The sequence below is a fragment of the Staurois parvus genome, unplaced genomic scaffold, assembly GCF_062004578.1.
Source record: "Staurois parvus isolate SC_StPar_1 unplaced genomic scaffold, SC_StPar_1.0 ptg002258l, whole genome shotgun sequence".
Taxonomy (NCBI): Eukaryota; Metazoa; Chordata; class Amphibia; order Anura; family Ranidae; genus Staurois; species Staurois parvus.
Genome location: NW_028320054.1, coordinates 338,872 through 587,127, shown reverse-complemented (window position 1 = coordinate 587,127; position 248,256 = coordinate 338,872). Strand labels below are relative to the sequence as shown.

Sequence of the window (248,256 nt, the reverse complement as noted above, 5' to 3'; positions counted from 1 at the left end):
ACTTTCACCCCCTTCCAGTCCGGACACTTTCCCCCCCCTTCCAGTCCGGACACTTTCCCCCCCTTCCAGTTTCCAGTCCGGACACTTTCCCCCCCTTCCAGTCCGGACACTTTCCCCCTTCCAGTTTGGACACTTTCACCCCCTTCCAGTCCGGACACTTTCCCCCCCTCCCAGTCAGGACACTTTCCCCCCCTTCCAGTTTCCAGTCCGGACACTTTCCCCCCCTTCCAGTCCAGACACATTCACCCCCTTCCAGTCCGGACACTTTCACCCCCTTCCAGTCCGGACACTTTCCCCCCCTTTCCAGTCCGGACACTTTCCCTCCCTTCCAGTCCGGACACTTTCACCCCCTTCCTGCCCAGGCCAATTTTCAGCTTTCAGCGATATCACACTTTAAATGACAATTGCACAGTCATGCAACACTGTATCCATATGAATTTTTTAGCATTTTTTTGAGACAGATAAAACTTTATTTTGGTGGTATTTATTCATCACTGGGATTTTTATTTTGTTTTGCTATATAAATGAAAAAGTCCCAAAATTTGGAAAAGAAGTGTTTTTCTTATAAAATTTTTCAAATATAAGCTTTCTTCATAAATCTTGGCTAAAATGTATTCAGCTATCTTTTTAGTAAAAAAAAAAATAACCAAATTAGTTTATAACCAAAATTATAATTTTTCTAATTTTTTTTTTACATTTTTATTTTATTTTTTATATTATTATTTATGTTTTGTTTTTTTTTACATATTGTCACCCTAGCAGTTCAGTGTCACCATAGTGACACTGTACTACTTGTGGGGGGTGATGATTTTTTTATTTACACTGATTTCTTTTACAACCATAAAGGCTGTAAAATCAATCATCTCTCCTTCTCTCTGGCTGCATTCTTGCAGCCATTGAGAAATGCTATGTGAGCTGTGATTGGTCACAGCTTGTCACATGGTACAAGGCTGTTGTGAATAGCCCTGTACCATGTGACCTCTGTGATCTTTCACAGATTTCACATGTAGTAAGCAATGATGTCAGAAGTGACATCTTGCTTACTACTCTGCATGTGATCACTGATTGGCCAATCAGTGATCACATGATCGGGACCTCGCACAGAGGTCCCGTACAACGATCGGTGTTCCACTGTGTCCAGAGGACACAGCGGGCACCAGATTGCAGTGCTGCGCACTCCCAGGGAGCAGGGAGGCCATTTATAAATGGTCACCCGCCTCTGCACTGCTCCCATCTGGGACGTTTTTATATACATGGGCCAGACAGGAAGTGGTTAATAAAGGCCATTTTCTACATTGTCTGGATTTTGATTTTCTATTTGAGTGTGCACCCCCCTCCTGAACCATACCAGATCACATGCCCTCAACTTTGGAAGAGTATTTTGGGGCAATGCAAACACTTCCCCACAAGGCACCTTGTTCCTTTTTGTTGATGGGAACAAGGGCCTCATTCCCACACCCCTGGAGTAAACATGGCATTCTGCAAGGGGTACTTGTTGGAATCTGGAAGCACCCTTTAAAATAGGGGCACCCCCAGACATCTAGCTTCACCTACGTGCATGAGTATGGGGCACATAGTACCCATTGTTACTTATCCACAAAAAAAGTAAAATAGTAAAAAAAAACACCCAACAATGAATGCCCCCCCTCCCCATGTAAATCCAGAATCAGTCATGTCATCCACTGAGATGGGATTGGCATCTGAACTACTTTGAAAAATCATGGAACCCAGCTTAAACCGAACCCAGGGAAGTTCGACTCATGCCTACTCTTTATGATGAAGTTTGAGAGACCAGCAGTGCGCCCATCCAAGGATCAGCCCCAATGTTGTGTTCACATGCCAGAGCCTCCACTCTAATCATTCATTGCAAGGTAGCCACAGGGACCTTCTGGGATTGAGTTTCTGTGTACCAAAGAAGTTAGTCCCTCTGTTAAACCCTGCTTAATCCAGGACTGCCAGGCAAAGGGAGGAATTAAAGCCTAAGAAAAGGTTAAAAAGTGTGTTGGATCAGGCCTACCTCCAGAAGGTGATAGCTTGGGTAGTAAGGAATCACAAAAATCACAAGTAAAGTGAGTCTTTTGTTGGCCGTTCCAGGAGAAAATGCAAAAATAGAAAGTAGTCTTCCCCACCTACCCAAATCATTTTACTAGGGTCTTTGGAGACGTCATGGGGTTTATTTACTAAAGCTGGAGAGTCCAAAATCAGACTCCCTTCTGCATAGAAACCAATCAGCTTCCAGGTTTCATTGCCAAAGCTTCATTGAACAAGCTGAGGTTAGAAGCTGATTGGTTTCTAGGTAGAAGGGAGTCTGATTTTGGACTCTCTAGCTTTAGTAAATAAACCCCCATATGTCATGGCAGTCAAATGGGTAGAGGGTCACTGGCATTGGGAAATCTGTAGGAGGTTTAGGTAAAGTAGGCACATCTCATAGTATGGAGCTCAGCGGTTGATGTAGTGCCCACCTTGTGTTTTCAATAAGAAGTTAATGGGTGCAACTGAGGACATACTAAAGAGCAATTCAAAGACCCCCTTCCTGGTAACTTCATTGTTAAAATGTGGTTGCTTTTTGTTTATATATTGGTTATTGTTTATTAAATGACTGCTTTGGCCAAATAAATCCATGCCATACAGTTTGTGTTGTTATTGGGAAACTTTTGGTGAAATAAAAGGGCCCAGTGACTGATGAATCCATAATTCAAGTACCCAACGTTTCCCAACAGGCCCCTTACAAGCTGTTTATGTTAGGGCATTTTATGTATTTTTTCACCTTATTTATGTTTTTAATGCCATGTTCTATGTTGTGTCCTTTTTCCCCAGTGCGTTGTCAGGGTCATCTCTGGGAATCATCACCGGTTTGCTGGTGCTGATACTTCTGGCTCTGGTGGCTCTTACCGTGGTCCAGTTCACTCCATGGATGAAGAAGAAACTCCTCAGAGTACGGATCTGACATTATCCAGTACATGTGATATACCATATTAAGAAGAGAAGCAAGGAGACCCATATATATATAGTGGTCCCTACCTTGTCACTGGGTTTTACTAGTACAACGTCCCTTATAAAGGCACTGAAAAATGCAAAAACTTCAACTGAAAAAAACTACTGGGACTTTTTAGGTACCATACCAACTAGGGATTCACTGAAATTCCGGCGGCCAAAAAGTTTAGCCGAAAACACCCATTTTGGCTGTCGGCGGAAATGAAAAAAAAAAGCACTGATACAGGTGCCGAAAAAACCCCGCCCTCAAAGCCGCCCAAGCCCTCAAAGCCGCCCATCCACCATCACCCACCACTCGGTAGTTAAGTCTTACCTGAGAAACCATCGATCCTGGCGTTGCGCATAGAGATGAGAGAAAGAAAGATGGCCACCACACACCTCTATGCTCTTGGAGGACCGGAGCGATGGCACTTACGGTTCAGGTCATTTTTTTTTTTAAAGCACTAGATCAATGCTTTTTTTTATCTAATGCTTTACATTGCAGAGGAGAGATGTGGGGTCATATTGACCCCACATCTCTCCATAAAGAGGACCTGTCACTGATTATTTCTATCACAAGGGATGCATGCATTATTTGTGATAAAAAAAAAATTGTAATCACTTTTATTCTTAACGGAACAGTGCAAAAATAAAAAAAAAAACATTTAATAATTTTTTTTTTAAAGTTTAAAGTGCCCCGTCCCTCTGTGCTCGCACATAGTGGTGAACGCATATGTAGGCCATGCCCACATATGTAAATGTTGTTCAAACCACACATGTGAGGTATCGCCATGAACGTTGGAGCGAGAGCAATAATTCTTGCACTAGACTTCCTCTGTGACTTTACACTGCTAACCTGGAGATATTTTTAAAGCATCGCCCATTGAATCTTTTAACCGCATGCCGCCCAACCACTGTACATATACGGCGGCAGGGCGGCACTCGCAGGCAAAACCACGTTTTAAAACGTGTGTTTTGCCAACAAATAGGGGGTGCGCGCAAGGCACGCCGCAGCCCTATCTGTCCCGCGGATCACCGCCGCAGATGTCAGTCGCCGGGTCACAGCCGCTCCTTAGCGGCTATGTCCCGGCGATGGGCGGTAAACAGTGACAGAGAGCACAGCTGCAGTAGCTGTGCTGTCTGTCACTTCCCTGTCAGCTCGAGGATGAGCTGATCGAGTAAGAATAGTTTCTCTTTCTCTATCAGCCTTGCCCCTCCCAGTACACACTCCGCCCCCTAGTAAAACACTCCCCTCACTCCTATAACCCTTCCCTGCAAAATAAAGTTAACCCCTTCCTCCCCAGTGCCATTAGTACAGTGTCAGTGTTTTGTTTTTTTTACACTGATCACTGTATTAGTGTTTTTGGGGATGTCAGTGACCCCAAGTCAGTACCCCCCAATGTCAGAATGTCCGCCACAGTCTCGCAGTCCCGCCATAAGTCGCTGGTCGCTGCCATAATTCACTGATCGCCGCCATTATTAGTATAAAAAAAAACTAAAAATCCCAGTATCTTTCCCGCCATTTGTAAACGCTATAACGTTCACGTGAACCAATTAATTTACACGTATTGGGTTTTTTTGTAGCAAAGACATGTCGCAGAATGCATTTTAGCAGAAATATATGACTAAATTTGATTTTTGCATTTTTTTTTTACTGGTCATGTTTTATAGCAAAAAGTCCAAAATATTGTTTTTTTTTTCCCTCAAAATTGTCAGTCTTTTTTTTTTATAGAGCAAAAAATAAAAACCGCACAGGCGATCAAATACCACTGAAAGAAAGCTCAATTTGTGGGAAAAAAAGGATGTAAATTTCATTTATGTACCATATTGCATGACCGCGCAATTGTCCGTTAAACTAGCGCAGCGCTGTATAGCAGAAAAATGGCGTAAATTCCATTATCTATCCCATAGTTTGTAGACGCTATAACTTCCACACAAAGCAATCAATATACACTTATTGGGATTTTTTTACCAAAAACATGGAGCAGAATACATTTTGGCCTAAATTTATAACCAACTTTGAGTTTACTATATATTATTTATAGCTGAAAATAAAAAATATTGTTTTTCTTCAAAATTTTTGCCCTTTTTTTGTTTATAGCGTGAAAAATAAAAAGCGCACAGGTGATCAAATACCACCGAAAGAAAGCTCTATTTGTGTGAAAAAAAGGACGTAAATTTCGTTTGGGTGCAGCATTGCATGACCGCGCAATTATCAGTTGAATTAGTGCAGCGCCGAGTAGCAAAAAGAGGCGTGGTCATTAAGGGGGGTAAATCCTCTGGAGCTCAAGTGGTTAAGTACTGCAGTTTCACGCCATTCCACAAGCGTGTGCAATTTTAAAGCATGACATGTTGAGTATCTATTTACCCGCTGTAACATCCTCTTACATAGTTTACAAAACGATTGGGGTATATAATGTTTTTTTTTAATCAAAGTATATTTTTTTCCAAAAAATATATATTCATTTTTAAAAACTAAGCATTTCGGTTTTTGGCCAAGTGCATTTTGAATTTTGGATTTCAGTTTCGGCACCCAAATTTTCATTTCGGTGCACCACTAACCCCAACAACAAAACATAAAAGTGTTATAAAAGTCATAACTTTGTTATACAATGTTAAATAGCATGATTGTAGTACAAAAATTGAGCATCAACAGGCTCTCTAGAATCACGTATGCCCATGCATGTTGTGACAATTCAAGCATCACGCTTGGTATGAATAGCTCCGGGATTACATATATAGTGCATAAGGGGAATGTGATGTATATAAGTCCTTGATGTAAACATCTCCATCGCCTTTCAAGGAGGCCAGTATAACCGATGCAAATAATGTGTCATAGAGCCAAGTCTATTGCTTGGCTCCATGACACAATGCATGCACCAGTTGTACTGGCCTCCTTTGGGAACTCCATCAGAACGGAACTTTGATGCTTGAAAGGCCACTTACTATAACAAGATTGGCATTTTTTTCTGCCCATATAGCATATACTTTCTTCAGCTGTTGGTGAAATGGTCTTTCCCCAAGTGAGGGACTGCGGTTCTCCTTTGCTGTGATTGTTGCTATGTCGTGAATTTGAAAAAAACCCAAAAAAACAGATATATATATATATATATATATATCAGATCTCCCCGAGGAAGCAGGTTTTTGACCTGTGAAACGCATCGGAGCTATTTACATCAAGGAGTTATTACATCCCATTCTCCTTATGCACTTTACATCCTGGAGCTATTCATATCCAGCTTCATACTTGTATTGTTACAACATGCAATGGTATAAGTGCTCTAAGAGAGCCTGTTGATGCTCAGTTTTGTACTACAATCATGTTTTTTTTAATATTGTATAATAAAGTTATGATTTTTATAACACTTATATGTTTTGTTGTTGGTATGGTACCTAAAAAGTCCCAGTTGTTTTTTCAGTTAGGCTTTTTGCGTTTTTCAGTGTACATGTGATATACAACGGCTGGATGGGCCGGTATGAGCGTACGCGTGATGTACAGCGGCTGGATGGGCCGGTATGAGCGTACGCGTGATGTACAGCGGCTGGATGGGCCGGTATGAGCGTACGCGTGATGTACAACGGCTGGATGGGCCGGTATGAGCGTACGCGTGATGTACAGCGGCTGGATGGGCCGGTATGAGCGTACGCGTGATGTACAACGGCTGGATGGGCCGGTATGAGCGTACGCGTGATGTACAACGGCTGGATGGGCCGGTATGAGCGTACGCGTGATGTACAACGGCTGGATGGGCCGGTATGAGCGTACGCGTGATGTACAACGGCTGGATGGGCCGGTATGAGCGTACGCGTGATGTACAGCGGCTGGATGGGCCGGTAGGAGCGTACGCGTGATGTACAGCGGCTGGATGGGCCGGTATGAGCGTACGCGTGATGTACAATGGCTGGATGGGCCGGTATGAGCGTACGCGTGATGTACAACGGCTGGATGGGCCGGTATGAGCGTACGCGTGATATACAACGGCTGGATGGGCCGGTATGAGCGTACGCGTGATATACAACAGTTGGATGGGCCGGTATGAGCGTACACATGATATACAACACCTGGATGGGCCGGTATGAGCGTACATGTGATATACAACACCTGGATGGGCCGGTATGAGCGTACGTGTGATATACAACACCTGGATGGGCCGGTATGAGCGTACGTGTGTTATACAACACCTGAATGGGCCGGTATGAGCGTACGTGTGTTATACAACACCTGGATGGGCCGGTATGAGCGTACGTGTGTTATACAACAGCTGGATGGGCCGGTATGAGCGTACATGTGATATACAACGGCTGGATGGGCCGGTATGCGCGTACATGTGATATACAACGGCTGGATGGGCCGGTATGAGCGTACATGTGATATACAACGGCTGGATGGGCCGGTATGAGCGTACATGTGATATACAACGGCTGGATGGGCCGGTATGAGCGTACATGTGATATACAACGGCTGGATGGGCCGGTATGCGCGTACATGTGATATACAACGGCTGGATGGGCCGGTATGAGCGTACACATGATATACAACGGCTGGATGGGCTGGTATGAGCGTACATGTGATATACAACAGTTGGATGGGCCGGCATGAGCGTACATGTGATATACAACAGCTGGATGGGCCGGTATGAGCGTAAACGTGATATACAACAGTTATATGGGCCGGTATGAGCGTACACGTGATATACAACAGTTGAATGGGCCGGTATGAGCGTACACGTGATATACAACAGTTGGATGGGCCGGTATGAGCGTACACGTGATATACAACAGTTGGATGGGCCGGTATGAGCGTACACGTGATATACAATAGTTGGATGGGCCGGTATGAGCGTACACGTGATATACAACAGTTGAATGGGCCGGTATGAGCGTACACGTGATATACAACAGTTGGATGGGCCGGTATGAGCGTACACGTGATATACAACAGTTGGATGGGCCGGTATGAGCGTACACGTGATATACAACAGTTGGATGGCCGGTATGAGCGTACACGTGATATACAACAGTTGGATGGCCGGTATGAGCGTACATGTCATATACAACAGTTGGATGGCCGGTATGAGCGTACACGTGATATACAACAGTTGGATGGCCGGTATGAGCGTACATGTCATATACAACAGTTGGATGGCCGGTATGAGCGTACACGTGATATACAACAGCTGGATGGGCCGGTATGAGCGTACATGTCATATACAACAGCTGGATGAGCCGCTATGAGCGTACACGTGATATACAACAGCTGGATGGGCCGGTATGAGCGTACACGTGATATACAACAGTTGAATGGGCCGGTATGAGTGTACACGTGATATACAACAGTTGGATGGGCCGGTATGAGCGTACACGTGATATACAACAGTTGGATGGCCGGTATGAGCGTACATGTCATATACAACAGTTGGATGGCCGGTATGAGCGTACACGTGATATACAACAGCTGGATGGGCCGGTATGAGCGTACATGTCATATACAACAGCTGGATGAGCCGCTATGAGCGTACATGTGATATACAACAGCTGGATGGGCCGGTATTATTATTATTATTATTATTATACAGTATTTATAAAGCGCCAATAGTTCGCTCAGCGCTGTACATTACAAAGGGAGACAGAACATGTGACAGAACAATACCAATACAATGCAAAACATGAGGGGATCGAGGGCCCTGCTCTTTCGAGCTTACAATCTAGGAGGGAGGGGGTGGTGGCACAGGAGGAGATAGCTGTGGGGGATGGAGTGGTAGGAAGAGTGGAGGAGGTCGGCAAGTTAGCAGGGGGTGGGGTAGGCTTCCCTGAAGAGATGGGTTTTCAGGGTGCGCCTAAAGGAGAGGAGAGTAGGTGATAATCTGATGGGTTGGGGCAGGGAGTTCCAGAGGATGGGTGACACCCTGGAGAAGTCCTGGAGGCGGGCATGGGAGGAGGAGACCAGGGAACTAGAGAGAAGGAGGTCTTGTGAGGAGCGGAGTGTGCGTGTTGGGCGGTACTTGGATATTAGGTCAGAGATGTAGTACGGGGCAGTATGGTGGACAGCTTTGTACGTCAGCGTTAGGATTTTGAATTTGATCCGTTGCGCAATCGGAAGCCAGTGGAGGGATTGGCAGAGGGGGGTGGCGGAGACAGAGCGGTTGGAAAGGTGAATGAGTCTGGCAGCCGTGTTCAGGATGGACTGAAGAGGGGATAGCCAGCGGCGAGGCAGGCCAGTGAGGAGGGAGTTGCAGTAGTCGAGTCGTGATATGATGAGGGAGTGGATGAGCTGTTTAGTGGTTTCTGTGGTTAGGAACGTGCGGATTTTGGCGATGTTGCGGAGGTGGAGTCTGCACGAGTTTGTTAAAGATTGGACTTGGGGCTGGAAGGATAGGTTGGAGTCCAGAATGACACCCAGTACTCTGGCCTGCGGGGCGGGTTTGATGGTAGCGTTGTTGGATGTGATGGAGAAATCAATGGGGGGTGGTGTCCGGGCTGGGGGGAAGACAAGAAACTCGGTTTTGGAGAGGTTCAATTTAAGGAAGTGGAGCGACATCCAGTCTGATATGTCGCTCAGTAGGTGTGTGATTCGGGCTGAGACCAAGGGGGTGAGGTGGGGGGTTGAGAGATAGATTTGTGTGTCGTCGGCATAGAGGTGGTAGTTGAAGCCGTGAGAGTGTATGAGTTGGCCAAGGGAGGAGGTATAGATGGAGAAGAGAAGGGGCCCGAGGACAGAGCCTTGAGGGACCCCAACAGAGAGGGGGAGTGAGGGGGAGGTGGTAGCATTATAGGTAACGCTGAAGGAGCGTTGTGACAGGTAGGATGAGAGCCAGGAGAGAGCAGAATCTCTGAGGCCGAGGGAGTGTAGTTTTTTGAGGAGGAGGGGGTGGTCGACTGTGTCGAAGGCCGCAGAGAGGTCAAGGAGTAGGAGCACTGAATAGTGGCCATTAGCTTTGGCGGTTAGCAGGTCGTTGGAGAGTTTGAGTAAGGCAGTTCGGTGGAGTGTAGGGGACGGAAGCCGGACTGTAGGGGATCGAGGAGGTTGTTGTCGTTGAGGTGAGAGCATAGGCGGGTGTAGACTAGGCGCTCGAGGAGTTTAGATGTAAATGGGAGCAGGGAGATGGGTCTGAGGTTGTTCGGGTCATTGGGGTCCAGGGAGGGCTTTTTAAGTATGGGGGTGATGTGTGCATGTTTCAGAGGGGAGGGGAAAGTGCCTGAGGAGAGGGAGAGATTGAAGATGTGGGTGAGGGAGCGTAGGATGGAGGAGGAGGAAGGTCGTAGGAGTTGTGAGGGGATAGGGTCGAGGGGGCAGGTGGTGAGGCGGGCATCAGAGAGGATCTTGGAGACTTCCTCGATGGTAGTAAGTAAGTGTTGGGGGAGCTTCAGTATGAGGAATGTAGGGTGGGGTGGAAGAGGAGGTCAGAGCAGTGGTGGGGCCGTGGGAGAGGGGTGATGAGGGGGTAGCTGAGTGAGGGTGAAGGGGGTTGGAGAGAGTTTGAGCAGCGACGAAATCCCTGCGGGTTAAGTTGAGGGGGAGGGGGGATAAGGGGGTAGCTGTGTGAGAGGGGACAGGTTGAGAGGGCGTGTGAGTTGCGGCAATGTCCTTGCGAATTGTGTCAATTTTGTTTTTGAAGTGATTGGCAATCTCAAGGGCAGTGAGTGAGGTGCTGGGTGGAGGTGGGGGTGGAGAGAGTAGAGAGTTGAAGGCAGAGAAGAGTCGGCGAGGATTGGAGGAGAGGGCCTTGATGAGGGTCAAGAAGTAGGCCTGTTTGGCAGCATGGAGGGAGGAGGTGTAGGTGTGGAAGGCAGATTTGTAGCAGGTGAAGGCTTGTTTGGATTTGGTTTTGCGCCATAGTCGCTCCAGGGCACGACTTTGTCGTTTGAGGGTTTTGGTGTGATCAGTCTGCCAGGGCTGGAGCGGTCGGGGTCTGATGTTGCGTGTGGTTAAAGGCGCTAGTGAGTCAAGGGCTGTTGAGAGCGCGTTGTTGTAGGCGGTCAAAGCCAAGTCGGGGCAGGACAGGGGGAGGATGCGGTCGTGGAGTTGATCAGCTGCAGAGTGGAAGGAGGCAGGATTAAGGTATGAGCGTACACGTGATATACAACAGTTGAATGGGCCGGTATGAGCGTACACGTGATATACAACAGTTGGATGGGCCGGTATGAGCGTACACGTGATATACAACAGTTGGATGGCCGGTATGAGCGTACATGTCATATACAACAGTTGGATGGCCGGTATGAGCGTACACGTGATATACAACAGTTGGATGGCCGGTATGAGCGTACATGTGATATACAACAGTTGGATGGCCGGTATGAGCGTACATGTGATATACAACAGCTGGATGGGCCGGTATGAGCGTACATGTGATATACAACGGCTGGATGGCCGGTATGAGCGTACATGTGATATACAACAGCTGGATGGGCCGGTATGAGCGTAAACGTGATATACAACAGTTGAATGGGCCGGTATGAGCGTACACGTGATATACAACAGTTGAATGGGCCGGTATGAGCGTACACGTGATATACAACAGTTGGATGGGCCGGTATGAGCGTACACGTGATATACAACAGTTGGATGGGCGGTATGAGCGTACATGTCATATACAACAGTTGGATGGCCGGTATGAGCGTACATGTCATATACAACAGTTGGATGGCCGGTATGAGCGTACATGTGATATACAACAGCTGGATGGCCGGAATGAGCGTACATGTGATATACAACAGCTGGATGGGCCGCTATGAGCGTACATGTGATATACAACAGTTGGATGGCCGGTATGAGGTCATAGTCAGACAGTGCCAGAGGATATCCGAGTCCATTGGAATCCTGGTGTGGCTCCATAAAACATTACAAAACAATTGGCTGCTGCCCCAATCCATAACCGGCCTTCACAGCAAGGAGCACATGAGAGAAATATTCCCAGCTCAACTTACTGACCAGCCTTCAACCAACCGAATTGTCCTGTCTAACAATTTGCATTAAAAACAGGTGTTTAGTTTGCAGGCGTTTGCAAATATATGCGTAAGATGCAGAGCCCCTTCACGGCACCCCAATATTCTGCAGTTCCTAACTCTATACATTTTGAGAACCTCCATAGTAGAAGCACATGTATCATAGTAGATAGACTGAGGGCAGGTGAGCCTGAGGGAGCCCACCCTTCCTTAACCACTTGCTGTCCGCCTGCTGTTTTTAAACGGCAGGGCGGTGGCACTCCAGGGGCGGGTTGCTGTTCATAAACGGCACCCGCCATTTCTAGTTGTGCGTGCTCCCTGGGAGCGCGCAGCACCGCGCTCCGGTGCCCGCTGTGTCTTCCGGACACAGTGAAACACCGACCATCTGTACGAGGTCCCGATCATGTGATCACTGTTTGGCCAATCAGTGATCACATGCAAAGTTGTAAGCAAGATGTCACTTGTGACATCATTGCTTACTACGTGTGAAATCTGTGAATGATCACAGAGATCACATGGTACAAGGCTATTCACAACAGCCTTTTACCATGTGACAAGCTCTGACCAATCACAGCTCACACAGTATTTCTCAATGGCTGCAAGAATGCAGACAGAGAGAAAGAAAAATGATTGCTTTTACATCCTATATGGGTGTAAAAGCAATCACTGTAAAAATCTTCATCACCCCCCACAAGCAGTACATTGTCGCCATGGTGACACTGTACTGCTAGGGTGACGGTATGTAAAAAAAAAAAAAAAAAAAAACCAACAAATAATAATATAAAAAAATAAAATAAAAATGTAAAAAAAAATGTTTAAAAATTATAATTTTTGGTTATCAACTAATTTGGCATATTTTTTTTTTACTAAAAAGATAACGGAATAAATTTTGGCCAAGATTTATGATGAAATATTATTTATTTGCAAAATTTTATAAGAAAAACACTTTTTTTGAAAATTTTTGGACATTTTCATTTATATAGCAAAAAAAATAAAAATCCCAGCGGTGAATAAATACCACCAAAATAAAGTTTTATCTGTCTCAAAAAAATGGTAAAAAATTCATATGGGTACAGTGTTGCATGACCGTGCAATTGTCATTCAAAGTGTGATAGCACTGAAAGCTGAAAATTGCCCTGGCCTGGAAGGAGGTAAAAGTGTCCGGACTGGAAGGGGGGGAAAGTGTCCGGACTGGAAGGGGGGGAAAGTGTCCGGACTGGAAGGGGGGTGAAAGTGTCCGGACTGGAAGGGGGGTGAAAGTGTCCGGACTGGAAGGGGGGAAAGTGTCCGGACTGGAAGGAGGTAAAAGTGTCCGGACTGGAAGGGGGGTGAAAGTGTCCGGACTGGAAGGGGGGTGAAAGTGTCCGGACTGGAAGGGGGGTGAAAGTGTCCGGACTGGAAGGGGGGAAAGTGTCCGGACTGGAAGGAGGTAAAAGTGTCCGGACTGGAAGGGGGGGAAAGTGTCCGGACTGGAAGGGGGTGAAAGTGTCCGGACTGGAAGGGGGGAAAGTGTCCGGACTGGAAGGAGGTAAAAGTGTCCGGACTGGAAGGAGGTAAAAGTGTCTGGACTGGAAGGAGGTAAAAGTGTCTGGACTGGAAGGAGGTAAAAGTGTCTGGACTGGAAGGAGGTAAAAGTGTCCGGACTGGAAGGGGGGGAAAGTGTCCGGACTGGAAGGAGGTAAAAGTGTCCAGACTGGAAGGGGGGAAAGTGTCCGGACTGGAAGGGGGGGGAAAGTGTCCGGACTGGAAGGGGGGTGAAAGTGTCCGGACTGGAAGGGGGGAAAGTGTCCGGACTGGAAGGAGGTAAAAGTGTCCGGACTGGAAGGGGGGGAAAGTTTCCGGACTGGAAGGGGGGGAAAGTGTCCGGACTGGAAGGGGGGGAAAGTGTCCAGATAGGAAGTGGTTAAAGGCACAGGGGATCACTGGACACCCAGCATATAGCACAATGGCAGCCAAGGTGTCCAGTGCGTCCCCTCACGAATATAGCAACAATACAAAAAATTGGTCACTGCCCCAATCTATAACTGTATAACATGCAGGTTCCCCAGACATGCTGATTGGCCAGGCTATCAAACACCCATAACACAGAACGATACCTCTCTAGCACAACCTGCTGGAACAAGCTCAAACAACACATGGCAGAGAAAACATCCTCTGCGACTGGAGAAACTCCTGTTATAGTTAGGATGAACTACAGCCCACTGCTGCCTACAGAGTTCAAAACTAAAACAAGAAATTTAGTAAAAATACTACATCCCTACACACAAATTCTTGATCCTTACATTTCCATTATATTTTTTGTATCACTAACATTTTTCTATTTTTGTATATTGTAGAGTAACAAAAGAGGGAAAGCAGAAAATAACATTTCTATACAAGACGATGAGTATAAGGAAATATTTGAGAACCCGGCAGCAGCTGAGGACAGAATATAGAATTGAACTATTTCCATGTATTCAGTGGCTGGAAGTACTACACGTGACCGCTCTCTGCTGATCCTCAGTGGAAGTGACGAGGCTGGACGTCGTATCTGAGAACACTGACATCAACTACTGGAGTTTCCAATCTGATCTGAAGATTTTGGGGTCCCACCTCTACAAATTGAATTCCTTCTTTGTATGTTTTGTATGTGAGACTGCTGGGCAGATCCATAACTGAGGGCTCTTGCCTTGCAGTGCTCCAAGAACTGTGCCCAAATATTAATATTCGGTCTCCGCCCGAATCACACACCTGCTGAGCGACATATCAGACTGGATGTCGCTCCACTTCCTTAAACTGAACCTCTCCAAAACCGAGTTTCTTGTCTTCCCCCCAGCCTGGACACCACCCCCCATTGACTTCTCTATCACATCCAACAACGCTACCATCAAACCCGCCCCGCAGGCCAGAGTACTTGGTGTCATTCTGGACTCCAACCTATCCTTCCAGCCCCAAGTCCAATCTTTAACAAACTCGTGCAGACTCCACCTCCGCAACATCACCAAAATCCGCACGTTCCTAACCCCAGAAACCACTAAACAGCTCATCCACTACCTCATCGTATCACGACTCGACTACTGCAACTCCCTCCTCACTAGCCTGCCTCGCCGCTGGCTATCATCACTTCAGTCCATCCTGAATACGGCAGCCAGACTCATTCACCTTTCCAACCGCTCTGTCTCCGCCACCCCCCTCTGCCAATCCCTCCACTGGCCTCCACTCAGTGTCCTCCACCCCCCTCTGCCAATCCCTCCACTGGCCTCCACTCAGTGTCCTCCACCCCCCTCTGCCAATCCCTCCACTGGCCTCCACCCCCCCCTCTGCCAATCCCTCCACTGGCCTCCACCCCCCCCTCTGCCAATCCCTCCACTGGCTTCCGATTGCGCAACGGATCAAATTCAAAATCCTAACAATGACATACAAAGATGTCCACCATACTGCCCCGAACTACATCACTGACCTAATATCCAAGTACCGCCCAACACGCACACTCCGCTCTTCACAAGACCTCCTTCTCTCTGGTTCCCTGGTCTCCTCCTCCCATGCCCGCCTCCAGGACTTCTTCAGGGTGTCACCCATCCTCTGGAACTCCCTGCCCCAACCCATCAGATTATCACCTACTCTCCTCTCCTTTAGGCGCACCCTGAAAACCCATCTCTTCAGGGAAGCCTACCCCACCCCCTGCTGACCTGCGGACCTCCTCCACTCTTCCTACCACCCCATCCCCCACAGCTATCTCCTCCTGTGCCACCATCCCCTCCCTCCTAGATTGTAAGCTCGAAAGAGCAGGGCCCTCAATCCCCTCATGTTTTGCATTGTATTGGTATTGTTCTGTCACATGTTCTGTCCCCCTTTGTAATGTACAGCGCTGAGCGAACTATTGGTGCTTTATAAATACTGTATAATAATAATAATAATACAATATAGGACATGCTGAATCTCTGTTAATGTGCGTAGTTCCGGGGCATTTCCTGTGTCATGCAGGTTTATGCACCATGGAAAACACCTATTCAGAATGTTCTCTTTTACTTTTCTTAATGAATTAAATTTATAAATTGAATAAATTTAAAAATAAATCATGCATAATATACAAATAAAAATATATATAAAGTGCAAGAAAACTCCCATTACTGCATATATGTACGTGTGGAGGGCACTTTCACTGTAAAATCATATGATGGGTTATGTTAATGCTGAGTGAATGGCCCTGGAGTCTTTGTAGGACTGTGGAGAGAAAACAGTAGAGGTAGGTGGCTTTTGGTATGGGTGGCTTAGAACAGACACTACACATGCAATCCTAAATCTACTGGGTCATCATCCATAACAAAGTCTCAGCAGCTGGTGCCTAGAAAAAAACAGAGCTGTCCAATGACTAACAAATGACTAGCTCTAGCAATGTTCAATAATCAGCTCTAGCAATGTCCAATGACCAGCTCTAGCAATGTCCAGTGACCAGATCCAGTAACATCTGGTGATCAGCTCTACCATTGCCTGGTGATCAGCTCCAGAAATGTCCAATGACCAGCTCCAGCAATGTCTGGTGACTAGCTCCAGCAATGTCTGGTGACCAGCTCTAGCAATCTCCAGTGGCCAGCTCCAGCAATTTCCAGTGACCTGCTCTAGCAATGACCAATGACCAGCTATAACAATGTCCAATAACCAGTTCTAGCAATGACCAATGACCAGCTCTTACAATGTCTATTAATCAGCTCTAGAAATGTCCAATGACCAGCTCTAGCAATATCCAATGACCAGCTCTAGCATTGTTCTGTGACCAGCTCTAGCAATGTCCTGTGACTAGCTTTAGCAATGGCCTGTGATCAGCTCTAACAATGTCCAATGACCAGCTCTATCAATGTCCAATAATCAGCTCTAGAAATGTCTAGAAACCCACTCTTAACAATGTCCAATGACCAGCTTTAACAATGCCCAATGACCAGCTCTAGCAATGTCCTGTGACCAGCTCTAGCAATGTACCGTGATCAGCTCTAGCAATGTACCGTGATCAGCTCTAGCAATCTACCGTGATCAGCTCTAGCAGTGTCCCGTGACCAGCTCTAGCAGTGTCCAGTGACCAGCTCTATCAATGGCCAGTGACCAGCTCTAGCAATGGCCAGTGACCAGCTCAAGCAATGTCCTGTGATCATCTCTAGCAATGTCCAGTGATCAGCTCTAGCAGTGTCCCGTGACCAGCTCTAGCAGTGTCCAGTGACCAGCTCTATCAATGGCCAGTGACCAGCTCTAGGAATGGCTAGTGACCAGCTCAAGCAATGTCCTGTGACCATCTCTAGCAATGTCCAGTGACCAGCTTAAGCAATGTCCTGTGACCAGCTCTAACAATGTTCAATGACCAGCTCTATCAATGGCCAGTGACCAGCTCTAGCAATGGCTAGTGACCAGCTCAAGCAATGGCCAGTGACCAGCTCTAGCAATGTCCAGTGACCAGCTCAAGCAATGTCCTGTGACCAGCTCTAGCAGTGTCCAGTGACCAGCTCTATGAATGGCCAGTGACCAGCTCTAGGAATGGCTAGTGACCAGCTCAAGCAATGTCCTGTGATCATCTCTAGCAATGTCCAGTGACCAGCTCAAGCAATGTCCTGTAACCAGCTGTAACAATGTTCAATGACCAGTTCTAGCAATAGCAATGACCATCTCTATCAATGGCCAGTGACCAGCTCAAGCAATGTCCAGTGATCAGCTCTAGCAATGTCCAGTGATCAGCTCTAGCAATGTCCTGTGACCAGCTCTAGCAGTGTCCAGTGACCAGCTCTATCAATGGCCAGTGACCAGCTCTAGGAATGGCTAGTGACCAGCTCAAGTAATGTCCTGTGACCATCTCTAGCAATGTCCAGTGATCACCTCTAGCAATGTCCAGTGATCGGCTCTAGCGAAGGCCAATGGCCAGCTCTAGCACTGGGCAATGACTAGCTCTGGCAAAACGAAAGAAAAAAGTGGAATGGTCACTGTGAGGAAAACACAGTAAGATCTACAGTCACAGTCACAATCTTCAAATATAGCGCCCTACTTGGCTACGCTTGAAAATTCATTTTTTACAGAAGTTGATCAGCAAGGACTCTGGTTGCATTGTGAACCTCTTATTGTCATTAGAGGAAGCACTGACAAAGCTGTGTAGGATCATGACCATATGACACAGTAGGCAACAATAATACCTGCAACTAGGGATGAGGTTCAGGTCAAGCATTAGTTTCAGGTTAACCCAACTTATTTGCGGTTTGTGGACTCACAAAATGAATACATGATTTCATCACCATAGCAACCAATTACCAGTAATGCACTTTCAGGCCTTTGATGTTTGGTTAGATGGCTTAGAATGGCTATCAAAGGGGGAGTATGGATAAGCCAGCTCACTCCCTATAAAGGGTTGGGTTCCCAGTAGCCATTTTGACAATGTGCTCAGCTGTGATAGGGGAAACATAGGGAGTGTTGCGGACAAAGCAAATAGGGACAGATGTGGATAATAATTTAAATTGCTTTATTAGCAACAGGTGATACATTTTGATACTAACGATTGACATTGCTGTCACCGTAAGCAACAACCTGTGCATGACTGCGTTTGATTGCCATCCAAATACAGTGATGGCATTTGCGGGAAGTGGACCTCAGGATGACAGCATCATTTGCATGTTTTTTATATTTTTGTTCCTTATAGTAATATAAAGGGTTAATACCTGTGTATTGTATACATATTAAATATTCTCTGTGTGTGAGGAAGCTCCTCCCTTGATAAAGTCCTGTGATGATGAAACACATCGAGAGGTGGAGCTACATGACGTGCAGTGGTTTGTTACACACATGAGAGAAGTTTATGCTACTATGTTCATGACAACTATTGATAAAGATTTTCTTTATTGGCTATTGGCTTTATTGGCTCAGTGCAATAGGAAGCACAGTTTTCCGAGAATGGATTTTGTTTTTATCTTTCTATAAATCTGTTATGGTTTTCCACTATGTTTGTTTGTATTTATCTTGTTGCCAAATGGATGCCATATGGATGAGGACAAGACATGATACAGAGTCACTGTGAGAGCATTCTCTGCATATTGCAGTTCATTGTCACCTACTCGGGACATCGTCTGACTGAAGGAAAGGATTGGATTAAAGGAACAGGGAGTGCATGATGGTTCCAGTCTACATTGACTTCCTTGAAATGCAGAAATCATTGAGCTCTGGTGAGTTTTCCACATTCTTGGTGGTGGAACAAGACAATGGGCAGTTTGTAACGGAACCGACCCCGACTGCACTTGGGTACTTCTGTTAGAATACCGCTTCCCTATCCGAACACCAACAACAGACACCACAGCTTACCATACAAGACTAGACGACACCAATCTTGAAGTAATCCAGAAGGTAGGCTAGTTTATTTTAACACAGATACAAGATATATACACTCAAGGGAACAATCCCCCCTCCCTGCATAATGATACAGGGCGGGGCAATCAACGTTTAGTAACAAGAGACACACCAACAGACAGTCCCATCAGGAAGGAGGGCTGCTGGAGACACCCTCCACCAAGCCAATACACATAAACACATACATCCCATAATAGTTTGCTCCCAAGCCAGACACACAATAGAACAATGGGATGCAACCACATAACATCAAATAATCAACAACCACCACCCCAATATTAGGACAGATCACCCTGCACCCCTAACAGGCACAGGGTGATTTACACATAAGAGGGATATGGGGAGCTGAGACAGGGGTCTCCCCACCTTTCCAAAGTGAGCTGGGTTCACCCAAAGTGACTCCTGTCACATATCTCCCCTTTCGGCAGGAGACTAACGCAGGAGGAAACCCAAGACGAGTGGACTCCGAAGTAAGTCTGTACTTCTAGTCCCCCAATGACAGCAGCCACACAGCTCCCAAACAAATGGTCCCATACAGGGGCGGACTGACAACTCATGGGGCCCCCGTGCAATAGGGGATCATGGGGACCCTGTGTCCTTGCCAAAACTCAAAAAAGCCTATGAAAAAGGTACCAGGGGCATCTCATGGGGCCCCCTACTGACCCCGGCCCTCAGGCAGTGCCCAAGTTTCCAAATGGTCAGTCCGCCCCTGGTCCCACATAAAGCATTACTCACCCAGCCAACCTCTGCCTCTCTCATAGAACATACCCACTGCTGGGAGAAGTACGGACTGTTCCTTCTTCCTGAAGTCCTCTCAGCCGCTGGAGAGAAGACAGGCTGGCTGGGCCGACTCCATCATGCTGTTGGGGAACTGGGCCGTTGTTCTTTCTTCCATAATTTCACACCAGGTGTCATTTGGTTTATATATGTCTTTCAAGTTCAGGATGTTTAGAATCAAGGATTTCCTAATGATTACAGATCACCCTGTTGGGACTGTTTCTAACACATTTTCATTTTTGGTTTAGGTGTCTATGTGTGCATGTGATACATATTGTGGAACCTTTACAGTGCTGGAGCAATGGAAATGGCCAGGACAAGTGGCAGGAGCAGTATTAGTGGCAGCATGGTAGTGTTTAGCCTAAGCCATTGCACATGCCCTGAGGTGCTTCTTGTTTCCAAGAAGCCTGAGGATGAGGCCAGTGACCATCTTGACCCTCCTCAGCATGGACCCATTACCCTGTTTCCCACTAGAAACGGTGTCTCCTAAGCCTCAAAAGCATCTTATGAGACCCTGTCACTAGAGGTGGTAGATGTAGTGGCGGATGCAGTAGGAGAATCTTGTGGAGGAGGGTGAGCTGTGAAAAGTGAAGAATGAGGAGGAGGAGTACGGGTCATTTACTGACCTTGCCTCATTGAGGTGCTGCTCCCTCACAGTATTGCAAGACTTCCAAAGGAAGCCTCAAGGTACCTAGGTATGTAATCAAACGAAAAGATATATACCAGGAGTCCCTAGACACCAAGCCATTGAGAAACTACCAAAAATTGACTAGATATGGACTCAACTGGAGTAGGAAATTTGTATAAATGTGATTATGAATTTAAAAAAAAAGGAAAGGTGATCAATGGCACACGAAAACTTATTCACACAGACAAAATTGAACGTTAAATACAGAACACATTGTTTGTGTTCTGTTTTTAACTTTCAATTTTGTCTGTGTCAACAAAGGTTTTGTGCGCCATTGATCACCTTTTTTTTTTTTTAAATTAGTATTCACATTTATACAAATTCCCTACTCTGGTTGAGTCCATATCTAGTCAATTTTTGGTAGTTTCTCCCTCACAGCTCTATGGTACAGTCTTATGGGCAGCACAGTGGCTAAATGGTTAGCACTTCCGCCTGGCAGTACTAGGATCGTTGGTTCGTATCTCAGCCATGGCACCACCTGCCTGGAGTTTGCATGTTCTCCCTGTGCCTGCGTGCGTTTCCTCTGGGTACTCCGGTTTCCTCCCACACTCCAAAGACATGCTGGTAGGTTAATTGGCTCCTGTCTAAATTGTCCCTAGTATGTGTATGTATGAATGTGAGTTAGGGACCTTAGATTGTACGCCCCTTGAGGGTTAGGGACCTTAGATTGTACGCCCCTTGAGGGTTAGGGACCTTAGATTGTACGCCCCTTGAGGGTTAGGGACTGATGTGAATGTACAACATATATGAAAAGCACTGCGTAAATTGACGGTGTTATATAAGTACCTTAAATAAATAAATGTGTTTCGTCATGTATGTGGTACCCAAATGGCTGCAGAACACAACGGTGCTGTCTACAGAAGACACAAGTCCCATACTACTGAGCTTTTTCTATTAGTTGCTTATTCAAGTGTTTGGATGCTGTCCGGACACTGGCCAATTGTTCCCAAACCCATACTGGAAGTCAATATTTTGAATTTTTGGGGAATATTTGGGGATACTGGAATGGGAGGGGATTTGGGGAATGTGAGGTTGTGGTTTTGAAGTGATAAAAGGTGTGGAAACCTCCGTCACTCCTATCCTAATCCCTACAAACCTACTATGGCTGCCAACATCCAATCATATACCTAATGATAAAAAAAATACAAAGAAAAAATGATGTGGCGCTATTACAACTAATATGTGCAATAATGCATAAATGTGGAAGATATATTATAATCTGTATATATAATATACCCAAATGCTAAATATAAATGTAAAGAGATATAATAAATAACATATAATGCAATAAAACTCACAAGTGCTTCCTACAATGTGAATATGATCTATAGAAGATCAAAAACAAGTGTACATAAGACGTGATCAGAATAGTTCACACTAGATCAGCAATGGGCAAACTACGGCCCGCGGGCCGTATACGGCCCGGCGGACCTTTTAATCCGGCCCGCGGAGCGTTGGAAACATTGGCTGTCAGGATGTAGGCGGGGCAGTGTGACGAACTCCTCTCCTCTCACAGTCCGCCCTGAAGACCGGAACGGCGCGGGAACACGACGAGAGGAACGCACGGAGCAAAGGTAAGTGAATTGACACAATATGAGGAATGAATTACTATAGGGGGGATGAATTACTATATGGGGGATGAATTACTATGGGGGATGAATTACTATGGGGGATGAATTACTATGTGGGGGATGAATTACTATAGGGGGGATGAATTACTATGGGGGGATGAATTACTATATGGGGGGTTAATTACTATAGGGGATGAATTACTATATGGGGGATGAATTACTATATGGGGGATGAATTACTATGGGGGATGAATTACTATATGGGGGATGAATTACTATATGGGGGATGAATTACTATAGGGGGGATGAATTACTATGGGGGATGAATTACTATAGGGGGGATGAATTACTATGGGGGATGAATTACTATGGGGGATGAATTACTATGGGGGGGATTAATTACTATGGGGGATGAATTACTATATGGGGGATGAATTACTATGGGGGATGAATTACTATGGGGGATGAATTACTATATGGGGGATGAATTACTATAAGTGGGATGAATTACTATATGGGGGATGAATTACTATAGGGGGGATGAATTACTATATGGGGGATGAATTACTATGGGGGATGAATTACTATATGGGGGATGAATTACTATGGGGGATGAATTACTATATGGGGGATGAATTACTATGGGGGATGAATTACTATATGGGGGATGAATTACTATAGGGGGGATAATATAACTATATGGGGGATGAATTACTATGGGGGATGAATTACTATATGGGGGATGAATTACTATGGGGGATGAATTACTATATGGGGGATTAATTACTATATGGGGGATGAATTACTATGGGGGATGAATTACTATGGGGGATGAATTACTATATGGGGGATGAATTACTATAAGGGGGATTAATTACTATAGGGGGGACGAATTACTATATGGGGGATGAATTACTATGGGGGATGAATTACTATATGGGGGATGAATTACTATGGGGGATGAATTACTATGGGGGATGAATTACTATATGGGGGATTAATTACTATAGGGGGGATGAATTACTATATGGGGGATGAATTACTATGGGGGATGAATTACTATGGGGGATGAATTACTATATGGGGGATTAATTACTATAGGGGGGATGAATTACTATATGGGGGATGAATTACTATGGGGGATGAATTACTATATGGGGGATGAATTACTATGGGGGATGAATTACTATGGGGGATGAATTACTATATGGGGGATTAATTACTATAGGGGGGATGAATTACTATATGGGGGATGAATTACTATGGGGGATGAATTACTATAGGGGGGATGAATTACTATGGGGGATGAATTACTATATGGGGGATGAATTACTATGGGGGATGAATTACTATGGGGGATGAATTACTATATGGGGGATTAATTACTATGCTTACTATGGGGGAATATTACTATACTTACTATGGATGGCATGGTAGTGGCTGGGCCGGCCAGCAGCTAGTCCGGCCCCCGGGTCCAATATATGAACCCATTGCGGCCCTCAAGTCAAAAAGTTTGCCCACCCCTGGCCTAGATAGTGTGTGCACAAAACTATAATATAACTATAGTAATAAAACCAGAAATGTCCTTAATAGGACTAATGTGCCCAATAGATCCTTATAGGATATATAAGTGATGGTGAATCATCCAACTAGTCCAAGTGGGACTACCATATCTAATGTGCTCCAAAAAAACTAATAGAAATATTAAAAACGCATTAATAAATTTCAAATTCATACATTTTTTAATATTTGTTTTTTTGGGGCACATTAGATATGGTAGTCCCATTTGGACTAGTTGGATTAGTTGTTTTTGATCTTATATAGATCATATTCACATTGTAGGAAGCACTTGGGAGTTTTATTGCATTATATGTTATTTATTATATATATTTATATTTATTTTATGTGGGAAGCATTTGGGTATATTATATGTACATATTATTATTATTACATCGAGTTTATGCGCCAAAGGGTTTGCTCAGCGCTGTACAATAGGGGGGGGACAATACATGAAACAGTACAGCAACTACAAACAGCACACGAGGGGTTAGAGGGCCCTACTCTTTCGAGCTTACAATCTAGGATGGAGGGGGTAGTGGTACAGGAGGAAGTGGCTGTGGGGGATGGAGTGGTAGGAGGAATGAAGGAGAACAGCTGTTAAGTGAGGGAAGGGTAGGCTTCCCTGAAGAGATGGGTTTTGAGGGAGCGCCTGAAGATGAGGAGGGTAGGCGACAGTCTGATAGATTGGGGTAGTGAGTTCTAGAGAATAGGGGAGGACCTGGAGAAGTCCTGCAGTCGTGCATGGGAGGAGGAGACCAGAGAGCAAGATAGAAGGAGGTCCTGTGAGGAGCGAAGGGTAGGGTGGTACTTGGGAATCAGGTTGGTGAGGTAGTCAGGGGCAGTGTTGTGAACGGCTTTGTAGGTCAGGGTTAGAAGTTTGAATTTGATGCGTTGGGCAACCGGGAGCCAGTGGAGGGAGAGGCAGAGGGGGGTGGCAAAGGTGGAGCGGTTGGTGAGGTGGATGAGTCTGGCTGCTGAGTTCAGGATGGTCTGGAGCGTGGAGAGCCTGCACTGGGGTAGGCCGGTGAGAAGGGAGTTGCAGTAGTCAAGGCGTGAGATGATGAGGGAGTGTACGAGTAGTTTAGTAGTGTCTGGGGTAAGGAAGGTACATATCTTGGCGATGTTGCGGAGGTGGAGCCTGCATGTGTTTGTAAGTGATTTGACATGAGGTTGGAAGGACAGGTTTGAGTCAAGAATCTTATATCTTTATATTTATATTTATCTTCCACATTTATGCATTATTGCACATATTAGTTGTAGTAGCGCCACATCATTTTTTCTTTGTGGTTTTGAAGTGTTTTGTGCACTTTATTTTTTGACATTTTATTAAACCTTTAAGACAGTACAGTGCAGTACAGTATGTCAGGGCCCAGCTCCTTGTGTCCTTTTTTGACTTTATCTTGCCTATTAGCCTTGTAAATGGACAAAATTGGTCAGTAAAGATACAGTCAGGTCCATAAATATTGGGACATCGACACAATTCTAACATTTTTGGCTCTATACACCACCACAATGGATTTGAAATGAAACAAACAAGATGTGCTTTAACTGCAGACTGTCAGCTTTAATTTGAGGGTATTTACATCCAAATCAGGTGAACGGTGTAGGAATTACAACAGTTTGCATATGTGCCTCCCACTTGTTAAGGAACCAAAAGTAATGGGACAATTGGCTTCTCAGCTGTTCCATGGCCAGGTGTGTGTTATTCCCTCATTATCCCAATTACAAGGAGCAGATAAAAGGTCCAGAGTTCATTTCAAGTGTGCTATTTGCATTTGGAATCTGTTGCTGTCAACTCTCAAGATGAGATCCAAAGAGCTGTCACTATCAGTGAAGCAAGCCATCATTAGGCTGAAAAAACAAAACAAACCCATCAGAGAGATAGCAAAAACATTAGGCGTGGCCAAAACAACTGTTTGGAACATTCTTAAAAAGAAGGAACGCAGCGGTGAGCTCAGCAACACCAAAAGACCCGGAAGACCACGGAAAACAACTGTGGTGGATGACCGAAGAATTCTTTCCCTGGTGAAGAAAACACCCTTCACAACAGTTGGCCAGATCAAGAACACTCTCCAGGAGGTAGGTGTATGTGTGTCAAGGTCACCAATCAAGAGAAGACTTCACCAGAGTGAATACAGAGGGTTCACCACAAGATGGAAACCATTGGTGAGCCTCAAAAACAGGAAGGCCAGATTAGAATTTGCCAAACGACATCTAAAAAAGCCTTCACAGTTCTGGAACAACATCCTATGGACAGATGAGACCGACATCAACTTGTACCCGAGTGATGGGAAGAGAAGAGTATGGAGAAGGAACTGCTCATGATCCTAAGCATACCACCTCATCAGTGATCATGGTGGTGGTAGTGTCATGGCGTGGGCATGTATGGCTGCCAATGGAACTGCTTCTCTTGTATTTATTGATGATGTGACTGCTGACAGAAGCAGCCGGATGAATTGTGAAGTGTTTCGGGAATATTATCGGCTCATATTCAGCCAAATGCTTCACAACTCATTGGACGCTTCACAGTGCAGATGGACAATGACCCAAAGCAGACTGCAAAAGACACCAAAGAAGTGGAATGTTCTGCAATGGCCAAGTCCATCACCTGACCTGAATCCGATTGAGCATTTCACTTCCTGAAGACAAAACTGAAGGGAAAATGCCCCAAGAACAAGCAGGAACTGAAGACAGTTGCAGTAGAGGCCTGGCAGAGCATCACCAGGGATGAACCCCAGCGTCTGGGGATGTCTATGCGTTCCAGTCTTCAGGCTGTAATTGACTGCAAAGGATTTGCAACCAAGTATTAAAAAGTGAAAGTTTGATTTATGCTTATCATTCTGTCCCATTACTTTTGGTCCCTTAACAAGTGGGAGGCACATATGCAAACTGTTGTAATTCCTACACCGTTCACCTGATTTGGATGTAAATACCCTCAAATTAAAGCTGACAGTCTGCAGTTAAAGCACATCTTGTTCGTTTTATTTCAAATCCATTGTGGTGGTGTATAGAGCCAAAAATGTTAGAATTGTGTCCATGTCCCAATATTTATGGACCTGACTGTATCTCGAACGTTGTCACCACCGCTGTACTTGGGAAAACTCATGCATGTTCATTGCTTTGCTCACATACTATCAAATGATGGTTGTGGCCAGGAAAGTTATTATGATTATTATTATTATTATATTATTATACAGTATTTATATAGGTTTGCTCAGCGCTGTACAGTAGCAAGGGGGACAGAACATGAGACAAGACAGTAACAAACAATACACGAGGGGTTCGAGGGCCCTGATCTTTGGCGCTTACAATCTAGGAGGGAGGGAAAGGTGGTACAGGAAAGTTGACTTATTTTTGCAGACTATAAATTCAAAAACTCCCCACTGGATATACAAAATGTCTAAACCTCATTGTATGTTATAAACAACACTTACTTCCCACATACAGAGCAAATACTTGTTATAATTCAGAGCTGTGCTGGGGATGGATATGGAAGGAAAGCCAAGGAGAAACATCTGGAAGGGATTCAGATGTTTGGACTGGAAGTTTTCAAAGAAGGTGGGGGCTGTGTGGGCCCTGTGTGCTGATCCCTCTCTGTACTCTGTCAATTGGAATTAATTACTAGTCTTCTTTTTCTGGCATTCACATAGTGTATGTGTATGTGTGTGTAGGGGGGGGGGGAAGGTGTCTGTTGACCACGCTGATCAGCAAACACACCACAGATTTAAACGAGATCGAGTGTTACATTCCCTGGGTACCCCTAGGGGATTTAACAAGCATTTTTGAACCTTAACACACTTTCAACTGAATTTCTTTGCTGGATTAATACGGTCACCCATGAAGCGCACAACAATTTTGGCTGCCCCTTTTAATAATCTATCCTATATAATCTAGGAGCAGCTCTCACCCCTGTGAATCACCAAACACAGAAAAAACAAAAACTCTCTCCAGTACGAGGGGCGTTCAAGTCAAACCGGGACTTTTGCGCTTTTATAATAAAATACTGAATTTCAAGGCGTGGAAACTTTATTTATTTTTCAACATACTTCCCCTGCTACATTTATACAGCATTTAACTAATGCCTGCAAAGCTGCGGCATAGAAAGATTTGTCAGTACGCCTGAACCATCCTAGATCAGCCAGCTTCACTTCCTCATCAGTGATGAAATGCTGATCTCCGAGGAGCTCTTTTCAGGGTTCAAACAGGTGGAAATCATTGGAAGCGAGGTCTGGGCTGTAAGAGGAATGTGGCAATACCTCCCAGCCGAGTTGCTGTAATGTTCACGTAATGCAGGGATCAGGGGCGGACTGACAACTCATGGGGCCCCCGGGCAATAGGGGATCATGGGGTCCTGTGTCTTTGCCCAAACTCAAAAAAGCCTATGAAAAAGGTACCAGGGGCTTCTCATGGGGCCCCCTACTGACCCCGGGCCCTCGGGCAGTGCCCAAGTTTCCAAATGGTCAGTCCACCCCTGGCAGGGATCAATATGAGCTTGTGTGTTGTCCTGGAGAAACAGGCCGCATTTAGTGGTCAAACCAGGCCGTATTTTCCACAGACGCATATGCACAACACTCAGAACATGACAGTCATATTCACTGTTGATAGTGGCACCATCGAGTAGAAAATCCTGGGAACCACCGTGGACCAGGATCCTCACTGATGGACGTATGGCCATCTTTTAACACCATTCAAATGCCTTACTGTGGTTGAGCGTCTCATCACCGTACTGTGTTTGACTTCTTCTGTAGATATTGCGCCTTTGTTCACAAGAAACTTCATCACCACACAATGTTCCATGCATGCACTAACACTTTGATTAACAGTCTCTGGACTGGCTCGCGTCATGTGCTCAACCTATTAGTTATAGGACACACTTGCTGTCAGGGATCTCCTCGATCCCCGCCGCGATGGTCCCGGCGCAGGCGCAGTGCACCGCCCTGTGCAGGGACACGGGCACTAGGTCCGGGCCAGCTGCGGCGTTCGAGTTCGCGCATGCGCAGTAGAAGCCGCGGCCGCCCGCCGGGCACCAATGGCAGCGCAGGGCGGGATATTTAAATGGCCCTGAGCTGTCATTCAGTGCCTTCTGGTCTTTCCTGTATCCTGTGATTCTGCGAACCTGTGCCCTGTAAGTTATTGACCCGGATTGTACCTGACCTTGCTATTTTCTCCTATCCTGACCCTTGCTTTGCCTGACCTCTCTCCTGGATGCCCCCTATCGGATTTGACCTGCTGTTGCTGACCTGGCGTGTGACCCGACCATTCTCTGCCCGCTGCCTTGTACCTTACCGTCCTCTCTGTTACCGACCCGGCTCGTCTGACCTTGCTCATCCATCCATCCATCCGCCCATCCCTCGCAGTGGGGTCTTCTGACCTCCTCATATCAGACTCTTTCCCGTGGGAGCCCTTGGCGCATACCACTACCACTGACGGACGCACCCAGTAGCCACGACCTGGTCTCGGGGGGCTCCAAGTCCATCCCCACCATCAGGGGCCCTGGTGAACAAGCACCCTGGGACTTAGATTCCGTGCGCTGGGGACGCCTATTCAGTGGAGTGCTGGTGGTACCGCCGGGCGGTCCCTTACACTTGCCACTTATTACTGTGAGTAGTAACACCGCGTTAGTATCCCTTTTTATACCTGTAAAATGAAAAGTACCAGTATGACTTGAACGTCCCTCATATATAGTGCAGCGCTCCTCTGAATTTTTTAATAATATGTGTATATATATATATATATATATATATATATATATACACAGTATATAAAGACAATTATCAGCCATATATTACCAAAGTGTTCATATATAAAAAGTACTTTAAACCAATATAGGTAATATATATTGTCCAACCAATATGATTGCATGCTCCAAACCATATATAAAAATATATGTAGCACTACCCCCTTAGGAGCCACTGGAGATTTGGGCCCCCCCATAGTCCTGCACAACCAGGCAACACGCATTTTCCAAACAGACTTTCGTCCAGGACACAGTAACCAGTCCTTGAGCTTGTTTATTTTTATTTTATTAGAGGAATTTAACTTGGATAGGTTAGGGGTGCATGGGATGGCCAAGGGAATGACAACTGAGGACAAGCTTCCTGTAACTATGTACAAGTCTCTTGAAAAGTAAAATTTTCTTCCTGGAGAGCTAGCCAGCTTCATCTTGTGTACTACCCCAGACCCCAGATACTCCTCTATCCATCTCTCTGGGCAGGGGATCCAGTGCCTGCCAGTGCAGTGTGAAACAGTTCTGGGTAAGAAAGCTAATCCAGTTTCTCACTAGAGTGCCTATTTCCCCTTGCTGGCCCAGGTAGTGCAGGTCTACTCACTCAGTCCTCTGTCTGTGAACTGATGGGTCAGTTGCTGCTCTCAGGACTTCTGATGGGCCGTCCTTCTCTGCTGCACAGGTGGCCCTCTCTCTGGGGGTCGATGACATCCTGAGCTTTCCTTCCTTCCAGCTCCTCTGCCTATAGGAAGGCTCCTTCCCAACTGGGCTCCCTCCCAGGCTCCTCCACCTCAGCCTTCATTCTCCATCTTCCACCTGAACTCTCCTGCTACTAAGCAGGCTCATTCACTCTTAAGGGCTGTCCTGACCTTATGCTAAGCCTCCTGTTGGGGATTGGCCAGGATCCCTCAAGAGTGCAGACCAGCTCCTCCTCACCCCCTCCCACTAAGTTCTGGAGACTCCTCCAAAACTCTAAATTAGGGAGGTATCAGTGAGCTGATCTGCAGAGCCTCTCCCAAATTTGAACCCTGCTGACTATTTCTCCAGACTGCTACTCAGCCCTCCTAGCTAAAAATTAGACTACAGCTCCCCTTAGCTATCTAGGAGGGTGCCACATATATAGTATATTCAGAGTCCAAAAAGTCCCAGTGTATTAACTGTGAAATATAATAAAAGTGTGATGAATTATCCAGATCCTTCAGTAGCAGTATACTGCCACTGAAAAACATCTGTGTTTTCAAGCTCCAGTTCACTGCTCCAGATTCCTGGCACCTGCACCCTTCCACTGTGCTAGAAGTCCATCTCCACTACCAAGGGTGTTTCAATAGGAATTGTGCAAGAGGCCACCCTTCATCCCGTCACCTGTCATTGTGGGCACCACAGTCAGGTACGTGACACAAGGTCCACCTAAGCTCATAAAGAAACATAGAGACTCCATAGTGCTTACTATTTATTAAAGTAAAATCAAACCTCTCCAAATTAAAAAATATATATGTTCATACATTTAAACAGGACACTCCAGTCCACAGGAGTTACCAGACCATAGACTTGATCTGTCCCACAGCTGGACCGGTGTGATGATGTCACAAGCTCCTCCCACCTTATGTGTTGTATCCCATCTGCACTTTCTCAGAAGTCTTGTAATTGAACTACTGTTATGGATGCTTGAGAAGGAGGGGAAGAAGTGCCTGGGAGTGGTGGGAGGAATCTACGCATGATCGGTTATATGGATGGTGTGACGATGGCGTGTAGGGTATAGATCAGCAATGGGCAAACTACGGCCCGCGGACCGTATACGGCCCGGCGGACCTTTTAATCCGGCCCGTGGAGCGTGATACTGTCAGGATGGCTGTCAGGATGTGTGTAGGCAGGGCAGCGTGACGAACGTGAGGGGAGCTAGGCTCCTCTCTTAGTCCGCCCTGAAGACCGGAACGGCGCGGGAGCACGGCGAGAGGAACGCGCGGAGCAAAGGTAAGTAAATTGACACAGGGGGGACTTGGGGACTTAATATGGGGGATGAATTAATATGGGGAATGAATTACTATAGGGGGGATGAATTACTATAGGTGGGATGAATTACTATAGGGGGGATGAATTACTATGGGGGATGAATTACTATATGGGGGATGAATTACTATGGGGGATGAATTACTATATGGGGGATGAATTACTATATGGGGGATGAATTACTATGGGGGGATGAATTACTATGGGGGATGAATTACTATATGGGGGATGAATTACTATGGGGGATGAATTACTATATGGGGGATGAATTACTATATGGGGGATGAATTACTATATGGGAGGTGAATTACTATATGGGAGGTGAATTACTATATGGGGGATGAATTACTATGGGGGATGAATTACTATGGGGGATGAATTACTATATGGGGGATTAATTAATATGGGGGATGAATTACTATGGGGGATTAATTACTATGCTTACTATGGGGGAATATTACTATACTTACTATGGATGACACATACACATCATTCATCTACTCTTGGTCCGGCCCCCGGGTCCAATATATGAACCCATTGCGGCCCTCAATTCAAAAAGTTTGCCCACCCCTGGTTTAGACTAAATATGATAATGAGTGGATGTAAGTTTTTTGGTGAATGGAAAGATGTAGATGAATGTGGATGAAAGGTGTGTAAGGGGGGGTGTAAAAATATTGGGTGTAAGATTTAATATTGATTTCTATCAAAGAGGGTTAGGAAGAGGTGTATGGGGAAACAAAGAAAAAAATGTTTTGGTCATTAAAGCCCTTAATATTGGAGGTGAAAATGTTGCTTATTAAAAGCAGTCATCTTGCCTATTTTATTATGAGCACTAAGAATATTTTTGGGAGTATTCTTGGAGTACTTTAGAGTACTGGGAGTATTCTTGGAGTAATTTAGAGTACTGGGTTTATTTTTGGAATAATTTAGAGTACTGGGTTTATTTTTGGAATAATTTGGAGTACTGGGTGTATTTTTGAAATAATTTGGAGTACTGGGAGTATTTTTTGGAGTAATTGGTAGTACTGAAAGTACTTTTGGAGTATTGTATTTTTGGAATACTGGGAATATTGTTTTTATTGTTTTAGAGTACTGAGAGTATTTTTGAGTGATCTGGAGTACTGGGAGAATGTTTGAAGTAATTTGGAGTACTGGGAGTATTTTTAGAGTAACTTGGAGCATTTTGTAAGTAATTTGCAGTACTAGGAGTGATTTGGATTAAGTGGAGTAATTTGAGTAACTTGGCGCATTGGGAGCAAATTGGAGTACCATAAATAGTTTGAAGTACTGGGAGTATTGGATGTTGCTTGGAATATTTGGAGTAACTTGGGAGTATTAGTAACTTGGAGCATTTTGAGCAACTTGGAGTACTGAGAATAAAATTGGAGTACTGGGAGTAAATTGGAGTGCTGGGAGTGAGTATTGAGTAGAGAAAAAAAAAGATACTGCTCAGATTAGGATTAAGTAAGTGTAACAGTAAATTATATATTTGCACGAGAAAAAAATGTTCCTGGAATATCCCCAGTAGGTAGCAGGTAAAATGTCCAGCAGGAATGGTGATGTGACCCAGTGCACATCGTACTCCATGTATGCGTTCCTTGGTGAATGCCCGGATATCAGCCTGGGAGGAGTCATCCTGGGATGAATCAGCCAGGTAATTTTAGGTCAGAGCTGGGGGCTCTGCAGGTCAGTTCCTTGATATCTTCCCCTGCTCTATAACCTTGAGAAGTTCTAGAAGGCAGTGGGTGGGGGTGATGAGGGGCTGATCTGCACATTTAAGGGATCTTGACCAATCCTCAAGCAGGAGGCTTGGCATGCAGTCAGAACAGCCCTTCAATATGAGAAAGCCTGATCAGCAGCAGGTCAGTGTCAGGTAGAAGATGGAGTGTGAAGTTAGGGAGGGAGCCCATGGAGGTGCCTACATACAGGCAGGAGCTGAAAGGAAGATCTCTTTACCTCAACTGTCCCCTGAGAGAGGACAACTTGTGGAGCAGGGAAGGAGTCAGCCCAGAGTAAAGCCTGAGGGCAGCCACCAACCCAACAAGCTTACAGGAGAGGCATTTTGAGTAATCCTACACCCCTTGGCCCCGATAAGGGGAGAGGGCTGTCAGGTGGGAAACCCAGCTAGCTCCTCATCTGGGACTGCTTATGTACAGCAGCAGCTTCTGAGTCCCCTTGCCCAGGGATTCCCTCAAACAGCTGGGTAAAGAGGAGAATAAATCTGGGGTCTGTGGTGGTACAGCAGGAGAGCTGGGGATCTCATTAAGAGGAGACAATATTTTCTATGGACTTGTACATAGTTGCTAAGGAGTTTGTCCTCAAGTTACAGTTTCCTTGGGCGTCCCATACACCCCTCCACCCCATCCAAGTTCAAAACCTCTTAATAAAAACTAAAACCAAGCTGAAAGACTGTTTACTGACTCAAGTGTGTGTGTAGAAAATGCGTGTTGCCTGGCTGTACAGAACTATAGGAGGACCCAAAACTCAGCAACCCCTGAGGGGGTAATGCTACACAAAGAAGTCCATATGTAAAAGCTCACAAACAGAGTCCCCAGGGAGAATAAGTAGATGCATTTCTGATGTAAGTCATCAGATGGCACTAGATGTCTTCTAAGGCTGTAGAGAAAAAAAAAAACCTACAACATGAAATTAAATCTTTAAGAGGCTGGGAATAAAAGGTTTCAATGATAGAAAAGATAACAATAAGCCAATGTCATAGCAGATTTGTTGGCGTTCTCTTCTAGGTGATGGTGTATGCCATATAGGTGAGGGTCTGGGGGTCGATGGTGGATGGGATAAAGCATTCACTTCCAAGAGGCCCAGCTTCACTAGTATTTCTTGACCCTCAGGGATGGTAGTGACAATGTAAGTGGACCCATTATGTGGGATGACAAGCTTAAATGGGAATCTTCGCTGATAACCAATGAGAGCAGACTAAACAACAGATGTAATATCTTTCATATTGTGGTGTCTGTCCAAAGTAGCGGAAGACACATCAGTCAGGGCCTGGACTAAGCAAAGGTACAAGGGAGGGCCAGTATGACTGGGGCGTGCAGACGAGGCAGAGTGTGTATTTGGGTAGGAGTACTGTATATGCAGAAAGTAAGGGGGTGGTTACTCACCTGATTGGAGTACGCAACCTTGAGGGGTGGTCTTGCTAGGATTAGGTGGTGGGTTGGGTCTTGTCGGAGGTCAGTCGGAGCTTGTGTCAGCACAGGGGTGGTTTCTCCTCCCTGGAGTTTTTCGTGTTTTTGTTTATGGTTTGTTCTTTGTGTTTGTCCTGATTGTTTGTTTTTGTGTGGGTTCCTTGAGTTTGTTTCTTGCCTGGAAAGGCATTTGTGTCCCGAGGTGTTTGTCTATTTTGTTTTGTCATGGCAGCCAGCAGGGGTTGCTGGGTCTTTGAAGGCAGTGCTGGAGTGACAATTTGGTGGATTATGAGTTGGGCATTCGTTGGTATGAGTGTCCCTTCCCAATTATAAGGTCACATTGGTAATGTGGGAGTTCATTGGCTGTATCTGGGACTATGTAACTGTAGTGTTGTCCCCGAGATGGTGTAGTAGCTGCTGGGGGCCTTTTCATTGGGCGTCAGATACAGCCGGGTTTTGGATGTGAGTAACTGTGCCTTCGAAGACCTTCGACCCGGTTGGGATTATTACTGTCAGTTATTATTTGAGTGTACTGTAAGAAGTGTTATGTTAGAGTTATGTTACATAAATGGCTACTATGGCCGGTTTTACACCAAAAGAGAGTCACGTGGTCATTTAGGTGGGGAAGGTTGAAGGGTGGTGGTGGTTTTTTATGGATTAGGGGTAAGTATTAGCCTCAATATTCTGCATGTCCATCAGTCATGAAAAGACTGGAATTTTGTAGCCATCTAGCATAATATTGGGAGTGTTCCTAGCTGCTCTCAACATCTCTTCTTTCACCAAAAAGTCCTTCATCCATAGGGCTATATCTAGGTGGTTTGTCAGCAGGACATTTAGGCCTAAGAGCTCGATGAATTTGGTCACAAGTGAAGGATGAAGATTCACAATGAGATAGGAGAGATTTAAAAAGACCTATAGCTGCAGGGATTAAGTCTGTGACTGACTCTGGTATTCCCCTTAACCTGAGGTTATTTCGCCTATTGTGGTTATCCAGATCCTCAACTTTGGCTTTCAATTGTATAAATGCTGCTGACAAGGCTTCATGCACTCTGCTGAGCTCACTATATGCTAGACTGCATTCGACCAATCTGTCCATTTGTGTGCTCAGGGCCACTATCTCCTGTGATAAAGCATGGGAAGTTTTTGTGAAGCTCAGGCTGGAATTAAGCAGCCAATTTAGAATACATCCCTTCCAGACTAGAATCCAGGTCAGACTTGTAAGTGGGGTCACATACTCACATCCTCTAGAAGGAGGGGAGTTCGGCAGCTATTATAACGGAGATACTGGAGTAGGAGAGCGGGCCCATCTTGGTCCATGATGTATTGCTCCAGAGCAGATAGTGTGCAAATGACTTTTGAGCCGAGCCCCGGGAATTCTTAGCCGAAGGCATGCACAGAGAGGTAATAGAATGGAACAGATCCAAGCCATGAATGACCTCTGACATGTGGCCGGTATCCCTGTGCAAGATGGAGCTAGCATTGCAGGCCGACATTCTGCTCAGTGCCACACATGCACCCCCCCTTCATAGATTTGTAGAGGCTTTCTCTACTGACAATTAGAAGGTCGCATTGCAATCAGCATCCCTACTGATCAACTTCTGTAAAAAAATAATTTACAAAAATAAGCAAAGTAGTGTCCCATGTACAGAGATTGTGACTAACACTTTCTGTGGTTCCCTCATAGTGACCATGACACTTTTTCCTTTCATTTTGATAGAGCTGGTTATTGGACATTGCTACAGCTGATCACTAGACATTGCAATAGCTTGTCATTGAACATTGCTAGTTCTGGTCAGTTGACATTGCTAGAGCTGATCGTTGGACATTGTCAGCGCTGGTCATTGGACATTGCTAGAGCTGCTCCTTGGACATAATTCAAGCTGGTCCTTGGATATGGTTAGAGCTGCTCCTTGGACATTGTCAGAGCTGCTCCTTGGACATTGATAGAGCTGGTTATTGGACATTGCTACAGCTGGTGATTGGTTGATATTTGGACATCTCTGTCATTTTCTAACCACCCGCTGCTGAATGTTTGTTATGGGTGCTAATCCATGAGATTTAGGATTGCATGTTTAGTGTCTGTTCTAAGCCACCTATACCAAAGCCACCTACCTCTACTTTGTCCTCTCCACAGTCCTACATAGACTCCAGAGCCACTTCATTCAGAATCAACATAACCTCTCATATGCCTTCCACACTTCTGTAAATATAATTTTTTTTTTCTATATTATAAATGTTATATTGTATTTTTAAATGATAAATTTAATTTATTAAGAAAAGAGAACATTCTGAATAGTCGTTTTCTGTGGTGCATAAACCTGCATGACACAGGAAACGCCTTTGAGGCATTCACACTCACAAAAACTCAGCATGTCCTATATTTTATTAATATTTAGTCTGTGAAGCACTGCAAGGCAAGCAGACGACCTACCCCCCGTTACTGATCTGGCCCGCAGTCTCACATACAAAACATACAAAATAAGGAATTCAATTTCCATGTCGAGTTCGGATCCCAAATTTTTCAGATCAGATTGGAAAAGATCTCCAGTAGGTGACATTGGTCTTCTCAAATATGACCTCCAGTCTTTTTACTCCCCCTGATGTCCAGAAGAGAGCGGTCATGTGTAGTACTTCCAGCCACTCAATACATGGAAATAGTTCAATTCTATATTCTGTCCTCAGCTCCTCCTGGGCTCTCAATCTGATAATCAGAGTCTTGTATAGAAATGTAATTTTCCACCTTCTCTCTTTTCTTCCTCTACAATAGACAAAAATAGAAAATGTTACTGATAACAAATGAATGAGAATTTGTGTGTAGGGATGTAGTATTTTTACAAAATTCCTTGTTTATTTTTGAATTCTGTAGTCAGCAGTGGGCTGTAGTTTAGCTAACTGTAACAGGAGTATTTCTCTAATCATAGAGTATTTTTTCTGCCATGTGTTGTTTGAACTTGCTCCAGCAGGCTGTTCTAGAGAGGTATCATTCTGGGTTATGGCCATTTGATAGCCTGACCAATTGGCAGGCCTGGGGAACCTGCCTATGCAAGTTGGGAGAACTAATAAATATCTGAGACACTTGTTCTTCTGGATTTTCCCTCCTGGGCTTTTGCCGTATGCGGATGCCAGCCTGAGAATTCCAGTCTGTCTTTGGCCTTGTGTACAGCCATGGAAGGAAGCTGAGTTCTCCCCTCCTTGGAGAATCTCCTGAAGATGTTTTCTGCTGGAGATAAAGAGCATGAGCTGCAACTGTCTCCACAGATGGACATGTGGCGAGTGGAAAGTTATACACAGGGACCTTCCTATGTATGTCTGTCTTGGAAGATAAAGACCACGAGAACTTCAAGTGTCAAGGAGTTCTGAAAGAGTCCAGTCAGCAAAATGTGTGATTTTGAAGGTAGCCAAGAGAATTTATAGAAAGACCTAGAAGAGTTTATGGCCAGGTCTAGAGTATGAGATCCGGTGTCCAGGGATATCCTGACCCGTACCTCACCCTCCTTCCCATATTGCCATGTGCAATAAACTTTTAAATACATTGAAGTGACTGGTGCCCATTATTTCTGAGCATCCAGACAAAAAGACCTAACTTGAGATGAATGTTTCTGGAAATTCACTGTAATTAAATGGATGAAAATAGATCATTAATAGTTGAGGATCAATATTTAAGTGTAACTACTGAAGATCAGTACAAATAGTACTACATGTATTCAGGAGTTTTGCTTTGTTGTTTTGTCGGCATGCAGCAATGGTCAGAATACACATTGGGTGAAGTGGTGGTGATACAAGAGTGCACGCCCGGTGTAGTAGCAGCAAGTGTGTGTCAAGTGCTTGATTCTGTATGGCAAGAATGCATGTTGATGGGATGGAGGGGGGGGGGGGGTGTCAGCAAGCAGGGTCCTAAGCATTGGTGAAAAAAGTGGTGGTGCACAACCAAGGCAGAAGTTCAAGAATAAAAAGTTATTTAAAATAATAAAAATCAATGTTCCTGGAGTCCAGCACTGAAATTAATACTTGGCATGTGAGTGTTAGCGGCATTGCAGCTTGGATGTTTCCTGACCCCTCTCACCTTTTGTAGTATTTATTGTTTGGCCCGTCCATGGTGGAAGTTGCAGCTGTAACCCCTACATGGGTGGTAGAAACCTGAAAGATATTCTCCATCTTTCATACATGGGTTATCCCCGGCATTGGATGGACTTTTGTCTTTTTTCAGCCAGACTAACTATGTAACTATATTGCTGAAGGATTTTGATACCATACATTTGTGATATTGTCTGTGATGTCAGTAAATATGGTGGTGATGCGCAGCGATGATGTGAAACGCTTTCTCTGCCATAGTTCTCATTGCCTTCCTCTATTGTGCATGCATAGTTAAATGCTGCTTGTTACTATGCAAGCTTGAGTCATTGTTGCCATACTGATGAAGCCGTATGCCTATGCCGTAGCCCACCAACATTGCCAATAGTACAGAACCCGGTGGGCATCGTAGATGTTTGGGGGGAAATGTTTGACTTTTTAAATTTCAGTAACATTCAGTGACATTTCCTATATTAAGGTTACACACCTGTACCTATTGACATTCTCAGGCAGCACTTTGACCAATGCAGACTAAATCACCATTTTCTTCCTGCATTCTTCTTTTATATAATAATCAGATAGAATGTAATTATAACATAAATGACTTATGTCACCCAGAGATTCTGCAGAACAGACAATGTATTATGGAACAACACTGGGATTCTGATGGACTCAGATCTCCTCCGGCACTGTCCAACTATGATCTCATACCGCTCCATCCAACTGTTGTATATCACATGCAGCACTACCTCCTCAGGGGCCCCTGGATTTGAATTGGGTCCCTCTAAGCCCTGTACAGCCAGGCAACACACATTTTGCATACTTGGGGTCAGTGAATAGAACTTGAGCTGGTTTTTAGCTGTTTTTTTTATTAGAGGTTACAACTTCTAGGGGTATATGGGATGCCTAAGGAACTGTAGAACTTGAGGACCACATCTTAGCAACCATGTACAAAAATGCAGACCAAAGAGAATAGCAACAGTTTCAATTGAGGAGAACTAAAGCCTCTTTGTTGTACCTCCTCAGACCCCGGATGAATCCTCTTCTTCACCCAGCTGCACTGAGGGTCCCCCTGAGCAAGCGATTCCAAAAGCTGTCAATTGAGCAGTCTGGGATGAGAACTAGTTGGGTATGACACCTGGCCACCCTTTCTCCCTATCTGGCCCAGGGGGTGTAGGAGTATTCACACTGTCCTTTCCTGTTAGCTTAGCGGGTTGGTGGCTGTCTTCAGGTCTTACACTGGATTTGCTCCTTCCCAACTGACAGGCTGTCCTCCCTAGGAGTCGTTGAGGCAGTAGAGATGCTCCTGTTCAGCATCCTGCCTGTAGGTAGGCCCCCTCAAAGGCTCCACACTCTAGCCTTCCTCTCAGTCCATCTTCCATCCGATTTTGCAGACCACTCTCCAGACTCTGTCAAAATTAAGGGTGGTCTTGGTCACTGTGCCCAGCCTCCTGCCAGGAGATTGGTCAAGGTCCCTCAAACATGCAGATCTGAGCCTCTACCCCTCCTCCAGAAAGTCCTCTCAGTTCCTGAAAGGGTGGGAGGGTTTGAGAAGCTCTGACCTGTAGAACATCCCAGCCTGTCCTGACGTGAACTCCTGCCTCACTCCCAGGCTGACTTATCACAGTCTGCTACTCAGCCACCATCTATAAAAAGAAAAAACAACAAATCTATCTAGCTAACCTACACATGTACTGGATAATGTCAGATACGTACTCTGAGAAGTTTATTCTTCATCCATGGAGTGAAGTGGACCACGGTAAGAGCTACCAGAGCCAGAAATATCAGCACCAGCAAACCGATGATGATTCCCAGGGATGAATCTGACAACACACTGGAGAAAAAAGGGCACAACAAAGAAAATGGCATTAAAACATATAAATAAGGAGAAATAATACATAAAAAGCCTTAAAATAAACAGCTTGTAAGGCGCCTGTTGGGAGATGTTGGGTATTTGAATTATGGATTCATCAATTACTGGGCCCTATTTCTTTCACCAAAAGTTTCCCAATAACAACATAGACTAGGTTTGTTTGCCAAAGCAGTCGTTTAAGTAGCCTCCCTGGCGGCATTCCCGAGTTTCAGCACCACAAGCAGTAACCTCGAGCTACACTCGGGCTTACCATGCGGCGCTGCTCCGGGATCCCTCAATCACTTACCTTGTCCTGCACTCCCGCGATGTACCCCCTGCAGTGTCCCCAGCAATGTAATCCAGTGGATGCCGGCATCTGTCATCTGGGTTCCATCCCCTGTGAGCGTCGGGACATACGGGGGACGGAACGGCGGGAAATTTGAAAATGACAAAAAGTGACATTCACTAAAATCAATAAAATCACATAGTATAACATTCCTGTATCAACCCATTTCACATACATTTTGTCCCGAGTGCTTTGTCCGGCGTCCTGCCTGCATTTTTACTGTTCTTTCTGCCTGGAAACTGAGAAACGTCCATGGCGTCCAAAAAGCGTCCCTTTAGGTCAGACGCGGTTTTAGAGCGGCTAGAGAACAGCGATAGTAAATCAGAACCACTTGCAGAATTGAGTGATAATGATTCGTGGGGGAAATTCCTCATCAGACACTGAAATAGATTTTGCAACTTTGCTCAGTGATGTTCGAACTTGGAGCTCTATTTCACTTTTCAGTGTTTTTGCTTTGATTATATTATTGAATTAAATTTATTATTATTATATTATTATTTATTACATTATAATTTCACGTTTCAAATTTTAACATACCCGGGATGTTTATTAGACTCTTGTTCGGACAGATTTCAGTGAGTTATTCCTAAAAATTACACACCTACAATAAAAAATGCCAAATTTCCATGCAAAATAATGGTACCGCTTTCAGCACCAAAAATCTGAAATAATCAGACCGCCAAGGAGGTTAACAATAACCAATATAAAAACAAAAAACAACCACATTTTAACAATGAAGTTACCAGGAAGGGGATCTTTGGTCTTTGAACCGCTCTTCATATTCAAAACACCAAATCCAAAAGGGGGCCACTACACATGCCATCGAGCTCCATATAATCAGATATTCCTAATTTTCCCATAACCTCATACTGGTTCCCCTCTATCCATTTGACTGCCTTGACAAATGACTTCTCCAAACACCCTAATAAAATGATTTGGGTAGGTGGGAAAGACTACTTTCCAGCTCTGCATTTTCTACTGGAATGTCCTACACAAGACCCACTTTACTTGTGATTCCTTACTACCCAAGCTGCCACTTTCTGGAGGTAAGCCTTATATAACACTTTTTAATATTTTCCTAGGCTTTAAATTCTCCCTTTGCCTTGCAGTCCCTCTGTTAAGCCCTGCTTAATCCAGAACTAACTTTTTTGGTACACAGGAACCCAATGCCAGAAGGTCCCGGTGACTACCTTGCAATTAATCCCTGAGTGGAGGCCTTGGGATCTGAACACAGCATGGGGCTGATCCTTGGATGGGCACACTGCCGGCTTCTCAGACTTCATCATAAAGAGTAGGCATGAGCCAAACTGCCCTTGGTTTGGTTTAAGCTGGGTTCCACAAACTTCAAAGTAGTACAGATGCTGAACCCCATCTCGGTGGATGACATGACTGATGCTGGATTTACATGGGGGCCATTCATTTTTTAGGTGGGTGTTTTTTTGTACTATTTCACTTTTGTGTGGCCAAATAAACATGGGTACTATGTACCCCCATACTCATGCACTTAGGTGAAGCTAGATGTCTGGGGGTGCCCCTATTTTAAAGGGTGCTTCCAGATTCCAACGAGTACCCCTTGCAGAACCCTACATCCACCAGGCCAGGGGTGTGGGAATGAAGCGCTTATTCCCATCAACAAAAAGGAATACAGTGCCTTATGGGGGGGCGGAGTCTTTGCTTCGCCCCAAAATACCCTTCCAATGAGAATGTGTTCTGACATGGTTCAGGAGCGGGGTGCACACTTCAATACTAAATAAAAACACAAACAAGTATCATTTATTAATACATAATAAAGGGAAAAAAATGATGTTTGCAATTTAGATAAACTTTTTTTAGCAAAATTTTGGAAATTTGTGGTTCCAAAAAGACCTGAAGGACTCAGCGAATGTCCGGTGAACTTTGGTCAGTCTTTAGTCCTTGTGTCTCAAGTACCTATTTTCCCAGGCACTTCTATTGTCAGCCTTATCTAAAATGCCAGTTAGTGTGCATGGGATAATGGACAGAAAACACAAAGTCCAGCTACAATTAGATCATTATATTTATAGGTAAAAAACACTGTATAGCAAAGTCTTCAAAATAGAACATGTTTTGGTACATTGGGTAAAACATGGTAGAAATTGGAGCTGGCTTCAAATATTTTTGGGATATAGGAGAAATATAAGTAATATCTATAATTTTTACCCTTGTATAGTGATGGGCCATACACCCCCCTGTTCAGTTTGCGGTCAAACAGTCAAACCTACCAAATATTCAACCGCAAACTTCAAACAGAGGGGACAATTCACTAAGCGGTATCTTATTATTATACAGGATTTATAGAGCGCCAACAGTTTGCGCAGCACTTTACAATGTAAGAGAGACAGTACAATTACAATACATTCCAGTACAGAAGGAATAGGAGGGCCCGGCTCGTGGAGCTTACAATCTAAAGGAAGGGGGAGGTGATACAAAAGGTGATAGCTGCGGGGGATGATCTGGCGGAGGTGACTCAAGTACAGTTCTTAGGTGGAGGTGGGGTAGGCATCCCTGAAGAAGTGAGTTTTCAAAGATGGCCTAAAGGCAGACAGGGTGGGGGCTGACCAGACATGCTGTGGTAGGGAGTTCCAGAGGATGGGAGAGGCTCTGGAGAAGTCCTGGAGGCGAGCGTGGGAGGAGGTGATGAGGGAGCTAGAGAGGAGGATATCATGGGAGGTGCGGAGTGGGCGATTTGGGCGGTATCTGTGGATGCGGTTGGTGATGTAGCTAGGGGCAGTGTTGTGGATGGCTTTGTAAGCTGTGGTTAGTATTTTGAATTTTATACGTTGCATTAGTTGCAGCCAGTGGAGGGATTGGCAGAGAGGGGTGGAGGACACTGAGTGGAGGTCAGTGGAGGGATTGGCAGAGAGGGGTGGAGGACACTGAGTGGAGGCCAGTGGAGGGATTGGCAGAGAGGGGTGGAGGACACTGAGTGGAGGCCAGTGGAGGGATTGGCAGAGAGGGGTGGAGGACACTGAGTGGAGGCCAGTGGAGGGATTGGCAGAGAGGGGTGGAGGACACTGAGTGGAGGCCAGTGGAGGGATTGACAGAGAGGGGTGGAGGACACTGAGTGGAGGCCAGTGGAGGGATTGGCAGAGAGGGGTGGAGGACACTGAGTGGAGGCCAGTGGAAGGATTGGCAGAGAGGGGTGGAGGACACTGAGTGGAGGCCAGTGGAAGGATTGGCAGAGAGGGGCAGCAGTCGCTGATCGGTTGGTAAGGTGTATGAGTCTAGCAGCAGCATTCATAATAGACTGAAGGGGGGATAGCCTGTGTAACGGTAGACCAGTGAGGAGGGAGTTGCAGTAATCGAGTCGGGAGTATGTGGTAAGATCGCACAGCTACTAAAATACGGCATGAGTTATAATATTAAGTCATGCGGTATTTTAGTAGTGAAAGCATTCATGTTTCAGCTCTCAGCCTACCGAATACCCTTACCATTTGTGTGTCCACTGAACACACAAATGGCCAATGAACGAGTCAAACTTATGTTCAACGTGAACATCATGCCCAACATTACCCTTGTATAGATCATCACAGAACACCAGAGAGCTGACTTCTATCAATAAATGTATTTTTGGTGTCAGAAGTGGAGATCTTTGTACTTACGGAATCATGGAGCCGCCGGTCACACCTGTGGAATAGACAAGACATTGAATGACCCACTTGAAATGGGGACTGTCAGTATTGGATCCCGTAGACTGAACACAGATGGTGGCCTACATCGTAGCTAATTCACTCTTCTCTGCTGGTTACATCCTCTCACTGTTTACAGATTACACTCCTCGGGGGCGGGGCTGGACAGAGTCATCGAACTTAGGTTTTTTTAGTCTAATACTCTTTGTATCATAAGATAAACACACAATGTAACAGAGCTGTTCATATAACAAGATAATAATAAATAAAAGGAAACTTCTACGGAAAACATGGCGGCTGCCATTACTGACCTCACCTGAAAATGCTAGCTCTTAGTTTCTCATAACATTTTAAGTAAATCAATCCAAAGATGAATCAGGGCTCCGACCTTTCATCGGGTTTAAAACTTAGCTTTTATGAAAAAAAGGGGTCACATCTCTTACAAATAACAGAGCCCCCCATATACAGAGAAATGTTACAGTAGAGAGTCCATAAACCGACTCACCTTCAACGACTCCAGCAAAAGCACACGATGACGTCTCCACCTGCAGGAAAGATGGGATAGGCCAGTCACCATTCTCCATGTATCCAATAGTCCAAATATTGTCATTTGTGTAGCACTACCCCCTTAGGTGACCTGGCTGACTCATGCCCAGGCTGACTCCTTCCCAGGCTGACTCATGCCCAGGCTGTTTTTAAAAATAAAAACCCAGCTAGCTCCCCCTGGCTAAATAGAGGGGAGCTACATTAAAGTGGATTTATAGTGTTTTCTCTTTTCTTTACTGTAACTAGAACTTAATCATAACAATAAAAATTACAATCAGGTAAGCATGGATTAATCATACATAAATATCTCCTATTGCCCCCCCCCCCCAGCCAGCAGGTGGCAGCTCCAGGAAGGCTTTCTATATGCTTATAATGAAGTTGTTGCTTTAAGAGAACTAAAAGTGCAGGGAGATCAGACTACACACACTGCAGAATGACTTACATTGGATATATTACAGGTACTTTCATAGCACTGTCAATTTATGCAGCGCTACATATATATATGTATATATTCACCAGCCACTTTATTAGGTCCACCTGTTCAATTGCTTGGTAACACAAATTGCTAATCAGCCAATCACATGGCAGCAACTCAATGCATTTAGGCATGTAGACGACTTACTGAAGTTCAAACCGAGCATCAGAATGGGGAAGAAAGGGGATTTAAGTGACTTTGGACATGGCATGGTTGTTGGTACCAGACGGGCTAGTCTGAATATTTAAAAAAACGCTGATTTACGGGATTTTCACATGCAACCATCTCTAGGGTTTACAGAGAATGGTCCAAAAAAGAGAAAATATCCTGTGAGCGGCAGTTGTGTGGAGGAAAATGTCTTGTTGAGGTCAGAGGAGAATGGGTAGACTGGTTCCAGATGATAGAAAGGTAACAGTAACTCCAACAACCACTTATTACCACCAAGGTATTCAAAATACCATCTCTGAACGCACAACACATCCAACCATGAAGCAGATGGGCTACAGCAGCAGAGGACCACATGGGCTGCCACTCCTGTCAGCTAAGAACAGAAAACGGAGGCTACAATTCGCACAAGATCACCAACATTGGACAATAGAAGATTGGAAATATGTTGCCTGGTATGAGGAGTCTGAATTTCAGCTGCGACATTCATTAGATGGTAGGGTCAAAATTTGGCGTAAACATGAAAAAATGGATCCATCCTGCCTTGTATCAACGGTTCAGGCTAGTGGCAGTGGTGGTGTCATGGTGTGGGGGATCCATCCTGCCTTGTATCACCAGTTCAGGCTGGTGGTGGTATCATGGTGTGGTGGATCCATCCTGCCTTGTATCACTGGTTCAGGCTGGTGGTGGTGTCATGGTGTGGTGGATCCATCCTGCCTTGTATCAATGGTTCAGGCTGGTGGTGGTGTCATGGTGTGGTGGATCCATCCTGCCTTGTATCACTGGTTCAGGCTGGTGGTGGTGGTGTCATGGTGTGGTGGATCCATCCTGCCTTGTATCAATGGTTCAGGCTGGTGGTGGTGGTGTCATGGTGTGGTGGATCCATCCTGCCTTGTATCACTGGTTCAGGCTGGTGGTGGTGTCATGGTGTGGTGGATCCATCCTGCCTTGTATCAATGGTTCAGGCTGGTGGTGGTGTCATGGTGTGGTGGATTCATCCTGCCTTGTATCACTGGTTCAGGCTGGTGGTGGTGTCATGGTGTGGTGGATCCATCCTGCTATGTATCAATGGTTCAGGCTGATGGTGGTGGTGTCATGGTGTGGTGGATCCATCCTGCCTTGTATCACTGGTTCAGGCTGGTGGTGGTGTCATGGTGTGGTGGATCCATCCTGCCTTGTATCAATGGTTCAGGCTGGTGGTGGTGTCATGGTGTGGTGGATCCATCCTGCCTTGTATCACTGGTTCAGGCTGGTGGTGGTGGTGTCATGGTGTGGTGGATCCATCCTGCCTTGTATCAATGGTTCAGGCTGGTGGTGGTGTCATGGTGTGGTGGATTCATCCTGCCTTGTATCACTGGTTCAGGCTGGTGGTGGTGGTGTCATGGTGTGGGGGATCCATCCTGCCTTGTATCCATGGTTCAGGCTGGTGGTGGTGTCATGGTGTGGTGGATCCATCCTGCCTTGTATCAATGGTTCAGGCTGGTGGTGGTGTCATGGTGTGGTGGATCCATCCTGCCTTGTATCACTGGTTCAGGCTGGTGGTGGTGTCATGGTGTGGTGGATCCATCCTGCCATGTATCAATGGTTCAGGCTGATGGTGGTGGTGTCATGGTGTGGTGGATCCATCCAGCCTTGTATCAATGGTTCAGGCTGGTGGTGGCGGCGTCATAATGTGGGGGAGATTTTCTTGGCACTAGCAAGGAGTCTGGTGAGTGTATATACTGTATACTGTAATACTTTCACATCAGTCCCTGCCTTCAAGGAGCATACAATCTAAGATCCCTAATTTACATTCATACAAACACACACTAGGACCAAATTAAACAGGAGCCAATAAACCTACCAGCATGTCTATGGAGTGTGGGAGGAAACCCACACAGGAACAAGGAGAACATGCAGACTCTAGGAAAGTGGTGCTGTGGTTGGGATTTGACCCAACGACCCTAGTACTGCTAGGCAGATGTGCAAACCACTTAGCCACTGTGCTGCCCCATGGATAGACCAAAACATTTCCCTTCTTTTCTACCACACCTCACGAAGATGGTCCATCTGGTTGGTTACAATGTTTTTATTCATAAAAGTAACTTTTTATACCAATAGCTAAAAAAATAAAAAATTAAGTTTACTACAGTCATCCTGATACTTCCATCCCTCCCGCCCTTCAGTTGCTGTATTTCCTCCTAAACTTGTGACGTAAAATTATGGCATTGATGTACTAGGGTACCTGAGGCTCACTGTCAGGGCCCCTTTCTCTGGAACCACACAACATACATGAGAGTCATGTCAGCTTTACTGAAAATGCCACTGGGCAGTTGGAGACAACATGGTAGAATGGGAATAATTCGACACCTTCTGTATTTTTTTCTATTCTGTTCTACGCTATTCTATTATTTTCTATTCTATTCTTTTATTTTATATTCTTATTTAATTCTAATTTGTTTTATTCTTCTGTATTCCCTTATTTTCTATTTTGTTCTATTCTATTCCCTTATTTTCTATTCTACTATATTCTGTGGTATTCCTTTATTTTCTAAATTATTATGTTTTATTCCATTCTCTTATATCTCTATTATGGGTTATTCCATTCTATTTTCTTCTACTCTATTATGTTCTTTTTTTATACTATTCTATTCACTTATTTTGTTTACTGTTCTAATGTATTTCTTTATTTTATTATGTTTAATTATATTCTGTTATTTTCTATTCTATTATGGGTTATTCTATTCTCTTATTTTCTGTTCTAATTTATTCCTTTATTTTCTATTCTAATATTTTCTCTTCTATTATGTTTTTTTCCATTCTGTTTTATTACATTGTGTATTCTTTCATATTCTATTTCATAACGCAGCCCAAGTAGGAATCGTCATCTTATTTAGCTTTTATACCTTACTATATTTATTGCAATACGTTTCCATTTTTAATTCAAATTCATTTGCAAATTCAAATAATTCATTTTAGATTTGTGAGTACTATTGTGATTCATAAATTTTGATACATCCAAATCTCTGAATAATGAAAATGTCATCCAAATTTTGATACGTGACTTAACGAAATGTCTGTTCCACAATTACCTGTCCATCAAAGCCTTCCCTGTGATGTCACCCATACACTCCTCCCACCATGTGATGTCTGAAGTACAAAAAATAGAATGAAAAGAAAGTACAACTATGAATGAACTATTGTAAAGACAGAAGAAGAATGCAAATCTGAGATGTGTATTAGGAAAGACATTTGTATAGTTATCAGTAAATATCAAGGTAACCCTTGTTATTGGGATGGGTCATGTGAGATTGTCACACCAGCAATCTGGAGGTGTCCCTGAAAAGGAGACCTGGTTCCTGTCCTTTTAAAAGACGAGCAGTCACTGGTGGGAGGCTGATCTGGTTTTCCACCAGAGTGCTTCTTTCCCTATCCTACCAGGGGGGTGCAGCTGTACTCACTCAGATCATCTCCTGTACCGCTTGTGGGTTGGTGGCTGCTACCAGTCCTATCAGCTGGGCTACTCCTTACCTACCATACAGGCGGTCCTCTCTCAGGGGGTCGGTGAGCTCTGAGTTTTCTGCCTTTCTAGCTCCAGGTCTGCAGGTAAGCCCCATTGCAGCCTCTTGCTCTCAGCCTCACATCTCCCACCTGAACTCTCTCTCCAACTCTCCTGCAACTGAGCACTTTTAAGGGTGTCCAGCCCCTTGCCAACTACTTGGACCCCTCAAGAGTGCAGCCAGCCACTCCTCAGATCCACCCACTGCCTCTAGAGCCTTCCTCCAAAGCCCTAGAGCAGGGGAAAATTCCAGAGGGGCTGGCCTGCAGGGCCTCTGAGCCCTGACTCAAATTTGACCCCTCTTTGGCCATTACACCTGGGCTGCTACTCAGCCCCTGTCTAACCATTGGACTGTATCTGCGGTACCTCCAAAGATAAGGAGAAAAAAGGAAAAAAGAGACAGACCATGGGAGTGTTTCTTAGTAGTGTAGTGGTTTGACAGATACTTGGATGAACTAAACAATGAAAAGGTAAAATTACAATGGTGTACTCACATCTACGAGGTTACTGAGCTCCCTAATGGGGGATACGACAACCTGGAGGGAAAGCTTGCAGGGAATGTCTGTCCCTGTGCAGAGTAAGGTCACTCTCGATGCTCGGTGGGCTGATCCAGATTATCCTACACGCTGCGGTCTCAGGATTCTGGTGTGTTCACAATAGGAGGTTTTGGTGTTCATAAACCTCCTATCATGAACCACTGGAGTCTAGCTCCCCCTAGTAAACTAGAAGGGCGTTACACAGTCAATAAGTGCTTCTAACAACTTTATTTCAGAACTTGAGGTGGTTGGATAAGAAGATGGTAAATCCCAAACTCCATCTCTAGACTCCTGCAAACTGTCCTGCTCTTAGGCCTTTGGTGAGGTTCAGCTTCAGGAGCACACAGCTACTACTGAAGAAACACCATAAAATGTGAGGTGCATGAATGAGAAGATAGAATATCCACAAATCCATCTCTAGGCTCCTAGTCTTTTGGTGCCGTTCAACTCCCGGTGAACACAGCTACTATTGAAATAACGTTAGGTTCCAGGACACTGGCTTCACCAGGCACACAGACTAATTCTACAGGCACAAAATCTGCTCCTCCAAGTACATAGGCTGCAAGAGGGCCAAGCACTACAGACCCTCAGCTCCAGGGGCATTCAGCCAGGCACACAGCCTAGTGATCTGAGACCTCACCCCAACAGAAAATGATACCTAAAATGAAAATCCAAATGCTAAAGTTGTGTAAATAGGTCCCATCAGCTCCTGATGCCTCCAGGATGGTGGTCACCCCGTGATTTGGTTAAATCTGCTACAGTCAATGCCCCTGCCGGTTGATTGAAAGCTCCTTTATTTATCAGTTGAGACTGGGCCCTCCTGTAAGAGTCATTTTTGCTGGGCAGGTAAAGGGAAAAAAATGGATCTACTGGCAGGATAGACAGCTCATTGGCCAACTGAAGGAGTGAAGATGGCAGGCTGACAGCACAACAGGCTGATACAGCTAAACTACTGCCTCACACCTAGTAGCAAGGTTGTTACTGGCAGGATCTCCAGATAAGAAACTTTGCAACAGATTCACAAAAAAACAATTCCTTAAATAACCTGAATACAGCAAGACAGGAAGCCAAACAAAGAAAAATAACATCATTTGCATTAACATCAGCTAAAATTTTCAAGAAACTGATTTTTTTTTGTCCAGAAGTTCTCATAATTCTCATTTTCGTTACAAACCCCAGCAAACAGTGACTATCAGCCCTCATTCATGGCATTCACACACCAGGAAGACATCAGTATAGACATACGTGTTTCCAGCGGCTGGTGACCCGAATGTAGACTGCGTAGTTGTGGTTGGGGATAAGAGGAGCATTCTGGAACCCATTATAATGGTGGTTATCCCCCAAGGTGAAGGTTTGGGGTCCAGTGAGGGTCTCTGTAGGAAGAACAGCAGCAGTATAACGGCTCGGGGACCAGCTGAAGTTGTACGGGGTGTTCTTGAAATTCAGACACTCCTTTGTTGAATTGCCTTCTTGACCACCAAAGACAATAATTTCATAGGAGCTGCAGGCAGAAAATACCAGAATAATCACAACTATGCAATAGAACACATGTGCTTATCTCTGCCATGTTAAATAGTTTCCAATTTTAATTATAAAAATATGATCCTACCAGGCTTGTATCTTGGAATATATATAACTAAGGGAAGGAGAGCTCACCACAAAATCCAAGCTCAAAAATATTCTACACATAAAAGATGGCTTTTGCTCAACATCTCAAACCCAAAGTATCTGAAAAAAGGAATCTCATTTGTGATTAAATATTGACAGAGATCATTGGCTGCAATAGCAAACCTTTATTGATTAAAAGAACACATAAAACACAATAACATTAACCCAATATAAAAGAAAGTTATGGGTCAGAGGTGATGACCATGGATCCAATGAATCAAATGTTATCCATATAATATCCATATCATTCATTGGTAATTACATTTTGTGGATATATAATTGTTGATTGGACTGAGAGCTCTCATAGAAGACGGACAGATGGTAAGCAGAGAAAAAAAAGGAGTGGCCACTAAAAAATGCAGCTGCTATATTGATAGATTCCTCTGTCTGTTGCTCATTTTGTGTGAAGATATACTGGATAAGCCATAAGGATCCAAAATGTAATGGAGGTCAAGAAATAGACTGGTGGACATAGAAATGACCAAATAGTGATTTCACTAGATCAATCGAATTGAGCCATCCTTAATGCATGTATATGGTTGTAGGGTGTTCCAGTCAGGAAAAGAGAAGCTGATGTAATCCAGAGGAGGACAATAAGATCTGAAGACTTCCTATGGATGTAAATCCACTTTCGTATATGTATAGACAGATACCTCCCTCATACATAAAGCTGCTTGGAGCTGGTATGGCTTATCCAACATACTGTATCTACACACAAAATGAGCAAGAGAGGAATAAATCAATATAGCAGCTGCATTTTTTAGTGGCCACTCCCATTTTTCTGCTTTCCTTACTCTCTGCACGGTTATAGGGGTGGCCGTGAGCACTGTTATAGCGGCGGCCTTGGGCACTGTTATAGGAATAGTCCTGTTGTTAGGGATCCGGGTAAGACCAGAAATGTCTGGACTGACACAGGGAAGTAGCAGGCTTCAGGAACGCAGGCGTAGTCAGGGCTGGAGAGGTGGAATGGTCAGGCAGGCCGTAAGGTACTGTCAGGTGCCGCCTGGCAGTGTCTCTAGCAGCCCACAGCACGGATTTCCTCAGGGCGCGGGGTCTAAGTCCCAGCCTGCTATTCACCAGGGCCCCTGATGGTGGGGATGGACTTGGTGCAGACTGGAACCAGGTCGCGACCCCTGAGTGCGTCCGGCTGTGGTAGAGAGTACTGGCAGGGGAGTGCAGGAACGGAGTCTGATGGGAAGAGGCAGGCAGACTTACTAAAGGTGATCCGTGCGGGATGGATGGATCGTCAGGTGAAGTAAGCATAGTCAGACAGGCCGAGTCGGTATCGTGCAGGCAGCGTGGTACAGGAGGAGCAAGCAGAGAATGGTCAGGGTCACAAGCCAGGTTCAGCAGGTAGCAGGCAGAGCGGTACCGAGGATCAGGCAGAAGGATGGTCAGGCAAGCCAGGGGTTCAACAGGAGAAGTCAGCAGAGGTCAGGATCAGGCAGGGTCGGCAACAAATCAGATCGTCAGCAGAAAAGGACCACAGGATACCAGGTACAGGGGCTCATGGGAAACATACACCAAGGCCCTGATCACAGGCCTGGTCATTCCTTATATGCACCTCCTGCAATCAGCCTCAGGTGTTTTGGCTGATTGCAGGAATGAGCCTCTGGTTGCTGAGAGCACCCGCTGGCCAGCCCTGGTACTGCAACCCACAAGGCAGGTGAGTCCCACCACTATTGGTGAGTCCATTCCTGACACCTGTGCACTGTTATAGGAGCAGCACCGTGCACTGTTGTAGGAGCAGTGTGTGCAGTATTATATTATTTTTCTGCACCTGTATGACAGGCACATATAATAGGAATTTGTTTAGAGCAGGGTCCAATCCTTAACTCATCAAGAATAACTCTGAAGGGTTACGGTGTGAAGGCACCACCAACTGTTCGCCCGCCAAACACCCCACAATGCACTGCACTCTCACAGTGCACAGTATCCACCAGGTGTTGGATCTGTAAGCATTCACAATGGATGACCAGCAGCTTTGGGAAAACATTGGGTGCAGCTTTGTTCAACATTATTACCATCTTTTTGACAGTGATAGAACGCAACTAAAATCGATATATACCAATGCTTCATGTTTGACTTGGGGAGGACAGCAATATCAAGGGAAGGATGCGATTATTGAAAAATCCTCAATGCTTCCCTTTCAGAAGATATAACATAGCATCACCTCACCAGACCATCAGTCAACACCTGACAACTGTATTATTAGTGTGGTTGTAGGTCAGCTTAAGGCAGATGATGACCGTTATTGGATTTCATCAGAATGTTCAAGATGTCTGGGTCTGTACAAATGAGATGTTTCGGCTAGCCCTGCACAACTTTGGTTGAATTTTGAAAGCTCAGAGAGAGGAAAATAGAATTCATCTGCCCTTATGGTTATTTTTTTTTTTTCTTAATCACTTGCCTACAGGGCACTTCTACCCTCTTCCTGCCCAGGCCAATTTTCAGCTTTCAGCGCTGTCGCACTTTGTATGACAATTGCGTGGTCATGCAACACTGCACCCACATGACATTTTTATCATTTTTCTCACACAAATAGAGCTTTCTTTTGGTGGTATTTTGGTAGCTTTTAAATCTGATGCCCTTCTTACAGAGAGGCTTTCCAAACAGAACCTTTTGAGTAAGTAGAACTAACGGGATTTCTCTAAGACTGTCAAGATGAAGTTCAAGTCCCAAGGACACAGGGGCTGTCTGACAGGAGGAACAGTACGCATCACTGTCAGGGAGCGAGGAGCCAGACACACAAGGAGGTGCAATTAAAGGTAGGTTTATTAATATAAAAATAAGACAAGAGTCTATGCAAGTCAAACAGCAGAAATCGTAGCCAAAACCGGGGTCAAGAGCCAGGAAGAATCGTCGCCAGAGCCGGGATCAGGAGCCAGGAAGAATCGTCGCCAGAGCCGGGATCAGGAGCCAGGAAGAATCGTCGCCAGAGCCGGGATCAGGAGCCAGGAAGAATCATCGCCAGAGCTGGGATCAGGAGCCAGGAAGAATGGTCGCCAGAGCCGGGATCAGGAGCCAGGAAGAATCTTAGCCAAAGCCGAGTCGGTATCCAGGAAACCAATGAGTAGCTAAACAGGAGCTTGCTGCTGTGCAAGAGACAGGACACGAATGCAATGGACAGCTACAAACAGCAGACTTAAATGTGATAAGCCACACCTCCTGGGGGAGGAGCCACAGAGGGCTGAAAGCATAAAGGATCCCACAATGCTTTGCAGACACCTAAGATGGATGCCAGCACATGGAGCAGCACAAGCCCTGAGGAAAGGTAGGACCTTGACAATCACCCAGTGTAAAAAAGTACAAAGCAAAGAGTGAGCAGCAATCGGCAGAACAAAAATCCTGTCTGGGTGATCCCAGTCAGCATACAAAATTTGATCCAAAATATGGTGAACCGGAAAAGCCTGAGTACTTTGTAGCGTCTTTAATGAGCCTAAAGAGGAATAAAAGACCTCTGACTCTAGTACCAGGGGTAATTTGAAACCTGACTGAACCATCTCAGTAAGGTTCTAGATTAATAACTTCTGTGATTGATAAGCAGAGATCTATTGTTTCTCATCAGGCAGTGACCCCTCTAGCAGGGAATCAATTTCCTGACTTCTTTCCAGATCCTCTACTGGATCTTCATCCTCAGGTTCTACCCACTCTTTGCTCAAGGACTGGCAGGCCCAAAGATGGGATTCTCTCCCTATTCCTACCTCCTTGAGCCATGGATGCAACCATCCCTGCAATCTTGCCTTCTAACCCTGCCAAGGCTGAAGCAGGATCCTCCTTGGTTACGTATGCTGAAGCGGATGCTACAATAGTAGCCATAATGCCAGACAAACGCAGCGGCTCAGATTGACCTGTTGCCCCTGGCCATTCAGGAGAAGATATCACAATTAAACTCTGACTAGGCTCCCCAGGACCTGGAGGTTGAGCATTTGCCCCCTTTCCTGCTGTGCTTCCCCCACTCCGCTTTCTGGATGACATTACCTCCACTAGTGTAACATATCTGTGTAAGAACCAAACAAAACAATATCTACAATAGTGCTACTTTAAGAGGGTAAAAGGCTCTAATGGAGACTGAAAAAAGGGGTACCAATCCCAATACCAATCTACTCTGGAGACTCAACTCCCTAAGTTGCTCCACAAGCCCTGCAGGGGTGTATCAAAAACAGTTGTACAAGCCCCCCAGGATTATGCAAGATAATGCAGTGTAAAATCATGTCCTGTCTGGTCATGCTATTCTCCAAAGGAAATACTCACACATCATCTCCCATCCATAGACTGCTCTGTGTCTCTGCTACCTCTCAGGATCTTCACAAACCGCCAGCCACATGGGACTACAAACATACAACTAAAATGGCCACCCATCTACTTCCTGCCTCTACTTCACAAGTGTAGGCTATAGAGAGTGGCCCCATAACTTCTAGTAGCTGGAGGAGAAACTGCAGCCTAATATTCTTTTAGAGACACACAGAGCATGGCCTGACCAGACCAAACAGCACAATGCCCCCAACGGCCACTAGCAGAATGACCAAACTAGGGCCGGATCTAGCCTGTCTGATTTGGGGGTGCAGAGGATGCAAGGTCAGCAGGGCAGTGTATAAGAGTCAGTAGAGCAGTGTACAGGGGGTCGGCAGTTTGTAGGGCAGTGTACAGGGGTTAGCATGGCACAGGACAGGGGTCAGCAGTGCAGAGGACAGGGGTCAGCAGTGCAGAGGATAGGGGTTAGCAGAGCAGGGTGCAAGAGTCAGCAGTGCAGAGGACAGGGGTCAGCAGTGCAGAGGACAGGGGTCAGCAGTGCAGAGGACAGGGGTCAGCAGTGCAGAGGACAGGGGTTAGCAGGGCATAGGATAGGAGTTAGCAGAGCAAGGTACAAGAGTCAGCAGTGCAGAGGACAGGGGTTAGCAGAGTAGGGTACAAGAGTCAGCATGGCAGAGGATAGGGGTCAGCAGTGCAGAGGACAGGGTTTAGCAGGTCAGGGTACAGGAGTCAGCATGGCAGAGGATAGGGGTCAGCAGTGCAGATGACAGGGGTTAGCAGAGTAGGGTACAGGAGTCAGCATGGCAGAGGATAGGGGTCAGCAGTGCAGATGACAGGGGTTAGCAGAGTAGGGTACAGGAGTCAGCATGGCAGAGGATAGGGGTCAGCAGTGCAGAGGATAGGGGTTAGCAGAGTAGGGTACAGGAGTCAGCATGGCAGAGGATAGGGGTCAGCAGTGCAGAGGATAGGGGTTAGCAGAGTAGGGTACAGGAGTCAGCATGGCAGAAGACAGTGTTCAGCAGAGTTGAGGACAGGATCACTGTTGACAGGGCACTTGAGAGATCTCCTCCTCCCCACACAGCTGAGATCAGCATCCCTCCACACAGTGTGTAGCCGGCTTCTGCAGCTGCCAATCCAATATGGAAATTTCACAGGTCAGAACTGCAGCTGCAGCCAGCTACACATTGAGATCAGATTCCTCACAGCATCAATCTACACAGCTATGTGTTATGTGGGGAAGAAAAGATCTGTTGAGTGCCTTGTGTGCAGTGCAGGCAGTGCCGGGACAAGGTCAACTAGCACTCAAGGTGAAGGTGACAAACTGCGCTCCCCCCCCAAAAAAAAAAAAAAAAAAACAGCACTAATCAAGACGCTCACCCCTAAGCATAAATCCCTTCTGCAAGTCCAATTTCCACCCAAACCAAAATACAAAAATTCCCCAATCCTCAATCTAAACCCCCCTTCCAACACAAATCTTTGCCCCCAATCCATTTCACCCCCAATTCCCCCACCTAACACTAATCCCCCCAATTCCCCCCTCCTAGCACAAATCTCCCCCAATCCTGCCTCCCAACACATCCACCCCCACAATTACCCTTCCCAGCATAAATAGCCCCCCCACCCCTCCTCCACAAGCTCCCCCTCCACCAATCTTACTTGAGGGAACAACAGGAGTAGTGGAGTAGTGAGGAGATGCGGGATCTCGGATCCCCCCTCCTAGCACAAATCTCCCCCAATCCTGCCTCCCAACACATCCACCCCCACAATTACCCTTCCCAGCATAAATAGCCCCCCCACCCCTCCTCCACAAGCTCCCCCTCCACCAATCTTACTTGAGGGAACAACAGGAGTAGTGGAGTAGTGAGGAGATGCGGGATCTCGGATCTCCCCCATTACATCCGACGGTACACAGCTTTTTTACCCGCCCCCCCCCCCCCCCCATCTCCTCCATAGACTGCTCAGCTCTTGGAAATGTAGATGGGGGCGGGTAATGAAGCCGTGTATGGTAGGATGTAATAGCGATCCTATTTAATCTGCTGTATGGAGGATCGCTGTTATGATAGAAGGTGGAGATCACAGAGAGCCCACATCTCCTCCCCGCTCTCTCCTCTCTGCAGCCCCTGTTTGGACTGGTTACTTAGCCACTTCCTGTCCGGCTGTATATAAATGGCTGGACGGTGGCAGTCCAGGGGCAGGTTGCCGTTCATAAAACGGAGCCCACCATTTTGGATTGTGCGCGTTCCCTGGGAGTGCTGTGTGAGGTCCCCATCATGTGATCACTGATTGGCCAATCAGTGATCACATGAATAGGTGTAAGCAAGATGTCACTTCTGACATCATTGCTTACTACTTGTGAAATCTATGAATGATCACCGAGATCACATGGTACAGGTCCATTCACAACAGCCTTGTACCATGTGACAAATCAGAGCTCACACATTACGAATGCAGCCAGAGAGAAGGAGAAATTATTGCTTTTACAGCCTTTATGGGTCTAAAAGCAATTAGTGTAAAAAAAAAAAAAAATCTTCATCACCTTCCACAAGTAGTACAGTGTCACCATGGTGAAACTGTACTGATAGGGTGACAGTATGTAAAAAAAAACCAAATAATATAAAAAAGTAAAAAAAAAATTTTTTAAATTATAATTTTTGGTTATAAACTAATTTGGGTTATTTTTTGTTTTCCTAAAAAGATAACTGAATACATTTTGGCCAAGATTTATGAAGAAAGATTATTTATTTACAAAATTTTATAAGAAAAACTATTTTTTTCAAACTTTTTCGACATTTTCGTTCATATAGCAAAAAAATTAAAAATCCCAGCGGTGAATAAATACCACCAAAATAAAGTTTTATCTGTCTCAAAAAAATGCTAAAAGATTAATATGGGTACAGTGTTGCATGACCGCGCAATTGTAATTCAAAGTGCGACAGCGCTGAAAGCTGAAAATTGGCCTGGACTGGAAGGGGGGGAAAGTGTCCGGACTGGAAGGGGGGGAAAGTGTCCGGACTGGAAGGGGGTGAAAGTGTCCGGACTGGAAGGGGGTGAAAGTGTCCGGACTGGAAGGGGGGTGAAAGTGTCCGGACTGGAAGGGGGGGAAAGTGTCTGGACTGGAAGGGGGGGGAAAGTGTCCGGACTGGAAGGGGGGGGAAAGTGTCCGGACTGGAAGGGGGGGGAAAGTGTCCGGACTGGAAGGGGGGGAAAGTGTCCGGACTGGAAGGGGGTGAAAGTGTCCGGACTGGAAGGGGGGTGAAAGTGTCCGGACTGGAAGGGGGGTGAAAGTGTCCGGACTGGAAGGGGGGGAAAGTGTCCGGACTGGAAGGGGGTGAAAGTGTCCGGACTGGAAGGGGGGGAAAGTGTCCGGACTGGAAGGGGGTGAAAGTGTCCGGACTGGAAGGGGGTGAAAGTGTCCGGACTGGAAGGGGGGTGAAAGTGTCCGGACTGGAAGGGGGTGAAAGTGTCCGGACTGGAAGGGGGGGAAAGTGTCCGGACTGGAAGGGGGTGAAAGTGTCCGGACTGGAAGGGGGGGAAAGTGTCCGGACTGGAAGGGGGGGAAAGTGTCCGGACATGAAATGGTTACGATGCGGTGGCCCGTGAGCGCAGGGAGGGGGGGTAAGCTTAGCGGGCACGCACAAAAGTACATGGGAGGTGGGGGGCACCCAGCCTGCGGGGGCACAACTGAAATCTGGGGGGGCACAGCCCACCCCGGCATCCCCTAGATCCAGCCATAGACCAAACAGTCATATTTTGCAAAGATATGCTGCAAAAGCAAACTTGCCATTCCCGCTGCAGGACTCTGAATCATAACAGGAGTCCAACCTTCACCCATCATGGCGGGCTTTGTCATGCAGGCCTTCAAGGACTCAGTCCCCCTTTTTTAAATGGGAGCCACCACCTTGGATCTGAATAGCACCCTGCCGGAAGTGCTTTGGTCAGAAAAAAACTGCACAGGGATCCGAAAATGCCAGCACCTTAAGATTGTATTACAGGCAAAGTCCCGAGGATCCTTCTCCTTATCCAGCGAGGCTCGGGTACCATCCCCATTTGGGCTAAAAGCTTTCCAAATGGATCCGATTAAAGTCCCTGATTCTCTAATAGAAACATTCTGGACCTTCAGGAATGCTCCAAGAGCTCACGGAACACTTCAGTGACCATCCACCTTACCGACTCTGGGAAAAAAAACCTCTTTCCTGCGTAGGAGGAGTTAGATGGGGGACGACCTCCTCTCTGATTGGTCGGCCAGTGTCCATTCACTATAGGTGGCATACAACCCACATAGTCATTATTATACAACCGGCTCTGTGTCCCGTGATGTAGAATAAAGAAATGTGCATTTATTATTTTTGATGCAGGAGGCTGTAAAGCATTGCAGACCTGTCAGTATATCTGCTTGCCTGTACATCCCATACAAACAAGCCGAAACACCCTGACAGGAAGAATCAATGAACTACCACAGCGCTCCTCATGGTAGTTTATTGAGGACTACAAGCCAACAGCCACTAAGGCTTTTGGGACTTGTAGGTGGAGCCCCACACAGCCACTTGTTTTTTCAAAATTTTGGCAGCTAGCGGGGAGGAGAAGACCCCCCACTAGCTGTCAGAGTGGGGGGCGGGGAGGAGAAGGTGCCGGTCCTTTCATAACTTGAAAGGACCCTAAATATGGGTGTAACATGTTATGTGTAATGAAAGATGAACTTTTCTTTTGAAGTGGAACTGGTCCCAAAAGGGGTCCACTTGTTTGCCTCCTCCCCCCTTCTCTTTAACATTTAGGGAGGCACCTCCCTATACTACTGTGCCAGTGGCAGCTGTCCCTCCTACCCACCCCTTGTCCCTGCCAGGCACTCATCATGCTCTCTAGAACCACCTCTATTCTAGGGGTGCAGTGAAGAGAAAGAAGCATTTGCTAACTGAAGAAAGGACACTTCTAGAACAGGGCTCAGCTGTTTTGATAGGTCATCAAAACAGGGGGAGGCTAGGTAACTCATCCTTACACACATTGTCTTCCTCAGACAGGAGTTCTCAACGTGTTTGGAAAGGTGGATAAGAGGCCTTGAAGATTCATTATGGGCTTTTTCACACTTTCAGAGGGTGGTTGACAGGCAGCTAAGAGGTCATCTCCTCGTGTGGTTGTAGGGTGGTTGCAATGTGCCCCCATTCACTTAAATGGGTCATGATTGATAGAGCAATGCCAGTGGGGTATAAATGTGGCATGGCTGCAGCATGCGCGCAGCCCCATTATTATTATTATACAGGATTTATATGGCGCCAACAGTTTGCACAGCACTTTACAATATAAGGGAGACAGTACAATTACAATACATTTCATTACAGAAGGAATAGGAGGGCCCAGCTCGTGGAGCTTACAATCTATAGGAAGGGGGAGGTGATACAAAAGGTGATAGCTGCGGGGGATGATCTGGCGGAGGTGATTCAGTTCTTATGTGGAGGTGGGGTAGGCTTCCCTAAAGAGGTGAGTTTTCAAAGATCACCTAAAGGCAGACAGGGTGGGGGCTGACCGGGCATGCTGTGGTAGGGAGTTCCAGAGGATGGGAGAGGCTCTGGAGAAGTCCTGGAGGCGAGCATGGGAGGAGGTGATGAGGAAGCTAGAGAGGAGGAGATCATGGGAGGAGCGGAGTGGGCGATTTGGGCGGTATCTGTGGATGAGGTTGGCGATGTAGCTAGGGGCAGTGTTGTGGATGGCTTTGTAAGCTGTGGTTAGTATTTTGAATTTTATACGTTGGGTTAGTGGAAGCCAGTGGAGGGATTGGCAGAGAGGGGCAGCAGTCACTGATCATTTGGTAAGGTGTATGAGTCTAGCAGCAGTCGTTGATCAGTTGGTAAGGTGTACGGGTCTAGCGGCAGCATTCATAATAGACTGAAGGGGGGATAGCCTGTGTAACGGTAGACCAGTGAGGAGGGAGTTGTAGTAATCGAGGCGGGATATAACCAAGGCGTGGATAAGTTGTTTTGTGGTGTCATTGGTCAGGAAGGGGCGTATTTTGGAAATGTTCCAAAGGTTGAGGTAGCAGGATTTAGCCAGTGAGTGGATGTGGGGCCCAAAGGAGAGGTCAGAGTCTAGGATTACGCCTAGCAGCCTGGCATGAGGGGAAGGACCAATGGTTGTGTTGTTGATCTTAATGGTAAGGTCATGAGTGGGGATCGGGGAGGAGAAAATATTACAAGCTCTGTTTTTGAAAGATTGAGTTTAAGGTAGTGATGTGACATCCATGCTGATATGTCGCTTAGTAGATTTGTGAGGAGAATGAGGGGTTGAGCTGGGGAGTGGAGAGATAGATCTGGGTGTCATCAGCATAGAGGTGGTATTGGAAGCCATGGGAGGTTATCAGTTGGCCCAGGGAGGAGGTATAGAGAGAGAAAAGGAGGGGCCCAAGAACAGAAACTTGGGGTACCCCAACAGAAAGGGGAAGAGGAGCGGAGGAGGAGGAGTTGTGTGTGACACTGAAAGTGCGCTGAGAAAGGTAAGAGGAGAACCAGGAGAGAGCAGAGTCATGGAGGCCGATGGAGTGGAGTTTACTGAGGAGGAGCAGGTGGTCGACTGTGTCAAAGGCAGCGGAAAGGTCAAGGAGTATGAGTATGGAGTAATGGCCATTGGTTTTAGCAGTTAGTAGGTCATTAGTGAGTTTTAGTAGGGCAGTTTCTGCGGAACGTTGTGGGTGGAAGTCAGACTGTCGAGGATCAAGAAGGTTGTTGTCGGTGAGGTAGCAGTTCATACGGTTTTGAATAAGGTGCTCTAGAAGCTTGGAGGTAAATGGGAGCAGGGAGATGGGTCTTAAGTTATTCAAACAGGTGGGGTCCAGCGAGGGTTTTTTGAGAATGGGGTAACCAGAGCATGTTTGAACGGGGAGGGAAAGGTGCCCATGGAGAGTGAGAGGTTGAAGATGTGGGTTAGAGAGTTTAGGATGGAGCAGGAAGGAGGCTGCAACAGTCGTGAGGGGACAGGATCCAGGGGACAGGTGGTGAAGTGGGCCTTGGAAAGGAGTTCGGTAACTTCCTTGGTGGTAACAGGGTCAAAGGAGGAGAGTGTTGAGTTTGGTGTTGGGTCTAGTATGTTGGTTAGAGGAGGAAGCTTGACACTGGAGACCTTGTCACGAATTGTGCCGATCTTCTTCTTGAAGTGGCTGGCAATCTCCTGTGCAGTAAGTTGGTGGGTGGAGACAGTGGGGGGTGGAGTAAGGAATTAAGGGTAGAGAAGAGTTGACAAGGATTGGATGAGAGGGTCTTGATGAGAGTGTTATAGTAGGTTTGCTTAGCAGCATGGAGGCTGGAGTTGTAGGCTGAAGAGCGGATTTGTAGAGGGTAAAGTCTTTCAGGGATTTATTTTTACGCCATGCTCGCTCAAGAGTGCGGTTGCATCTCTTGAGACTTCTGGTGTCATCTGTTTGCCAGGTTTGAGACAAGCGAGGCCTGGTTCTGCGTGTAGAAAGAGGAGCAAGAGCTTCCAGGGGGGATGATAGATAGTTGTAGGCAGATGTGGCCAGCTCTGGGCAGGACAGGGGTGCAATTTCATCATAGAGGCGCTCAGTAGCGGAGTGAAGAAGGTCAGGGCTGAGGTGATGGAGGTTTCTACAGGTGACGGTTTGCTGGTTGGAGGCATGGGAGGTAGGAGGCAGGGAGAGTGTGAAGCTGATCAAGTTGTGATCAGAGAGAGGAAAAGGTGTGTTAGAGAGGTTACAGGGAGTGCATAGGTGGGTGAATACAAGGTCAAGGGTGTTGCCATTGCAGTGGGTGGTGGATTGTGACTATTGTGTTAGGTTAAAAGAGGAAGTTAGGTTGAGTAGTTGAGAGGTGGCAGGGGTGTGAACATTGACTGGGATGTTAAAGTCGCCGAGGATAATGGCAGGCACCTCAGAGGAGAGAAAGTATGGCAGCCATGCTGAAAAGTCATCGAGAAAGCATGAAACTGGGCCCGGGGGCTGGTAGATAAGTGCGATCCTCAGACAAACGGGAGAAAAGAGATGAATACAGTGCACTTCAAAAGAGCTGAGGCACAGAGATGGGGGGCAGAAAGAACCTGGAAAGTGCTTTGTGGGGAAGGAAGAAGTCCAACTCTGCCCCCTTTTTGTCCACTGGGTCTGGGCAAGTGAGTCCAGAGGAGGCCACCATGAGACAGTGCAGCTGAGGAGACAGAGTCGGAATCCTGGAGCCAGGTTTCAGTAATAGCGAGTAGGTTGAGGGAGTGAGAGAGGAAGAGGTCATTGATAGTAGAGAGTTTGTTAGAGGCTGAGCGGGCATTCCAGAGGGCACAGAGGAGGGAGGGGAATGGAGATGAGAGAGTGAGGGGAGGCTGCTGCTTCTGTGGGTTGGAGTTTGATGGTGAAGGGCCAGGGTTTGGGGCAATGTCTCCAGAAGTTATAATATTAGGAGGGTGAAGGAGGTGAGGTGGGAGCACGATTTATATGAGGGCAAGCGCCGCAGTGCTTTTGAGGCGGTGACATTATGTGGACCAAGAGAGAGAGCAGGAGATAAGTGAAGTGATATTGAGAGGGCAGGAGTGAGGGTGATATGTACAGGTTGTGTGGTGGGGAGGAGGGGTAAAGAAGAGAGAGTTTGAGAAGAGAGGGCATTATAGCAACAAAGAGTTAGCAAGAGCATGCTGGAGAGAGGAGAGATAACAAAGGAAGGCTGACAGAGAGAGGTAAGAGGGAAGAGCACATGCAATCTACTTGGGGTGCAGCACTAATGTTTGTACCTGCCTTAGCTAAGGCACTGTGAGGCTAAGGTCACTTCATACAGGCAAGTATACACAATAGTTACAAAAAGAAAACAGAAAAAATCTAACAAAGCAGATAATTTCAGGCATGCAAAGTAGCTTAACGATTGAGAGAGCAGTGGAAGAAGTGGTTACCAGGGGCAACAGGAGGCAGTTGTCAGTTGCAGGAAGAGCAGGAAGTTTCAGAGGGCAATGGAAGAAGTGGTTTCCAGGGGCAACAGGAGGCAGTTGTCAGTTGCAGGAAGAGCAGGAAGTTTCAGAGGGCAATGGAAAAAGTGGTTACCTGGAGAGCAGAGGAGAATGATGAGTGGATGTTGAGATGTTCCCTTTTTTGGCCACCATTGCATCTTAAAAGGGGGTGGTTGAGGGGTGGTACTCAACTGCCAATTTTTACGGTGCTTTGGCTGCCCATGTGAATGAACCCTATGTGCTTATTTTATAATAATGCCGTCATCCAATGTTATGTGTTCATCATCTGAACACCAAGGAACTTCCATGATCACCTTGTTGTGATAGTGATGAGTAAGTTAGGAAATTAAGATGCCACTTCATATACTCCAGATAGTTTATTCCAATGGTAGGAAACAAAATACAAAAAAAATATCCTCCTCAGACAAAAGTGACAACATCACTGGAAGGTCTAAATTCTAGAAAGCAGCAAATCCTCAATATACGGTCTGCCAAAGGTATAGAGCATTTTCTTCTATAGTAAGGAGGAATATTACTGTCTCGCAAGGTCATATAGCATACTGGTGTTCAAAGAAAGTAGGTGCAGACTGAACATCAAAATCATCTGCACCCCAATGATGTTGGTATTCTCATAAAACATTAATGTTTCCAATGGCACACTGGAAGTAATACCTAGGACCTCCACCTTCTTCCATGTTTCATCTTAGAAATGGACTTTCTACAGCCAAGCTTGTCTCTATCCTGAAACACATCGTTGGTGGTGGACCCATGCTGCTGGGCTTCCAATGTCCACATCCAGAACAATAAAGTTTTATGAAAATGCTGACATCAGTGTGTGGCCGGTCTTTGTAATTCAATTTTCTTTTACATGCTGAGCAATGGTAAGTAGTTTCCCACCTTATTGGCCCATTCAAATTGAGAACCGGGTGGAGCTGTAAAGTGCCATCATGTATTGTCTTCTCCATGTGAAGAGGAGGATCTGGAAAGGAAGATTCAGAGATCTGATCAGAAAACAGAAGTGATCTGCTGTGTGCCAGTAAAGACTGAGCATAGAGGTTACAGAAACTGCACACTGAATAATTAAGGCAGACTTAGATCAAACTTTGGGTAACGGTTTATCTCAGATACTTTATATCATTTGCAATGAAATGTACTAAAACAATTTATTGCACTGAAAATGAGAAATCTCCTTCAGGGGCGGACTGACAACTCATGGGGCCCCCGGGCAATAGGGGATCATGGGGCCCCTGTTTCCTTGCCCACACTCAAAAAAGCCTATAAAAAAAAGGTACCAGAGGCATTCATGGGGCCCCCTACTGACCCCGGGCCCTCGGGCAGTGACCGAGTGCTTGAATGGTAAGTCCGCTCCTGATCTCCTTTTACATCCACCTATTTAGTGTCAGGACAAGATCATCCAGTGCCCAGAGCAAAGATGCCAAACTGTGTCCCCCTCACCCCCCTTTATTATACATGAGTCTGTGTGTATCTGTGTGGGTACAGAGTGTGGACAATGTAGGTTCATGGTGTGGGCAGTGTGGGTGTACAGTGTGGGAACTATGGGTGTACAGTGTGGGTAAATGTTGTGTGCAATGTGGGTGCATGCTGTGGGCAGTGTGGGTACACAGTGTGGATGTATGGTGCGCACAGCGTGCATAGTTTGGGTACACAGTGTGGATGTATGGTGCGCACAGCGTGCATAGTTTGGGTACACAGTGTAGATGTATGGTGTGCTCAGTGTGCATAGTGTGGGTACACAGTGTGGATGTATGGTGTATGTAGTGTGCATAGTTTGGGTACACAGTGTAGATGTATGGTGTGCTCAGTGTGCATAGTGTGGGTACACAGTGTGGATGTATGGTGTGCTCAGTGTGCATAGTTTGGGTACACAGTGTAGATGTATGGTGTGCTCAGTGTGCATAGTTTGGATACACAGTGGGGATGTATGGTGTGTGCAGTGTGGATAGTTTTGGTACACAGTGTGGATGTATGGTGTGGGCAGTTTGCATAGTTTGGGTACACAGTGTGGATGTATGGGGCATGCAGTGTGGATGTATGGTGCAGGCAGTTTGCATAGTTTGGGTGCACAGTGTGGATGTATGGGGCATGCAGTGTGGATGTATGGTGCGGGCAGTTTGCATAGTTTGGGTACACAGTGTGGATGTATGGGGCATGCAGTGTGGATGCATGGTGCGCCCAATGTGGATGTATGGTGCACGCAGTGTGGATGTATAGTGTGCCCAATGTGGATGTATGGTGTGTGCAGTTTGCATAGTTTGGGTACACAGTGTGGATATATGGTGCGTGCAGTGTGGATGTATGGTGCGTGTAGTGTGAATGTATGGTGCGTGTAGTGTGAATGTATGGTGCGTGTAGTGTGAATGTATGGTGCGGTCAGTGTGGATGTATGGTGCGGTCAGTGTGGATGTATGGTGCGGTCAGTGTGGATGTACGGTGTACGCAGTGTGCATAGTTTGGGTACACAGTGTGGATGTATGGTGTGCGCAGTGTGCATAGTTTGGGTACACAGTGAGGATGTATGGTGTGCACAGTGTGGATAGTTTGGGTGCACATTGAGGATGTATGGTGCATGCAGTGTGGATGTATGGTGCGCCCAATGAGGATGTATGGTGCGGGCAGTGTGGATGTATGATGTGGGCAGCGTGGATGTATGGTGCGGGCAGTGTGGATGTATGGTGCGGGCAGTGTGGATGTATGGTGCGGGCAGTGTGGATGTATGGTGTGCACAGTGTGGGTGCAAGGTGTGCACAGTGTGAGCATACAATGTAGACAGTGTGGGTGCAGGGTGTGGAAAGTGTGGGTGCAGGGTGTAGGCAGTGTAGGTGTACAGTGTAGACAGTGTGGGTGCACGGTGTGTCAGGGTGAGGAGGGGCTGATCTGCATACTCAAGGGACTCTAACCAATCCCTAAGCATCAGGCTTGGGAAGGGATCAGGGAAGCATTTAAGTATGAGAGCCTGATCAGCAGGAGAAGTAGTGTCGGGTGAAGACTAAAGTGTGGAGCCTGGGAGGTGGCCCAGCAGAGTTGCCCACCTACAGGCAGGAGCTTGAAAGGAGGATCTATCTGCCTCACCATCCCCTGAGAGAGGACAGCCCAGGGAGCAGGGAAGGAGCCAGCCCAGTGTAAGTCCTGAAGGCAGCCACCAAAGTATCATGCTCACAGGAGAGGCAAAGTGAGCAATCCTACAACCCCTTGACCAGATAAGGGGAGAGGGCAGTCAGGTAGAAAACCCAACTAGCTTCTCATCTGGGACTGTTTTACTAAGTGGCAGCTTCTGTGTACCCTTGTCCAAAGATTCCCTCAGGCAGCTGGGTGAAGAGGAGGATACATCTGGGGCCTGAGGAGGTACACCAGAAGGGCTGGAGTGCTCTTCAAGGAGTGATGTTTTATCTACAGACTTGTACATAGTTGTTAAGGATTTTTCCCTCAGGTTTATAGTTTCCTTCCCCATCCAAGTTCAAAACCCCTTACTAAAACCACAAAACCAAGCTCAAGGACTATTTACTGACTCAAGTGTGCAAGTGTGGAAGAAAATGTATGCTGCCTGGCTGTGCAGAGCTATAGGGGAACCCAAAACTCAGTGACTCCTTAGGAGGTAGTGCTACATGCATCAGAACAGCATTCAAATTTCTCTGCTCAGAGTTTTGTCCTGGTGGAGGAGAAAATGCCAGTTGGAGCTGAAACTTAGCAGTGAGTATAGACAGCAGGAACTAAGAGTGTGCCAGCAAGCAATGAGAATGACAACACTGTTGAAGCAATGAATTGGTGGTGGTGGTGGTGGTGGTGGCGGGGGGCTGGTGAGAGGATTATTGATGCTGGCATTACCAGGTGTGATATTTCTCTCCCTGCTCAGCAGAGAAAGGATTTATTGGTAATATAGACCAATCTCCAATCTGTAAAAGGGTTATCTGTTGTAGCAGATGGTTCAAAATGCACAGATGATCCTTCTGCAGGGAGGAATGTTGAGAGTATGATTCTGTTGTGGGGGTTTTAAAGTCCCTGATGTTTTTTCTTTAGATGGCAGTTTTGAGTATATTGCCCAACACCCTCAATTTCAGCAATGCTGCCCATGCCCCTGTCCATATATGCCATGCTCATCAATGACCTTCTGCAGTGGGGTGAGGACCTCACCATATCGGCATAGCCATACTACCAAATCAGCCTCTGGTATTGATTCATTATGAACAAGGATTGTCACCAATTTTATCAAAGGCTGCCATGAAACCACCTTTGGCACCAAACCATGAAGACCCTTGCATCCCCTGTATCTCTCTCAAAAAAAGAACCCTTAAGGTTGCACAAATGATAACTTACACTCAAAACTGCCATCTAAATGTTGGCTGAATGTTGTTTTATTTATTGTTTGTATTGATGGTGAGAACCCCCTGTGTGGGAAACCTTGTTCTTGTGAACTTTCATTCACTTTTAGATAAATCTATATCATAGAAAATGGTCAGCCTATCCCTTCCCAGAAAGGCATCAATACAAACAATAAATAAAACAACATTCAGCCTTGTGGCTCTTCTTGGCCGCTTTACTGCACCGAGTAGTATATCTTGGTCCTCCTGACCATCAAATACGTCCCAGTGTTCATACACAGATGCTGCACATCATCTCTTCATCTTTCCTTGCAGCCCCCCAGCTTCTCTGTCTCTTGTGGATTCTGCCAGGCTTGGACCTTGGTCTGTCCTGACCTGGACTGTACAGTGCATGCCAGCACCTCACACAGTGGCTCCCTCTACACTCTGACTCCTTAAGGAGGGTGAGGCTCTGAGCTATGATCCCAGCTCCAAAATAAAGGAAGTAAAAACCTGTGCAATTAATGCGCCTGCTTCCTCCATAATGTGACCTAAATTGCCTTATCAAACAGTAGCATGGCCTCGCCCTGCCAGCATTCACAATCAACCCCTTCAAATGAAGTCTAGAGAGTGCATCGTTGTGCGGGGTGCCTTTGGGCATTAGTGGCGTGCCTCCTTTGAAGGTCGTGGCCTATGCCAATAATGTGTTATCTCTGGGACAGAGGAGACACAGGAGGTGGTCTCTGTGATAGAAGAGTACACAGAGGCTTCTGGCTTTAAAGTCAACCAGGAAAGGAGTGAGGTTTTCTGGATGGGTGAGGAGGGTGAAAGCTTCAAACTTCGGGATGTCTTCCCAGAACCCCAGCAGGAACTTAAAGTGTTGGGCAACAAATTTGGTCCTGGTGACTATGGTCATCGAAATTGGGAAAGCAGGTTGGTGAATGCCAATGCCAAAGTAGCAAGCTGGAAAAAATGGAGGCCTTCCTTGGGGGAGAGGGTTGACCTGATGAAAACTTACCTGATCCCGATCTTTTTATATGTCAGCTTCATCTGTATCTTGCCGGTATCTCTATATGCAAGGGTCTACAGCTGTTTTTTTCCAACTGTTATGGGGAAATAGGTTTAACCTGATCAAACACAATGTAACTTACCTGTCCAAGAGGGAGGGTGGCCTAAGAGTGATCAACTCAATAGTTTTCTTTTCTTTGCTCTTTTTAAAGTACATTCTTGGTACTATGTTAGCAGAGACCCCGCTGGGATGGGTTGGTGTTTTTAAATCTTGGTTTAAGCCTTTTCTGTGATGCTGGGAAGATGGCGGGCCAGTGAAAAGTCTGAGAGTCCGACTTGGCAAGCTCCCGGCTTATGTTTCCCCGTGTCTGAAATTACTTCGGCAGTGGCTGGTGACAGTGGAGGATATCAGGTCCCTTCCCAGGAAGCTTCTGGAGGAGAGGATTTTGGCTTCTGCTTTCAGTGTGTCACTGGCCTTAAGGGATTGCCCAGGGTCCGTAATGAGGGAAGGGTAGCTTTAAATTAATTTGAACGGAATCCCTTTGAAGTTTAGGGATCAAGTCTGGCTCACTTTTCATGGATGGCTCTATGTGAGAGGGAAGCTGAGGCATCACCCTGTGGATGATCGGGATTGTCTTAGAGTGGAGCATGTTGGTAAAGTGAACCACTTCTGTCCCTTTAACAGAGGTGTGCAAAAAGGGAAGGGTTCTAGGCATCCCCTTCCTTTATCGCATGAGTTATGCAGAATGGGTGTACAGGCATTCCTAACTTGCTGGGATTTTGATTTGGATACACTTTTTCTAGTTAGTATAGTTGTCTATTACTTCACATGAAATGCACAAATTACCCTACAGAAGAAAGTCCTCCCTGTTGAGGTGGTGGTGCACGATATTCTGGGTGAGGTTGGGAAGATTTGGGGTCTTAAGAAGGACAAGGAGCCTCGGAAGGTCTGGATAATTGCATGGAAAATTATCAGAGTTACCTTTGGTGAACTTTCCATTGCTGGGTAAGGAGCTTCTTTCTTAAGCTGTTATTTTCACTTCCTTAGCTTTTGTTGGTTAGTATCTTCTTTCTCAAGAAGGGCTGCAAGCATCACGGGTGTGGGTTTGTTTCTTGACCTCACAGGTTTGATGTCTGGCATAGTGGTGTGATCCTTCATTAGATTTATTTTCCCCCAGTAACGATAGTTTAATTTATAAGTTTTTTGATTTTGCAAATATCTTTGCTATATTTAATTTGTGTGTGTAAATATGTATATTTATGTATATTTTTATGGATTGTATGTCCATTGATTGCAAGACATTTTCTAATAAAGAAAAATTGGTGATCAGTGGGAAGAATGTCCCTTACATTGGTGATCAGTGGGAAGAATGTTCCTTACATTGGTGATCAGTGGGAAGAATGTCCCTTACATTGGTGATCAGTGAGAAGAATGTTCCTTACATTGGTGATCAGTGGGAAGAATGTCCCTTACATTGGGGGTCAGTGGGAAGAATGTCCCTTACATTGGTGGTCAGTGGGAAGAATGTCCCTTACATTGGTGGTCAGTGGGAAGAATGTCCCTTACATTGGAGGTCAGTGGGAAGAATGTCCCTTACATTGGGGGGTCAGTGGGAAGAATGTCCCTTACATTGGTGATCAGTGGGAAGAATGTCCCTTACATTGGGGGTCAGTGGGAAGAATGTCCCTTACATTGGAGGTCAGTGGGAAGAATGTCCCTTACATTGGAGGTCAGTGGGAAGAATGTCCCTTACATTGGTGATCAGTGGGAAGAATGTCCCTTACATTGGAGGTCAGTGGGAAGAATGTCCCTTACATTGGAGGTCAGTGGGAAGAATGTCCCTTACATTGGGGGGTCAGTGGGAAGAATGTCCCTTACATTGGTGATCAGTGGGAAGAATGTCCCTTACATTGGGGGTCAGTGGGAAGAATGTCCCTTACATTGGAGGTCAGTGGGAAGAATGTCCCTTACATTGGAGGTCAGTGGGAAGAATGTCCCTTACATTGGAGGTCAGTGGGAAGAATGTCCCTTACATTGGTGGTCAGTGGGAAGAATGTCCCTTACATTGGAGGTCAGTGGGAAGAATGTCCCTTACATTGGATAAAGTGGGAAGAAAATTCCTTACATTGGAGGTCAGTGAGAAGAAAACTCCTTACAATGGTGGTCAATGAGAAGAATGCTCCTTACATTGGTGGTCAGTGGAAAGAATGTCTCTTTATTTTGTGGTCGCTGGCAAGGATTCTCTTTATATTTTTGTTTATTGGGAAAAATGCTCCTGACATTAGTAGCCCACATGCCACCAGTACAGAAACCTAAAAAGATTTGCCAAGGAGTGTTGGAACTCAAATTATCCAGGTACCATCATATTTCAGGTCACTCAGGTACAGCTCATAGGACCCCTAATAACCTCTAGAGAAACCCCACATTTCCAGAAAACCCTGGTTGATAATGGCTGCTATAGCTGATCATCAAGTCTCTATAGCAGCTTGGTACACAAACTTGCATTGTGACATGAAATCAAACATCTCGCTGCTTCAAACCTATGAGTGATGACTGTTCTACCCAATAGTTTCCAATTGCCATGTCTGCCGGTGTACTCACCGCCAATATCAGTCTCAATACTCTCAGTTGCAACCTCAGCTGCAGATGTTGTGAATCCTCGGAGGGTGATGGTGTAGTTGGTTCCATACTGGAGGGGGATTTTATATTCAGTCACATTGGGTGGAAACTGGAGAGATTCATCCACAGCAAAGGACACATTGTAATCCCTCCAGGCTGAGATATTCATCTGAAAGGAATCATTGCATGGGTTATATCTTATGTGACTCATTTTAGGACCATGTAACACAGAGACTATGTAACCAAATCGGTTCTTCAGTAAGGTGAAAAGAAATCTGAAATGATGTAATGCCAATTATTACATTGATCTATTTTTTTTAATTGTTACATGATGATAGTACTTAATATAGGGTGCACAACTGATATAGGATTTCCCGAGCTTCATGGGTTACCTAAATGGATAGCACTGCACTAGCTGTCTTACTTTAGATGCTCTAAATGAAATCTCAGAAGGGCCCCTTTAGTTTTAGAGAAAGCTACTGAGCTCCCTAAATGGCAGCATTTTTCATCGGGAGGTAAGGGGAAACGGGAAACGGGAAATGCAGCCAAAAGTTCCACCTGCTGATTGATTCAAATAAATATTATATATATATTTTCATATCCAAATGAATATATTTTTATAATGTTATTTTTTAATCCTGATTACAATAGTAAACTATATAGAAACCATCGTAGATTGCCTCTCTATGGAATCTAAAACACTTTAATGACAGATACCATACAGCAGTATGAACAGCACTGCCTGGCAGTTACCCACTTTAGAACCGCATTATACCTGAATGACGGCTACAGCGCGGTTCTCCAGTTCCGGGAGGGTGTCATATGACATCCTCCCAGAACGTGCCCCCTACCGGTGCGCTCCTGGCGCTGTCAGTGATCGCTGTGTTCAAAAGATGCACCTGATCACATGACATGGTAAAAGGTCAATCACAGCTTCCTTTTACCATGTGATCAGCTGTGTCCAATGACACAGCTGATCACAAAGTAAATACAGTTGCTGGTTATCGGCTGTACTTCCCTCATGCTGTCACAGCTAACCAGAAAGTGTCACACAAGACATCTGCACTGATTATCAGTGTCCTGATTAAAAGTGCTGCCCCAAAAGTGCCCCAGTGCTGCCCATCAGTGACCCACAGTGCCCACCCATCAGTGCCCAGTAGTGCTATCCATCAGTGTCTCACATCAGTGCCCATCAGTGTCGCCCATCAGTGCCCATCAGTGTCCCACATCAGTGCCCATCAGTGTCGCCCATCAGTGCTGTAACGGAACCGACTCAGAGTGCGCTTGAGTACTTCCATTAGAATACAGCTACCCCGTCCGAACACCAAACAACAGACACCACAGCCGACCATACAAGACTAGAGGACACCAGTCTTGAAGTAAACCAGGAGGTAGACTACTTTATTTGAACACAGATACAAGATATATATACTCAGGGGACAATCCCCCCCCCCCGCATAATCACTCAGGGCGGGGCAATCTACATTTAGTAACAAGAGACACACAGGTATTCAAACTTTACAGCAGCAGACAATCCCAACAGGAGGGAGAGAAAACAGGTGGCGCACACACCTAGTGCATTATCCAAGGTTTATTGTAGGAGTGAAAGAATAATAAAAACATACTCACAGACGAAGCATGTATCTAAAAAGCATAGAAAAATGACAATGACCACAACGGCAGGCAAGGTGTTCTCACTGTCATAAACCTTTTCTGCAATCCTTCCCCAAAACTCAAATCCTACCCCGAATTTCCAAAATAAATCCAAAGAAATGTCCACAATGCAAAGTCCACAAAATGTCCACACTATTCAATCTTCCAAATGTGATAAGTATCCAATTTGCCACTTCAATCCAAGATACCTCAAAAAAATTTAAACTGAATATAGTGCATTATCTTTCAAATAATGGAAAAAACTCCTGCGCTCAATGGAACACCTATTAATAAGCAGCACACACTCGCCTCAACCACAAGGAAAGAACATAAAAATACAAAAAATAGTGCAGCGCTAACAATCTATACTAAAATACAAATGAGATAAATGGAAATATCACATATAGAATGCACAATAAATATTCAGTGTTAGGTGCTCATAAAATGAATACTATGTGCAGCAGTCCATAAATGCCAATGATGGTGAAAAATCACAGCAAAACTCCGTGAGGTGATCACAGTGCCACTCAGTGTGCGGTCAATCCACAGATGGCCAAGATGGCCCCTCACCTCCTTGATGCGACCCACTGGGCCAAACAGCTATGTAGGTGACCTTATACACCCAATAAGGTATCATCAAAGGATGGAACGTTTGGATAGATCCCTCCAATATGTTCTCCTATCTCCTAGGTACTCAATTCCACAAAACCGTTTAAGATACTTTCTTCAGAGCTTGTGCATCTCCATGTGTCATCATGAATGCCAGCACATGGAGATGCACAAGCTCTGAAGAAAGTATCTTAAACGTTTTTTTGATGAGGCAAAGGAGATCCTCCTTTCCAGCATCCATCCTTTAGGTAAGCTCTCCTCCTTGTGGCCCCCTCACAGGCTCTACACTCCAGCCTTGATCCTTTCCTCGATCCATCTTCCACCTGACACTGCACACTGTTTCCCAGGCTCTATCACATTTAAGGGTTACCTTGGTCACCATGCCCAGCCTCCTTCCAGGGGATTGAGCAAGATCCCTCAAACATGCAGATCTGAGCCTCCTCCCCTCCTTCATTCCACTTCCAGAAAGTTCTCTAAGTTTCTGAAAAGGTGGGAGGGCTCCAGAAGCTCTGACCTGTATATCCTCCCTAGCCTATCCTGAGATAAACTCCTGTCTCACTCACAGGCTGACTCATCCCAGGCTCTATCTAAAAAACCTAGCTAACCAAACCTGGAGGGTGTTACACACAATTCAATGCAAGGCAAGTCTATTGAGGGAGAAAAAAAGCTTTTTAATATTTTAGCCCATAAAAGGACCCAAACAGGAAAATGATGTGATGTCAAGAGAAATAATCTACAAAAAGCAAAGCAACTTAACATGCATGAAAATGTATATAAATGCATGTCAACATGCATAAAAATGTGAATCAATGGAAGGCAACACACGTCTATTTTCAAGTATTTTTACGCATTTTAAGTAAATTTTGACCTAAATACCACTTTATTAAAGGTCGTTCTGTTTTACAAATCCCTTAACGCTTTTGTAGAAAATCTGTTCTTTAGAGCTCAGTAGTTCAAGCTGAAGTCAACACGCAAGTGAATGTCACCCAAAACCCCCCATGACCTTCTGCTCTCCCTACTTTTGATTTCCTCCAATGGGGACTTTGAGGACAACAAAAATTGTATAATATGACTGAAAATTAAATTTGCCTTCATTTTATATACATCATTAGATTAAAATCAACAAAAATAGACCAATAATATCATAGGCTGAGACATGGTACAGAACATTACACAATGGTTAACCCTGCTTACAACCTCCTGCTCTCCAGTTCCCTCATTACCTCCTGTCCCATGCTCACCTCCAGAACTTCCCCAGATCCTCTCCCATCCTCTGGAAGTCCCTACACAAAGCTGTCCTGCTATCCTCTACTCTTTCCACCTCTTTGGAGATCCATGAAAACTCCTCTCTTCAGGGAAGCCTGTAGGTGGTGTTCCCCTTAAAGTACATGTGAACCCTTACCTTGCAAAACAACCCATTTAGTTTAAAATGATAATGGAAGACACATAATTTGTGTATAGATATAAAAAAGTACAAATATATTTTTTTATAAGTGATCACGTGACCTCTGTTCCCAACTGCATAAGGCGCTTGGAGGGGTGGGGGTGGAGACAGCAAGGGGGTGTGTCATAACAAGTAGAGAAACAGCAGTACCCTGATCTTTCCAGTGAAGAGCTGTGCAGGGAGGTGTGTCAGTGCAGGTCTTGGCCATTGGAGGGCAGGCAGGCTGTGCAGGGGGGCGTGTCAGCACAAGTCTTGTCCATTGAAGGACAGGCAGGCTGAGCTCCCAGCACAGCCAGAAAATGGACCACATAGGGATGGAAATGCTCTCTCAGCTTGAAATAAAAAAGCAAGTGAACTGGCAGGATCACCGGAAATTTCACACAAAGGGAGCAATACAAAGAGTACAGGATACTTCTTAACACAAGTACATGTTATAACAGACAGATATATAGAATATGAAATATTATTATTACTATTATATGTTGTTGGAGTAACAAACACTTTAAGGGTTGATCCTCCTATTTGGATACAGGATTCTGGGGGTCCCTATATAAGGTAGGTGGAGTTTCAACTAAGGGTCTTTTTTGTTGGGAGATAAAGAGAGAAAATGTTGTGTTCCATGGTTTGTGCTGTTAGTATCAAGGGGAGGGGGTGGAGGTAATCTCCTATTCTCTGGAGCTCATAAGAAGGAGGATGATACATAGACTCTGTACACTTGTTCACCCCTCTGAAAGATCTGCATAGTCTATGGCAGTGGTCCCCAGATTGCAGCCCAAGGGCTGGAAGTGGCCCTTCACTTGTCTTTATCCAACCGTTGGGGCTGACACCAGTGATGGGGCACTATTCTTCCCACTGATACTAACGATGGGGCATTGGTTACATCCACTGACACCAGGATATTTTATACTTCCATTGGGCAAAGTCTAGCCCCGCTAAAGTCTGAAGGACAGCAAACTGGCCCTTAGTAAAGTCTGGAGACCCCTGGTCTATGGGAGAGATTACAGCCAGGCATGGAGAGGATAGGTATGCCCCTCCAAACTGAAAGCTACGTTATTCTTCATTATGCTCAAGCCAATGTTTGGCCTTTGCTAATGCCAATTTTTGGTTGCACGGTTGAAAAGTTATTTCAGTAAAAGAATTTGTGTCAACAAGAAGCCTCTGTGTGATAATATATCAGCCAATGCCTGAGATATGAAGTGAGAGATGTGGTGAAAACCTGGCCATCCGGGTCCTGGAAGCTTGCATGTAGACCAGGTGTGTGATTATTCCTGAGGAAGTGGGGGTTACTATGTAAGTACCAGGATGATGGAAAGACTGGACCTTCAGATGTCATCTGTGCACGGGACAGCATTGGTTTAGACTGATCAACTTGTGACACCCTGCAACCTGTATGTTAAGGCTTGTGCCCGGTGGTCTGTGAAGGCCACATGGAACTGTGCCAGGCACCAGCCATCTTACAGGCCTATCCTGCCTCCACCATCAACGAATCCCTTGCAGTTATTACCTTTTGTACCACTTGCCCTTCCCTTTTAAACTGTAAGTTCCCATGAGCAGGACCCTCCAGATCCTCTTCTATCAGATTGTAATGTAAATGTACTGTCTCCATTTATCTTGGAAAGCACTGCCAACATTTTGGTGCCAAAAAAATCCTACATAATAATATTAATAATAGTATGTCAGAGCAGTGACTCCTCCCCTCCCTCTAAACAACTCCACCAGAGGTTTCATTCCGGGGCAGATGGGTTGCTTTACTGAAGGCTAATAGGCAGTTCACCTTGCAGGTAATGTAGAGAAAATTCACTTTGCAAAAGAACACCCAATCGTGCAAAAAAGATTAAAAAACAGGATTTTTCAAGTCAAAAAACAAACAAAAATTTCCAGCTTACTTAGCAGCCAGCCCGCCTCAAATGGAATTGTCCTTGTCTAACGGTTTACATTTTCGTGAGCTGCAGAGGCCACGTCACGGCACTCCAGTGTACTGCCGTCCTACCTCTATGACTTGAGAGCCTCCATAGTAGGAGCACATATATAATAATGGATGGATTAAGGCCAGGTGAGCATGGAGGGAGCCCACCCTTCCTTAAAGTTACAGAAACGCACTGGAAACCCAGCAAACAGAACAATGGCAGCAAAGGTGTCCAGTGTGCCACCGCACCGATTCACCAACCTATAACTGGCCTTTACAGCAAGGAGTATCTGGAAGGAAAAAAACAAATATAAATTCCCAGCTCACTTACCAGCCAGTCTGCAGTAAACCAAACTGTCCTATCTAGCAGTTCGCGTTAACAACAAGGGGGTTAGTTTGCACACCTTTGCAAATACAGGCATAAGCTGCAGAGGCCACTTCATGGCACCGCAATGTACTGCAGTCCTAACTCTATACCTTGATGGAGGCTAGCTGAGCTTCACCTCATTCACTAAGCTAAGGGAAAATTCCCTTACAAAGTGAACAATCTATTCCCCTTTAGTAAAGTAACCCCATTGTGTCTGAAAGGAAACACCCAGTGCTGTGTTCTCTTGTTAGTTAACTCACAGTGCTCTGGGAATCTGGTGTCATAGATACACCCTGTATGACATTTCTTTTTGTAAATTACCATGAAAAATGATATTACCACGAGAAAAAAAAGAAACCTTAAACATATTTTCTAAAATGCATTCCCTTTAAAAAGTCAAATAATTGACTCGAAACCCTTCCCTTTATATAAGGAAGTTAGTCTGCAACATGTAACCAATAACTGACCAATATGGAATTAAAAATAAATTATGTAGAATTATTTTACCTGGAATCCGGTAATCTCCCCCCATTCCTCAGACAGTCTCCATCTAATTGTGTTATCTTCCATTGATGGGACATTCACTATATCAGGCTGACCAGGAACTGGATGGAAAATAAAATGTTACAGAATCTAATCAAGGAAATCTCTCCATACACACACAGAGGTCAGAGCGTCCAATCCCCCTGAAATGAGCTGCAAAACTAGAATATACAGATATTAAACAGAGAAAGATACACATCTACTTCTGGTTTATGCTTTGTATCCAAAAAGCTTTATTGTAACTTGCAGAAACCTACAATGCCAAACTGAAGCTCATTGCTCACCACCAGACCCCACTCCTACTCCTTCTATTCCACCAGACCCCACTCCTATTCCTTCTATTCCACCAGACCCCACTCCTACTCCTTCTATTCCATCAGACCCCACTCCTATTCCTTCTATTCCACCAAACCTCACTCCTATTCCTTCTATTCCACCAGACCCCACTCCTATTCCTTCTATTCCATCAGACCCCACTCCTATTCCTTCTATTCCACCAAACCTCACTCCTATTCCTTCTATTCCACCAGACCCCGCTCCTATTCCTTCTATTCCACCAGACCCCGCTCCTATTCCTTCTATTCCACCAGACCCCACTCCTATTCCTTCTATTCCACCAGACCCCGCTCCTATTCCTTCTATTCCACCAGACCCCGCTCCTATTCCTTCTATTCCACCAGACCCCGCTCCAATTCCTTCTATTCCACCAGACCCCGCTCCTATTCCTTCTATTCCACCAGACCCCGCTCCTATTCCTTCTATTCCACCAGACCCCGCTCCTATTCCTTCTATTCCACCAGACCCCGCTCCTATTCCTTCTATTCCACCAGACCCCGCTCTAATTCCTTCTATTCCACCAGACCCCGCTCCTATTCCTTCTATTCCACCAGACCCCGCTCCTATTCCTTCTATTCCACCAGACCCCACTCCTATTCCTTCTATTCCACCAGACCCCACTCCTATTCCTTCTATTCCACCAGATCCCACTCCTATTCCTTCTATTCCACCAGACCCCACTCCTATTCCTTCTATTCCACCAGATCCCACTCCTATTCCTTCTATTCCACCAGAGCCCACTCCTATTCCTTCTATTCCACCAGACCCCACACCTATTCCTTCTATTCCACCAAACCCAACTCCTATTCCTTCCATGCCACCAGACCCCACTCCTACTCCACCAGACCCCACTCTTATTCCTTCTATTCCACCAGACCCCACATCTATTCCTTCTACTCCACCAGACCCCGCTCCTATTCCTTCTATTCCACCAGATCCCACTCCTATTCCTTCTATTCCACCAGACCCCAATCCAATTCCTTCTATTCCACCAGACCCCACTCTTATTCCTTCTATTCCACCAGACCCCACTCCTATTCCTTCTATTACACCAGACCCCACTCCTATTCCTTCTATTCCACCAGACCCCGCTCCTATTCCTTCTATTCCACCAGACCCCGCTCCTATTCCTTCTATTCCACCAGACCCCGCTCCTATTCCTTCTATTCCACCAGACCCCACTCCTATTCCTTCTATTCCACCAGACCCCGCTCCTATTTCTTCTATTCCACCAGACCCCACATCTATTCCTTCTATTCCACCAGACCCCGCTCCTATTCCTTCTATTCCACCAGATCCCACTCCTATTCCTTCTATTCCACCAGACCCCAATCCAATTCCTTCTATTCCACTAGACCCCGCTCCTATTTCTTCTTTTCCACTAGACCCGGCTCCTATTCCTTCTCTTCCACCAGACTCCACTACTATTCCAACAGACCCCGCTCCTTTTCCTTCAATTCCACTAGACCCCGCTCCTATTCCTTCTCTTCCACCAGACCCCGCTCCTATTCCTTCTCTTCCACCAGACCCAGCTCCTATTCCTTCTAGTCCACCAGACCCCGCTCCTATTCCTTCTATTCCACGACACCCCATTCCCATTCCTTCTATTCCACCAGACCCCACTCCTATTCCTTTTATTCCACTAGATCCCACTCCTATTCCTTCTTTTCCACCAGACTCTGCTCCTATTCCTTCTATTCCACCAGACCCCACTCCTATTTCACTAGATTGTGCTCCTATTCCTTCTATTCCACCAGACCCCGCTCCTATTCCTTCTATTCCACCAGATCCCGCTCCTATTCCTTCTATTTCACCAGACCTCACTCCTATTCCTTCTATTCCACCAGACCCCACTCCTATTCCTTCTATTCCACCAGACCCCACTCCTATTCCTTCTATTCCAACAGACCCCACTCCTACTCCTACTCCACCAGACCTCACTCCTATACCTTCTATTCCACCAGACCCCACTCTTATTCCTTCTATTCCACCAGACCCCACATCTATTCCTTCTATTCCACCAGACCCCGCTCCTATTCCTTCTATTCCACCAGATCCCACTCCTATTCCTTCTATTCCACCAGACCCCAATCCAATTCCTTCTATTCCACTAGACCCCGCTCCTATTCCTTCTATTCCACCAGACCCCGCTCCTATTCCTTCTATTACACCAGACCCCACTCCTATTCCTTCTATTCCACCAGACCCCGCTCCTATTCCTTCTATTCCACCAGACCCCGCTCCTATTCCTTCTATTCCACCAGACCCTACTCCTATTCCTTCTTTTCCACCAGACCCCGCTCCTATTTCTTCTATTCCACCAGACCCCACATCTATTCCTTCTATTCCACCAGACCCCGCTCCTATTCCTTCTATTCCACCAGATCCCACTCCTATTCCTTCTATTCCACCAGACCCCAATCCAATTCCTTCTATTCCACTAGACCCCGCTCCTATTTCTTCTTTTCCACTAGACCCGGCTCCTATTCCTTCTCTTCCACCAGACTCCACTCCTATTCCAACAGACCCCACGTCTATTCCTTCTATTCCACCAGATCCCGCTTCTATTCCACCACACCCCATTCCCATTCCTTCTATTCCACCAGACCCCACTCCTATTCCTTCTGTTCCACAAGAGCCCACTTCTGTTCCTTTTATTCCACTAGATCCCACTCCTATTCCTTCTTTTCCACCAGACTCTGCTCCTATTCCTTCTATTCCACCAGACCCCGCTCCTATTCCTTCTATTCCACCAGACCCCGCTCCTATTCCTTCTATTCCACCAGACCCCGCTCCTATTCCTTCTATTCCACCAGACCCCACTCCTATTCCTTCTATTCCACCAGACCCCGCTCCTATTTCTTCTATTCCACCAGACCCCACATCTATTCCTTCTATTCCACCAGACCCCGCTCCTATTCCTTCTATTCCACCAGATCCCACTCCTATTCCTTCTATTCCACCAGACCCCAATCCAATTCCTTCTATTCCACTAGACCCCGCTCCTATTTCTTCTTTTCCACTAGACCCGGCTCCTATTCCTTCTCTTCCACCAGACTCCACTCCTATTCCAACAGACCCCGCTCCTTTTCCTTCAATTCCACTAGACCCCGCTCCTATTCCTTCTCTTCCACCAGACCCCGCTCCTATTCCTTCTCTTCCACCAGACCCAGCTCCTATTCCTTCTAGTCCACCAGACCCCGCTCCTATTCCTTCTATTCCACGACACCCCATTCCCATTCCTTCTATTCCACCAGACCCCACTCCTATTCCTTTTATTCCACTAGATCCCACTCCTATTCCTTCTTTTCCACCAGACTCTGCTCCTATTCCTTCTATTCCACCAGACCCCACTCCTATTTCACTAGATTGTGCTCCTATTCCTTCTATTCCACCAGACCCCGCTCCTATTCCTTCTATTCCACCAGATCCCGCTCCTATTCCTTCTATTTCACCAGACCTCACTCCTATTCCTTCTATTCCACCAGACCCCACTCCTATTCCTTCTATTCCACCAGACCCCACTCCTATTCCTTCTATTCCAACAGACCCCACTCCTACTCCTACTCCACCAGACCTCACTCCTATACCTTCTATTCCACCAGACCCCACTCTTATTCCTTCTATTCCACCAGACCCCACATCTATTCCTTCTATTCCACCAGACCCCGCTCCTATTCCTTCTATTCCACCAGATCCCACTCCTATTCCTTCTATTCCACCAGACCCCAATCCAATTCCTTCTATTCCACTAGACCCCGCTCCTATTCCTTCTATTCCACCAGACCCCGCTCCTATTCCTTCTATTACACCAGACCCCACTCCTATTCCTTCTATTCCACCAGACCCCGCTCCTATTCCTTCTATTCCACCAGACCCCGCTCCTATTCCTTCTATTCCACCAGACCCCACTCCTATTCCTTCTTTTCCACCAGACCCCGCTCCTATTTCTTCTATTCCACCAGACCCCACATCTATTCCTTCTATTCCACCAGACCCCGCTCCTATTCCTTCTATTCCACCAGATCCCACTCCTATTCCTTCTATTCCACCAGACCCCAATCCAATTCCTTCTATTCCACTAGACCCCGCTCCTATTTCTTCTTTTCCACTAGACCCGGCTCCTATTCCTTCTCTTCCACCAGACTCCACTCCTATTCCAACAGACCCCACGTCTATTCCTTCTATTCCACCAGATCCCGCTTCTATTCCACCACACCCCATTCCCATTCCTTCTATTCCACCAGACCCCACTCCTATTCCTTCTGTTCCACAAGAGCCCACTTCTGTTCCTTTTATTCCACTAGATCCCACTCCTATTCCTTCTTTTCCACCAGACTCTGCTCCTATTCCTTCTATTCCACCAGACCTCGCTCCTATTCCTTCTGCTCCTCCAGACCCCGCTCCTATTCCTTCTATTCCACCAGACCCCACTCCTATTCCTTCTATTCCACCAGACGCCACTGCTATTCCTTCTATTCCACCAGATCCCGCTCCTATTCCTTCTATTTCACCAGACCTCACTCCTATTCCTTCTATTCCACCAGACCCCACTCCTATTCCTTCTATTCAACCAGACCCCACTCCTACTCCACCAGACCTCACTCCTATACCTTCTATTCCACCAGACCCCACTCTTATTCCTTCTATTCCACCAGACCCCACTCCTATTCCTTCTATTCCACCAGACCTCACTCCTATTCCTTCTATTCCACCAGATCCCACTCCTATTCCTTCTATTCCACCAGACCCCAATCCAATTCCTTCTATTCCACCAGACCCCACTCTTATTCCTTCTATTCCACCAGACCCCACTCCTATTCCTTCTATTCCACCAGACCCCGCTCCTATTCCTTCTATTCCACCAGACCCCGCTCCTATTCCTTCTATTTCACCAGACCTCACTCCTATTCCTTCTATTCCACCAGACCCCACTCCTATTCCTTCCATGCCACCAGACCCCACTCCTACTCCACCAGACCCCACTCTTATTCCTTCTATTCCACCAGACCCCACATCTATTCCTTCTACTCCACCAGACCCCGCTCCTATTCCTTCTATTCCACCAGATCCCACTCCTATTCCTTCTATTCCACCAGACCCCAATCCAATTCCTTCTATTCCACCAGACCCCACTCTTATTCCTTCTATTCCACCAGACCCCACTCCTATTCCTTCTATTACACCAGACCCCACTCCTATTCCTTCTATTCCACCAGACCCCGCTCCTATTCCTTCTATTCCACCAGACCCCGCTCCTATTCCTTCTATTCCACCAGACCCCGCTCCTATTCCTTCTATTCCACCAGACCCCACTCCTATTCCTTCTATTCCACCAGACCCCGCTCCTATTTCTTCTATTCCACCAGACCCCACATCTATTCCTTCTATTCCACCAGACCCCGCTCCTATTCCTTCTATTCCACCAGATCCCACTCCTATTCCTTCTATTCCACCAGACCCCAATCCAATTCCTTCTATTCCACTAGACCCCGCTCCTATTTCTTCTTTTCCACTAGACCCGGCTCCTATTCCTTCTCTTCCACCAGACTCCACTACTATTCCAACAGACCCCGCTCCTTTTCCTTCAATTCCACTAGACCCCGCTCCTATTCCTTCTCTTCCACCAGACCCCGCTCCTATTCCTTCTCTTCCACCAGACCCAGCTCCTATTCCTTCTAGTCCACCAGACCCCGCTCCTATTCCTTCTATTCCACGACACCCCATTCCCATTCCTTCTATTCCACCAGACCCCACTCCTATTCCTTTTATTCCACTAGATCCCACTCCTATTCCTTCTTTTCCACCAGACTCTGCTCCTATTCCTTCTATTCCACCAGACCCCACTCCTATTTCACTAGATTGTGCTCCTATTCCTTCTATTCCACCAGACCCCGCTCCTATTCCTTCTATTCCACCAGATCCCGCTCCTATTCCTTCTATTTCACCAGACCTCACTCCTATTCCTTCTATTCCACCAGACCCCACTCCTATTCCTTCTATTCCACCAGACCCCACTCCTATTCCTTCTATTCCAACAGACCCCACTCCTACTCCTACTCCACCAGACCTCACTCCTATACCTTCTATTCCACCAGACCCCACTCTTATTCCTTCTATTCCACCAGACCCCACATCTATTCCTTCTATTCCACCAGACCCCGCTCCTATTCCTTCTATTCCACCAGATCCCACTCCTATTCCTTCTATTCCACCAGACCCCAATCCAATTCCTTCTATTCCACTAGACCCCGCTCCTATTCCTTCTATTCCACCAGACCCCGCTCCTATTCCTTCTATTACACCAGACCCCACTCCTATTCCTTCTATTCCACCAGACCCCGCTCCTATTCCTTCTATTCCACCAGACCCCGCTCCTATTCCTTCTATTCCACCAGACCCCACTCCTATTCCTTCTTTTCCACCAGACCCCGCTCCTATTTCTTCTATTCCACCAGACCCCACATCTATTCCTTCTATTCCACCAGACCCCGCTCCTATTCCTTCTATTCCACCAGATCCCACTCCTATTCCTTCTATTCCACCAGACCCCAATCCAATTCCTTCTATTCCACTAGACCCCGCTCCTATTTCTTCTTTTCCACTAGACCCGGCTCCTATTCCTTCTCTTCCACCAGACTCCACTCCTATTCCAACAGACCCCACGTCTATTCCTTCTATTCCACCAGATCCCGCTTCTATTCCACCACACCCCATTCCCATTCCTTCTATTCCACCAGACCCCACTCCTATTCCTTCTGTTCCACAAGAGCCCACTTCTGTTCCTTTTATTCCACTAGATCCCACTCCTATTCCTTCTTTTCCACCAGACTCTGCTCCTATTCCTTCTATTCCACCAGACCCCGCTCCTATTCCTTCTATTCCACCAGACCCCGCTCCTATTCCTTCTATTCCACCAGACCCCACTCCTATTCCTTCTATTCCACCAGACGCCACTGCTATTCCTTCTATTCCACCAGACCCCGCTCCTATTCCTTCTATTTCACCAGACCTCACTCCTATTCCTTCTATTCCACCAGACCCCACTCCTATTCCTTCTATTCAACCAGACCCCACTCCTACTCCACCAGACCTCACTCCTATACCTTCTATTCCACCAGACCCCACTCTTATTCCTTCTATTCCACCAGACCCCACTCCTATTCCTTCTATTCCACCAGACCTCACTCCTATTCCTTCTATTCCACCACACCCCATTCCCATTCCTTCTATTCCACCAGACCCCACTCCTATTCCTTCTGTTCCACAAGAGCCCACTTCTGTTCCTTTTATTCCACTAGATCCCACTCCTATTCCTTCTTTTCCACCAGACTCTGCTCCTATTCCTTCTATTCCACCAGACCTCGCTCCTATTCCTTCTGCTCCTCCAGACCCCACTCCTATTCCTTCTATTCCACCAGACCCCACTCCTATTCCTTCTATTCCACCAGACGCCACTGCTATTCCTTCTATTCCACCAGATCCCGCTCCTATTCCTTCTATTCCACCAGACCCCACTCTTATTCCTTCTATTCCACCAGACCCCACTCTTATTCCTTCTATTCCACCAGACCCCACTCCTATTCCTTCTATTCCACCAGACCTCACTCCTATTCCTTCTATTCCACCAGACCTCACTCCTATTCCTTCTATTCCACCAGACCCCACTCTTATTCCTTCTATTCCACCAGACCCCACTCTTATTCCTTCTATTCCACCAGACCCCACTCCTATTCCTTCTATTCCACCAGACCCCACGTCTATTCTTTCTATTCCACAAGACCCCGCTCCTATTCCTTCTATTCCACCAGACCCCACTCCTATTCCTTCTATTCCACCAGACCTCACTCCTATTCCTTCTATTCCACCAGACCCCACTCTTATTCCTTCTATTCCACCAGACCCCACTCCTATTCCTTCTATTCCACCAGACCCCACTCTTATTCCTTCTATTCCACCAGACCCCGCTCCTATTCCTTCTACCACTGTCATGTATGCCAACCCAGAATCTAAAGATGTCATGTTCCATGTTATAGAGCTCATCTATAAAGAGTCTGTAGTTCCCTATAGTCACCAACCAGAGCCAGGCTATCATTTTCTAAGAGAATCGGATTGGTGGGTGTGAGGACGTGACAGCAGTTTTTAATACCAATTTTCATTAGTTTGTATATACAGTATAATGGAGGTCTGAATGTAATTGTTGGTTGAGGAGGAAACACAGACCTGTCATTAGACAAATGCAAGGGCTGCCATTCCTGATCTCTCCTTATGAAATACCAGTTACCTGGCTGTCAAGTTGGCTTGAGTATTTAACCAATATCAGAACATCTTACATGAATGCTTTTTCCTACCCAGCGATTTTAGAAAATAAATCCAGAGACAGCCGAGGCAATTAGTATTTTCAGACAGAAATTGCAGCTTCTTTATTTCCCTTAGTACAGGTTTCCCTTAAGACACATGATATGTAGCCCCCTTGTCCTAAGCAGGGTCTACAAGGTCAGGATAGTTTTTGGCTGGGCTGTAGTTAGCTCAGACTGATTGTATAGTTTTTCACCTGGTTTTCCCCTAAGCTTATGTTTTCTTGTGATTTCTCACTGTCGCCGGTAGCTGTCACTAGTATCACTGGTCATAGTATGAGATTTTGCAAACAAAAGTTATGAATATATATATTTCCTTTAGCCGATCTGGTAGGATGTTGTTAGCACTGATGCATGCTGGGGGAGGATATAAATATTTAGGACAGACCATGTGCTCACTCTCTTTCCCTGGACTGAGGCCCAGGGAGGTGCTGCTGAATGAAGCTCTGCTGTTGGGCTCAATAGCCAATAGCCTGGTTGAGGGCCTAACGTGTGCTGAAATAGTCCTGAAGCTGTCCTGCCTGGTCTGGAGGAAATTATTCCAAAGAAGAGACCCAGGGTAGGCCCTTTGCAGGAGAGAACCAGGAAAAAGGCAGGTTTCTCAGAAGGGCCTTGTGACTCCCTTGGAGGACACACTGAAATTTGGGAACGTGCTTACAGTCTTGTCGGTTTGGTTTAAAGGTTCTGACACTGAAGATGGACATTGCTCTAAATCTGGAAAGTCTGAAAATGATCTGCTACAGTATGTGGACCCCTAACCCTCCACTCAGACAAAAGTGACTGGACCCAATATCCTTTCTCGGTTCCCCCAGTTTAGCCACGGACCCAACCATTGGGTGAAATGCTAGTCCACCTCTGAAGGTGCCATCCTGCTTTTGGGGGTGTCACAGGGGTGCTACAGATAAATGACAGGCTATGTATTATGACCAGTGTTTGCTGATACCCAAACAGACAGTACTTGTGTAGGAACAGACCATTCTCTCACCTGACTCCTCTGTCCAGAAAACTTTGTCCACCAGATGGTATTCTTCCTGCTTTGTATAAAGTTTGATGAGTATCTTATACCAAGTGGATGGCTGTAGATTGGTGAATGTCCCACCTTTATCATATAAATATTGACATGATCGATGATAATTAAAATCTGAACTACGACAGCATTCCACAGTAAATCTCCAGGTCTGAGGACATTGAGGAGTGCAGGAGATCCGGTAGCTGATACTGGTTGAGGTGACCCTCCCATCCATCATTGTGACTCCTGACAAAGACAACATGGAGACATTAAACTCTCAGAGATAAAAATATAATACAGAGAAGATATCCGATCTCCATTATATCAGCAGGATTTCTCAATACCGGGATCTGAATTTTGCAGTCCGTTCATAAAACTGAATCTGTGGAAGTTAAAGGAGTTCTCCCCGATTAACACAGTAGAGAGCTCTGTGATTGGAGGAGAGCCCACTAAAGTCAAATCATGGGATTCTCATCATGGCATTTTTTTTACAATCCCATTCCTTTTTAGATTTCCCAAAGGCTCCGGCTATGCACATTTATAAACCACACTGCTGATCTTCATAAATGTACGGAACTCTTAAAAAAATCCATCATGGCTGTGATACAACCACTCCGGCTTCTAAATGGACCTCGGTGTCTTGTCATTAGTGATGGCCTGTTGGGTTCACGATCGAACATTCAAACTTAATGAAAGTTTGACCACGAACTTCAAACTTAATGCAAGTCGAACTTGTAAAAGTGCCCATTTTGAAGGCTTATATGCAAGGTATTGGCCAAAAAAGTGATATGGGGACTTGGGTACTGCCCTGAGGGACATGAATCAGTGAAATATTTTTTCAAAAAGTATTGTTTTAAATGGGCAGTCATTTTTCATTGTGTAAAGTAAAAAAAAAAAATTAAATTAAAATTCCTTTAAATATCATGCCTGGGGGGTCCAATTAAACTACCTGCAAAGTTGCACATTTGTACAATGTATAGAACCTGCTGCAGGACTGATTTGTTTTTTGTTTTGTAATAAAAATGTAATTTAAAAAAAAAATAACAGTGTTAGGGCCCCCCAATCTGTACACCAGACTGGTAGGAAGGTTAGGAGGGACCCCACAGTAGTTTTTTTTTTTTTTTTTAGTGTCTGGGGTCGCCCCTTAAAGCCATATCAGGCTCTTTAGGCCTGGTAGGACTTTTATGGGGAATCCCACCCCCAAAAACTGGGTGTAAAAAGCGTAGCAGACCCTTGATCCGAGCATAGGCCTGGCAGGCCAGGAAAGGGGGGGGGGGAAGTTAGCGCCTCCCCCTCCTCAACCGTGCCATGAAACATGCCCTCTACATGGGGGTTGCTTTTGATTAGGGGCAAGGGCTTCTTCCCCACAACCCTGGGCTGTGGTTGTAGGGGTCTGCCGGGTGTGACTTATTGGAATCTGGAAGCTACCTTTAACAAGGGGGCCCCCAGATCCCACCCCCACTTTATGAAAGAGTATAGTGTACATAGCACCCCTACCCATTCACCAAAAAAGTGTAAAATATGAATAAAAACACAACAGTTTCTGACTTCTGAAGTCCTTTATTAAAAAAAAAAAAAGCCCAAAAATTGTTCCATGGTTGTAATCCACAGCATGTAAATCACAGCGTCCAGCGTATTCACAACAACTCCAACTTACTAAAATAAAAAATAAAAACAACGCCCACTGACCCATCCGCACCCGCTGAGCACTTGCCGCTATCTGATATTTGCAGGTCAGATTTAAACAATTGGGTGGAGCTAACGGTGACATCACTGCTAGCTCCACTCAACAATCTGAATATTTATGTTGTCTCGGCCAATCCCTGGGGAAGGATGCCCAGTGGGTCGCTGGGGAGTGCATAAATAGGTGGAAGTCTGGGGCAGCCCAGTTCTTGTCTAGGAACCTGAAAGGCTGCTGCCCTTCCAGGCAGCCCAGCTGAAATTCTATCTGTGCTCATCAAGGTCCCAGCTATGCTAAGGATCCTATTTGCTGACAGATCACTGGAACTAATCTAGGAATCTTACTGAGGCTTTGGTCTGAAGAATTTATTGGGGAAATGTCTGACTGATATTGGAAGGAGGCATCCAAGTATCCGGGATGCTATCTCCTGTACATCAGTGGAAGAGTTTGCCTTGCCTGGGATATTTCTGATGGTGTCTCAGTGCTGTCCAATTTCTGGGCAAATACTAAAGCAACTGTTCTAAGGAGTTGTGCCAAAGTGAAGAGAATTCTCTTATTACTGTTCCATTTTACTGGAGTATTACACGGCTTCCAATGTCCTATTCAAGTTTATTTAGCAATAAATAAAAAAAGGTAACCCCTAGACCAGGGGTCTCTAATCTTTACAAACAAAGGGCCACTTTGCTGTCTTGATTATGGAGGGCAGACTTTGCTCGATGGAAGTAGAAAATGTTTTGGTAGCAGTGGATATAACCAATGCCCTACCATTGGTATCAGTGAGAGGAAAAGTTCCTCTTCATTGGTATCAGTGGGAGGAATAGTGCCCAAACATTGGCATCAGTGGGAAGGATAGTGCCCCATCATTGCTGTCAGTGGGAGGAATAGTGCCCCATCATTGGTGTCAATGGGAGGAATAGTGCCCCATCATTGGTGTCAGCGGAAGGAATAGTGTCCCATCATTGGTGTCAGTAGGAGGAATAGTGTCCCATCATTGGTGTCAGTGGGAGGAATAGTGCCCCATCATTGGTGTCAGGAGGAGGAATAGTGCCCCATCATTGGTGTCAGGAGGAGGAATAGTGCCCCCTCATTGGTGTCAGTGGGAGGAATAGTGCCCCTTCATTGGTATCAGTGGGAGGAATAGTGCCCCATCATTGGTATCAGTGGGAGGAATAGTGCCCCATTATTGGTATCAGTGGGAAGGATAGTGCCCCATCATTAGTGTCAGTGGGAGGAATAGGACCCCATCATTGGTAGGGATAGTGCCCCATCATTGGTATCAGTGGGAGCAATAGTGCACCATCATCCAGATCCATCCTTCCCATCAACAAACCAAGATGGCTTCCCTGTGCAGCCACTTCTGGTCAGGATTGGCCTTGGTGTAATGTCAGGGCTCCCGGGTGTGACCAGAGGTGTGTGACTGACGCAGGGAAACGCAGACTTCAGATATGTTATAAACAATGTAATTTATTGACACTAACAATACAAACATAAACGCAGTGCAATACTAAAACATAATACAATGCAAACAAACCAAACCACCCACAGATAACAGTACATACAGTGCAAGCGTCGTCAGGCAGGCCGGGTCAATATCGTGCGGGCAGCGTGGTACAGGGGGAGCAAGCGGAGAATAGTCAGGTCACGAGCAGGGTACAGCAACTAACAGGCAGGTAAGTACAGGGGGTAGGCAGAGAATGGTCGGGGTCACAAGCCAGGGATCAGAACAGGAGAAGTCAGCAGAGGTCAGAATCAAGCCGGGTCAGCAACAAGACAGGAACAGGGACAGGGACAGGATGCAGGAACAAGATACAGGGCCCAGGAAAAACACAACACCAAGGCAGAGTCTGCGGGTCTGTCCATCCCTTAAATACCCCAGCATAATCAGTTCCAGGTGTTAGCTGGCTGCAAAGTTGAGTCTCTGATTGCTGGGAGCACCCGCTGGCCAGCCCTGGTACTGCAGATCAAAAGGCAGGTGAGTCCCACCGTTGCTGACCAGTCCATTCCTGACAGTACCCCCCCCTCAAGGAGCGGCCTCAGGACGCTCCAAATAGTCCTAGCTGGGCAAAATGTTCCACCGCCCCGGTCTGGTAACTGGCGGGATATCAAAGACTGGCACACCGGGCAGGACTCCGGGCAGCGGCACACCGGGCAGGGGCACAACGGGCAGAGGCACATTGGGCAAAGGCACACCGGGCAGAGGCACATCGGGCTGGACTCCGGGCAGAGGCACATCGGGCTGGACTCCGGGCAGAGGCACATCGGGCAGGACTCCGGGCAGAGGCACATCGGGCAGGACTCCGGGCAGAGGCACATCGGGCAGGACTCCGGGCAGAGGCACATCGGGCAGGACTCCGGGCAGAGGCACATCGGATTACCAGGCGAAGCAGCAGGCAGCGGGCCACCAGGCGGAGCAGCAGGCACCGGGCGGGGCAACAGGCATCGGGCCCCCGGGCGGGGCGACCGGCATCGGGTCCCCAGGCGGGGCGACCGGCATCGGGCCCCCAGGCAGAGCGGCGGGCGCCGGGCCCCCAGGAGGGGCGACAGGCATCGGGCCCCCAGGCGGGGCGACAGGCATCGGGCCCCCAGGCGGGGCGACAGGCGTCGGGCCCCCAGGCGGAGCGACAGGTCTTGGGCCCTCAGGCGGAGCGGCGGGCGCCGGACCCCCAGATGGAGCGACAGGTCTTGGGCCCTCAGGCGGAGCGGCGGGCGCCGGACCCCCAGGTGGAGCGACAGGTCTCGGGCCCTCAGGCGGAGCGGCGGGCGCCGGACCCCCAGGTGGAGCGACAGGTCTCGGGCCCCCAGGCGGAGCGACAGGTCTCGGGCCCTCAGGCGGAGCGGCGGGCGCTGGACCCCCAGATGGAGCGACAGGTCTCGGGCCCTCAGGCGGAGCGGCGGGCGCCGGACCCCCAGGTGGAGCAACAGGTCTCGGGCCCTCAGGCGGAGCGGCGGGCGCCGGACCCCCAGATGGAGCGACAGGTCTCGGGCCCCCAAGCGAAGCGGCAGGCACCGAGTCACCAGGCACGACAGTGGGCTCCGAGTCAACTGGCATGACCGCTGGCACTGGGTCAGACATTGGATCGTCTGGCTGGACAGCGGGCATCGGGTCACCAGGCATCAGGTCATTTGGCTCGACAGCGGGCACCGCGTCATCTGGCAAGGCAGTGGGCTCCGAGTCAACTGGTATGACCGCGGGCACTGGGTCAGACATTGGATTGTCTGACTGGACAGCGGGCATCGGGTCACCAGGCATCAAGTCATTTGGCTCGACAGCGAGCACCGAGTCATCTGGCAAGGCAGTGGGCTCCGAGTCAACTGGCATGACCGCGGGCACTGGGGCAGACATTGAATCGTCTGGCTGGACAGCGGGCATCGGGTCACCAGGCATCAGGTTATTTGGCTCGACAGCGGGCACCGGGTCATTAGGTACCGGATTGTCTGGCTCGACAGCGGGCGTCGGGTCACCAGGTATGACAGCGGGCACTGGGTCACCAGGCATCAGGTCATTTGGCTTGCCAGCGGGCACCGCGTCATCTGGCAAGGCAGTGGGCACCGGGTCACCGGGCATCGGGTCACCAGGTATGACAGCGGGCACTGGGTCACTAGGCATCAGGTCATTTGGCTCGCCAGCGGGCACCGCGTCATCTGGCAAGGCAGTGGGCACCGAGTCACCAGGTACGACAGCGGGCTCTGAGTCAATTGGCACGACAGCGGGCACCGGGTCATCAGGTACCGGATTGTCTGGCTCGACCGCGGGTATCGGGTCACCAGGTATGACAGCGGGCACCAGGTCATCAGGTACCGGATTGTCTGGCTCGACAGCGGGCATCAGGTCACCAGGCCTAATAGGATCGTCAGGCTGGATCAGTTCATCATGCTGGGTAGAGGCATCAGGCTGAATGCAGGCATCCGGCTGAGTAGAGGCATCAGGCTGAGTAGAGGCATCAGGCTGAGTAGAGGCATCAGGCTGAGTAGAGGCATCAGGCTGAGTAGAGGCATCAGGCTGAGTAGAGGCATCAGGCTGAGTAGAGGCATCAGGCTGAGTAGAGGCATCAGGCTGAGTAGAGGCTTCAGGCTGAGTAGAGGCTTCAGGCTGAGTAGAGGCTTCAGGCTGAGTAGAGGCTTCAGGCTGAGTAGAGGCTTCAGGCTGAGTAGAGGCATCAGGCTGAGTAGAGGCATCAGGCTGAGTAGAGGCTTCAGGCTGAGTAGGGGCTTCAGGCTGAGTAGGGGCTTCAGGCTGAGTAGGGGCTTCAGGCTGAGTAGGGGCTTCAGGCTGAGTAGGGGCTTCAGGCTGAGTAGGGGCTTCAGGCTGAGTAGGGGCTTCAGGCTGAGTAGGGGCTTCAGGCTGAGTAGGGGCTTCAGGCTGAGTAGGGGCTTCAGGCTGAGTAGGGGCTTCAGGCTGAGTAGGGGCTTCAGGCTGAGTAGGGGCTTCAGGCTGAGTAGGGGCATCAGGCTGCGTACGGGCATCAGGCTGCGTACGGGCTTCAGGCTGAGTAGGGGCATCAGGCTGCGTACAGGCATCAGGCTGAGTAGAGGCATCAGGCTGCGTACAGGCATCAGGCTGCGTACAGGCATCAGGCTGAGTAGAGGCATCAGGCTGAGTAGAGGCATCAGGCTGAGTAGAGGCTTCAGGCTGAGTAGAGGCTTCAGGCTGAGTAGAGGCTTCAGGCTGAGTAGAGGCTTCAGGCTGAGTAGAGGCTTCAGGCTGAGTAGAGGCTTCAGGCTGAGTAGAGGCTTCAGGCTGAGTAGAGGCATCAGGCTGAGTAGAGGCATCAGGCTGCGTACAGGCATCAGGCTGCGTACAGGCATCAGGCTGCGTACAGGCATCAGGCTGAGTAGAGGCTTCAGGCTGAACCACGGAAGGCAGGTTCACCGGTTTGGATACTGGCAGGATGGTATTGGTTGGAAAGAATTTTCGCTTTTTTCTGGTTTTAACTACTGGAGCACTGCAAGTAAACGCAGGTCTGCAAACGAATGGAGCAGCTGGAGACAGAGAAGAGCTGGAGGATGGAACAGGGGAGGGAACAGTTGCTACAGAGGGCTTTTTTACAGGGTTAAAGGCAGGATAGGTGCAGCGAGTGGGAACAGGGTACTGACATGCGGTAGATAGCCAAGTATACTGGGCTGTAACTGGAGGAGCTGTTGGGAATACAGGAGTAGAGCTTTGAGGAAATAGGTTAGAAGCAGGACTGGGTCTTTGTAAGCTGACTGAGGCTGGGTGCAACAAGTCTGTCCATGTCTGCAGTATGGGTTGAACAAAGCTCAGCTTACACAAAGCCTGTCTGGTCAATGACTGCACTGCGTTTATACAATCTCTGAGTACCTGTGGTGAACATGTGGAATAACGCTCCAGAAAATAACCCACATCATCCTCTAATAACCATACCAGGGACTCTACCTGGTCGGCACTAAAATTCATCCCTGCATTCGGGGGTACCAGATGAAACCAACTCAGCACAAACCTCAATCAATGGCTGCACCTCAGAGAACTCTGTGCCCTGATCTACTAGAACATGAGCGAGCCGTATACATTCTAGCAGTTCATCCCGGGTATACTCCTTCAGAGTTTGATAAGCATACTCCCTGTCATCAAACACTAGCAGATATAAATATGCAACCTCATCCAGATCCATCCTTCCCATCAACAAACCAAGATGGCTTCCCTGTGCAGCCACTTCTGGTCAGGATTGGCCTTGGTGTAATGTCAGGGCTCCCGGGTGTGACCAGAGGTGTGTGACTGACGCAGGGAAACGCAGACTTCAGATATGTTATAAACAATGTAATTTATTGACACTAACAATACAAACATAAACGCAGTGCAATACTAAAACATAATACAGTGCAAACAAACCAAACCAACCACCCACAGATAACAGTACATACAGTGCAAGCGTCGACAGGCAGGCCGGGTCAATATCGTGCGGGCAGCGTGGTACAGGGGGAGTAAGCGGAGAATAGTCAGGTCACGAGCAGGGTATAGCAACTAACAGGCAGGTAAGTACAGGGGGTAGGCAGAGAATGGTCGGGGTCACAAGCCAGGGATCAGAACAGGAGACGTCAGCAGAGGTCAGAATCAAGCCGGGTCAGCAACAAGACAGGGACAGGGCCAGGGCCCAGGAAAAACACAACACCAAGGCAGAGTCTGCGGGTCTGTCCATCCCTTAAATACCCCAGCATAATCAGTTCCAGGTGTTAGCTGGCTGCAAAGTTGAGTCTCTGATTGCTGGGAGCACCCGCTGGCCAGCCCTGGTACTGCAGATCAAAAGGCAGGTGAGTCCCACCATTGCTGGCCAGTCCATTCCTGACACAGTGGAGGCAATAATGACCCCTTTTTGCTTTCAGGGGGAGTAATAGTGACTTGTATCAGTAGAAGGAATAGTGCTTCATAGTTTGTGTGTCAGTGGGATCAAGAGTGCCCCATCGTTGGTGTCAGTGGGAGAAATAGTGCCCCAAGGGACGGATGAAGGCAAGCAAAGGGCCACATCCGGCCCTTGAGCCAGAGTTTGGAGACCACTGCCTTGAACTGTTCATTGAGCCAGAAAGAGTGACTATTGCTGTGTGTGCCTGGCTGTCATTGCACTACATTGGGCAAAGAACCTAAGGAAAATCAGCAGGCCTTATGGGGGTGAGTGCTACATATAGATGGGAAAATGCTGTCAGATACATTTAATGAATTTGAGTGGCAGTTGACTTCCGCCTGATCTTTGCATTCCCATAGACTTGTATGGGGGGAGAAGCGGTTTCTGACATGAACAAAAGCTGATCAACACAGATCCTCAGGCCTCATTCACATTGACATTGTCGAACCTGCCTTTATATGTATTTAGAGGACATTTCTGAATGTATATATATATATGCATTTTCAGTGCTGTCATTCACACCATTCAAGGTCCTCTCCTGAGGAAGTTAGTTTTAATGAAACATGTTGATGGAGTCAATACCATCTGCTGAGTGCTTATTCCTTAGGATGTACACAATGCTGAGCTATTCACAAAATTGGTGGAAGACACAGAGGAGTCATTGGAAACTTGTCTAAACATATTTTTTACCAAGCACATTCCATATGGGTCTTGGAAGATGAGGAATTGTTTAAGAGGGGATTCTTTTTTAAGATATACAGTGCACAGTTTTATTTTCACTTACATTTGATTATTTCAGATTATGATTGGTAAAATTTCATTTTCGGATGTATAATCTCAATTATTGTTTGATAGTTTAAACCAGTGGTCTCCAAACTGCAGCCCAGTTCCTAAAGCTAGAATTCTAAAGTTAACAACATCATATAAATTGCCAAACATGGGCAAAACAAGCCCCAGAGCATGGCTTGTTGTGATCTTAGTATCAGTATCACACCAGAAATATTGCACAGACACACAGCACATCATGTAGAGTGGGCTTTGTTAGAGTAAGAAACCAGAAAAACTTAATTTGTTAGCAATTGGATAGTATGCACTTCTTATATATTTACAGAGGGAGATCTGCCAGACCTGATTTGGGATAAGCAAATCACAATGTCTTTTTTTTCTCATGCTGTATACCTAAGCAAATATAACAATTTGATACAGATGCCTTGAAGCCTTTTTGCTATTCCACTACTCCAAAGGGAGTGAGCAGGCAGAGTACATGTAAAAAAAGAACAGCTGAACAGTTCCATCAGCGTGCCCTGTCCTGCATCCTTCCCGGCTGCCATCAGTCACCCAGTGGGCTGGGAACTATATATACACCTCTCAAGCCCAATTTACTGGACCATGTGTCTGTGGTCATGTGAACTTTACTACTGACCATGTGATCTAGTGACATGGAAACCTTGCCCTCCATGTGCAGGTGAAGGAGAAAGTGATGGCAGCTGGGAACCTGCCTCTACAGTGCAGCACAGGCCACAAATTCCTGAAAGGGTGCAGAATCCCCTGGCTAGAAAGACTTGTAAAGCAACAACTGGCTAAAGTGGTATTTAGGCGCTGGGCATGAGGGATGTATTTTTTTTTTTTTTGCACTCCAGCAGCTGGGGCTGCATGTTTCAGCTGGGGAACAGATTGCAGCCCTGGTCCAATGCTGATTCTCTTCCTGACCAGAGGAGCCATATGGTAGATCTCTAAAACCCATTGATATACTGTCATCCATCTTGGTAGAGGCTGCTGAGAAAAAATCGTGTATAATGGGGACAGAGGGGGAAAGTGAAGAGCTGAAAGGAGGAAGTAGAGGAGTGTGGCTGTAAGGAAATCCATAAGTAGATAAGTGCTGCTTTATATATCCAGAATACAATCATAATCTCAATAAATCAATATGGTGACACCATCAGTAGTCCATAGAATTAGTGCAAATTGTGCAGACCCTTAACAGTGCCTGTGCTTATTCTTATTAAAGTGCCAATTTGTAAACTGTGCTCCCCGCCAGTGCACCAATTCTATGGACTATTGATGGATTCTATGGATATTGAATTATTGAGATTGGGATTGTATTGTGCATATATAAAGGCAGTGCTTATCTACCCGTGTTCATATAACCTTGAGATACTGCACCCAATCTAGTAGCAGCAGCCAATATTTTTTATTTACTGCATATGTATTTGGTATTATTTATTTTATTTTAATTAAATGTTTTTGAACACTTTATCACGGATATTTATAACATAATTTTCACTAATTTTGAGCACAGGATATAAGCTTTTGTAAGAAGAACCAACCTGTGCCCATACACAAAGAACACACAGAAATGCAAAATACATGAAGAAAAAAAACCCAAACATCCTCCCAAAAACACTACAGGCAAAACAACACCCTTTTTTAAGGAAATAAAATAAAACTGCTAATATATAAAAGAAAAACTCAAATAAAAAAAGGGGATAGAAACAATGCAACACACACACACACACTAAAAAGGACTGTTGGGTCCCAGGAAATCATAATGAATTCAGGTGAGCTTCCACTTCACTTTCCATAGACACACAAACTGTGATTCACTGTAAAGCATCAGTATCATATACAATACAAGACATAGTGATACTGTATATGGCACCGATACTGTATATATAGCACAGGATATATTACTGTATATAGCAAAGGCTATGGTACTGTATATAGCAATTTCTATGGAAAGACATGAACACTGTTCAATATGTTATATGAATAGTGAATTGTGGGTACTACACAGTGAGGAGTCATTGGGGAAAGACCTTTCTGTGTTGGTGGTGATTTCTCACTAGAGAAAAGCCAATGTGTCTGCCAGAAGTGGGATCTCATGGGGAAAGAGTTTTATGTGTGCTGGGGGTGAGATCTCACTGGGGAAAAGCCAATGTGTGTGCTGAATATTGGATCTCAATGAGCAAAGATCAATTTGTGTGCTGGAGCTGAGATCTCACTGGAGAAAGACCAATGTGTGGGCTGGAGGTGGGATCTCACTGGGGAAAGACGTATCTGTTTTCTGGAGGTGGGATCTCACTGGAGAAAAGCCAATGTGTATCCTGGAGGGAAGATCTCAATTGGGAAAGACCTATCTCTTTGTTGTGGGTGGTATCTCACTTGGAAAAAGACAATTTGTGTACTGGAGGAGGTGGGATCTCTTTTGGAAAAAGACAGTTTGAGAACTAGAGGTAGGATCTCACTTGGAAAAGCCAATTTGTGTATTGGAGGTGGGATATCCCTGGTGAAAAGCTGATGTGTTTGCTGGAGGTGGGTTCTCACCGGGGAAAGACTTATCAGTTTTCTGGGGGTGAATTCTCACAGGGAAAAAGCCAATGTATTTACTGGAGGTGGGATTTCACTTGGAAAAAGCCAATTTGTGTACTGGAGGTGGGGTCTCACTTGGAAAAAGCCAATTTGTGAACTAGAGGTATGATCTCACTTGGAAAAGTCAGTTTGTGTACTGGAGGTGGGATCTCCATGGTGAAAAGTTAATGTGTGTGCTGGAGGTGGGATCTCACTGGTGAAAAGCCCCATCTGTGTACTGGTTGTGAGATCTCACTGGAGAAAAACCAATGCATCTGCCAGAGGTGGGATCTCACTGGGGAAATACTTTCTGTGTGCTGGAGGCGGGATCTGACTGGTGAAAAGCCAATGTGTTTGTTGGAAGTGGGATCTCACTGGGAAATACCAGTGTGTGTACTGGAGGTGGGATATCACTGGGGAATGACTTAACTGTTTGGCTTTTCCCCGGTGAGATTCTACATCCAGCAATGTGTGTGCTGGAGGTGATTTCTCAATAGGGAAAGACCTATCTATTTTCTGGGGGTGGGATCTCACTTGGAAAAAGCCAATTTGTGTACTGGAGGTGGGATCTCACTTGGAAAAGCCCTATCTGTGTACTGGTTGTGAGATCTCATGGGAGAAAAAAATGCATCTGCCAGAGGTGGGATCTTACTGGAGAAAGACCTTTCTGTGTGCTGGAGGTGGGATCTCACTGGGTAAAAGCCAATATGTGTGCTGTAAGTGGGACTTCAATGGGAAAAGACCTATCTTTTTTCTGGGGCTGGGGTCTCACTGGGAAAAAGTCAATGTGTGCTGGAGCTAGGATCTCACTGGGGAAAGACTGTTCTGTGTGCTGGAAGTGGGATCTCAATGAGGAAAGACCTATCTATTTGATGGGGGTGGGATCTCACTGGGAAAAAGCCAATGTGTGTACTCGAGGTGGGATCTCACTGGGAAAAAAAAACAATGTGTGTACTGGAGGTGGGATCTCACTTGGAAAAAGCCAATGTGTGTACTGGAGGTGGGATCTCACTGGGAAAAAGCCAATGTGTGTACTGGAGGTGGGATCTCACTTGGAAAAAGCCAATGTGTGTACTGGAGGTGGGATCTCACTGGGAAAAAGCCAATGTGTGTACTGGAGGTGGGATCTCACTGGGAAAAAGCCAATGTGTGTACTGGAGGTGGGATCTCACTGGGAAAAAGCCAATGTGTGTACTGGAGGTGGGATCTCACTGGGAAAAAGCCAATGTGTGTACTGGAGGTGGGATCTCACTGGGAAAAAGCCAATGTGTGTACTGGAGGTGGGATCTCACTGGGAAAAAGCCAATGTGTGTACTGGAGGTGGGATCTCACTGGGAAAAAGCCAATGTGTGTACTGGAGGTGGGATCTCACTGGGAAAAAGCCAATGTGTGTACTGGAGGTGGGATCTCACTGGGAAAAAGCCAATGTGTGTACTGGAGGCGGGATCTCACTTGGAAAAAGCCAGTTTCTGTACTGGAGGTGGGATTTCACTGGTGAAAAGTCAATGTGTTTGAAGGAGGTGGGATCTTACTGGGACAGAATTATTTGTGTGCTGGGGGTGGGATATAACTGGGGAATGACTTATCTGTTTGCGGGAGATGGAATGTCACTGGGCAAAGAACTATCTGTGTTCGGGGAGGGGTGGATATCTCACTGGGAAAAGATCAATGTGTGCTGGAAGTGGGATTTCACTGGGGAAAGACCTATCTGCGTGCTGGGAGTGGGATCTCACTAGGGAAAGACCAGTGTATGTCCTGGGGGTGGGATCTCAATGGAGAAAGACTTTTTGTGCTGGAGGTGGGATCTCACTGGTGAAAGGCCAATGAGTTTGCTGGAGGTGGGATTTCACTGGGGAAAGACCAATATGTTTGCTAGGTGTGGGATTTCACTGGGGAAAAACCAATGTGTGTGCTGGGGGTGGAATCTCACTGGGGATAGAACAATAAGTAATCTGCATGGTGAATTGTGGGTACTAAGCAGTGAGGAATCATTGGGAAAAGCCCTATCTGTGTGCTGGGGGTGAGATCTCACTGGGGAAAAGCCAATGTGTGTGCTGGAAATGAGATCTCATTGTGCAAAGACTAATGTGTGTGGTGGAGCTGAGATCTCACTGGGGAAAGACCAATGTGTGTTCTGCAGGTGGGATCTGACTGGGGAGAAAGTACTTATCTGTTTGATGGGGGTGGGATACCACTTGGAAAAAGTCAATGCGTGTATTGGAGGTGGGATCCCACTTTGAAAAAGCCAATTTGTGTACTGGAGGTGGGATCTCACTTAGAGAAAGCCAATGTGTTTGCTGAAGATGGGATCTCACAGGGAAAAGCCCTATCTGCGTGCTGGTTGTGAGGTCTCACGTGAGAAAAACCAATGCATCTGCCAGAGGTGGGATTTCACTGGGGAAATACTGTTCTGTGTGCTGAAGGTGGGATATCAATGGGTAAAAGCCAATATGTGTGCTGGAAGTGGGACCTCAATGGAGAAAGAACTCTCTCTTTTCTGGGGATGGGGTCTCACTGGGAAAAACTTTTCTGTGTTCTGGAAGTGAGATCTCAATGAGGAAAAACCAATGTGTGTGCTGCAGCTAAGATCCCACTAGGAAAAAGCCAATGTGTGTGCCGAAGGTCGGATCTCAATGTGGAAAGACCTATCTCTCTGCTGGGGGTGGGATCTCACTGGGAAAAAAGCTAATGTGTGCTGGAGGTGGGATCTCAGTTGGAAAAAGTCAGTTTCTGTACTGGAGGTGAGATCTCAATGTGGAAAGACCTATCTCTTTGCTGGGGGTTGGATCTCACTGGGAAAAAGTCAGTTTCTGTGTGCTGGAGGTGAGATATAACTGGGGAAAGACTTATGTGTTTGATGGAGACGGAATCTCACTGGGGAAAGACCTACCTGTGTTTGGGGGTGGAATCTCACTGGGAAAAGATCCATGTTTACTGGAAGTGGGATTTCACTGCTGAAAAGCCATGTGTTTGCTAGAGGTGGGATTTCACTGTGTAAAGACTAATGCATGTGCTGGGGTGGGATTTCTCTGGAGAAAGATAAATGTGTGTGCTGGGGCTGGGATTTTACTGGGGAAAGATCAATGTGTGTGCTGGGGCTGGGCACTCGCTGGGGAAAGACTTGTTTGTGTGCTGGAGGTGGGATTTCACTGGGGAAGACCATTGTGTGTGCTGGAGGTGGGATCTCACTGGGGAAAGACCATTGTGTGTGCTGGAGGTGGGATCTCACTGGGGAAAGACCATTGTGTGTGCTGGAGGTGGGATCTCACTGGGGAAGACCAATGTGTCTGTAGTAGAGGTGGGATCTCACTTCTGCAGCATGCTCTGTTTAGCTAAATTCAAGACTGGGGCAGAATCCACCAGGGACACACAAAGTAATAGAACATACATTTTATATACGGTAAAAAAAAGTAAATGCTAAACATTTCTACCTTTCCTGAATTATTAGAATTGGTGTAAAAAGTCCCAGTACTAGTGATACCATTCTTCCCCATATACATACCTGGTGTCTCTTTTATACCTGTTGGGTCCTCCAAGAGACTCGCTGCTCCCCAAAAGTCTTGGATGCAGATGGAAGAGGTGATTGGCTCTTGCAGTTGACTGTCAAGACCTGGGTGGAGGAGCAGGGGCTTGGCTTGTCAGGTGTTGTGTGTTCAATGGAAACACACAGCCCCAGCTGGGAGACCGTATGCACAGGTGTCTCTTTAGCAGTAACTACTTAAGGGAGACACCTGCAAACACGAGCAGGGTGCAGTGGCTGTGGGACCAGCCACCTAAGGAAAAATACAAAAATTCAAGGAAGCAGACTATACAGTGGGGCAAAAAAGTATTTAGTCAGCCACCAATTGTGCAAGTTCTCCCACTTAAAAAGATGAGAGAGGCCTGTAATTGGCATCATAGGTGGACCTCAACTATGAGAGACAAAATGAGAAAACAAATCCAGACAATCACATTGGCTGATTTGGAAATAATTTATTTGCAAATTATGGTGGAAAATAACTATTTGGTCAATATGAAAAGTTAATGTCAATACTTTGTTATATATTCTTTGTTGGCAATGACAGAGGTCAGACGTTTCCTGGAAGTCTTCACAAGGTTGGCACACACTGTTGCTGGTATGTTGGCCCATCCTCCATGCAGATCTCCTCTAGAGCAGTGATGATTTGGGGCTGTCGCTGGGTAACACGGACTTTCAACTCCCTCCAAAGGTTTTCTATGGGGTTGAGATCTGGAGACTGGCTAGGCCACTCCAGGACCTTGAAATGCTTCTTATGAAGCCACTCCTTCGTTGCCCGGGCGGTATGTTTGGGATCATTGTCATGTTGGAAGACCCAGCCACGTTTCATCTTCAATGCCTTTGCTGATGGAAGGAGGTTTGCACTCAAAATCTCACGATACATGGCCCCATTCATTCTGTCCTGTACATGGATCAGTCGTCCTGGTCCCTTTGTGGAGAAACAGCCCCAAAGCATGATGTTGCCACCCCCATGCTTCACAGTAGGTATGGTGTTCTTTGGATGCAACTCAACATTCTCTCTCCTTTAAACACGACGAGTTGTGTTTCTACCAAACAGTTCTATTTTGGTTTCATCTGACCATATGACATTCTCCCAATCCTCTTCTGGATCATCCAAATGCTCTCTAGCAAACATCAGACGGGCCAGGACATGTACTGGCTTAAGAAGGGGGACACATCTGGCACTGCAGGATCTGAGTCCCTGGCGGCGTAGTGTGTTACTGATGGTAGCCTTTGTTACGTTGGTCCCAGCTCTCTGCAGGTCATTCACTAGGTCCCCCCGTGTGGTCCTGGGATTTTCGCTCACCGTTCTTCTGATCATTTTGACCCCACGGGGTGAGATCTTGCGTGGAGCCCCAGATGGAGGGAGATTATCAGTGGTCTTGTATGTCTTCCATTTTCTAATTATTGCTCCCACAGTTGATTTGTTCACACCAAGCTGTTTGCCTATTGCAGATTCAGTCTTCCCAGCCTGGTGCAGGTCTACAATTTTGTTTCTGGTGTCCTTCGACAGCTCTTTGGTCTTCACCATAGTGGAGTTTGGAGTGTGACTGTTTGAGGTAGTGGACAGGTGTCTTTTATACTGATAACAAGTTCAAACAGGTGCCATTGATACAGGTAATGAGTGCAGGACAGAGGAGCCTCTTAAAGAAGAAGGTCCAGGTCTGTGAGAGCCAGAAATCTTGCTTGTTTGCAATTTATGGTGGAAAATAAGTATTTGGTCACCTACAAATAAATTCTTTCCAAATCAGCCAATGTAATTGTCTGGATTTTTTTTCTCATTCTGTCTCTCATAGTTGAGGTCTACCTATGATGCCAATTACAGGCCTCTCTCATCTTTTTAAGTGGGAGAACTTGCACAATTGGTGGGGGACTAAATACTTTTTTGCCCCACTGTACATAATGGATTTTCTTGAATTACATTTACAAAAAAGGTAGGATTTAGTATGACTTTATGGAAGGATATGTACATTTGTTCTCAATATACAGTACAGAGTTCACTTTTCACACTGTGTATATGATGGACGTGTTATGTGTTCTTGTACTCACCTATACAGGCAACAGTGGGAGGAGTCCATTCCGGGGAGGCATGGGGGTTGTTACAACTCATTGAGCTAAATGTTGGATAATATCCAGATTTACACCGTATTGTTATCCTGTCTCCCTTCTTATACTCCATGTTCATAAAGAGACTGCCCACATTGTCTATGTTGGGCTTCTTACACTGAGCTGTGGAAGAAGGAGATAAAAGCAGATGATTATACATTACATGCAGTGTGAGGAGTAAAGTGATTGTGTGTGATGGGACAGATCCATTGATGGGACCTTTCAGTGGTCTATGGACCATGGTCTGACCTCCTCATTATGGGAGGTTCCTGGGATCTGTCTGCAGTATTCTATGGAGACAATTACTAGAACATTCATAAGGAAGCCATCAGTATGGAGCAGATTATGGAGGAATCCTGATACTGCGGGAACCCATCACCTGCCCCCTCCTAGGACATGTGGGTTATTGAAGTGAACATTTTATTTATATATCCATCAGGTATCTTAGAAAATCCTTGAAATACAATTTTATTTCCATTAGAGATTATTCAGACTGAGCATTTTACCTTAGTTTCTCAGTGTTCTTTGTCAGAGTTTAGCTGTATTTTCAGTGACGTCACTCTGGGGTATGGTATGAAGAGTATTGATGATCATAGAGGCCCGGGTTTGATTCAGGGGCTGTGTTGTGACCCATGCTGAAAACCTGATAAACCGAAACTTTTCTGCGAACCCTGTAAAGTCTATGGAGGGCAAATTCTGCTATGAAGTTAGGGACCTCAATGGAGAAAAACCAATGTGTGTACTGGAGGTGGTATCTCTCTGAGGAAAGACATATTTGTGAGTTCTGGAGGTGGGATCTCACTGGGGGAAGACCAGTGTGTGTGGTGGAGGTGGGTTCTCACTGGGGGAAGACCAATGTGTGTACTGGAGGTAGGATCTCATTTGGGAAAGACCATGTGTATGCTGGAGGTGGGATCTCACTGGAGAATGGCCAATGTGTGCACTGGAGGTGGGATCTCACTAATTGAGAATAACCAATGTGTGTGCTGTAGATGTGATCTCACTGGGGAAAGACCAACATGTACTCTGGTGTTGGGATCTCACTAGACAAGGACACGTGTGTGCTGGAGGTGGGATATCATTGGGGAAAGACCTATGTGTATGCTGCAGGTTGTATCTCACTGGGAAAAGACCTACAGTTGCAAGAAAAAGTATGTGAACCCCTTGGGATTACGTGGAGTTTTGCATGAATTGGGCATAAAATGTGCTCTGAACGTCATCTAAGTCACAACAATAGAAGAACACAGTCTGCTGAACATAATACTACACAAACATTAGATGTTGCCATGGTTTAATTGCACATGACATGTAAACATTCACAGTGCAGGGAGGAAAAAGTATGTGAAGCCCTAGCTTAATGACTTCTCCCAGAACTAATTGGAGCCAGGAGTGAGCCAACCTTGACTCCAATCAGTGTGATGATATTGGATGTGTTGCTGACAGCTGTCCTGCCCTTAAAAAACACACACCTGTTTTGGGTTTACTGGTTTCAAGAAGCACTGTCTGATGTGAACCATGCCTCGCAGAAAAGAGCTCTCAGAAGACCTACGATCAAGAATTGTTGACTTGCATCAAGCTGGAAAGGGTTACAAAAGTATCTCCAAAAGCCTTGATGTTCATGTGTCCACGGTAAGACAGACTGTCTACAAATGGAGAAAGTTTAGCACTGTTGCTACTCTCCCTAGGTGTGGTCGTCCTGTAAAAATGACTGCAAGAGCACAGCGCAGAATGCTGCATGAGGTAAAGAAGAATCCCAGAGTGTCAGCTAAAGACCTACAGAAATCTCTGGCACATGCTAACATTTTGTTGACACATCTACAATAAGGAAAACATTAAACAAGAATGGAGTACATGGGAGGACACCACGGAGGAAGCCATTGCCGTCCAAAAAGAATATTGCAGCACGTTTGAAGTTTGCAAAAGAGCACCTGGATGTTCCACAGCACTACTGGCAAAATATACTGTGGACAGATGACACCAAGATTGAGTTGTTTGGGAAGAACACACAACACTATGTGTGGAGAAAAAAAGGCACAGCACACCAACATCAAAACCTCATCCCCACTGTAAAACATGGCGGAGGGAGCATCATAGTTTGGGGCTGCTTTGCTGCCTCAGGGCCTGGACGGATTGTTGTCATTGATGGGAAAATGAATTCCAGAGTTTATCAAGACATTTTGCAGGAAAACGTACAACCATCTGTCCGCCAACTGAAGCTCCGCAGAGGATGGGTGATGCAACAGGACAATGACCCAAAGCATACAAGTAATTCAACAAAACAATGGCTGCAACAGCACAGAATACGCCTTCTGGAGTGGCCCAGTCAGAGTCCTGACCTCAACCCGATTGAAATGCTGTGGCATGACCTTAAGAGAGCGATTCACACCAGACATCCCAAGAATATTGCTACACTGAAACAGTTTTGTGAAGAGGAGTGGTCCAAAATGACTCCAGATCGTTGTGCAGGTCTGATCTGCAACTACAGGAAATGTTTGGTTGAGGTTATTGCTGCCAAAGGAGGGTCAACCAGTTATTAAGTCCAAAGGTTCACATACTTTTTCCTCCCTGCACTGTGAATGTTTACATGTTATGTGCAATTAAACCATGGCAACATCTAATGTTTGTGTAGTATTATGTTCAGCAGACTGTGTTCTTCTATTGTTGTGACTTAGATGACGTTCAGAGCACATTTTATGCCCAATTCATGCAAAACTCCACATAATCCCAAGGGGTTCACATACTTTTTCTTGCAACTGTAACTGTGTATGCTGGGATTGGCTCTTACTGGGAAAAGACCAATGTGTATACTAGAGGTAGGATTTCTCTGGGGAAAGACCAATGTGTGTTCTGGAAGTGGGATCTCACTGGAGAAAGGCCAGTGTTTGTGCTGTAGGTGGGATCTCACTGGAGGAAGACTAATGTATATTTTGGGGATGGGATCTCACTGAGAGAAGACAAATGCATATTTTAGAGTGGGATCTCACTGGAGAAAGGCTAATGGGTGTGTTGGAGGAGGAGTCAAACTATAGAAAGACCATTTTTATAGCAGTAGAGAGCCTCTCACCGACCAGCAGGATAAGTACACATTTTTCTTAAATTAAATAAAAAAGTTTGGCTTTATATGACTTTAAGGAAGTCAATTTGTTCTGAATATATTGTTCATAGTTCAGTTCTCATGCTGCATATATAATGGAAGTGTCCTGTGTTGTACTCACCTATACAGGTAATAGTGGGAGGAGTCCACTCCTGGGAGGTGCGGGGGTTTTCACATTTCATTATTTCAGATGTTGGATGATATCCAGATTTACATTTTACTTCTATCGATTCTCCCTTAACATAATGCTTCTTGTTTAAATAGAAACTGGACATATTTCCAATGGTTGGCTTTCTACAGTAACCTATAAAACAAGATAAAACCATATCATTGTACATTTTACACAGTGTAAGGAGTAAAGTGATTGTGTGTGATATGATGGATCCTTTGATGGGACCTTTCAGTGGTCTATAGACCATGGTCTGACCTCCTCATTATGGGGGGTTCCTGGGATCTGTCTGCAGTATTCTATGAAGACAATTACTAGAACATTCATCAGGAAGCCATCAGTATGGAGCAGATTATGGAGGAGTCCTGATATTGTGGGGTGCCATGACTTGCCCCCTGCTGTGACATGTAGGTTATTTAAGTGAACATTTTATTTATATATCCATCAGGTGTCATAGACTATCATTGAAATATAATTTTATTTTTTTTGAAGGTGATATAGACTGAGTGTTTCTCCTTATTTTACCAGTTTTCTTTGCCGCAATTTAACCTAACCAACCTATACTGCAGGTTAGTGCAGTATAGTGGCAGGTTAGTGCAGTATAGAGGACGGTTAAGGCAGTACAGTGGCAGGTTAGGGCAGTACAGTGGCAGGTTAGAGCAGTACAGTGGCAGGTTAGGGCAGTATAGTGGAAGGTTAGGGTATTACAGTGGAAGGTTAGGGCAGTATAGTGGAAGGTTAGGGCAGTATAGTGGAAGGTTAGGGCAGTACAGTGGCAAGTTAGTGCAGCATAGTGGCAGGTTAGCGCAGTATAGAGGACGGTTAAGGCAGTATAGAGGACGGTTAAGGCAGTACAGTGGCAGGTTAGGGCAGTACAGTGGAAGCTTAGGGCAGTACAGTGGAAGCTTAGGGCAGTACAGTGGAAGCTTAGGGCAGTACAGTGGCAGGTTAGGGCAGTACAGTGGCAGGTTAGGGCAGTACAGTGGAAGGTTAGGGTAGTATAGTGACAGGTTAGGGCAGTACAGTGGAAGGTTAGGGTAGTATAGTGACAGGTTAGGGCAGTACAGTGGAAGGTTAGGGCAGTACAGTGGCAGGTTAGGGCAGTACAGTGACAGGTTAGGGCAGTACAATGGAAGGTTAGGGCAGTACAGTGGAAGGTTAGGGTAGTATAGTGACAGGTTAGGGCAGTACAGTGGAAGGTTAGGGCAGTACAGTGGCAGGTTAGGGCAGTATAGTGGAAGGTTAGGGCAGTACAATGGAAGGTTAGGGCAGTACAGTGGAAGGTTAGGGTAGTATAGTGACAGGTTAGGGCAGTACAGTGGAAGGTTAGGGCAGTATAGTGGAAGGTTAGGGCAGTATAGTGGAAGGTTAGGGTAGTACAGTGGCAGGTTAGGGCAGTAGAATGGCAGGTTAGGGCAGTAGAATGGCAGGTTAGGGCAGTAGAGTGGCAGGTTAGGGCAGTAGAGTGGCAGGTTAGGGCAGTAGAGTGGCAGGTTAGGGCAGTAGAGTGGCAGGTTAGGGCAGTAGAGTGGCAGGTTAGGGCAGTAGAATGGCAGGTTAGGACAGTATAGTGGCAGGTTAGGGCAGTAGAGTGGAAGCTTAGGGCAGTACAGTGGCAGGTTAGGGCAGTACAGTGGCAGGTTAGGGCAGTATAGTGGCAGGTTAGGGCAGTATAGTGGAAGGTTAGGGTAGTACAGTGGCAGGTTAGGGCAGTAGAATGGCAGGTTAGGGCAGTAGAGTGGCAGGTTAGGGCAGTAGAGTGGCAGGTTAGGGCAGTAGAATGGCAGGTTAGGGCAGTAGAATGGCAGGTTAGGGCAGTAGAGTGGCAGGTTAGGGCAGTAGAATGGCAGGTTAGGGCAGTATAGTGGCAGGTTAGGGCAGTAGAGTGGAAGCTTAGGGCAGTACAGTGGCAGGTTAGGGCAGTAGAGTGGCAGGTTAGGGCAGTATAGTGGCAGGTTAGGGCAGTATAGTGGCAGGTTAGGGCAGTACAGTGGCAGGTTAGGGCAGTACAGTAGAAGGTTAGGGCAGTACAGTAGAAGGTTAGGGCAGTATAGTGGAAGGTTAGGGTAGTACAGTGGCAGGTTAGGGCAGTATAGTGGCAGGTTAGGGTATTACAGCGGCAGTTTAGGGTAGTATAGTGGCAGGTTAGGGTATTACAGCGGCAGTTTAGGGTAGTATAGTGGCAGGTTAGGGTAGTATAGTGGCAGGTTAGGGCAGTATAGTGGCAGGTTAGTATAGTTGTCACGGTCTGGGTCAGGTTCAGAGACCAGTTGCTATAGCAGTGTTAAGGCTTACCTGAAACCAGCAGGATAGGTACACAGGCAGGTCACCCTGGGAATGACACAGGCTCACCTGAGGTGCGGGGTCTAAGCACTAACCGGTTTTCACCAGAGCTCCTAATGGTGGAGATGGATTTGGCTGTGTGTTGGTACCAGGTCGCAGATCTCAGGATCACCCCATCAGGGAATGAACAAACCGGAAACCAGTAGCAGATCGAACAAGTTAAGGATCAAGCAGAAGCGGAGTCAGTCAACAAGCCAAGGGTCGGTCACAAACGGTAGTAGATGAGGATGAGGCAAAATCGTAGTCCAGGAACAAGCCAAAGGTCGGTAGCGAAGGTGTAGACGGCAGCAGGAGAGACAAGCGGGATATTGGCTGGAAGGCATAATAATCTGGCAACCAGGAAGTGCAGAGACATGGCTTTTATCAGGAAGTTCATGGGAGGAGCAAGAAGTTCAAGGTTCAAGAGAAAACAAGGAACAAGGCAGGATTGTCCAATAGATCAGGCAGAGTGTTGTCCAGCATCTCAGGTAGCTCAGTGAGAAGAGTTACTGCCTGACACAGTAGAAGTCCCAGGTTCAAGTCCAGGCCCTGACAGCAGTGTTGTGGCAGGTTAGTGCAGTGTAGTGGCGGGTTAGGGAAGCGTAGTGGCAGGTTATGGCAGTGTAGTGGCAGGTCAGAGTGGGTGATAAAGTGGCAGTATAGTGGAAGGTTAGGGTAGTACAGAGGCAGGTTAGCGCAGTATAGTGGCAGGTTAGTGGAACTTGCAGAAGACTGGAACCAGGTCATAGTTCCCAGCAGGGCTGCATCTAGCCTGTCTGATGTGGGGGTGCAGTAAAAAATGTCAGGGGGGAAGAGGATATTAGGTCAGCAAGGCAGTGTACAGAGGGTCACCAGGGCAGAGATAGAGCCATAAGATTATAGGGCAATGCACAGAGACCATTAGCTTGTAAGGCAGTGTACAGGGATCTGCAGGGCAGAGGATAGGGGTCAGTATAGTGGCAGGTTAGGTTAGGGTAGTAGAGTATTAGGCTAGAGCAGTATGTGTTGTCATGGTGTTACCTCATGATTTGCAATCAAAGACTTGCAGGCTGCTGTTTTCTCCTCCACTTTGCTCTTCTTCAGCTGCTAGATTAACCTCAGTAAAGGGGTCTGCGAGGGGGAGCAGAGGCAGCCACACCTCCAGCTCCGCCCACCAACTCTGGCTGCCTTGGGAGTCATTGTAGATCCTCATGGGACAACCTAAGCAGATTAGATGACTGGGGAGTGTTATAGGCCACCTCCCCACCTCGTTGTATATACAAAGCGGCACAGACAGGGGAAATTCACCTGTCTGAAGCAATGGTTCAGCGGCAAGGCACAATCTCCAGTGTGGAGGAGGGCGAATGTTGGCTTTGGGGGGGGGGCGTGACTGAAATCTGGGGGGCATAGCACACCCCTGCACCCCCCTAGATCCGGCCATGGTTCCCAGGCATGCCCAGATGCAGAGACCACTCATATGTGCAGAGTACAGATGGCAGGAAACGAGCCGAGGTATGGGCACACAACAGGCAAGTAAAACCAGTAGACCAGGGGTCTCCAAACTTTATAAAAAAGGGCCGGTTTACTGGCTTTCAGACTTAAGGGGGGCTGGACTGTAGCCTTTGGGAGTAGAAATTATCCTGCGCTTTTGGGAGTAAACAATGCATCTTTGGCATTAGAGGGAGGAATAGTGCCCTATTCTTGGTGTAAGTTAGCAAAATAGTGTCCTCATCATTGGTGTCAGTGGGAAGAATTGAGCCCCATTGTTAGTGTCAGTTGGAGGAATAGTGCCTCATGGTTTGTTTCAGTGAGAGGAATAGTGCCCAATTGTTGTTGTAAATGGGAGGAATAGTGCCCCATCATAGGTGTCAATGGGAGGGTTAGTGCCCCATCATTGGTGTCAGTGGGAGGAATAGTGCCCCATCATTGGTATCAGTGGGAGGAATAGTGCCCCATCATAGATGTCAATGGGAGGAATAGTGCCCCATCATAGGAGTCAGTGGAAGGATAAGTGCCCCATCATAAGTGTCAATGGGAGGAATAATGCCCCATCGTAGGTGTCAATGGGAGGAGTAGTGCTCCATCATTGGTGTCAATGGGAGGAATAGTGCCCCATCGTAGGTGTCACTGGGAGGAGTAGTGCTCCATCATTGGTGTCAATAGGAGGAGTAGTGCTCCATCATTGGTGTCAATGGGAGGAATAGTACCCCATCGTAGGTGTCAATGGGAGTAATAGTGCCCTATTCTTGGTGTAAGTTGGAGAAATAGTTTCCTCATCGTTGGGGTCAGTGGGAAGAATAGAGCCCCATTGTTGGTGTCAGTGGGAGGAATAGTGCCTCATAGTTTGTTTCAATTAGAGGAGTTGTGCTCCATCATTGGTGTCAATAGGAGGAATACTGCGCCATCGTAGGTGTCAATAGGAGGAATACTGCGCCATCGTAGCTGTCAATGGGAGGAATACTGCACCATCGTAGGTGTCAATGGGAGGAATAGTGTCTGTTGTTGATATCCGTAGCAGGAATTATGCCCCCTTGTTGGTGTCAGTGAGAGGAATAGGGTCTTGTATCAGTGGGAGAAAAAGTGCCCCAAGGATAAGAGCAAGCAAAGGGCCGCATCCGGTCCCCGGGCTGTAGTTTGGAGACCACTGCGGTAGATGAAACCGGGGTGTGTACACAGGAAGTCGGACATGGGATTCAGGTAATACCTAGGAAAGCAGGAGCACGGAGAAACTAGGAAGTTACTCAGGCAATGTGGGCTGCAATGAGCATGTCCTCTACACAGGGAAGCAGACTGGGAAGCGGGCCAGGAAGTGATGGAAGGGAAATGGATAGAAATCTACAGCAGAGCGGATGACGCCCATTGGAGAACACAGAAGCCAGCAGCACATGTGAATGGAATCACAGGTCTAGCAGAACCACTAACAGTAACCAGAATCCAGTGCTCAAATCTCTCTTGCGGCATGGAATCGTACAATTGCAGAGGTGCCGCCCTTGATAGATTGGGGAATCTTGATACTAGCAGAAAAAAACAAAATAGGGCGCACTCTCCTCGTGCATTAACGCAATAACCAAAAATGTATTAAAAAGATTCAAAAACATACTCACAAGCCATAAACGGTCATAAAAATAGAGACAAGAAGTCAAAGGTGCCAATCGTGGACAGCATTCGTCCTCGGGAAGGGAGTTTGACTCCCGAAACACGTTAGCACTTTACCCAAGGACGCATGCTGTCCATGATTGGCACCTTTGACTTCTTGTCTCTATTTTTATGACCTTTTATGGATTGTGAGTATGTTTTTGCATCTTTTTTAATACATTTTTGGTTATTGCGTTAATGCACGAGGAGAGTGGACCTGTTTTTGTTTTTTTTTCTGCTAGCAGAACTACTGCTGTAAGGATGATAGAATTTCACAGATGGGGGGGAGTGTCCAAGATGGTGACTGGAGCGGCTGCTTGATCGAGAGCTCTGGTGCCCTACAGTATAATCTGCCACCATATGGGCGGTAGCGGGTTCTAAAAGGCCACTGGAGGTCCTGCGGCCCCTGCCTGACACTTGAGGAGGGGTGGTGGGTGCTTTTGTCCCTCCCACGGAACTCCGACTGTTTGCGGCCTACCGTGGCCTGTGAAGCCGCGGTCTTTCCCGCTGTTGCGGCTGGAGCGAGACACCTCCACCCCGCCCCCTGCTATCGGGCCCGCTCCTGGGGCAGTCTGTGTGGGGCCCCCTCGCCTCTACATTGGCTCCGGGGATCATGCCAGGACTGTGCATTCTGCAATAGGGCCTGGAGGCCCACCGTGGTGGATGAGCGACCCCGACAGGCCTGGAGGCCTATCCCATCTGCCCCCTTTCTTTAGAGGGTGAACTGGCCCTCTGGCGGGCCTTCATTGCTGCCGTCCACCTGGCCTGGCTGTCGCAGATCCACACGCCCCACCAGATGCTGTGATTCTGGGGCCTACGCTCTCTATGCCTGGGACTTCATCACCCTAAGGAAGGTATTGTTACAGTTACGATTTCAGCCTATACCTACCCCTCCCCCTCCATTGTGACAATCTGTTCTACAATTTAAAGTCTATGGCGGGTTGCATGAGGTGCTCCGCAGCAATAGTTCTTATGTAAACACAACCCCGCTGGGGGACACGCACGCTTAGCCAGGGAAGATGACCATTTGATCTCCCTGCGCCGCACCACCGGAACATCTACCTCGGCAATAGGGCTTCTACACCCCTGCGTATAATCACAACCGGTTGTGGGTGCTTGTGAAATACCTGGGCTTCGCCTAAAAATGCATCGTACCCCACACACCAAACCCAAACACCAGGCCCAGCAGCAATCTCCTCTGTATAGCCACACTGCCAAGATAATGCCCAGCCCCCAGAGCCTGATGATGTCATGCAGCTTACTGGGGATCCGGAGTCGGATGGCGATAGTCAGCAGCAATTCCCCTCGGGACTGACCGGCCCCCTTGAACAAAACCCTGAAGCCTTGCTACACAAATTCCGCACCATAGTGCGGGAGGGGATCACAGTTGCCGCTCATAAATTATCTTCTGATCTGGTAAGAGGCCTAAAAGAATTGGGTCACCGTGCCCATCAATTAGAACAACGTATGGATCTGGCGACTACAGTCTTGGAGGGTCATGAACAGGAGGTGGATGATCTGCATGCTGAGCTGGACACTTTAAAAGATAAATTGGAAGATGCTGAGAATAGGGTCCGCAGAGACACCCTCTGGATCCGCGGGGTTCCTGAGGTAATCACTGATCTACAGGGTACAGCTACCGTTTTCTTCCAGGAACTGGCTCCTGAGATTCCCTTGGAGCGACTGGAATTTGACCGTATCCATAGAGCTTTAGCTCCTAAACCCTCAGAGGGCCCTCCCAGGGACATAATCATTAAATTCCACTTTTACCGCACCAAAGAGCGTCTACTACAGGCGGCTCGGAATCATCCAGCTCTGGAATTTCAGGGTAACTCCATTCAGCTGTTTGCGGATTTGTCTCCAGTTACAATTGCGAAACGTCGTACCCTGAGACCCTACCTTCAGATTCTACAATCAGCTGATATCAAATTCAGATGGGGCTTTCCTTTCAAGCTCTCTTTCTCCTTTCAAGGTCATCAGTTCCAAGCTTCTTCACCTGCGGATCTTCGCCGCCACTTTCAGAAACTGAAACTGGAATTGCCACGCTCCCAGACTGAGGAGGCTACAGTTTCCGCGGGGCTCCCAGTCTTCAAGTAAATCATCTCCTCCAAGCCAGAGTATCTCTCAGGCTCTTCGATCTTTACAGGCCCAGCGTTTCCAGGAAGTTTCTGCGAGATGACATTCTGTGTCCGGTTGGGTATTCACATTTGTTTTTTTTTTACTTTTTAAGATGCGGGTGACACTGCCCGCAGGTGTTCCTATGCAGCTATGCCATGTAGCACTTTTTTAGCTGCAGCCAATGCCTAAATAACCATGTTAGTTCTGTATAGATGCTTCTATATTATTATTATACAGTATTTATAATTTATAGTTCGCTCAGCACTGTACATTACAAAGGGGGACAGAACATGTGACAGAACAATACCAATACAATGCAAAACATGAGGGGATCGAGGGCCCTGCTCCTTGGAGCTTACAATCTAGGAGGGAGGGGATAGTGGCACAGGAGGAGATAGCTGTGGGGGATGGAGTGGTAGGAAGAGTGGAGGAGGTCGGCAAGTTAGCAGGGGGTGGGGTAGGCTTCCCTGAAGAGATGGGTTTTCAGGGTGCGCCTAAAGGAGAGGAGAGTAGGTGATAATCTGATGAGTTGGGGCAGGGAGTTCCAGAGGATGGGTGACACCCTGGAGAAGTCCTGGAGGCGGGCATGGGAGGAGGAGACCAGGGAACTAGAGAGAAGGAGGTCTTGTGAGGAGCGGAGTGTGCGTGCTGGGTGGTACTTGGATATTAGGTCAGTGATGTAGTTCGGGGCAGTATGGTGGACGGCTTTGAACGTCAGTGTTAGGATTTTGAATTTGATCCGTTGCGCAATCGGAAGCCAGTGGAGGGATTGGCAGAGGGGGGTGGCGGAGACAGAGCGGTTGGAAAGGTGAATGAGTCTGGCAGCCGTATTCAGGATCGACTGAAGCGGGGATAGCCAGCGGCGAGGCAGGCCAGTGAGGATATATATATGTTATTGTTGATAGGCAGAACTAGCGGTGGATCTCAGGCCGCGGGTGTGACTCTGTTCACTGGGCAGGCCCGTGAGCGGTCTCACTCCTCCAGTTATTTTGGAGTTTCCTCATTTTTGAGGTTCTAACCGACTGAGATTCCTGTTGCCTTACGAGTCACTTATAGACCACTTATTCGTGGGTATATTAGCCTAAGTTGTTTGCGTAGTATTTTCTAGTCTTCACTAAGTCGAGTTGTTCCGGTGGACTATTGTGTCCCCTTCTGAGCTGGCTACTGGTCTGGATTGGTGTCCTGCCAGCTACCCAGCCTCTTTGTGGGTATATCACCCACAGTTGATTATTATGATGTTTGTACTAATATTACTGTTTCACATGAATATTACTCATGTAGCAGATGGTTTCTTGTTTTCTTCCTTCTTTTCTTTGTCCCTTGTCTTGTTTGTTTTGTGTTTTTATAAAAAAATTTTCAGGGCTCTCGGGGATCATAGCGGATCTGATCTTTTTACCTTCCGATCGCCATGTCAATGAACTGGTTATCTTTGAATGTTCAGGGAACGAACTCTCCGCAAAAACGGGTAAAGATATTTAAGTTTCCCCGGGTTCGCCATGTAGATATTGCTTGTCTGCAGGAAACTTATTTCTCAACTACCTCCGCCCCAAAATATTTTGATGCACGCTACCCTCAGGTATTTCAGGCTACTAGACAAAGGAGAGTTCTTGTTGCTTTTCACAGCAAAACCCTATTTGTTTGTGTGAAGCGTATTGCTGACCCCAGTGGCAGGTATCTTTTATTACAGGGCACGATTCAGGGTATAGATGTCACAATAATGTCCTACTACGCTCCCAATGTCAAACCTGGACCTTTTCTATCACATATCTGCTCCCTCATGGCTATACATCAACGGGGTACCCTTTTGATGGCGGGAGATTCCAACTTAGTATTAAATCCCTCTCTAGAAAAATACCCTGCAGAGAATTCTAATTATTCCACGTCGGCAAAATCCTTCTCCCGTACGTTAGGTACCCATGACCTGGTAGATCTATGGCGTGAATTCCACCCCCGGGGGAAAGACTATACTTACTACTCTCACCCTCATCATTCTCATTCTAGAATTGACCACGCTTTTGTGTTGCGCAAACATCTCCCTTTGGTTCGCTCCGTCTCTATCCTCACAGTTTCATGGTCTGATCATGACCCCATTTTGGTGGTTTGTCGATCTCTCCTCTGTAAGCCAGCCTACTCCTCTTGGATTATGAATGACTCCCTACTTTTGCTTAAGGAGATTCAGGTGGAACTACAGCGCAAATCCCAAGCATATTTTCAGCTTTTCAGTCTCTTCTTCGGTTCCCTCGCATATATTGCCTATTCATCAGCAAAAACTCCTGTCTTTCATTTGAGGTTCTTCTCGACCCAGAATTAGTAAACAAATTTTATTTGCTCATAAGAGCGTGGGTGGGTTATCTGTCCCAAATCTTCAGTTTTACTATCTGGCGGCCAATATTGCCCCCTTAGCCCATCTCCATGCATCTCACCATTTTCCCTTTTGGGCTACTATAGACTTGATGGACTCCCACCCGATACCACTCTCTTCTTTGCAGTGGCTTCCTTCTACTTATCAACCTTCATCCCTTAGTCCGACGCTGATGCTAAACGCTTCGTCTTTGGGATTCTATTAAATATTCCGCTGGCCTCATCTCTGCCCACCTACCGTTGCTATGTTTGCTACTTAACCCATTATTCCCCCCAGGTCGTGATAATCCTGGACAGTTTGCTTGGTGGCAAGCAAATGGCTTCCATGATGTACATTCGATGCTATCTCCCACTCGAATACTCACCTTTGAAACTCTGCGCTCCTCTTATGATATCCCACTGCAGAAACATTTTGGCTACCTTCAACTCCGCCACTTTATAAATACCTTAATGCGGATGCACTCGGGACCCTACAGGTTGTCCCCCTTTGAAAGTCAATGTAGGCATAGACCCCATGCTCCGGGCTTAATCTCTCTGGTCTACTCTTCCATTATTTGTTATAGAACTCCTCCGGTCCGTTCTTATCAGCGTTGGCAGTCGGAACTCCGGGGCATTCTGGATCAACAGGATTGGCGGACCATGACCCAAGCGTTATCTAAATGCTCTAGGAATGTTATTCTAGAAAATGCCTATAAGGTTCGTTATAGATGGTATTACACGCCTGCTCGTCTGGCTCATTTTATCCCTACACATTTTCCGACTTGCTTTCGGGGCTGTCAACAGATAAGTACTATGGTCATATTTGGTGGACGTGCCCCAAGGTTTGCAGATTGTGGAGTTTATGCCCACCTCTGTACTATGTTTCACACAGACATGAAGTGCAACCCGTATGAAGTGCTTTTATTTAAACCATTAGTGGGCCTACTTCGTCCCGAACGGCAGCTGGCATCGCACCTATTCATGGCTACCAAGGTGACGATCGCGAGGGTTTGGAAGACTCCCCTCCTCAGCTTCGAGGCTGTCAAAAACCGGATGAACTTCATAATGGTTAACGAAAAACTGTCGGCTATACTGTTAGACACCCACACAAAATTCCTGCAGACATGGCATCCCTGGCTGAATATAGCCCAACCATCGAGATTCGACCAGTCCCTTCTGTTGATATAAAATTTACATTTTAGTTTTTTTTTTTCTTTTTTTTCTATTGCGATCCCCCTGGAGCCCTTTTTGTTTTTGTTTTCGTCTCCTTATTCTTCGTTCCTTTCTTTCCTTTTGTATAGTCTATTTTTATGCGATTTGTACTGATTGTGATTATTGTTTTGAGTGCCGCACCAGCAATACTATATCCTTATGCTGGACTCCATCGAGAGCCCTGCGTGTGGAATACCTATCTGCATTCAGAGAGGCTCCATCTCATATCTTCTCCACTTTCTGTATGCTGATATAGTGACAATTTGTCCTTAGAGTTTATATTGTCATTGGCCTCTAAATGTTTACCATTTTTGCAACTTATTGTTTTCTCCCTTTTTTTTCTCTTTTTCTGTACATGGCACTTAAATAAGCAGTTTATTTCTATGTCTCTCCATCAGTGCATATTCTGTAATATTTATCGAATACCTTGTATGTCTTTTTCCTGTTGGTCAATCCATCTGTTTTTTGACTGATTCTCTGCTCCTATCTATTCTATAATAAAATTCTTTGTAAAAGAATTTCACAAACAGGAAACCGCAGGAAAACCTTGACATCCTGATTACAATGATAGATGGAGATTTAAGCTAGGCTAGGGAAACAGACAACTGGGAAAAACATAATAAATGATAGTCTGTCCGGTTACATGACTCCTCATCCGAGAAACTCCGCACCCCAATTCCTCGTTGATGGGGACTGAGCTGAATACTGGTCCTCCAGGAGGTGCTTTGCTCCATCCTTATCTCTCCATTTAGGTTTGCTCCATACCTCCTTTAGTTACTGAGACGTTTCATTACTGGTTTTACTGGCCCGTTCAATTGCATTTGGGAGTCCTCGGGTCTAATACTGCCAATCCACCCCATTTTTTCTCTATCTCTTCTTCTTCTTCCTTCTTTCTTCTCTCTTCCTTCTTCTTCTCTCTTCCTTCTTCTCTCTTCTTTCTTCTTCTCTCTTCTTTCTTCTTCTCTCTTCTTTCTTCCTCATTCATCTTTCTTCTTCTCTCTATCTATTCTATCCCTTTCTCTTACGAGTATCTACTTTGACACTTCCGGTTGTATTGTCTACCCTCTCCTCGAGAGTAGGGGACAGTTGCTTTGTCTGATAGGCAGAAGTTACTTGTGAGAACTGTGATCTTGGTGCTGGATTGCTATAGCTGCCCTCCATACCTACACAAAACAATAGATTTGTTGCAGTTGTTGTAAAGAATTTCTCTTTATCTTTTATCCCCCACTTTTCCACTCCCTAATTTTTCTTTCTGTGGCCTGAAACCCCGATTTTATTTTTCCCCATTTAAATATATCTTCAACCTAAATTTGTTACTATTGTAATTTGGAAATTCTGATACATCTGAATCTCCCAATAATGAAAATTTTGCCTGAATTTTGATTGGGAATTTTGATTTTGATTGGGAACAAAACGGCTTACACACGTCTAGTAGGCCTGAATTTTGATTGGGAACAAAACGGCTTACACACGTCTAGTAGGGCTGGGGTCCTTCTCATGTGGCTTTGAGGACAACATTGAATATACACAAATCCTTTAGACTCCAGGCTTGGGGAACACCTTAAAGCTGCACACGGTGTTACAGAACAGTCCGATTTTCAGGGACAGTCTCAGCGACAGCATGCACAGAGGAACTGATTATTTCCTTGTACAATTATCTTGGGTTACATACAGCAGAAGCGCCCAAATCTGATTCATTTCATTTTATTCAATGTAGATAATATTTTTTGGGTGGTTTTAGCAGCAACGTGTATTTTTCCAACAAACAGTTATTGACACTTTGAAGAGAAGTCAGGGAAGTCTCCATGGGAAGATTGTAGATGATATCAGCATTAACTTTTGCCAGCTTGAGACTGACCCAGGTTGGAAGTGCTGTTAAACCTTCCAAGTCTTAGGAGAAGCCTTAAGAAGTCCTGGATGATTCTCACTCATCGAGGAGCCATAGACTTGTTCCCAAAGTTGCAACACCCAAGGCAAAATCCAGAGGGGATCTTCCTGGGAAACTTCAAGCCAGAGTCAAACTCAAGCTGAGAGGAAGCCTTTAGATTGCCTGGAACACAGTAAATGCCACTGTCTCATCTCCACCTTAAACTGTCTCCCTGCAACGCATTGACTTTCTGCTAACTTAGGGTAATTGCTACTGTCTCATCTCCATCTTAAACTGTCTCTCTTCAACGCATTGACTTTTGGCAAAACTCAGGATAATTAGTCTATATCTTTTTGTCTGTTTGTGGTGATTGATTCTTACCTCCTTTTGCCTTTCTGTGATCAGAGAATCAATAGATTTTTATGACTTTTGCCTGTGTCTGTGTGGCTGGTCTGGTTTTGACCAACCCCTAATTCATGTGATCCTTAGCAGTTCCTAATTGGGGCTAACAAGAGTTGCTCATTTGATCATCTCCCTATAAATTTAGACCAGCTTATGGGGGAGGTCACAGATGGGGGGGGGGGGGGGGCACAGTCACATTTTTCCTGCGTGAGTGCATTTTCTGCTGAGGTGTGAAGCAGCAGTTGAACACAGCAGTTTAACGAGAGCAGGATAACTCAAACAGCAAGAACATACAACAAAGAACTCTACTGCATGCTGGATGGACTGCAAGCAAACACCCTGGGAAACATCTCCTACAAGTTTGATTCCCACTCCATCTACCTTTTTAATATGCCCCTCTACTCCTCCTTTTCATATTACTATCCTGTGTTCTCAAAATCTCATCTCTTTACCCCTCTGCTCTACCCCAAAGCTTATACATCTCACCCTCACTGCTACAATCTCCCTACTACTGCTCTCATCACCTCCTGCTGATACTGTACTCACCTGCTGACCGAAACACCAGGACAGGAAGGCATGTGCACTCATATACATCCCACTCCCTTCTTACTTTCCTCACCCTCCTTATTCTCCTAACCTCTGGGGATATCTCCCCAAACCCTGGTCCTCCAGTATCTCACCCCCACACCAGGCACCCTCCTTCCTCCAGGAATAGCCGCAATCCACTCAACTTAATCCCAGTCCCCGTGCTCCTAAAAACCACACTCCCTTTTTCATGTGCACTCTGGAATACCCGCTCTGGAATACTCACCTCTCTCCATGACCTTTTTGTCTTCCACTTCCTTAACCTACCAGCAATTACAGAAACCTGGCTTCAAGCAGCAGATTCTGCTTCTCCAGCAGAACTTTCCTATGGAGGCCTTCTCTGGACCCACTCACCCAGAACCAGTGGTCAGAAAGAAGGTGGAGCTGGTTTGCTTCTGTCCCTACTGAGTACCTTTCAAGTCCTCCCTAACCCTTCCTCTCTATCCTTTTCTTCTTTCGAGACTCACTGCTTTTGGCTGTTCTCTCCCATTTCTCTGAGGGTTGCAGTGATCTACCATCCTCCTGGACTGGTGTCCCGCTTTCTTGATGACTTTTCTGCCTGGCTACCCTACTTTCTCTCCTCTGAAATACCCACTATCATTCTTGGAGATTTTAACATCCCCATTAATGTGAACAATCCAGCTACATCCCAATATGTGAACAACCCGGCTACATCCCAACTCTTCAACCCAACCTCGTCTTTTGCCTTAACACAATGGACACAGTCCTCCACTCACTCTGATGGGAATACATTAGACCTTCTTTTCTCCCATCTTTGCACTTCCTACAACCTCACAAACACCCCCTTTCCTCTTTCTACTCAAAATCTCAGCACCTTCACAGTGTCCTCGTCTTCAAACACCTATCCCTCCAAACAGCAAACAATTACCCACAGAAAAATTCAAAACTTGAACCCTTCTCTTTTCCACTGTGCAACTGACCGCCTCTATGACAGAATCTCTCCCCTGTCCTGCCCTGACCTGGCCACTGCTGTCTACAACGGTTTGCTTTCATCCACACTAAACTCACTTGCTCCTCTAACTACACAAAGTATCAGGCCCCGACCATTACACCCGTGGCAGACTGACGACACCAGAAATCTTAAGAGAAATAGTTGTGCGCTGGAGTGATTGTGGTGTAAAACCAAATCTCAGCAAGCTTTCACCCTATATAAATCTGCTTTCTTAACATACAAATCCTCCCTCCATTCTGCCAAACAAGCCTACTTTGTCACTCTCATCAATAGCTTGTCATCCAGTCCACGTCGTCTCTTCTTTACTTTTAACTCTCTTCTTTCTTCACCTCCACCCAGTACCTCACTCACTGCTTACGAGATTGCAAATCATTTCAAAAACAATATTGATGCAATTAATAGGGGTATCGCCACTGCACAGACATACATCTCACATAGCACGCCTTATACTAAACCTTCATTGACCCTTTCCTTTTTTGACCTTCCTACTACCGAAGAGGTCACTAAGGTTTTCTCAGAAGCCCTTCTCACTACCTGCCCCCTGGATCCTGTCCCCTCACAACTACTACAGTCACCCTGTTCTTCCATCCTATGCTCCCTCACTCACATCTTCAATCTCTCCCTCTCTAATGGTGCCTTCCCTTCCCCTCTAAAGCATGCACACATCACTCCCTTACTTAAAAAAACCCTCCCTGGACCCCACCAACCTGAACAACGTAAGACCCATCTCCCTGTTCCCGTTTACCTCTAAACTCTTAGAACGCTTAGTCTACAATCACCTGAGCTCCCACCTCACCGACAACAACCTCCTTGACCCTTTACAGTCTGGCTTTCGCTCACACCACTCCACTGAAACTGCCCTACTAAAACTCACGAATGATCTACTAACTGCCAAGACCAATGGTGTCAGGAATCTGGGTATGACCAGAAGTGTGTGGACTGACACAGGGAAACGCAGGCTTCAGGTATAGTATAACAATACAATTTATTAAGACTAACAATACATAAACGCAGTGCAGAATATAACACAGTGCAACAAACCAAACCTCCAACAAACAACCATACATACAACTAGAGATGAGCGAAGTATTCAAAAATTCGATTCGGCTGATTCGGCGAATTCCAGGAAGAAATTTGATTCGATGCGAATTTATTCGCTAAGATGACTTATAAAAAGGGTTTCAAGGCTTCAGAGAGCCTTTAAATTAGTGCAGAACACTGTACCTTTAATTTAAATGCCCTTGGAGATGAGGAAGGAGAAGGAGAAGGAGAAGGAGAAGGATGAGAATAAGGAGAAGGAGAAGGATGAGAAGAAGGAGAAGGAGAAGGATGAGAAGAAGGAGAAGGAGAAGGAGAAGGATGAGAAGAAGGAGAAGGAGAAGGATGAGAAGATGGAGAAGGAGAAGGATGAGAAGAAGGAGAAGGAGAAGGATGAGAAGAAGGAGGAGAAGAAGGAGAAGGAGAAGGATGAGAAGAAGGAGAAGGAGAAGGATGAGAAGAAGGAGAAGGATGAGAAGAAGGAGAAGGATGAGAAGAAGGAGAAGGATGAGAAGAAGGATGAGAAGAAGGAGAAGGATGAGAAGAAGGATGAGAAGAAGGAGAAGGATGAGAAGAAGGAGAAGGATGAGAAGAAGGAGAAGGATGAGAAGATGGAGAAGGAGAAGGATGAGAAGAAGGAGAAGGAGAAGGATGAGAAGAAGGAGAAGGAGAAGGATGAGAAGAAGGAGAAGGATGAGAAGAAGGAGAAGGAGAAGGATGAGAAGAAGGAGAAGGATGAGAAGAAGGAGAAGGATGAGAAGAAGGATGAGAAGAAGGATGAGAAGAAGGAGAAGGATGAGAAGAAGGAGAAGGATGAGAAGAAGGAGAAGGATGAGAAGAAGGATGAGAAGAAGGATGAGAAGAAGGAGAAGGATGAGAAGAAGGACAGTTCTGTGACAGTTTCTGTCTATTTCTGACAGTTCTGGGACATTCACTCCATACAGCGGTTGAAACATTGTATCTATTTTTTTCCATAAATGACATTCTGCAAATACACTTAGAGGAGCTCTGCAGATACACTTTTTGCCGGCTTGGAATTAATCTTATTTTCATCCTACTTCTTCTTCTTCTTCATCCTCATCCTCATCCTCAGAAGAAGAAGAGGATGAGGATGAGGATGAAGAAGAAGAAGAAGTAGGATGAAAATAAGAATAATTCCAAGCCGGCAAAAAGTGTATGTGCAGAGCTCCTCTAAGTGTATCTGCAGAGCTCCTCTATTTCTGACAGTTCTCTGACAGCTCCTTCACATGTACAGCGGTTGAAACATCTGTATCCTAAATGGAAACTAATAGATACAATGTTTCAACCGCTGTACATGTGAAGGAACTGTCAGAGAAATGTCAGAAATAGCGGAGCTCTCTGCAGGGACACTTTTGCCGGCTGATCGGGAAAATTTCGATTCGCGCACCCGAAGTAGGCAAAATTTCGGATTCGCCGCGAATCGAAATTTTTCTGAAATTCGTATCGAATTCCGGTTCGCCTGGTTCGATTCGCTTATCTCTACATACAACACTAAACATAGTCAGGCAGGCCGGGTCGGTAACAAACGGGCAAACAAGGTACCAGGAGCAGGCGGGAGAGTGGTCAGTACAGGCAGAGTTCGTGCAGAATCAGGACAGAAGTAAGCAGGATCAGGATACCGGGGCTAAGCGAAACAGTACAACAAGGCACTGACTGCAGGTCTGGCCATCCCATAAATACACCTCCTGCAATCAGCCTCAGGTGATGGCTGATTGCAGGAGTGAGCCTCTGGTTGCTGAGAGCACCCACTGGCCAGCCCTGGTACTGCAGCCCACAAGGCAGGTGAGTCCCACCACCATTGGCGAGTCCATTCCTGACAAATGGCCACTACTCCGTACTCTTACTATTTGACCTTTTTGTGGCTTTTGATATGGTTGACCACCCCAATTCCACTCTCTTGGCCTCCAAGACTCTGCTTTATCCTGGTTCTCCTCCTACTTATCGCAGATCTCCTTAAGCGTAACCTATAACTCTGTCTCCTCTATAAAAGTTCCTCTTTCTGTAGGGGTCCCTCAAGGTTCTGTCCTTGGACCCCTTCTCTTCTCCATCTACACCTCCTCCCTTGGTCACTTGATAAACTCCCATGGCTTTAAGTACCATCTCTATGCTGATGACACACAAATCTATCTTTCTACCCCTCACCTCACCCCTTCAGTCTCCTCTCGCATTACTAACCTACTAAGTGACATATCGGCATGGAGGTCACGCCACTTCCTCAAACTCAATCTTTACAAAACTGAGCTCTTAGTATTCCCTCCAGCCCATTCCCCCTCCCCTGACTTCTCCATCAAGATCAATACCACAAATATCAGTCCCTCCCCTCATTCCAGGGTACTAGGTGTAATCCTAGACTCCCATCTGTCATTTCAGCCCCAAATCCAATCACTGTCCAAATCTTGTAGACTTCATCTATGCAATATCTCCAAGATACACCCGTTCCTAACCTTAGAAACCACTAAGCAACTTATCCCCTCTTCAGTCTATCATAAATGCTGCAGCCAGACTCATCCACCTTACGAACCATTCCATATCTGCCATTCCTCTCTGCCAATCCCTCCACTGTCTTCGCATTGCCCAACAGATAAAATTCAAAACAATAATAACATATAAAGCCATTTATAACTCTGCTCCAAATTACATCACTAATCTTTTCTTCAAATATCACCCAAACCGTCCTCTCCACTCCTCGCACAACCTCCTGCTCTCTAGCTCCCTTGTCTCCTCTTCCCATGCTCATCTCCACGACTTCTCCAGAGCCTCACCCATCCTCTGGAACTCTCTACTCCAATCTATCAGACTATCGCCTACTCTGCACACTTTCAGGTGATCTCTTCAGAGAAGCCTATCCTGCCTTCAGGTAATAACCAAATCTTCTATTCCTCCCGTCAGTTCATCCCCCGCAGTTATTACCTTTTGAACCACCATCCTCTACCTCTTGGATTGTAAGCTCCAAGGAGCAGCACCCTCCTATCCCTCTTGTATTGTTGCTGTATTGTCTCCCTTTATATTGTAAAGCTCTGAGCAAACTGTTGGCGCTGTAAATCCTGTATAATAATAATAACTGTGATGTATAATCAGATCAAGCAGTTATTGACACTTTGAAGAGAAGTCAGGGAAGTCTCCATGGGAAGATTGTAGATGATATCAGCATTAAGTGTGATGTATAATCACATCGCCCCCCCATGGGGTTCGCTGATATCGGTTCTGATTACAATGATAGATGGAGATTGAGTTGGACAGCATCCAGTATTCCCATGTTCACTATACAAAGTGTATCTAATATACAGGACTATGTATGTAATAAGGCCGTACAGACAGGAATGAGGTGTAGAGGGCAATGCACCAATCAGGTTTTATGTTACATCAGTTTAGATGAGTCACACCAAAGAGAGGTGGCTGCTGATTGGTTGATCTGGGTTCCTGCAGTCTGTATATTGAGGTTTACTACTCACCTATACATTCTGGACGATTATCCCACCTAATGGAGGTTCCAATCTTCTCACATTGTACAGAGGGGTAGGAAACAAAATATCCAACTGGACAATTTACTGTCACTGTATCCCCAATATCATAGAATGTCTTCTCTGGAACCATCTTCAGTATTGTCTCCTTTGGCTTCCTACACAGAGCTGTAAATAAATTAGAAGAATGGGACAATGGGGAAACATTTATTTATTTTCTTTTAGCACAGATCTGTATCTGTAGGAGGATCAGTAAGAATGATTGACCTGACAATGTATGTATCTGTAGGGTGATCAGTAGGGATGAATGACCCGACAATGTATGTATCTGTAGGGTGATCAGTAGTAATGAATGACCTGACAATGTATGTATCTGTAGGAGGATCAGTAGGGATGAATGACCTGACAATGTACGTATCTGTAGGAGGATCAGTAGGGATGAATGACCTGACAATGTATGTATCTGTAGTAGGATCAGTAGGGATGAATGACCTGACAATGTATGTATCTGTAGGAGGATCAGTAGGGATGAATGACCTGACAATGTATGTATCTGTAGAGTGATCAGTAGGGATGAATGACCTGACAATGTGTGTATCTGTAGGTTGATCAGTGTGAATGAATGACCTGACAATGTATGTATCTGTAGGGTGATCAGTAAGGATGAATGACCTGACAATGTATATATCTGTATGAGGATCAGTAGGGAAGAATGACCTGACAATGTATGTATTTGTAGGAGGATCAGTAGGGATGAATGACCTGACAATGTATCACGTACCTGGTGACAAAGGCCAATGGAGAGAGGGTTTCCCTTGCAGCTAAGTTCCAGACTCCCCTGAAGGTGGGACAGCAGGAGTCAGGCCCAGAGTAGCACAGGACGACTGCGGGAGTGCTTGTTTGGTGGTGCACCCAGGAACACGGCTGATGCACTGAGATGGGATCTGCAGGCAGGGAGCGCCTGTGCATGGGATGCAGGTCTTCCAGAAAACAGAGGATCACAGGATAACCAGTTTGAGCCAAAGTCGGGTGCCAGGTGGGGATTGGAGCAGACGTAGTCAAAAGGGATAGCCGAGGTCATACACAGAGAGCAGGAGAGAAGATCCGTTAGACAAGCCGAGGTTAGGTCGGGGTTAAACAGAGCAGACAGGTCCAGGAGCAAGCTGAGTTGTCAACAGGAAATCACAAGTCAAGATAGCAAGGGAACAAAGGTACTGGGGAGCCAGAGATCAACCAGCACCTGAGAGTAGTGCAGAGCTTCCTTTTAAGGCCGTTTGGCCAAATCTGAGCCGATGTGAACTTCTGCGGCCATGCAAGGTACTGGCAGGCGTGCCAGGTCTCCTAACACCTCTGCCGAGGACAGAGCCCTGACAGTGCCACCCCCCCCCCCCCCCCTAAAGGGCAGCCTCTGGATGCCTACTTGGGTTGCCTTTTCTGGGTATTAGGAATAGAACTCTTGGAGAAGTTTGGGGGCATATACGTTGTCCTTTGGTTCCCAAGAGCTTTCTTCAGGAGGATACCCATTCCATTTAACCAAGAATTGGATTTGTCTCCCCCATTTCCTGCAGTTCAGGATTGATTCTACCTCGTATTCTGCCTCCTCTCCAACTGTTATTGGTGGTAGAGGTGCTTCCATTCTTCCTGGAAATGGGTCATGAACAGCTGGCTTGAGCAGGGAGACATGGAAGACTGAATGAATCCTGTATGACTCCGGAAGGGATAGTTCATATGCTACTGGGTTGATTTCTTGTTTGATTTGGAAGGAGCCAATGTATCTTGGACAAGGAAGTTGTAAGTTGGCTGTTGACAACCAAACCTTGTCTCCGACCTTTAGAGCAGGATTTCTCCTTAATTTCTTGTCATAGTACTTTTTATAGTCTGTTTGCGATCGTTGCATGGACTCTTGGAGAGCTCGATAGTTGTCCTGTATCCTGATAAGTCTGTCCTGTACTGCGGGTACTGAGGCTACGAGTATAGTATCAAGAAGGCAGGAAGGGTGGAATCCATAATTAGCCCAGAATAGCAACAGATTTGTAGCAGAATGGATAGAATTGTTGTAAGCAAATGCTGCCAACGAGAGTAGGTATGTCCAGTCATCCTGGGAAATGGTGAACATTGTAGATAGTGTTCTAAAGTTTGGTTCATCCGCTCTGTTTGGCCATTACTTTGAGGGTGGTAAGCAGATGATAGGCAGAGTTCCACTTTCAGGGTTTTGCACAGGGCTCTCCAGAACCTGGAAGTAAATTGCACCCCTCGGTCAGAAACAATATTGCTGGGTAGTCCGTGTAGCCTCACAATCTCCTTGATAAAGGCATGTGCTGTCTCAGACGCAGACGGGGTACCTATCATTGGCAGGAAGTGGGCCATTTTGGATAGCCGATCTATCACCACTAGGATGGTAGTAAACCCCTCAGAGGGTGGCACGTCCACAATGAAGTCCATTGCAATCATTTCCCAGGGGCGATTAGGAATGGGCAGGAGTCTCAGTAGCCCCCATGCCTGGGTTTTGTCTCCCTTGCTGCGTAGGCATAGTGTGCAGACCTTTAGATTAGTCCCATAGTTTACGGGCCCCGAAGTGTCCAGCAAGTTGATGGTCGTGGAATGTCCTGAATACCTGGGATCTTACCTCCTACCCTAAAGATCTTATCCTGGTGCCACAGAAAGCCATTCTGCCTCCTTAACGAGTCTGGTTCAGGTTCGGTGTAGCGTGCGGAGGCCTGTTCAATCAATGATCTTAGACTGGGTTAGATTAGCAAAAAATTTTGGGCAGACAAGATGGTGTTGGAGGGCTACGGTTCAACTGAATCCGGGAACATACGTGATAAAGCATCTGCCTTCCTATTCTTGGTTCCTGGGTGGTAGGTGATGTGAAAATTAAACCTGGAGAAATATAGGGCCCATCTAGCTTGCCGGGGTCTTAGGCATTTGGCGGATCTTAAATATTCTAGATTCTTTTGATCTGTGAAGATTATAATCGGGTGACTAGCTCCTTCCAAAAGGTACCTCCATTCTTTGAAGGCCATTTTGCCAGAAGTTCCTTGTCACCCGTCGTAGTGCTTTTCTGCTTCGCTTAGTTTCCTGGAACAAAAGGCTACCGGATGGAGCAAGGCTTTAGTACCTTAGCGTTGCGAGAGCACGGCTCCTGTAGCCACCTCCGATGCGTCCACCTCCAGGATGAAGAGAAGTGTTGGTTCCGGGTGCTGTAACACAGAAGCCAATGTAAATTGCTTCTTTAGTTGCTTGAAGGCTATTTGTGCTTCTGGGCTCCAGAAAAAATGTGCATGCTGGCGGGTGAGTTGAGTAATTGAGGCAATATTGGTTGAAAAGCCTTGGATAAACTTCCGATAGAAGTTGGCAAAGCCCACAAATCTTTAGACCCTTTTCTTGTCAGTAGGTGCAAGCCACTTCAAGATGGCGGAGATTTTCTGAGGATCCATGGAGATTCCTTCAGTGGAGATGACGAGCCCCAGGAACTGGATAGACTGTTTCTCAAACTCACACTTCTCCACCTTAGCGGACAGGCCATGCGTCATCAGTGTAGTCAGTACCGTCTTAACATGGTCTCGGTGGATTTCCAGAGAGTTCGAGAAAATTAAGATGTCGTCCAGGTAGACGATCAAGAAGAGATTGAGGTATTCCCTGAAGATGTTGTTTATGAAGTGTTGGAATGTCACAGGGGTGTTGCATAATCCAAACAGCATCACCAGGTACTCGAAGTACCCAAAGCGTGTTCTGAAGGCAGTTTTCCACTCATCGTCTTCCCTAATGTGAACTAAATTGTAGGCCCCTCATAAATCTAGTTTAGTGAACAATTGGGCTGTCCGGAACCTCTGAAATAACTCGGGAATGACAGGCAGTGGGTACCGATTCTTAATGGTGATCTTGTTGAGCTCTCTATAGTCGTTGCAGGGTCGGAAAGATTGATCCTTCTTCTCAACAAAGAAAATACCTGCCCCGGAAGGGGAGGAAGAAGGGCGGAAGAATCCTTTGGCAAGGTTCTCGTCAATATATTGCCGGAGGTCTTCCAGCTCCAGTTCGGACAATGGGAAAATTTGTCCAAACAGTATTTCTGCCCCTGGAAGCAGTTCAATAGGGCAGTCATAGGATCGATGAGAAGGCAAAGTGTCGGCCTTTTTCTTATCGAACACGTCCAGCAAACTGTGGTAGGCCGAGGGAATGGATTGCCTGGCATCTGAAGTAGGCCAAACTGAGAGGCACACAGGGACATTGGAGGGTGTGGAGCTGCTGCAGTGTTGAAGGCAGTAACTCGATGGGAAGGTCATTTCTTTCCTGGAACAGTCAATTTGTGGGTTGTGGGCTTGCAACCAAGGTATTCCTAGGATGGCTGGGAACATAGGGGATCTAAGGACATCAAAGCGGATGAATTCCTGGTTGCCGGAATCTGTTATTGCTAGGATGGGAATGGTTTCCTGGGTAACGGGTCCTTAACTAGGGGTAGTGCTGTCTGCCAGTAATAAATCCAGCCTTTGTTTCTTAGGAAGCAGCGCAATTTCTAGGTTCTTGGCAAGGTTGATGTTCGAGAAGCAGCTACAGGCCCCTGAATCAATGATTGCCAGCAACTTGACTTCCCTTCCAGCCACCTGTAATGACATGGGTAGAATGACATGGGTGGTTAGGGTTCCGGATAACTGGAGATACGAAGGATGAGGTTGACTGGACTTACTTGGTTGCACAGGGCAGTTGCGAAAGAAATGGCCCATGGCCCCGCAGTAAAGACATAGCTTGCCTTGCCGTCTGCGTGCTCTTTCCTCTGGAGTTAAAGCGGGTCGGAGAAGGCACATTTGCATGGGTTCTACTTCCGAGGTGCCAATGGGCGGAAGAATAGAGACAGGAGTCATTGGTCTTGGAACTTTTGGCAGAACCCACGTAGGGCGAAAGGACTGGGTACGTTCGGAACGTCTTTCCCGTAGCCGTCGATCTAATTGGGTAGTGAGCTGGATCAGGTCCTCTAGGGAGTTTCCACATAGCTAGTTCATCCTTAATGGATTTGGACAGGCCCAGACGGAACTGGTATTTTAGTGCTGCATCGTTCCACCTGGTGTCGGCTGACCATTTGTGGAATTCCACAATGTAGTCCTCCACAGGCCGTCGGCCTTGTTGTAAAGCATGGAGGGCGGACTCAGCAGTGGAGGTCCTCTGGGGATCATCATAGAGAGCTGCCATGGCTTCAAAAAATGTGATCACAGAGTTGAGTGCCGGGTTCTTTTGTTCTAGTAAGCTGTGTGCCTATGATTGTGGTTCGTCAAACAGAAGAGAGATGATGAATCCCACTTTAGCCACCTCTAGTGAGAAGGTCCTTGGTTGCAATGCAAAATACAGCTTGCATGTGTTTTTAAAGACTCAGAATTTGATTTGGTCCCCAAGGTAGCGTTCAGGGATGGGGACCCTGGGCTCTGAAGGTGATAATACCACAGCAGGTATAGCGGTAGGAGGCAGATTGGCTGGTGTGACTATAGGGCTCGGACTTACCAACGGACTCTGGTCTGCAGAAGTTGTGAAAGTAGTAAGCGAATGAAGGCGTGTTTCCAACTGGAAGTATCCTTCCTGCAGATCTTTAACTGCTTGCATGAGAGCTGTCATCTGTTGGCATAGGGCCTCTATTACGGAAGCGCCTCTCTCGGCCTCAAACATATTGGCTGGTTGATACTATCACTTACCTGGTGACAGACCAGTGGAGAGAAGGCTTCCCTTGCGGCTAAGTTCCAGACTCCCCTGAAGGTGGGACAGCAGGAGTCAGACCCAGAGTAGCACAGGACGCCTGCGGGAGTGCTTGTTTGGTGGTCCACCCAGGAACACGGCTGAAGCGCTGAGATGGGGTGTGCAGGCAGGGGCACCTGTGCGAGGTATGCAGGTCTTCCAGAACACAGAGGATCACAGGATAAGCAGTTCGAGCCAAGGTTGGATGCCAGGTACGGATTGGAGCAGATGTTGTCAAAAGGGATAGCCGAGGTCATACACAGAGAGCAGGAGAGAAGATCCGTTAGACAAGCCGGGTCAAGTCGGGGTTAAACAGAGCAGACAGGTCCAAGAACAAACCGAGTCAGTTTTAGGAAATCACAGATCACAGGACACAGGAACAAGGTACTGGGGGGTCAGAGATCAACCAGCACCTGAGAGTAGTGCAGGGCTTCCTTATAAAGGCTGTTTGGTGCCAAATTTGAGCCGATGTGAACTTCTGGGGCAATGCAAGGCACTGGCAGGAGTGCCAGGTCTGCTAACACCTCTGCTGAGGACAGAGCCCTGACACAATGTATGTGTCTGTAGGGTGATCAGTATAATGCACGCGCGGCCTACCCGCGCCATTATTTGTGGCCTCGGCTGTCAGTCACCAGGCCCCACCAAGTAATTATCGAGCATCTCTGATGCGGAGGAAGACTGCTTTGTTTACAGCCCTCCTCCCTGTTGGCTAAGCACAGCCATCCAAAGCAGTGTGCTTACAGTGAAGCACCAACACAACGCCCCCTAGTAACACACTCCCAGCACACAGTTAACCCTTTGATCGTCCCTCATGTTAACCCCTTCCTGCCCAGTGCCATTAGTACAGTGTCAGTGCTTTTTTTTTAGCACTGATCACTGTATTGGTGTCACTGGGGATGTCAGCAACACCAAGACAGTCCCCCCCCAGTGCCAGAATGCCCGCCGCAGTCCCGCTATAAGTCCTAGATCGCCGCCATTACTAGTAAAAAAAATAAAAAATTCCAGTACCTATACTGCCATTTGTAAACGCTATAACATTCACGTAAAACAATTAATTTACACGTATGGGGATTTTTTTCTTTAACAAAGACATGGAGCAGAATACATTTTTTAATGGACATGTTTAATAGTAAATAGTCAAAAATAGATTTTTTTATAGAGCAAAAAATAAAAAATGCACAGGTGATCAAATACCACCGACAGAAAGCTCAATTTGTGGGAAAAAAAGGATGCAAATTTATTTGGGAGCAGCGTTGCATGACTGCACAATTGTCAGTAACGCAAAAAATGGCCTGTTCAGAAAGGGGGGGAATCCTCTGGTAGCCGAGGGGTTAAACTACAGGTTTGGGGGACGCCTTAAAGCTGCACACGGTGTTACAGAACAGTCCGATTTTCAGGGACAGTCTCAGCGACAGCATGCACAGAGGAACTGATTATTTCCTTGTACAATTATCTTGGCTTACATACAGCAGAAGCGCCCCAATCTGATTCATTTCATTTTATTCATTGTATTCAATTCAATGTAGATAACGTGTATTTTTCCATCACGCAGTTATTGACACTTTGAAGAGAAGTCAGGGAAGTCTCCATGGGAAGATTGTAGATGATATCAGCATTAAGTGTGATGTATAATCACATCGCCCCCCCCATGGGGTTCGCTGATATCGGTTCTGATTACAATGATAGATGGAGATTGAGTTGGACAGCATCCAGTATTCCCATGTTCACTATACAAAGTGTATCTAATATACAGGGCTATGTATGTAATAAGGCCGTACAGACAGGAATGAGGTGTAGAGGGCAATGCACCAATCAGGTTTTATGTTACATCAGTTTAGATGAGTCACACCAAAGAGAGGTGGCTGCTGATTGGTTGGTCTGGGTTCCTGTAGTCTGTATATTGAGGTTTACTACTCACCTATACATTCTGGATGATAATCCCACCCAATGTAGGTTCTACTCCTCACACATTGTACAGAGGGGTAGGAAGGGTGATATCCAGCCGGACAATTTACTGTCACTGTATCCCCAATATCATAAAATGTCTTCTCTGGATCCATCTTCACCATTGTCAAATATGGCTTATTACACAGAGCTGTAAAGAGATCAGAAGAATGGGACAATGGGGAAGAGACTGTTTATTTTCTTTTAGCACAAAATGTATGTATCTGTAGGGTGATCAGTAGGGATGAATGACCTGACAATGTATGTATCTGTAGGGTGATCAGTAGGGATGAATGACCTGACAATGTACATATCTGTAGGAGGATCAGTAGGGATGAATGACCCGACAATGTATGTATCTGTAAGGTGATCAGTAGGGATGAATGACCCGACAATGTACGTATCTGTAGGGTGATCAGTAGGGATGAATGACCTGACAATGTATGTATCTGTAGGGTGATCAGTAGGGATGAATGACCTGACAATGTATGTATCTGTAAGGTGATCAGTAGGGATGAATGACCTGACAATGTATGTATCTGTAGGGTGATCAGTAGGGATGAATGACCTGACAATGTATGTATCTGTAGGGTGATCAGTAGGGATGAATGACCTGATAATGTATGTATCTGTAGGGTGATCAGTAGGGACGAATGACCTGACAATGTATGTATCTGTAGGAGGATCAGTAGGGATGAATGACCCGACAATGTATGTATCTGTAAGGTGATCAGTAGGGATGAATGACCCGACAATGTATGTATCTGTAGGAGGATCAGTAGGGATGAATGACCCGACAATGTATGTATCTGTAGGAGGATCAGTAGGGATGAATGACCCGACAATGTATGTATCTGTAGGGTGATCAGTAGGGATGAATGACCCGACAATGTACGTATCTGTAGGAGGATCAGTAGGGATGAATGACCCGACAATGTACGTATCTGTAGGAGGATCAGTAGGGATGAATGACCCGACAATGTACGTATCTGTAGGAGGATCAGTAGGGATGAATGACCCGACAATGTACGTATCTGTAGGGTGATCAGTAGGGATGAATGACCTGACAATGTATGTATCTGTAGGAGGATCAGTAGGGATGAATGACCTGACAATGTATGTATCTGTAGGGTGATCAGTAGGGATGAATGACCTGACAATGTATGTATCTGTAGGGTGATCAGTAGGGATGAATGACCTCACAATGTATGTATCTGTAGGGTGATCAGTAGGGATGAATGATCTGAAAATGCGTGCACAGCCTACCTGTGCCGTTATTTGCGACTGCGGCTGGCAGTCACCAGGTTTCGGCTGGTGATTACCCGCTGGTGCCAAGTGATTACCGAGGATTTCCTATGCAGACTACTTTGTTTACTAACCGTCCTCCCTGTTGGCTCAGGCACACTGCACAGCACAGCCATCCAGAGCAGTGTGCTTACAGTGAAGCACCAACACAATGCCCCCTAGTAAAACACTCCCAGCACACAGTTAACCCTTTGATCGCCCCAGATGTTAACCCCTTCCTGCCCAGTGCCATTAGTACAGTGTCGGTGCTTTTTATTAGGACTGATCACCGTATTCATGTCACTGGGGATGTCAGGGACACCAAGACAGTTACCCCCCCCCAGTGTCAGAATGCCCACCGCAGTCCCGCTATAAGTTGCTGATCGCCACCATTACTAGTAAAAAAAAAAATCCTATGTATATACTGCCATTTGTAAACGCTATAACATTCACGCAAAACAATTAATTTACACGTATCGGGATTTTTTGCTTTAAAAAAGACACGGAGCAGAATACATTTTGGTCTAAATTTATGACTAAATTAGATTTTTAAAAAATTTTTAATGGACATATTTAATAGCAAAAAGTCAAAAATAGATTTTTTTCTCAAAATTGTCCGTCTTTTTGTATAGCGCAAAAAATAAAAATGCACAGACCATCAAATACCACCGACAGAAAGCTCAATTTGTGGGGAAAAAGGACGTAAATTTAATTGGGTGCAGCGTTGCATGACCGCACAATTGTCAATTAAAGTAACACAAAAAATGGCCTGGTCAGAAAGGGGGGGAATCCTCTGGTGGCCGAGGGGTTAAACTACAGGCTTGGGGGACGCCTTAAAGTTGCACACGGTGTGTCAGGGTCGTGTCCATGGCAGAGGTTCTGGAAGATCTGGCATTTTTGCCAGTACTCTGCATGGCTGCAGAAGCACGCATCAGTCTCAGTTTGGTGCCAGACGGCCTTTATAAGGAGGCTCATTTCTTCCTCAAGTTGCTGGATGATCTCTAGCTCCCCGTGCCCTGTTCCTGGTTCCTGTGATTCTGACCTGTGATTTCCTGTTACCAACTCGACTTGCTCCTGGACCTGTCTACTCCGCTTAACCCTGATCTGACCTCGGCTTGGCTTACGGATACTCTCTCTCTCGCTCCTCTGTGAATGACCTCGGCTATCCCATCTGACTACGTCCGCTCTGATTCCCACCTGGTACCTGACCTCGGCTTGGTTTACGGATACTCTCTCTCTCCTCTGTGAATGACCTTGGCTATCCCATCTGACTATGTCCGCTCTGATTCCCACCTGGTACCTGACCTCGGCTTGGTTTACGGATACTCTCTCTCTCACTCCTCTGTGAATGACCTTGGCTATCCCATCTGACTACGTCCGCTCTGATTCCCACCTGGTACCTGACCTCGGCTTGGCTTACGGATACTCTCTCTCTCTCTCTCCTCTGTGAATGACCTCGGCTATCCCATCTGACTGCGTCCGCTCTGATTCCCACCTGGTACCTGACCTCGGCTTGGTTTACGGATACTCTCTCTCTCCTCTGTGAATGACCTCGGCTATCCCATCTGACTACGTCCGCTCTGATTCCCACCTGGTACCTGACCTCGGCTTGGCTTACGGATACTCTCTCTCTCGCTCCTCTGTGAATGACCTTGGCTATCCCATCTGACTACGTCCGCTCTGATTCCCACCTGGTACCTGACCTCGGCTTGGTTTACGGATACTCTCTCTCTCGCTCCTCTGTGAATGACCTTGGCTATCCCATCTGACTACGTCCGCTCTGATTCCCACCTGGTACCTGACCTCGGCTTGGTTTACGGATACTCTCTCTCTCCTCTGTGAATGACCTTGGCTATCCCATCTGACTACGTCCGCTCTGATTCCCACCTGGTACCTGACCTCGGCTTGGTTTACGGATACTCTCTCTCTCGCTCCTCTGTGAATGACCTTGGCTATCCCATCTGACTACGTCCGCTCTGATTCCCACCTGGTACCTGACCTCGGCTTGGCTTACGGATACTCTCTCTCTCGCTCCTCTGTGAATGACCTCGGCTATCCCATCTGACTACGTCCGCTCTGATTCCCACCTGGTACCTGACCTCGGCTTGGTTTACGGATACTCTCTCTCTCTCCTCTGTGAATGACCTCGGCTATCCCATCTGACTACGTCCGCTCTGATTCCCACCTGGTACCTGACCTCGGCTTGGCTTACGGATACTCTCTCTCTCGCTCCTCTGTGAATGACCTTGGCTATCCCATCTGACTACGTCCGCTCTGATTCCCACCTGGTACCTGACCTCGGCTTGGCTTACGGATACTCTCTCTCTCGCTCCTCTGTGAATGACCTCGGCTATCCCATCTGACTACGTCCGCTCTGATCCCCACCTGGTACCTGACCTCGGCTTGGCTTACGGATACTCTCTCTCTCTCGCTCCTCTGTGAATAACCTCGGCTTTCCCATCTGACTATGTCCGCTCTGATTCCCACCTGGTACCTGACCTCGGCTTGGTTTACGGATACTCTCTCTCTCTCCTCTGTGAATGACCTCGGCTATCCCATCTGACTACGTCTGCTCTGATTCCCACCTGGTACCTGACCTCGGCTTGGCTTACGGATACTCTCTCTCTCCTCTGTGAATGACCTCGGCTATCCCATCTGACTACGTCCGCTCTGACTCCCACCTGGTACCTGACCTTGGCTTGAACCGACTACCCAGTAAACATCTAAATCCCAGAAGGGCTTACATACCACGCACAGGCGCCTCCTGTCTGCAGACCTATCTCCGTGCACCAGCTGTGCTTCTGAGTGGACCACCATCCAGCACTCCTACAGGTGCCCTGTGCAACTTTGGGCCTGACTCCCGCTGTCCCACTCTCAGGGGAGTCCGGAACTTAGCCGCAAGGGAAGCCCTCTCTCCATTGGCCTCCATCACCGGGTATACGGTGTCACAGAACATAAAATATATAAAATAAAGTGAGCGCTCGTTAAATGAGAGAAAATGTCAATGAGAGAATAAACAGCTAGTGGCACAAGAGGGGATCACAACCTCCTCTGACTGAATAGATAAATAAAGTGCAGCGCTAAAGCATATCAAAAAGTTTGTTCTTAAAAATTCGTTGTCAAAAGTTTGTGAGATATTTCAATCAATACAATGGTATACACAGCTAGAAGGATCCAGTGGAAATGACAGAAATGCGCACTCACCGACTGCGCATAGGAAATGCGCATTTGTGTGTTTAAATCACAGGTATCGAACTCCCTCAGGACGGGGTGTCATAAGGCGGTGATCTGCTAGGCTCACAGGACCTCCTTAGGATCAGGATTAAAGTGGCCAGGTGAGGGCTCCCTCCTCCAGGTGTAGCTGTGTCTGCTAGTCTGATAATCCCTCAATGAGGGGTAAAAAATGGGAAAATGCCCATAGTGTAGTATGTCAAAACTTTTATTAGTAACAAATTTAGTACAGGACAGGTCAGTGTTGAAACTGGCAAAAAGCCAGAAAGTGCAAGGTAAAAGACTCTGATACTGACCTAAAGTAAAATGGCCGCCAGACCTCCTCGTGGACGGGCGACTCCCGTTTTTTGTTATTTAACAATCTGGCATCTGTCACAAAGCTGTCAGCCTCCCCTCTGAAGATGTGCCTTAGCACAAAAGGCCTCAGGAGGAACTGACAGCTTGTGACGCCTCATCACCGCCCAGACCACGAGGAGGTCTGGTGGCCATTTTACTTTTACTGGCCGGTTTAATCCTGATCCTAAGGAGGTCCTGTGAGCCTAGCAGATCACCGCCTGATGACACCCCGTCCTGAGGGAGTTCGATAAATGTGATTTAAACACACAAATGCGCATTTCCTATGCGCGGTCGATGAGTGCGCACTTCTGTAATTTCCACTGGATCCTTCTAGCTGTGTATACCATGGTGTCACAGAACAGTCCGATTTTCAGGGACAGTCTCAGCGACAGCATGCACAGAGGAACTGATTATTTTCTTGTACAGTTATCTTGGCTTACATACAGCAGAAGCGCCCCAATCTGATTCATTTCATTTTATTCATTGTATTCAATTCAATGTAGATAAGCTTTTTTCGGTGGTTTTAGCAGCAACGTGTATTTTTCCATCAAGCAGTTATTGACACTTTGAAGAGAAGTCAGGGAAGTCTCCATGGGAAGATTGTAGATGATATCAGCATTAAGTGTGATGTATAATCACATCGCCCCCCCCATGGGGTTCGCTGATATCGGTTCTGATTACAATGATAGATGGAGATTGAGTTGGACAGCATCCAGTATTCCCATGTTCACTATACAAAGTGTATCTAATATACAGGGCTATGTATGTAATAAGGCCGTACAGACAGGAATGAGGTGTAGAGGGCAATGCACCAATCAGATGTTACATCAGTTTAGATGAGTCACACCAAAGAGAGGTGGCTGCTGATTGGTTGGTCTGGGTTCCTGTAGTCTGTATATTGAGGTTTACTACTCACCTTCACATTGTGGAGGATTATCCCACCTAATGGAGGTTCCACTCTTCACACATTGTAGGGAGGGGTAGGAAGGGTGATATCCATCCGAACAATTTACCGTCACTGTTTCTCCAATATCATAGAATGTCTTCTCTGGAACCATTTTCGCCATTGTCCAATCCGGCTTCCTACACAGATCTGTAAAGAGATTAGAAGAATGGGACAATGGGGAAAAGACTGTTTATTTTCTTTTAGCTCAAAATGTAAGTATATTTAGGAGGATCAGTAGGGATGAATGACCTGACAATGTACAGTGAAGGAAATACGTATTTGCTCCCCAGCTGATTTTGAATGTTTGCCCCTCACAAAGAAATGATCGGTCTAAACATTGAATGTTCGGTGAATTGTAACACTGAGAGACAAAATAGCAACAAAAAAAATCAAAAGAAATGCATGTCTAACAAATGACGCACTGATTTGCATGATCATGAGGGAAATAAGTATTCGATCCCCTATCATTTAGCAGGATTTCTGGCTACCAGGTGTCTTTCATACAGGTAACAAGCTGAGATTAGAAGCAGTCTCTTAAAGGGAGTGCTGCTAATCTCATTATGTTACCTGGATAAAAGACACCTGTCCACAGGAGCAATCAAACCATCAGATTCCAAACTCTCCACCATGGCAAAAACCAAATAGCTGTCCAAGGATGTCAGGGACAAGATGGTAGACCTACACAAGGCTGGACTGGGCTACCAAACTATGGCCAAGCAGCTTGGTGAGAAGGTGACAACAGTTGGTGCAATCATTCACAAATGGAAGAAACACAAAACAAGTGTCAGTCTCCCTAGGTCTGGTGCACCATGCAAGATCTCACCTCGTGGGGTGTCAATGATCATGAGAACAGTGAGGAATCATCCCAGAACTACACGTGAGGATCTTGTCAATGATCTCCAGGCAGCTGGGACCACAGTCACCAAGAAAACAATTGGTAACACACTATGCCGACAAGGACTGAAATCCTGCAGTGCCGCAAGGTCCCTCTGCTCAAGAAAGCACATGTCCAGGCCCGTCTGAAGTCTGCCACTGAACATTTGAATGATGCAGAGGAGGACTGGTGGGAAGTGTTGTGGTCAGATGAGACCAAAATCCATCTCTTTGGAATCAACTCAACTCGCCATGTTTGGAGGAGAAGGATTGCTGCCTATGACCCCAAGAACACCATCCCAACTGTGACACATGGTGGTGGAAACATTCTGCTTTGGGGGTGTTTTCTACTAAGGAGACAGGACAACTGCACCACATCAAAGGGACGATGGACAGGGCAATGTACCTTAAATCTTGGGTGAGAACCTTCTTCCCTCAGCTAGGGCATTAAAAATGGGTCATGGATGGGTGTTCCAGCATGACAATGACCCAAAACACATGGCCAAGGCAACAAAGGAGCGGCTCAAGAAGAAGCACATTAAGGTCCTGGAGTGGCCTAGCCAGTCTCCACACCTTCATCCGATTGAAAATCTGTGGAGGAGCTGAAAGTTCGAGTTGCAAAATGTCAGCCACCAAACCTTAATGACTTGGAGAGGATCTGCCAAGAGGAGTGGGCCAAAATCCCTCCTGAGATGTGTGCAAACCTGGGGGCCAACTCCAGGAAACGTCTGACCTCTGTGATTGCCAACAAGGGATTTGCCACCAAGTACTAAGTCATGTTTTGTGAAGGGGATCAAATACTTCTTTCCCTCATGAACATGCAGATCAGTCATCATTTGTTAGACGCATTTCTGCTGAATTTGTTGTTGTATTCTGTCTCTCAGTGTTACAGCGAACATTCCATTGTTAGACCGATCATTTCTGTGTGAGGGGCAAACATTCAGCATCAGAGGGGATCAAATACTTATTTCCCTCATGAACATGCAGATCAGTCATCATTTGCTAGATGCATTTCTGCTGAATTTGTTGTTGCTATTCTGTCTCTCAGTGTTACACCGAACATTCCATTGTTAGACCGATCATTTCTTTGGGAAGAAGGGGAGCAAATACGCATTTCCTTCACTATATGTATCTGTAAGATGATCAGTAGGGATGAATGACATGACAATGTAAGTATCTGTAACACGTCTGGTAGGGTCGGGGTCCTTCACATGTGGCTTTGAGGACAACATTGAATATACACAAATCCTTTAGACTCCAGGCTTGGGGGACGCCTTAAAGCTGCACACGGTGTTACAGAACAGTCCGATTTTCAGGGACAGTCTCAGCGACAGCATGCACAGAGGAACTGATTATTTTCTTGTACAGTTATCTTGGCTTACATACAGCAGAAGCGCCCCAATCTGATTCATTTCATTTTATTCATTGTATTCAATTAAATTTAAAAAAACATTTTTTTCTGTTGGTTTTAGTAGCAACATATTTTTTTCCATCAAGCAGTTATTGACACTTTGAAGAGAAGTCAGGGAAGTCTCCATGGGAAGATTGTAGATGATATCAGCATTAAGTGTGATGTATAATCACATCGCCCCCCCATGGGGTTCGCTGATATCGGTTCTGATTACAATGATAGATGGAGATTGAGTTGGACAGCATCCAGTATTCCCATGTTCACTATACAAAGTGTATCTAATATACAGGGCTATGTATGTAATAAGGCCGTACAGACAGGAATGAGGTGTAGAGGGCAATGCACCAATCAGGTTTTATGTTACATCAGTTTAGATGAGTCACACCAAAGAGAGGTGGCAGCTGATTGGTTGGTCTGGGTTCCTGCAGTCTGTATATTGAGGTTTACTACTCACCTTTACATAGTGGACGATTATCCCACCTAATGGAGGTTCCAATCTTCACACATTGTACAGAGGGGTAGGAAGGGTGATATCCAATCGAACAATTTACTGTCACTGTATCCCCAATATCATAAAATGTCTTCTCTGGATCCATCTTCAGTATTGTCTCCTCCGGCTTCCTACACAGAGCTGGAAAGAGATCAGAAGAATGGGACAATGGGGAAGAGACTGTTTATTTTCTTTTAGCACAAAATGTATGTATCTTTAGGAGGATCAGTAGGGATGAATGACCCGACAATGTATGTATCTGTAGGGTGATCAGTAGGGATGAATGACCTGACAATGTACGTATCTGTAGGGTGATCAGTAGGGATGAATGACCTGACAATGTACGTATCTGTAGGGTGATCAGTAGGGATGAATGACCTGACAATGTATGTATCTGTAGGGTGATCAGTAGGGATGAATGACCCGACAATGTACGTATCTGTAGGAGGATCAGTAGGGATGAATGACCCGACAATTCATGTATCTGTAGGGTGATCAGTAGGGATGAATGACCTGACAATGTACGTATCTGTAGGGTGATCAGTAGGGATGAATGACCCGACAATGTATGTATCTGTAGGGTGATCAGTAGGGATGAATGACCTGACAATGTATGTATCTGTAAGGTGATCAGTAGGGATGAATGACCTGACAATGTATGTATCTGTAGGAGGATCAGTAGGGATGAATGACCCGACAATGTATGTATCTGTAGGGTGATCAGTAGGGATGAATGACCCGACAATGTATGTATCTGTAGGGTGATCAGTAGGGATGAATGACCCGACAATGTATGTATCTGTAGAGTGATCAGTAGGGATGAATGACCTGACAATGTATGTATCTGTAGGGTGATCAGTAGGGATGAATGACCTGACAATGTATGTATCTGTAGAGTGATCAGTAGGGATGAATGACCTGACAATGTATGTATCTGTAGGGTGATCAGTAGGGATGAATGACCTGACAATGTATATATCTGTAGGAGGATCGGTAGGGATGAATGACCTGACAATGTATGTATCTGTAGGGTGATCGGTAGGGATGAATGACCCGACAATGTATGTATCTGTAGGGTGATCGGTAGGGATGAATGACCCGACAATGTACGTATCTGTAGGGTGATCGGTAGGGATGAATGACCCGACAATGTATGTATCTGTAGGGTGATCGGTAGGGATAAATGACCCGAAAATGTAAGTATCTGTAGGAGGATCAATAGGGATGAATGACCCGACAATGTACATATCTGTAGGAGGATCAGTAGGGATGAATGACCTGACAATGTACGTATCTGTAGGAGGATCGGTAGGGATGAATGACCTGACAATGTATGTATCTGTAGGGTGATCGGTAGGGATGAATGACCTGACAATGTTTGTATCTGTAGGAGGATCAGTAGGGATAAATGACCTGACAATGTATGTATCTGTAGGGTGATCAGTAGGGATGAATGACCTGACAATGTATGTATCTGTAGGGTGATCAGTAGTGATGAATGACCTGACAATGTACGTATCTGTAGGGTGATCGGTAGGGATGAATGACCCGACAATGTACGTATCTGTAGGGTGATCAGTAGGGATGAATGACCTGACAATGTACGTATCTGTAGGAGGATCGGTAGGGATGAATGACCCGACAATGTACGTATCTGTAGGGTGATCGGTAGGGATGAATGACCCGACAATGTATGTATCTGTAGGGTGATCGGTAGGGATGAATGACCCGACAATGTACGTATCTGTAGGAGGATCGGTAGGGATGAATGACCCGACAATGTACGCATCTGTAGGAGGATCAGTAGGGATGAATGACCTGACAATGTACGTATCTGTAGGAGGATCGGTAGGGATGAATGACCTGACAATGTATGTATCTGTAGGGTGATCGGTAGGGATGAATGACCTGACAATGTTTGTATCTGTAGGAGGATCAGTAGGGATGAATGACCTGACAATGTACGTATCTGTAGGGTGATCAGTAGTGATGAATGACCTGACAATGTACGTATCTGTAGGAGGATCAGTAGGGATGAATGACCTGACAATGTATGTATCTGTAGGGTGATCAGTAGGGATGAATGACCTGACAATGTATGTATCTGTAGGGTGATCAGTAGGGATGAATGACCTGACAATGTATGTATCTGTAGGAGGATCAGTAGGGATGAATGACCTGACAATGTATGTATCTGTAGGGTGATCAGTAGGGATGAATGACCCGACAATGTATGTATCTGTAGAGTGATCAGTAGGGATGAATGACCTGACAATGTATGTATCTGTAGGGTGATCAGTAGGGATGAATGACCCGACAATGTACGTATCTGTAGGGTGATCAGTAGGGATGAATAACCCGACAATGTATGTATCTGTAGGGTGATCAGTAGGGGTGAATGACCTGACAATGTACGTATCTGTAGGAGGATCAGTAGGGATGAATGACCTGACAATGTACGTATCTGTAGGGTGATCGGTAGGGATGAATGACCCGACAATGTATGTATCTGTAGGGTGATCGGTAGGGATGAATGACCTGACAATGTATGTATCTGTAGGGTGATCAGTAGGGATAAATGACCCGAAAATGTAAGTATCTGTAGGAGGATCAATAGGGATGAATGACCCGACAATGTACGTATCTGTAGGAGGATCAGTAGGGATGAATGACCTGACAATGTACGAATCTGTAGAGTGATCAGTAGGGATGAATGACCCGACAATGTACGTATCTGTAGGGTGATCAGTAGGGATGAATGACCCGACAATGTACGTATCTGTAGGAGGATCGGTAGGGATGAATGACCTGACAATGTACGTATCTGTAGGAGGATCGGTAGGGATGAATGACCTGACAATGTATGTATCTGTAGGGTGATCGGTAGGGATGAATGACCTGACAATGTTTGTATCTGTAGGAGGATCAGTAGGGATGAATGACCTGACAATGTACGTATCTGTAGGAGGATCAGTAGGGATGAATGACCTGACAATGTATGTATCTGTAGGGTGATCAGTAGGGATGAATGACCCGACAATGTACGTATCTGTAGGGTGATCAGTAGGGATGAATAACCCGACAATGTATGTATCTGTAGGGTGATCAATAGGGGTGAATGACCTGACAATGTACGTATCTGTAGGGTGATCAGTAGGGATGAATGACCTGACAATGTACGTATCTGTAGGGTGATCAGTAGGGATGAATGACCTGACAATGTATGTATCTGTAGGGTGATCAGTAGGGATAAATGACCCGAAAATGTATGTATCTGTAGGAGGATCAGTAGGGATGAATGACCCGACAATGTACGTATCTGTAGGGTGATCAGTAGGGATGAATGACCCGACAATGTACGTATCTGTAGGAGGATCAGTAGGGATGAATGACCCGACAATGTACGTATCTGTAGGGTGATCAGTAGGGATGAATGACCCGACAATGTAAGTATCTGTAGGAGGATCAGTAGGGATGAATGACCCGACAATGTACGTATCTGTAGGAGGATCAGTAGGGATGAATGACCTGACAATGTATGTATCTGTAGGGTGATCGGTAGGGATGAATGACCTGACAATGTACGTATCTGTAGGAGGATCAGTAGGGATAAATGACCCGAAAATGTAAGTAACTGTAGGAGGATCAATAGGGATGAATGACCCGACAATGTACGTATCTATAGGAGGATCAGTAGGGATGAATGACCCGACAATGTACGTATCTGTAGGGTGATCAGTAGGGATGAATGACCTGACAATGTATGTATCTGTAGGAGGATCAGTAGGGATGAATGACCTGACAATGTTTGTATCTGTAGGGTGATCGGTAGAGATGAATGACCTGACAATGTTTGTATCTGTAGGAGGATCGGTAGGGATGAATGACCTGACAATGTATGTATCTGTAGGGTGATCAGTAGGGATGAATGACCTGAAAATGTATGTATCTGTAGGGTGATCAGTAGGGATGAATGACCTGACAATGTATGTATCTGTAGGGTGATCAGTAGGGATGAATGACCCGACAATGTATGTATCTGTAGGGTGATCAGTAGGGATGAATGACCCGACAATGTATGTATCTGTAGGGTGATCAGTAGGAATGAATAACCCGACAATGTATGTATCTGTAGGGTGATCAGTAGGGATGAATGACCCGACAATGTATGTATCTGTAGGGTGATCAGTAGGGATGAATGACCTGACAATGTATGTATCTGTAGGGTGATCAGTAGGGATGAATGACCTGACAATGTATGTATCTGTAGGGTGATCAGTAGGGATGAATGACCTGACAATGTATGTATCTGTAGGGTGATCAGTAGGGATGAATGACCCGACAATGTACGTATCTGTAGGGTGATCAGTAGGGATGAATGACCTGACAATGTATGTATCTGTAGGATGATCAATAGGGATGAATGACCCGACAATGTACGTATCTGTAGGGTGATCAGTAGGGATGAATGACCCGAAAATGTATGTATCTGTAGGAGGATCAGTAGGGATGAATAACCCGACAATGTATGTATCTGTAGGGTGATCGGTAGGGATGAATGACCCGAAAATGTATGTATCTGTAGGAGGATCAGTAGGGATGAATGACCTGACAATGTACGTATCTGTAGGAGGATCAGTAGGGATGAATGACCCGACAATGTACGTATCTGTAGGGTGATCAGTAGGGATGAATGACCCGACAATGTACGTATCTGTAGGATGATCAGTAGGGATGAATGACCCGACAATGTACGTATCTGTAGGATGATCAATAGGGATGAATGACCCGACAATGTACGTATCTGTAGGATGATCAGTAGGGAGGAATGACCTGACAATGTACGTATCTGTAGGAGGATCAGTAGGGATGAATGACCCGACAATGTACGTATCTGTAGGGTGATCAGTAGGGAGGAATGACCTGACAATGTATATATCTGTAGGAGGATCAGTAGGGATGAATGACCTGACAATGTATGTATCTGTAGGGTGATCAGTAGGGATGAATGACCTGACAATGTACGTATCTGTAGGGTGATCAGTAGGGATGAATGACCTGACAATGTATATATCTGTAGGGTGATCAGTAGGGATGAATGACCTGACAATGTATGTATCTGTAGGGTGATCAGTAGGGATGAATGACCTGACAATGTATATATCTGTTGGGTGATCAGTAGGGATGAATGACCTGACAATGTATGTATCTGTAGGGTGATCAGTAGGGATGAATGACCTGACAATGTATGTATCTGTAGGGTGATCAGTAGGGATGAATGACCTGACAATGTATATATCTGTAGGGTGATCAGTGGGGATGAATGACCTGACAATGTATGTATCTGTAGGGTGATCAGTGGGGATGAATGACCTGACAATGTATGTATCTGTAGGAGGATCAGTAGGGATGAATGACCTGACAATGTATGTATCTGTAGGAGGATCAGTAGGGATGAATGACCCGACAATGTACGTATCTGTAGGGTGATCAGTAGGGAGGAATGACCTGACAATGTATATATCTGTAGGAGGATCAGTAGGGATGAATGACCTGACAATGTATGTATCTGTAGGGTGATCAGTAGGGATGAATGACCTGACAATGTACGTATCTGTAGGGTGATCAGTAGGGATGAATGACCTGACAATGTATATATCTGTAGGGTGATCAGTAGGGATGAATGACCTGACAATGTATGTATCTGTAGGGTGATCAGTAGGGATGAATGACCTGACAATGTATATATCTGTTGGGTGATCAGTAGGGATGAACGACCTGACAATGTATGTATCTGTAGGGTGATCAGTAGGGATGAATGACCTGACAATGTATGTATCTGTAGGGTGATCAGTAGGGATGAATGACCTGACAATGTATGTATCTGTAGGGTGATCAGTAGGGATGAATGACCTGACAATGTAAGTATCTGTAGGGTGATCAGTAGGGATGAATGACCTGACAATGTAAGTATCTGTAGGGTGATCAGTAGGGATGAATGACCTGACAATGTATATATCTGTAGGATGATGGAATTGAGGAGGAATTCCATTACTTTACTTTTATCCTTTTATTTTGTAATTCTATTTTGTTTTATGTTTTTTTTTTGTTTTCTATACTTTTCTTTTCTATTCCATTCCTTTATTTTCTATTCTCTTTTCTCTACTCTATTCTGTTTTATTCTATTTTTCTAAATTCTATTCTATTTCATACAATTGCTATATTCTTACACTAATACTTATCAGTGATAGTCAGTAATATGTTTACATTTCAAATTAGTTTCATATTTGACTCAAATTCAGATTATTTATTATTTTGGACAACATTTTATTTCATTCTTTTGGATTTGTTTAAATGTGTTACTATGGTAATTTGGAAATTTATGTACCGTATTTGCCGGCGTATAAGACGACTTTTCAACCCCTGAAAATCTTCTGAAAAGTCGGGGGTCGTATTATACGCCGGACACTAAGTACAGGGGTGGGCAGAGGGGCTGCTGCACCTTACCTGGCTCCGGTCCCGGTCCCACGATGATCCGGTCCAGGAAGCGCGGCTGCTCCTTCTTTCAGTCCGGCCGCTCGATGGTCGCGCGGCCGCTCGGCTCCGCCTCCTCACCGGTGATTGGTCGCCGCGCTGGCGCCCAATCACCAGCGAGGAGGCGGAGCCGAACGGCCCCGCGAAAATCAAGCTGCTGAAAGAACTGAAAGAAGGAGCAGCCACTCCTCTCCCCCACTGACACTAACGATGGGGCACTATTCCTCCTCTACACTGACACCAATAATGGGGCATTATTCTCCCCACTGACACCAATGATGGGGCACTATTCCTCCCCCACTGACACCAACGATGGGGCACTATTCCTCCCCCACTGACACCAACGATGGGGCACTTTTCTCCCCACTGATACCAATGATGGGACACTATTCTCCCCACTGACACCAATGAGGGGCACTATTACTCCCCCACTGACACCAACCATGGGCACTATTCCTCCCCCCACTGACACCAACGATGGGGCACTATTCCTCCTCCCCACTGACACCAATGATGGGACACTATTCCTCCCACTGACTAATGATGGGGCACTATTCCTCCCACTGATACCAATGATGGGGTGCTATTCCTCCCACTGACACCAATGATGGGGCATGATTCCTAACACTGATACAAATGATGGGGCACTATTCCTTCCACTGACACCAATGATGAGGCGCTGTTCCTCCCACTGACACCAATGATGGGGCACTATTCCTCCCACTGACACCAATGATGGGGCACTATTCCTCCCACTGACACTAATGATGGGACACTATTCCTCACACACTGACACTACTGATGGGGCACCATTAGTGTCAGTGGGAGGAGTAGTGCCTCATCATTGGTATCAGTGGGAGGAATCATGCCCTATCATTGGTGTCAGTGGGAGGAATAGCACCCCATCATTAGTGTCAGTGGGAGGAATAGCACCCCATCATTAGTGTCAGTGGGAGGAATAGTGCCCCATCATTGGTGTCAGTGGGAGGTTTAGCACCCCATCATTAGTGTCAGTGGGAGGAATAGTGCCCCATCATTGGTGTCAGTGGGAGGAATAGTGCCCCATCATTGGTGTCAGTGGGAGGTTTAGCACCCCATCATTAGTGTCAGTAGGAGGAATAGTGCCCCATCATTGGTGTCAGAGCGAGGAATCGTGCCCCATCATTGGTGTCAGTGGGAGGAATAGTGCCCCATCATTGGTGTCAGTGGGAGGTTTAGCACCCCATCATTAGTGTCAGTAGGAGGAATAGTGCCCCATCATTGGTGTCAGAGCGAGGAATCGTGCCCCATCATTGGTGTCAGTGGGAGGAATAGCACCCCATCGTTGGAATACCATAGTGAAATAGCATACCATATTGAAATCAAATCTGATGTTTTTTCATTTTTATTTGGTGTGCGTTGGAAGAGGGGTAGTCTTATACGGCGAGTAAAGCTCAAACCCTATATTTTAACAGGAAAAGTAGGGGGTCGTCTTATACGCCGGAAAATACGGTACATCCAAATCTCCCAACAATGAAAATTTTGACTGAATCTTGATTGGGAACAAAACGGCTCACACACATCTAGCAGGGCCGGGATCCTTCTCATGTGGCTTTGAGGACAACATTGAATATACACAAATCCTTTAGACTCCAGGCTTGGGGGGCGCCTTAAAGCTGCACACGGTGTTACAGAACAGTCTGATTTTCAGGGACAGTCTCAGCGACAGCATGCACAGAGGAACTGATTATTTTCTTGTACAATTATCTTGGCTTACATACAGCAGAAGCGCCCCAATCTGATTCATTTTATTCATTGTGTTCAATTCAATGTAGATAAGCTTTTTTTGGTGGTTTTAGCAGCAGTATGTAATAAGGCCGTACAGACAGGAATGAGGTGTAGAGGGCAATGCACCAATCAGGTTTTAGGTTACATCAGTTTAGATGACTCACACCAAAGGGAGGTGGCTGCTGATTGGTTGGTCTGGGTTCCTGTAGTCTGTATATTGAGGTTTACTACTCACCTATACATTGTGGAGGATTATCCCACCTAATGGAGGTTCCACTCCTCACACATCGTACAGAGGGGTAGGGATTGTAATATCCATCCGGACAAATTACTGTCACTGTATCCTCAATATCATAAAATGTCTTCTCTGGATCCATCTTCAGCATTAAGAAATACGGCTTCCTACACAGAGCTGGAAAGTAATTAGAAGAATGGGACAATAGGAAAACAAATTATTTTCTTTTAGCACAAAATTTATGTATCTGTAGAGTGATCAGTAGGGATGAATGACCTGACAATGTACGTATCTGTAGGGTGATCAGTAGGGATGAGTGACCTGACAATGTATGTATCTGTAGGGTGATCAGTAGGGATGAATGACCTGACAATGTATGTATCTGTAGGGTGATCAGTAGGGATGAGTGACCTGACAATGTACGTATCTGTAGGGTGATCAGTAGGGATGAATGATCTGACAATGTACGTATCTGTAGGGTGATCAGTAGGGATGAATGACCCGACAATGTACGTATCTGTAGGAGGATCAGTAGGGATGAATGACCCGACAATGTACGTATCTGTAGGGTGATCAGTAGGGATGAATGACCTGACAATGCATGTATCTGTAGGAGGATCAGTAGGGATGAATGACCTGACAATGTACGTATCTGTAGTGTGATCAGTAGGGATGAATGACCCGACAATGTACGTATCTGTAGGAGGATCAGTAGGGATGAATGACCCGACAATGTATGTATCTGTAGGAGGATCAGTAGGGATGAATGACCTGACAATGTATGTATCTGTAGGAGGATCAGTAGGGATGAATGACCTGACAATGTATGTATCTGTAGGAGGATCAGTAGGGATGAATGACCTGACAATGTAAGTATCTGTAGGGTGATCAGTAGGGATGAATGACCTGACAATGTACGTATCTGTAGTGTGATCAGTAGGGATGAATGACCTGACAATGTACGTATCTGTAGGGTGATCAGTAGGGATGAATGACCTGACAATGTACGTATCTGTAGGGTGATCAGTAGGGATGAATGACCTGACAATGTACGTATCTGTAGGGTGATCAGTAGGGATGAATGACCTGACAATGTATGTATCTGTAGGGTGATCAGTAGGGATGAATGACCTGACAATGTATGTATCTGTAGGGTGATCAGTAGGGATGAATGACCTGACAATGTAAGTATCTGTAGGAGGATCAGTAGGGATGAATGACCTGACAATGTACATATCTGTAGTGTGATCAGTAGGGATGAATGACCTGACAATGTATGTATCTGTAGGGTGATCATTAGGGATGATTGACCTGACAATGTATGTATCTGTAGGGTGATCAGTAGGGATGAATGACCTGACAATGTATGTATCTGTAGGAGGATCAGTAGGGATGAATGACCTGACAATGTACGTATCTGTAGTGTGATCAGTAGGGATGAATGACCCGACAATGTATGTATCTGTAGGGTGATCAGTAGGGATGAATGACCTGACAATGTATGTATCTGTAGGAGGATCAGTAGGGATGAATGACCTGACAATGTATGTATCTGTAGGGTGATCAGTAGGGATGAATGACCTGACAATGTATATATCTGTAGGAGGATCAGTAGGGATGAATGACCTGACAATGTATATATCTGTAGGAGGATCAGTAGGGATGAATGACCTGACAATGTACGTATCTGTAAGGTGATCAGTAGGGATGAATGACCTGACAATGTATGTATCTGTAGGGTGATCAGTAGGGATGAATGACCTGACAATGTATATATCTGTAGGAGGATCAGTAGGGATGAATGACCTGACAATGTATGTATCTGTAAGGTGATCAGTAGGGATGAATGACCTGACAATGTATGTATCTGTAGGGTGATCAGTAGGGATGAATGACCTGACAATGTATGTATCTGTAGGGTGATCAGTAGGGATGAATGACCCGACAATGTACGTATCTGTAAGGTGATCAGTAGGGATGAATGACCTGACAATGTATGTATCTGTAGGGTGATCAGTAGGGATGAATGACCTGACAATGTATGTATCTGTAGGGTGATCAGTAGGGATGAATGACCTGACAATGTACGTATCTGTAGGGTGATCAGTAGGGATGAATGACCTGACAATGTATGTATCTGTAGGATGATCAGTAGGGATGAATGACCTGACAATGTACGTATCTGTAGGGTGATCAGTAGGGATGAATGACCTGACAATGTACGTATCTGTAGGGTGATCAGTAGGGATGAATGACCCGACAATGTAGCTATCTGTAGGGTGATCAGTAGGGATGAATGACCCGACAATGTAGCTATCTGTAGAAGGATGGAATTGAGGAGGAATTCCATTATTTTATTTTCTATTCTTTTATTTTGTAATTTTATTCTATTTTGTTCTATTCTATGTTTTTTCTATTCTATACTTTTCTTTTCTATTCCATTCATTTATTTTCTATTCTTTTTTCTTTATTCTATTCTGTTTTATTCTATTCTATTTTTCTAAATTCTATGCTTTTCCAGAAGTTGGCTAACACTAATACTTATCAGTGATAGTCAGTAATATGTTTACATTTCAAATTAATTTCATATTTGACTCAAATTCAGATTATTTATTATTTTGGACAAAAAAATTTTTAATTCTTTTGGATTTGTTTAAATTTGGAAATTCAGGTCCATCCGAATCTCCCATTAATGAACATTTTGTCTGAATCTTGATTGGGAACAAAACGGCTCACACAGATCTAGGAGGGCCGGGGTCCTTCTCATGTGTCTTTGAGGACAACATTGAATATACACAAATCCTTTAGACTCCAGGCTTGGGGGGCGCCTTAAAGCTGCACACGGTGTTACAGAACAGTCCGATTTTCAGGGACAGTCTCAGCGACAGCATGCACAGAGGAACTGATTATTTTCTTGTACAATTATCTTGGCTTACATACAGCAGAAGCGCCCCAATCTGATTCATTTCATTTTTTTCATTGTATTCATTTCAATGTAGATACGTTTTTTTTGGTGGTTTTAGCAGCAAGGTGTATTTTCCATCAAGCAGTTATTGACACTTTGAAGAGAAGTCAGGGAAGTCTCCATGGGAAGATTGTAGATGATATCAGCATTAAGTGTGATGTATAATCACATCGCCCCCCCATGGGGTTCGCTGATATCGGTTCTGATTACAATGATAGATGGAGATTGAGTTGGACAGCATCCAGTATTCCCATGTTCACTATACAAAGTGTATCTAATATACAGGACTATGTATGTAATAAGGCCGTACAGACAGGAATGAGGTGTAGAGGGCAATGCACCAATCAGGTTTTAGGTTACATCAGTTTAGATGAGTCACACCAAAGAGAGGTGGCTGCTGATTGGTTGGTCTGGGTTCCTGTAGTCTGTATATTGAGATTTACTACTCGCCTTCACAATCTGGGGGATTATCCCACCTAATGGAGGTTCCACTCCTCACACATCGTACAGAGGGGTAGGGATTGTGATATCCAACCTGACAATTTACTGTCACTGTATCCCCAATATCATAGAATGTCTTCTCTGGATCCATCTTCACCATTGCCCAATCTGGCTTCCTACACAGATCTGTAAAGAGATTAGAAGGAGGGGACAATGGGGAAGAGACTATTTATTTTCTTTTTTTATAAACAATTTTTCTTTATCATTTTCATTATTAAAACAAAGTCCAGGTGTGCAAAGACAAGGATAGGAAAACAGATGTACAAAAACTGGACGGCTCAGCATAGGAAGAGGAATCTTAACCCTTCCCAGCAAAGATTGTACACGTGGAAAGGGCATCGCACCAATGATGTAAGTATTCCAAATTACCATTCTGAGAAAAGGCCATTATCATTCAGAAAGGCTAGCAAGAATCTACGCAGAAATACCTGTAGAAAACAAATATATACAGTTAGGTCTGTATATATTTGGACACAGGCATAATTTTTTTTTTTTTCAGGTATTTACCAAAACATATTCAAGCTATAGTTCTATAATGGATATGGGCTGAACGTGAGCACTCTCAGGTTTAATTTGAGGGTATGTACATCCAAATTGGAGGAAGGGTTTAGGAAATACAGCTCTTAAGAGTAGCCATCCCCTATTTTTCAAGGGACCAAAAGTAATTGGACAACTGAATCAAAAGCTGTTTCATGGCCAGGTGTGGGCTACTCCATTACTTCATCAATTAAGCAGGTAAAAGCTCTGGAGTTGATTCTAAGTGTGGGATTTGCATTTGGAATATGTTTTGGTAAATATGTGATCAATAATGTACGATGTGCTAAAAATAGTTTAGGATTCTCATGTTGCATTAATAGGTGAAAAAAAAGAAAAACAAAATTAAAGCTATACAACCGGCCAAAACCACAGTAAAATTAAGATAATTGTAAGAGAGTTCCTGCAAGAAGATTCGTGATCGGGAACGCGCAGGCGCAGGCGCAAAGGAGATCCTGCAGATGAATTGTTGCTCATGCGCATGCACAGTGAAGATTGGCACCAGACGGCCATTTAAGGAGGACCTCTGTCCAGATTCAGTGCTGACTGGTCTTCAGCTCCCCCCATGTCCTGCTTGCTCCTGTTCGTTTACCTTGTCTCTGACCTGGCTTGTTCCTGACCTGACTCTGAGTACTCTCCTGTCCCCCCAGTTTCTGACTTCGGCTCTGATCCTTTACCGTGCTGCTCGACTGTTATGACCCTGACTATCCTATGACTCCACTCCAGTCCTGTGTCTTGGCTGCATACCTGGCTCTACTGTGCATCTGGCAATCCATTGTACCTGCCTGGTCTATTTCTATAATACCCAAATCAGAGGATATCCTGCCTACCAAGGTCATCATCTGCAAGAACCGCAAGCAAACCTCTGGCACTCTTGTCCCCCTGGTCCCTAGACTCCTTCTGTTCCAACCTCAGCGGGGTCAGGGCTAGTGACATAAGTGAGGCCGACCTCATCAATTGTTTCTCCCATCAGGTACGTGACAATAATATATGTATTTAAGAAGGAAAGAGAAAGAATAGAATAGAAGAATAGACATGCATAGGTGTCTGTCCAGACATGCAGGCAGCAGGGCACTAGGACCCAGGCGCACCCGTCGTCTATGACAGTACTGGGCAGGCACTAGGACCTAGGCTGCTCCTGTCAGGTGCAGGGCGGGCTACTTAAACCAGCCCTGCACAGACACTTGTTGCCGAATGGTCTTTTGTATCCTGTTGCCTGTGTTGTGAGTACTCTGATCTGGATTGTCTGACCTTGTTGCCTTCTCCTGTCCTGACCCCTTGGCTTGCCTGACTCTGCTCCTGGATGTTCCCTTATAGATCTGATCTTCTGGTAATGACCCTGCATGTGACCCGACTATCCCTTGCCTACCGTCTTGTACCGCACCGACCCGCTAGTTACCGACACGGCCTGTTTGACTCTGATCTTGCTCATCCATCCATCCCTCAGGGATCCCCGGGCTCCCTCACATCAGACTCTTAACCCACAGGAGCCTCTGGCAGACTCCTCTACCTATGGTAGAGATACCCGGTAGCTGCGACCTGGTCCCGGAACATTCCAAGTCCATCCCCACCATCAGAGGCCCTGGTGAACAAGTGTTCCGGTACTTAGACTCCTCACTCTGGGAAGGCTCTATCAGGGGACTGATAGAGGTGCTGTCAGGTGGTCCGTTACAGCACCTCTCCCCAGTCCCCACCTCAAAAGAGGGCTGCATGTGAGTGCCACAGTTCCCAAACTTGGTTGTGTTTCTCTAAATTGTCCCGAAGGCGAGCAGATAACATTTCCATAAGCTCCGCATCTCTGATACGAGTATACAATGGTCTTTGGGACGGGGTGAAGTCTTTATCCAGTTAAGAGCAATCAAACATCGAGCTGCTGTCAAAATATGCCTCAGTCATTTTTCATGTGGTGTGGAAATGTTTTGAGGCAACAAACTCAGCAAAAACATTTTAGGAGTGAAAGGAAAGGTGGAGTCCCATAGTCGTTGAATCATGTGATGAACTGCTCTCTGGTAGGGTACAATTCGAGAACAAGCCCAGTAATGGTGGAAGAGAGCCTTTAGCCCTTTTACACCACCAGCACCGATCGCTGGCAGTAGGGTGTATGTTGTGTAAATGTTCCGGGGTGAGATACAAAACATAGAGGAGTTTGTGATAATTTTCTTTATAAAGTGTACAATTGGAGCTTTTACTAGCTTGGGACCAAATGACTCGCCAAGTTTCTAAGGCAAGTTCATCCCCTAGAGAGGATTCCCACTCCAGCATGTAGGTGTGTGTACCTAGTGTCTGAAAAGGGTAAGCGTTTAACAACTTATAAACAAGATAATTGTGCAGTGCTAAAATGTACCAAGAATAGAAAGGGGCGTCCAGTTGATAATCCAAATATATGCGTTAAATGAATTGTTCTGATAACATAGTATATAGAAAAAGTTAAAGTTAAAATAGATATGATCATAGTTCAAATAAACATCAACGCTTTCGGTGATTAAAACCAAGGTGACTCTGTTATTCCCAGCTGTGCATGATTCAATATTACGGTGCGGGGTATAGGTAAAATGCACACTCACCAGATGCGCATTTATAAAGCGCGGTGTAAACAGTAAGTGATGGTCTGCCAGGCATCCCTTCTAAGGTGGTACCGGATGCAGCCTGAGTTAGGTGGCCTTCATCTGGATTATGAGATGGTCGTAAGCTGGAGGTCCCCTTTAAGGATGTGACACAATGGATAAACCTCTTCCAGGCACTGGGATGGTCACCAAGGAATTTCTTGGGGATTAAGTGCTCGGTGCAAAAAGGGAATATGTCCATGGTGTATTATTATTATTATACAGGATTTATATAGCGCCAACGGTTTGCTCAGCGCTTTACATTATAGTGGGAGACAGTACAGTAACAGTACAGTTCAATACAAGAGGGATTTGAGGGCCTGATCCTAGGAGCTTACAATCTAGGAGGGAGGGGTTAGTGGTACAACAGGTAATAACTGTGGGGGATGGAGTGGTTGGAAGAGTAGAGGAATCCAGTATTAGCTGAGGGCAGGATAGGCTTCCCTGTAGAGATAGGTTTTCAGTGATCGCCTAAAGGTAAGTAGAGTAGGTGATAGCCTGATAGATTGGGGTAGGGAGTTCCAGAGGATGGGTGACGCCCTGGAGAAGTCTTGGAGACGAGTATGGGAGGAGGAGATAAGGGAGCTGGAGAGTAAGAAGTCTTGCGAGTAGCGGAGTGTACGGTTTGGGTGATAATTAGAGATAAGATCGGTTATGTAAATTGGGGCAGTGTTGTGGACGGCTTTATATGCCCATGGTGTAGTAATTAGGTATAACTTTCATGATATACAATGTTGATATACAATGTTAAAAGGCCATATATTCACATACCCAAAGCATACAAGTAATTCAACAAAAAACCGATTGAAATGCTGTGGCATGACCTTAAGAGAGCGATTCACACCAGACATCCCAAGAATATTGCTACACTGAAACAGTTTTGTGAAGAGGAGTGGTCCAAAATGAAACGTTTGGTTGAGGTTATTGCTGCCAAAGGAGGGTCAACCAGTTATTAAGTCCAAAGGTTCACATATTTTTTCCTCCCTGCACTGTGAATGTTTACATGTTATGTGCAATTAAACCATGGCAACATCTAATGTTTGTGTAGTATTATGTTCAGCAGACTGTGTTCTTCTATTGTTGTGACTTAGATGATGTTCAGAGCACATTTTATGCCCAATTCATGCAAAACTCCACGTAATCCCAAGGGGTTCACATACTTTTTCTTGCAACTGTACATAGGCTAAAGTAGATAATACATACAGCATAAAGCTTCTGAGCAAACTGACCAGTTGGAGTTTCAATATGGCCGCCGGACCTCCGTGATCCGGCGGCGTGACGTCACAACGTGCAGGATCCTCCTTGACATGTTTTAGTATGTTCTCAAAAGGGATGTGCCATTGCCGCCTGACATCTATTCTGCTCCTTAAATAGCCCTAGATTGACTGCTCAATTAGCGGGCGCCATCTTGCCGGAGGTTAACGCGAAATGCGCATGCGCTTGGTTGCGAGCACCATTTTGCGTTGGTCCGGAATGTTAACGTAATGTCGAAGACCAGCGGGAAGTGGGTATGTGTAAGTGCCATCTTCCGTGGGTCCAGCGGAGGTAGTACAGGCAGCTCGTACGCTATTACAGGTATTATGCAGGTAAGTAAATAAGGTCACCGAGGACATATAACTATTACACAGGTCTGCAAAAAAATTTTTCTCAAGAGCTGTTTTGGTTATTCTACGTAATCTTTATGTGTTTTTGGTGCGCCGAACCTGAACATGACCTCCATTTTGTCATAGGACATCACGTTTCCTGACAATTTAGGTAACTATGTTAAAATTCGGCAATACCTCAAAATAAATGGAAATAGACTTCTAAAATTAAAGTTTTATTACAATTTTTTCATGAAAATCTTTTTGTGAACTGAAATGAGCTCACCTACACACACTAAACTCGATTCTTCTTCCCTGTGAGGCTCCTCTTGGTGCATTTAGGCTTGTGAGTAGCATCTGGAATGTCTCTCTGAAGCATTCAACAGTAGTCTGCCATCATTGTAATGCTCCATTTTCCCTGGTATCGCCTTTCCATCTCTTTAATGTCTTGGTGGAATCGTTCACCTTGTTCCTCACTCACAGCTCCCAAATTTTCAGGAAAGTAGTCAAGGTGGGACTGGAGGAAATGCACTTTCAAACTCATCAGGCAACCTAAAGCTTGAAATGGTTTCAGCATTCGTCCGACGATCTTTTTGTAGTGAGGATCTTTGTTATTGTCTAAAAATTTCTGTAGGACTTCTTTAAATGCAATCCACCCTTCTTTGTGAGGATCCGTCATGGCATTGACAAACTCTTGATCAACTAGAAGCCTTCTAATGTCTGGTCCGACGAACACACCTTCCTTCAATTTTGCCTCCAACAGGCCTGGAATCTTGGTGACCAAGTATTTGAAGCATTCTCCATCTCTTGGAAGTGATTTTATGAATTGCTTCATCAATCCCAATATTAATGTGGAGAGGTGGTAGAAGAACTTTATGGGAAGGTACCAAAGTTTCTCGGAGGACATTTTTTTCACCGACTGTTAGCACCCTCGGCTGCAAACTCTTCTTGGTCCAGTGATTTTGTCGGTCTCGACTGTCCCATAGACACAGAAAACAAGGGTATTTGGTATACCCAGCTTGTTGCCTGAGCAGCATGCACAAGACCTTCAAGTCCCCACACACTTGCCAACCATGATCTTCATATTTTCATGGTCTTCATATATTCACTCAGAGCAGCACTTGTATTCACCCCCTTTTCAGGGGGGGGGGGGCAGAGATTGTTTACCTGCAAATAACAACAAAGGGCCAGAAGAGAACTAGGGACATGAGGAAATAGAATTTTTTTTCCCTAAAACTTGCTTAGCTTATGTACAATTGTGTTCAAAATACTAGCAGTCAGACATCACTAACCGGATCAATCGCTGTTTTTGGTGGAAATGATATTTCTACATGGCAAATAATTTCCTAGCAGGTGTAGTAGAGTCATAGAAATCCAACAGACCCGACAGTCATGACATGCATGCTGCTGATTCTGTGTCATTGAATCACTCATTGAAAGGGGCGTGTTCAAAATAATAGCAGTGTGGAGTTCTATTAGTGACGTCATTCATTCTTTGATAAACAGGTGGCAATTATTGCCCTTATTTAAGGAAGGAAGGCAGCAAATGTTGGACATTCTGGTTACAGTGCATTTCTCTCTGAAATTCTGAGGAAAATGGGTCGTTCCAGACATTGTTCAGAAGAACAGCGTACCTTGATTAAAAAGTTGATTGGAGGGGAAAACATATAAAGAAGTGCAGAAAATGATCGGCTGCTCAACTAAAATGATCGCAAATGCTTTAAAATGGCAACCAAAAGCTGAAAGATGTGGAAGAAAGAGAAAAACTACCATTGGAATGGATAGAAGAATAGCCAAAATGGGGCGGACTCAGCCAACAATCAGCTCCAGGAAGATGAAAGAAGGTGTGACGTTCCCTGTGAGGACTGTTACAATTAGAAGACGCCGATGTGAAGCCAAGCTATCTGCAAGAAGTCCCCGCAAAGTCCCATTGTTGGGAAAAAGACGTGTGCTGAAGAGGTTACAATCTGCCAAAGAGCACATTGACTGGCCTAAAGAGAAATGACACAACATTTTGTGGACTGATGGAAGTAAGATTGTTCTTTTTGGGTCTAGTGGGCGGAGACAGTTTGTCAGACGACCCCCAAACACTGAATTCAAGCCACAGTACACTGTGAAGACAGTGAAGCATGGTGGTGCAAGCATCATGATATGGGGATGTTTCTCATACTACGGTGTTGGGCCTATTTATCGCATACCAGGGATCATGGATCAGTTTGAATCCATCAGAATACTTGAAGAGGTCATGCTGCCTTATGCTGAAGAGGAAATGCCCTTGAAATGGGTGTTCCAACAAGACAAAGACCCCAAACACACCAGTAAACGTGCAACATCTTGGTTCCGGACCAACAAGATGGACGTTATGGAGTGGCCAGCCCTATCCCCGGATCTTCATCCAATAGAAAACTTGTGGGGTGACATCAAAAATGCCGTTTCTGAGGCAAAACCAAGAAATAGAGAAGAACTGTGGAATGTGGTCCAATCATCCTGGGCTGGAATACCTGATCACAGGGGCCAGAAGTTGGGGGACTCCATGCAACACAGATGTACAGCAGTTCTCAGAAACAGTGCGACTACAACCAAATATTCATGAAGTCAGTCAAAGGAAAGCAAAATCTTCAAACATTTCTCAGTTTATATAGTGAATGTTTGAGTTTGTAAAGAAGAATACCAACACGGCCATTTTTTTGAACCGTCTAATATTCACTTTTCTTCCATTTTTTTTAGAGGAACACCACAAATTTGATGTATTTTTCTTCATGTTGTGATTTGGAATAGAATGTGTCGTGTTCCCAATGCATTTGTGTGGATGGAAATAAAAGGATTAGAAGGATTTTCAGCTTTATTCACTTTTTTCAACACACTGCTATTATTTTGAACACAACTGTATATATTGCTGACCATCAGATTTACAGTGCTATATTGTTTTTTACATAACTCGGACAACCCCTTTAAGGTTTTTTTGGCATTTTATATCTTAAATGCACTTATGTGAATTAATAGTGATTTGGAATTTAAATTTGGTTAAAAACCCATAATATAAAAAAAATACCAAAAATTAAAAAAAATTGATAAATTTAAAGACAATTTTGCATTTTGTGGCAAATCATGACTTCTAGGAGTTTTACATAGAATTACATATTAGTCAACGAGTGATTAGAAGATGTATAAAAAATGTTTTTATAAAAATTGAAAAAAGTGATAAAAAAAGAGGGGAGCCACCTGCTCTATCTAGAATGTAGCCTATTATACATACAAAGATACATTAGACGGTAAAATAAGAACAAAAAACATATATAACATGATTCCATAATTCACAAGCTATATGGAGGTAAAAAAGTTAAAAATTTAAAATATGAAATCAGAGTACATCTCTAATAGAAGAAATCATAAAAAACATAAACTCAAATGATGTAAAAAAACATAAATAAAAAAGGCATAAGAATAGTAGTTTAAAATAACAAAATGATAAAATATACAGAATAGAATGCTATGGACTAGAATCAGATGCCGTAAAAATGTCTACCATAAAAATGTAATACCAGAAACAGAAAAGGCATAAAAATAGTAACATAAACTGATAAATGATAAAAATATATAGAATAGAATGCTATGGACTAGAATCAGATACCATAAAAATGTCTAAAACCACAATAAAACTCAGCATAAGAAGACGTATAGTGAATCGTAGATAATGAATAAATAAAAAGGCAGGGCTCTAATAAAGACCTAAATGAAATGTCAAAGATAAAAAATCAAAAACCAGCTGTTATCTATAAAACAATTAATGTCTATGTCGTGGCCTGCAGGGCTTAATGTCCTCATGTCATAGATCCACTTTGTTTCCATTTGTGAAACAAGTCTGCTTTTGTTGGACCCTCACCAATGGTTTTGAATTATATCTATACCACCTGCTATGGTGGTATCTGTAATGTTTTGATAGTGAATGTTCCTTCAAGCCCCTCTTAATATTGTAAATGTGCTCCCGGAATCTATCCCTTAGTCTTCTAGTAGTAGCGACCTATGTACTGCTTGTGACATGGGCACTCAAATAGATATACAGCATAGCGACTGTTACACGTTATGAACGAAGATATGTTGTAAGTTCTTCCTGTGGATGTGGATGTAAAGGATTCTGTTTTCTTTAAAGAAGTCTTGCTCTGCTGGAAAATGACACGTTTTTTACATGGGTAAAAGCCTTTCATGGTAGTAAAAAAAAGTAGATCTTAAAGGGGGATCTATTACATTAGGAGAAATCCTTTTTCTTAGGGTGGGTGCTTTTCGAAAAATGATTTCTGGCCTTTCAGGTAGGACTCTAGACAAAATAGGGTTTGCTCCCAAAATATTCCAGTTCTTGTTAATAATCTTACTAACTGTTTTGAATTGTATGGAGAAGGATGTTACAAATGGACAGAACTTGCCGCTTCTCTGGATAGTAGAATTAGACAACATGGAATCTCTGTTTAGACCAGCTATATGCTCCATTTCCATGTCTAACTTAGCTTTATCATAACCTTTTTCAATGAACCTCTGTAGCTTTGGTGTGGTAAGCTTCTATATTGGTACAATTCCTTCTCACCCTCATAAATTGGCCCTTAGGGATAGTAGCTAGCCAGCTATCTGTCGAGATGTAACTATTTCTATCGGTTTAACAATTTATAGGCATCTGAGATTTAGCCTTTTCGAGAGGGACCTTCTGCCAGACGTTTTTCAAAGAGCATAGGTTTAGGAAACTGCAGTGTAGAAGTCAGGGAAAGGGCAAAATGTCTTATTTACAAATAGCCATAGTGAGCTGCAGAGGGAAAATTATATTTAGATTGTAGTCGCTCTGTCAGGGAACGAGAAGATCGCCACGGCGCACGAATCTGCGCATGCGCAGGATCCCGACAAGGCATACAGGAAGGCGGGCACTAGGACCCAAGCGTGCCTGTCACCAACGACGGCACCGGGCAGGCACTAGGACCCAGGCGTGCCTGTCGGCGCCGGGCGGGCTATTTAAACTGGCCATTGCAATGTCCAACTTGCCCTATGGTCTTTATCCTCTGCTTGTGTCCTGATCCTGTGTGTGTACCTTTGTTGCCGAAACCAGCCTGCTCCTGATTACTGCTGACCATCTCCTGCCCTGACCCCTGGCTTGCCTCTGAACCATTCTTCTGCCTGCTCCTGATCGTCTGACCTCTCGTTGCTGAACTTGGCCTGTGACCAGACTATCCTTTGTCTGCTGCTCTGATTCCGTTCTGCCTCCACAGTTCCCGACCCGGCCTGTCTGACTCCGCTACTTGCTTCACGGTGTGTCCGCATCCATCCATTCTGCACGGATCTATCTCTTTACCTCTCAGGTCTTCCCTGCCTCTTCACGTTAGGCTCTTACCCAGCTATGTTCCACTAGCAGTCCTCTCTACTACAGTTAGGGTGTACCCGGGGTCTCAGCCTGCTCCAAGTCCATCCCCACCATCAGGGGCTCTGGTGAACAAGCAGACTGGGGCTTAGACTCCAAGCAATGGTGAATCCAAGACTGTGGATCCATAGAGCTATCCGTTAGATCGTGACACGCACAAAGGAAAGTAGCTTTCATGTAACGGGGTCTACTAGCTGTCGAAATTGAAATAATTGTAATCATAACCAAGGGGATATCATTAATGTGGATAGACTGGCACTTCGGGGTTATATAGGAAAGAGGTCATTAAAGAAGCATTGTTGTCATGTGATACCTACACTTCAGCATATTCCATACCTTGAGGAGAAAGGACATGGTGCACAGAAGTCTACAAGAGGGCACTATTGCACTTGCATTCCACAAGAGGATATTTGGGTGGACCAGAGCCAGCCAAAGTTTTTCCACCTCCATCCACCTATTATAAGTGAACAGAGTGGACCAGGAAGATAGATCTCTCACCTACGCTGCATGATAATAGGATAATAGGGAAGGGAATCCCAAACCCCCATCTGTTAGGAATGTGAATCAAACCGATCTTGTGACTCTATGGAGCTTGTATGCCCAACTAAAGTCCAATAAATCTGCTTGTAACTTCCGGAGATGAGTGGGGGGGATAGGGATTGGTAATGTTAGAAATCGGTACAAAAGCTTGGGGAGCAGGGGCGGACTGACAACTCATGGGGCCCCTGGGCAATAGGGGATCATGGGGCCCCTGTGTTCTTGCCCAAACTCAAAAAAGCCTATGAAATAGGTACCAGGGGCATCTCATGGGGCCTCCTACTGACCCCGGGCCCTCAGGCAGTGCCCGAGTTTCCAAATGGTCAGTCTGCCCCTGTTGGGGAGTATATTCATTTTAACAGAGATAATGCGGCCTATCCATGAATTATGGTAAGTCTTCCATTTGAGATGAGTCGCTCGTATGGATTTAAAAAGGGGAAGAAATTTTCCTTGTATAAGAAGGCATAGGACGAAGTAATATGGACACCGAGATATTTGATTGAGGAGGTTCTCCATTCATAAAAAAAAGTGGAAGATAAATGATGGATATCCAACTGAGGGATATTTACAGGGAGAAACTCCGATTTGGAGCCTCTCTACCCAACCCCCAGCTCTTCGTGGGGGTTGAGTAGAGAGGTGCGAATCTGGGTCAGAGTAAGGAGAATGTCATCCGCAAAAAGAGAAATTTTGAATTCTCTGCCTTGGACCGGGATACCCCGTATATCGGAATTAGTGCAAATATGAACTGCCAGTGGTTCGATACAGAGTGCAAATAATAAGGGAGAAAGGGGCAGTCTTGTTGCATCCTGATTTTAATGGAAAAAAAAAGAGGACGAAATCGCAAAAAGCCATTTTACCTGGGCCGTAGGAGAAGTGTATAGATCAGGGGTGGGCAAACTTTTTGACTTGAGAGCCGCAATGGGTTCATATATTGGACCCGGGGGCCGGAACAAGAGTAGATGAATGATGTGTATGTGTCATCCATAGTAAGTATAGTAATATTCCCCCATAGTAAGCATAGTAATTCATCCCCCATATAGTAATTCATCCCCCATAGTAATTCATCCCCCATATAGTAATTCATCCCCCATATAGTAATTCATCCCCCATATAGTAATTCATCCCCCATAGTAACTCATCCCCCATATAGTAACTCATCCCCCTTATAGTAATTCATCCCCCCTATAGTAATTCATCCCCCCTATAGTAATTCATTCCCCATAGTAATTCATCCCCCATATAGTAATTCATTCCCCATATTAATTCATCCCCCATAGTAATTCATCCCCCATAGTAATTCATCCCCCATATAGTAATTCATCCCCCATAGTAATTCATCCCCCATATAGTAACTCATCCCCCATATAGTAATTCATCCCCCCTATAGTAATTCATCCCCCATAGTAATTCATCCCCCATATAGTAATTCATCCCCCCTATAGTAATTCATTCCCCCTATAGTAATTCATTCCCCATAGTAATTCATCCCCCATATAGTAACTCATCCCCCATATAGTAATTCATCCCCCCTATAGTAATTCATCCCCCATAGTAATTCATCCCCCCTATAGTAATTCATCCCCCCTATAGTAATTCATCCCCCATAGTAATTCATCCCCCCTATAGTAATTCATCCCCCATAGTAATTCATCCCCCCTATAGTAATTCATCCCCCCTATAGTAATTCATTCCCCATAGTAATTCATCCCCCCTATAGTAATTCATCCCCCATATAGTAATTCATCCCCCATAGTAATTCATCCCCCCTATAGTAATTCATCCCCCATATAGTAATTCATCCCCCATATAGTAATTCATCCCCCATATAGTAATTCATCCCCCATATAGTAATTCATCCCCCATAGTAATTCATTCCCCATATAGTAATTCATCCCCCATAGTAATTCATCCCCCATATAGTAATTAATTCCCCATATTAAGTCCCCAAGTCCCCCCTGTGTCAATTCACTTACCTTTGCTCCGCGCGTTCCTCTCGCCGTGTTCCCGCGTCGTTCCGGTCTTCAGGGCGGACTGTGAGAGGAGCCTAGCTCCCCTCCCCTCACGTTCATCACGCTGCCCCGCCTACACACATTCTGACAGCCGATGTTTACCACGCTCTGCGGGCCGGATTAAAAGGTCCGCCAGGCCGTATACGCCCATTGCTGGTATAGATGAAGGATTGCTCTGAGGAAGGGGCCTTTAAAACCTGCATAAGCAAGGGTTTCAAAAAGAAAAGGCCAGCTGAGGCAATCAAACGCCTTTCCAGCATCAAGATCTTTTGTCTTACGATCGTTTGTCTCTGCTGGCAATAACAACTAAGTCAATCACCCGTCTCGTGTTGTCACCTGCCTGGCGGAACGGGACAAATCCTACCTGATCCTTGTGTATTAATGATAGAAGAACCTCATTGAAACGTATGGATAGTAATTCGGTGAATATTTTGAAATGTGAATTCAGTAGGTCTATCGGTGTGAAGTTAGTACAAAGAGTGTGATCTTACTCTGGTTTAGGTATTATCGTGATGTAGGAGCGCTGCATGTCCGCCACCATAGGGTTTTGGTGTAAAAAGCGTACCGTATGTGGCAGCAAAATAGGAAGAAAGGACTTGTAGTATTCGTACGGAAGACCGCCCGGACCCGGAGACTTACAATTAGGGGGCGATTTAAACGTATTCTCTATTTCTTCATCTATAATAGGTTTATAAAGAGATTGGAGATCAGAGGAGGAGAGCTTAGACATACCACTGTGCGCCACATAGTGCCGAATGTGGGATAATAAAGATGGGGGAGCAGGTCGTGTGGGATATCTGCTGCATTATAGAGCTGGGCATAATAGTCCCTGAATATCTGCATAACAGAGGTGTGATTGAGGGGTACCCTCCTTGTCTCTAATGGTTTGTGACATAGAAGAGTAGGTTTTGCCTTTTCATTTATTACCTAAATGAGCTATCCGTTTTGCGCATAAACTGTTGGGTGGTGGCCAGCTACCGTTTGTGGTGTGTCTGGTGTGGGGGTGTGTGGACAGTGGAAGAGTGGTTAACACCGGGGTTCCGGCTTTTGGATAGCTTGAGGAATCTTAGAAGGTTGTGCCAATTTCTATGCTGCTCCTCAACCCTAATTAGTGCACCAGATTGTATGTAAGATTTGTATCTGTCCATGTGTGTGGTCAGCCAGCTGGATTGGAGTGGAGTCTCCCTCCGGTGGTGGCCAAGAGGTAGTGCGGGCTGTGAAAGTACCGTATTTTTCGCTCCATAAGACGCACTTTTTTCCCCCCAAAAAAGAGGGGGAAATGTCAGTGTGTCTTATGGAGCGAATATGGAGCCACCACCACCGTGTGAGAATACCGGGCCGTCTCTTATGTGCAGCAGGATCTTACCTGCTCCTTGGTCCAGCGCTGCACAATCTTCCCACGCCGGCTTCTTCCCGCCACAGCATCTGTGACAGCCGGGTGCCCAGAGCGCATGCGTGAGAAACGCTGCGCTTTGTGAATGGTGCAGCATCTTCTGGGACACATGATGGTCCCAGAAGACGCCGGACCAATCACAAAGCGCAGCGCTTCTCGCGCATGCCCACTTGGTACCCGGCTGTCAGCCAGATGCCCACACTAAACGGAGAACAACTCCATGGAAGTGGGAGTGGGTACCTGTCAAATTCAGGTACCCGCTCCCCCTCCCTCCCCTGAACATTTCTTCTGGCAGTTATGGCTGCAATCTTTCTTGGTCTACCTGAACTTGGCTTGATATCAAGAGATCCCCGAACTTTCTACTTTTTATTAGGTGATTTTACAGTACTGATTGACATATTCAAAGCTTTGGACATCTTTTTATTTCCTTTTCCATCTTTATAAAGTTCCATTACCTTGTTACGCAGGACTTTTGACAGTTCTTTTCTGTCCCCCCAGGCTCAGTATCTAGCCTAGTCAGTGCTTCCACGTAACAACTAACAAACTCATTGACTATTTAAACACTGACACTGATTGCAATTTAAAAAGCCACAGATGTGGGACATGAACCTCTAATTGGCATTGGACCCCGTGTGTGTCACCTTGTGTGTCTGTACCAAGGATGAACATTCCAGGGGGCGGAGACTTCTGATCCGGGCCATTTGGGTGATTTCTGTTATCATTATGATTTAAAAAGGAGCCAAACAACTATTTGATAATAAATGGCTTCATATGATCATCATCCTTCAATAAAAGAGCATTTTTTGGCAGATCAGTCATATTTTCAATATCAATGCCAAAATTTCACAATTTCTCCCGGGGTATGCAAACTTTTGAGCACAACTGTATTTCGGAGAATATTACCTTGGAGGTCCTTCCCTTCAACTTGCAGCCTAGTTCTTTAAATTGATATACTACTTTTGTCATAGTGTAATATGAAAAAAAAAATCTTAAAAAAGAGACATTTGAATAAAAAAGAAAATAAATTATACAGGTTTTTTTTTTCGTACTGTCACCAGTCAGTGTCCCTGATCACCGCCGTGCCAGCTATATGATGACGCTGTACTGCACTGGTGACAGTATGTAAAAAAAAAGATTGTGAACATAATTTGTTTAATTTTCTCATTTTCCGAAAAATGACAAAAAAATTACAACTTCAAAAAACTCGCCATGCCTCTTATGAAATATGTTGTATTGTCTACTTTGTAAAAAAGGGTCATTTGGGGGATATCTGTACCGTCCTGATATTTGGGGGATATCTGTACCATCCTGACATTTGGGGGATATCTGTACCATCCTGACATTTGGGGGATATCTGTACCGTTCTGACATTTGGGGGATATCTGTACCGTCCTGACATTTGGGGGATATCTGTACCGTTCTGACATTTGGGGGATATCTGTACCGTCCTGACATTTGGGGGATATCTGTACCGTCCTGACATTTGGAGGATATCTGTCCCGTCCTGACATTTGGGGGATATCTGTACCGTCCTGACATTTGGGGGATATCTGTACCGTCCTGACATTTGGGGGATATCTGTACCGTTCTGACATTTGGGGGATATCTGTACCGTCCTGACATTTGGGGGATATCTGTACCGTTCTGACATTTGGGGGATATCTGTACCGTCCTGACATTTGGAGGATATCTGTACCGTTTTGACATTTGGGGGATATCTGTACCGTCCTGACATTTGGAGGATATCTGTACCGTTTTGACATTTGGGGGATATCTGTACCGTTCTGACATTTGGAGGTATCTGTACCGTTCTGACATTTGGAGGTATCTGTACCGTCCTGACATTTGGAGGATATCTGTACCGTTCTGACATTTGGGGGATATCTGTACCGTCCTGACATTTGGGGGATATCTGTACCATTTTGACATTTGGGGGATATCTGTACCGTCCTGACATTTGGAGGATATCTGTACCGTTCTGACATTTGGGGGGTATCTGTACCGTCCTGACATTTGGGGGATATCTGTACCGTCCTGACATTTGGGGGATATCTGTACCGTTTTGACATTTGGGGGATATCTGTACCGTCCTGACATTTGGAGGATATCTGTCCTGTCCTGACATTTGGGGGATATCTGTACCGTCCTGACATTTGGGGGATATCTGTACCGTTTTGACATTTGGGGGATATCTGTACCGTCCTGACATTTGGGGGGTATCTGTCCTGTCCTGACATTTGGGGGATATCTGTCCTGTCCTGACATTTGGGGGATATCTGTCCTGTCCTGACATTTGGGGGATATCTGTCCTGTCCTGACATTTGGAGGATATCTGTACCGTTCTGACATTTGGGGGATATCTGTACCGTCCTGACATTTGGGGGATATCTGTACCATTTTGACATTTGGGGGATATCTGTACCGTCCTGACATTTGGAGGATATCTGTACCGTTCTGACATTTGGGGGGTATCTGTACCGTCCTGACATTTGGGGGATATCTGTACCGTCCTGACATTTGGGGGATATCTGTACCGTTTTGACATTTGGGGGATATCTGTACCGTCCTGACATTTGGAGGATATCTGTCCTGTCCTGACATTTGGGGGATATCTGTACCGTCCTGACATTTGGGGGATATCTGTACCGTTTTGACATTTGGAGGATATCTGTACCGTTCTGACATTTGGGGGGTATCTGTACCGTCCTGACATTTGGGGGATATCTGTCCTGTCCTGACATTTGGGGGATATCTGTCCTGTCCTGACATTTGGGGGATATCTGTACCGTTCTGACATTTGGGGGATATCTGTACCGTCCTGACATTTGGGGGGTATCTGTACCGTCCTGACATTTGGGGGATATCTGTACCGTCCTGACATTTGGGGGATATCTGTACCGTCCTGACATTTGGGGGATATCTGTACCGTCCTGACATTTGGGGGATATCTGTATCGTCCTGACATTTGGGGGATATCTGTATCGTCCTGACATTTGGGGGATATCTGTACCGTCCTGACATTTGGGGGATATCTGTACCGTCCTGACATTTGGGGGATATCTGTACCATTCTGAAATTTGGGGGGATATCTGTACCGTTCTGAAATTTGGGGGGATATCTGTACCGTTCTGACATTTGGGGGATATCTGTACCGTCCTGACATTTGGGGGGATATCTGTACCGTTCTGACATTTGGGGGATATCTGTACCGTTCTGACATTTGGGGGGATATCTGTACCGTCCTGACATTTGGGGGATATCTGTACTGTCCTGACTAGAGATGAGCGAAGAAATGAAAAATTCGATTCGGCTGATTCGGCGAATTCCAGTATGAAATTTGATTCAATGTGAATTTCTCCGCTACGAAGATGACTTATAAAAAGGGTTTCTAGGCTTCAGAGAGCCTTTAAATTAGTGCAGAACACTGTACCTTTAATTTAAATGCCCTTGGAGATCAGGAAGGAGAAGGAGAAGGAGAAGGAGAAGGAGAAGGATGAGAAGAAGGAGAAGGAGAAGGATGAGAAGAAGGAGAAGGAGAAGGATGAGAAGAAGGAGAAGGATGAGAAGAAGGAGAAGGAGAAGGATGAGAAGAAGGAGAAGGATGAGAAGAAGGAGAAGGATGAGAAGAAGGAGAAGGATGAGAAGAAGGAGAAGAAGGAGAAGGATGAGAAGGAGAAGGATGAGAAGAAGGAGAAGGAGAAGGATGAGAAGAAGGAGAAGGAGAAGGATGAGAAGAAGGAGAAGGAGAAGGATGAGAAGATGGAGAAGGAGAAGGATGAGAAGAAGGAGAAGGAGAAGGATGAGAAGAAGGATGAGAAGAAGGAGAAGGAGAAGGATGAGGAGAAGGAGAAGGAGAAGGAGAAGAAGAAGGATGAGAAGAAGGAGAAGGAGAAGGATGAGAAGAAGGAGAAGGATGAGAAGAAGGAGAAGGATGAGAAGAAGGAGAAGGAGAAGGAGAAGCAGAAGGAGAAGGATGAGAAGAAGGAGAAGGATGAGAAGATGGAGAAGGAGAAGGATGAGAAGATGGAGAAGGAGAAGGATGAGAAGAAGGAGAAGGAGAAGGATGAGAAGAAGGAGAAGGAGAAGGATGAGGAGAAGGAGAAGGATGAGAAGAAGGAGAAGGATGAGAAGAAGGAGAAGGAGAAGGATGAGAAGAAGGAGAAGGATGAGAAGAAGGAGAAGGATGAGAAGAAGGAGAAGGATGAGAAGAAGGAGAAGGAGAAGGATGAGAAGAAGGAGAAGGATGAGAAGAAGGAGAAGGAGAAGGAGAAGCAGAAGGAGAAGGATGAGAAGAAGGAAAAGGAGAAGGATGAGAAGATGGAGAAGGAGAAGGATGAGAAGAAGGAGAAGGAGAAGGATGAGAAGAAGGAGAAGGAGAAGGATGAGAAGAAGGAGAAGGAGAAGGATGAGAAGAAGGAGAAGGATGAGAAGAAGGATGAGAAGAAGGAGAAGGATGAGAAGAAGGAGAAGGAGAAGGATGAGAAGAAGGAGAAGGAGAAGGATGAGAAGAAGGAGAAGGAGAAGGATGAGAAGAAGGAGAAGGAGAAGGATGAGAAGAAGGAGAAGGAGAAGGATGAGAAGAAGGAGAAGGAGAAGGATGAGAAGAAGGATGAGAAGAAGGAGAAGGAGAAGGATGAGAAGAAGGAGAAGGATGAGAAGAAGGAGAAGGAGAAGGATGAGAAGAAGGAGAAGGAGAAGGATGAGAAGAAGGAGAAGGAGAAGGATGAGAAGAAGGAGAAGGAGAAGGATGAGGAGAAGGAGAAGGATGAGAAGAAGGAGAAGGATGAGAAGAAGGAGAAGGAGAAGGATGAGAAGAAGGAGAAGGATGAGAAGAAGGAGAAGGATGAGAAGAAGGAGAAGGATGAGAAGAAGGAGAAGGAGAAGGATGAGAAGAAGGAGAAGGATGAGAAGAAGGAGAAGGAGAAGGAGAAGCAGAAGGAGAAGGATGAGAAGAAGGAAAAGGAGAAGGATGAGAAGATGGAGAAGGAGAAGGATGAGAAGAAGGAGAAGGAGAAGGATGAGAAGAAGGAGAAGGAGAAGGATGAGAAGAAGGAGAAGGAGAAGGATGAGAAGAAGGAGAAGGATGAGAAGAAGGATGAGAAGAAGGAGAAGGATGAGAAGAAGGAGAAGGAGAAGGATGAGAAGAAGGAGAAGGAGAAGGATGAGAAGAAGGAGAAGGAGAAGGATGAGAAGAAGGAGAAGGAGAAGGATGAGAAGAAGGAGAAGGAGAAGGATGAGAAGAAGGATGAGAAGAAGGAGAAGGAGAAGGATGAGAAGAAGGAGAAGGATGAGAAGAAGGAGAAGGAGAAGGATGAGAAGAAGGAGAAGGAGAAGGATGAGAAGAAGGAGAAGGAGAAGGATGAGAAGAAGGAGAAGGATGAGAAGAAGGAGAAGGAGAAGGATGAGGAGAAGGAGAAGGAGAAGGATGAGAAGAAGGAGAAGGAGAAGGATGAGAAGAAGGAGAAGGATGAGAAGAAGGAGAAGGAGAAGGAGAAGCAGAAGGAGAAGGATGAGAAGAAGGAGAAGGATGAGAAGATGGAGAAGGAGAAGGATGAGAAGAAGGAGAAGGAGAAGGATGAGAAGAAGGAGAAGGATGAGAAGAAGGAGAAGGAGAAGGATGAGAAGAAGGAGAAGGATGAGAAGAAGGAGAAGGAGAAGGATGAGAAGAAGGAGAAGGATGAGAAGAAGGAGAAGGATGAGAAGAAGGAGAAGGATGAGAAGAAGGAGAAGGAGAAGGATGAGAAGAAGGAGAAGGATGAGAAGAAGGAGAAGGATGAGAAGAAGGAGAAGGATGAGAAGAAGGAGAAGGATGAGAAGAAGGAGAAGGATGAGAAGAAGGAGAAGGAGAAGCAGAAGGAGAAGGATGAGAAGAAGGAAAAGGAGAAGGATGAGAAGATGGAGAAGGAGAAGGATGAGAAGAAGGAGAAGGAGAAGGATGAGAAGAAGGAGAAGGAGAAGGATGAGAAGAAGGAGAAGGATGAGAAGAAGGAGAAGGATGAGAAGAAGGATGAGAAGAAGGAGAAGGATGAGAAGAAGGAGAAGGAGAAGGATGAGAAGAAGGAGAAGGATGAGAAGAAGGATGAGAAGAAGGAGAAGGATGAGAAGAAGGACAGTTCTGTGACAGTTTCTGTCTATTTCTGACAGTTCTGGGACATTCACTCCATACAGCGGTTGAAACATTGTATCTATTTGTTTCCATAAATGGATCCATTTATGGAAACAAATAGATACAATGTTTCAACCGCTGTATGGAAGGACAGTCCCAGAACTGTCATTAATAGTCTATTTCTGACAGTTCTATGACATTCCCTCCATACAGCGGTTGAAACCGCTGTATGGAGTGAATGTCCCAGAACTGTCATAAATAGTCTATTTCTGACAGTTCTGGGACAATCACTCCATACAGCGATGAGAAGAAGGAGAAGGATGAGAAGAAGGAGAAGGATGAGAAGAAGGAGAAGGATGAGAAGAAGGAGAAGGAGAAGGAGAAGGATGAGAAGAAGGAGAAGGAGAAGGATGAGAAGAAGGATGAGAAGAAGGAGAAGGAGAAGGATGAGGAGAAGGAGAAGGAGAAGAAGAAGGATGAGAAGAAGGAGAAGGATGAGAAGAAGGAGAAGGATGAGAAGAAGGAGAAGGATGAGAAGAAGGAGAAGGAGAAGGAGAAGCAGAAGGAGAAGGATGAGAAGAAGGAGAAGGATGAGAAGATGGAGAAGGAGAAGGATGAGAAGAAGGAGAAGGAGAAGGATGAGAAGAAGGAGAAGGAGAAGGATGAGAAGAAGGAGAAGGAGAAGGATGAGGAGAAGGAGAAGGATGAGAAGAAGGAGAAGGATGAGAAGAAGGAGAAGGAGAAGGATGAGAAGAAGGAGAAGGATGGATCCATTTATGGAAACAAATAGATACAATGTTTCAACCGCTGTATGGAAGGACAGTCCCAGAACTGTCATTAATAGTCTATTTCTGACAGTTCTATGACATTCCCTCCATACAGCGGTTGAAACCGCTGTATGGAGTGAATGTCCCAGAACTGTCATAAATAGTCTATTTCTGACAGTTCTGGGACAATCACTCCATACAGCGGTTGAAACCGCTGTATGGAGTGAATGTCCCAGAACTGTCAGAAATAGACTATTTATGACAGTTCTGGGACATTTACTCCATACAGCGGTTGAAACATTGTATCTATTTTTTTCCATAAATGACATTCTGCAGATACACTTAGAGGAGCGCTGCAGATACACTTTTGCCGGCTTGGAATTATTCTTATTTTCATCCTACTTCTTCTTCTTCATCCTCATCCTCATCCTTTTCTTCTTCTTCTGAGGATGAGGATGAGGATGAAGAAGTAGAAGAAGAAGTAGGATGAAAATAAGAATTCCAAACCGGCAAAAAGTGTATGTGCAGAGTTCCTCTATTTCTGACAGTTCTCTGACAGCTCCTTCACATGTACAGCGGTTGAAACATCTGTATCCTAAATGGATACTAATAGATACAATGTTTCAACCGCTTTACATGTGTTCCTTCTGTCAGAGAACTGTCAGAAATAGCGGAGCTCACTGCAGGGACACTTTTGCCGGCTGATCTGGAAATATTCGATTCGCGCACCCGAAGTAGGCAAAATTTCGGATTCGACGCGAATCGAATATTTCCTGAAATTCGACTCGAATTCCGGTTCGCCTGGTTCGATTCGCTCATCTCTAGTCCTGACATTTGGGGGATATCTGTACTGTTCTGACATTTGGGGGGTATCTGTACCGTCCTGACATTTGGGGGATATCTGTACAGTCCTGACATTTGGGGATATCTGTCCTGTCATCTGGGGGGATATCTGTCCTGTCATCTGGGGGGATATCTGTCCTGTCTTGACATTTGGGGGATATCTGTCCTGTCATCTGGGGGGATATCTGTCCTGTCTTGACATTTGGGGGATATCTGTCCCGTCCTGACATTTGGGGGGATATCTGTCCTGTCCTGACATTTGGGGGGATATCTGTCCTGTCCTGACATTTGGGGGGATATCTGTCCTGTCCTGACATTTGGGGGATATCTGTCCTGTCCTGACTCTTGGGGGATACCTGTACTTTCCTGACATTTGGGGAATATCTGTACTGTTTTTTTGGGCCTCAAGAAATTAGAGCTCCCGTCAGTACTTCAGGTTTGATCGATTTTCAGGTATATCCCATAGTTTGTGAACTCTATAACTTTCCTACAGACTAAATACTGATTTGAGTTATTTTCACCAAAGACATGTAGCAGAATACATCTCGGTCTAAATTTATGAAGAACAATTATATTTGCTAACTTTTATAACAGAAACAAAGAAAAACATGTTTTTTTTCTACATTTTCTGTCGTTTTCTGTTAATTTAGCAAAAAATAAAAACCCCAGCCGTGATTAATACCACCAAAAGAAAGCTCTAGTTGTGTGAACGAAATTATAACATTTTTGTTTGGGTACAGTGTTGCATGACTGCGCAATTGTCATTCAAAGTGTGAGAGCGCTAAAACCTGAAAATTGGTCTGGGCAGGAAGGGGGTAAAAGTGTCCGGTATTAAAGTGGTTAATAGCAAAAAGTAAAAAAATATTGTTTTTTTTTCCGCAAAATTGTCAGTCTTTTTTTTATAGCGCAAAAAATAAAAATGCACAGGTGATCAAATACCACCAAAAAAAACTCAATTCGTGGGAAAAGGAAATTTAATTTGAGTGCAGCGTTGCATGACCGTGCAATTGTCGGTTAAAGTAAAGCAGCACCGTAACGCAAAAAAAAAATGGTCAGGAAGGGGAGGGGGAATCCTCTGGTGGGAGAAGAGTTAAACTACAGGCTTGGGGGGCGCCTTAAAGCTGCACACGGTGTTACAGAACAGTCCGATTTTCAGGGACAGTCTCAGCGACAGCATGCACAGAGGAACTGATTATTTTCTTGTACAATTATCTTGGCTTACATACAGCAGAAGCGCCCCAATCTGACTCACTTCATTTTATTCAATCTATTCAATTCAATGTAGATACGTTTTTTTTGGTGGTTTTAGCAGCAACGTGTATTTTCCATCAGGCAGTTATTGACACTTTGAAGAGAAGTCAGGGAAGTCTCCATGGGAAGATTGTAGATGATATCAGCATTAAGTGTGATGTATAATCACATCGCCCCCCCATGGGGTTCGCTGATATCGGTTCTGATTACAATGATAGATGGAGATTGAGTTGGACAGCATCCAGTATTCCCATGTTCACTATACAAAGTGTATCTAATATACAGGACAACACTGCATCCAGAATGTATTCCCAGCGCTTAACTTTTGCCACATTTTGTTATGTTAAAGCCTTATTCCAAAATTGGTTGAATTCATTTTTTTCCTCAACATTCTACAAACAATGTAGAATGTTCATTTTGAAATCTTTGCAATTTGCTAAAAATCAAAAACGAAAAAAAAAACCCCATGTACATAAGTATTCCCAGCCTTTGCCATGACACTCATAATTGAGCTGTGGGGCATCCTGTTCCCACTGATCATCCATGAGATGTTTCCACAACTTAATTGGAGTCCACCTGTGGGACATTCACTGGATTGGACATGATTACGAAAGGCATAAACCTGTCTATATAAGGTGCATGTCAGAGCACAAACCAAGCCATGAAGTCCAAGGAATTGTCTGTAGACCTCCGAGACAGGATTGTATCCAGGCACAGATCTGGGGAAGGGTACAGAAAATGTTCTGCAGCATTGAAGGTCCCAATGAGCACAGTGCCCCACATCATCTGTAAATGGAAAAGTTTGGTACCACCAGGAATCTTCCTAGAGCTGGCCGCCCGGCCAAAATGAGCGATCGAGGGAGAAGGGCCTGAGCCAGGGAGATACTCAAGCACCCGATGGTCACTCTGAAAGACCTCCAGCATTTACCTGTGGAGAGAGGAGAAACTTCCAGAAGAATAACCATCGCTGCAGCACTCCACCAATCAGGCCTGTATGGTAGAGTGGCCAGACGGAAGCCACTCCTCAGTAAAAAGCAAATGGCAGCCCGCCTGGTGTTTGCCTAAAAGCCCAGATGCGATTTCTCCTGCGCTCAAGGACCCAGGCCGGTGGCGAGTAGATGGTACCAAAACCAGAAAAAAGCGACCACCAGTGCATACAAGGTTGTGCAGTTCCAAACAAGGCTGGGGAAGCCCGACCAATACTGCAAAGTGAAACAAAAACGAGAAGTGCACCAACCTTGCGCAGTACCTCAGTAACCAAATTTTATTAATAAAGAATGGTACTCACAAACAGCGAATAAAATGAGGCATGTAGTCCTCAAAGGGACTTCAGAGATAAGGAGCCAGCGCGAATCCCATCATGGGGGTAGACACTCGGTACAGCATTTGCCAAAAAGCACTTGAGGGACTCTCAGACCATGAGAAACAAAACTCTCTGGTCTGATGAAACAAAGATTGAACTCTTTGGTCTGAATGCCAAGTGTCAAGTCTGGAGGAAACCAGGCACCGCTGACCACCTGGCCAATACCATTCCTACAGTGAAGCATGGTGGTGGCAGCATCATGCTGTGGGGATGTTTTTCAGAGGCAGGAACTTGGAGACTAGTCAGGATCAAAGGAAAGGTGAATGCAGTAATGTACAGAGACATCCTTGATGAAAATCTGTTCCAGAGCGCTCTGGACCTTAGACTGGGGCGACGGTTCATCTTTCAACAAGACAATGACCCTGAGCACATAGCCCACATAGCAAAGGAGTGGCTACGGGCCAACTCTGAGAATGTCCTGGAGTGGCCCAGCCAGACTTAAACCCAATTGAACATCTCTGGAGAGATCTGAAAATGGCTGTGCACCGCCGCTCCCCATCCAACCTGATGGAGCTTGAGAGGTACTGCAAAGAAGAATGGGAGAAATTGGCTCAAAAAAGGTGTGCCATGCTTGTAGCATCATACTCAGAACAACTCGAGGCTGGAATTGGTGCAAAAGGGGCTTCAACAAAGTATTGGGCAAAGGCTGGGAATACTTGTGAACATGTTTTTTTTTTTTTTTTAATAAATTGCAAAGATTTCAAAAACTAGCTTCTTTCACATTGTCATTATGGGTTATTGTTTGTAAAATGTTGAGGAAAAAATGAGTTTCATCCATTTTGGAATAAGGCCGTAACATAACAAAATGTGACAAAAGTTAAGTGCTGGGAATACTTTCTGGATGCTCTGTATGTATGTAATAAGGCCGTACAGACAGGAATGAGGTGTAGAGGGCAATGCACCAATCAGGTTTTATGTTACATCAGTTTAGATGAGTCACACCAAAGAGAGGTGGCTGCTGATTGGTTGGTCTGGGTTCCTGTAGTCTGTATATTGAGGTTTACTACTCACCTTCACATTGTGGAGGATTATCCCACCTAATGGAGGTTCCACTCTTCACACATTGTACAGAGGGGTAGGGAGGGTGATATCCATCCGGACAATTTACTGTCACTGTATCCCCAATATCATAAAATGTCTTCTCTGGATCCATCTTCACCATTGTCCAATCTGACTTCCTACACAGAGCTGGAAAGAGATCAGAAGAATGGGACAATGGGGAAGAGACTATTTATTTTCTTTTAGCACAAAATGTATGTATCTGTAGGGTGATCAGTAGGGATGAATGACCTGACAATGTATGTATCTGTAGGAGGATCAATAGGGATGAATGACCTGACAATGTATGTATCTGTAGGGTGATCAGTAGGGATGAATGACCTGACAATGTATGTATCTGTAGGGTGATCAGTAGGGATGAATGACCTGACAATGTATGTATCTGTAGGAGGATCAGTAGGGATGAATGACCTGACAATGTATGTATCTGTAGGGTGATCAGTAGGGATGAATGACCTGACAATGTATGTATCTGTAGGAGGATCAGTGGGGATGAATGACCCGACAATGTACGTATCTGTAGGAGGATCAGTAGGGATGAATGACCCGACAATGTATGTATCTGTAGGAGGATCAGTAGGGATGAATGACCCGACAATGTATGTATCTGTAGGGTGATCAGTAGGGATGAATGACCTGACAATATACGTATCTGTAGGGTGATCAGTAGGGATGAATGACCTGACAATGTATATATCTGTAGGGTGATCAGTGGGGATGAATGACCTGACAATGTATGTATCTGTAGGAGGATCAGTAGGGATGAATGACCTGACAATGTATGTATCTGTTGGGTGATCAGTAGGGATGAATGACCTGACAATGTATGTATCTGTAGGGGGATCAGTAGAGATGAATGACCTGACAATGTACGTATCTGTAGGGTGATCAGTAGGGATGAATGACCTGACAATGTATGTATCTGTAGGAGGATCAGTAGGGATGAATGACCTGACAATGTACGTATCTGTAGGAGGATCAGTGGGGATGAATGACCCCGACAATGTATGTATCTGTAGGAGGATCAGTAGGGATGAATGACTTGACAATGTATGTATCTGTAGGGTGATCAGTAGGGATGAATGACTTGACAATGTATGTATCTGTAGGGTGATCAGTAGGGATGAATGACCCGACAATGTGCGTATCTGTAGGGTGATCAGTAGGGATGAATGACCCGACAATGTACGTATCTGTAGGGTGATCAGTAGGGATGAATGACCTGACAATGTATGTATCTGTAGGGTGATCAGTAGGGATGAATGACCTGACAATATACGTATCTGTAGGGTGATCAGTAGGGATGAATGACCCGACAATGTATGTATCTGTAGGGTGATCAGTAGGGATGAATGACCCGACAATGTATGTATCTGTAGGGTGATCAGTAGGGATGAATGACCTGACAATGTATGTATCTGTTGGGTGATCAGTAGGGATGAATGACCTGACAATGCATGTATCTGTAGGGGGATCAGTAGGGATGAATGACCTGACAATGTATGTATCTGTAAGGTGATCAGTAGGGATGAATGACCTGACAATGTATGTATCTGTAGGAGGATCAGTAGGGATGAATGACCCGACAATGTATGTATCTGTAGTAGGATCAGTAGGGATGAATGACCTGACAATGTACGTATCTGTAGGGTGATCAGTAGGGATGAATGACCTGACAATGTATGTATCTGTAGGGTGATCAGTAGGGAAGAATGACCTGACAATGTATGTATCTGTAAGAGGATCAGTAGGGATGAATGACCCGACAATGTACGTATCTGTAGGGTGATCAGTGGGGATGAATGACCTGACAATGTATGTATCTGTAGGGTGATCAGTAGGGATGAATGACCTGACAATGTATGTATCTGTAGGGTGATCAGTAGGGATGAATGACCTGACAATGTATGTATCTGTAGGGTGATCAGTAGGGATGAATGACCTGACAATGTACGTATCTGTAGGGTGATCAGTAGGGATGAATGACCTGACAATGTATGTATCTGTAGGGTGATCAGTAGGGAAGAATGACCTGACAATGTATGTATCTGTAAGAGGATCAGTAGGGATGAATGACCCGACAATGTACGTATCTGTAGGGTGATCAGTGGGGATGAATGACCTGACAATGTACGTATCTGTAGGGTGATCAGTAGGGATGAATGACCCGACAATGTATGTATCTGTAGGGTGATCAGTAGGGAAGAATGACCTGACAATGTATGTATCTGTAAGAGGATCAGTAGGGATGAATGACCTGACAATGTATGTATCTGTAGGGTGATCAGTAGGGATGAATGACCTGACAATGTATGTATCTGTAGGGTGATCAGTAGGGATGAATGACCTGACAATGTACGTATCTGTAAGGTGATCAGTAGGGATGAATGACCGGACAATGTACGTATCTGTAGGGTGATCAGTAGGGATGAATGACCTGACAATCTATGTATCTGTAGGAGGATCAGTAGGGATGAATGACCAGACAATGTATGTATCTGTAGGGTGATCAGTAGGGATGAATGACCAGACAATGTACGTATCTGTAGGGTGATCAGTAGGGATGAATGACCAGACAATCTATGTATCTGTAGGAGGATCAGTAGGGATGAATGACCAGACAATGTATGTATCTGTAGGGTGATCAGTAGGGATGAATGACCAGACAATGTACGTATCTGTAGGGTGAACAGTAGGGATGAATGACCTGACAATGTACGTATCTGTAGGGTGATCAGTAGGGATGAATGACCTGACAATGTACGTATCTGTAGGAGGATCAGTAGGGATGAATGACCCGACAATGTATGTATCTGTAGGAGGATCAGTAGGGATGAATGACCAGACAATGTATGTATCTGTAGGGTGATCAGTAGGGATGAATGACCTGACAATGTATATATCTGTAAGGTGATCAGTAGGGATGAATGACCTGACAATGTATATATCTGTAAGGTGATCAGTAGGGATGAATGACCTGACAATGTATATATCTGTAAGGTGATCAGAAGGGATGAATGACCTGACAATGTACGTATCTGTAGGGATGAATGACCTGACAATGTATGTATCTGTAGGGTGATCAGTAGGGATGAATGACCCGACAATGTATGTATCTGTAGGGAGATCAGTAGGGATGAATGACCTGACAATGTACGTATCTGTAGGAGGATCAGTAGGGATGAATGACCTGACCATGTATGTATCTGTAGGGTGATCAGTAGGGATGAATGACCCGACAATGTACGTATCTGTAGGGTGATCAGTAGGGATGAATGACCTGACAATGTATGTATCTGTAGGGTGATCAGTAGGGATGAATGACCTGACAATGTATGTATCTGTAGGGTGATCAGTAGGGATGAATGACCCGACAATGTACGTATCTGTAGGGTGATCAGTAGGGATGAATGACTCGACAATGTATGTATCTGTAGGGTGATCAGTAGGGATGAATAACCCGACAATGTATGTATCTGTAGGGTGATCAGTAGGGATGAATGACCTGACAATGTGTGTATCTGTAAGAGGATCAGTAGGGATGAATGACCCGACAATGTATGTATCTGTAAGGTGATCAGTGGGGATGAATGACCCGACAATGTATGTATCTGTAGGAGGATAAGTAGGGATGAATGATCTGACAATGTACGTATCTGTAGGGTGATCAATAGGGATGAATGACCTGACCATGTATGTATCTGTAGGGTGATCAGTAGGGATGAATGACCCGACAATGTACGTATCTGTAGGGTGATCAGTAGGGATGAATGACCTGACAATGTACAGTACGTATCGGTAGTAGGATCAGTAGGGATGAATGACCTGACAATGTATGTATCTGTAGGGTGATCAGTAGGGATGAATGACCTGACAATGTATGTATCTGTAGGGTGATCAGTAGGGATGAATGACCTGACCATGTATGTATCTGTAGGGTGATCAGTAGGGATGAATGACCCGACAATGTATGTATCTGTAGGGTGATCAGTAGGGATGAATGACCTGACAATGTACAGTACGTATCTGTAGTAGGATCAGTAGGGATGAATGACCTGACAATGTACGTATCTGTAGGGTGATCAGTAGGGATGAATGACCTGACAATGTATGTATCTGTAGGGTGATCAGTAGGGATGAATGACCTGACAATGTATGTATCTGTAGTGTGATCAGTAGGGATGAATGACCTGACAATGTATGTATCTGTAGGGTGATCAGTAGGGATGAACGACCCGACAATGTATGTATCTGTAGTGTGATCAGTAGGGATGAATGACCCGACAATGTATGTATCTGTAGGGATGAATGACCTGACAATGTATGTATCTGTAGGGATGAATGACCCAACAATGTATGTATCTGTAGGAGGATTAGTGATGAATGACCTGACAATGTATGTATCTGTAGGGTGATCAGTAGGGATGAATGACCTGACAATGTATGTATCTGTAGGGTGATCAGTAGGGATGAATGACCTGACAATGTATGTATCTGTAGGGTGATCAGTAGGGATGAATGACCTGACAATGTATGTATCTGTAGGGTGATCAGTAGGGATGAATGACCAGACAATGTACGTATCTGTAGGGTGAACAGTAGGGATGAATGACCTGACAATGTACGTATCTGTAGGGTGATCAGTAGGGATGAATGACCTGACAATGTACGTATCTGTAGGAGGATCAGTAGGGATGAATGACCCGACAATGTATGTATCTGTAGGAGGATCAGTAGGGATGAATGACCAGACAATGTATGTATCTGTAGGGTGATCAGTAGGGATGAATGACCTGACAATGTATGTATCTGTAGGGTGATCAGTAGGGATGAATGACCAGACAATGTACGTATCTGTAGGGTGAACAGTAGGGATGAATGACCTGACAATGTACGTATCTGTAGGGTGATCAGTAGGGATGAATGACCTGACAATGTACGTATCTGTAGGAGGATCAGTAGGGATGAATGACCCGACAATGTATGTATCTGTAGGAGGATCAGTAGGGATGAATGACCAGACAATGTATGTATCTGTAGGGTGATCAGTAGGGATGAATGACCTGACAATGTATATATCTGTAAGGTGATCAGTAGGGATGAATGACCTGACAATGTACGTATCTGTAGGGTGATCAGTAGGAATGAATGACCAGACATGTATGTATCTGTAGGGTGAACAGTAGGGATGAATGACCCGACAATGTACGTATCTGTAGGGATGAATGACCTGACAATGTATGTATCTGTAGGGATGAATGACCCGACAATGTATGTATCTGTAGGAGGATCAGTAGGGATGAATGACCCGACAATGTATGTATCTGTAGGAGGATCAGTAGGGATGAATGACCTGACCATGTATGTATCTGTAGGGTGATCAGTAGGGATGAATGACCCGACAATGTACGTATCTGTAGGGTGATCAGTAGGGATGAATGACCTGACAATGTATGTATCTGTAGGGTGATCAGTAGGGATGAATGACCTGACAATGTATGTATCTGTAGGGTGATCAGTAGGGATGAATGACCCGACAATGTACGTATCTGTAGGGTGATCAGTAGGGATGAATGACTCGACAATGTATGTATCTGTAGGGTGATCAGTAGGGATGAATAACCCGACAATGTATGTATCTGTAGGGTGATCAGTAGGGATGAATGACCTGACAATGTATGTATCTGTAGGAGGATCAGTAGGGATGAATGATCTGACAATGTACGTATCTGTAGGGTGATCAATAGGGATGAATGACCTGACCATGTATGTATCTGTAGGGTGATCAGTAGGGATGAATGACCCGACAATGTACGTATCTGTAGGGTGATCAGTAGGGATGAATGACCTGACAATGTATGTATCTGTAGGGTGATCAGTAGGGATGAATGACCCGACAATGTACGTATCTGTAGGGTGATCAGTAGGGATGAATGACCTGACAATGTATGTATCTGTAGGGTGATCAGTAGGGATGAATGACCTGACAATGTATGTATCTGTAGGGTGATCAGTAGGGATGAATGACCCGACAATGTACGTATCTGTAGGGTGATCAGTAGGGATGAATGACTCGACAATGTATGTATCTGTAGGGTGATCAGTAGGGATGAATAACCCGACAATGTATGTATCTGTAGGGTGATCAGTAGGGATGAATGACCTGACAATGTGTGTATCTGTAAGAGGATCAGTAGGGATGAATGACCCGACAATGTATGTATCTGTAGGAGGATCAGTAGGGATGAATGACCCGACAATGTATGTATCTGTAGGGTGATCAGTAGGGATGAATGACCTGACAATGTATGTATCTGTAGGAGGATCAGTAGGGATGAATGATCTGACAATGTACGTATCTGTAGGGTGATCAATAGGGATGAATGACCTGACCATGTATGTATCTGTAGGGTGATCAGTAGGGATGAATGACCCGACAATGTACGTATCTGTAGGGTGATCAGTAGGGATGAATGACCTGACAATGTACAGTACGTATCGGTAGTAGGATCAGTAGGGATGAATGACCTGACAATGTATGTATCTGTAGGGTGCTCAGTAGGGATGAATGACCTGACAATGTATGTATCTGTAGGGTGATCAGTAGGGATGAATGATCTGACAATGTATGTATCTGTAGGGTGATCAATAGGGATGAATGACCTGACCATGTATGTATCTGTAGGGTGATCAGTAGGGATGAATGACCCGACAATGTATGTATCTGTAGGGTGATCAGTAGGGATGAATGACCTGACAATGTACGTATCTGTAGGGTGATCAGTAGGGATGAATGACCTGACAATGTACAGTACGTATCTGTAGTAGGATCAGTAGGGATGAATGACCTGACAATGTACGTATCTGTAGGGTGATCAGTAGGGATGAATGACCTGACAATGTATGTATCTGTAGGGTGATCAGTAGGGATGAATGACCTGACAATGTATGTATCTGTAGGGTGATCAGTAGGGATGAATGACCTGACAATGTACAGTACGTATCTGTAGTAGGATCAGTAGGGATGAATGACCTGACAATGTACGTATCTGTAGGGTGATCAGTAGGGATGAATGACCTGACAATGTACGTATCTGTAGGGTGATCAGTAGGGATGAATGACCTGACAATGTATGTATCTGTAGTGTGATCAGTAGGGATGAATGACCTGACAATGTATGTATCTGTAGGGTGATCAGTAGGGATGAATGACCTGACAATGTATGTATCTGTAGTGTGATCAGTAGGGATGAATGACCCGACAATGTATGTATCTGTAGGGATGAATGACCTGAAAATGTATGTATCTGTAGGGATGAATGACCCAACAATGTATGTATCTGTAGGAGGATGAGTAGTGATGAATGACCTGACAATGTATGTATCTGTAGGGTGATCAGTAGGGATGAATGACCTGACAATGTATGTATCTGTAGGGTGATCAGTAGGGATGAATGACCTGACAATGTATGTATCTGTAGGGTGATCAGTAGGGATGAATGACCTGACAATGTATGTATCTGTAGGGTGATCAGTAGTGATGAATGACCTGACAATGTATGTATCTGTAGGGTGATCAGTAGGGATGAATGACCTGACAATGTATGTATCTGTAGGAGGATCAGTAGGGATGAATGACCCGACAATGTATGTATCTGTAGGGTGATCAGTAGGGATGAATGACCTGACAATGTATGTATCTGTAGGGATGAATGACCTGACAATGTATGTATCTGTAGGGATGAATGACCTGACAATGTACGTATCTGTAGGGTGATCAGTAGGGATGAATGACCCGACAATGTACGTATCTGTAGGGTGATCAGTAGGGATGAATGACCCGACAATGTACGTATCTGTAGGGTGATCAGTAGGGATGAATGACCTGACAATGTACGTATCTGTAGGGTGATCAGTAGGGATGAATGACCCGACAATGTACGTATCTGTAGGGTGATCAGTAGGGATGAATGATCTGACAATGTATGTATCTGTAGGGTGATCATTAGGGATGAATGACCTGACAATGTACGTATCTGTAGGGTGATCAATAGGGATGAATGACCTGACCATGTATGTATCTGTAGGGTGATCAGTAGGGATGAATGACCTGATAATGTATGTATCTGTAGGAGGATCAGTAGAGATGAATGACCTGACAATGTATGTATCTGTAGGGTGATCAGTAGGGATGAATGACCTGACAATGTATGTATCTGTAGGAGGATCAGTAGGGATGAATGACCTGACAATGTATGTATCTGTAGGGTGATCAGTAGGGATGAATGACCCGACAATGTATGTATCTGTAGGGTGATCAGTAGGGATGAATGACCCGACAATGTATGTATCTGTAGGGTGATCAGTAGGGATGAATGACCCGACAATGTGTGTATCTGTAGGAGGATCAGTAGGGATGAATGACCCGACAATGTATGTATCTGTAGGGTGATCAGTAGGGATGAATGACCTGACAATGTATGTATCTGTAGTGTGATCAGTAGGAATGAATGACCTGACAATGTACAGTACGTATCAGTAGTAGGATCAGTAGGGATGAATGACCCGACAATGTACGTATCTGTAGGGTGATCAGTAGGGATGAATGACCTGACAATGTACGTATCTGTAGGGTGATCGGTAGGGATGAATGACCCGACAATGTATGTATCTGTAGGGTGATCGGTAGGGATGAACGACCCGACAATGTATGTATCTGTAGGGTGATCGGTAGGGATGAATGACCCGACAATGTATGTATCTGTAGGGTGATCGGTAGGGATGAACGACCCGACAATGTATGTATCTGTAGGGTGATCAGTAGGGATGAATGACCCGACAATGTATGTATCTGTAGGGTGATCGGTAGGGATGAATGAACCGACAATGTATGTATCTGTAGTGTGATCAGTAGGGATGAATGACCTGACAATGTATGTATCTGTAGGGTGATCGGTAGGGATGAATGACCCGACAATGTATGTATCTGTAGCGTGATCAGTAGGGATGAACAACCCGACAATGTACGTATCTGTGGGAGGATCAGTAGGGATGAATGACCTGACAATGTATTTTGTTCTATTCTGTGTTTTTATTCTATACTTTTCTATTCCATTCCTTTATTTTCTATTCATTTTCTCTATTCTTTTCTGTGTTATTCAATTCTATTCTTTTTATATTCTATTCTATTTCAGAAGATGGCTATATTCTATTACATATGCAATAAGTTTTCATTTCACATTTCATTCAAATGTAGATAATTTGTTATTTTGGACAAAATTTTATTTCTTTATTTTGGATTTGTTTAAATTTGTGACTATTGCAGTTTAGAAATTCTGATACATCTGAATCTCCCAATAATGAAAATTTTGTCTGAATTTTGTTTGGGAACAAAACGACTCACACACGTCTAGTAGGGCCGGGGTCCTTCTCATGTGGCTTTGAGGACAACATTGAATATACACAAATCCTTTAGACTCCAGGCTTGGGGGGCGCCTTAAAGCTGCACACGGTGTTACAGAACAGTCCGATTTTCAGGGACAGTCTCAGCGACAGCATGCACAGAGGAACTGATTATTTTCTTGTACAATTATCTTGGCTTACATACAGCAGAAGCGCCCCAATCTGATTCATTTCATTTTATTCATTGTATTCATTTCAATGTAGATATGTTTTTTTCGGTGGTTTTAGCAGCAACGTGTATTTTCCATCAAGCAGTTATTGACACTTTGAAGAGAAGTCAGGGAAGTCTCCATGGGAAGATTGTAGATGATATCAGCATTAAGTGTGATGTATAATCACATCGCCCCCCCCCCATGGGGTTCGCTGATATCGGTTCTGATTACAATGATAGATAGAGATTGAGTTGGACAGCATCCAGTATTCCCATGTTCACTATACAAAGTGTATCTAATATACAGGGCTATGTATGTAATAAGGCCGTACAGACAGGAATGAGGTGTAGAGGGCAATGCACCAATCAGGTTTTATGTTACATCAGTTTAGATGAGTCACACCAAAGAGAGGTGGCTGCTGATTGGTTGGTCTGGGTTCCTGTAGTCTGTATATTGAGGTTTACTACTCACCTTTACATTCTGGAGGATTATCCCACCTAATGGAGGTTCCACTCTTCACACATTGTACAGAGGGGTAGGGAGGGTGATATCCAGCCGGACAATTTACTGTCACTGTATCCCCAATATCATAGAATGTCTTCTCTGGATCCATCTTCGCCTCTGTCCAGTCTGACTTCCTACACAGATCTGTAAAGAGATTAGAAGGAGGGGACAATGGGAAAAAGACTGTTTATTTCCTTTTTTTTTTATAAATAATGATTTTTATTTAACATTTTCATTATTAAAACAAAGTCCAGGTGTGCAAAGACAAGGATAGGAAAACAGATGTACAAAAACTGGACAACTCAGCATAGGAAGAGGAATCTTAACCCTTCCCAGCAAAGATTGAACACGTGGAAAGGGCATCACACCAATGATGTAAGCATTCCAAATTACCATTCTGAGAAAAGGCCATTATTCAGAAAGCCTAGCAAGAATCTACTCAGAAATACCTGTAGAAAACGTGTATATAGCTGACACATGTGATCGATAGTGTACGATGTGCTAAAAACAGTTTAGGATTCCCATAATGCATTAATAGGTCAGAAAAAAAAAACAAAGAAAAACAAAATTAAATCTATACAACCAGTCAAAACCACAGTAAAATTAAGATAATATATATATTGAAGAAGGAAAGAGAAAGAATAGAAGTCTGCGCCTCTCCCCGGTCCCCATCTCAAAAGAGGGCTGCTTGGTGGTGTGGTGTGTCCTCCCGACTTCTTGCATGGACGCTCCACAGCAGAGCTCCTCCGCTACTTCAGCCTCCACAGCAACTAGCAGGACACCGAAGCCCTACAATACAGGGTACAGTCCCCTGTTCCCTCCAGTCCGATGCCCCGGCACTGGAAATCACCCGCCCAGCCACAAAGGCTGATAGATTTTTCCCCTCCGGGGAATCCAGAATCCAAGATGGCGCTGGTGGTCTACTCTGCTCCTACAGAGGAACAGACCACATACATTCAGGTCCCCAGGCTCCTGGTGCCTCTCTATGACGGTGATCCAGGTGAGTCCTCTCCTCCCCTATCACCCACCTCACGCAGCCCTGCTAAATCGCGGCCTAGAATTGAGGAACCCACATTTTAATATATATATATTGAAGAAGGAAAGAGAAAGAATAAAATAGAAGTCTGCACCACTCCCCGGTCCCCATCTCAAAAGAGGGCTGCCTGGTGGTATGGTGTGTCCTCCCGGCTTCTTGCATGGACGCTCCACAGCAGAGCTCCTCCGCCACTTCAGCCACATCAGCGGCTCCACAGTGACTAGCAGGACACCAAAGCCCTACAATACAGGGTACAGTCCCCTGTTCCCTCCAGTCCGATGCCCCGGCACCATAAATCACCCACCCAGCCACAAAGGCTGACAGATTTTTCCCCTCCCGGGAATCCAGAATCCAAGATGGCGCTGGTGGCCTACTCTGCTCCTACAGAGGAACAGACCACATACATGCAGGTCCCCAGGCTTCTGGTGCCTCTCTATGACGGTGATCCAGGCGAGTCCTCTCCTCCCCTATCACCCACCTCACACAGCCCTGCTAAATCGCGGCCTAGAATTGAGGAACCCACATGCACAGCAATGCATACAGCTGATATCTCTTATGCTCCTACATTACAACTATAATCAGCCATAGAGTTCCCTGCATCTTACCAACCTATATCTGAACTAGCCATGAAAAATACGCTTCTCTCACTAAGACAGACCATTCAGAGTGATATTGCAAATGTGAGAGCTCCAATTTCTAACACTGTTCTTGAACATGCTAAACGCTTGAGCCATATTGAAAACAAAATGACCGACATGTTCTCAGCCCATAACAGCAAGGTAGACACACATGCAGATCAAGATACTGAGCTCCAACAACTAAATCTCAAGATAGCAGGCCTAGAAGACCGCTCTAGAAGGAATAACATTAAATTCTGTGGCATCCCAGAGTCAGTCAATCCTGATACCTTGATGCCCTATATACAACAACTGATGAAACATCTTATCTCGTCACTGAGTGATATTGAAGCAGCAGAGCTCACAGAATCCCAAAACCATCCTTTTTACCTACATCAGCCCCTAGAGATGTACTGGTGTGGGTACACTTTTACCATATCAAAGAGAAGCTTATGGCAGCAGTGAGGAACTCACCAGTGCTCCCCGCATCTCATGCAGGTGTCAAATTGTATGAGGATATATCCAAAGCGACATAACTTAAAAGAAAAAAGCTGATATCCGTCGCCAAAGTCCTACGCAATAATGGCATAGGATACCAATAGGGTTTCCCTACTAAACTCCTAAACAACAGGGCAAATCTTTTACAATCAGGAATCTGGGGGAAGGCATTGATCTCCTCAAAGAATGGAATATCTGTCAAGGTCCTACCTTTTCCCAGAGGTTATGTTACTCCATGTGCTGGCATCCATCTTGGATTTCTGCTGAGCATGATGGGAATCTTTTATGCCTTCAGGTCTCTGAGGTCCATCCCCCAGAGGGGTGTGGCTGAGTACATATAAGCCTGGGATCTGCACATGCTCTTTGCACTTGTGTCTTGGTCTTGCTACAGCTCTGTGTATACGCTCGTGACTCTTCTGGTATTCTGACTCGACTTGTGACTAAGACCATTCTCTGTGTTTCCCTTCGATCTGACCTTCCGTTGCTGAACCCGGCCCGTGACCTGTGATTCTCTGTCTACTGTTCTGTACTGTTTTGTCCCGTTATTGTTGACCCGGCTTGCCTGACTACGCTATTCTCACCAGCTACACGCCATTGGCGGCGGCCATTACCGCAGCCGGGGTGTCTCGGGGGCCGCGACCTGGTTCCTGGCTGCGTCAAGTCCATCCCCACCATCAGGGGCCCTGGTGAAGGGCAGCCTGGGACTTAGACTCCGCGCCCTGAGGGACTTTGGTCTGTTGGTGGTGGTTGTCGTCAGCCAGTGCGTTACCCTGCCACTAGGCCTACCTGTCCGTTCCACAGCCCTGGCCTGACAATATCCTACTTGTAGAAGACCACCAATGCATGCTAAACCAAACTCACCACATGGAGGGGGACTGGATCTGATCGCGGCCTAATGCCCTGTCGGTATTCCCATGTGAAATCAACCTATTACTAATTGCTGAATGGCCTTGGCCTAACCCTCCTAATTTCCAGAATGATAAAGTCACATCATCATGGCAACCTGTTGATGCCATGGTTCCTACACTACTCCGGTTCGACAGTAGCCGTTAATGCTACCCATACTTCTTGTATTTTCAACAAGATTTTTTTTATCTTATCATCGTTTGTCTGTTCTTTGTTGGTCCTACCTAACGCCTTTTCAGAATCAAGACTTAGCAAGAGCGCAGATCGTTTGTCTCTGCTGGCAATAGCAACTAAGTCAATCACCCGTCTCGTGTTGGGAATGCAACAGCATGTACTATAATGTACTGTATATAGTATTTCTGTGTTAATATCACTTGACCAGTAGATGGCACTGTACACTAAGGTCACTAGTTGTGCATATGTGTAAGACTTGTTGGTTCTCTCTCTTCCTGTCTTCTCTCTATCTTCAGGAAGTAATGTGTCTGCAATTACAGTCTGCTGAAATGTGCTCTGTATGATTGCAACTTAAGCCACACAAGTAAAGTCTGAATTCTGCCTCATCACTACCAGTGTCTTCTCTAACACATAACCAACAGTGTTGTCACCTGCCTGGCGGAACGGGACAAATCCTACCTGATCCTTGTGTATTAGCGATGGAAGAACCTCATTCAAATGTATGGATAGTAATTTAGTGGATATTTTGAAATCTGAATTCAGCAGGAAAGGTGTATAACCCTCCTGCGCTAATATGGTTGAACTAAATACTAAGCAGCCAGCACTCAAATGCCTCAACCTAGGCACATATGAATGGTAAAATGTATATATAGATAGTTCAGTGCTCATTGAGCATCTAATGGTGGATAAGCCTGGTAGGTGCTAAATAATGATATACATACAGGACATGCCAAGACACAAAGACACTGAACTATTGCCAATAATAAAGCACACTACCCCCTCTTGATCCTCATCTGAGGGATCATCAGTACGTGCAAGCAGTGTGTGTGTCCCTTTAAGGGAAAAGTACTATATTAGATATAGCTTGGTGAGTCGTGCCACATAACACTACAGGCACAGTGATACAACACTTCACTCTTAATACAAATGTCCACTTGAATATAAAACACTCTCGTGCAGGTGTTAATCTCGTGTTTGTGCTGTAAAGCGTGCCAATCCTCCGTGGCTGGAGTGCCCCCTCACCTTCCTGTCCAGGCCCCACAGGACCAATGAGCCTTATAAATCACACTAATGGTCCTCCCAGGACTAGCTAGTCTTCTTAGTAATGGTAGTGGTACTCCGTCCTCCTCTGATTATTGAACCTCCAACATCTACTGGCACTGCTGGGTAGGTAATACTCCATGCATGTCCCCAATGATAAGACAGAGAATAGCCAACATAGTGTAAACCTGATTTATTGAGACATCTAAATACAATAAAAATGCCCACTCACACTTTGGTAGTAACAAACGAGCCTTCACACCACATTATGGGTGTACTGCATGTGTGGATACAAACGGGTGCACCAAGATGGCGCCCACACCGGATCTGACGTCACTGCGCTCCGGAAGCCCCTCCTACTGGCGTACCTACGCGGTACGTCACGGTCAGTCACGTGACTTCCTCAGGGTATCATAGGATATCGTAGGGAATTCAACAGCACAGAGGAACCAGTTCAGATAGGCTTCTGTTTTGGAGACTTGTGGGGAGAACTAGAAGGCCTGAGGAGTTTCCTAGGAGAGATCTTTATCCACACCACTGGAGGAGAGGGTGTTGGTGATAAAAAGTTCCATCTGGGGAGATCAGTTGTGGAAGATCGAAGGCTTCACAAAGGGCAGGTAAATCCTCAGGTAATCTCAATATTGCAGATTTTCCATTACGCTTTGCCATCAAACTGTCAGGACAGGAGCTGTGGAAATGGACAGGCAGGCCTAATGGCAGGGTCACGCACCGACTGACGACAACCACCACCCACAGACCGAAGTCACTCAGGGCGCGGAGTCTAAGTCCCAGGCTGCCCTTCACCAGGGCCCCTGATGGTGGGGATGGACTTGACGCAGCCAAGGACCAGGTCACGGCCCCCGAGTAACCCCAGCTGCGGTAATGGCCGCCGCCAATGGCGTATAGCTGGTAGGAATCAGATCAGACAATAGCGTAGTCGGACAGGCTGGGTTGATAACAGCGGGACAAACAGTACAGAACGGTAGACAAGAATACACAGGTCACAAGCCGGGTTCAGAAATGGGAGGTCAGATAAAGGGATAAGACTGAGAATAGTCTTAGTCAAAGCCGAGTCATTTTCCAGGAGAGCCATGAGAGTAGAACAAGAGCTTGCTGCAACACAATCATACAGGACACAAATGCAAAGAGGAAGTGCAGACAACAGGCTTAAATGTGATCAACCACACCCCTGTGGGGGATGGACCGCAGAGGCCTGAAAGCATAAAAGGCTCCCACCATGCTTTGCAGAAACCCAAGATGGATGCCAGCACATGGAGCAGCATAACCTCTGAGAGAAGGTAGGACCTTGACACAAACTAAAGGGAAAACCCCAAGTGTTGATAATGTTATTCTCATGTAATAGAGACAACAGAGGTTGAAGGAGTCGTCTTTACTGGAGGGTCATCCAAGAGAGATCTGGGTAAAGTTGAATTATATCCTGAGGAAGTCACGTGACTGACCGTGACATAACGCGTAGGTACACCAGTAGGAGGGGCTTCCGGAGCGCAGTGACATCAGATCCGGCGCGGGCGCCATCTTGGTGCACCCGTTTGTATCCACACATGCAGTACACCCATAATGTGGTGTGAAGGCTCGTTTATTACTACCAAAGTGTGAGTGGGCATTTTTATTGTATTTAGATGTCTCAATAAATCAGGTTTACACTATGTTGGCTATTCTCTGTCTTATCATTGGGGACGTGCATGGAGTATTACCTACCTAGCAGTGCCAGTAGATGTTGGAAGTTCAATAATCAGAGAAGGAGGGAGTACCACTACCATTACTAAGAAGACTAGCTAGTCCTGGGAGGACCATTAGTGTGATTTATAAGGCTCATTGGTCCTGTGGGGCCTGGACAGGAAGGTGAGGGGGCACTCCAGCCACGGAGGATTGGCACGCTTTACAGCACAAGCACGAGATTAACACCTGCACGAGAGTGTTTTATATTCAAGTGGACATTTGTATTAAGAGTGAAGTGTTGTATCACTGTGCCTGTAGTGTTATGTGGCACGACTCACCAAGCTATATCTAATATAGTACTTTTCCCTTAAAGGGACACACACACTGCTTGCACGTACTGATGATCCCTCAGATGAGGATCAAGAGGGGGTAGTGTGCTTTATTATTGGCAATAGTTCAGTGTCTTTGTGTCTTGGCATGTCCTGTATGTATATCATTAGTTATTATTATTTTTCCCCTACCAGGCTTACCCACCATTAGATGCTCATATAAGCGCTTGACTATCTATATATACATTTTACAATTCAGTAGGACTATCTGTCCGAAGTTATTACAAAGAGTGTGATCTTTCTCCGGTTTAGGTATTATCGTGATATAGGAGCTGTCAGGAATGGACTTGCCAATAATGGTGGGACTTACCTGCCTTGTGGGCTGCAGTACCAGGGCTGGCCAGTGGGTGCTCTCAGCAATCAGAGACTCACCCCTGCAATCAGCCAAACACCTGAAGCTGATTGCAGGGGTTGTATTTAAGGAATGGCCAGACTCACAGTCAGGGCCTTGGTGTGTGTTTTTCCATGGGCCCCTGTACCTTGTATCCTGTATACCTGTTCCTGTCCCTCTGTCTGACTTGTTGCCGACCCTGCCTGATCCTGACCTCTGCTGACTTCTCCTGCTTGATCCCTGGCTTGTGACCCCGACCATTCTCTGCCCGACCCTCTGTACCGCACTGCCCGTGAGTTACTGAACCCAGCTTGTGAGCCCGACCACTCTCCCGCCTGTTCCTGGTACTCCGTTTGCCCGTTTGCTACTGACCCGGCCTGCCTGACTACTCTTTGTATTGTATGTATTGTTATCGGTGGGTGGTTTGGTTTGTTTGCACTGTGTTTATGTTTAGTTTTGCACTGCGTTTTGTATTGTTAGTCTAAATAAATTATATTGTTTATACCATATCTGAAACCTGCGTTTCCCTGTGTCAGTCCACACACCTCTGGTCATACCTGGAGCCCTGACATTGCACCAAGGCCAATCCTGACCAGAAGTGGCTGCACAGGGAAGCCATCTTGGCTTATTGTTGCTGGGAAGGATGGATCTGGATGAGGTTGTGTATTTATCTCTGCTAGTGTTTGATGACAAAGACTATGCTTATCAAACTCTGAAGGAGTATCCCAGGGATCAACTACTAGAGTGTATAAGGATTGCTCATTGCCTAGTAGATCAGGGCACAGAGTTTTCTGAGGTGCAGCCATTGATCCAGGTTTGTGCTGAGTTGGCTCGGTCCTGTACCCCTGAAAGCAGGAATGACTTTTTTCCCCCATTTAGTGTGGATCAAGTGGAATCACTGGTATGGTTGTTGGAGGATGATCCAGATTGCTTCCATGAGCATTATACAGCTTGTCCATCACATGTGCTTATGGATTGCATAAACGCAGTGCAGTCTTTGGTCAGACAGGCTATGTGTAAGCTGAGTTTTGTTCAACCAGTACTGCAGACATGGACAGATTTGTTGCACCCAGCCTCAGTCAGCTTGCAACATCATTCCTCTGCTCAAGGCACTCTTCCTGCATCCCCGACAGCACCCCCAGTGACGGCCCAGTATACTCTGCTAACTACCACATACCAGTCCCCTGCTCCCGCTTGCTGCACCTATCCTTTCTTTAACCCTGTAAAGAAGTCCTCTGTAGCAACTGCTCCCTCCTATGTTCCATCCTCCAGCTCTTCTCTGTCTTCAGCTGCTCCATTCGTTTACAGACCTGCGTTTACTTACAGTGCTCCAGTAACTAAAACCAGAAAAAAGAGAAAATTCTTTCCAACCTGTACCATCCTGCCAGTATCCAAATCGGTCAGCCTGCCGTCTGAGAACCCGCCTTCCGTGGTTCATCCTGGTGCCTCGGCACACGCAATTCAGCCTGATGTCTCTACCCAGCTGATGCCCACTGTCGTGCCTGATGACCCGATGCCCGCTGTCTTGCCAGATGACTCGGTGCCCGCTGTCTTGCCAGATGACTCGGTGCCCTCTGTCTTGCCAGATAACCCGATGCCTGCTGTCTTGCCAGATGACTCGGTGCCCACTGCCTTGCCAGATGACTTGGTGCCCGATGTCGAGCCAGATGACCTGATGCCTGGTGACCCGATGCCCGCTGTCATGCCTGATGACTCAGTGCCCACTGTCTTGCCAGATGACTCGGTGCCTGCTGTCGAGCCAGATGACCTGATGCCTGGTGACCCGATGCCCGCTGTCATGCCTGATGACTCAGTGCCCACTGTCTTGCCAGATGACTCGGTGCCTGCTGTCGAGCCAGATGACCTGATGCCTGGTGACCCGATGCCCGCTGTCGAGCCAGACAATCCAATGCCTGATGACCCAGTGCCCGCTGTCATGCCTGGTGACCCGATGCCCGCTGTCGTGCCTGATGACCCGATGCCCGCTGTCGAGCCAGACGATCTAATGCCTGGTGACCCGATGCCCGCTGTCGTGCCTGATGACCCGGTACCCGCTGTCGAGCCAGATGACCTGATGCCAGATGACCCGATGCCCGCTGTCGAGCCAGATGACCCGGTGCCCACTGTCGAGCCAGATGACCCGATGCCTGATGATCCAGTGCCCGCTGTCGTGCCTGGGGACCCGATGCTCGCTGTTGAGCCTGATGACCCGGTGCCCGCTGTCGAGCCAGACGATCCGGTACCTGATGACCTTCTGCCCGCTGTCGTGCCAGTTGACTCGGAGCCCGCTGTCGTGCCGGTTGACTCAGAGCTCGCTGTCGTGCCTGGTGACTCGGGGCCCGCTGTCTTGCCAGATGACTTGGAGCCCGCTGTCTTGCCAGATGGCTCGGGGCCCGCGGTCTTGCCAGATGACTCGGGGCCCGCGGTCTTGCCAGATGACTCGGTGCCCGTCATCTTGCCAGATGACCCGGTGCCTGCCGCCCCGCCTGGTGGCCCAGTGCCTGCCGCCCCGCCTGGTGGCCCGGTGCCCGCTGCTCCGCCTGGTGATCCGGTGTTCAGCCCGATGTGCCTCTGTCCGGTGCCCAGCCCGATGTGCCTCTGTCCGGTGTTCAGCCTGATGTGCCTCTGTCCGGTGCCTAGCCCGATGTGCCTCTGTCCGGTGCCTAGCCCGATGTGCCTCTGTCCGGTGCCCAGCCCGATGTGCCTCTGTCCGGTGCCCAGCCCGATGTGCCAATCTTTGATATCCCGCCAGTTACCGGACCCGGGCGGTGGAACATTTTGCCCAGCTAGGACTGTTTGGAGCGTCCTGAGGCCGCTCCTTGAGGGGGGGGGGGTACTGTCAGGAATGGACTTGCCAATAATGGTGGGACTCACCTTCCTTGTGGGCTGCAGTACCAGGGCTGGCCAGCAGGTGCTCTCAGCAATCAGAGACTCACCCCTGCAATCAGCCAAACACCTGAAGCTGATTGCAGGGGTTGTATTTAAGGAATGGCCATACTCACAGTCAAGGCCTTGGTGTGTGTTTTCCATGGGCCCCTGTACCTTGTATCCTGTATTCCTGTTCCTGTCTGACTTGTTGCCAACTCTGCCTGATCCTGACCTCTGCTGACTTCTCCTGCTTGATCCCTGGCTTGTGACCCTGACCATTCTCTGTCTGACCCTCTGTACCGCGCTGCCCCTGAGTTACTGAACCCAGCTTGTGACCCCGACCACTCTCCCGCCTGTTTCTGGTACTCCGTTTGCCCGTTTGCTACTGACCCGGCCTGCCTGACTACTCTTTGTATTGTATGTATTGTTATCGGTGGGTGGTTTGGTTTGGTTTGTTTGCACTGTGTTTATGTTTAGTTTTGCACTGCATTTTGTATTGCTAGTCTTAATAAATTATATTGTTTATACCATATCTGAAGCCTGCGTTTCCCTGTGTCAGTCCACACACCTCTGGTCATACCTGGAGCCCTGACAGGAGCGCTGCATGTCTGACGGCATAGGGTTTTGATGTAAAATGCCATTGTGACGGGAGTCACTTTGGATGGGGGGCCCACGAAACCAAGCTCACTTTGGAGAGGTGGGGAGACCTCTGTATCAGCTCCCCATATCCCTCTTATGTGTAAGTCACCCTGTGCCTGTTAGGAGTACAGGGTGATCTGTCCTAATATTGTGTGGACTTTGTCTCAGACTGTGTAGACATGTCTAGGAGATAGGTGGGGTGGGGGGTTGTTGATTGTTTAATGTTATGTGGTTGTCCCATTGTTCTATTGTTTGTCTGGCTTGGGAGCAAACTATTATGGGATGTATGTGTTTATGTGTATCAGCTTAGTGGGGAGGGGGTATCTCCAGCAGCCCTCCCTCCTGATGGGACTGTCTGCTGGTGGGAAATTTGAATACCTGTGTGTCTCTTGTTACTAAATGTAGATTGGCCCACCCTGTGTCATTATGCAGGGAGGGGGCACTGTCCCCTGAGTGTATATATCTTGTATCTGTGTTCAAATAAAGAGTGCCATGTTCAGACAGACTGGTGTCGTCTAGTCTTGTATGGTCATCTTTGGTGTCTGTTGTCGGTGTTCATACGGGGAAGCGGTATTCTAATGGAAATACTCAAGCGCAGTCTGGGTTGGTTCCGTTACAGCCATTAAATAAGTGTACTATATGTGGCAGCAAAATAGGAAGAAAGGACTTGTAGTATTCGTACGGAAGACCGCCCAGACCCGGAGACTTACGATTAGGCAGCGATTTAAGTGTATTCTCTATTTCTTCATCTATAATAGGGTTATAAAGAGATTGGAGATCAGAGGAGGAGAGCTTAGGCATACCACTGTGCGCCAAATAGTGCCGAATGTGGGATAATAAAGATGGGGGAGCAGGTCGTGTGGGGTGTCTGCTGCATTATAGAGTTGGGAATAATAGTCCCTGAATATCTGCATAATAGAAGTTTTTTCAGAGTGGAGGACAGAGAGATACAATGTCCCCGGAAAACCGGTTTATGTGCTTCCCATTCTGTATTATGGGAGACGGCCGGGCTCACATTCTCAGCAAAATAGTTGTGTTTCCAATTCCGTTTTTGAAGGCAGGTGTTTAAGCAAAACATCAAGTTGCCAATATTCTCAGCTTGGCAGCATTAAAGGATAAAATCAGTAATATTGGGGCATGGACATACCAAGATGTAGGCAAAATAGTAGCTATTTTAAGCCTCTGCAGAGTTGGATTTAAAAAAAAAAAAAAAAAAACAATGCATGAGTGCCAACTATGTGGGTGAGAAAAATGCGTATATTGCCTATCTCGTGGATGTAGAACACACCATGTATCAAAAAGGGCCCTCCATCTAGTATGTTAGTAAAAAAGCTGGGACTCTTAAGAAGTACAGAATGCAAAGCTATAGGGTGCAAAGCAAACCTATCCATCCCAGTCAAAAAGGGTAAATTATAATCCCCTCGATCACCAGAAATTTATGTTCCACCCGAAATAAGAGAGCATAGAGATGGGAGAGAAAGGAAGTTTGGTTGATATTAGGAGCGCACAAGTTACAGAGGGTGATGTCATGATCTGACCTAGTGCCCTTCAGGATAATAAAATGCCCTCTTGGGTCCAAAACCAAATCCTTGAGCGTAAACGATGAACCACGTTTGATAAGAATAGCTACCCCCCGCCTGCTTCTGCCTATTGGAGGCTTGTTAAATATGTGAATAGAACCATGATGCAAAAGCAAGTCTGCCTCTCTTATCTAGATGAGGACACTACGTCCGCTCCTGATTGTCATTTGTCGTTTAGGCTAGAGTTTAAATCATTGTCATTTAAAGATAGAATCTTGACTATGATAACATGTGAAAAGTTGTGGAAATCGCCAAAGTAAATACGACAGCCCAGTATTAATAATGAGATGATAATAAACTATATAGCATCCCATTCTGAAGATGTGTGACCAAGGAAGAGGCATGGGGAGACACCGATAGAAAAGAAGAGATTAAAGAAGAACACTGAAAGAAGCAAATCAACAGACACCCAAAATGGTGAGTCAGCCTAATGAAACTCTTCAAACAATTAGCCATACAAACAGTTCCTGAATACCCCTAAAACTTAGATAGGGGCATATATATAGGTATAATTAATGGAACCAACCAAAATCAAAAGGAGGTGGGGGGGGTGCCAGTAATAATGCCGGAACAGATGTCCATATAGTAATAACCTGCTGCAATGTTGGAATGATGGGGGTTAGGGAGGCAAGAGAAAGTTGGGAAACCCATATGGCGGAGATGAACACTCAGATCCAGAAGGGTCTAGATTCGCCATCACCATCTCCTGAGGTAAAAATAGGGAAGGGGGGATGGGGAATACAAGCCCACCGAGCTAGACCCAGCTCAAAAGATGAGATCAAATTATTAATAACAGATGTTACCAGTCTGAGGAGAAACAAGAAAAGTAGGTAATTCAACAGCACAGTGGGACCAGTTCAGAAAGGCTTCTGTTTTGGAGACTTGTGGGGAGAACTAGAAGGCCTGAGGCGTTTCCTACTGCAGATTTTCCATTACACTTTGCCGTTAGACTAAAGGGAAAACCCCAATTGTAGATGATGTTATTCTCATGTAATAGAGACAACAGAGGTAGAAGGAGTCATCTTTTCTGGAGGGTCATCCAAGAGAGATCTGGGTAAAGTTGAATCGGGGTGCCTTCAAAGTTAATTATGCTTGTAGATCTAGCCTTTCTCATGATATCCTCCTTAAGAGTGTATGAATGGATGAGGCATATGATATCTCGAGGTCTGCATAGGGTACCCTTAGGACGGAGAACCCTGTAGGCCCTATCCATTTTTATGTGCTGGGTACAGGGTTCCCCAAGTAGGTTGTTGAACAACTGTTGAAGTACAGCTTTGAGGTCTTTCGCGTCTGCTGGTTCTGGAAGGCCTAGGACTCTAATGTTATTTCTGTGGCCCCTATTGTCTAGGTCTTCCAAATGTCTTTGCATATCACAAAGGAAAAAACGGTGATCAGTAAGATGGTCTTGGACTTTGTGAACATCAAGTTTAGTGGTTTGCAAGTCCTCCTCAACTCCACCCTCTCAGCCAGATGGTGAATATCCATCTGCAAGGCTTGTATTTCTGTGCGGCAAGTTTCTTTGACATCATGGAGTAACTGTCTAATATTGTCCTTTGTGGGTATGGAGCTTAAATAGTCCTTCCAGGGTAATGGCCTTGAGAGCCAGGGGGTATAGAGGCAGAAGAAAGGTCCTTAACATAGGTTAGTTGCTGTGACCCCATAGGTTAACACAGGTTAGTTGCTGGGACCCTAGAGTACAGGGCCGATAGGTCAAGACAGAATTTTGTATTGGGGAAGTGTCCCAGGGCTCCTTGTGGACACTTGTGGCTGAGATGGAGAAAGCGGGGCCATGGCATGAGGGGGATTGCTGGACAAAACTCTATGTAGCAGGGGCAGAGAGTGTAAGGGGTCTGTACTTGCTGGATTCCCTGGATCTTGATGGCCTCTGAGGTTTAGGAGAATGGGTGAAGGGAGTAGCAGAGTCCACAGGGGAAGGATCCTGTGCCTCTGGATGGAGAGGGGAGAGAGGAGAGGAGACAGCAGATAAAGGAGCAGGGACCAGAGTGTTCAGTGATATGGGCAGCTTGCTCACCCCACAGGAAGGGTCATCAAGGCAGGAGAGTGAAGGAGTAGAGGGCGTCCGATGCAGAATGGAAGTTGCGTGGGAGTCATCATGTTCCGGAGGCAGAGGTGGTGAGGTGCTGAGGGCCCGGTCCAATGCTCATTCTCGCAGGTGGTGCTGCATAGTCTCAGCATTTAGACCCGGTGGGCGACCAGGAGTAATTAGAGAGGAGTGGGTCTGAGGTAAGTATACTTCCTCCAGCTGTACAATACTCGGCTCCTGAGATGAAAGAAAGAGCGGATTGTCGGGGTGGCCATTCGAGCAGGATGGCCGGGTACCCCGATTTAGTGTTGCGGGAAATCTTGAGCTTTCCTACCTGAAGTGTAGCAAATTCCTCAAAATAGTGAAAAAGAAGCAGGTTATGAGGAGAGCTAATGTGTCACAGATCCATCCGGCACGGCTTCCGGGCAAGCTCCCTGTTTATTTTGTTTCAGCACATAATGTAAAAATGTGTAGCGTGCTCAGTAGGGATGAATGACCTGACAATGTATGTATCTGTAGGAGGATCAGTAGGGATGAATGACCTGACAATGTACGTATATGTAGGAGGATCAGTAGGGATGAATGACCTGACAATGTATGTATCTGTAGGGTGATCAGTAGGGATGAATGACCTGACAATGTATGTATCTGTAGGGTGATCAGTAGGGATGAATGACCTGACAATGTATGTATCTGTAGGAGGATCAGTAGGGATGAATGACCTGACAATGTATGTATATGTAGGAGGATCAGTAGGGATGAATGACCCGACAATGTATGTATCTGTAGGAGAATCAGTAGGGATGAATGACCCGACAATGTACGTATCTGTAGGGTGATCAGTAGGGATGAATGACCTGACAATGTATGTATCTGTAGGAGGATCAGTAGGGATGAATGACCTGACAATGTACGTATCTGTAGGAGGATCAGTAGGGATGAATGACCCGACAATGTATGTATCTGTAGGGTGATCAGTAGGGATGAATGACCCGACAATGTATGTATCTGTAGCGTGCTCAGTAGGGATGAATGACCTGACAATGTATGTATCTGTAGGGTGATCAGTAGGGATGAATGACCTGACAATGTATTTATCTGTAGCGTGCTCAGTAGGGATGAATGACCTGACAATGTATGTATCTGTAGGAGGATCAGTAGGGATGAATGACCTGACAATGTATGTATCTGTAGGAGGATCAGTAGGGATGAATGACCTGACAATGTATGTATCTGTAGGAGGATCAGTAGGGATGAATAACCTGACAATGTACGAATCTGTAGGGTGATCAGTAGGGATGAATGACCTGACAATGTATGTATCTGTAGAGTGATCAGTGGGGATGAATGACCTGACAATGTATGTATCTGTAGGGTGATCAGTAGGGATGAATGACCTGACAATCTATGTATCTGTAGGAGGATCAGTAGGGATGAATGACCTGACAATGTATGTATCTGTAGGGTGATCAGTAGGGATGAATGAACTTAAAAAATGTATGTATCTGTAGGGTGATCAGTAGGGATGAATGACCTGACAATGTATGTATCTGTAGGAGGATCAGTAGGGATGAATGACCTGACAATGTATGTATCTGTAGGGTGATCAGTAGGGATGAATGACCTGACAATGTATGTATCTGTAGGAGGATCAGTAGGGATGAATGACCTGACAATGTTCGTATCTGTAGGGTGATCAGTAGGGATGAATGACCTGACAATGTATGTATCTGTAGGGTGATCAGTAGGGATGAATGACCTGACAATGTATGTATCTGTAGGAGGATCAGTAGGGATGAATGACCTGACAATGTATTTATCTGTAGGGTGATCAGTAGGGATGAATGACCTGACAATGTATGTATCTGTAGGGTGATCAGTAGGGATGAATGACCTGACAGTGTATGTATCTGTAGGGTGATCAGTAGGGATGAATGACCTGACAATGTATGTATCTGTAGGGTGATCAGTAGGGATGAATGACCTGACAATGTATGTATCTGTAGGGTGATCAGTAGGGATGAATGACCTGACAATGTATGTATCTGTAGGGTGATCAGTAGGGATGAATGACCTGACAATGTATGTATCTGTAGGAGGATCAGTAGGGATGAATGACCTGACAATGTATGTATATGTAGGAGGATCAGTAGGGATGAATGACCCGACAATGTATGTATCTGTAGGAGAATCAGTAGGGATGAATGACCCGACAATGTACGTATCTGTAGGGTGATCAGTAGGGATGAATGACCTGACAATGTATGTATCTGTAGGAGGATCAGTAGGGATGAATGACCCGACAATGTATGTATCTGTAGGGTGATCAGTAGGGATGAATGACCCGACAATGTATGTATCTGTAGCGTGCTCAGTAGGGATGAATGACCTGACAATGTATGTATCTGTAGGGTGATCAGTAGGGATGAATGACCTGACAATGTATTTATCTGTAGCGTGCTCAGTAGGGATGAATGACCTGACAATGTATGTATCTGTAGGAGGATCAGTAGGGATGAATGACCTGACAATGTATGTATCTGTAGGAGGATCAGTAGGGATGAATAACCTGACAATGTATGTATCTGTAGGGTGATCAGTAGGGATGAATGACCTGACAATGTATGTATCTGTAGGGTGATCAGTAGGGATGAATGACCTGACAATGTATGTATCTGTAGGAGGATCAGTAGGGATGAATGACCTGACAATGTTCGTATCTGTAGGGTGATCAGTAGGGATGAATGACCTGACAATGTACGTATCTGTAGGAGGATCAGTAGGGATGAATGACCCGACAATGTATGTGTCTGTAGGAGGAACAGTAGGGATGACTGACCGGACAATGTACGTATCTGTAGGGTGATCAGTAGGGATGAATGACCTGACAATGTACGTATCTGTAGGAGGATCAGTAGGGATGAATGACCGGACGATGTACGTATCTGTAGGAGGATCAGTAGGGATGAATGACCTGACAATGTACATATCTGTAGGGTGATCAGTAGGGATGAATGACCTGACAATGTATGTATCTGTAGGAGGATCAGTAGGGATGAATGACCTGACAATGTACGAATCTGTAGGGTGATCAGTAGGGATGAATGACCTGACAATGTATGTATCTGTAGGAGGATCAGTAGGGATGAATGACCTGACAATGTATGTATCTGTGGGGTGATCAGTAGGGATGAATGACCTGACAATGTATGTATCTGTAGGAGGATCAGTAGGGATGAATGACCTGACAATCTATGTATCTGTAGGAGGATCAGTAGGGATGAATGACCTGACAATGTATGTATCTGTAGGGTGATCAGTAGGGATGAATGACCTGACAATGTATGTATCTGTAGGAGGATCAGTAGGGATGAATGACCTGACAATGTATGTATCTGTAGGGTGATCAGTAGGGATGAATGACCTGACAATGTATGTATCTGTAGGGTGATCAGTAGGGATGAATGACCCGACAATGTATGTATCTGTAGGAGGATCAGTAGGGATGAATGACCTGACAATGTATGTATCTGTAGGAGGATCAGTAGGGATGAATGACCTGACAATGTACGAATCTGTAGGGTGATCAGTAGGGATGAATGACCTGACAATGTATGTATCTGTAGGAGGATCAGTAGGGATGAATGACCTGACAATGTATGTATCTGTAGGGTGATCAGTAGGGATGAATGACCTGACAATGTACGTATGTGTAGTAGGATCAGTAGGGATGAATGACCCGACAATGCATGTATCTGTAGGAGGATCAGTAGGGAAGAACGACCTGACAATGTATGTATCTGTAGGTTGATCAGTAGGGATGAATGAACTTAAAAAATGTATGTATCTGTAGGGTGATCAGTAGGGATGAATGACCTGACAATGTATGTATCTGTAGGGTGATCAGTAGGGATGAATGACCTGACAATGTATGTATCTGTAGGAGGATCAGTAGGGATAAATGACCTGACAATGTATGTATCTGTAGGAGGATCAGTAGGGATGAATAACCTGACAATGTATGTATCTGTAGGAGGATCAGTAGGGATGAATGACCTGACAATGTACGAATCTGTAGGGTGATCAGTAGGGATGAATGACCTGACAATGTATGTATCTGTAGGGTGATCAGTAGGGATGAATGACACGACAATGTATGTATCTGTAGGAGGATCAGTAGGGATGAATGACCTGACAATGTACGTATCTGTAGGGTGATCAGTAGGGATGAATGACCGGACGATGTACGTATCTGTAGGAGGATCAGTAGGGATGAATGACCGGACGATGTACGTATCTGTAGCAGGATCAGTAGGGATGACTGACCCGACAATGTACGTATCTGTAGGGATGAATGACCCGACGATGTACGCATCTGTAGGGTGATCAGTAGGGATGAATGACCGGACGATGTTTGTATCTGTAGGAGGATCAGTAGGGATGAATGACCTGACAATGTATGTATCTGTAGGGTGATCAGTAGGGATGAATGACCTGACAATTTTTGTATCTGTAGGAGGATCAGTAGGGATGAATGACCTGACAATGTATGTATCTGTAGGAGGATCAGTAGGGATGAATGACCTGACAATGTATGTATCTGTAGGAGGATCAGTAGGGATGAATGACCTGACAATGTATGTATCTGTAGGAGGATCAGTAGGGATGAATGACCTGACAATGTATGTATCTGTAGGAGGATGAGTAGGGATGAATGACCTGACAATGTACGAATCTGTAGGGTGATCAGTAGGGATGAATGACCTGACAATGTATGTATCTGTAGGAGGATCAGTAGGGATGAATGACCTGACAATGTATGTATCTGTAGGGTGATCAGTAGGGATGAATGACCTGACAATGTATGTATCTGTAGGAGGATCAGTAGGGATGAATGACCTGACAATCTATGTATCTGAAGGATGATCAGTGGGGATGAATGACCTGACAATGTATGTATCTGTAGGGTGGTCAGTAGGGATGAATGACCTGATAATGTACGTATCTGTAGGGTGATCAGTAGGGATGAATGACCCGACAATGTATGTATCTGTAGGGTGATCAGTAGGGATGTATGACCCGACAATGTACGTATCTGTAGGAGGATCAGTAGGGATGAATGACCTGACAATGTATGTATCTGTAGGGTGATCAGTAGGGATGAATGACCTGACAATGTATGTATCTGTAGGGTGATCAGTAGGGATGAATGACCTGAGAATGTATGTATCTGTAGGAGGATCGGTAGGGATGAATGACCCGACAATGTACGTATCTGTAGGGTGATCAGTAGGGATGAATGACCCGACAATGTACGTATCTGTAGGGTGATCAGTAGGGATGAATGACCCGACAATGTACGTATCTGTAGGGTGATCAGTAGGGATGAATTACCTGACAATGTATGTATCTGTAGGGTGATCAGTAGGGATGAATGACCTGACAATGTATGTATCTGTAGGGTGATCAGTAGGGATGAATGACCTGACAATGTACGTATCTGTAGGGTGATCAGTAGGGATGAATGACCCGACAATGTACGTATCTGTGGTGTGATCAGTAGGGATGAATGACCCGACAATGTACGTATCTGTAGGAGGATCGGTAGGGATGAATGATCCGACAATGTATGTATCTGTAGGGTGATCAGTAGGGATGAATGACCCGACAATGTATATATCTGTAGGGTGATCAGTAGGGATGAATGACACGACAATGTACGTATCTGTAGGGTGATCAGTAGGGATGAATGACACGACAATGTATGTATCTGTAAGGTGATCAGTAGGGATGAATGACCTGACAATGTATGTATCTGTAGGAGGATCAGTAGGGATGAATGACCTGACAATGTATGTATCTGTAAGGTGATCAGTAGGGATGAATGACCTGACAATGTATGTATCTGTAGGAGGATCAGTAGGGATGAATGACCCGACAATGTATGTATCTGTAGGCTGATTAGTAGGGATGAATGACCCGACAATGTATGTATCTGTAGGGTGATCAGTAGGGATGAATGACCCGACAATGTATGTATCTGTAGGGTGATCAGTAGGGATGAATGACCCGACAATGTACGTATGTGTAGGAGGATCAGTAGGGATGAATGACCTGACAATGTATGTATCTTTAGGAGGATCAGTAGGGATGAATGACCTGACAATGTATGTATCTGTAGGGTGATCAGTAGGGATGAATGACCTGACAATGTATGTATCTGTAGGGTGATCGGTAGGGATGAATGACCTGACAATGTATGTATCTGTAGGAGGATCAGTAGGGATGAATGACCCGACAATGTATGTATCTGTAGGGTGATCAGTAGGGATGAATGACCTGACAATGTATGTATCTGTAGGTGATCAGTAGGGATGAATGACCCGACAATGTATGTATCTGTAGGGTGATCAGTAGGGATGAATGACCCGACAATGTATGTATCTGTAGGTGATCAATAGGGATGAATGACCCGACAATGTATGTATCTGTAGGGTGATCAGTAGGGATGAATGACCCGACAATGTATGTATCTGTAGGGTGATCAGTAGGGATGAATGACCCGACAATGTACGTATATGTAGGGTGATCAGTAGGGATGAATGACCTGACAATGTACGTATCTGTAGGGTGATCAGTAGGGATGAATGACCTGACAATGTATGTATCTGTAGGGTGATCAGTAGGGATGAATGACCCGACAATGTACGTATCTGTAGGGTGATCAGTAGGGATGAATGACCCGACAATGTACGTATCTGTAGGGTGATCAGTAGGGATGAATGACCTGACAATGTACGTATCTGTAGGGTGATAAGTAGGGATGAATGACCCGACAATGTATGTATCTGTAGGGTGATCAGTAGGGATGAATGACCCGACAATGTATGTATCTGTAGGGTGATCAGTAGGGATGAATGACCCGACAATGTATGTATCTGTAGGGTGATAAGTAGGGATGAATGACCCGAAAATGTACGTATGTTTAGGAGGATCAGTAGGGATGAATGACCTGACAATGTATGTATCTGTAGGAGGATCAGTAGGGATGAATGACCCGACAATGTATGTATCTGTAGGGTGATCAGTAGGGATGAATGACCCGACAATGTATATATCTGTAGGGTGATCAGTAGGGATGAATGACACGACAATGTACGTATCTGTAGGGTGATCAGTAGGGATGAATGACACGACAATGTACGTATCTGTAAGGTGATCAGTAGGGATGAATGACCTGACAATGTATGTATCTGTAAGGTGATCAGTAGGGATGAATGACCTGACAATGTATGTATCTGTAGGAGGATCAGTAGGGATGAATGACCCGACAATGTATGTATCTGTAGGCTGATTAGTAGGGATGAATGACCCGACAATGTATGTATCTGTAGGGTGATCAGTAGGGATGAATGACCCGACAATGTATGTATCTGTAGGGTGATCAGTAGGGATGAATGACCTGACAATGTATGTATCTGTAGGAGGATCAGTAGGGATGAATGACCTGACAATGTATGTATCTGTAGGTGATCAGTAGGGATGAATGACCCGACAATGTATGTATCTGTAGGGTGATCAGTAGGGATGAATGACCCGACAATGTATGTATCTGTAGGTGATCAATAGGGATGAATGACCCGACAATGTATGTATCTGTAGGGTGATCAGTAGGGATGAATGACCCGACAATGTATGTATCTGTAGGGTGATCAGTAGGGATGAATGACCTGACAATGTACGTATCTGTAGGGTGATCAGTAGGGATGAATGACCTGACAATGTATGTATCTGTAGGGTGATCAGTAGGGATGAATGACCCGACAATGTACGTATCTGTAGGGTGATCAGTAGGGATGAATGACCCGACAATGTACGTATCTGTAGGGTGATCAGTAGGGATGAATGACCCGACAATGTACGTATCTGTAGGGTGATCAGTAGGGATGAATGACCCGACAATGTATGTATCTGTAGGGAGATCAGTAGGGATGAATGACCCGACAATGTATGTATCTGTACGGTGATAAGTAGGGATGAATGACCCGAAAATGTACGTATGTTTAGGAGGATCAGTAGGGATGAATGACCTGACAATGTATGTATCTGTAGGAGGATCAGTAGGGATGAATGACCCGACAATGTATGTATCTGTAGGGTGATCAGTAGGGATGAATGACCCGACAATGTACGTATCTGTAGGAGGATCGGTAGGGATGAATGACCCGACAATGTATGTATCTGTAGGGTGATCAGTAGGGATGAATGACCTGACAATGTACGTATCTGTAGGAGGATCGGTATGGATGAATGACCTGACAATGTATGTATCTGTAGGGTGATCAGTAGGGATGAATGACCTGACAATGTACGTATCTGTAGGGTGATCAGTAGGGATGAATGACCTGACAATGTACGTATCTTTAGGAGGATCAGTAGGGATGAATGACCTGACAATGTATGTATCTGTAGGGTGATCAGTAGGGATGAATGACCTGACAATGTATGTATCTGTAGGGTGATCGGTAGGGATGAATGACCTGACAATGTATGTATCTTTAGGAGGATCAGTAGGGATGAATGACCCGACAATGTATGTATCTGTAGGTGATCAGTAGGGATGAATGACCCGACAATGTATGTATCTGTAGGGTGATCAGTAGGGATGAATGACCCGACAATGTACGTATCTGTAGGGTGATCAGTAGGGATGAATGACCCGACAATGTACGTATCTGTAGGGTGATCAGTAGGGATGAATGACCCGACAATGTACGTATCTGTAGGGTGATCAGTAGGGATGAATGACCTGACAATGTACGTATCTGTAGGGTGATCAGTAGGGATGAATGACCTGACAATGTACGTATCTGTAGGGTGATCAGTAGGGATGAATGACCCGACAATGTACGTATCTGTAGGGTGATCAGTAGGGATGAATGACCTGACAATGTATGTATCTGTATGGTGATCAGTAGGGATGAATGACCTGACAATGTATGTATCTGTAGGAGGATCAGTAGGGATGAATGACCTGACAATGTATGTATCTGTAGGGTGATCAGTAGGGATGAATGACCCGACAATGTATGTATCTGTAGGGTGATCAGTAGGGATGAATGACCCGACAATGTATGTATCTGTAGGGTGATAAGTAGGGATGAATGACCCGAAAATGTACGTATGTTTAGGAGGATCAGTAGGGATGAATGACCTGACAATGTATGTATCTGTAGGAGGATCAGTAGGGATGAATGACCCGACAATGTATGTATCTGTAGGGTGATCAGTAGGGATGAATGACCCGACAATGTACGTATCTGTAGGAGGATCAGTAGGGATGAATGACCCGACAATGTATGTATCTGTAGGGTGATCAGTAGGGATGAATGACCTGACAATGTACGTATCTGTAGGAGGATCAGTAGGGATGAATGACCCGACAATGTATGTATCTGTAGGGTGATCAGTAGGGATGAATGACCTGACAATGTATGTATCTGTAGGGTGATCAGTAGGGATGAATGACCTGACAATGTACGTATCTGTAGGGTGATCAGTAGGGATGAATGACCTGACAATGTACGTATCTGTAGGGTGATCAGTAGGGATGAATGACCGGACGATGTACGTATCTGTAGGAGGATCAGTAGGGATGAATGACAGGACGATGTACGTATCTGTAGGAGGATCGGTAGGGATGAATGACCTGACAATGTATGTATCTGTAGGGTGATCAGTAGGGATGAATGACCCCACAATGTATGTATCTGTAGGGTGATCAGTAGGGATGAATGACCCGACAATGTACGTATGTTTAGGAGGATCAGTAGGGATGAATGACCTGACAATGTATTTATCTGTAGGAGGATCAGTAGGGATGAATGACCTGACAATGTATGTATCTGTAGGGTGATCAGTAGGGATGAATGACCCGACGATGTATGTATCTGTAGGGTGATCAGTAGGGATGAATGACCCGACAATGTACGTATCTTTAGGAGGATCGGTAGGGATGAATGACCCGACAATGTATGTATCTGTAGGGTGATCAGTAGGGATGAATGACACGACAATGTACGTATCTGTAGGGTGATCAGTAGGGATGAATGACCTGACAATGTATGTATCTGTAGGGTGATCAGTAGGGATGAATGACCCAACAATGTACGTCTCTGTAGGAGAATCAGTAGGGATGAATGACCCGACAATGTACGTATCTGTAGGGTGATCAGTAGGGATGAATGACCTGACAATGTACGTATCTCTAGGGTGATCAGTAGGGATGAATGACCTGACAATATACGTATCTGTAGGGTGATCAGTAGGGATGAATGACCTGACAATGTATGTATCTGTAGGGATGAATGACCTGACAATGTATGTATCTGTAGGGTGATCAGTAGGGATGAATGACCTGACAATGTACGTATCTGTAGGGTGATCAGTAGGGATGAATGAGCTGACAATGTACGTATCTGTAGGGTGATCAGTAGGGATGAATGACCTGACAATGTACGTATCTGTAGGGTGATCAGTAGGGATGAATGAGCTGACAATGTACGTATCTGTAGGGTGATCAGTAGGGATGAATGACCCGACAATGTACGTATCTATAGGGTGATCAGTAGGGATGAATGACCTGACAATGTATGTATCTGTAGTGTGATCAGTAGGGATGAATGACCTGACAATGTACGTATCTGTAGGGTGATCAGTAGGGATGAATGACCCGGCAATGTATGTATCTGTAGGAGGATCAGTAGGGATGAATGACCTGATAATGTATGTATCTGTAGGGTGATCAGTAGGGATGAATGACCAGATAATGTATGTATCTGTAGGGTGATCAGTAGGGATGAATGACCCGACAATGTATGTATCTGTAGGAGGATCAGTAGGGATGAATGACCTGACAATGTATGTATCTGTAGGGTGATCAGTAGGAATGAGTGACCCGACAATGTATGTATCTGTAGGGTGATCAGTAGGGATGAATGACCCGACAATGTACGTATCTGTAGGATGATCAGTAGGGATGAATGACCCGACAATGTTCGTATCTGTAGGGTGATCAGTAGGGATGAATGACCCGACAATGTTCGTATCTGTAGGAGGATCAGTAGGGATGAATGACCTGACAATGTAAATATCTGTAGGAGGATCAGTAGGGATGACTGACCCGACAATGTACGTATCTCTAGGGTGATCAGTAGGGATGAATGACCCGACAATGTACGTATATGTAGGGTGATCAGTAGGGATGAATGACCTGACAATGTACGTATCTGTAGGGTGGTCAGTAGGGATGAATGACCTGATAATGTACGTATCTGTAGAAGGATCAGTAGGGATGAATGACCTGACAATGTACGTATCTGTAGAAGGATCAGTAGGGATGAATGACCCGACACTGTACGTATCTGTAGAGTGATCAGTAGGGATGAATGACCCGACAATGTACGTATCTGTAGGGTGATCAGTAGGGATGAATGACCCGACAATGTAAGTATTTGTAGGAGGATCAGTAGGGATGAATGACCGGACGGTGTACGTATCTGTAGAAGGATCAGTAGGGATGAATGACCGGACGATGTACGTATCTGTAGGAGGATCAGTAGGGATGAATGACCCGACGATGTACGCATCTGTAGGGTGATAAGTAGGGATGAATGACCCAACGATGTATGCATCTGTAGGAGGATCAGTAGGGATCAATGGCCCGATGATGTAGGTATCTGTAGGAGGATCAGTAGGGATGAATGACCTGACAATGTATGTACAGTATCTGTAGGGTGATCAGTAGGGATGAATGACCTGACAATGTATGTATCTGTAGGGTGATCAGTAGGGATGAATGACCTGACAATGTATGTATCTGTAGGGTGATCAGTAAGGATGAATGACCTGATAATGTATGTATCTGTAGGGAGATCAGTAGGGATGACTATACAGGGCTACGTATGTAATAAGGCCGTACAGACAGGAATGAGGTGTAGAGGGCAATGCACCAATCAGGTTTTATGTTACATCAGTTTAGATGAGTCACACCAAAGAGAGGTGACTGCTGATTGGTTGGTCTGGGTTCCTGTAGTCTGTATATTGATGTTTACTGCTCACCTTTACATTGTGGAGGATTATCCCACCTAATGGAGGTTCCACTCTTCACACATCGTACAGAGGGGTAGGGATTGTAATATCCAACTGAACAATTTACTGTCACTGTATCCCCAATATCATAAAATGTCTTCTCTGGATCCATCTTCAGTATTGTCAAATACGGCTTCCTACACAGAGCTGGAAAGAAATTAGAAGAATGGGACAATGGGAAAAAGACTGTTTAATTTCTTTTAGTACAAAATGTATGTATCTGTAGGAGGATCAGTAGGGATGAATGACCTGACAATGTACGTATCTGTAGGGTGATCAGTGGGGATGAATGACCTGACAATGTACGTATCTGTAGGGTGATCAGTAGGGATGAATGATGAATACCTTATGTATTATACATGGAGATCATATCCCCCCTTATGTATTATACATGGAGATCATATCCCCCCTTATGTATTATACATGGAGATCATATCCCCCTTATGTATTATACATGGAGATCATATCCCCCCTTATGTATTATACATGGAGATCATATCCCCCCTTATATATTATACATGGAGATCATATCCCCCTTATGTATTATACATGGAGATCATATCCCCCCTTATGTATTATACATGGAGATCATATCCCCCTTATGTATTATACATGGAGATCATATCCCCCCTTATGTATTATACATGGAGATCATATCCCCCCTTATGTATTATACATGTTGAACATATCCCCCCTTATGTATTATACATGGTGATCATATCCCCCCCTTATGTATTATACATGGAGATCATATCCCCCCTTATGTATTATACATGGAGATCATATCCCCCCTTATGTATTATACATGGAGATCATACCCCCCTTATGTATTATACATTGAGATCATATCCCCCCTTATGTATTATACATGGAGATCATATCCCCCCTTATGTATTATACATGGAGATCATATCCCCCCTTATGTATTATACATGGAGATCATATCCCCCCTTATGTATTATACATGGAGATCATATCCCCCCCTTATATATTATACATGGACATCATATTCCCCTTATGTATTATACGTGGAGATCATATCCCCCCCATATGTATTATACTAGGAGAGCATATTCCCCCTTTTGTATTATACGTGGAGATCATATCCCCCTCTTATGTATTATACTTGGAGATCATATCCCCCCTTATGTATTATACGTGGAGATCATATCCCCCCTTATGTATTATACGTGGAGATCATATCCCCCCTTATGTATTATACGTGGAGATCATATCCCCCCTTATGTATTATACGTGGAGATCATATCCCCCCTTATGTATTATACGTGGAGATCATATCCCCCTTATGTATTATACATGGAGATCATATCCCCCCTTATGTATTATACTTGGAGATCATATCCCCCTTATGTATTACACATGGTAATCATATCCCCCCTTATGTATTATACATTGAGATCATATCCCCCCTTATGTATTATACGTGGTGATCATATCCCCTTATCATATCCCTCATTATGTATTAAACATGGAGATCATATCCCCCTTATGTATTATACATGGAGATCATATCCCCCTTATGTATTATACATGGAGATCATATCCCCCCTTATGTATTATACATGGAGATCATATCCCCCCTTATGTATTATACATGGAGATCATATCCCCCTTATGTATTATACATGGAGATCATATCCCCCCTTATGTATTATACATGGAGATCATATCCCCCCTTATGTATTATACATGGAGATCATATCCCCCTTATGTATTATACATGGAGATCATATCCCCCCTTATGTATTATACATGGAGATCATACCCCCCTTATGTATTATACATTGAGATCATATCCCCCCTTATGTATTATACATGGAGATCATATCTACCCTTATGTATTATACATGGAGATCATATCCCCCCCTTATGTATTATACATGGAGATCATATCCCCCTTATATATTATATGTGGAGATCATATCCCCCTCTTATGTATTATACTTGGAGATCATATCCCCCCTTATGTATTATAAGTGGAGATCATATCCCCCCTTATGTATTATACGTGGTGATCATATCCCCCTTATGTATTAATACATGGAGATCATATCCCCCTTATGTATTATACATGGAGATCATATCCCCCCTTATGTATTATACATGGAGATCATATCCCCCCTTATGTATTATACATGGAGATCATATCCCCCTTATGTATTATACATGGATATCATATCCCCTTATGTATTATACATGGAGATCATATCCCCCCCCTTATGTATTATACATGGTGATCATATCCCCCCCTTATGTATTATACATGGAGATTATATCCCCCCCTTATGTATTATACATGGCTATCATATCCCCCTTATGTATTATACATGGAGATCATATCCCCCCTTATGTATTATACGTGGAGATCATATCCCCTCTTATGTATTATACGTGGAGATCATATCCCCCTTTTGTATTATACGTGGAGATCATATCCCCCCTTATGTATTATACATGAAGATCATATCCCCCCTTATGTATTATACATGGAGATCATATCCCCCCTTATGTATTATACATGAAGATCATATCCCCCCTTATGTATTATACATGGAGATCATATCACCCCCTTATGTATTATACATGGAGATCATATCCCCCCTATGTATTATACATGGAGATCATATCCCCCCCTATGTATTATACATGGAGATCATATCCCCCCCCCTATGTATTATACATGGAGATCATTCCCCCCCCTATGTATTATACATGGAGATCATATCCCCCCTAATGTATTATACTTGGAGATCATATCCCCCTTATGTATTATACATGGAGATCATATCCCCCCTTATGTATTATACATGGAGATCATATCCCCCCTTATGTATTATACATGGAGATCATATCCCCCCTTATGTATTATACATGGAGATCATATCCCCCCTTATGTATTATACATGGAGATCATATCCCCCCTTATGTATTATACATGGAGATCATATCCCCCTTATGTATTATACATGGAAATCATATCCCCCCTTATGTATTATACTTGGAGATCATATCCCCCTTATGTATTACACATGGTGATCATATCCCCCCTTATGTATTATACATTGAGATCATATCCCCCCTTATGTATTATACGTGGTGATCATATCCCCTTATCATATCCCTCATTATGTATTATACATGGAGATCATATCCCCCCTTATGTATTATACATTGAGATCATATCTACCCTTATGTATTATACATGGAGATCATATCCCCCCTTATGTATTATACATGGAGATCATATCCCCCCTTATGTATTATACATGGAGATCATATCTACCCTTATGTATTATACATGGAGATCATATCCCCCTTATGTATTATACGTGGAGATCATATCCCCCCCCCCCCCATATGTATTATACTAGGAGAGCATATTCCCCCTTTTGTATTATACATGGAGATCATATCCCCCTTATATATTATATGTGGAGATCATATCCCCCTCTTATGTATTATACTTGGAGATCATATCCCCCCTTATGTATTATAAGTGGAGATCATATCCCCCCTTATGTATTATACGTGGTGATCATATCCCCCTTATGTATTAATACATGGAGATCATATCCCCCTTATGTATTATACATGGAGATCATATCCCCCCTTATGTATTATACTTGGAGATCATATCCCCCCTTATGTATTATACATGGAGATCATATCCCCCTTATGTATTATACATGGATATCATATTCCCTTATGTATTATAAATGGAGATCATATCCCCCCCTTATGTATTATACATGGTGATCATATCCCCCCCTTATGTATTATACATGGAGATTATATCCCCCCCTTATGTATTATACATGGCTATCATATCCCCCTTATGTATTATACATGGAGATCATATCCCCCCTTATGTATTATACATGGAGATCATATCCCCCCTTATGTATTATACATGGAGATCATATCCCCCCTTATGTATTATACGTGGAGATCATATCCCCCTTATGTATTATACGTGGAGATCATATCCCCCCCATATGTATTATACGTGGAGATCATATCCCCGCCATATGTATTATACCTGGAGAGCATATCCCCCTTTTGTATTATACATAGAGATCTTATCCCCCTTATGTATTATACATGGAGATCATATCCCCCCTTATGTATTATACATGGAGATCATATCCCCCTTATGTATTATACATGGAGATCATATCCCCCTTTTGTATTATACGTGGAGATCATATCCCCCTTATGTATTATACATGGAGATCATATCCCCCCTTATGTATTATACATGGAGATCATATCCCCCCTTATGTATTATACATGGAGATCATATCCCCCCCTTATGTATTATACATGGAGATCATATCCCCCCTTATGTATTATACATGGAGATCATATCCCCCTTATGTATTATACATGGAGATCATATCCCCCTTATGTATTATACATGGAGATCATATCCCCCCTTATGTATTATACATGGAGATCATATCCCCCCTTATTTATTATACATGGAGATCATATCCCCCCCCCTTATGTAATATACATGGAGATCATATCCCCCTTATGTATTATACATGGAGATCATATCCCCCCTTATGTATTATACATGGTGATCATATCCCCCCTGATGTATTATACTTGGAGATCATATCCCCCTTATGTATTATACATGGAGATCATATCCCCCCTTATGTATTATACATGGAGATCATATCCCCCCTTATGTATTATACATGGAGATCATATCCCCCCTTATGTATTATACATGGAGATCATATCCCCCCTTATGTATTATACTTGGAGATCATATCCCCCCTTATGTATTATACATGGAGATCATATCCCCCCTTATGTATTATACATGGAGATCATATCCCCCCTTATGTATTATACATGGAGATCATATCCCCCTTATGTATTATACATGGAGATCATATCCCCCTTATGTATTATACATGGAGATCATATCCCCCCTTATGTATTATACATGGAGATCATATCCCCCCCTTATGTATTATACATGGAGATCATATCCCCCCCTTATGTATTATACATGGAGATCATATCCCCCCTTATGTATTATACATGGTGATCATATCCCCCCTTATGTATTATACTTGGAGATCATATCCCCCTTATGTATTATACATGGAGATCATATCCCCCCTAATGTATTATACTTGGAGATCATATCCCCCTTATGTATTATACGTGGAGATCATATCCCCCCTTATGTATTATAAATGGAGATCATATCCCCCCTTATGTATTATACGTGGAGATCATATCCCCCCTTATGTATTATACGTGGAGATCATATCCCCCCTTATGTATTATACGTGGAGATCATATCCCCCCTTATGTATTATACATGGAGATCATATCCCCCTTATGTATTATACGTGGAGATCATATCCCCCCCTTATGTATTATACATGGAGATCATATCCCCCTTTTGTATTATACGTGGAGATCATATCCCCCTTATGTATTATACATGAAGATCATATCCCCCCTTATGTATTATACATGGAGATCATATCCCCCCCCCTATGTATTATACGTGGAGATCATATCCCCCTTATGTATTATACGTGGAGATCATATCCCCCTTATGTATTATACGTGGAGATCATATCCCCCCTTTTGTATTATACATGGATATCATATCCCCCCCTTATGTTTTATACATGGTGATCATATCCCCCTTATGTATTATACATGGAGATCATATCCCCCCTTATGTATTATACATGGAGATCATATCCCTCCTTATGTATTATACATGGAGATCATATCCCACTTATGTATTATACGTGGAGATCATATCCCCCTTATGTATTATACATGGAGATCATATCCCCCTTATGTATTATACATGGAGATCATATCCCCCCTTATGTATTATACATGAAGATCATATCCCCCTTATGTATTATACATGGAGATCATATCCCCCCCCTATGTATTATACATGGAGATCATATCCCCCTTATGTATTATACATGGAGATCATATCCCCCCTTATGTATTATACTTGGAGATCATATCCCCCTTATGTATTATACATGGTGATCATATCCCCCTTATGTATTATACATGGAGATCATATCCCCCCTTATGTATTATACATGGAGATCATATCCCTCCCTTATGTATTATACATGGAGATCATATCCCCCTTATGTATTATACTTGGAGATCATATCCCCCTTATGTATTATACATGGTGATCATATCCCCCCTTATGTATTATACGTGGTGATCATATCCCCCTTATGTATTATACATGGAGATCATATCCCTCCTTATGTATTATTATTATTATTATTATTATTACTACGAGTTTATATAGCGCCAAAGGGTTTGCTCAGCGCTGTACAATGGGGGGGACAATACATGGCACAGTACAACAAAGACAGACAGCGTACGAGGGGTAAGAGGGCCCTACTCTTACGAGCTTACAATCTAGGAATACATGGAGATCATATCCCCCTTATGTATTATACATGGAGATCATATCCCCCCTTATGTATTATACATGGAGATCATATCCCCCTTATGTATTATACATGGAGATCATATCCCCCTTATGTATTATAGATGGAGATCATATCCCCCCTTATGTATTATACATGGAGATCATATCCCCCTTATGTATTATACATGGAGATCATATCCCCCCCTTATGTATTATACATGGAGATCATATCCCCCCTTATGTATTATACATGGAGATCATATCCCCCCTTATGTATTATACATGGAGATCATATCCCCCCTTATGTATTATACATGGAGATCATATCCCCCCCTTATGTATTATACATGGAGATCATATCCCCCCTTATGTATTATACATGGAGATCATATCCCCCCCCTTATGTATTATACATGGTGATCATATCCCCCTTATGTATTATACGTGGAGATCATATCCCCCCTTATGTATTATACATGGAGATCATATCCCCCCCATATGTATTATACATGGAGATCATATCCCCCCTTATGTATTATACATGGAGATCATATCCCCCTTATGTATTATACATGGAGATCATATCCCCCCTTATGTATTATACATGGAGATCATATCCCCCCCTTATGTATTATACATGGAGATCATATCCCCCCCTTATGTATTATACATGGAGATCATATCCCCCCTTATGTATTATACATGGTGATCATATCCCCCCTTATGTATTATACTTGGAGATCATATCCCCCTTATGTATTATACATGGAGATCATATCCCCCCTAATGTATTATACTTGGAGATCATATCCCCCTTATGTATTATACGTGGAGATCATATCCCCCCTTATGTATTATAAATGGAGATCATATCCCCCCTTATGTATTATACGTGGAGATCATATCCCCCCTTATGTATTATACGTGGAGATCATATCCCCCCTTATGTATTATACGTGGAGATCATATCCCCCCTTATGTATTATACATGGAGATCATATCCCCCCCTTATGTATTATACATGGAGATCATATCCCCCTTTTGTATTATACGTGGAGATCATATCCCCCCTTATGTATTATACATGAAGATCATATCCCCCCTTATGTATTATACATGGAGATCATATCCCCCCCCTATGTATTATACGTGGAGATCATATCCCCCTTATGTATTATACGTGGAGATCATATCCCCCTTATGTATTATACGTGGAGATCATATCCCCCCTTTTGTATTATACATGGATATCATATCCCCCCCTTATGTATTATACATGGTGATCATATCCCCCTTATGTATTATACGTGGAGATCATATCCCCCCTTTTGTATTATACATGGATATCATATCCCCCCCTTATGTATTATACATGGTGATCATATCCCCCTTATGTATTATACATGGAGATCATATCCCTCCTTATGTATTATACGTGGAGATCATATCCCCCTTATGTATTATACATGGAGATCATATCCCCCTTATGTATTATACGTGGAGATCATATCCCCCCTTTTGTATTATACATGGATATCATATCCCCCCCTTATGTATTATACATGGTGATCATATCCCCCTTATGTATTATACATGGAGATCATATCCCCCCTTATGTATTATACATGGTGATCATATCCCCCTTATGTATTATACATGGAGATCATATCCCTCCTTATGTATTATACGTGGAGATCATATCCCCCTTATGTATTATACATGGAGATCATATCCCCCTTATGTATTATACATGGAGATCATATCCCCCCTTATGTATTATACATGAAGATCATATCCCCCTTATGTATTATACATGGAGATCATATCCCCCCCCCTATGTATTATACATGGAGATCATATCCCCCTTATGTATTATACATGGAGATCATATCCCCCCTTATGTATTATACTTGGAGATCATATCCCCCTTATGTATTATACATGGTGATCATATCCCCCTTATGTATTATACATGGAGATCATATCCCCCCTTATGTATTATACATGGAGATCATATCCCCCCTTATGTATTATACATGGAGATCATATCCCCCTTATGTATTATACTTGGAGATCATATCCCCCTTATGTATTATACATGGTGATCATATCCCCCCTTATGTATTATACGTGGTGATCATATCCCCCTTATGTATTATACGTGGAGATCATATCCCCCCCCTTATGTATTATACATGGAGATCATATCCCTCCTTATGTATTATTATTATTATTATTATTATTACTACGAGTTTATATAGCGCCAAAGGGTTTGCTCAGCGCTGTACAATGGGGGGGACAATACATGGCACAGTACAACAAAGACAGACAGCGTACGAGGGGTAAGAGGGCCCTACTCTTACGAGCTTACAATCTAGGAATACATGGAGATCATATCCCCCTTATGTATTATACATGGAGATCATATCCCCCTTATGTATTATACATGGAGATCATATCCCCCCCTTATGTATTATACATGGAGATCATATCCCCCCTTATGTATTATACATGGAGATCATATCCCCCCTTATTTATTATACATGGAGATCATATCCCCCCTTATGTATTATACATGGAGATCATATCCCCCCCTTATGTATTATACATGGAGATCATATCCCCCCTTATGTATTATACATGGAGATCATATCCCCCCCCTTATGTATTATACATGGTGATCATATCCCCCTTATGTATTATACGTGGAGATCATATCCCCCCTTATGTATTATACATGGAGATCATATCCCCCCCATATGTATTATACATGGAGATCATATCCCCCCTTATGTATTATACGTGGAGATCATATCCCCCCTTTTGTATTATACATGGATATCATATCCCCCCCTTATGCATTATACATGGTGATCATATCCCCCTTATGTATTATACATGGAGATCATATCCTCCCTTATGTATTATACATGGAGATCATATCCCCCCTTATGTATTATACATGGAGATCATATCCCCCTTATGTATTATACATGAAGATCATATCCCCCCCTTATGTATTATACATGGAGATCATATCCCCCCTTATGTATTATACATGGAGATCATATCCTCCCTTATGTATTATACATGGAGATCATATCCCCCCCTTATGTATTATACATGGAGATCATATCCCCCCTTATGTATTATACATGGAGATCATATCCCCCCTTATGTATTATACATGGAGATCATATCCCCCCTTAATTCTCAGCAGAGAATAAATTCAGTTCCTCTAATCTTTCCTCATAGCTGATCTCCTCCATGCCTCTTATCAGTTTGGTTGCCCTTCTCTGTACTTTCTCCAGTTCCCCAATGTTCTTTTTGTGATTTGGAACCCAAAACTGAACTGCATATTCCAGATGAGATATTACTAATTATTTATACCGGGGGAGGGGGGGGGGGTAATATGATATCTCTTTCTCTCGAGTCTTTACCTCTCCTAACACAAGAGAGGATTTTGCTCGCTTTAGAACCCGCAGCTTGGCATTGCGTTCATTATGAAGCTTATGATCCACAAGAACCCCCAGATCCTTCTCCACCATTGACCCCCCCATTTGTACCCCCCTAGTATGTATGATGTAAGCATGTTCTTAGCCCCCAAGTGCAGAACCTTACATTTATCACCATTAGCCTTCATTGGCCCCATAGTCCCCCAATTACACAGAGCAATGAGGTCGGCTTGTAAATTGGAGACATCCTGTAAGGACGTTATTCCCCGGCACAGCTTGGTGTCATCTGCAAACACTGAAATGGGATTTATAATCCCAGACCCCATATTGTTTATAAATATATTATAACGTAAGGGTCTCAACACTGAGCCTTGGGGTACACCAATAACAACACTGAGCCTTGGGGTCCCCCACTAATAACACTGAACCTTGGGGTCCTCCACTAATAACACTGAACCTTGGGGTCCCCCACTAATAACACTGAACCTTGAGGTACACCACTGACACCCCTAGACCATTCAGACTATTAATCATTAACCACTACTCTCTGAATACGATTTTATTAGCCAGTTTTCTATCCATTTACATACAGATTTCTCCAAGTCTGTAGACTTTACCTTACACATTAGCCGTGTGTGGGGAACTGTGTCAAATGCTTTTGCAAAATCCATGTATACCACGTCCACAGCCACCCCTCTGTCCAAGTATACCATGTCCACAGCCATCCCTCTGTCCAAGTATACCATGTACACCACCACCCCTCTATTCACGTATACCACAGCCACCTCCACCACTCTGTCCAAATATACCATGTACACCACCACCCCTCTATCCAAGTATTCCATGTCCACCGCCACCCCTCTATCCAAGTATACCACATCCACCACCACCCCTCTATCCAAGTATACCACATCCACCACCACCCCTCTGTCCAAGTATACCACGTCCACAGCCACCCCTCTTTCCAAGTATACCACAGCCACCGCCACCCCTCTGTCCATGTATACCATATGTACACCGCCACCCCTCTGTCCAAGTATACCACGTCCACCGCCACCCCTCTGTCCAAGTATACCACGTCCACCACCACCCCTCTGTCCATGTATACCAAGTCCACCGCCACCCCTCTGTCCAAGTATACCACGTCCACCACCCGTCTGTCCAAGTATACCACGTCCACCGCCACCCCTCTGTCCAAGGTTTTGCTCACCCCCTTATAAAAAGAAATCAGATTTGTTTGACAACTTCTGTCTTTCATGAATCCATGCTGTCTGTTGCTTAAAATATTTGTTTCCAGCAAGAACTCCTCTCTGTGGTCTTTTATTAAACTCTCCAGTATCTTCCCAACTATAGAAGTTACACTAACAGGTCTATAATTACTTGGGAAAGATTTTGACCTCTTTTTAAATATTGTCACTACATTGGCCTTACGCTAATCCAGTGGTACTATGCCAGTCATTAAAGAGACCCTAAAACTTAGAAACAATGGCTGACAGAGTTCAATTCTTTAAGGCCCCGTGGGTGTATGCCATCCAGTTCAGGGGCTTTATTCACCTTTATTCTGTCTAAATATTTCTGGATCATATCAATTGTGAGCCAATGCGGATCATCTGGGGCTGTGTCAGTACCACGCCCATTATGGACAAGAGCTCCTCCATGCTCCTTTGTATACACAGAGCTGAAGAAGGTGTTTAATAGATTTACCTTCTCTTTGTCCCCATATGTGTTTGCTGTTTACAGCTAACAATAAATGAAGTCATGTTATGGTCACTGCTATCCAGATGTTCTTTTATATGGACATTCGTAATAAGCTCTGCATGGTTTGAGGTTACCAGGTCCAGCAGAGCATCATTTCTAGTTGGGGCCTCTATGAACTGGACCATAAAATTGTCATGTAGTATGTTTAGAAATGTTTGCCCTTTAACTGTTCCTGCAGTACCATTACTCCAGTCAATTTCTGGGTAGTTATTATGACTGTCCCAGCCCTTGCAGCCCTTTCCATCTGTGCGAGGAGCTGAGTCTCTACCTCTTCATTTACACTGGGAGGCCTATAACAAACTTCAATGATTACCTTTGTAGTACCACCCCCCCATGTGCAGTTCCACCCATAATACTTCAGCCTCATCACACTCTCCATCAACTAGGTCTTTTTTCACACTCACTCTGAGATCACTTCTCACATAGAGACAGACACCACCACCTTTCCTATTTCCCCCGTCTCTCTGAAAGAGAACATAGCCAGGAATATGAATGGCCCAGTCATGTGAAGAATGAAGCCAAGATTCAGCAATACCAATTCATTCATAGTTCCCTTCATGCACCAAAGCTTCCAACTCACCTATTTTGCTTGGCAGACTTCTGGAATTGGTGAATAAACATTTTAATCCATTGACACCTTGTGCACAAGTATTTTGCATATTTTGTCTTTTCATACAAATGGTACCAATTCCACTGGTTGTTTGTAAAATGGGAACCTTCTTATAACAATCTAATGCTCCCTCCCCCCTCGATCCTAGTTTATATACTCCTCAAGCCTTCCCATAATCCTCTTACTTGGCAGGATTACTAGAGGTTCCATCTAGAAGACATTAAGGTCCCAGCTGAAGATTTACTGGGGATCTCGTATTCTCAGAGTTTGGTCCTGGAGTTGTTGGGGTCTGGAGAAGGTCACTGGAGAGCACCAGGAAGAAGTTGGGGAAAAGGTATCCAGCTGTCCTATGATGGCGTGAACCTGTATTTCCCTCACTGAGGAGTGCCTAAAAGAGGCAACCAATGATCCTGAGGTCATGTGAGTAGATAACCTCGGTCCTGAAGGTTAGTGACTGTGTGCAGCTTTGGTCTCTTGGAAAAGTCCTACTCATCTCTCAGCATTAGAGATTCTGTGCAGCTCAGCAAGATAGAGAAGGAGTCCTCAAAGAGTTCACTTGCCCAGTTTGGGGTATCCCATGCTCCCTTCACCCCATCCAAGTTACAATAAAATCCTAAAAACCTCCCCCAGACTGTACAGCTGTGCCAGTGTAAGAACGAGGAAAATACTTTGCGCCTGGCTGTTTACACCAGCGGCTCCTGAGGGGGTGCGCTACAGATATATCAATCAGTGGTATCAGCTTCCCCAGCTATACTCTGTAAACTAAAAAGCTCACCTCAATATGCTATGATGAGTATAGTGAGTGGACACCACCACCCTGGGATTGGAAGTGTGTTACTGGCAGGATCACCAGGTGACAATAAACTAGGAAACCTCAGCAGTCACCACATCTAAGGACCAATCAGCTGCAATATATGACATTTGTGTTCTTGGTTGTAGATATGTTGGCTTCCAGTAACTGTTATTATTTGGATTCGCTCATATTTCCTAATTGTCCCGGCATGCCCAGAACAAGAATGACTTCCTATATACGGTGTCAGAGCAATGGGCTATTAGGACAATGGGACCAAGACCATCACAAGCCTCACGGTCAAGTTTTCCTTCAGTTCCTCCAACCTTGTAGAGAGTTAACCACCTTCTGATCCCTCACTGTAAATATACTGCGAGTGGGTGGCAGGTACAGGTACATTCATGTACATGACCGGTATTCTTCTGGGTTTGGGGCACGCATGCACACACCCTGCCTACCCGTGCTGTGATTGGACACTGCATGAGTTTGGCAGCAGATTTCAGCCAATGATTGTGGCTAAAATTTGCTGATCGGCTGTGTCCAATCACACACAGAGTTCTGTGTTTACAGTGCATCCAGAAAGTATTCACAGTGCTTAACTTTTGCCACATTTTGTTGGTTACGGCCTTATTCCAAAATGGATTCAATTCATTTTTTCCTCCACATTCTACAAACAATACCCCATAATGACAACGTGAAAGAAGTTTGTTTTGGAAACTTTGCAATTTATTAAAAATAATAAACAAAAAAAAACCACGTGTACATAAGTATTCCCAGCCTTTGCTCAATACTGTTTTTGAAGCATCTTTAGGTGCAATTACAGCCTCGAGTCATTTGGAGTATGATGCTACAAGCTTGGCACACCTATTTCTGGGCAAATTCTCCCATTCTTCTTTGCAGTACCTCTCAAGTTCCATCAGGTTGGATGGGGAGCGTTGGTGCACAGCCATTTTCAGATCTCTCCAGAGATCTTCATTCGGGTTCAAGTTTGGGCTCTAGCTGGGCCACTCCAGGACATTCCCAGAGTTGGCCCATAGCCACTTCTTTGTTATGTTGGTTGTCTGTTGAAAGATGAACCGTCGCCCTAGTCTAAGGTACGGAGCGCTCTGGAACAGGTTTTCATCAAAGATGTCTCTGTACATTACTGCATTCATCTTTCCTTTGATCCTGACTAGTCTCCCAGCTCCTGCTGCTGAAAAATATCCCCACAGCATGATGCTGCCACCACCATGCTTCACTGTAGGGTTGGTACTGGCCAGGTGGTGAGCGGTGCCTGGTTTCCTCCAGAGATGACGCTTGGCATTCAATCTTTGTTTCATCAGACCAGAGAGTTTTGTTTCTCATGGTCTGAGAGTCCCTCAGGTGCCTTTTGGCAAACTCCAGACGGGCTGCCATTTGCCTTTGCTGAGGAGTTGCTTCTGTCTGGTCACTCTACCATACAGGCCTGATTGGTGGAGTGCTGCAGAGATGGTTTTTCTTCTGGAAGGTTTTCCTCTCTCCACAAAGAGAGCTGGAGCTCTTTCAGAGTGACCATCGGGTGCTTGGTTACCTCCCTGGCTAAGGCCCATCTCCCTCGATCGCTCATTTTGGCCGGTCAGCCCGCTTTAGGAAGATTCCTGGTGGTTCCAAACTTCTTCCATTTATGGATGATGGAGGCCACTGTGCTCATTGGGACCTTCAATGCTGCAGAAATGTTTCTGTACCCTTCCCCAGATCTGTGCCTTGATACAGTCCTGTCTTGGAGGTCTACAGACAATTCCTTGGACTTCATAGCTTGGTTTGTGCTCTGACATGCACTGTTAACTGTGGGACGTTATATAGACAGGTTAATGCCTTTCCTAATCATGTCCAATCAACTGAATTTCCCACAGGTGGACTCCAATTCACTGAATTCCCCACAGGTGGACTCCAATCAAGTTGTGGAAACATCTCAAGGATGATCCGTGGGAATAGGATGCACCACAGCTCAATTTTGAGTGTCACGGCAAAGGCGGTGAATGCTTATGTACATGTGTGGGGTTTTTTTGTTTATTATTTTTAATAAATTGAAAAGATTTCAAAATGAACTTCTTTCATGTCATTATGGGGTATTGTTTGTAGAATGTTGAGGAAAAAAATGAATTGAATCCACTTTGGAATAAGGCAATAACATAACCAAATGTGGGAAAAGTTAAGCGCTGGGAATACTTTCTGGATGCAGTGTACTTGAGGTGATTGTAGCTGTCTTAGTGCATTTGCGGCAGAAACAATTGAGTACAGTACTCATTTGGATGCAGTGTACAAACACATTGGGCTCTGTGTACAGTTAACAGCGATCAGGGAGAAAAAACAGCCAGATCAGAAAGTAAAAGTAGCACACATTGCACATACAGGTAGCCCCTTGATCGCCCCTAGATCTTAACCCCTTCCCAGCCAGTGTCATTAGTACAGTGTCAGTATACAGTATTATCACTGCTCACTGTATTAGTATCACTTAGTGACCCTCCCAGCCAGTGTTTGTTAGTGCCAGATTGCCCACCACCCTATCACAGGCACTCTGTAAGTCGCTGCTCACCCCCATTACAGTACAGCGTCTATAACTAAGTAAATTCCAGTATATACAGTATATCATAGTTTGTAGACTCTATAACTTTCACACAAACCAATTAATATACAATTATTGGGATTTTTTTAACAAAAGACATGTAGCAGAATACATTTTGACAATACTTTATGAAGAAATGTGATCTTGTTATGTATCATCACTTCTCCACATTGCTAGTCCCAACAGTGCCTTCGCAGACGAATGCAGGGTCCATAGTTCTGCACTGGCATGAGGATGCTGAGGGACAGTCTACCACCAGAACATCGGGGAGCAGAGGATCTTGAACAGCGCTGTAAAAAGTATTTGCCCACATCCTGATTTTTTTTTCTTGTATATTTGTCACACTTAAATGATTCAGATCATCAAACACATTTTAACATTACACATAGATATCCCGAGTAAATAATGAAGTTTTTAAATGGTACTTTCATTTATTAAGGAAAAAAAGCTCTCCAAACCTGTTTGGCCTTTGTGAAGACGTAATTGTTCCCCCCTAACAATGATGAATGATCTATGGTGAACCACATGTTTTGGAAAGCTGAGTTAAATTTCACTTGTCACATCCAGGCCTGATTACTGCCAGATCTGTTGAATCAAGAAATCACTTAAAACAGAAGCTGCCTGACAAAGTGAAGCACGCTAAAAGATCTCAATAAGCAACACATCATGCTGACATCTAAAGAAATTCAAGAACAGGTGAGACACAAAGTAATTGACATGTATCAGTCTGGAACGGTTTACAAAGCAATTTCTAAGGTTTTGGGGCTCCGGTGCATAATGGTGAGAGCCGTTATCCACAAATGGAGAAAACTTGGAATAGTTGTGAACCTTCCCAGGAGTGGCCGGTCTACCAAAATTACTCCAAGAACACAATGATGACTCATCCAGGAGGTCATAAAAGGCAAGGCTCGTTTGCCTCAGGTAAGGTCGGTGTTCATGAATCAACAATAAGAAAAAGACCGGGCAAAAATAGTCGTAATGGGAGAGTTCCGAGGCCAAAGCCGCTGCTGACCAAAAAGAACACAAAGGCTTTCATTAGTCAAAAAAATCTTGATTACCCCCGAGACTTTTGAGCAAATGTTCTGTAGGCTGATTAGACAAAAGTTTAACTTTATGGAAGGTGTGCGTCCCATTACTTCTGGGGTAAAAGCGCTTCAGAAAAAGAACATCATACCAGCAGTCACACATGGTGGTGGTAGTGTGATCACAATTGATGGAACCATGAATTCGGCCATCAGTTCGTGACCTCAAGCTCAAGCACATTTGGGTCATGCAGCAGGACAATGATCCAAAACACACCAGTAAGTTCACCTCTGAATGGCTCAAAAAAAAACAAAATTAAGGTCTTGGAATGGATTAGTCAAAGTCCGGACTGAAATCCACTTGAGATGCTGTGGCGTGACCTTAAACAGGCCGTTCATGCTGGAAAACCCTCCAATGTGGCTGAATTAAAACAATTGTGCACAAAAAATTCCTCCACAGCGATGTGAAAGACTCATTGCCAGTTATTGCAAATGCTTGATGGCAGTTCATGCCTCCAAGGGTGGCACAACCAGTTATTAAGTTCAGGGGGCAATTACTGTTTCACACAGGGCCAGGAAGGTTTGGGCAGCTTTTCTCTACTTAAATGATTCACTTGATGATTTAATTAATTAAGTGTGAGAAATATGCAAACAAATCAGGAAGGGGGCAAATACTTTTTCACAGCACTAAAAGTAGAAGTACTTTCACTCTCCGCTACACTAAATGAGACGTCAACCCTTAAAATGCAGACACAACCGCACAGTGAGGGAGAATTTTCAGATTTTCTGGAGTTGGACACTGAAAATAATTGAATAAATTCAATCTCTAATAAACCTTCTTTAGCACACTGCATATCAATGTGTGATGGTTGTTTGAAGCCACCTTCCCTGGTGAGCCCAAGATAATTCCCTGCCCTGCCTGTGATAATATTAAAGGTTGTATCTTACCTTCTCCCTCCAGATAGTTGCCATCAACTGGTGTCAGTTGGTAGAGGAGACAGACGGTGATCAGTAGATAAGACCCCATTGCAGACATGGCAGGCGGACCCCCAGCTACAGTCAGTGTGCGCAGTGCTCCGTCTTATCACTGCCTGTTCTGTACATCACACTAGACAGAGGAAAGGAAACATCTACTCTAAGTTCATCAGAAACTCATAAACTGGTAATAAACCTAATTAATAAAAATCAGATATACTTGAAATGTTACACAATCTTCTTTTCTATCAACAGTGGCCACCACTGTCCCTTGTCTTCATCGCTTCTACCATCCATATGTTCATGAGAAAGTTATAAAAAGAACCCTGATCTCTCCTGTCCGTAAATGTCCATGGAGGGGAGAACCTGTGTGTGAGTATACGATGGATGGCCACAGTTGTCAGGCTGAGTGTCTGATGCTCTCTCTCAATGCCCAGCCAGCAACGTTCACCCCTGAGTGACTGGATGGATAGGACGGGCAGAGGCTGGATTGGCTCCACCTCCTGACTTATCACTGCTGTTGCCACCAATCCTCAAGCTCCACCACCATCTCTCACCTTATCACTACTGTTACCACCAATACTCAAGCTCCACCCCCCGCCTCCCATCCTATCCCTGCTGTTACTGCCAAGCCTCAAGCTCCATCCCCCCATCACTACTGTTACCACCAATCCTCAAGCTCTACCTCCCACCTTATCCTTGCTGTTACCATCAAACCTCGAGTTCCACCCCCACCTTATCCCTGATGTTTCCAGCAAGCCTCAAGATCCACCCCTACCCTATCCCTGCTGTTATCACCAACCCTCAAGTTCAACCCCCACCTTATCCCTGATGTTTCCACCAAGCCTCAAGTTCCACCCCCACCTTATCCCTGAAGTTTCCACCAAGCCTCAAGCTCCAGCCCCACCTTATCCCTGCTATTACCACCAGGCCTCAAGCTCCACCCCTACCATATCTCTGCTGTTATCACCAACCCTCAAGTTCCACTCCCATCTTATCCCTTCTGTTATCACCAACCCTCAAGTTCCACCCCCACCCTATCCCTGCTGCTACCACCAAGCCTCAAGGTTCACTCCCCACCTTATTCCTGCTGTTCCCACCCATCCACCCATTGGTGTGCAGTGCCTGTCAACACTACCTATGAAAAAGGGTTTCTGGTGCGGGTGGCAGATTTGAACACAGAGGGTGGGACAGAGATTCTATCTGGTCTCCCTGAGGTTGAGACATGTATAGGATACAATAGGTAAGTGAGCATTCTGGGCAGTGAACGACTCCCATCCTACCCCACCCCAACCCCCCCTCCTCACCATCCTTCTCCTTACCAATCTGAAAGGCTATTTGAAGCAAACAGGATGAGTTCTGGATGACCACAGAGAGGAAAAGAACTGTCTTCCCCTGCACAGCTGTCTTCAGTCAGTGACAGTCTTTACTACACCCGGTTTTATATTTGCAGATCAGCTGCGTTCTCTCCACCCACCTCTGTCCCAATCTGTGCGTCTATGAAAAAAACACTAAGAATAGGAAGCCCTGTGTGCTGGTCTCTTCCAAATCTCAGTGAATCGGCTTCTTCTACTACAATCCTTAGCAGAGCGGCAGAGTCCCATGGAAGAAGCTACCACTGTGGGGACACCCCAGGAGGTGACCTCTGTCCATTCCTCCGTGCTGAGACTGGAATCAAGAACACAACCCCTCTCCTCCCCAACCTGAACTGCTGGAAGGCAAAGTGAAGCAAGCAGGATGTGTTCTGGATGACCACAGAGGGGACACGAGCTATTCTCTCTCATTCAGTGACAGTCTGCCTTAAGGCCCTATTCACACCAGAAAGCAGTGCAGGAAAACCCGCATCCCGTGAGCATTTCCCATACAGTGTTCAAATCACACTGAAGTTGGGATCTACAGCTGGTGTCAATGTTAATGACACCCCAAACAGAAATCACAAACGCAGTGCGTTTTACCTACAAAAACGCGGTGCGTTTGCATGCATTGTATCACATGGTACAGAAGTACCGTGCAATCCAGTTGCAGTGTGTTTGGTGTGGTGCAGTGACATTTCAGCCCATTGGAGTCCTAGTGTAATCTGGCTCTTACTTCATCCAATTCGATATTTGTAGATCAGTGGTGTACTATTCCACCATATCTGTTCCTGGGTAGTTCTGGGTGCTGGATGGACTGGACTCCTTCCAGATCTCAGAGAACCAACTTCCGCTAGAACCCTAAGCAGAGCTGCCGCTGTGGAATCCCTGGAAGTGACCTCCGTGCTGAGACTCAACTGCTTCATACTGGCTGGGTGCATACGGCTGGGAGCTCATATTCTGCCCCCTTTCCTCTATCTCCCTCCCTCTCTCTGTCCCCCTTTCTTTCCCCTCCCTCTATCTCCCCTATCTCTCCCCCATTCTCTTTCTCTTTCCTCTTCTCTCCTACATCTCTTTCTCCTCTCTTGCTCTCTTCAGTTTTCCATTAAGGGTGGGAGAAAGAGAGAGATAAAGGGGGGGGGGGAGATAGAGAGATAGAACGGGTAGGAGGGAGAGAGAGAGAAGGGGGTAGAGAAGGAGAGAAGGAGGGGAAGGGAGAGAAGGGGGAAAGGGAGACAGAGAGAAAGGGGATAGGGAGAGAGAGAGAAAGGGGGAGAGGGAGAGAGAAGGGGATAGGGAGAGAGAGAGAAAGGGGGGGGGAAGGGGGGAGAGGGGGAGAGAGAGAGAGAGGAGGGGGGGAGAGGGGGTATTGGGGAAAGAGGGAGAGAGAAGGCGGGAGAGGGTGGAGGGAGAGAGGGTGGAGGGAGAGGGGAGGAGAGGGAGAGAGAGAGAGAGAGAGATAGAGAGAGAGAGAGAAGGGGGATAGGGTGGAGGGAGAGATAATTGAGAGAGAGAGTGGAGAGGGGGAAGTGAGAAAGGGGGGAAATATGGGGGAGAGAGCGAGGGGGAGAGAGGGGGAAGAGAAGGGGAGACAGATGGGGAAGAGTGAGGAGGGAGAGAGGGGGGAGAGAGAGGGAGAGAGGTAGGGGGAGAGGGGTGAGGGAGGGGGTATTTATGAAAGAGGGAGAGAGAAGATGGGAGAGGGTGGAGGTTGAGAGAGAGAAGGGGGAGAGGGTGGAGGGAGAGAGAGGGGAGAGAGTGGAGAAGGGGAAAGAGAGAAGGGGAGGCAATATGGGGGAGAGAGGGGGGAAGTGAGGAGAGAGAGGTGGGGGAGAGGGGAAAGAGAAGGGGAGACAGAGGGGGAAAAGTGAGGAGGGAGAGAGGGGGAAGAGAAGGGGAGACAGAGGGGGAAGAATGAGGAGGGAGAGAGGGGGAAGATAAGGGGAGACAGAGGGGTAATAGTGAGGAGGGAGAGAGTGGGGAGAGAGGGGAAAGAGAAGGGGAGACAGAGGGGGAAGAGTGAGGAGGGAGAGGGGGGGAGAGAGAGGAAGAGAGAGAGGTAGGGGAGGGAGAGGGGCGAAAGAGATGTGGGGAGAGAGGTGTGGGACAGGGAGGGTGAAGAGAGAGGACGAAGAGAGGGAATAGAACGAGGAGGGAGATAGGTTTGGGAGAGTTAGGAGGGTGAGAGGTAGGTGGAGGGGTAAAGAACAAGAGAGGGGAGATAGAGAGAGGGTGAAAAGAGTGAAAGAGGGAGAGTGAAAGAAGATAAATTAATGGATAGAGGGAGAGAGGGGGGAGAGAGGGAGAAAGGGAGAGGAGGGGGGAAGAGAGAGGAGAGAGAAAAGGAAGCATGAGGAAAAAGAGAAGGGAGAGGGGAGGTGGGGGAGAGAGAGGGGGTGGCCATGGCAGTGAAAAGTTACCCCCCATTCTCCCAACATCACTTACCTGATCACATGCTCCTGTACCACTCTATCCCCCCAGTTAGGACTTTACTTGTACTGTGGGTGGGGATACCTCTGTCCACAATACAGTCTTTCAGTACCGGGGGATGGTACACGGAGTGTTCCAGTGTCTAGCACCCGCTGCCACTCTTCTTCCTAACTGCTTCCCAGTAGCTCATGGGCCGCGCACAGAGGTCTGGTGGTCACCAAACTGCTGAAGGAAACTTTTAAGATGCTTTATACAACAGGTTCCCTTTCTAGAATGTCTTAAAGCAGAACTTCCTCTTTTGGGTGGAGCTCTGCTTTAAGGACTACTCCCCCACTCCCCATTAAGGATTGGCACTTTTGGGGAGCGGGTACCAGAATTTGACAGGTACCCGCTCCCACTTCCAGTCCGATCGCCTAAGCCAGTGGTCGGCAAGCCGCGGCTCGCGAGCCACATGCGGCTCTTTGCACACTTTAATGCGGCTCTTCTGTGTGCCGGGCGCCCGCTCCCCTCCCTCCTCTCGGGCGGCCGCCCCAAAAGTCAGGACTCTGCAGCTAGCCCAGCAATGGGCAAACTACGGCCCGGCGGACCTTTTAATCCGGCCCGCGGAGCGTGGCAAACATTGGCTGTCAGGATGTAGGCGGGGCAGCGTGACGAACTCCTCTCCTCTCACAGTCCGCCCTGAAGACCGGAACGGCGCGGGAACACGGCGAGAGGAACGCGCGGAGCAAAGGTAAGTGAATTGACACAATATGGGGAATTAATTACTATATGAGGGATGAATTACTATATGGGGAATGAATAACTATAGGGGGGATGAATTACTATAGGGGGGATGAATTACTATATGGTGGATGAATAACTATAGGGGGGATGAATTACTATAGGGGGGATGAATTACTATATGGGGGATGAATTACTATGGGGGATGAATTACTATATGGGGGATGAATTACTATGGGGGATGAATTACTATATGGGGGATGAATTACTATGGGGGATGAATTACTATGGGGGATGAATTACTATATGGGGGATGAATTACTATGGGGGATGAATTACTATATGGGGGATGAATTACTATATGGGGGATGAATTACTATGGGGGATGAATTACTATATGGGGGATGAATTACTATGGGGGATGAATTACTATAGGGGGGATGAATTACTATGGGGGATGAATTACTATATGGGGGATGAATTACTATGGGGGATGAATTACTATGGGGGATGAATTACTATGGGGGATGAATTACTATATGGGGGATGAATTACTATGGGGGATGAATTACTATATGGGGGATGAATTACTATGGGGGATGAATTACTATGGGGGATGAATTACTATGGGGGATGAATTACTATATGGGGGATGAATTACTATGGGGGATGAATTACTATGGGGGATGATTTACTATATGGGGGATGAAATACTATGGGGGATGAATTACTATATGGGGGATGAATTACTATGGGGGATGAATTACTATATGGGGGATGAATTACTATGGGGGATGAATTACTATATGGGGGATGTATTTTCAGTTTTAAAAATGTGGCTCTCAAAATAAATTTCAGTCGTGGTTTTGGCGAGATTTGGCTCAGTTGAAAAAAAAGGTTGCCCACCACTGGCCTAGGCGATCGGAAGCAGAAGGTGTCCTCCCTCCCTTTAGTCTTTTGGGACACGTGACAGGTCCCAGAAGACTACAGGACTATTCATAATGTGCAGCACTACTCGCACATGCGCAGTGGGTACCCGGCTGTGAAGCAGCAAGCTATCACAGCCGGGTGCCCACACTAAAGATGCCGGCCTCCTGGAATACAGGACGACTGGTGAAATGGGCTGCGGGGGACACACAGGTAAGTGGCTGTTTTTTAAAAGTCAGCAGCTACAGTTTTTGTAGCTGCTGACTTTTATTTTTTGATAGGTCAAGTGGAACTCCGCTTTAAGATGTGATGGAAGTCCTCGGAGTGTGGGGTCTCCTTGGAAGGTTGTGCAGTGTTGGACACACAATGGGTCTCCTAGCAGAGAATTTCAGGATGTGTGACAGTTCGGCTGATACAGTATTTCCCAATAACAGAAGATAACATTTCTTGTAATTGCTGACATACAGCTTTCCATAATAACGGAAGAGAATGTTTCTTTCTTTCTCTTCATTGTTGATGTGCGGATTGCTTCTAAATCAATGTAGAAGATGTTTTAGGAGATCCATAACAAGTGTCCAAGGAAGGTTATTTTAGTGCACACAAACACAATCTACTTCCCAATTCTTTGGTAAAATATAAAAGATGAGGCTGTGTTGAGAAAACAGATACTTAACATGTCAAGCGTTAAAACTGTGTGCTTTTCCAAATGTTAGGCAATGCTATAAAATCCCCTTCAGGTCATCAGCATGGAGTTCACCACAAATAAAGGGCCTAGAATGATTAATTTCACTGGCTGCATGAGTGGGGATATGTAACGTCTAGCACAGGGGTGGGCAACTGTGGCCCTCCAGCTGTTGTAGAACTACAAGTCCCATGAGGCATTGCAAAACTGACAGTTACAAGCATGACTCCCAAAGGCAGAGGCATGATGGGACTTGTAGTTCACCAACAGCTGGAGGGCCACAGTTGCCCACCCCTGGCCTAGCACAAGTGACTTTTCATTTGTAGGCATCCTCATCAGGCGAGTTTATGCCATGGGGGGCAGGATAGTCTCCACATTTTTGGGGCGGTTTAAGTACTTGGGTATGACTTAATATTCTTTTATACTTTTTTCCACTAAATATATCATATAAGGACATCCCCTGTGATATCATGTCTTTGGAACAGTTTCTCTTTAGTAAGACATTTGGGATTTATTAGACCCCTGTTGTCTCACCTGTCCTTTATCAAAGCTAATGGAGTGCAGATGTTGCTCTTGTAGTGCTACCCTCATGAGGGCCGCTGTAGAATGAAGGTTCCCTTAGGTTGCCCTGACCTTGACACCTCCTGACACCTCTGACACCCTGGGTTCTGACATAATGCACAAGTAACCACAATTTCAAAGAGAATTTACTAATTGTTCTTTAGCTGCAGACAGTTAAAGCAAATACTTCTTAACCTCTTGCCGTCCGCCTGCTGTTTATAAACGGCAGGGCGGTGGCAGTCCAAGGTCGGGTTGCCGTTCCTAAACGGCACCCGCCTTTTCTAGCTGTGCGCGCTCCCTAGGAGCGCTCACCAGCGCGATCCGGTGTCCGCTGTGTCCTCCGGACACAGTGAAACACCGATCGTCGGACGGGACCTCTGTACGAGGTCCCGGTCATGTGATCACTGATTGGCGAATCAGTGATCACATGCAAAGTAGTGAGCAAGATGTCACTTGTGACATCATTGCTTACTACGTGTGAAATCTGTGAATGATCACAGAGGTCACATGGTACAAGGCTATTCACAACAGCCTTGTACCATGTGACAAGCTGTGACCAATCACAGCTCACTCAGTATTTCTCAATGACTGCAAGAATGCAGACAGAGAGAAAGAGAAATGATTGCTTTTACATCCTATATGGGTGTAAAAGCAATCAGTGTAAAAAAAAAAAAAAAATCTTCATCACCCCCCACAAGTAGTACAGTGTCACCATGGTGACACTGTACTGCTAGGGTGACAGTATGTAAAAATAAAAAATAAAAATAAAAAATAATATAAAAAAAAATAAAATAAAAATGTAAAAAAAAATGTTTAAAAATTATAATGTTTTATTATAAACTAATTTGGATTTTTTTTTTTACTAAAAAAATAACGGAATAAATTTTGGCCAAGATTTAGGATGAAATATTATTTATTTGCAAAATTTTATAAAAAAAAACACTTTTTTTCAAAATTTTTGGACATTTTCATTTACATAGTAAAAAAAATAAAAATCCCAGCGGTGAATAAATACCACCAAAATAAAGCTTTATCTGTCTCAAAAAAATGGTAAAAAATTCATATGGGTACAGTATTGCATGACCGCGCAATTGTCATTCAAAGTGTGATAGCGCTGAAAGCTGAAAATTGCCCTGGACAGGAAGGGGGTAAAAGTGTCCGGACAGGAAGTGGTTAAGACAGTAACCAGCAGTAGTGAACACAACAAGTCAACATTGTTTCATATATAATTAAAGAGAGCCTTTGACCTCAGGTATGAAAGGAAGGAGAAAGACTTTTCTTCAGTGTCAAACTGCTCTCTTAGAATCCTGATGACACACAAAATTTTCAACACTCTTTGGGAGAGCTAGATATATAATATATGCTATACACAAATTCTAAATAGAGTTCCCCTTTAATGTACGCACCGAGGTGAAGCACAGAGTCCTTGGCTTGAAGAGTAGTGAAAGGGAGTCTTGATGGAACGAGTGTCCTGAATATCCTGCCATTGCATTGGAGCCCAATAGGATTGCTGTGCAATGGTGCTCAGCAATCCCTGATAATGCCGGAGAATGGATCCAATAAAGGGGTCAGAGGGGAAGGAAGGAAACTGGGGAGGGGGCGGTATAGGCAGGCATACTACAGGTGTGGAGGCTCCAGGGACACAACAATTATAATCAGCCCCGAAAAGGGTATAAGCATGAGTCAGACAATCGGGTGCATTGAACATGAGGTAAACCATGAGGTGACCAGCGTAAAGGGTAGGATAGAATATCTCAACAACCTTAAAAAGGTCGAGGGGAGATGTGATGAAGAAAGCAATGTGGGAATGCAGGTTCAGCACAAAGTCAAGTGGAAAGACCCATAAGGGAATGGTATTCGGAGGTCGTTTGAAAGTGAATCCAGCAAGACCAGATATGGGAAAATTTAGTTGAGTTATCTTGTGATGAAGCAATCAGCTCATCCATCTCTGCAACTCTTCCCAAATGTGTGAGCCAATCTCGTATTGAAGGGGGGTGGGTAGATCCCCAGAGAACAGGTAGACAGAGTCTAGCCACGTTGAACATATGCATAGTGAGTGATTTGAATAAAGGCGTCTGGGAACAGGGGAATAGTGAAGGAGAAATTGCGCCGCAGAGAAATCGAGAGGTATAGTGGATACTGACGAGGTTATATGGTGAACTTCCTGCCAGAAGGGCTGGATAGTTGGGAAAGACCACCAGATATGGAGAAGAGACCCATTGGGTGCTCCACATCTCCAACGGAGAGGGATTATAGCAATGGATTCTAGAGGGGGTATTATACCAACGGGAGGCCAGTTTGTATCCAGTTTGTATCCATTTTCTTGCATTGATACATTCAGTGAGCATTTTTGGGAGTATGTAAACATTTGGTCCCAGTCCAAGGAGGAGAAGTCTATTTCCAGGTCCCTGCTCCAAGCTCGGCAGGTGGGGAGTGAGTTATGATTCCCATCGCCAAATAGGAGGAGATAAACTAATGAGATTAGATGCCCCTGGAGTTCGGCTTTAGAGCAAATAGATTCAAAGGGGGTAAGAGGGCGGATCCATTTTTGATGCTGTGCATGAGATTGAAGAAAAGGCCTAATTTGAAGGTAAGCCAAAAAGGGGAAGGTGTAGTCCCTCATGATATCCACCAAAGAGCAGTAGGATTTCAGTTGTCCTTTTTGGAAAAATTGTTCTGCTTTCATCTGGCTATGTGACCAATGTTTGGACAGAAAGGCCTTGTGCATGCCAGGTTTAAGCGGAGAGAGGTTAAAGGGTTAGGAGCGTCCGTAATGGAGGCAGACTTGCAGGCCAAATGGAAGATTTTCAGGGTAGGTCCAATCAGTGGATGTGTGAGGAGGGCCTGAGGGGTATATTTCTCCAGAAGCCAGGGAATCGATGCTATGGGGGAGGGGGAGAAAGAGTTTTCTAAATGCACCCAAGCTTTGGTGGTCAAATGAGCATTCCAATATATGATTCTGGAAAGATGGCAAGCCCAGTGATATCGTTGTCAGTCTGGGAGCCCAATCCCTCCTTTGGATTTGGGGAGAACCAATTGGGAAAACGAAATGCGCGGGCGCTTGTGGTTCCAAATAAACAATGAGCACATTCTTCTACACGAAGTGAAAAAGGCAGGTGGCAGTTGAATAGGTAGGGTTTGCAAAAGATAGAGGAGGCGGGGGAGTATGTTCATTTTTAGTATAGCGGCCCTCCCGAACCAAGAGAAGCATGGTCGGTGCCACTAAGTTAGATCCTGAAGTATATATCATCTCCCAGAATTCTACTTCCTCTTCCAGCTGGCTTGAACTTGTAGTTCACAACAGTATTGGTCCCTCTGCAAATCCAACCTTTGAAACTATATATCCCACAATCTTCGGCTCTTTTGTTGAGCCCTCCTCTTTCTCCCTGCCTCTTAACCACATAAGTCACTATCACAGTTGCACACAAGAGGGAGCGCTAGCTCAGCATAGTTCTTATTATGAATGTCTTGCGATGGCACAGGTAAGCTAGCCAGCACTGGGCCACATCTTCTTACCTTCTTCCCTGGGGACAGAGGCTGGGGAAAGTGACACCACAAACAAGAAGTGATGTTATGCATGTTACTTCTTGGTTCTTTGCAGATAGGAGAGACCAGAAAATGGGCATTTAATGGCCCTCTTCTCCTCCATCTAGTGGCACCTATCTTGTAGGTTTCAGGCCTGCAGGTGGGAAAGCGGAGCCCCAGAAGCATGGTGGAGGGAGGTTGCATAGGAGGCACACTTCAGAGAAAGCTGGGAGCGTGTGTAAAACCCCTTTCTGCCAGCAACATAAGCCTTGTATCCGTGGCAGTGAAAGAGTTAGAAGAGCAACCTTTAATGAAGATCCTAGCATAAAACTTGACTCATGCATCATTTTTTTCTTGATGTTTACTTGTACTTTGTAACTTTCTCTTCCAATAAAATTTTCAAAGCCTTTTCACCATGAGCAGAGGCTGTTGTCATTATCGATGAAAACAACTTGTAGGTCGCGGTCAGTGTCTCCTGACTGCTACTGTCCATTGAGGAGTGCTGTGTGCCACGTGTGACTAAGTTATTCCATAGGCACCTTTATTGTGCCATTAAGACTTGTTTCCTGGCTTCATTCAGAGGTCTTCAGGAATAAATGCAGAGTTAAGCCGTTCGTGGTTTTGTCCATCTTTTGGGTGAATTGGTCTACATCTACATGTCCATGGACAGCTTGGAAGAGCTAAGGATGTCAATTGGATATTTTGAAAAAAATGAAACCTGATACCAAGGGATGGGATTTTAGAATTAGAGCAGGGAGACGTCACAAAATATTCACCTCCCATCCTGTTCTTGGACAGTCAACATCTTCATGTTCTATAGTGGTTGGATAAAGGTGACTGACTTACCTGTGTGGCATCACAAGTCCATGGAAAGTGTTACTCTGATGGCGTACAAAGTCCAACCAAGTTATTAACCACTTTCCATCTGCCATGTGCCATGGATGGGTGGCAGCTACAGGAGCAGCAACGTACTCGTACGTCACTGGTGTTGTTCCCCCCGCATCTTCTGTGCCCACCAGACACAGCCGAATGAAAACCCTGGTGAACGGGACCTGGTGCTTATGTGATCGCTATGCAATTACATGATCACAATGACAACAAATCTGTTATGAATCAATCTGATTCAAACCAGCTCTGCTTCTTTTGCTTGTGAGCTGTGATGGGCTCACAGCTCTCACTTGATGCATGGGGCCAATCACAGCACCCCGTACCATGTGACCAGCTGCAGCCAATCACAGATCACTGTATTTTGAGCTGTCATGAACTTAACCCATTCATGACAGTTCAAAGCAAATATTGTTTTACAGGGCAATGAAAAAAAAACCCCTGATCCCCCCCCCCTACAGGATTGCACAATGTTACTATGGTAACATTATACTAATCTGATGAAAGTATTTTTAAAAAAGTAAAAAAGAGAAAAATAATGTTAAAAAAAATTTACAAAAATTTTATCTCAATATTTTTATTTTTTTAAACTACTTGCCGGTTATCCCATCCACAATGTGCGAGGGAGCTGCAGCTCTGGGCAAAGTGACGTACCCTTACATCGCTTTCTATTTCTGGGTGTGCATGTGCCCCCCCCCCCCCCCACTGCTCCCTATGTTGCTACAGGGAAAGAAGAATGTAGCAATTTTTGTATGTACAATTATTTTATATGTATACACGGTAGTAGAAATACTTTGAAGGTTTTAAGATGAGATTAAAAATAAAGATCATTATAACTTTTATTGGATGTTTGTTGCCTGTAAAGTCCCATTGATATTGGGGGGGGGAATTCATCTGCGTATATTCCTAGAAAAGGGATGTGGGCATGTGTATGGGGAACCTCTCTCATTTGTTTGTATATACTACTGAGACCATTAAATGATGAACATGTTGGATGAGACACATGACTCTGCGTGATTCCATGTTCCCAAGTGCACTTGACAGGTGTTGGCAATGCAGCAAATATATATAAATATAATAAAGCCATGGTTACTTATTTTT

General features: G+C 45.3%; 2 protein-coding genes, 1 long non-coding RNA gene and 1 pseudogene across 3 annotated transcripts; 2 read left to right on the top strand and 2 right to left on the bottom strand.

Moving 5' to 3' along the window:
- Window positions 1-2,817: 2,817 nt before the first annotated feature.
- LOC149431450 (uncharacterized) lies at window positions 2,818-16,019 on the top strand. The gene is made up of 2 exons (XR_016309266.1): window positions 2,818-2,935; window positions 14,256-16,019. It is a non-coding gene; the product is annotated as an uncharacterized LOC149431450 (long non-coding RNA).
- A 21,089-nt stretch (window positions 16,020-37,108) lies between these two features.
- Window positions 37,109-153,573, bottom strand: LOC149431448 (uncharacterized). The gene is made up of 16 exons (XM_089665598.1): window positions 153,422-153,573; window positions 144,850-145,026; window positions 142,082-142,258; window positions 136,289-136,465; window positions 128,644-128,820; window positions 109,152-109,334; window positions 105,880-106,059; window positions 88,908-89,177; window positions 79,194-79,291; window positions 72,690-72,876; window positions 65,661-65,742; window positions 51,165-51,420; window positions 45,165-45,204; window positions 44,633-44,657; window positions 40,531-40,648; window positions 37,109-37,501 (listed from the first exon to the last, which is right to left on the bottom strand). Exons 1-16 carry the CDS (start codon window positions 153,570-153,572, stop codon window positions 37,409-37,411), a joined length of 2,391 nt encoding a protein of 796 aa, XP_089521724.1. The 5' UTR covers window position 153,573; the 3' UTR covers window positions 37,109-37,408.
- On the top strand, window positions 53,555-53,921 carry LOC149431449 (nuclear transport factor 2 pseudogene; annotated as a pseudogene).
- A 3,215-nt stretch (window positions 153,574-156,788) lies between the features above and the next one.
- LOC149431447 (C4b-binding protein alpha chain-like) lies at window positions 156,789-237,672 on the bottom strand. Its single transcript, XM_089665597.1, has 6 exons — window positions 237,396-237,672; window positions 236,047-236,206; window positions 218,375-218,551; window positions 192,419-192,595; window positions 182,286-182,462; window positions 156,789-157,013 (listed from the first exon to the last, which is right to left on the bottom strand). The coding sequence occupies exons 2-6, from the start codon at window positions 236,132-236,134 to the stop codon at window positions 156,829-156,831; spliced, it is 804 nt and encodes a 267-aa protein (XP_089521723.1). The 5' UTR covers window positions 236,135-236,206; window positions 237,396-237,672; the 3' UTR covers window positions 156,789-156,828.
- Between the last annotated feature and the right edge of the window lie 10,584 nt (window positions 237,673-248,256).

What these genes read in the sequence shown, in the direction of transcription:
- LOC149431448 (XM_089665598.1), bottom strand. Translation starts at nt 153,572, where the DNA reads ATGCTGAAGATGGATCCAGAGAAGACATTTTATGATATTGAGGATACA. An exon ending in TTTCTGGACAGAGGAGTCAG is followed by an intron (nt 79,292 to 88,907) that starts GTGAGAGAATGG and finishes TTTTCCATCCAG; the next exon opens with TTCCTGGTCAGCCTGATATA. An exon ending in AATTTGAATGGGCCAATAAG is followed by an intron (nt 51,421 to 65,660) that starts GTGGGAAACTAC and finishes TTCTGCCTGCAG; the next exon opens with CTCCTATGAAATTATTGTCT.
- LOC149431447 (XM_089665597.1), bottom strand. Translation starts at nt 236,134, where the DNA reads ATGTCTGCAATGGGGTCTTATCTACTGATCACCGTCTGTCTCCTCTAC. An exon ending in TAATCCTCCACAATGTAAAG is followed by an intron (nt 192,596 to 218,374) that starts GTGAGCAGTAAA and finishes ATCTCTTTACAG; the next exon opens with ATCTGTGTAGGAAGTCAGAC. An exon ending in TAATCCTCCACAATGTGAAG is followed by an intron (nt 157,014 to 182,285) that starts GTGAGTAGTAAA and finishes ATCTCTTTACAG; the next exon opens with ATCTGTGTAGGAAGCCAGAT.